Genomic DNA, 226,741 nt, shown 5'->3' with positions numbered 1-226,741 from the left:
TCCTTGACCTGTCCATCTTCCCTGGACTGACCTATCCCCTCCCTACCTCCTCACCTATACTCTCCTCTCCACCTGTCTTCTTTTCTCTCCATCTTCGGTCTGCCTCCCCCTCTCTCCCGATTTATTCCAGTTCCCTCTCTGATAAAGGGTCTAGGCCCGAAACGTCAGCTTTTGTGCTCCTGAGATGCTGCTTGGCCTGCTGTGTTCAAGCAGCTTCACACTTTTGTTATTTTTGACCAGTCTGTCTCCTTTCCACCAATCTTCTCCTCTATCCATCTTCTATCTGCCTCCCCCTCTCTCCCTATTTATTTCAGAACCTCCTTCCCCTCCACCCTTTCTGAAGAAGGGTCTCGGCCCGAAACATCAGCTTTCCTGTGCCTCTGATGCTGCTTGGCCTGCTGTGTTCATCCAGCTCTACACTTTGTTATCCTATCAGCAACTCTGCTTTCATCTCCCCAGTAGCGCCTGTCTCCATCTCTACCATAGCTCCACAACCACCAGAATCATTATCGTTGCCTTTGTCACTTACAGTTTAGATTTCACACACACTGTCATTTCTAGCCTCTGAGCACCAACTTACCCGAAAAGCAAAGCTCCCCTTCCCATTACTTATACTTTACATTTCCCAAAACTCCGTGAGGCAGAAACTTGTTCAGCGGAAGCGTTATTTCTAAATGGTCAAATTAACTTTTACATTTATGTAGCACCCTTTTCGGCCGCAGTATGGCCCAAAGTCATTGTCCCTACTCAATGAAATACATTCAGCCCATTGGCAAGAAAAAAAATTATAAAACATTTGTATTGTACTTATAAATATTTATATATAACATAAACTGTGAAGGTTAAGTCTGAACTGTTGGCAAAGAACCAATGTCTGATTAAATTACAGTTCGATTGAATATTTTTGGAATTCCAGATTTGTTTATTATGCAAGAAAGCGACAGTCATCTAAGTGTAGAAGAAAATATTTCCAATCTAGATAGGCACGTGGAAACGAATGGCAGGGCGGGTTTTGAAAAATAAATGGTATTCTTACAAACATGTCACCATGGCTTTAAAAAAAACTCCACAGGACAGCGTCTCCAAGCATTAAAATCATAAGCACCTTTCCTACTTTTCAAGAAGCTGCCATCAATACACAGTTCTTGTGTGTGAAAGGGCCGTGTTGATTGACAAGGTCGCGTCATGGAAACGCTGTGAGAGAGGGCGGGTTCGCGCTGCTGCTGTGACTGAGCTGCGGCCGCTTCCGTCTCGTTAGTGGATACTTTGAGTCGCGTTAAAATTGGAATTTAGTTTCTGCCTCATCTGTTTCCCCTCACAGTTTTTGTCTAAATTCTTGGATTTTGTGTGTGTGGTTTTTCCCTCGTGTGTTTGTTACCAATCCTGGAGCGAATCGACCTAATTTCCTTTTGCCCAATCTTGGGAGCTGAGCCTTCGGTGCGTTTGATGGCAAGTTGCAGAGCTGCGAGGTGAGTGAGTGGTAAAGTCAGGGAGAGCGCGGGGAGCTATCCTCGGCTCGGGGTGACTCCGCAGGTGAAGGGGATTAGGGTTGTGATCAGCCCGCTTGTTTTTGGATTTCCTGTACCTCCCGCACGAAGCAGGAGAACTTTCTTTCAAAACGCCAATGCCGAATTATGTTACACTCAGCGCACCAAAAGAATTCAACCAAAACACACATCCCGGGCTCGCCTATTAACTGCCTAATGTCAAATACTTTTGTTTAAAAATAGGGGCTTGAAAATATTACCTGAAGTAATTTTAACAGGTCCAGTGCAAAGGGATGATAAAGTGGCTGACCTGAGGGTTTTTTTAAAGAAAGCACTGACACTAATGGAATGGTTTTACATAGAAAATGTGAATTTGCGTATCTTTGAGGAAATCGCGTCGTTTATTTTCGAGCCGGAGAAACCAGTCCCCCCCCCCACCGCTGAACATGCTGCAGGAGGCTTGTAAGAACCTGTTGGAGATTAAAAATGACGAACTGTTTTGTGCAACGAGTCAGGTTTCACTTGGGAATTGTACTGAAGAGGTGATTTAGGGCCGCGGGAAATGGGTCTGTGCAGTAGAGATTGCAACGCAATGCAACAAAGATTAAAACTAAATATTTGTGAACAGACGTGATTTCTGCATTTTTCGTGGTACTTCACCCTCCAACGGTGACTGTTCATTTCCGATCATAATCTACAACAATCTGAGCAATAATTTACGTTCATGAGTACGAACCTAGTTTGCCATTTACACGAGACCTGCTTGTGACCATTGGTATTGACCGTTTCTTGAACGGTGTCATGCATGGCATTAATTTAAATAAAAGCGGATTCTCGTCAGTGACAGACCAGCGACTAATGTCATCTAAGCTAATTGCGAAAAGAAACGGAGTACGACTTTAACTTCATCTAACTTTCAACATGACTCTAGTTCAGTCTTTGAGGGGCTGAATCCTTGGACATTGCTGTTTTTTCCCCGAGATTCATTGCTTGAGGCAGGTATTTGCTTCCAGCTCTGAATGAGGATATTAAAGGAAGAAGGTTTGTCCTGTTGTGAACAACGGCTTGCTTTTTATAGGATTGTCTTTCACATCCCTGAGTGCTTCTGATAATCTAATGGGAAACTGCTTTTAAGACAAGTACATAGTATTGAACAGAAAACCAGTTATCTGGTTCTAGAAATGTCTTTGCAGGGAGAGAATGATGGAAAAGAGTGCGGGCAGATCATTCTGGAAAGTGGATCTGAGGAAGCTGAAAGCTTTGCAGTTAACGGTGGTGCAAATAGTTTTATTTCCTTCAGTCTCCCTGAGCTTTACAAGATCGTTGCAAGTAAAAGCTGTTCATATTTCTAATACTTAGGCTTACAAAGGCAAACTAGCAACGACAACAACAATAATTAAATATAAAAGCAAAATTTGCTGGAAAAACTTAGCAGTAGTGGCAGCATCTGTGAGGAGAAAACAAAGTTAATGTTTTGAATCTGGTGACTCTTTATCGGAACTGTTTTGATTCACCACTGTTTGTTTGTTCACCACAGATGCTGCCAGAACTGCTGAGTTTCTCCAGCAATTTTTATTTTTGTTTCGGAGGGGAGGCAAGGAGGACGCAATGGTCAAGTGTTATTATTGCTGGATTGTTAATCCAGACACCAAGGTCATGTTCTGGAGAGCCGGGTTCAAATTCCACCATGGAATTTGAATTTTAAACAGGCTGGCGTGGTGGGTCAGTGGTTAGCAATGCTGTCTCACAGTTCCAGGAATCTGGGTTTGATTCCAGCCTCTGGTGACTCTGTATGTGTGGAATTTGCACATTCTCCCCATTTCTGCATGGGTCTCCTCCATGTGTTCTGGTTTCCTCCCAATGTTCAAAAATATTTGTGTTGGGCAATTTAACATGGCCAAGTGTCTAGGGGTGTGCAGGCTAGGTGGGTTAGTCATAGGAAATGCAGAGTTGTGGGGCAGGGAAAGGAGTCTGGGTAGGATGCTGTTCAGGGGGTTGGTGTGGACTCAGTGGGCTGAATAGCCTGCTTCCACGCTGTAGGGATTCTATGATCTCCATCCGAAGTTCTTTGTTCATATAAAATAATAAATAATGTACAGTCATTTATTCGGTTAAATAGTGTGGTTCGTGACCTGACGGGATAGTGGCACGTCTCAATGGTATTTACTTCTTAAATTGTGAACAAAGGCTTACGTTTTACACAGTGTCATTAGTGACCACCAGACGTCTCAAAGTACATAAGTACATAAATATATTCAAATGCTGCCACTCTGTAATGGCGGAAGTGCAAGCAGCTTTTCTGCATACAGCAAGAACCTGCAAACAAATGGCTATGAAATCTGTTGTTTGTTGACTGAAAGTCAGGGCACTGGGGATAGCTCCCCTGTTTATTGTCAAAATAGTATCATGGGATCTTTTGTGTTGAGTTGAGAGCAGACACAGCCTTGATTTACTGTCTCATCCAAGACACACTGACAGAAACTTGGTACTTTTTCCAGTGGTGTAAATGATAAAAGCTGAAGTACCATGGGCTGAATGAATCTGGTTTTAAATTTCATGTTGAGCAAATTTGCTGCCTGTACAATGTAATTCAATGTGGAATAACCTAAGTCAGCTTCTCTCTGTGTTGTAACTTTATATGCATGCGGTAGAGGAAAATGAACAATTACATGCAGCCATACTGGTGAAGAAATGTTGAATTGATGCAGATATCATTTTAGAAAGGAGCTAATATGATCACTTTGGTTAGAGCAGTGTGGAGTGACAAGAGGGAATGTAAACCTGTGTAAATGTGAGAATTAATTTGAAATGGGTGCACTTGAAGCTGGAAACAGTGAGGCAGAAAAAAAATAGCTTTTGTTTTGGAATGCAGGCAACTTATCTTGCAGCTGAGAGAATTATAAAGGATCTGATATCATAATTTTTTTGAAAGGAAGAAAATACTCTAAAAGTTTGGCTGAAAATTGATGAAAAAATATTAACTAAAGAGTGGTGTATATTAGTGATAATGGGAACTGCAGATGCTGGAGAATCCAAGATAACAAAGTGTGGAGTTGGATGAACACAGCAGGCCAAGCAGCATCTCAGGAGCACAAAAGCTGACGTTTCGGGCCGAGAGGGTCTCTCTGATGAAGGGTCTAGGCCCGAAACGTCAGCTTTTGTGTTCCTGAGATGCTGCTTGGCCAGTGGTGTATATTAAGCTCGTTGAAATTTAATGGATAAGGTCCGCAATGAGACTTCAACAGGGATTTCTACACTGTGGTAGACATAGAGTGAGGAAGGGGATGAGGGCATTCAGTACAGTGGAAAAAAAGTATGAAATGCTGGTAATAAGATCATCTAAACCCAGCAATCTATTTTATTTCCACTTTTTTAAAATCTTTGATATTTTTTAAAAAAATCTTAACCTAACAAATAAGCCAATTCTAACAAATATTTGGTCAGTCTGATTTGTCTTTCCCGAAGACAAAGGCATACAGCTTGGTCCAGAGACGGCTGTAGAGTTTGTGCCAGAGAAACAGGCCTCAGTGCTATTTAATCACTTCTTGAGTTTCCTTGAGCAAGTCAAAGGTCTTCAATGGCTTCCTGTTTCAAGTATGGAGTCAGCAGGAGCACGTGGATTTACCTCACCTTTTTACACCTTCCCCCCCCCCTTTACCTGGAGGTACAACAAGTTATTTACTGCTGGCTGTGTGAGATGTAGAAATTGACTTGTGGAGCTTGAATGGTTCGGATTTTTGAGTTCAGTTTCAGTCACAGGTTCTGGGAGACTTCCAGCCTCCAGGTTTACATGCCTGTGGAAAGTGAAATGTAGAGCCTGGTTCCTCCCAGAACTGATCAGAGATGCTGGAGGGATTACAATAAGATGGGTAAAGAGCACCTTGACTTTTCATCCTGTTCTCTACGACCCTGTGGAAATGACATTAAGTATGTTGTGTATTTTGTACAAAGCTTGTGCATTTAAGGGATTGAAATATTAAACCAGTATGTCATAGGGGTATGTTGGCAGCTAAGAGGCCTGGAAGGGATGCAGAATGAGTCACCCTCTGCTGCAAGAAATTGAGTTGCTTACATCAGTGCCAGTGATGAATGCATAGTCAAAACTCATGGGAAATGAGAAAAATATTGAATTGTTACTTTGGCATAATATTTGCTAGGGAAGGTGATTTGGGTTTGAATGATTTAAAGGGGATTAGATATGATAGATAGGGAGACATTAATAAACTAATCAAACTTGGAGATAATATAAAATTGACAGGTTATACTATGAGTACTAGAACAAATGTGATGAAAATTAGTTGATTTAACAAGTGGCTTCACCTGATCAAAGAGAGAGCTTGTGATTTCAAATAAACCAGGTGTCGAGTGACATAACTTTATCCACCCCATTCCAACACTGGCGCCTCCACATCCTGAAATTCATATTTCAAAATGTAACCAAAAACACCTGGAAACTGTTGACATTATCACAGCATGCTCGCATATCCATGGCTTGAGTAATTGTGCTAAGATCATTATCTTGGAATTTCTGCTGTTAGCTCAGCTCCTAACTATTCAAAATGTTTCAGTAGAACCTCTTATCTAGTCTTATCAATATCATTAGTGCCATTGAGATAATAGTGTAGACAAGTTCAGAGTGCTATTAGTGCTCAGAGTGCTAAAATCTTAGCCAAGGTTTTGACTCAGTAACTGATTTTTGATAATATTTCCAAGTCATGATTACACCTTGAAAGGGAGCATCCAAATGATGGTGTTAAACTTGTGCCTGCTCCCTTTGTCCTTTTTATGTTCTAAGGTTTTGGCGTAGATCTGTAGCTCGGGTTGAGGGTGTTGAGGTTGGTTGACTTGCCGAGCTGGTTTCTTGTTCCGCAGACGTTTCGTTACTGTGCTTGGTAGCATTCTTAGTGTAGCCTCTGGAGCGTCATCACACTACCCTACATCAGGAACACGACAGAACTCACCACAAGACTTCTATGACCGTTGAGCATCAGAGTGGCACACGTGCCCACATCAACTCTACGACAAGTGCTCACCTGAACTAAAGACCCACTCGCTGCCATGGACAGGACCAATGTCATCTACAAGATCCCCTGCAGAGACTGCGCGAAACACTACATTGGACAAACAGGAAAGAAACAAACAAGAGTACATGAACACCAACTGGCTACAAAAAGACAACCAATACTCACTCATTTCAATACACATGGACAAGGAGAACCATGACTTCAACAGGGACAACATCACGATCCTGGGACTGGGTAGGCAGAGACAAGCATGAGAATTCCTGGAAGCATGGCACTCCACGCAGCATGCTATTAATAAACACATTGAACTCGACCCCAAATACATTCCATGATACAGGAAATCCAGAAGTGAGGCAATCCATTACAACAGACCCCAGAGTTTAAAAACCAGGGGGAGAAAACACACCGCTTCATCAGAGGCGGCATTGAGGATGTTACCAAGCAGGTAACTAAATGTCTGCGGAACAACAAACCAGCTCGGTGAGCCAACCAGCCTCAATGTCCTTTTCTGTTATTTAGCACCTGCTATTGTAGAAAACTGCATGAGTTGCTTATCTACATGTATCAGGTAGAGTCATTTTGGTTATTTTTTGAAAAGGATGCCATGTAATGTGAATAAGAGGGGACCTGTACTGTACTTGCATATCAGGGGAAATATGTAAGGCACCCCAACTTGTACCCAAGTCAAAAGCTTGTAGCGTTATTTGTAACAGGATTTGTTTTCTATTTGCTAACCAAGGTCCATTTTCTGAAGAAGGGTCCCAACCCGAAACGTCAGCTTTCTTGTTCCTCTGCTGCCTGGCCTGCTGTGTTCCTCCAGATTCACACTGTTGTCTCTGACTCCGGCATTGGCAGTTCTAATTGTCTCTCAACACAAATGTGGTGTTTTCACATCGGCAAGCTGATAAGTGAAGTGTCACTGGGATTGGTGCCGGGGTCACAGTTGTTGACAGTTTCAAAGAATCTAAATGTATGTTTGCTAAACTTGCTGTTGACACGAAGCTGGGTGGGAACATCATAAATTGTGAAGAAAGCAAAGGGAGTCGGTAAAGGGATATAGATACGTTAAGTGTCTGGGCAAAAGAATTACATATGGGATATAATGTAGGAACATTTAATTTAGTCCACTTTGGAAGGAAGGATAGAAAAATAGCATATTATTTATGTAGAGACATCTTGGTGTACAGGTACATGAATCGCATAGTGTTAAAAGTACAGGTCCAGCAAATTATTCACATTGTGAATAAGATGTTGTCTTTTATTGTAAGTGGAATGCAATATAGAAGTTAGGAATGTTTTGCCATAGTTGTGAAGGGTATGGGTAAGACCACATCTAGAATACTCTATTTAAAATAAGATTATAAATAGATTAGCCCAGTTTGGGTTCTGCCAGGGCCCCTCAGCTCCTGACCTCATTACAGCCTTGGGTCAAACATGCACAAAAGACCTGAATTCGAGAGGTGAGGTGAGACTGACAGCCCTTGAAATCAAGACGGAATTTGACCAAGTGTGGTGTCAAGGAGCCTGAGGAAAACTGGAATCAATGGGTTTTGGGGGCAAATTCTCCAATGGTTGGAGTGAAATCTGACACATTGAAAGATGGTTGTGGTTGTTGGAGATCAATCATCTCTGCTCCGGGACATCTTTGCAGGAGTACCATTTTCAGCTGCTTCATCAGTGACCTTCCGTCTATCATAAAGTCAGAAGTGGGGATGTTTGCTGCTGATTGGTGCTGAACATTGCACATTTGTGACTCCTCAGATACTGAAGCAGTCCATGTTCCCATGTAACAAGATCTGAACAGTATCTAGGCTTTGGCTGACAAGTGGCAAGTGATGTTTGTGCAACACAAATGCCAGGCCATGACCATCACCAAATAAGAGACAATCTAACCACTGTCTCATGACGTTCTGGTATTCCTAGCATTGAATCCCCCACTATCAACATCCTGGGTATTGTCATTGACCAGAAATTCAACTGGCCTCACCACATTAACACAGTGGCTACAAGAGCAGGCCAGAAGCTAGGAATGTTGCCATGATTAACTCATCTGACTCCTCAAAGCCTGCCCACCATCTACATGGTACAAGTCAGGAGTGTGATGGAATATTCCCCACTTGCCTGGATGTGCACAGCCCCAACAGCACTCAAGAAACTTGACACTATCCAGGACAAAGCAGCCTGCTTAATTGACACTACATCCACAACCGTCCATTTCCTTCACAACCGATGCTCAGCAGCAGTATGTACTATCAATGAGATGCTCTGCAGAAATTCACCCAAGTTCCTCAGACAGCACCTCCCAAACCCACGACCAGTTGCATCTAGAAGGACAAGGGCATCAGACGTATGGGAACACCATCACCTTCAAGATCGCTCCGAGCCAATCACCATCCTGACTTGGAAATATATCTCTCTTCTTTCACTGTCCCTGGATCAAAATGCTGAAATTCCCTCCCTGAAAGCATTGTGGGTCAACCTATAGCAGAAGGGCTGCAGCGGTTCAAGAAGATGGCTCACCCATCTTCTCCAGGACAGCTAGGGACAAGCAAGAAATGCTGGCCAGTCTGCGATGCCTGCATCCCACAAAAATGAATAGAAAAATAAAAGCAACAGTTCAGAGAAGCTCATTTGACTGTTATTCAGAATGGGCAGTGGGGATGTTATGAGGAAACGTTAGATAGACTGGGCCAGCACTTACTGGATTTGAGAAGTATAAGAGGTGATCTTATTAAGAGATATGTAAGATCCTGAGAGGACCTTTTAATAAAGAGTTAGGTTAGTGACTGAAAAGGGAGTTAATCTAAGGTTATCAGGGTAGGTGAGAATTTAGAATTGAAGGTGCAATCTGAGCAGCCATTATTAAATGGCATAGTAGGCTTGAGAGATCAAAAAATGTTAAAAATTATTTTGTACTTACTGCCAGGAAATAATGGATTTTAAAGTGAGTTGAGAAAAGCAGTTTCTAGAGTGGGTTCTACCTTTATAGTGTAATGTTACTAAAGTTCTCTCTTGTTCTGCTGACCCCACGACATCTAAGTCATCTGTCAGTAAGGCCTAAATACCTTTTCACTTCTACTGTACGGTTTTAAAAAACAACTATACTTTGACTCCGTAACTTTCACGTGTGTGTAAGAGATGCAGTCTTTTCAAGATTTGTTTTTATTAGACTGGATTACATACCATAGAATTCTATTCTGCTTATAAGTGGACCTATTCCTGTGTCTCATTTATAACCACAGCCCGTAATTGGTAAGTATATCCTCTCAAACAAGGAGTTTGAAAAGTGAGGAGCCATTCCAACCCTCTTCACTTAATCAGAAAAATCTTTGGAGCTGTACACAGTGCTGCTCTCCCTGTGGTTCATCAGTATAATTTTACCCTATAGTTATCTCGGCTGTCTCGGTCCCTGGTGCTTTAGTAAATAGCTTATGACGTTTACGTCTGCAAACATATTTTAGTTATCTAGTCTTCAATCCTTTTTAATTCTGAAACTTTTGGCCTGAGTACTGACTGAACTGCTGCTACTCACCCAAAACAGATTGAAATCCATAACTGTCCATTTCTACTTGTATAGGTACAAACCATAATTACATAATGGAAATGCTAATGTATTCATGGAAACTTAGTTTGCAGTGATTTTGGATTATTCATTCTTTGTCACTTGCTAAAACATTTCGAAGGATTTCAAACTAATTACTCCTGAAGAAACTGTTCCTAATTTACTAATAAGAAAAACTCAAGTCCCCGCATTGCATCATTGAACTTTTTAATTAATACAAATACCTTCTCAAATCTCCTGAAAGTTGTTTTTAACATATTGATGTGAGGAATAATTGTTATTGGTGCTATAATTACAATTTGCTTGTTTCCTTTTTCTTCTATTCTCACAGTTTAAAATAATATTTTGATTTTACTTGTCTTGTTCTCATGTCAACCTCGTGTTTCAATGCATCCCTACTAATTAAAAAAGTTCAAGTTCCTGCAGTTAGCTGGTAAGTCTCTCATTGGTTACTCTGACTTCCTGCACTGTTGTCCTTTCTTCATTGCTGATCGGAACAAGATGCTATCGTGGGGATATCACTGACCTGAACACCTTATCTTCTGGAACAAAAACAGCAGTTGCTGGAAAAGCTCAGCGGGCCTGGCAACATCTGTGAAGAAAGAGATCAGAGTTAATGGTGACCATTCCTCAGAGCTGATGGTAGCTAGGAAAATGTTGGTTTAAATGCAGAAAATAGGGAGGGGGTTGGAGATGTGGATGGGGTGTAAATGATAGGATAGAGCCCAAAAAGAGAGGAGAGCAGTTGGATAGACAAAGGAGTTGATAACGATCTGGCGAGGAGGTTGAAAAGTTGTTAATGGGGACTGTTAGAGACTAGCAATAAGTAGTGTGTAATGGCAGCCTGTGTGATAACCAGGCCTAGTGTGTGTGGGGTAGGGGTCTGTGACATGGGAGAGGTTAGGACCTAAAATTATTGAACCCTGAGGAATACTCTTGCCCACTCTTTCTTCACCCACAACAGCCCCATGGTACCTTCCCCTGCAACTGGTGAAGGTGTAACAACTGCCCATTTACCTCCTCCCTCCTCTCTATCCAAGGGCCCAAACATACCTTCCAGGTAAAGCAACGCTCCACCTGCGCTTCCCAGAATCTAGTCTACTGCATTCACTGCTCACAATGTGGTCTCCTGTACACTGGGGAGACAAAACATAGACCGGGTGACCGCTTCGCAGAACATCTGCATTCTGCACGCAAAAAACACTCTGAGCTACCTGTTGCCTACCACTTTAGCACGACACTTTCTTTCCTGAGATAACAAGGTGCAGAGCTGGATGAACACAGCAGGGCAAGCAGCATCAGAGGAGCAGGAAGGCTGACATTTTGGGCCTAGACCCTTCTATTTCCAGGCCAACATCTTTGTCTCTGGTTTGCTGCAGTGTTCCAGCAAAGCTGAACGCAAGCTGGAAGAACAACACCTCATTTTCTGCTTGAGGACCCTGTAGCCCTCTGGACTCAATATTGAGTCCAATAATTTCTGGCCCTAAACTCTCCCATGTCCCACCCCCTACCGCACACACTAGGCCTTGTTATCATGTAGCTAGCCATTACACACCCCCTGTTGTTAGTCACTAACAATCCCCATTAACAACTATTCACCCTCCTCATCAGATCGTCATGAACTCCTCTATCTATCTGACTTCTTTCTTCTCTCTCTTTTTTGGGCTTTATCCTATCGTTTACTCCCTAATCCCATCTTCCCTATTTTCTGCATTTAAACCAACATTTTCCCAGTTACCATCAGTTCTGCAGAATGGTGACCGGACTTGAAATGTCTGATATTTTTCTTTCCTTCACAGATGTTGCCAGGCTGGCTGAGCTTTTCCAGCAACTTTTTTATTTTTGTTCCTGACTTAGAGCATTGATGGTTCTTTTGACTTTTACCTTTATTGTTCAAAAGAAGCCAGAAGGTATTCTGCTTTCCATCACTTGAGATTGCTTTGGTTGTGCATGCTGATATTTCAGCGTTTTATGCACTAAATTTCTAACACGTTAGGGTCTGTTTGTAACTCAAATTGTAAAGTTCAATATTTCCAATGCTTAAATTACTGGATTTTGATTACATAAGTTACATTGGTGTTAACAACAATGAGTCGGGATGTTTTAAACATTTTCTTTTACCTTGCTGACAGCTGCCAAAGGTTTTTGTGCGCTTTAAAAGTGCACACTTTCTGTAATCAGATGTTTGATCTGTTGTGTGGGCTTTCCTTTAGATGTCGTGAAAGAGGCTGTTTTGTACTTTACGAACTAACTGGATTACGCTGATCTCCTGTGCTCAGGTTGATCTTCTGTTAGGATTTGAACTGTGTTACTTCCAGGCTTCAACTTCACTCACTGTTGAAATGGTTTTCTCTATTGGCAATCTTCCTTTGTTTTTTGATTAATGAACCAAACAAAGACGCATCACCATTTTCTGAAATGATTTACCATCTCATGAACTATGACGTGTACTTGTGTTTATCTACAGATCTGTAGGGATTATTCATGAGCTATCTGTGGATTCTCCTGGATGGTAAACCCCTCTGTGAAGTCATGATCTTTCAATAATTTTGTGTATTAAGGTTAAAATAATTCTCAAAAACTTTGGGTACTTCCTGAAGTATCTGTTAATTCTTTTACATCTTCAACATCACCAGCAATACTCCCAATTGTGTAAAGAATGGTGTAAATTGTTCAGCTTCTGATTTAGTGTCCTCTTAAGTTTTTTTTAAAATTTTTCCAGGATATCCAACTGTACTCTATTTGACTCGTCTCTGAAATTAAATCTTCTTGTCAGTATCATTTTTGACTACACGTCTTCTGAATGTAATTATTTGTTCACTCCACTTAAAGCTTTTGGTGTTGCATTAATAGCAATGGTTAAGTTCTGTACTGGAGAGTTGTCCTATGTTTTGAGTCCAAAATGGAGAGTTCATATCTTTTCTGTCAGTTTACTGGTATCAATGTGGACTTCACAAGCTTCAAAATCTCCCCTCCCCCACTGCATCCCAAAACCAGCCTAGCTCGTCCCCGCCTGCCTAACCCGTTCTTCCTCTCAACTATCCCCTCCCCCCACCTCAAGCTGCACCTCCATTTCCCACCTACTAACCTCATCCCGCCTCCTTGACCTGTCTGACCTCCCCGGACTGACCTATTTCCACCCCCCCCCAACCGCCACCTCCCCACCTATACTCTTCTCTTCACCTATCTTCTCCTCTATCCATCTTTCGGTCCGTCTCCCCCTCTCTCCCTATTTATTCCAGAACTGTCTCCCCATCCTTGTCTCTGATGAAGAGTCTGTGGCTAAACCTCGATTTTTGGATTGTTCCTGCATCTCTAATTGTTTTGGAGTGAGTAATACTCCAACTCCAGGGAGTTCCTAACCTTCCTGCTGAGGCAAGTCTCTTACCAGGTTAAAAATGATTTTATTAATGCCTGTAAATTTTATCTTATTGAATCTTGGCATGAGGTTTTGTTCTTTTTGGCTGCAGACTGCCTGCATGAGCAGGATGCTTAAAGTTGATCCTGAAGAAATCTTGAGATCTCTAATACAACCAGCGTGTGCTATAAGGTTGCCAATTTTAATCCACACTGCTGCTTGCCATCTTGTATAAGCATTCTCACTGCAGACCATTTTGCTCTTTGATGCCCTCTGCGCTACTACTTGCCATTGGTTAGGTTTGCGACAAAAGTCCTCTTTTAGGGTAGGATCTACAGTACTTGTTTAGTCTGATGTGGTAGAGGAAACCCACTTAATATTCTAACAAGCAGAGGCTCTCATCTAGACCGGAAGTAGCTTATTGCATGTTAATGCCAATGTGTAAATCACATTAACATTACAGACATTGCCACAGAAGTTAAGAAGGACGAGGATCTCTCTTTTTTTCGTTCTTTGCTTCAATATCCTGAACAAGTTCTGACCAAGTCTCTCTGACATCATCAAAGCTAGTGGCTGTTAAGACCTTGCTCAATATTAACCTTATCAGACTCCTACACCCTTATACAACATGATCCAGTGTGGCACCCTTAATGGGACACATATGAACAGAACAAAAAAAACTGTTCAAGCAAGCAGTTTGAAGAGTCCTCACAGACGGTACAGAATCCAACCAACTCTAAATTGTATTTGAATTATGTGCAGAAAGTAAAATAAGCATGGGTAAAGATGGATGGAATTAATAAATAAGATACTCTGAGAGAATGCATCATAATTTACTTTAACTAGGTTGAACTCAATGCTGTTAAATTATCTAAAGTTCTTGAGTACGTTTGTAGCTCGGGTTGTGGTTACTGTGGCTGGTTCACTTGCCAAGCTGGTTCATTAGTTTACAGATGTTTCATTACTGTAGTAGGTAACATCATCAGTGCAGCCTCCAATGAAGCACGGTTGTGTTTTTCCACTTGTTATTTAAACTCTGGGGTCTGTTGGAGTTAATTACCTCATTTCCAGTTTTTCTTTGCTGTGTGCATATAAGATCTAATTCTACATGTTTATTGATAGCCTTCCTGGTGGAGAACCAGGCCTCAAGAAATTCCCGTGCTTGTCTCTGTTTGGCTTGCCCTAAACCATGACGTTGTCCCAATCGAATTGGTGGTGGTTCTTGTCTTTGTTTATGGAGACGAGTGAGTACTAGTTATGTCTTTTTGTTGTTGGTTGGTGTTCATATATTCTTGAAGCCAGTTTCCGTCCTGTGTGTCCAATATAATGTTTGTAGCAGTCCTTGCATGGAATGTTATATATTAGGTTGGTTCTGTCCCAAAGTGAGTAAGGGCTGTTTGGTTTTTGTTACATTGGACAGACAGGAAGGAAACTAACAGGGTAATGGAATGTCTGCACACCAACAAAACAGCTCAAAAAATGTACCAATCACAGCTGTTAAATTATTTTTTTCAGGACTTCACATTTTTGAGAGCAATTATCACTTGTACTGTTTAATATCTCATTTTAGTCCTGAATGCCCCAGCCACAGCTTTTCCATCCATTCCTCGTGCAGAATAAGTGAATGAGCAGCTGAATCCAAGTCCTTGCATTTTTTCAGCACTTTGCCTACTTGGGTAAACTGCACGAGCTCCTCTCTGACAGCAACTTCCACTTTCTAGGTTTAGTGTGTTTCTGATGTTGATAGAATTTGCTATTGGGTTTGCTGTTCTTTTTGAATGCTGTTCTTTTTTCAAAGCTTAAGCCTGTTCACTTCCTATAAAAGTGCTACTTATAATCAGATTCCATTCAGTTTATACAATTACAATGCAATTTCTACCACCCAGAAGGATATGAGTGACAGGCATGTGAGAACATCACCATCTGCAATTTTCCCTCCCAAGTCGTGCTTAATCATGATTTTGGACTGTATTAATGTCTGTTCTTTGCCATTGAGTCAAAATCCTGGATTTCCCTATCACATAATAATACCCACTGCTGCTGCTATTATCTTCAGCATGTGGACTGCAGCCTCCCACAAATGCATTTCAGTAGATGCTTCTGAAGAGCAATTAGGAATGTGCAGTAATTGCCAATGACACCCATGTCCTGCTAATGAACTTCAAATTAAACCTGTTGTTCTGTTCATTTAGCCCATCTTATTTGGCAATTGGTTTTCTGGAAATCAGCCTTCCGTATTTTAAAATTATGATTGGGTTTTGAATTTATGTTTGACAATTTTGCCTGCAAAAATAGAGATGTTTCTTTAGAATGATTGCTGTCCTGGGGTCTTTTAGAACAGGCACTAATAAAAACTTTCTAATCTGTTTGGACAACTTTTTTAATATTAGGGATTTCTCCTTTAGGACTTACAATTTTAGATTTGGTAAGTAGCCACTGTTAGCAGCAGGGAAGCAAGAAACTTCAGCATTTCCTTCATGTGTTTTCATGGCTCGTTGTCTGTGAGGGTAGCTCAAGGGTTGCTTACATACTGTTCATTGAATATGCAAAAAAAAATCAGTGGTTTAATTTCATCAGAGAATGTATGTATGTTTTCATTTGAAGGGGATGTACATCCATTAAACTGGCACACAGTAGCTGTGATTTTTAGATGTGAAGATATTAGGGCGCACAAATGATTCGCATGAAGGGTTCCAAGAATGATCAATTTTAAGAGGAGATTTCATAGAGGATTCACAACGATGAAGGGTCTAGAGTGAGTTGATGGGCAGAAACTGTTCTCATTGTTGGAAGCACTGAGAACAAGAGGACACTGATTAAGATGATTGACAATGGTGAGAAAAGACCTTTTTGACGCAGCCAATAGTCAGAAATTGGAATGCTTGCTAGTGAATGTGGCAGAGGCTGATAAGATAATAATTATCCAAACTCCTTTTGAAAGCTATCTAAAGAGAAAAGAATTGCCCGGCTGTGGAGGGGTATGGCAGAGGAATGGAACTAGCTGAGTAATTTTTGCAGATTGTTATTTTGGACATGATGGATTAAGTAGTCTCCTTATTCATTACCATCCAGTGATTCTATTTAGTTATTGTATCCCTGCTATTTACTTGGATGTTGAGGAGAGAAAACTACAATCTGGATGATAGTGCCACAGGGGCAGCTAAAGTAGAATATCTAGCATGGAGCTCATTTGAAACAACAGTGTGGTGGAACATGATCTCACTCACTTTTGCTGGAATCTAAGAGGCTATTTGACTATGTTAGATACTTTGAACAACTGCAACCAGTATGGTTTTTTTATATATGGCCAACAGGGCCTCAATGATTTAAACAAGGTGAAGATATCTTGGCCCCAGGAGAACAGAGTTAAGTAGTTAGAGCACTAACTGAAACATAAGTAGGCAAATGTACCAGATTTCAACAGAAATAGTTTGCTAGGTCTGACGTGAAAAGTAGACATAGAGCTGGAATGCACAGAGGAGTAGGAGATTGAACACCACTTTACAGTTGCACTGGTAGAGAATAACTTGTGAAGGTAATAGATGAGTATACAATGATTTAGTCAATAATTCTGTGTGGAATAATTTCTTCTTCTGTCAAGTCTGATGCTTCCAAGTACAGTCTGTAGTTTTTTTGCATTTTTAATATGAGACATATGGAGACACTTTGAAAATTTAGTGAAATGAAACATAGCCCTCAGGCAGAAGAACTCGGTAATAGGAATGATAGGCGGCATGGTGGTGAGCATTACTACTTCTCGGCACCGGGGATCCATGTTTGATTCCAGGCTTGGGCAACTGTCTGTGTGGGGTTTGCAGGTTCTCCCTGTTGCTGCAGATTTTCCCAGGGTTTTCTCTGGGGGCAGCATAGGTGGATTGGCCATACTAAAGTGCCCTGTAGTGTCCAGGGATGTGTAGGCTAGGTGGATTAGCCGTGGTATATGTGGGGTTATGGGGATAAGGTGGGATGTTCTTTGGTGGGTCAGTGCAGACACAGTGAGCTGAATGGCCTCAATCTGCACTGTAGGGATTCTGTGACTGAAAGCTTTTTCAGAGAGGTTTTTAAGAAGCATCCTAAATGAGGATTTGGTGAGGGAATATCTCCTCTTCCACCTTAAAGTTCAAAACAACTAAGCACAATGCTATCAAAGATTGAGCAAAGCAAGGGGTTAATGTGCAGTCAGGCAGAGTCTGGGCACAGTGTTTTGAGGTGTATAAGACAGTAGAGGGATATGGATAAATGAAGGGGTTTAAACATGAGGGATGGAGTCAATATTACTGAGCTAAGATCAGGATGATGATCTTGAATAGGGTGTATAGCTTGCATCATTTTGAATGAATGGATGTACAAGGCCTGTTTAGACATTGGTCAGAGAAACATCAAAGTAGTTGATTCTGCAGGTGACAAAATGCACATAAGTGTTAAATTTTGTTTAGAGAGGAGATAGCCACAATACAGTTTTGTCCTTTTGGTCACTTTGTTTCTGAAATATTTATTTAAAATTTGATGTCTTTTACATCACACAGCTATCCATATCCTTGAAGTTCCTTTTTATATCTATCTCCCAGATCTGTACTGACTACCTGATGATCATATGCTAGAAATCCCTCCATGACCTTGCTCCAAACAACTCTGCTTTCTTGTCCAGTCTTGAATTTCTTTTTCATGTAGTTGTAATTTTCTGTGTATTTCCTATTCATCTATTTCATTATTCAAAGCAGAGCTTCAGCTACTTAAGCAGATCCTTCTGGCATGCTGAACTCTTCTACCACTTTCTGCTCTTACTTTTTAACACTCAGATCACTTTTGTACAAACTTTCAATCACCCTAAATACTTTCTCTTGATTTCTAATTTCCCATTACTCTTGTAACTGTCTGTAGGCGCTTTAGGAAGAAATGCATAAATAAAATTTCTTGGTGCATTAAGTGGAGTGGATTATCAGTAATTTGACTGCTGTTCTGAATTTTTAATGCGTTGTAAAATGTTTGTTGTTGTCGATCAATGGTTCAAATGTGGATTTGCAGTCTTTGCACATTCTTTCTGTTAAGCTCGATTTGTTACATTCCTCCCAACTCGGATTTGAGCTTCAGTGTCTAGGTTGCTGTGGTTCGCAAAAATCTGGCATTTGACCAATTTGGGAAAATTGGACCTTGATAAAGTGTATGATGATTTTTCGTATTCATTTTTGTTTTCTGACTCGAGCTGCTCCTGCTTTTCATTGTTGACTTTTATTAAAATTATTAATTCTAGTCAATGCAGTTAATTAAGTTGTGATTCTTTTAATTTGCTCCATGGTCCCCAACAGAAATGATTCTAATGAAAAAATGACTTGTCTGTTTTTTTTACACTGTTTCCTGAAGTTTGTGTGGGTAGAAGTGGTTGAACATTTTTAGATCAGTGACTGAAGAAAATATTGAGTTTTCTAATCCTGTTGAGATTGGTGTTGTCTTGATTATTTTTGTGGGAAGGTAATTGGCACTACTATTTTCACTCTTAAGCAGTATATCTGTTGATTCAAACCTTATTTGACATTTTTTAAAAATAGTGCATATGTGTAGGATTTTTGATAGAGTAACACCAATAATAACTCGTGAGATTAATGGGCTTTTATCTAAATACAGTAGGCTTTGATTTTGTACAGAAAATTATACTAAATAAAGATGGCTTGCTGTTGATGGAGGCGGAGGGAGGAATAGATTTCTGTAACTATTATCAAGTTCAGTCACGGGATGCATGTTGCCTTTCTGTTTCTTAGGATGTTTATATTCCACAGTTGTTTTCGGAAATAGTTCTGCCATGCAGAGTAAGGCTCCTAAGCACTGAAACAGTTAGTACATTAATGCTGCATGATTGACTATTCACTGTCCACTATCCAAACATTCTAAAAATATTTGCAAATATCCTGTTCTTAAGCCTGTTTTCAAAACTCTATCTATCAAATGTGTCAGTGACAGAGGAAAATTGTGTAGGCCAGGAGAGTGATTTTATTTGCCATCTGTGTACTTGCCTCTTCAGGCAGACGTTATGGTTATTTCTGAGAATAAGTACAGTCAGCAGTAATGCTCTCTTTGGGTCAGTAAAGTAACACCAGTTAGGATCTGTTGGTAGCAGGCATAGCTTAGACTGATGATAGATTTGCATAATGCAAATTGAGTTTTTTTTTTGTATTTTGACATAACATGACATTTGTCCAATCATTGATTCTTTTTTAACAAAGGGTTGAAGACTCGAGCAAGAATATAAGATGTGAGCTGTTGGTCATTGGCTTTACATTGATTGTAATGTTGTAGGAGATCAAGGATAGAGTGCTCAGAGTGGTATATAGTGAATTAAAAGTACAGGCAACCAGAGAGTTGAGGTCTGAAAGAAGATTTTCTGAAAGTGATCACCTGCACCACATTTGGCCTCACCTGTGTAAAGGACACCACAGAGCCTTGTTGATACCAGTTCTCATCTGGGTGTTCCTTTTCTCTGACTCCATTCCTTTATCCCATCTCATACCTTGCTGTATTGTCACTGTGTTTTGACTTATTGCTTTCATTGATGTCAAAGAATTAATTCTCACCAAAAATCTCTGACTTAACTTGATTCCCTCATCTTAATGGGTTTTGAACTAGGTTTGATGCAGAACCTTTCCTTTTGTCATCTCTGCACCTATATCTTGCACCAGGTGCTTTCAAGTCACCCAGTTGTCTGTTTCTCATGGCTTCGGAATCTTCTTTTCAACTGAACCATTTTTCTGGCAATTTACACCTAATTGGCATCTTTTCAGTGAGAACTACTGGTATGACATGACATCTGTGATCTGAATCCTAGTAGAAATTGGCTAAGTGTTAGTTTTAGTGAGTTTCATGCATTATTACTCCCTACAAGCTGTAGTGTGGTTTTTCCAACATCTTCCCATACAAGCCTCATTACCTATGAACTATACCCCTATGGCAAGCTGCACGTTTTATTCTCCTGCTTGCAACAGGTGGAAGTTCTACCTACTGCCTGGATCTCTTGACACTCAAATAACAGCAATATCTTTAAAGCCCTGCTGTGTGACTTGACAGGTACTGGCAAACTACAGCTGACCTGTACTGTTCATTTTATTTGCCCACAACGTTTCTGATAGAGATTAATTAGCACCTGGGTGAGTGAGCGAGTGCTGCGTGTGGTCATTGCTTGTGGAGTGTGTCTTGGAATGTTGGAAACTGATGGAGATCCAGAGGAATAATTGAGCTGGTTATTACTCTGATTTCCTGTTGGGAACTCACTGTCTAATTTCCAGTGCAGTGAATGAGAGAATGGGAAACTACCTATCGGTGAGGTGAGATGACGTTACAATGAGGATGCTAACACATGTGTATATGCCTCTTGTTGTTCACTAGCAGGAATATAGTTGTCCCATTGCAACACTTGGTTGCACAGTGGGACTCTTTGCTCTTTATGGCAGAAACTTCCTCAATTCCGATCTCCAGCAGTTCTCCCAATATGTGACCAGTGTTCGTGATATTCAGTGACTAAGAAGATACCAACCAATTTCTCTGCTCCCTTACTTTGACTAACCGCATCTGTCTTTGAATTTGTTGCATGCCATTAGCTTCACTTCATTTCTAATATTATTACCAAACCACCCAGCAAGAGTAGTTCTCTTGTTTGGTGAGCCACCCTCTTCCTGGCTGAGGTAGAATGCCAACTCTAATTCCTCCTCCAAACTACACCATGATCTCAGTGTCAAACATCAAGCCATCTTTTTTCACATTCCCTTTTGACCTGCTCTCCACTGGACGTCTTCCCTTCGTATATTCTAACCATGTAGTTCCACCAATCCTGAACAATTCACTTCTGTGTCTTTGCAGGATCCTTAAATTGGACTGCTTTGTTGATCCATTGTTTCAGCCTTTTCCTTGTATCCTGGCCCTTACTAATTCCTTTTCACCGTCAGTGCCCAATCTGTCTACAACTGTAACTCTAGGGATAATGTAAGGGCTCATTTTCTCTCTTCCTGATTGGAGTCCACCCACTTTACACCCATCACCCCGATTATATCTGGATGATTTTTTTCTTGCTGTAAATAGCTTCTCCTTCTTTTTCAAACAAATGATATGGCTTTGACAGTGCAAACTTATCCACGTATGTCTCCGCAGTCATGTTAGTGGATTTTGCAAGTGCATAAAAGCAGGCATTTCCAGGTGGAGATCTATAACGTACAGACTTTGAAGAGAAATTCTCAAGAGAAGATTGTCTGTGGTAGACTTGTAGCAAAATGTTCATTGGTAGGGCATGGTTGAATGGAAGGTAAGTGGAAATATCAGAGTGTTAGGCTTGATCTCTGACAAATAGAGATTAGTTTTCCAGACAACGTTTTGTCAGCAGGTTTGACCACATTAGGGTTGGACCTGAGGGAGTGGAAGTGCTGCAGATTAGGAGGTAGTTTTGAATGAAGATGGAGAGCAGAGAAATTGAGATGGTAGATGCCATTCCAGAAGTTTTTCATACATGCATAAAAGGCCAAAGGGGAAGTACTGGTATGAAAATGCAGAACAGGAGATAGGCCCCACTGTGTATGAGGGTAGGGGGAGGCTGATGGAAAGGCTCCTGGCTAAATAAGTGGCAGCAAAGGTAATGGAAGCATAGCCCAGTATTGTACTAGTCTTTTGAACTGCCAACTGGTGATTGAAATGAAAGCAATAAAAAAAACAGATTTCCACCATACATAGTATTTTGATTTATTATGAAGTTTAAATGAATTTTGTGTTGTATTGCAATACTGAAAACTGTTTTAATGTTTCTTCTGAAAAATTTGAACTACCTCTAATTTTTGGCAAAATTCCCCATGTCTTAGCTTCTGTAAGTAGCTGTGATGCCCTTTTTAACATGCTGCTGCTGCTGCTTTTGTTCTAAACCTTACAGTTTTGGCGTTCAGGTGAAAATAGCCTAAAGGAGACCATTTACATAAGGTCTGACTTGTAGAAGGAGAACTATTGTTTCTGCTGAAAAATTAATTGTGAGCAGAGTGTCTGATAACGTACCTAAACATTCACTTTCAGGCGATAAAGGAGAAATGGAGTCAGCATCGTCCTCAATTTGCTGCATTCCCAATGGAAGATAGATTTAGAGTATCAGCAACTAAAGTGGAGCAATTGGCTGAACAAGAAATGCAAAAGCACGGCTCAAGAATTGCATTTATTTCTGTGTTCTGGCTGTACATTTTCCCAGTTTGTACAAGTCCAGATGTGAAAAACATCCGGAAATCTCAGATTGTTCATCTCTTGGCCAGAGCTGTAATTTTCTCTCATTATTTAATGTGATCATCTACCTGTTTCCAGAGGCAGTGGATTAGTTGTTGAAATTTATTTATATAACTATATCTTTTTGTTATCCTCATTATTTGCAGTATTGTCACTGAAATCTAAATTGCAATTGTTCTTTGTATTATAGGGTGAATGTCTGTCATTGCTACTGAAGTACTTTATCAGGGAGGTGATAGCTGAATTCCACCATGATGGAATTTGAATGTAATAAAAAAAATTGAAATTATGTGACTAATAATGACTGTGAAACCATTGTCGTTTGTTGGAGGAAAAAAACTCATCTGGTTCACTGCTCTTCGGGAAGTAAACAACTATCCTTATCTGGTATGGTCTACATGTGACTCCAGACCCACAACAGCAATAGTTTAGCAATAATCTGCTTACCAATGCCTGGTTTAGGTTCTACCAGGTGTATTCAGCTCCTGACCAAATTGTAGCCTTGATTTAAACTTGGACAAAAGAGCTGAATTCCAGTGGTGAGGTGAAAGTGACTGCCCTTGGCAAGAAGGCTGTAGCTGACTGAGTGTGGGGTCAAGGAGCCCTAGCAAAACTGTAGTCAATGGGAATTGGGGGAAAACTCTGCTGGTTGGAGTCATACCTGGCTAGTATGCTAGTATTCATCAATGACGTTCCCTCCATCATAAGGTCAGAAGGGGATGTTTGTTCATTGCACAATTTGCAACTCCTCACATATTGAAACAGCCCATGTCCTAATGCAACAAGACTCCGACAATAATCAGGCTTGGGCTGGAAAGTGGCAAGTGACTTTTGTGCCTCACAAGCACCAGGCAATGACCACCTCTAGCAAGAGAGAATCTAACCGTTGTGACTTGACATTCAGTGGTGTTATTGTCACTGGTTTCCCCCACTATCAACATCACTTTCTGGGGGTTACCAATGACCCGAAGCTGAACTGGACTAGCCATAAAATTAGAGTGGCTACAGGAGCAGATCCGAAACCAAAACTCCTGCAAACAGTAACTTGCTCTTGTTGCCTCACCTTTGACCCTCTTAAAGCCTGTCCACCATCTACAAGACACGTCATTATTGTGATCTTTTGGAAATAGGGATGGGGCTTCTTCTTTTGCCACTTTTAAAGGTCTATGGAGTCTCCACAATAACGCAACTAGTGGGGCCTGTTTTAGCAAAATCATTCTCCTTCATGCCAAATGACGTACATAGTAGTAGAGAAGTTAAGTTGCTGTAGTTTGTATGCCATTTGTTGGGAGGCAGAGGGTAATTCGCATCTTGACAATAACTTTTCTTGTACTCATCATCTGTGTGCACATTGGCCTACCTTGTCATGACGATTTGGACCAGGAAAGCTTGCTTTTCCTAACTTCTATGTAGTTAAAATGTTTTATGATGAACCGTAGCAATCGGTTTTCATCCTTGTCCAATTTTATTCATTTTACAGAAATCAAATACTGACTCTGGAACCTTATGGTCTGTGTTTTTCAAGCTTGCTGGACAATATCTGAACTATCATCAAATCATTTGGGGGAGAATGAAATCTTGGTTTATTGGGTGCTTTGCTTCATGAAAAAGTGAGTCTGTGGATCTCTGTGTGCAGAGCTATGAAATAATTAAAAATGTATGGTGTAAGGGAGCTTTTAATGGTTGTGTTCAAAACTAACAGTTAAATTTACCAATTGTAATGATTTTTGATTCCAGTTGCTATTTATTTAGAAAAAAATAGGAAAAGAACCATTGTTCCAACTTCCAGAATCCTGACAGATGCACGAAGCAGGTTCTGGGTTGAATTATGGAATAAGAATCCAGGTTATGCCGCCTTTTGATGTATCTATGTGGATGAAAGCCTGCTTTATCAGTGAGCCATAAGGATCCTTCATTAAATTAATTTTGTACATGAAATAGTCACTAACATTTGTCGACTTTGAGGACTGTGACCTACGTGTTTAACCGTGGCTGTCCTCTCCTCCCGTCTTAATACACTCCAGCCCTGCCTTTTTCGGTATCCTTGGGCTGTAAAAGATTTCTGTTCACCAGGGACATGTCCTCCTAACTATGTCTTTTCAGGTGTGGAATGACTACTATATTGTTTATGGATTGTCTGTGCAGTTGTTGCACACTGCCTGTGGCTCTTGCGATTTGAATTTTGACTTGGAAGGCTTGAGGTTGCTGCATACTGGTACTGTTGTTGAACCTGGTGACACACCCTTTTCTCCTGCCTGACAATCAATTATTGTCTGTACCAAACTGAAGACCTTTGAATCTGTTGAAACAATTCACGCGATGAAATATGCTTGTAACTTCAACTGCATTGTGGTGTTGTATGTACTTGTAAAGATTCTCAGTATGAAGTATGCAGGGAGAGCATGGTGTGCCAGTGTGAATGAAATAAAGTGATAAAAGTATACTTTTGTGGAGCAAATTATAAGGGAGAAAGTTCCTTTTGAATTGAAGGTATCAAATAGGGAAGAGCATGAATTGGATATAATTGGTGAAGGAATGTCTGAGTGTGGAAACTTGCATGTGAAACATTAACCATTGAGGAAGTATTTGGGAAAGCGATATTCAAGTTGGTTTTGTTTTTAAAAAAATCTAAATGTTACTTCTTTGTCCAATTTTTCAAAAAAAATCTATCCGTTGTAAGGTTGAAATTGCTTAAAGTTAATCAGCATGCAACATTTTTAATTGAGCCTTTGGTTTTCTCACATCTTTCACTTCCTGCAAAGTGCAGCACCAATATTGGGTCTTTCACTTTTGTATTTCTGTGTTCAGGCTTTAATGTTGAAACTGTGGAAAAATTATTTTCACATGTCGTTGATTTGCAATTTGGGTTGTTCTTGAAATGTCCATTTTAGGTTGTTTTCATTCTAGCATTTTTGTACCTCATTTACGCAACCTGGAGTTGACCACTAACTTCATTAGAATGTATTAGAAATACATTGATGTAGCATTACAGAGATCATGCCAAGTCCTAAAGGAGAAGAGTCTACTTTATAAAAATGTACTTAAATGTTCATGGTGTATGCAAATAATGAAGTTGGTTTTGCTTAATGCAGCCAAATGTAGATGAAGGAAAAAGTAGAAGTTAATTTTCATAAGTCATTTTTAAACTAGAAATATTTTGAAATGCATCATTTCTCTGTACCAAATCAAAATAAACATGATTTTCTTTTTTAGAGAAATTAGAGTGAGTAAAACTTGTGATGGTTCAAAATATTCCACGCAGATCTGAAGATAGAGCCAAGGGCAAGATTTATGACGTGGCAATAAGGTTGAGTTGTGCAATTTCTGATTTAATGGACTTGTTGTGATTTAATGGGCTCTGTTTAAATGGCATGCTTACACTGGGAGGCAGGCATGGGATTGAGTTGGACCTGCCAACACTGGTGTGAAGGCTTGAGGCTCCAGGAGTGGGCAGGTACGGAAGCAGGCTGTCTTCACCTGAATGGTAATTCATTTAAGTTATTTTAGAAGCTGTTGGGCATGCTCCCATCACATCCACTCACCCCATAGTCTGTCCATGCCTACACATGACCCCTTGTATGCTCCTTTCAGCGCCTCATATCCCCATGATGTCAACACTGGGCCCTATCCAGTATCCATTATCATTGACAGACCTTAGAAGCCACGTAGAATTTTTTTAAAAAGTGATAATATAATACAGCTCTTAATTATACATTGTTGAAAGTGAGAAAAATGATCATTCATGCATTCAAAATTTTAGAGTTCAAGTGATCAGTCTTTTACCAGAAAATAAAGACTTCAATTCATGTCCAACATTGGACTTGAACAGATTTAAATCCTTGAATAGTCTCTTTAAATTGTTAATCAAATTGTGAACTCAGTATTCAGAACCCAAGGCTGAGATAATTGTTGTATTAGAAACTCGACCAGGCAGTTGTAATAAGTCTAATAATAGTCTGTGGAAAATGTCAACAAAGAATGCTAATGAAACTGAATGAACAGATTGGTTATTTTTGTTCCTAACCTACACCAAATGGACTTTCAGTTGAATCAATGCAAAATACCTTTTTCGTTTTACAACTTGCTGATAGCTCAAGCTTGTCCTTTTCTTCCCCCAGATTTAAAGAGCATGATATTTCTAAGGAAATCATGACATTTGAGCCGACCATTTCCATCCTATGTTTATTCCCTCAATTTGTGCCTGTCACACTAAAGATTAATGTGCTTGGACAAACCAGAGTGGGGGCTGTTCCAACTCTGAACAGACCATATTGTGCTGATTTTGAGTTTCCAGCCTGAGAGATTGACCGTTCACCTTCTAGTACCTCATTTACACAATCTGGAGTTGACTGCTAACTTCTTTAGAATATATTAGAAATACATTGTAGCATTACAGGCCAGGTATTCATGCCAGTTCTTCTTAGTTGGTCAAGTTGAGTGTCACTTTGAACCACTCTTCAAATGAGGCGATCTAAAAGCAGAGCATGGCAGACAGCAATATGAAGGAAATCCTGAACATTGTAGAAAAGGCTGATTTTGAAATGTAAATATAGTTTAGAGAAAATAGTTTCAAAAGTTGTGAGTGTTTGGTCAGTAATTAACATTTAAAGCCAGTGGGTAGACATGTAAACAAAGTGGGCAGTAACATTCATGGTAGCTTACAAAGATAATCAAAAAGTTTAAGTGGAAAGAATAGATCTCTTGATCACAGCATTTAAAAGAAACCTGCATCCTTTTTCGTTTTAGAATTTCCGTTACATAATTTGTCATTTGACATGTGCATTACCTCTTCTATACCATTGTGTGTCATTATGAAAATTAATTGCTGGATGATGCACACCAATTTCATGGTGACTTTGTGAGAGAATATTTATCTTAGAAATATTAAACAGGGTAAAAGAGGGAATTGCAATGCAATAACTTGCTTCCTGTTGCTATAATGGCAGTGAGTTAGTAGACTTGGTACTAACTCCTCTTAATAAACCTATGTGGGGCTACAGCCATACGCAATTTAAAATTTCCTGGAAACAGAAGTCGTCTTGTAATAAAATTGCTCATTTTTCTTTAACTGACAAGAGCAGCCCAAAATGGCACTTCAGGGCATGTCAAAGGGACACACAACATGTACACCATTCTTTCCTCTGTCAACAAGAACTGAAAGCTGTATTTTGAAAATCTAATTTTAAACTAAACTCAAGCTTGATGTGTGTAGCAACAGTTATGTGTAATTATTGCACAAGGTAAATGACATTGCAATTTCATCCTCCAAGACATTAATGTCACAATTCTGCTTTAGTTAGCCATTTTTTCCTGATCTCAAAGCATAACCATAATTTTACAGCCATTACAGCTCAATAATGAAATATTCCGATTAATTTGAAAACCATTTAAAGTTGAAAAGTAAGGTAATGGATAATTCTTAGATCTATTAAATCATGGATGTGTTATTTGTTTGATACTTGAGTGTTGAGAGATTGTGGACCAATAAGTTGTACAATAAGCTTGGCTTTGCCCTTTCAAAGTCAAAGGTGAGTTCTGTTTAAGATTTTGACAATAACCAAGATTTTCATTAACAGTCAGACTGTGGAAGGATTATCTTTAAATTTAAAGAAAATTAACTAGGTTTTTACGTTTATGTTTAGTAATGATCCATACCAGTAAATGTTTCTTGATGAACTGCTTTTATGATTTATTACTAAACTTTTACATTTTAATAAATCACTGATGGTTTGGTTTTTGACCAGTAATACCACAACTTTATCCACTTCTGCATTCTCTTTGAAACTTTGATTAAGATTGTTGTTGATTCTGTAGAACATCAGTCATCGTTAGTCACTAGAGATGTGAAGGGGGTGGGAAGAAGAAAAAAATCCTTACAATTAGTAGAATAGTTGTGAAAATGCTTTAGTGGACATGAAGGATTAGCTCTGCTTTCTTCCCTCACTTGCTGACTGGCCTGCTGAGTTTCTCCAACAATTTCTGCTCTTGTTCCATTAAATGGAAAGTTAGATAATCGAAAGAGGGAGATTTTATTTCTTTCGAGTTTTATATGGGAGATATATGTATTCTAAACACAGCATGGAATTGTAATGCTAGCCGTGATAGTCTTCAGTTGTTCAGTTGCTTTTTTAATGGCTGATAATAACTTGCTTAACTCTGCTGTCCAAATCATTTTTTTTATTATACTTTCCTGTGTTGGTTTAATTTTTGTAAATTCTGATTACAGCAGTCTAATTTGGTCAAAATGTTCCATTTATAAGATCTCTAATGATTAATCATTGTGTAATATGAATTTGATTTTCTTTTAATTTGATTATTTCACTATCTTAATCCAAATTAAAATGATGCCTTTACAAAATAATACTTTGAAATACATATGATGCTAATCCTATACTAATGAAATGAATGAAACTAATATTGTAACCAGCCTAGAGGCAGAAAATGTGATCGTTCTGTTGTTTATTGACAGCGAGCTACATGTATAAGCAACATAGTTTGTTAAGGTGAACTGTTTGTCTTTAAATAGTCCACTCTATCCTACTAGATTACTGGTAACCAGATTCTTCAGTAACTTTGAATTGAGTTTATTAGATCTATAGGAGTCTTTGCACATGGAAGCAGATTTGCAAGAAGATGACCTTTTCATTCAACATTGTGCATACTCCTAGAGTACTCTACTTTAATCTCTATTTATGATATTTTCTTCACACTGTGAGCTGAATTTAGAATTCATCTATAGAAATTCCTGCTGATGGAAAAAAATTGAGGATGACCAAAACCATGTGTGCAGCAATCATTAATGCTTTTACTGCTGAGTTGCAGCCTCAGATTCTAGCAGATTAAAAGCTGGTATGCAAAAGCATTATTCATGGATGAATGTAGAGTACATTTTAAAAGTATATGATTAACAATGCTCTGATGGTTCTATTAAACACAATTTTCCTCTCTGACTCATTGCACTTACAGCTGGTGCAGCAATATAGTAACCATAGTACTGAATTAGTACTACAGAGTTTAAAGCCAACATGATAGATTGAGTTTGCATTCAATAAATCTGTTAACATACTAGATTAATACACTATATAGTTGTATTTCTTTAAAAAAAATCACAAACACTCGTCAGGGAGGGGAATCTGCTGTCCTGACTTTACACTTGGATCCGATTTGCAAGATGATAGATTTTTAATGCTGTCTGATGTGACCTAGCAGGTCATGGTGCAAGTATACTTGCAACAATGTGCAATAATATTGTTACTAAGATTGTGGTGGATCAAGAATGTGAACACTTTGATGCAGCCCAAGGACTGTGACAATTTCAAAAGGCAGCTCAACATTGCCTTCTCCAGTGCAATGAGGGATAAGCAATAGATTCTGGCCTACCCAGTGCCACGCATGTCCCACGAATTAATTTCATTTAAAAAAAGTAGGCAACAAAGATGGCACTGTTAGTGTTGCACATACCCTGACAAATACGTCTCCATATCAAGCAAAGCTGAACTTTTAACAGCAAATATTGGAAATTCCAGATCGGTAAGAAACAACTAATATTTCAAGTTGATTACCTTTATTCAGAATTGGGAATTATTGGAGATAAATCAGAACTTGAGCTCAGTGTTGAGGCAGTGAAAATGGGGAAGAGTAGATGTTAGAGTAAGGTGAAAGATCTGTGATTGACAGATTAAACCATTTCAAAAAGAAATACTAGTAAAAAGTAAGTGATGGTAGAAGAATAACAAAATTAGCTTCTATAATTTTATGGTAGGCCAATCGCTTTAAAGCCTGCTTGTGTTTGAATGAGAGACAGTGATTGACGGATAAACAGAGGAATAAATTGATGGAAAAATTAACAAGTGACCAAGGCACAAAGCGTTTTGCAGATGAGCACAGCTGGAATGTGCAAGATCCATAAACTGTTGTTAACATTCTATGAATAGAATCATCAGTTGGTGGTAGTATAAACAACTTTAGCAAAGATTTGAAGTTCTGTGTTGGAGATGGTTTAATTATTGCTGCATTGCATCTGGAAGTGTTACTGGCAGTTCAATTTACAGTTGTGGTACCCATTATTCTCGAAGGGAGTTTTGAAGCAAAACCAGTCAGCTGTGATGCTGAAGATCTTTTTTGCATATTATCTAGAGCAGTAGACAGGTGCATTGGGCAGTTGTGAAACTGGCAAGTCAGCTGTTGCAATGCCAGTTGATCTTGCCAGCAGAAAAAAAATACACCACAATTTGCAGTCAGTTTGAAAAAAGAGATTATTTTGGGTAAATTTGTGTCACTTCTTTGTTTTCGCGAAGCAAAACTGAAATGCTAGTTGGAAGCATTGCATCATCTGTCAATCCTAAGTTCCATTTGTGTACTATTAATCAGACATGTACAGTAGAGTTGGTTTATATTCATAAAGAGAAACTGTAGTGTACTGGTGACAATAAATTGACAGACTGATAATCAGTGGTTGATTATAGATTTAACAAAATCCCTGACTCTGTATGCTGCTTGACTGAGATTGAGTTTTAAATTATAATAGTTTGAATTACTCGACACTGAAGTTTTCAGCACACTTGCAATAGTTAAAAATTTCTGTAAATTATTTTACATCGTGTATATAACTTTTGGAGAGGGCATTCCACACAAGTATTTGAGCTCTAATAATATTCTAAACGTGAACCATCAATTATTCCACTTTCCCCCCACTTCTGAGCTGTGGCTGTGCCTTTTGGTAAAGTAGACATAATTGCTAGGCAACATGAACATTGTATGAAGTAATATGGAAAAAAAAGGGTAAAGAGAATGTGGGGCAATTATGCACTTGCAGTATGATGATACGTAAGTACATTTTAAACAAACTAAGGGATTCTTTTCTCCCTATACTTTCTTTGCACCAGGCAACAGCTGTTTTAACTAGGTTGAGCCAAAACAAATGATGGATGTAAGTCTAAAGATTGGATGAAGATTTGGTTATGTAACAAGATTTTAAGTTATAATGTAATTGCAGACATAGCTATTTGTTTAAGAACAATGTAACGGTGCTAGAAATGCTTCAAGCATGGAAATGTTATACCAGGTAAAACTGAATAATCTAAGGTATGGAGTTTAGAAGAATATAACTGTGTGGGCTTCTCTGGTCATACACCCCTCTATAATGTCCACACTCCTGCCAGTCTGGCTTGTTGTGCAGCCATACTGTAGTGCAACTGTAGTGTTTCCTTCCAAATGAATTCCCTTCTGCTTACTGTTGTAAGCTGTTAAAGTTCCCTCCTTGAAACTCTGGATCTGTGTGCTTTTACTGATTTGGAAGCAGCTGAAAATAATTTCCATGACCTGGATTTTGGTCACCTATCCTATCTTCTTGGATTATCACTTTGTCAAGTTTTACTTGATAATTGGTCCTTAAAAATGCCTTGGGATATTGCCACCACAGAAATGCAAATTGATGTTGGCTACCTATTGGACTCGCTTGATTTCATTTTAGGCACTGTGGTCAAAGGGAATCTCTTTTGGAACTAAATTGCAAAATACAACAGATATTTGTTATACAGAAATTTGTAGAAACAATACGGCGGAGGATCCCAGATGTCTTGCTTGTTTTATGATCCTTTTATACTGGTGTTTATCGTGATTGACTAAAAAGGAATTGTGATAAGTGATTTACTAAAGCATATTTCTCAGGTCATCGAGACCTATTTACCCATACTTTTTGAATTCTTGTGCAGATTGCTGAAATTATGGTCAGTTCATAAACACAAAATAATGAAAATACTCATTGTCTGGAACCATCTGTGCAGGGAGAAACAAGTGTCAGTGTATTGTATCGGTAAGGTTTCCAAGCCTTTTTCAGAAAAATATGCTTTCCTCCTTTAAATGTGGTCAATTTGACACAAATCTCTTGGTAAACATTAGATTAGAAGATGTAGGAGAAGAATTAGGCCATTTGACCCAATAGGTCATCTTTGTAATTTGATATGACTGATATGTTTCTCCAACCCCATTCTCCTGCCTTCTCTCCACAACTTTTGAGTCCCCCACCAATCAAGAACCTATCTGTATTAAATGCACCCAAAGACTTGGGTGCCACAGCCTTCTGTACCAAGGGTTCCACAGATTAACCACTCTCTGAAAGTTGTTTCTTCATGCTGAAGCTGTGCCTTTTGGGTCCTAGTCTCCCCAGACCTCTCATTATTTAGCAAGTTTCAATCAGAACCTCCTTCATCCTTCCAAATTCCACTAAGTACAGTCCCAGAGTCCTCAACTGTCCCTCCATAAGACAAACCCTTCATCCACAGGATCATTCTTGTAGACCACCTCTGGATGCCCTCCAATGCCAGCACATCACCCTTAGATATGGGGCCGAAAAACTGTGCACAGTCTTCCAAATGCCATGTGACCATGGCCATACCACCACTGGTGCAGAAACCTGGACATGTAATCACCTCCTAGGCCTTAAACAATGCCATTTTGATCCAATTTGCAGACGGTGCACAGGAATAGATTGAGAACACAAGCTGCTGTTTTCATTCATTTGTTATTGGAAATATATTCACTTTGCTATTCACGATTGACAACTTTGATTACATGTTTGACTTAGTTTTGCTTTTAGGTTCATGTTTCTGGCATTATATTAGAAAGTTTACTTGTCCAGATTATACTCCTGATTCTAAACACATCCTGGTTAGTCTAACTATGTAACGTGATGTTAAACAGTGAAAATCTTTTGAGATATTGGGTTAGATCTATAGTTAGCATGGAATTAATCATCTTAGTTGAGGTGGAAGTAGTACTGAAAATAGTGTAGCTGAGAGAGGGGAAAATCTCTGTTGCAATTCTCAGCACTATTTATTAACTGTAGGAGGGATGTGATAGTACGAGAGCTGACGCAGAGCAGATTTACCAGGACGTTGACTAGGCTGAAGAGTTTCTGGTATGAAGAAAGCTTGAACAGCCATGGTTATTTTCCTTAGAGCAGCAGCATTCGAGATATATAAAATTGTGAGATGCATAGATAGGGTAGACGGGAAGAAGTTTTCTCTCTTGATACAGAGATCTACGACCAGGGAAGTAGATTTAAGGTAAAGGGCAGGAGGTTCAGAGACTGAGGAAAATCTTTTCACCCAGATAGTCGTGGGAATCTGAAACTCATTGCCTGTAAGAGTTGTAGAGGCAAAAACCCTCAACATTTAAGAAATATTTAGATGTGCACTTGCAGTACCAAGCCATACAAGGCAGTGGGTGAAGTGCTGGAAAATGGGATTAGCATAGTCAAGTGGTTGTTTTTGCAAGCCACGAATGTGATGGGACAAAGGGCCCTTTTCTGTGCTGTAGAAGAGCTGATGGCCTGTTGTTATTATCACTGAACTATTTTTAATCCTGAGATCCAGATAATCTCCTGGACACCCAGATTGAAATCCCATCATGGCAAATGGTGAAATTAGAATTCAAGAAAAAAACTGGGAAGCAGAGTCTAATGATAACTGTTGCTGCTTGTCAGGGGAAAAACTCCTCTGGTTTACTAATATTCTTGAGGGGATGAAATCTGCCATCCTTGCTCGTTCTGGCCTACATTATGATGCCAGATCCTCAGTAATTTGGTTGATTCTCAACTGCCTTCTGGGCATGTAGAGACAGCAGTAAATAATGGCCTGGCCAGCAATGGCCACATCCTCTGAATTTAAAAAATAAATCTGTATGAATCTATTGACCAGTGTTGCAGACTACTGCTTCAAAATGTACATGGATAAATTGATTTGAATAAGTGACTACACTTATTTTTGGTTATAGGCGATTATATTTGTTATGAATAACATTTAGTGCTGAACAGTTCATATCAAAAGGTTATGAAGTACAGGGTTGCCTGTACTTTTTATTGATGCCCCATTTGCTACCATTGCCAAAACAAGTTCAAACTAAAACTTGCTCTGTGCTGTAAACTTAAAGAAAGAACCTATGTTGGCAACTGTATAATCTGTGAATTTTGAATATAAAACTTCGTTGTGTTTTCCAATTCCAAATTTGGACTGTGAAATGAAAATTTATGTTTGCATTTTGGATGCTTAGTGATTAACAAAGTGATTTAGCTAGCTGCGCTCTCTATTCTGCTCCAACCAAGAGCGTCAGCCTTAAATCAGAAAAGCATCTCCTCCAAGTGGCCATTTTCCATTTCGCACATTAGCCACCATGTGACTTTGAAATGAAAATTGCCCAGATGAAGCAGTTTGTGCTGTGAATCAGTACTCGTCAGGAATTGGATTGCTGCCAGTTGGCTGAGTCAGCTTTCATCCTGTAAACCTGAGCTGGATTTGAGTGAAGTACAGCAGTGAAAGGCCCATCATTGGTCAAGTAGCCAACTCCTGTCTCTTTTTCTTATTGTCTTCACCTCTTTATCATCTTTTCTGTACAACTGTAATTCAAAGTGCAATCCCAGTGACACTTTAAAAGTTGATCACCCAGTAAAATGAAGTTACCAAATACATTGTTTTCTTGAAGATAATGCAGTACTCCCTGTAGAAGATAATTGATGTCTAGCAATGTACTTTTGCTCCAAAGTATTATAAGGCGTAAGAGTAACACCTATTGATTTTTTTTTTAGTTTAAAGAATTTTCTGCTATTGAAAAATGCCAAATGTCAGGGTTTTTAATTTCATGGCTAAATATCACATGGGTATGAAGCATTGCTTTCCTGTTAGTCATGGTGCTCTGTGCTTCCTGAATATAGAGCTTTAGGATAGAGTCTTTCGAGGTACTGAGAATTGTGAGCATTTGCAGGAAAGTTGGGCAAATAGGGTGTAGTGACCAGTAAGGAATTTTTTGAGATCCAGAGCCAGAAAGTCATATTTCACAACAAATCTTTGAACAGGACGATGAGATTCCTGCTTGTGAGTAGTTAGAGGGGTATTTGCAAGCATTCACATTATTATCTCATTTCATTCTGAATTTTTCAGTTTCCCAAATTCCTACATGATAGGTATTAGCTGTCAACATTTCCTGACATGAAAATCAGAGTAAATACTTGACAACTTCTGCTTGCTCCTCTGGCCCCTCCATCTTGGACAGCAGTCAACATTATCTCTGGGCATGTTCCATGTGCAGCAATCCTCTGCGCAACCCTGCCCGTGGATGTAATCATAGGATCAGCCTCACAGTACTGTCATGATGAATTCCAGATCTGCTTAGGGGAGGAGAGGAGAACGCCACCCCTCCCCTGCCCTCCCGAAAAACCCACAAATGCCAGATGTTGCGAGAAGCCTGTCTGGTGAAATCCATCCTCCTCCAGCCATCGGGAACCAAGGGATATCCAGCGTAGCTTCACCAGCCAGGAGCAGTGATGCTCTGATTAAGGAGCAGAACACAACAGCTTCTTTGTTGGATTCTGAACTGGACCTCCCTGGCTTAGGGTTCCTCCAGCCTGGGTATTCTGCTAGAAAAAAGTAACTTTGCCATCTTCAAGGCCAAGAGGTGGTAGGGAGGTGCCTCGTCAAAGCAGGTGTTATGTTCAGAATCACTTCTGTGAGATCTAATAAATGTATGTGCCCCAGTGGTAAAGAGCGAATGGCTGGCTTTCCTGCAGTAGCTCCCACTGCTGTTGGTAATGTCCAGGCCGGTCATTCTGTCTGGAGATTTCAACCGCATCATCAATGTGGATGGATGATCTAGAGAGGCTGACATGCAGATTCCTGATGGAAATGGTTACCATTGCCAAGCTGTACAACATCTTCACCACCCCCACAGACGAAGCTCAGTGCTGATACACCTGGTCATGGCCGGATAGGTCTATCTGTGCAAGAATAGATTTCCTGTTTGTGTTCCAAACGTTTTCGGTCAGATCCACTGACCTCAAGCTGGTGTTGTTCTCTGACCACTGCCTTCTGCTAGCCAACTGCCACCTTTTGGATGATTATTTGGCTGGCAAAGCAAGGTGGAAGCTGTTGACTGAGAACACATTGAGATGCTCAGAAGGGATTCTGCAGGTTGGAGAACTGTGAAGGCCCCCTGAGTCTCTAGTGGACTGGTGGGAAGCTGTCAAAGTGAGCATTAAGATGTTATTTATCCTCAAAGATGAGCAAGAGAGACAGACAAAACTGTCCCAACTTAGAGAAAAACATTCAGATCCTACTCCTGCTACAGATGATGGGAGTTGATGTCAAGGAAGTTCTCCAGGACGTGAAGAGCCATCAAGCCTTGCTCATTTCTTCGGAGGCCTTTAAGATAATCTTCCAGTTCAGGGCCCACACCGTGGAGCAAGATGAGACATGTGCTCATCTTTCTTCTGCCAAAAGGCACGCAAGGAGACACCTGTGCTTAGCAGCTTGAAGGAAGAAGATGGTTCAGTAGCATCATCTCTGACATCCTGAGAATTGGCAAATGTTTTTATGCCACACTGTATGACACAAAGCCTATAGACAGAGGCCTTAGACAATAGCATGCAGGAAAGGCTTGTAATTCAGCTCTGTGGGACTTGATTGGCGAGGACCTTCTGGAGGTGTATGACAGTATGTTATGGACAGGCAGCATGTGGAAAGGTATCACCACCCTCATCTGGAAGAAGGAGAGGGAAGAAATTAGAAATCGGTGACCTATTTCGCTGTCCACTTCAGATTACAAAATCCTGTTTTGAGATCATCGCCAGCCAGGATGGGCCTGCTATGGGATCAGTGATTCATCACAACTAAACCTGTGCTGGACCAGGCAGGATGATCTTTGAAAACCTTGCACTCCTCGGGGATACAATCACCTATGTGCAGGACAGTGGGGTGGGCAGCTTCCTTATCAGGCTGGACTAGGAGAGGCCTTTGACAGGGTATTGCACATGTTCATGTGGGACATGCTCTCCAAAATGGGCTTTGGGGAGGGAATTTGCAATTGGAACCACCTGGTCTGCACAGACATTGTTAGTACAGTCTCCATCAACAGGTGGGAATCGGAAAGCTTCCGGATCAGATCCGGAGTCAGACAAGACTGCCTTGTTTGTATGTTGTATAGATCTTTTTACTGAGTCCATGAGAGAGGATGCAATGCTGAGGGGAGGCTTGTACGTCAAAACCTCCCTGTACATGGATGATGTCGCCATTTTCTGCTCTGAGTCTATTGTCAGTATGCAGAGTTGAGCATCTGTGACCAATTCAAACCGGCCTCAGTAGGCCAGTAAATCGAGGCAAGAGCGAGGCTGTGTTCTGTGGGAACTGAGCCGACCAATCCTTTATCCCCTTCACTGTCAGTAGTTGGACTGTTCCCTATCACTTGTCCTTCATAGAGAAGTTTGCAAAGAAAAATGCCTTTTGACCACAAGCCCATCAGGCAGTGGTCAACGCATAGCATCCTTGAGACCCCCTAGGAAAAGGAGAGGGTGGATCCTGAGCAAACGGAGATTTGTTCATGTACACCTGGATTCTCTGCACCACTGCGTGCTGCCCTCACAAGGTCTGTGGGGTTGATGCTGTGTCACACGTCTCCTTTTGGAATGCAGAGGAAGTCTGGATAAAGTTTTTGTTACGTTTCATCTCAAGCCAGCTTTGTGATGCAGGAATCTGTGGTCTACTGGCTGTTCGCCAGGATGCACACCAAGACACACATTGCGCCTGGAGGACCATCAGTTCTATGAAAGACGTTATTTGGTGGGACTGAAACTTATTGATCTCCCAGAGCAAGAAATTGACGTTGACGGAGTGCTGCAGACTGGCACATTCCATGGTCCAGGACTACATGCTGAAGGGTGCACTAAAACACTTGGCAGCTACTGCCAAGATGCAGTGGGAAAAGACCACCATCTATGGTCTTCGTGCCAAAGTACAATAGGGCACCATTCAGTCATTGGATCCTCCTGCTGCCTCAAAAGTGTGTAAATACAGTCTTATACAAATAAGAGATGGTAAGAACTGCCGGTGCTGGGGGTTGGGTTATAAGTCACTGCAGAGATAGGCTTTGCAGTGGGGTTGTACAAGTAAGAAATTTCTTGGGTTGCTTTGGTCTGCATATGTACAGACTGCAGAATCGAGCTGTTCTAGTGATTGTTCATAAAGAAATCTTTATATACATAAAGAATTTTTTGAAACAAAATAAATCTCAGGTCTGCGAACAGTGTGGTTCTGTACTTCAGGCCTGTGCTGTGGCACTTTTCATTGCAGTCCTGCTGTCAGGATACTTTGCAGGGAAAAGCACTTGGTCAATTCTGCGAAACGTCTTAGGACTCTGCTCAGTCCCTTTGCCTTGGATACTCACAATTTGCTTTGCCTTTTTGGACTCTGCTGCTTTAGCCAGACCCTAAATACCGACAGTACTTCTGGTGTACCTTGCCTTTCGGCACAGACAAAGAGGCAGGCACCTTATCATGGTTGCCAGCAGTGATCAGCCAAAGAGTGGGCAAGTTTCTGTATAGCGTACTGTCTGTCTGTCCCTACACCATGCCTTAAAATCTAAGGGAGCTATCAGGAATCAGAGGTGAGTGCAGTATGACAAGGGTGATGCCTGATAACAGTCCAGAGGCTAGGACATAATCAGTTGACCAGTCAGGAATTCCATATCTTTATAGCCTGAAGAGTGGGCCATGATCAGTCCTTTAGGTCCAGAGAAGAGTTTTAATGTGCAGAGATCAGTCCAGGATCTGATCATTCGTCAGTGTGAGCTGTCAATTTATGTCAGTCAGTAGTATGGGCCACTTTTGAGTTCCAAATAATGAGAGGATGTTGTGCTATGCTGAGAGTTGGAGAAAGAATAGCACTATCTTAGACAGAGTTCGAACGTGCTGTGGCGCTAAGAACAGTAGCCTGTGTAGCATTGACCATATAGCTGATAATGTAAATTAGCAATACATTTGCCAGTGAGAACTTCTGTTTCCAGTGATGTGCCATCTACGTGGCCTCAAACTTTGCTTTTCATTTCCGTGTGGTTGGCATTGTTTGACCTGAGCTTTAAATGTGGTGCTGTCAGCAGAAATCTCAAAAGGTCCTGACAGCAATGAATACTTCTGCTATTGTGTATACATGACGACAAGGTATGGAATGGAGAATTGAGAGGTGTCACTTGCTAGAGATCACACAGAGAATCCCTTCCTGAAGCTCTCTGAATTTACCACTTAGCCGATATTTGGTAGAATTCAGCCATTATCTCTTCCGTGCAATTGAATACTCTATCTCGCATCATCTTGGTAATTCATTTAAAAAATGCAAAACAAATATTTTGATACATTGTTTTTAATAACAATTATTAGTGGAAAGTTTTTTTGTTTGAAATTTGTACACGCATTGAATTTTGACTGTAATTTGAAAATACTCTCCATTAAGCTTGTCTATGTTTAAAAGTAGGATAAGATTTTATTTAAACTAATGAACCGATTTGAAAAGTCAGCTGGGTGTGGGGAAAGGAAGCTGTATGAGTAATTGCAATGCAAAGCAATTAGTGCATTACTTATCAGATAAAGATCACTCATGAGATTGCTATTGTGTCATTCCAAGGCTTAATTTAAACTAAAGTACGTTAATCAAAAGGGTGGCAAATCAAGTCTTTAAAAATTATATTTAAACAAGAGATTTTCATTAATATGGCACCTTTTCATGACATCAGGATGTCCCAAAGTATTCACACTCAATGATTTTTTTTTGAAGCAAATTCTAGGAAGTATAACAGTCAATGTATGCACAGCAAGCTCCTACAAACAAAATGCACCGAACAGTAGAATGATAAGGGCCAGGTAATCTGTTTTTGTAATACTGATTGAGGGATAAACATTGACAAGAACATCGGAGTAACTTTGCTGTCATTTTTGAAATAGTGGATACTTTTATGCCCACCCATGAGGGCATACAGAGCCTTAAGTTAATATTTCTTTGGAAAGTCAGCCCTTCTGGCATTCCTCTGGTACTACACTGGAATGTCAGTCGAGATGTTTGTGCCTCAGTCTCTGCATTCGGATTTGAGTCCATTCTCCTCCATGTTGTCCCTCTGGATTGAGGCTGACTTGTTTTTTCTTCGAATCCATCCGTATGTGATCTGAAATTTGGTGCTTGAAGGGTCATATTATTGAGTTGTTTAGGCATTTGTATTCTCTTGACTTTGACTCTGTATTTGCCTGATTTAAATCTCTTTCTTTTATGTGTTTGACACTTTCATGACTGAACCTTCTTTATTTTGATTGGCCATAGGCAGTGACTCCCTTGAGTCAGCAGGTATGTGTAACCCATTCAGGGATGTTTCGAGAACATTTCCTGAAGTATATTTGCTGTATTCCTGGGAATCGAAGTTATTTCCAAAATCTGCAAGCTTCGTGGTAACACATCTCATTTGATGGGTCTGGTATTAAGTGATTTTTCAAAAAAGAATTCATGGGATATATGTCACTAGGAGGCCAGCATTTATTGCCTGTCCCTAATTGCCCAGAGGGCCGTTGAGAGTCAGCTGCATTGCTGTAGATCTGGAGTCGTATGTAGGTCAGACCAGGTAAGGATACCAGTTTTCTTGTATAAAGGACGTTAGTGAACCAGATGGGTTTTTCCAACAATCTGTCACCTTTTCAGGATAAGAGCAGACTTTCCTCAGTTTTAAAAAATACAAATCACTATTATAACACAACTTTAATAAGAATAGTAAAAGAATGGGATTTATAATTTACGGAACTTAAAATTTATCCCTTATTAAAATTATTCCTCACCATTCCATACTTCAGACAAAGGAAAACAGACAGACAGAAAATGATTGGAGAGAAAAGAGCTGTGTTCCTTTGATCATACTGCATTCCCAGTCCAAAATCACAATACTAGATAGTAAGAACTACCGATGCTGGAGTTAAAGATAACGCAGCAGGCCGGGCAGCATCAGAGGAACAGGAAAGCTGACATTCTGAAGAAGGGTCCTGACCCGAAACTTCAATTTTCCTGCTCTTCTGATGCAGCCTGGCCTGCTGTGTTCCTCCAGCTCCACACTATGATACTAGATAGCTTCACTATCCTCAATTTTTTGATGATGCTTTGATGTTATACACAAAACATAGATTGGTCTTTAGTTTACTGTTGTTTGCCACATCCCAGGTCTTGTGATTGTCTTCTATAACTCCCTTTTAGCATTTCCAAATGGGTGTTTATTTTTCCTGCTCTTTCAGCAGAATGTTGGAGAGAGCAACTTTACAAAGAATGGGAGAGAAAGATTGATGTAGCTGGCTGCTTGAAGTTTTCTTGCTTCACCCTTGTTTGCTCCCAACACATAATCTGTGCTAAACTGCAGTCTCACCAATCAGGTTGATTATGGTGAGCTGTCCTAAACCCACAACAATTGGTGCGATTTGAAAGCCATCAAAAACTGTCTCTGGGCAAAATTACCATGAACACACCAACATGGTGCCGATTGGTCTGGACATAGTGGCTCTAGAATTAACATTGGTTCATGTGCATCAATTAGCTTCACTTGTTGCGAGTAACTCCTTTATATTCTTCTATTTTTAAAAGCAGTGATCATTTTTCTCATTTCAGCCCATAGTCAATAGTAAAGAAAAATAAAAAGATGCAATTTTTTACACCGCTACCTTATGTCAATTTGGGTACCTTTTTAGTTGTCGGGAAGTAACTTGTTTTTCGTCCCTGTATCTTTTGGAAATACAAAGGAAACACATCTGATACCAGCAATTCAACAATCTCTAAGCAAGAGGTAAAGAACAAAACTCAAAACCTTGTGAGTTCACATACTGAGTATGTGCCAAACCCTGGGTGTGCCTGACATAATTGTAAGTGTGCAGGCATGCAAGTAGAAATGTGGGTTGAGCTCTTTAAGATTACATACTCTGACAACTTGCAACTTGTCCTCGCCACAGTGGCTGTCAACTCCGTCATTTTGGTAAGTCTTCAGATTGTTTGTCTGATGTCTATTGCTGAATGAACAGAAATTTCCTAAGATTTAATTTTGGGAAGTCAAAGCAATTGTTTTTGATCCCTGCTTGAAACTGTATTCCAGCTGCTGACTCGACCCTTTTCTGTAAGAATCCGTCTGCTGACAATCTTGAGGTTATGTTTGATCCTGAGATAAGCTGCTGACATATTTGTGCTGTCACAAAGACTACCTATTTTCATGGTTATTACTTTGCCTTTGCCTTTGCCTCTGCCTCTGTCATGGGCGGCATGGTGGCACTGTGGTTAGCACTGCAGCCTCACAGCACCAGGGCCCTGAGTTCAATTCCAGCCTCAGGCAACTGTCTGTGTGGAGTTTGCACATTCTCCCCGTGTATGCAGGGGTTTCCTCCGGGTGCTCTGGTTTCCTCCCACAGTCCAAAGATGTGCAGGCTAGATGGATTGGCCATGCTAAATTGCCTGTAGTGTTCAGGGGTGTGTGTGGGTTATAGGGGAATGGGTCTGGGTAGGATGCTTCAAGGGGCAATGTGGACTTGTTGGGCCAAAGGGCCTGTTTCCACACTGTAGGGAATCTAATCTAAGAGTCATAGTTATGCATCTTGGAAATAGACCCTTCGGTCCAACTTGTCCATGCTGACCACGTATCCTAAAATAATCTAGTCCTATTTGCCAGCATTTGGCCTATATCCTTCTAAATCCTTCCTATTTCATGTACCCATCCAGATGTCTTTTAACTGTTGTAATAGTACCAACCTCAACCACTCCTTAGCGGCTCATATCATACATGCACCATCCTCTGTCTGAAAAAGCTGCCCCTTAGGTCCCTTTGTAAATCTTTCCCCCTTCACCTTAAACCTATGCCCTCTAGTTTTGGACTTGCCCACTCTGGCAAAAGACCATGGCTGTTCACCTTATCCATGCCCCTCGTGATTTTTTAAACTTATATACAGTCACCCCTCAGCTTCCAATCCTCCAGAGAAAATAACCCCAACCTATTCAGCCTCTCCCTGTAATGCAGACCCTCCTGGCCTGTAAATCTTTTCTGAACCCTTTCAAGTTTCACAACATTTTTACTGCAGCAGGGAGACTAGAATTGAAAGCAGTATTCCAGAAGTGGCCTAACCAATGTTCTGTGCAGCTTCAACATGACCTACTCCTATACTCAATGCACTGACCAATAAAGGCAAGCATACCAAATGCCGCCTTCACTATTCTGGCTACTTGCGATGCTACTTCTAAGGAGCTATGAACCTGCACTCAAAGTTCTGTTTGTTCAGCATTAATCCCCAGGTCCTTACCATTAATTGTATAAGTCCTGCCCTGATTTGCCTCTTCAAAATGCAGCATGTCACATTTATCTAAATTAAACTCCATCTGCCACTCCTCGGCCCATTGGCGCATCTGGTCAAGGTCCTGGTATACTCTGTGGTAACCTTCTTTGCTGTCTACAGTACCACCAAGTTTGGTGTCATCGGCAAACTTACTAACCATAACTCCTCCTGCGGTCACATTCAAATCATTTACATAAATGACAAAGCAGTGGAACCAGCACAGAATCTTTTTGTTACACCACTGACCACAGGCCTCTAGTCAAAAAAGCAACGTTCCACCATCCCCCTATGCTTTCTAGCATCGAGTTAGTTCTGTATCACATGGCTAGTTCTCCCTGTATTCCATGTGCTGTAACCTTTCTAAGCAGCCAAACATGTGGAACCTTGTAAAAAGCCTTATTGAAGTCCATATAGACCATTTCCTCTGTTCTGCCTTCATCAATCCTCTTTGTTAATTATTGGAAAAACTCAATTAAGTTCTCAGCACATTTGCTGGACCACTGCTTTGTGACTTTGACCTCTCTAGATTTGGCTAAGACAGTACACTCTTGACTGACTTTCCACATGCTGCTTCTCATAAACATTTAACCAGCTGAAACTCTGCCCATGCCCTAACTCCCACCTACAAGCTGACATTCATCAGCTTCCAGTCAAGGAAAGTCTTGATGAATAAGTTCTCAAATTTGTTTTAACCCCTTCCTAAATTCTCTAATCACCTTCAGCCCACTGAGATATTTACACTTAGCTAATTTTTGGCTGGACAGTTCGTAATTTGAATTAACAATTTGTAGAGCTGAATGAGCACAGCAGGCCAGGCAGCATCAGAGGAGCAGAAAAACTGATGCTTCGGGCCTGGACCCTTCTTCAGAAATGAAGTTTAATTTCTGAAGAAGGGTCCAGACCCCAAATGCCAACTTTCCTGCCCCTCTGATGCTGCCTGGCCTGCTGTGTTCATCCAGTTCTACACCTTGTTATCTTAGATTCTCCAGCATCGGCTATCTATCACAATTTGAGTTCCTTCCTCATTGGTTGCATTTTCAGTTCTCCATTCAGCTCTCTGCTACTCTTTCCATGCCTCTTTGACCAGGATTTTGGTCATCTGCCATAATTTCTCCTATGATGTGGGCCTATTTCAAAATTAGACTGTGATTAACTTCTCAAAATGAAACTATGAAAAATACCTTCTTCTTTTTTGCAATTTTGGAAGTTAGTGCACCTTTAAGATATGTTCCAAACCACTTAACAGTTTATAATGCGTGCTAACCCTAGCCCTAACCCTAAGTGTTTCATTTGTTTTCAGATACTTGTAATTCTTATGCCATACCTCAGTGTTCTTGCCTATTGTGATACCCACATGTACAATATCTTTCTGCTGCTTTAATGTACTTGTCTAGATATCAGTTGAGATAGCAGCAGTTCTGAAGTCTGCATACACTGAACTCTTGGTTGCAGGTCACCTATCGAACCATCTTAGAAATGTTGATGTTATTTAGCTGGTTTGAAGAGTCTGCTTGTTTACTGAGGAGCTTGGGGGATTATTTACTGCCTTCCAGCTGTTATTTTGGCCTTGAGTTTGCCCATTAACTGGATGATGAGTCAGAAGTTGTGAATGTGTATTCAAATAATTACAAAGTTGAACTAGATAGGCATTTTAACTTGCTTACTCTCAGGCCACTTGGGTCATGGAACCCAGGGTGGTATTGCTTATTGGCAGTCTCAAGATAGAGCTGGGATTGTGAGTGGAACACGTGTTCTGATTTCCACCTTGAGCATGGAAGTCCAGCCCTGGGTGTTCAGTGATCATACACAAGCTATTAAAGTCTTTTCCCCCACCCACAAAGCACAATTCAGTACGATTAAATATTTGGACCCCGAAAATATCAACAAAACCTGAGCTCTTCACCAAGCAGGACAAATTAGCCTAAATTGGCACTCCTCCACCATGTTAAGCATTTTCTGCCTCCACAGTGGTAACAGATTTGTACTGTTGACTAGATACCAAGGCATCTTTGACATCTGTAATGGCCACATGCACCTAGCAGATACGGAGTAGCAGATGCATTGAAATGTAACATACGCCAGTTTCCCTCCAGGTTTCACAAATCTTAACTTGGAAATATGTTGCATTCTCTTGTTTGGTCAAAATCCTGGAGCTTCCCACCTAACAGCATCTGTTTGGGACATCCTCAAGCTGTGAACTGTAGTAGTTTTAGAACACCATTACTGTCAACCCCTTAAAGGCATTTAGGAATGGACAATAAATTCTGATCTTACTAACAATGTCTACAACCTGTTCATGAATAGAACAAAAAGTTGAAAACAATGTTAGTATGTTCAATACGCTCTTATCGTGGTTGTCACTGCTGGACCCTGAGATTGCCAAGTCCTGTAGGTTGTTCTGATGGGCTCTGAATTCCAATCTCTGTGGAATTATAGAATCTGTTATTCTATTGCTTGTGTTAATGTGGAGTTTCACTTGTTAGCACAGATGCTTAAAAATTCCAATGACTGGAAAGTTTATGCGAAACTTCTCACTGCAGTTCCTGCCTAAATGTTTGTTTGTTTTCCTGATCAAACCCCCAATAATGTTTCTGCCCTCATGCCATAATATCTATTAATATCGCAAGTGTCAATTTGAGACTAATACCTGCTTGGAAATAAGGGATCGAAGGAGCTAAGTAACTTCAGCTGCTGATTACTTTGAGGAAAATTGAGCTTTCCAACTGTTGGAAGAAGCACATGCAGACCTCAGCTCACTGATTAAATTTTAATGATGAAGAAATGACACCCCTCCAAAGTGTCCTTTTTAAAATGACATTTTAAAGGTTTTCTTTGTAGTGGATGCAATTATGCTTTAGCTGGTATGAAGCTGAAGCTTCATGTTATGACCTCCTTGAAGTGTTCCTAAATCAGGTTTAAGTAACTTCAAATCCACCCTGCACCAGCATGATATAATTGTGTTGCGTATTTAGCCTACACTGCATGTTTGTAGCCAGCAAAGGACTGTAGTGAGCCTATATATTATATTAATAATCTAGCAAGAAGGAATAGAGTGCAATTTTGTTAAATGTTGATGTAGAACATTTAGGAAACATTTTTTTACTGACGTTAATACTATAATTGAAAGGTCCAAACTGTAATGTTTCTCTATGTTGTAAGAAGGCTTTTTCATTCTTTTAATATTTAAGAATTTCTTTGAGCTTGTGTTCCCTGGAGTTAAGAAGAAAGACAGCTGGTATCAATGAAACGTATAAAAATTTTCAAGGGCCTGACAGGGTAGATATTGTGAGGCTGTTTCTCCTGACAGGGAAGTCTTTGAGCTCAGGCTTATAGTTTTATGCTAAGCATCAGCCATTTAATGCTAGATAATAAAATGTGAAGCTGGATGAACACAGCAGGCCCAGCAGCTTCTCAGAGGAGCACAAAAGCTGTTTCGGGCCTAGACCCTTCATCAGAGCTGAGACTCTTCGACAGAAAAATTTCTCTGAAGGGTCTAGGCCCAAAACGTCAGCTTTTGTGCTCCTCTGAGATGCTGCTGGGCCTGCTGTGTTTATCCAGCCTCGCATTTTATTATCTTGGATTCTCCAGCATCTGCAGTTCCCATTATCACTGATACAATTTTAGCCATTTAATGCTGATAGGAAGTGAAATTAGAGATAATAAGGTGCATTAAATTGGTGATACTTTTGAGCCATAGTGGTAAACAAGAACGCAATTGTCCATCATTACCATACCAACTCTGAGATCCATCAGATCAGTTCCATTTGCCAATTCCATCTCCATGGCTTTTCAAATGTTGTTTAACAAATTTCTTTTATGAAATTATTGACAGCCTTTGCTTCAATTGCCCTCATTGGCAGAGAATTCTAGTCATTGAGCTTTTTTAAAAATGTTCTTTATCCTCCTTGTATCCCTTCCCAAAAACTTTAAATAAGTATACCATTGTATTTGTACCATCAGCAAACGGGAGCTGCTTTTCTTTACCTACCTTTTGTAAACCCATTATGATTTTGTTCGTGTCTATCAGATTCTCCCTCAGGTTCTTTTTCTGCAAGAACAAGGTCGCTACTTAAACTTTTCGCTAAATTCCCTCAATGCTGAAATCATTCTGGTGAACTTCTGTTGCACATTCTCAAAGACCTTCTCCACATTCTTACTAAAATTTGTTGCAGGCTCTTCCCCACATCCAGCTGAAAGCTGGAGTGCATGCTGTCTGAGTCAGGAGACATCCATTTCGGGGTACAGCTTCTCCTTCCAGTTTATCCAGTTTTCACTTAATCTAATACCTCTTTGATCCCCATTTTGACTGATATTTTGTTGGCACCCTTTTCATAGAGCATAGAACAATACAGCGTGGTACAGGCCCTTTGCCCACGATGTTGTGCCAACCTATTATCCGACAAAGATCAATCTACGTTGCATACCCTACATTTTACTATCCTCCATGTGCCTATCACTTAATATATTGTCTGTCATGTATCAGACTTCACTGCCATTGCCGGCAGCGCATTCCACATACCCACCGTGCTCTGTGTAAAAAAAAACCTACCTCTGATATCTCCCCCATACCTTCCTCCGATCACCTGAAAATTATGCCCCCTCATAATAATTTTTTCCTTGATAATAACACTAATGCAAAGTACTATAAACATTCAAGCCTTTCCCTCCAGCTGTAAGCACGTACCGCACTCCGTATAGGCTCCATGCCATTTCTTGGTACCAGCTCATGGTTTAAGTTTCTGTGGAAATTTTTCACGCCCCTTTTATTTCAACTACCCATCGAACTGCATATTCTGTTTTTTGCCAATCACTTTACTTCTGCTTTTAATTAAGTGCATTTGGCCTAGTGGTCATGTTAAAAATTCAATGACCATATAAATTTTTCGCCTTACCATTTTATCAAGTTCCCTTTTCATCCAAGGAGCCTTGGCCTTTTTTCCCTGGTCTTTATCTTCATTGTTACGTATCAATTCTGTGCCTGATCTGCCTCTCAAGGGTACCATTGTTTTCTTAAATAACTCCTGTTAGTCTTTGGTTGCATTGTACCTTGTCCAGATCTCTCCTCATCTCACTGAAAATTGCCCTTTTTCAATTTAGAAGTTTTGGTCAGGATTTTCCTTGCTTTTCTCCATTACTAATCAAAATCTTATGACACCATGATCACTCTCTCTCTTAGATGTTGTACCACAGATATTTGATTTCCTTTGTCTGACTGATGCCCCAGCACTAGATTTGGCATTGTCTCTTTTCAAGGACGCATTTGTCAAGGGAGTCTCCTGAACTTGCAGAAATTCCACCCCGCCTTGCACGTTTAAGCTAACATTTTCCCACTTGATGTTTGTGTAGTTAAAGCCCTCCAATATCATCAGTCTCCTGAAATCTACTCCTCTTTTGCACTCTGACTGTTTTTAACATTGAGAGAGATGGTGGCATAGTGCTAATGTCACTGAATCAGTAATTCAGAGATTAATGCTCTAGGACGTGGGTTCTGGTCCCTCCCGGTGGTTATAGTGTGTTCTTTATAAGCTATTCTCAGTAATGATGAACATGAAACTATCAATGCCTGTTATAAAGAACATTCAGTGATGGGTTTTAAGGATGGAAATCTTCTAACCTTACCAGATCTGGCCTACATAAGACTCCATTGATACAACCATGTGGTTGACTTTTTAATTGCCCTGTGAAACAGCTTAGCAAGTTATTCATTTCCGGGGCAAGCAGGGACTGGTGGTCTTCCTGGACTTACCAATGGTGTACATGTCCCACGAAAGAATTTAAAAAGTTCCTATTGGAAGGACTATAGAAACCTCCGGTAGCATGACTGCCCCATTTTTTTCACTTCTCACTGCTAAGCAATGGATTCTGTCCTTGCTCTTTCAAGAACATCTGTTTCCAATGCCACATGACTTTCCTAATCAGTACTGCTGCCCCAGCTTCTTCAATTCTCTATCTGTCCTGAATGCTTTGTATCCTTGAATAGTAAGCTCCCAGCCCCCTCGATTTGTAGGCAATGCTTCTCTTAATTGTTGCTACCTCATGTTCTCACATGGCTATATTTAACATACCAGCATTATTAACCCTGGTTTATGTAAGTGATATCTAATGTACAGCTGTTAAGAGGATGTGCTCTGGAGTTGGTTATAGTTGTCTTCTAGGTTGTTGTATACAACTGACATGGGAGTTGGTAAATTATCTGGTCTGGAAGTGTGGTGGTTTGAGATGTAGGAAAAACTTTTTAAAAAAAAGTTAAGTAAATACAGTATGCAGTCTTTTAGTTTATGTCTGTTGAAGGTATTGAATATTATGCATTGATTTTTAATTTTTTTAACAGTTTACAGGGACCATACCTTCATGGAAATACTACTTGTGAATGAGGGGGAAAAATGGTTTCCATAAGATAAATAAGTATAAATTGCGACGTGTTTGAGCTCTAAACAAGTAAAAGCTACAAATGCATAGAAAATTCACCTTTATGGAAATTCTGCTTTACTTGAGAATAAACATAACTATTGATTTAGGGATGTGGATGCTTTTTAATGCTGAAACATGTAGTTATTAGTTCAAAAATGTTGGAATATGGATGATCTGAATATTTGGTTCTCTCTCTGGCTCACTGATAGCCCCCACCTGAACATTGATAAATTTATGTCACACCACTGATATCATTTTTGAAGTAATGTGTTTAAAAGCTACCACGAACCAAAGTGAAAGTAAATTCAGCAGAATCAGAGGCCATATAATTACTGCAACGTAGCCAGTACAGTATGTACAAATGCACTTCTTCCAATGACTGAACTTGTTTCCAATGACTTTGATTCTCCCTTCAGCATTCACCCAGCCCCCAAGCATACCAAAAAGTTCAAATTAACCTTGGTCATTTTTATCACTAACCTTGTTCACAGATTATCTGAATGACTTCTTTCGTTTCAAATGTACCACTACAAAATAATCTGATGAAATTCAAACTGAGGATCCTTTGTCATTTACATACTTTGAAATGTTCAGAAAATAAACCATTGTGTCAAATGTGTCGCAATCTTTCAATGTTTACTGCGTTAAAGATTCCATGTTGAGATTAAGAACAAGTTGAGAATCAGTTTAGATATAATCGAGTTTTGAAATACTGTCAACAAAATACCTCTTTCAGTTTATAGTAATATGACATGTCAAACGGGCAGGTGGGTTTTCTCTTTGCTTTTGTTAAGTTGAAAATAGATAATTTAAAATTAAGATTGATCTAACATTCTTGCACTTTAATTCTTTAAAAATAAATCGGTAATCTGTCGTTTGGAAATACTGAAGATTTTTCTTTTAAAAAAGGAAGTCAGTTTGTTAATTTGATGGCTAACAAAGTTTCTGTACAATAATGTTTACTTTATGCTAATATGAGTTTAGTGTTAGTCAACTTTACCTGTGTACGTACCATGGGAATCGAGTGTTCAATGGAATGCAGATTTTCAGGGGTGAACTCTGTTTATTATCTTTATATCATGCTTTGTCATATGGATTACTCTTTGGCACTTGTTCCTGTTTAAGATACAGCTTCTAGGGTACCTCTAAGTGAAAACAAAAATCCTTTGCATTTTAGACATGAAGAAATCCTAAGAGAAGAGGAGAGTCATAGAGCTGTACAGCATGGCAGCAAACCCTTTTGGCATGGATGAGTTGTCCCATCGGATATCCCAAATTAATCTAACCTAGTCCCGTTTGCCAGCATTTGGCCCATATCCCTCTAAACCCTTCCTATTTTATATACTTGTCCAGATGCCTTTTAAATGTTGTTGTAGTTGTACCAGTCTCCACCACTTCCCGTGGCAGCTCATTCTATACATACACCACCCTCTGTGTGAAAAAAATTGCCTTGTGTCCCTTTTAAATCCTTCCCCTCTCACCTTATGCCTATGCCCTTGTTGGATAAGGCTGAAGAGACAGGAACTGATAAGAGGCCTAACAATGGGCTGCTATGTGAATGAAATTATGCTGAATCAGTCAGGTCTGCTAAGAGTTAAAACTGCAAAAAGCTAGGAATGGCAGTGTCTACCAGACAAGACATACGTTTACAAAATATTCAGGATTGGTGATGTGCATGGATAATTCCAAACAAGACACATGCTTGGCAAGAGACGTGTGTAAAGAGCCTGAAGAAATCCTATTGTTCAGTCAGACTTTGAAGATTAACATTGTGCAAGAAGTGCCTTATGTTAGGAGGTTTGATGAACACATTAAGCAGAGTTTCAGCCTGGCCAGCTGTAAACCCTCCTGGGTAATAACATTTGGGTTTAGTAATAGAAATCAGAATAGTGAAAGACAGTAATTGAGATAGCTCTAGTCATTAAGTGTGTTGTTATTTGTTTAAATACTTAATAAACTAATCGTGGTTTTTTTAGAACTCTTAAGTGTCTCCACTGTACCTTTGTCTATGTATGTATTGTTGTGTCTCAGAGATGGGCAACACCCTCCAGTTTTGGACTCCCCCACTCTGGGGAAAATACCTTGGTTTTTCACCCTTTCCCTGTGCCTCATGATTTTATAAACCTCCATAAGGTCACCCCCTCAGCCTCAGATGCCCCAGGGAAACTAGCTGTATCCTATTCAGCTTCTCCATATGCCTCAAACCCTCCAATCCTGGCAACAGTTTCAAGCTTCACAATATTTTTCCTACAGCAGGGAGACCAAAATTGAATTTAGTATTCCAAAATTGTCCGAACCAATGTCTTGCCCAGCTGCAACATTACCTCCCCACTCCTGTACTCAATGTACTAACCAATAAAGGGACTCCACTTTCATGGAACTATGAATCTGGACTCCAAGGTCACTTTGTTCAGCAACACTCCCCAGGACCTTACCATTAAATACACAAGTCCTGTCTGATTTGCCTTTTCCAAAATGCAGCACCTCACTTTTATCTGAATTAAACTCCATCTGCCACCCCTTGGCTCTTTGGCCCATCTGATCGAGATCCTGGTATACTCTGAGGTAACCTTCGCTGTCTACTATGCCTCCAATTTTGGTGTCATTTGCAAACTTATTAACCATACCTCCTACGTTCACATCCAAGTCATTTACAGAAATGACAAAAAGCAGCGGACCCAGCATTGATCCTTGTGACACACTGCTGATCATAGCTCTCCAGTCTGAAAAGCAATCCTCTTCCACTACCTTCTGACTTAGTTCTGTATCCACATAGCTAGTTCTCCCTGTATTCCATATGAGTTATCTATGCTAACCAGGGGACTATGGGGAACCTTGTTGAATGCCTTACTGGAGTCCTTAGATCACACCCACTGCTCTGCTTTCATCAAACTCATTCAGGTTGGTGAGACATGATTTCCTACACACACAGCCATATTGACCACCCCTAATTAGTCCTTGCCTTTCCAAATACATATGAATCCTGTCCCTCAGGATCCCCGCCAACGATTTGACCACCACTGATATCAGACTTACGAAGCTGTAATTCCCTTCTTTTCCTTACCACCTTTCTTAAATAGTGGCACCACGTTAGCCAACCCCCAGTCTTCCGACACCTCTATGATACAAATATCTTGTCAAGGGGCCTGCTTGGTTTCTCGCAAAAGTGTAGGGATGCACCTGATCAGGTCCTGGGGATTTATCCACCTTTATGCGTTTTAAGACATCTTCTTAGCAAAAGGAAGAAGAGTCTTAAACTTGAGAACTGTTCATTTGCTACTGTTGCTGTACCAGGGGATCGTTTTTAATTGAATATTGTGAGTAACTTTCAGCTATCGGTTCTCAATATTGTCTGTGCCCCTGTGTATCAGTCCCCTCTTGCTCTGCAGTTGTTTCTGAACTTACCAGTTTTCAGGATTCAAGGTTTCTTTGCTGTTTTGTTATTGTATTTAGCTCCAAGGTTCAGTGACATTCACACAAATTTGTGGTTGTAGTATTCAAATGTGTCTCTCCCTCAATTCAGTTCTCTGACATTAGTCCTTTTTGCTGGCTTTATTATCACTTGCTGAATGTCTCAGTGGTCTTCCAAAGGGAAATTGGATCATTATCTGAAAAGGAAAAAGTTGCAGGGCCATGGGGAAGGACAGGGAGAGACCCTGCATAAATTACCCCTTTAAGCACTGCAGGCTGAATGGCCTCCTCATCTGTAAATGTTATGATTCTGTGACTCAATGCTGAGAACTCAACACAGCACTCTATATCTGATGTAAGCACACTAACTATATCTTCAGTTTTACAACTTCACGCTTGAGTTTTATTGCCAAAGGGTAGGCTTTGTCTGGTGGATAAGAAGTACTGCGAGTTTTTGGAAAAGGCAGCATCTGAGGAGAGAAAAACAAAGTTGATGTTTCAAGTCTGTGATCATTTGTTCACACTGGAAATATTGCAGATTTAATAAATTTTCCTGTGGATTTTATTATTTTACTCGTTGTTCAGCGTAAGCAGAGACTGGCATTTAGTACATTTCGCAACCGTGGGACACTGCAAAGCATTTTCCAACCAATTAAACAGTTCTTGAAGTAGGAAATATTGTCAGCAATATACACAGTGCAAGTTCTGTCACTTAGCTGGCAATAAATGATCAGGTACTATGTTTTGGTGGCAATAGGCACTAACTCAGCATGTTTAGCTTGAGACTCTAATCAACTGTCCACTTTCACCTCAATCTAGTCAAGAAAGTTAGAAAAAAGCTATCGAATATTTGATTTTTTTTAATTTCAAAAATAAGTAAGTCTGAGGACCAGTTATGACAATGAAAATTGTCACCCAATAAGCACGAATGGCTGGCTGTTTACAAACTGACCAAAAAGAATGTTTATTGTTCTACAGCAACATAAGTTATGTGCCCTGAACGTAGAAAAATCAATCTCAATGCAGTGAGTGTATGCAACTTCCTGGAATCTCTGGAAAAAAAATCTATTTTCAGATGATAAGTGGGCGTTCATTTTGATGTTGTGAAATGGTACTTCATTTGTTCTAGCCGGTCCTAATGACTTGCAATCCCACTGCAGCTCAAGATTTAATCCTAGTGCTATGGGGATTTGGGCTTTTAGTATGTCTTCTGCTACAAACCATGCAACTTCCTTAATGTTTGACGTAACTATGTAAAAGGATAGGCTTATTCATGCTGTTGGGAATAAAGTACATCGGGGGGGGGGGGGGGGGGGGGGGTTCTGTGTACTTCAAACGTAGGTTTGTATTAGTAGTCAGTCTGACCTAATTAATTCCATAGTGTGAGCTACAGCGGTTGAATGGATTGTAAAATTTGTTTGAAAATATCCGTTGCTGAAATACTACTGACGAGCAGCTTGGAAAGGTAACTTACTAATTGAGATTGTGTATTTTTTTGGTACACGTTTGAACATAATCTGAATTTATGCAACCTGTTTTGTTTTATAGGATGAAATGATGATAAAAGTTATAGAAACTGAACTTCTCTTCACTTGATTGCTGTTGGATGAAAGGAACTGAGACTAATTGCTTGAATTGCTTAAAACACTGACTTGGTTGTTCTAGAGGACACCCAAACTAATATCATCATGAACAGCGATGAGCAAAGCATTGCAGTGCCACAGAAGTTATTGAGTCCAAGCCGGAGTTCCAACAGCTCTCTCAGACCAGATATTCGCCAGGTACAGAACATCCTCTTGTGCATCTTTTACTCCTTTTATAATATATGTTTTGTTTAAATATCATATCTGTAGCCCATGTTATTAAAGAAAAGTAAAATGAATGGATGGCTTCAGACAATTACCACACTTTTAATTCACATGGTAATGTTTGCCTATTAAAATATTTGTTTTTTGACATTTCTCTTCCATTAATGCTATTTAGAAAGAAAAAAAACTTTAGTGCCATTGCAATAACTGCAAAATATGTGATCGTGACTGTGCAGTAGAATGTAGTGGTCAGCATATCATGACCTAAAAATCTGTAAATATACAAAATGGTGGAAATGCACAACAGGTCTGGCAGCATCTGTAGTTACAGTGACAATATTTTGTATTGACAGTTTTTTCAGAACTGTTGTGGTTGCTTTTTTCTAATGTTGCTTACGGGTCCAGATTGAATGTAGAACAGCTACTCTTTTTTTAAAAAAAACATATAATTCGTTCATTCAACCAAAAAAACACACGGTAAAATTTCCTTGTGCAGTCTGTCTTCATATAAAAACAATTAAAACTGCACTGCAACTATTCTGTTTACTCTAAAGTTGAAAATGGAATTATTATTCTGTGGTCTTCAAGAAAACTAAATACTATTCTCAATATTTTAGCCTGTTCTTTGAAATTATATAGTTTAATAAGGAACATAATTACAAATAGACATGTTATGAATTTATTTTCCTTTTTGATTGTATAGCCCTAGATAACAATCAGGAACATAGCATGGTACAGATCAGGAAAAGGTCCTTCAGCCCACCAAGTCTGTGTTGACTGTGATGCTATTCTATACTAATCCATTTTAATTTGTATCCCTATATTCTCTGCCTGTTCATATGTCTGTCTAAATGCCTGTTAAACATGGCTACAGTATCTGCTTCTACCACACCTCCCTGGCAATGCATTTCAGGCTCCTACATCCCTCTATATAAATAACTTGGCGCTCTCATCTCTCAAAAATTTTCCCCTCTCACCTTAAACCAAAGCCCCATTGTATTTGACATTTCCACCCCGGGAAACAGACTTAAACTATCTGCTCCATACATGTGTCTCATAATTTTATATACTTCTATCAGGCATCCCTCAGTCTTTGACACTCTACCGAAGGTAGTCCATGTTTGCCCAGCTTCTCTTTTAGTGGTTATTACACTATAATCCAGGCGACATTCTGCTAAACCTCTTCTGCACCTTCTCTGATGCCATCCTGGCTGTAGTGTGGTGACCAGAACTGTGCACAGAAATCCAAATCTGGCGTAATGTTGTAAAGTAGAGGGTGACACTCTTTCCCCTCCCCCGCCAAGAACTAAAATGGTAATACTCAAAGAGGAGCACCTCGCCTTAAAGGAGTGGGAAAAGTGGTGTAGCCTGCTTTTCAGCAGCTTCTAGTGATTAAATAAAATAAATGCCTGACACTCATTTTAAAATCAAAAAATAACAATTTATTTATCTAACTCTCTAACAGTGAACAAATTAACTAAACTGTTAACAAACCAAATAAACCCCTTCTGACTACTGACTGTGTTCCCAAATAAAGCAAGATTCGAATGGCATCCAGTTCTAACAAATACAAGTCCCACTTAGTTATTAAAAAAAAGCATTGAATTTAGTCTCTTAAAATTGCATCAGAGATAATGGGAACTGCAGATGCTGGAGAATCTGAGATAACAAGGTGTAGAGCTGGATGAACACAGCAGGCCAAGCAGTATCATAGGAGCAGGAAGGCTGACGCTTCGGGCCAAGACCCTTCATCAGAAATTTCTAGGCCCGAAGCGTCAGCCACCTTGTTCCTATGATGCTGCTTGGCCTGCTGTGTTCATCCAGCTCTACACCTTGTTATCTTAAAATGGCAGCCAGGTTGTCTTCCACAATATACTGTGCCTTCTGCGTCGAATGTTCTGTCAGGAACGCCTTCTCTGTTCATTCTTCTGTCAGGAATATTAACCAGTTGTGCCGTTGGTATGTTTGATATTTAGATGGTGCTTTCTCTAAGACCTAGAAGAGGCTCTGAGCCAGCATTTCTCTCTTGAGAGCTGAGGGCTTTTAGCTCTGGTGGATGGGAGTTAGCTGTCTCACATGTCAGTTAGCTTTCTTTGTTTTGTCCAATTGCCCCCACTTTCATACCCAAGATGACATCTCAGTTTCTTACAATAAGAATGCTCCTATGTTGTCAAAACCATCATATTTAAATTTAGTTTTTTTTTTGGTATCTAAGTGCCTAGTTCAGAATGATTGGCTAAATTCAAAAACTTGTTGTCATGGTATCCAGAACTGTTGCTTGGACTGCTAACAGTACAGCCTTTCAATATGAATGTTTCAATTAATGTGCTCTCTGTGTACTTGAAAACTTCCAACTGCTGCTCAAAGACATGCATTTTATATCTCTAAACATAAAAAAAGCACATCATCATTTAAAGGGACCATGTAATGTTTTGCCCCTTAACAGTTTACAAATGACAAATTCTAACTTGCTGCCTTCCAATCCATGAACAACATACCCAACTTTGCAACACTAACTAAAATCTTATACACTTGCAGCATGACTTGCTAACTTTTCTTCTCAACAGCCCAATTGATGAAGACAAACATGCCATATTCCTTCCCTACCATATTACCCACTAGTGTTGTCACTTTCAGGAAGCTTTGGATTTGCGCCCCAAGGTCCTTATTACTAATGTGCAGACATTTACAGTATACTTTCACCTTGCATTTGACCTCCCAAGATGCACCACACGACACTTGTCTGGATTAAACTCCAACTGTCACTTCTCAATCCAACTTTCCAGCCGATCTGTACCCTGCTGCTTCTTTTGATGTCCTTCCTCACCCTCCACAACTCCATCAATTTTTGTCATCTACAAACTTAATAATCAGCTTTCTGACATTTTCATCTATGTCATTCACATATTACAAACATCAGAGACTCCAGCACTGATTATTGCATAACTCTATACAGGTCTCCAGTCAGATGCACACCCCTCCGTATCCACCCTCTGACTAAGCCAATTTTTTTATCCACTTAACAACTCCCCATGGATTCCATGTGATTTGATCTTCTGGATTAGCCTACTGTGAAGGACCTTGTCAAATGCTTTAGTAAAGTCCTTTTGACACCATCCAGTGTCCTACGTCATTAATCATCTTTGTCACTTCCTCAAAAATAAGTCCATCAGGTTTGAGACAAGACCATCCCTGCACAAAGCCATGCTGATGACTGGCTCTAATAAGTCCATTCTTCTCAAAAAGCAGGTTAATCCTGTCCCTAAGAATCTTGTCCAATAAATTCCCTACCACTCATGTAAGGCTCACCGACCTAAAGTTTCCACCAAAGGGTTGTGTTCAATGATTATACCCTATGCTTTAATTTTTGGTACAGATGTTACAGTTTTCTTCTTGATTGAAAAAGGGGTGACTATTTTTTTGTTCCTTAATTGTACAGAGTCATGAAGGCATGTGTAACAAAGATGTTTAATTTTCCAGCTCAAACATTGAATCAGCTTCACATGACAAATGTGAATTTGTGTTGAGCTGGGGTAGGCTACCTGTTCTGCTCAGTATTGGCAGGTAGAGTTAGGATAGAATTTTCTGAATGCAGTTGTTTTTGCTAATGTAACAATCTACTTACAAATAGAAGCTTGCTGGAGGATATAGCCTGTATGTGGCTGGACATGCTATTCTTCACTCCTTTCAAATCTGCTATCATCACCCTCTCCTCAAAAACAACCCCTGACCTCATTATTCTTGAAAGCTACCATCTGCCACAGTATGTCCAAACTTCTTTCCTGTCCAAAGTCTTTGAGCATGTTGGTGTATCTTCTTTTCAAAACTCCATGTTTGAATTTCTCAAATCACCTGATTTGTATCTGCCACAGTACCAAAAAAGCTTTTATCAACGACTCAAATGCATCTGATCCGATTGTGACATCAATAAACTATCATGCCTCACCCTCTTGACCTGTCTGAAGCCTTTGACAGAATTAACCAAATTATCCTCCTCTACTGTCATTCATCCGAATGACTTTGCTATTTAATCATATTCAGAGTGTAGCTTGCAATGATTTCTGTTCCAGCTCCTGTACCATTCACTACCGGTTGTGTCCCAAAGAGTCTAACTATGGCGAGGTCTTCTTTCTCATTTATATTTCTTGTCTACTTTTTGGTAACATCATCTGAAAGCACAAGAGATGTTTTTAAATGAGCATTAATGGTAACCAGATTTATCTCACAACCATCTCTCTTGAATTCTCCTCGTTGCTACATTTTCAGAATGCTTATCAATGCCCAATTTATCCTGGTTAATGTGAGGACGGTTGAAATTCCCTGCCAATACAATCCTTTTTGTTCCTTCACTTCTCAGCAGTTTGCTTGCTGATTTGCTCTTCCACCTCTGACTGTTTTGGGATCTGTAGTATCACATCAGCAGTGTAATTATTGCTCACTTTTGTTCCTCAGTTCAACTTGTGTAGTTTCATTTGATGCTCCTTTTAGCCTATCGTCCCTTCTCACTATAAACATCTCTATGTTTGTTTCCTTGACCAATCTTACAACCTCCTCCCTCTTTTTCTACTCCCACTGTATTCTCCTCGAAAATCCTGTAACTAACAATGTTTATATTTCATTGCAGCCCTCTTTAACTTACTTTTCAACAATAGCTCTAATTTCATATTTCTAAGAACAGTGATGACACTTAGTTCGACATTACCACTGCCTTTCATGAGCCCTGTGCTGACTGTATGTTGTCACATTGCTTGTCTGACATTCATTGCAGTATAAAACAGAATTCCCTGCAATTGACAATTGTAAAACTGAGAGAGATAATGGGAACTGTGGATGCTGGAGAATCTGAGATAACAAAGTGTGAAGCTGGATGAACACAGCAGGCCAAGCAGCATCTTAGAAACACAAAAGCTGGCGTTTCAGACCTAGGCCTGATGAAGGGTCTAGGTCCGAAACGTCAGCTTTTGTGCTCCTAAGATGCTGCTTGGCCTGCTGTGTTCATCCATCTCTGCACTTTGTTAGTTGTAAAGCTGAAACCATTTAATTGGAGATAACAACATGATATGGAGCTGGATGAATACAGCAGGCCGAGCAGGAGAGCTGATATTTCAGGTCGAGACCCTTCTTGAGACATGTTTCCTGCTCCTCTGCTGCTTGCCTGCTCTGTACCGTGTTATCTCAGATTCTCCAGCATCAGCAGTTCCTACTATCTCTGCAACCATTTAATTGGACCCTGCCAGATGCTGCGCTGCTTCAACCACAAACAGTCTGTGGCAAAAATCTGATGCTGAACCAGACTGTACACAACTGTGGTGCTGTATTTGGCAAAAAGATAAACATCCACTCGAATCTGCGCCAGAAAATGTTGCCTGTTTCTGTCTGCCCAAAGTCTTGCCTGTTGCTAGTACACTGATCCTTTTACCAACTCTAGATATTACAGTTTTAACACATTCCTCATCAACTTCTCACATTCAGCTCTCTATCAACTTAAGATCACCTGAAACTCAGTTTCTTGAATTCTTACCTGCGCCAGTTGCCATTCACATATCATGCCAGCACACACTGAGTTACAGTGGCTTCCAGTTAGGCAATGCCTCAATTTTAAAATCTTCACAGTCTGTTTTAAATCCATGTGCTCATTTTTACATCCCTCCATTGTCTTGTCCCTCACTAATTGTGCAGTCTCACCCAACTCCATCAGCTTCCAAGATAACTGTGGTCCTCTAATTCTGGCCTTTTGAATACCTCCAATCGTAATATACTTTAATGATATTTTAGGAAAAGAATCCCTCTCCTATCCACCATCACTATGCTTTAAGTACTCTGTTGATGTGCGTATGTTTATGTTGGTAAGTGGTGTTCTGTAGCGATCTGTACTGGATCTTCAGCTTGTCACTGATAACCTCCAAATGCTTTTTCCAAGTCATTGCTTTAGGTGCATTTTGTTGATGACATTAATGTAGGTGGAACAGCATGTTCTGTAGATGGGGAGGAGGCTCAAAGGGCCATGAACATATTTACTGAGTTAGTAGAACTGTGGCAGACGGCTTTCAGTATGGAGAAGTATGTGGTCACACGCTTTGGATTTGAGAAAAATGAATCAGAATTTTTAAATGATGAGAATATGAAACAGTGACTAAGTTCACAAATCAGAAATAGCTGGTGTGTAGGTGTTTGGTACAAAATGTAATCTAGAAGCCTATTGGAATGTTGACCTTTATCTCCAAGTATTGAACTACAAAGAGAAGTTTTTGCTTCAGTTGTACAGAACTTTGTGCAGATTCGTCTTGTGTTCCGTTCTTGGCACAGTGCCTAAGTAACAGTGGGCTGTCTCTAGATATGGAGCAGTACAAAATGATGCCAGACATAAAAATTCATAAGAATGAGTTGAATGAACCGCCTTATATTCCTTAGACTGTGGATGACTGAAAGTGTTAAAATTATAAATCGAGAAGATACAGAAGTGATTCTGTCTAATGGACTTGCAAGAACACAAGACTTTGCAACTGGAACATTCAGAAGTAAAATTGAGCAACACGTTTTAGCTTAAATGATGCTGAAAACTATTTCCCTCGTTGAAGGACTGTGAATGCTGGGGGCGGTGTGGGGGCAAATAAAATGAAACTTCAACAGTAGACCGCTTTTTTCATTGGGTAAGTTTGCCTGTGACCAGAGTGGATAAATGTGATTTAATGTACAGCATAGCCATGATACCTGGAAACTGATCATGGATGTGGAACTCGAACACATGTTGCTGTATCTATGTTCCTGTCAGAAATGTCGTTTATGGCAACTTGAAGCACGAGTCGTTTGTTATAGTTATTTATGTAACAGTTGTAACTACGTAAAGAAGTTATTAATTGGTTTTAAAACATTTGTTGTGCATTTGGCACTGTGTGGATAATCCCAACATTATGTTGTGCTGCTGGTATTGGCATTGTGATATGAGTGTGAGCAAAGAATCTGAGCAAAATGAGAAATTTTCCACATCAAATGGCACTGTAATTTCTGAAAGAAACTTGGAGGAGGTGTACGTTGAGAAAAATGCATATCTCTCATCAGTTTAATTGGTATTAAGTTATGCTCATCTTCAATTTAACATAAGAACATAAAACAGTACAGGCCCTTCAGCCCACGGTGTTGTGCTGAACTATTACCCTACTAAGATTAATCTACCCTGCATACCCTACATTTTACTGTCCTCCATGTGCCTATCCAAGAGCCATTTCAAAGTCTCTAAAGTATCTGACTCCACTTGCACTGCTGGCAGCGCGTTCTATATGCCCACCACTCTCTGTGTGTGAAGGACATCTCCCCTACACCTTCCTCCAGTCACCTTAAAATTATGCCCCCTCATAATAGTCATTTCTGCCCTGGAAAGTTATGGTTCTGTGTAAGAGTTACTTAATCAGTCCCATTCTTCTGCCATTCCCCCTTGGCCCTGAAGTTCTTTCCTCGTAAATAGATAAGCTCATGAATGTTAGTCCAACATCCTCCCATTCGCTAACTCTTGCGCAAATTCATTGTACGTTGATTTTGGGAATATTGTTTATATATTACCAATGCTGATGACTTCAGCTTGACATTTGATTGTAAGCTGTGTGTTTATGGAATCAGGAAGTTGAACATGAACATGAATTGAAAAAATGTGTATGAAATATTTAAGCTGCAGCACTCTCCAAGCTTTTTCATGCATTTTCTAGTTTTGTTTAAATAATTAATTGTTTGGTATGAGAGTACTTGAGTATTGTGGAAAAAGATATTTTGTTCCAGCTTTTTGCCTTGCTCTTCGTAAGGACAATTTGAAAGAATGCTAAATGAAGGGGAAAATCAGCGTTTATATTGACTGATTGCTTGAGGACTTTGTTTGTTATGGAGAATGTGAGTATTTTATGGTGTTGAAAAACGCTGTGTTGTCTCTGCAAGGAAAATGGCCCACTGTATGAATTTACATAGATTCTGTTACACCCTAAGCAGTGAATTTTGTTGCACGATGAGCATTACTCAGCAAATGCTGTTAAATTGAAGAATCTCCTCTATAGGCCAGCATTGGCTGATTCAGTATGATCACTAGCTTGCATACTGCAAACAACTGAAGGATGGTCTATTTGATATCTGCAAGTGATACAGGCCTCATACAGCCAAACAGAAGTGATCTTATCAGTGTATCTGTTATCATGCAGAATGGCTTTAATGCACCTTATTTCAGCATCAGATTTGCACAGTGAACAGATGGCAGTGGCCTTATTTATGAGGTTTCTCATGAGGCCAGTCTTGCAGCATATTGCACTGTACCAATCTCCCAGTTGCAAAACGACCACAGAACATAGGTTTGCAGTACCTGACTGTCTCAACACACTACTGACCAACTTCCCACATTTAAGGTACTTTGTAAACTTGAGGTGACCTAAACCTCAAACTTGCACCAGTTTCATTTCACATATCACACTTGTGATTGCTCACTTACAGTGGCTCTCAGTTAAGCAATATTTTAAATTTTCATGCTCATTTTTTAATCTAACCGTGGTCTTGCCTGTCCTTAGCTCTGAAATCTCACCCAGCCTTGCAAACCTCCAATGTAAGTGTTCACCGTCCATGCCTTCAACTGCAAAGTCTCCAAACTTTGAAATTCCTACTCTCAACATTCTCCAAAAAACAATCAAGCACTTGGTTTTGTTTGAAAATCCTCCTGTAGTAGATTAGCTGCTGGCCAGTCTCAGCTGTGATTGCTCTGTGCAGCATTGCTTATTGGCCACATGTATTTGCTAAGGCCCATAATGGTAGCTTCCTAACACCAGCTAAAGGTACAACTCGCATTGCTTGAAGCCTGTTAAAGGGGTAGTGTGGTGTGGCTCAACTTGATGTTGGTAATCATGCAGGAAGTGGTTCTGACTTGAGAAAAGTTGAAGACTCTTCAACTTGGGAGAGAATGGCATTCAAGGTTTTTGAAATTGTCAGTGGATGCTGTGCTGGAGGATGTAGAATAGTGGAAAAACCTTCCCTGGTGGTCTAGTGGTTAGGATTCGGTGCTGTCATGTGCTGCGGCCTGAATTTGGTTCTTGGTTAGGGAACAAGTGTTTAGGGGTGGCATGGTGGCAAAGCGGTTAGTACTGCTGTCTCTCAGCACCAGGAACCTGGGGTTTACTTCCACCTTTGGGTCACTGACTGTGTGGAGTTTGCCCTTTTGCCTGTGTCTGTGTGAGTTTTCTGCTGGTGCTCCAGTTGCCTCCCACAGTCTGAAGATGCGCTGGTTTGGTGGATTGGCCATGCTAAATTGTCCATAGTATCCAGAGATGTGCAAGCTAGGTGGGTTAGCCATGGAAAATGCAGTATTAACAGGGGTAGGGTGGGGCATGTGTGTCTGGTGGAATGCTCTTCAGAGGGTCACTGTGGACTCGTTGGGCCAAACAGCCTGCCTTCACACTGGGGATTTTGTGATGCTGTACCTGCAGGAGTTGGTAGGTTGTCCAGACATGAACTCAAGGTAGTGGACATATTGTTATGGGAGTTATTGCCAGTGGTATCACCCCAAGGAAATGGATGCCATGCAGCAAAATATTTAATAATCTCACGTGAATGGCCAAGGTCAGTAAATACATCTGCTGAAGTTTCATTTGGTCCCCTCCACCCCCCCAGAAGAAAACTCAGGTACTCCAATAATTCATCACACCACTCACCACTCATTTTCTGACAGTGCTAATTGATTAGGATTTGTACCTGACATGCATAGATTCTACTGCACCTTCATATTCTTAGCATTGCCACAAGCCCCACATGCTTATTTTTGAGCTCGCAACTACAAGTAATATGGGCACATACCCAAAAAGATTCTACCATAATTGCTCCTCTTGTAGGCACTGTAGCCCACAGTCAGTAGAAAGAGGTACTAAGTGGAGGGGGAACCACATGCTGTCTAATCCCCATGGAAGATATTGTGCTGACCATTCCTTGAATGACCACTGTTCTAAAGTAATTGATCAAAGATGATGGTATTCTCATATCTAATCTTCCTTTTCACTTCCCACAATCCTCCCCATCCATAATCCACATCTCTTATTCTTACGGCTGCACCCTCCTTCCCTGCCACAACCATTGCCTTGTGTCTTTTACCACAAAAACTGCACCTTTCTAGCTGAAAGACCAAGGTGACAGTGGTGATGAAAACACATTGTCACTTGAAAGTTGCAGCCACCAGCTCAGATACTGACACTGTATTTGTCTTAGAGAGTGACATAAAGGCAAGATCAATACTTGCAAGTTACAAAGCCAATCAAAGCTGAGTGTAAAGAAACACAAATACTAGATTGGGGAAGGCAGATGTTTAAGTTCTGCAGAGGACCCAGATGAGAACCTTGGAAGGGCAGGCTACATAAGAATGCTGATGAGCCCCACACAGCTACTTGTGCTGTCTGCTAGGAAGATTATCTGAGAGCCAGCGTTCAATGCCTAGGAGCATGGAGTGGATGACAACAATTTGGCATGGTTCATTACTTTTACTCATTCGCTACAGCATTGAAATGTCACCAATTTGTGAACATTATGGACCACCCCATGATGCAACATCTGATTTGATGATCTGACAGCTCCCCTGGCAACGCAAGTAGGTTCAACTAAAAGTTTGTTTGCTACAATGCACACTCAGACTAAAGTTCCATGAGTTTACTCCCATGCCAGAAACTGCTGGAATTTGTGCTATTTGTCCTGTGCTTACTTCAACCATGTCTCACCGCAGCAAAATCATATTCCCACATGCATATCAATGCTGTACGTTCATCCATCTTACCCACTTTCTGGACCTCCTGTGTGCCTTATCCTGCCCATTTCTTTTCTACCTCCAGGACTGTGATAGCGCTTCTTCTGGATTGGATATAATTGGACCTTGCTCCTGACCTAATATTTACTCTGTTCCTCATCCCCCTGCCAAATTAGTTTAAAACTCCCTGACAGTGCAAATGAACGTCCCATTAAAAATATTGGACCTATACCAGTTCAGGGGCAACCGGTTCAGCTTATACAAGTCCCACTTACCCCAGATGCTGCCCAATGATACAAACATCATTCAAATTCTTCTAAGACATGCTATGTGTGAGAGATTGAGTGAGAGAGAGAGAGATACTTTCTCGGCAGTAATGAGCATTTGTTTACATTGGGAAAATTTTATAAGCAAACAAAGTAAACAATTGAGAATTAGGCACCAGTTTAGAAGGCCAGTGATTGACTTCTTTCGTTTTCTTTTAATTGGGGGAAACCTTTGGGGGGGGGGAGGTGTTGGTGAAAAGGTTTTTCTTTTAGTATCATTTTGGTCAGTTCAGCAAGGTTCTTACCTGAAACTAGATGTATAAAGTACATGCTTCTGAGAAAGGGAGAAGATATTTAGAATTATTGAAAGTAGGTTACCTCACTACGGAGTTTAGTAAAATTTTCAAACCAGAAAAGTTTTTAGTTAAAATCCTGAAGAGGTTATTTAAAGCTGAGAAGGTTTTAAGCTCTGTTGTTTCAAGGTTCCAGAATGACAATGAGATTCTCATGTTTGGGAATTGAAGTCACAGGTGAATTAAGTTCTGCAGTGATGATAGAGAAGGGAACTATCCCTGATGTGAGTACTGTAAAGGGTTGTCTTTGGGATTGATAGGATTATGTGCTTACTGTGTGTTTTGAAATCTTTAAATTTGTGTTGAATGTAAACTATTTTATTCTATTTTATCCATCACAAAATTTTACAGAACAGTTTAACATCTTGGGGAATCTGTAGTAATTCATCAAATTGGTTATCAAGGTCAAAAACACAAAAGATGTATGTGAGAAACCAGTGGAATGAGTAAGACAGATACCAGATACCTTGCGCGTTGGAGCAAGGAAACTTCGCAGACATGAGCAGGAACCATCAGATCAATGCTTTATCCGTAACAATATGTCATTTTCAGAAAACATGCCAAAGAAGGTTACAGTCAAAAAGGAAGGAATTAAATAATTGTTCTCACTGAGGTTAATGAGCCTATCGTAGAAGGAAAACCTGATGTGTGTCTCTGAGAAAAATGGGTGATCTCGATCTCACCTTTTGGCAAGAAGGTAATGTTTATCTCACTAATTTCAAGTTTAATACTGGAGCTGGATGAGCGTGGCTACATTACCAGAATGTATTTTCAACCATGCTGCTACCAGCTGCAGATACATAACACTGAGGATTACTTGTATGCTGCCAGCCCTTCTCCAATAGAAGAGACAACAGATAACTTGCACATATTTTGCACTCGAGTTCTCACTTTTGAAGAACGTATCTTGCTTTCTGTTTTCTTCACCATGACTAAAGGAGTACAGAAACAACAGTTCCAGAAGCAAACAGTCATGGAACAATGAACCAAGGAATGACTAGTCAAGGAACAGTCTGACATGGAACAACCAGTCAATTATTACGTGAGTTTACAGGGTACCTTAGATTCATGACAGATCCCGAACACACGAGAGCACATGTTGAGATTAGCAATGTTGGCATAGTTTGCATGTTCCATTCTATCAACAAAAGATTGTGACTAGTAAGCTATAATTGGCTCAATTCAATTTTACGGAAGCAGGAGAGAGACAAGAAAATCTCGCCATTCATTGGTATTGTCAAAGTTTGACCAGACCAAAAGCGGAGTAGGTTGGGTTTTGAAACAAACTTTGAGCACTGATAGTTGTTCACAATCCCGGATAAATTACTAGCATAGAATGGAACAAAAACAAAGTTGCTAGAAAAGCTTAGAAGGCCTGGCAGCATCTGTGGAGGAGAAAACCAAGTTAACGTTTCGGGTCCGCTGACCCTTCCTCAGTATAGTATGGAAGTCTAGTTATTCTAGTTTCCCTTCCATGAAGGCATTCAGCAGACACTAGGGATTTTTAGAGATCACCAAGTTCAGAACCAGAGCTTGGTCAGCCATATAGTGGTCCAAAGACAATGAAGAAATCAAAACCAATTGTGAAACTATATAGGATTGGCAGAAATGTTTTCCTTTGTTGTCAACAATAAAGAGAGTTTGGACTGTAAGAGTCAGCGACCATTTTCAAGCAAATATTAGCAACCAGAACATAAATAGAAGTTGCCTGAAAGGATCAGTAGGTCTGACAGTATCTGTGAAGAAAAAAATCCTCCGAAGGGTCACTGGACGCGAAACGTTAACTCTGATTTTTTTTTCTTCACAGATGCTGCCAGACCTGCTGAGCTTTTCCAACAACTTCTGTTTTTGTTCCTGATTTACAGCAGTTCTTTCCGTTTTATTTAGCAACCAGAAGGTGAATGAACGGAATTTCCCACTGATACACATTGAAATAACTTCAGCTGAAGTAACTGAGTGCAACACAGATTGTTGAACAAATTGTGACGACAGATTTAAGTCTGATATTAGGTTCTGAGATGACTCTGAAGCAAAAGTTCAAACCAAGAATTTCATTTTTCTTCACCTTCGCAGGAAGAGCCCTCAGTACCAGTGACGGAGATCTTGCTAAGTAAGAAACAATCCTTTAGTAGCAGAACTGAGGAAGTGGACATGTTGGTGACACCAACAATGCAATCACTGAGATCATCTCACCTCATACCCACCTCTGTGGAGATAATTAATGATGTTAAAGATGCTCCAATGTAATGGCACTTTTGGACCATAGACTGTCAGAAAAGAATCAACGTCAACAGTCTTCAACCTGCCCATCTAACAGTCTTCTAAGGCTGAAAGGAGCATGTTCTGAGAGAATAGTGAAAACTCCAGACCGTATGAATATGTGAACTATGAGACTAAGCGGGAGATGGGGATGTAATAGAGTGCCGAATGTTATTAGATAAAGAAATCAATAAGCTAAATAATTGGAAAAGGCTTTGGGAAGAATTTATATAAGCATGTAAGAGCTTGAAAAGGTGAGTGCTGATGAATGCTTAAGTTTGCATTACATAGAACGTAGAACAGTACAACACAGTACAGGCCCTTCGGCCCACAATGTTGTGTATCTAACCTTCATCCCCACCTTATACTATCATTCATATGCTTATCCAATAGCCACTTAAATGCCCCTAATGAGGCCGACTCCACTATCCTCTCCGGCAATGCATTCCACTCCCCGACCATTCTCTGAATAAAGAACCTGTCTCTGATGTCTCCCCTATTTCTACCTCCATTCACTTTAAAACTATGCCCCCTTGTAATAGCTACCTTCACTCTAGGAAAAAGTCTCTGGCTGCCTCCACTATCTATACCTCTGATCATTTTGTACGCCTCTATCAAGTCACCTCTCGTTCTTCGTCGTTCTAAAGCGAAAAGCCCTAACGCTCTCAACCTTCCCTCGTAAGACCTTCCCTCCACTCTAGGAAACATCCTGATAAATCTCCTCTGCACCTTTTCCAACACTTCCACATGTTTTCTATAATGAGGTGACCAGATTTGGTCACAATAGTGGCCAAACCAGGCGCTTGTATAGCTAGAGCATAACTTCACCGCTCTTGAACTCAATCCCTCTGTTAATGAAAGCTAACACACCATATGCCACCTTAACAACTTTATCCACCTGGGTGGCAACTTTCAGGGAACTGTGGACATGAACCCCAAGATCCCTCTGTTCCTCCACACTGCTAAGAATCTTTCTGTTAACCTTGTATTCCGCTTTCAAGTTTTTCCTACCAAAATGAATCACCACACGCTTTTCAGGGTTAAACTCTATCCGCCACTTCTCAGCCCAGCTCTGCATGCTATCAATGCCCCTTTGTAGCCTAGAATAACTCTTTGCAGTATCCACAACTCGACTCACCTTTGTATCGTCCGCAAACTTACTAATCCACCCTTCCACTCCTACATCCAAGTCATTTACAAAAATCACAAGTAGAAGAGGACCCAGAACAGATCCTTGCAGTACATCACTTGTGACTGAGTGTCATGTTGAATATTTTCTGTCCACTACCACCATTTGTCTTCAGCCAATTCTGAATCCAATCTGCCGCATTTCCCCTATCCCATGCCTCCTTATCTTCTATCATGTCACAGAATGAGATTAGACCATTAAAAATTGGGCAATGTGAGATCTGATCTCAGTCTTTGCTCAATTAACTAGACTCAGCAGTGGAGGAAGTGGGGGAGGGTAAGGGCAATGACAATGGCCTCAACATCCTTACACAATCCAGTGACCTGTGCGAGGGAACGCATGTGTATGTGAACATTAGTTGATTGTTGGATTGAACTTAACTGCTTGTCTGAAATGTTATAATATAGATTTCAGAACTTTAATAACTGTTCACTGATTGAATGATTCGACAAAACACAGACTTAGATATAGAAAAAAGTAGCAATGACTCTGCTAGGAATAAACTATTATAGGCGAGCACAAATTTATACCGGAATGGAAAGCAACTGCCATGAGTCAGCAAGATTACATATCTGAAACTGTTTTGATGCCTGCTTGATAAATTGGATGCTTTATTGCCGCAAAGAAAAGGATTGCCCTTCAGAGGAATTTATGGAATTAATCATAAAAACTGCGTGTCTTTAAATAGGCAGTCCAGGCCAAAATGTAACAAGGAACAAAGAGGCCACTTCTGAAAAGAAGGCAAACTGCAGACTTGCAGGAACTTTTTAAAAAATCAATCATATAACGCATTGACTGAAGGACAAAAAACTGTCAAAGAATTGAACATCAGACCTCCCCCTTTAGCAGAACTTCAAAGAACAACAGTGCACAAGGACTGAACCCTGGACAGTTCCAAAGTCAGACCACCATTAGTTGAAATCTTGCCCTGATTGCACTATTAATTGGGTAATAGCTAAGTTGGGTTGTGAGGATTACCTTGCTACTTGAGGGGTTTTATTTTGGTTGCTACATGCAATAAAAAGTTTTTAAAATCCTCGTTTCAGTACTTCAGTACTGAGATTTCTTAATAAGTAGACGAATTAAAGGTAACGTCGTGATTTACCCACTACAAAACCCTGTCTTCAGCTCAGAAAATCAACTAACTCTTGCTGGTTCTGGTGTTTGGGCGAAGATGCTGTCAATGCAGACAGATCAGAAGCCTCACGTTAGTCACAGATTTACAATGATTTTAGCAGACTTGGAAGAATAGCTTGGTGCCACTAAACCCATACCATGGTGGGTGGTAATGCAGAGGGTCTGTTGAGCAGACTGCTGATCATAACTGGTCCATGCGGAGCACAACTTTAGCGTAGAACACTTGACGAAAATGGCTTGTTTTTGTGCTGTAAATTTCATGTTAATGAAGAAACTAGGTGAAATTCTAATAAATACTTTCCATAAATTAAGAAGTAGAATATATCCAGCCAACTTGTGAGAAACTCGATGTTATTCATATGCTGTATCAAGTTAACAAAATATCTTTTGCTTGGACCTGTGGGATTGAAACCACAGACAGAATAACCTATAAGATAGGGATAGGATTGTATTTTTTTTGCCAGTTTTTAAGTAGCAAGCAAGAAACTAATAGCTTCTATCTTGTGTTTAAATTAGGCATTCTTGGAAAATGGTTTAGACCTGGAAAATAAGTAAAAGATTGATCAAACCAGCAGCATTAAATCAAGCAAAAATGATTTTAGAATCTTAATTTTGAATCTTTGGTATTCTTTTCTTTTTGTGCCCATTTATTCTCAAACCTATTAATATTTTTTGCCAATTTTGGATTATTAACTTTACTATGAATTTGTGGATTTAATTATGTGAAGTAAGTTTAAGTGCCTGATTCCTGTTGTCTTTCTCTATCTTTTAATTTTAATGTTACTTAGTGTGTTGAAACAACCAGCAAATAATTGTAGCAGTATAACTGTCATAATTAAGTTTACAAAGATATCATCAAACTAACCTTAAATGATACTTAACATCTCAGTAATATGCTGTCAACAAGTGCTTTCTAATCTTTAGCTAGATTGTGTTGTTCACACGTCTGAATTGCAGTAACAAGTGTTAATCCCTAAGTAACAAATGAGAAATATCTACTGTGAAATTGAAATGACTGTTCAGCAGGAGCTAAGCAGTATAACAGAATAGTGCACTTCATGGCAAAAATCAGGATTAAACAGTCATAAATTTTCATTAATTAAATGGAGTATAAATTTTAATTGAAATCTTTTTTCACTTAATCACCAGCAGCAGCTTCAGTTTTGAATGGTGAATGTTGAACTTTCTATTTGCGCAAATTTAATAGATGCTTGGTATATATGCATTCATAAATGTGAGCGTTGTAACAACCTTTGACAGGATTTTCTTTTAAATGCATTTGTGGTGGGAACCAGAACAATCTTTCTTCTCCTTCTCCCTCCCAACAGTTAGTAGCCATTAACAGGGCTTTTTTTCTGTATTGATCCTGAGGGAAGACAGGGTTTCCTTGACCGTTCATCAGCAGTGTGCATAAAACTATGGCAAATTTTCAACTGTTGGTTTTATTGTGCAAAAGTTCTTTTTGTGCACGTGGCCCAGTTATATCCCAAAGCTTATTGTGCTGTAATATACATTCCAAATGTGTTAAAGCCCAGATGCAAATGAAGCAGCAAATGTACTTCTTGGCTATGGTACTGGGAGAACTCCCTATCGTTGGAACAATACACTGAGATTTTTATATTAACTGGAAGAGGACAGATATGGTCTCGATGTATGATATCACTTCAAATGTGAAAAGCACCTAAACGGAATGTTTTCTGCTCATCAAGGGTCTATAGGTGTAGAACATAACGTGTTATAACATAACATTGCAATAGAGCAAAGGGAGAAAGGGATCTCTTGACTAAAGGTTTATATGATTCATCTTCAGAGTACACTTCTGCCTCCACTGAGGGCACCAGCAATATATATAGTGGGTACAGTTGGACTCTGCCACTTCCTCAACCTGAGCCTGCAATGCCACAGCATGGCAAAGATGGGGCTAGCAGTAGTTATCAATGTCCTGGATTGCTGTTGCAGAGAAACCTTCCAACTGGAACCAGTGACGTTGCTAAAATGTTTTGATTTGCCTTTTTTTGTTTGATTGGGAGGTCACGATTGATGTAATGAAAAGGAGACTTCATTGTCTTAGCTCCAAGCAGGAGGCTGAGCATATGGCATTACCATCAGTTATGCATGTTGCTCCATGGCCACTACATCTCGATATTGGAGAGACTGAAAGTTGAAAGTTTTAGATTTGGTGCCAGTGAAGTGGGCTGCTTTGTCCTTGGTGGTGTGAAGCTTTCGAGTTGTTTGAGCTGCACTCATCTAACCATCATGCATCTAATTCTGTGCTGGATCTACTTTCCAAAGGAGACCTTTAAGAAAAGTAGCCGCTGGTATATTGAAAATGTTCAAATTCTAAAGACTCCCAGCAAAGCAATATCAGTAGATGTTGGTGTTTGAATTGAGAATAACTGGTAGATGACTTGGGTTTTGCCGATGCGTAAGTTACCCAATATCCTGGTGAAGAAGACTAAAAGGGGAAGATTGATTGAAAATGCTAATTTTTATTTCTAAATATGCTGCTAAATGGTGTTTCTTTGTGAACAAAGATAGAAGTCAATGAGGTGTTCCTTTTTCTTAGATAGCAGTTCTAAAGAGTGATCATGATCTTCATGTCCATTTTACATCTACCTTATTTTTAATTTCCATGAAATCAATAGGCACTGTTCAAAGGGCTGCCAAATAGCTTTTGGCAGTTATTGCCTGACATAAATTTTCTCCTCAATAACTTTTTCTGACAAACTTCTCCTTTGTTTGATTTTCCTTTGTTGCCATTGACTTGTTCCAAAGCTAACTGCCAGAACTTCTCAGCACTGAAACCATTGTGTAAAGTTCATTCCTATTTGAAGGAATAGAGCTCATGCAGGCAGCATATATATTTGATATCTGTAAATGCAGTAACTGGGAGAGCATTTTTTTATGTTACTGTAAATTGAACTTTCAATGTCAATGAATAATGTTGGTTTTAGTTAAAAAGAAATGTCTTTTGCAGGGTAAACAAAGCCTTGACTGTTGCAGACCTTGCCGTTGTTTTCACACCATCCCTGGTCTCTCTCATCTCTATCTCTTCAACCTCCTATAACACTTTGAGTTTTCTGTGGTGTTTCAATTCGGACTCCTTGAACATCCCGCATTTGATTTGTTCCACCATTGCTGACCATGTCTTTGGCTACTTGGATTCTGAAATTCCTTCCTTCAATCTTTCCACCTCATTTTTCTCCTTTTCTGATGAACTTCAAACCTGTCTGTTTGACCAAGCGATTGGCCATTTGACTTAACATCTCAAAATGTGATTTTATATCAAACTTTGTAGTATTTCTGAGAAGTACCTAGGATTGCATTATGAACACATTATAAATGGAAGTTGCTTTAACTGTTAGAAATGTTTACTGTGTTAAATTCTGTTAGTGGGAATTATATTCCAGATTCCACATGACCAGTGCCTGGATTGAGATCATAGTGAACTGGTAACACTTTGCTTTTTGCCTGCAGGTAACAGCACTAGTTTATGAAATCTGTTGCTTAATAACCAAAAGTAGGACAGCAATTAATTGTTCAAAATGAAGGCCTACAAAATCCCAAGTTATTCATCTCTGTGGTTTGTTTAGCCGTTTTGCGTTGCGGTTAGGAGTTGACCATTCTATTAAGCTGGAGTCACATGGACAGACTGGGCAAGGGTGACCGTTTTCGTTCCCAAAAAATGAGCAGAGCAGTTGGCTGATCAGCGCAATATCTCAGTCATTTTTACTGATGCAAGCTTTTGTTTTTCTCCCCACGTTGTTTCAGTTCAATTTTCTTTCCAATCAAACTGCAATGATTTGAATTTATAGTCTAAGTTATTAATTCTGCAGCTGCTGCTTGTAGCCACTCCTGTCAGGATACATCTCCTATATCTGCCTTGCACCATTTTCACGTCTCCACTGTAAGTCATTTGCAAGCTCTGTCAGTCATCCAACTACTCCTATGTCAATCCCTGTTTCTGATGCCTCCATTTGCTTCTTTTGGAAGTAATATCTGTAGAGTTTTGACTTTAATCAAACAGCAGAAATACTGATTTTTCTTTTCTCAAGGTCATTTTGAAGCATTCTTTTTGTGCTTGAATAAGTGCAAAACATTGGTATTGCTTCAGCCGTTCTCTGTTATAAGACCTAACACAACTTACATAGTTGTTCCAGTGTGATTCTATCCACTTAAACTTTTGCTTTAGTTTATTCTAATGTATTCATTTTAACCACTGTTATTTTTGAATTCAAATATTAAAATGCATACCTGTTCTAAACTTCCAGATTTGAATTTGAGTCATGACATTTTATAGGTCCTCTTGAATCTGCCATTTATGCAGTGTTGTCGGAAGAATACAGATTAATGTTCTTGCCTCAAACTTTTATCTCTGAAGCAATCTGACTCTCTGAATAAATTTTCTGTACAGCTTTAATAATTCTGGTGACAGTAAACAGCTTTGTATACTCCTTGACTTAAAAAATATCTGACCTTCTTCTAACCAGATGCTTGTTGCCTTGGTCTTTGCATAAGCTCTGGAAAAATCTCGCATCCGTACTATCAGTGTCATGATTCAGCAATAATTCAGTTGGCTTTTGATGAAGCACATTACACTTCACAGACCATGAGAGAGCTTTTTTTGAACGTTCATGTTTACTTCTAAATATGCTTTGATCATTTGTTCTTTGTTTGAATGTTTATTTTCTTGTTTTGACTGTAGGTCTGAATCCAAATTACAAATTTCTGATTCAAGTGTGTTACTATTTCTTTGCTTTATGATTTTTCACTTTAATACAATGACTCTTCAGGCTTATTGCTGTAAAATGATTGCACTCCACTACTTTCTTTAAGTTTATTCAGTAATTTCGCGAATAATGGATATTTCAAGTCGCTTGGAATGAATCATTCAGTAAATATTTAATTATGGCTCCTAATTCTGTTTCCTTTAACAGTTTTTCTTTCATGTTTTGCACAACTGCTAGCTCATTTTTATTATGTGTTTTACTGTGCTTGGAATAGCTGTAGAAGCTCTTCTAGAGAGCAGAACGGATTATCAGAAATCAACTGAGTTTGCCGATTAATAAATTATTAGAAGGGACTAAAATGTGCAGTTCTCTGCAGCCTTCTGCGAAGTGTTTGTACTTCAAAAATATTGTGAATGCTTTGATTTTTTTTTTTCGCTTTTAAGCAGGATAGCTGGGAGATCGTGGAAGGACTTCGAGATAACATGAGTAATATCCAAGAGCCTCAGAAGAAGGAAGGTTACTTGCTGAAGAAGAGGAAGTGGCCCCTTAAGGGCTGGCATAAGGTATGCTTTGTGTACAGTTGAGGCACTACTGTGGTAAGGTGATTGAACTCATTAAGAAAATTTCTAATAATAAGCACTGATACATCAGTACATTCATGAGTGATGTGTGTATACATGTGTGTAACATACGCACGTCTGCATTTCTATGCTCTGAGCAATGCAGTGTCAGTTTTAGATAGAAAATGACATTTGGCCTACCTAAACAAGTGACTTTCAAACCAATTTTGACTGATGGACCACTTTCCTCTCAGCAATCCTATTCCACCCCCATTTTAAAAAAAATCTAGAATGTACTATATAATATTTGTGAATCATAGAATCCCTACAGTGCAGGAAGAGGCCATTAGGCCTGACATACCGAACAGCATCCCACACTAACCCCAGTGACCCCACATTTACCATGACTAATCTGTCTAAATAGCATATCTCTGGACATTATGGATAACTTAGCATGGCTAAGCCACTAAACTGCACAACTTTGGACTATGGGAAGAAAAGTACATGGTGGAAACCCATGCACACAAAGGGAGAGCATGCAAACTCTACGTAGTCACCCAAGGCTGGAATTGAAACCAGGCCCCTGGTGCTGAGATGAAGCAGTGCTTGCCGCTAAGCTGCCATGCAAGTGCTTCATGTAAAACATGCTTTTAGAGTTACAGATGTTTACTTACATATATTTAATTACAGAATCAGTATAGAGTAGGTGTGATGATCATCAACCTGCTCTTCAAACTCCTCTGTGCCTTCCCCTGAGCTGAAATAACTAACTTAATCTCTACTGCACATTTTGGGTATCTCACTGATTCTGCCTCCTAGCTCTTGCAGAACCTAAGTCTGCCTGTTCCCCTATCCACTTGGCCACTTAGAAGGCTAGCTGTCTACAGTAAGGACTAGACAATCATCTGGCAGGTCTCTGCACATCCCTTGGGGTGAGAGCCACAATAGTACTGATCTGCATTATTGTTTTGATGCAGTTCTAATGCACACAAATCACATTTGTTAACACTAAAGCTGTAGTTGTTTGTTGAAACTCATTCAGGGTTTTTACTCTACTAGCCATATTACTACATCTTAGTAAAAAATAAAGAAGTACCTCCTGACTTGTCAATTTTCCTTGCGCCCTTATGCCTTTTGTAAGTAGCATACCTGGGGGCAATTTTCTTAATTTTTATAATTTGTGCATTGCCATAAATGTTACACAAAACAATAGCCATCTGTGAACTTTGTGAGATGCTATCGACAACTATCTGTCAATCAGATACCTGTCCAGGAACTGCAGCTTATATTGTATGCTCATTGCATATTCATATTTCTCCTCTATCTACCAGCTCTGTCATCAGCTCGAGAAATTCAATTACATGAATCAACTGTCCTACTTGTAAAACCATATCAAGCAACCCATACTTCTTAGGATGCTTCCTTTTATATTTTGCTTGACATATCCTGTATAGTGAATATAGAGCTAACAGATCTTTATTTTGCATCGCCTCTTATTTTTTAAATGTTGTTCAGCATCCCAATCGACATACTTTGTCACTCCTGAAAAGATATCCACTGGTGCAGGCTCAATTATTCAACATTCATCAAAATTCTAGGGTAAAACCTGTCAACTGTGAGCCTTCTTTCCCTTGAGCTTGAATAACCTCTTCAAACTAACTGATTTATAATTTTAGTTCATTTTACCATGTGAGGCATTTTTCCGTCATTTCTTTTGTGAGCAGTTTTGAAAAATAGTATTTGAGCACTCCAGCAATGGTTTTGAATCTATTTCTTTCATCCATAGCCATCACTTCCTCATTCTCCAATTTTAGTAGGCCAAGATCTCTTTGCACCCTTCACTTATTCCTAATGATGCTTTAGGTTTGCTTGCTTTGCAATTTTCCAGCCTATCTTTTCAGATCTCAGTAATCGGTTCTCTTTTGGATTACTGAACTGTTTTGGCTTGGGTTCTGCAGTAATAATAACAGGAAATTGTCAACACTTGTCACTAATCCTCTGAAACTGAGGGCAATTTCTGGGGTCTGCATGTGCATTATTAAACGAGGAAATCAAGTTGCTGTCAATGATTCTGTGTTCTTCCATAGAGGGTGATGTTGAACTCTGTGTGGATGATAATCAATTAGAATTCACTGATCTTACAAGAACCTCAATCGAACATTTCCCCCCCACCCACTTACACATGCACACATGGTCATATGACTGCCCTATTGTCGAGGACTTTGACCGGCATGTTAACTCATACCTACAGATAATGTGTATTTATTGATAAACTGTAAAGGCATTACAAAAATTTGTAATTAAGATATTTCTGTGGCTACTGTACAATTTGTTTATTCTGATTTCTGTAAAGATTTATGAAATTTGAAGAAAAATCAATACTTTTTTTTTGTCTGTGGACATATGTAAGTATGTTGGATTGAGTGCCCTGCTGATTGCCCTGACTCTTCCTGGATATTTAGAGATCCTGTATGCTTTATACCAAAGTAATGTTAGGAATGGTGTGATCTATGTCACAGAGTTTACTACATCTTTCAGGGCAACTTCCTTCATGCCCGTGTTGAGCAAACCGTTCATTGGCTAACCACGAAATTCAGGCCATTTCTATGAATGATTTACTGACACCAATGATTATTAATTTCTGCTATTAACTTCTGACTGCTCATGCTCCCCTTTCATGAATGTAATTCTGTGCATTAGCAATTTTTAAAAAAAAAAGCGGATTTTTAAAAAATTCCAAAAATAAAGAAACTTTGCTAGACATATTTTACATGTTCCAGTCTATACTTTCATTCAAATCTTTTCATTTTAAATTCTTTTATTTTTACTTTAAAATCCTTTTAAAACCATTCCACTATACTTTCGCTGAATGATGCCCGTTTTTGCCATTCCTATTCATTCCCATACCCAAAAAAAGACCTTTTTCTTGAGGTTGTAGTAGAACCAGGACTTCTACGTTTTGGTGCCTAGCATTTTTTATTTTTCTGAATCTTCTCTTCTAAATTGCAAATATCCTGACCTATGTCCCCATTTCTTAAAGTCAAGGATTCTTTTTTTTTTCCTCAACTTGCCGTCTAGTTTCAAAGATGTCTGTTCTAGCAGTTTTTCAGAATTGTATTATTTAAACAATATTGTCTCTCATTTGGTGAATCAATACTTGATGTATTGCAAACAATTTCATCTGCCCATTTCAGTCATCTCCTATAGTCCGTTACTATCATCCTCACTGTTTATTACATTTAGTTGGAATAGTTTTGTCACTTTTTGAAAGTAAAGCCAATATTCCAAATTTTGATTTAATTACCCTTCTGTAGACACCAACCCTTCGTAACTCCACCAGTTCCCTGCACTCAAGTAGCATGTTCACATTGCATTCCTCAGTTGATTTGACAGGTGGTTCACTGGAGTCATAAACCAATGTCACACCTGTTCAAAAAAGTAAAATCAGGTTGGTCAGACATGACCTCTCCTTAACAAAATAATGATGACTGTTCTTAATTGATTCCTTACTCTCCAAATGCGGATTATGTAGCACGGGGACCTGATTGGGATGTATAACGTCATGAGGGACATAGACAGGAAGGAACATTTCCCAATGGTGGAAGGATCAAAGAACCAGGGGCACAGATGTAAAGTTAAGGACTCAAGGTTTAGAGGGGATGTGAGGGAAAAATCTTTCTCACTCAGAGGGTAGTGGTTATCTAGAACTTGTGCCTGTAAGGGTGTTAGATGCAAAATCCATCATAACATTTAATGAGTGTTTAGATTTTTAGCTGTAAACATACAAACTATAGGCCCAAATGGTAGAAGATGCAATTAAAATAAATAGGCGATTGCTTTTGACTGGGGTAGACTTGATGGTCCAAAGGGCCTTTTTCTAAGTTGTAGACCTCGATGACCATAATAGTGAAAAGGATGATTAGTTGTGACCTTCTATTTCCAGTACAGGGACATTGTTCGCTTAAGACTGCATAAACTGCTTGCTCCTCTAAGAATTATGGTTGGCAACAAATATATATGGGGTTAGATTTTATGTAGGTTTTCTACAGAGTAGAAATACAAAACCAAGATTGTTGTACAGTTATTCTACTGCACTAACCGTTTTCTGACTTGGATAAGTCTTGAATAAATATTCTCGTTTTCACTTCCAGCGATACTTCTTTTTAGATAAAGGGATCATGAAGTACTCAAAATCTCAGTCTGATGTGAGTATAAAAAGAATCACATTTGTAGATCTTTGTTTTGTAATGCTGTTCTAATTGCAAACTGTATAAGAACATCAATAAATTTACTAGATTTTGTTTGGGTAACAACAGTAAAACACCAGGATAAAATTTGTATTCCTATTTCAGATTGTGGTTCAGAACTTGCAACTCTGAATATTCAAGCGTAATTCTTAACATAATAGATAAATCAAATACAAAGAATGAACCGGTTGCCCTCTGTATACTTATTTTTCATTTTCTACCTCTGTAAACTTGAGCTCATAGGAAATATAATGAAAAATTCTCAAACTCGAACCAACTACCTTTCAATCCATAACTCCTGTGCTTTGTTGACCTACATCGGCTCTTGAGCCACCTTAATTTCAAAAATGTAATTGCTATATTCCAGCCCTTCAGTGCTTCAAAAATCTTGTGTCTCTTTTTAAATGATTCTCAAGTTCTGTATGACTGACTGTCCCTCTTGTGTCTTTGCCCATTTTTAATCTCATTGTGCTCCTCTGATAACTCTGTTCATCCAACTCTTGCCTCCTTGTGTATCCTCCAATTCACTAACCATCAATGGTTGTGGCTTCAGTAGTGTTTGTATTCTAAGTGTCTCCACCCCAGATCACTGCTACTTCAAAATCGTCCTGATTGAGCAAACATAATTTGACTTCAGAAGTGTTCTTTATGTTTTTCTGAGGTTCCTCAGCATGGAAAAGATGATATTATATAGACATAATTTGCTAATTACATTTGGAGCTATTCTAACACTTCAAATGGGGTGTGCTAATTCTGTACATGCATCTGCAAGGTCAGTTTTAAAATAAGGCTGTTTTTATTCAGATTGAGAAAGGAAAACTTCATGGATGCATTGATGTCGGCCTGTCTGTGATGTCGATAAAGGAAAAAGCAAAATGCATTGATATAGATACAGAGGAGCATATATATCACTTGAAGGTACTCAATACTTTTCTTTCGTAAAGCTATGCTTCATACTTTTTATTAATTCTCTCAGCTCACACTTTAATTAATTGTCTTTAGGTGAAATTCAAAGAGTCTTTTGATGATTGGGTGGCAAAGTTACGTCATCACAGATTATACCGTCAAAATGAAATTGCGAAGTTCCCACATGATATGTCTAGTCACTACTTCACAATATCATCTACTGCAGATTCCCCACCCAGCTCTTTGGACTCACCTTCTTTAAGAAAGGTAATCCAACAATTAAAATTTGATTTTCAAGTTTAAGAAGTAGAAACTTAATCTGAAGTTTTATCAGAAAATAATGCACATGACACTGCTTTGGATCCTGTGAGTGATTTTGAAATTGTTTATAATCTAATTATTTTCTTTCCTTTGCACATGGTGTTCTGTTCAATGGATTAACTAAGAATTGATTGAACTTAGCCATGAAGCTTGAGTCAGATGGTGAACCGGAACATTTGGTCCTTGATTATAAATTTGCACTTGATTGCACAAGTTCCCAAGTCCAAGATTCAGTGTTAAGCCCTAACTGTTTTTAAACTGTGGCATGGCCTTAGAGATGGTGGCTAGACAAGGAAAAAACATTCATGTGTTTAATTTGTGATTGAAAGTAAATGGGCAGTTGCTGTTGAGAGCAGATTGAAACTTGGTTCACCATTCTATTTTTGGAAAAATACATCAAGAATGATCTGAGATAATGGGAACTGCAGATGCTGGAGAATCCAAGATGATAAAATGTGAGGCTGGATGAACACAGCAGGCCAAGCAGCATCTCAGGAGCACAAAAGCTGACGTTTCGGGCCGAGACCCTTCATCAGAGAAGGGTCTAGGCCCGAAACGTCAGCTTTTGTGCTCCTGAGATGCTCCTTGGCCTGCTGTGTTCATCCAGCCTCACATTTTATTATCAAGAATGATCTCTTTGATTTAAGATTAAATAGTTGTTTATGCCTCCAAAACAGCATTGTTGGACCAACAGGGAGCATTGTTTCATGATTTGGAGCGATGTGGATTCAGAAATGGTTCCCAGGATTTTGAGTGTCATCAACTCTGTTTAATGTAGCACTAGGAAAGTGATCCATTTTTTTAATGTTGCTGTCTTTCAAAAGAGGTTTCAAGCAAAGTTAATTTTGCACAGGGTTAGACTATTTTTTAATATAGCCACAAACAGCCACGTGGATCAGCTTGCAGTCTACCACACATTGTTCACTATTTTGCAAACTGAATCAGTAATAGTTGATTGTCTCATCCTATATATGTTGGTCAGAATGATTAGAAGAGAACACCAGTCTGATCTGTAAACCTGTCTGTGTGTCAGGGAAGAGGAGAGGTAGCTGATCTTAATAAACAGCATACTGGTAGTCACTGAATGGGCAAAAAATAAGATTCAGAGACCCCTCACTGAACACACACATAAAAACAAAAAAGACATAAGGAATCAAAGTGTTTTAATAATAAGAGACTGGTGGGTATACTCCTCAGTCCCAAAGTCAAAAGCTAAAATGTAAATGTTCAGTTTGTGGCAGAAGGAATTGCCTGAAAAGAAAAGTAATTGCAAAAATCAGTAAATTAATTCATTTATGAAATATGTGTGGGTTAATTATTTCATAATATGCAAGAATAATAAAGAGATTAAACAAAGTAATGATATTTCTGTGTTCACTTGTTGTTCATACATTAAACAATTTACTAATTCAAATCTGTCCTCAACTGATGATATTTCTTGGTCCGCCTACAACAAGACTGGTAAAACATTTGTAAAAACATGGTTAAGCATGAAACATTCAGTTCAAATTACCAAGGGAATTCTGTTCATCACTGGACACTTTAGAAAGTATTGGACGGAAAGGCATTCTTCTAAAATTAAGAGATTGGACTATTTACTGACAAGTCAAGAGAGTATCTCAGGCATTATCTTACTGATATTTATAATTGTTATGTTTGGAAGGAATGTGTATGTGTTGAAATCCTTCAAATTGATATTCCTTTTAAAATATGTCTTCAATTAAATGTTTTAATATCTTCATTATTTGGTGAGCAGGTATTTTAATTGTGGTACGATATCTTTTAAGGAAAAGAGCTAACCAAGTTGTGATTCACTACGATGAATGTGAACTAGCATTTTCTTAAATGAAAAGCCAGTGAGTGGGTTTCAGAAGATTTCCTAGAGATTTGTTAATTGTAATGTAGTCCCAATTAGAAATTAAGCATATGATTTTTGGAGGTGTATGTATTTAATAAATCTTACTCTGTGTTTATTACTAATAAAGAAATTACAAGGCTTTCTATGCATTTTACAATTTAAGATTTAAACACTCAGGTAAGATAGAACTTTATCCCAAAGAGTTTGTTGTTAATTTTCCATGGAATGATATTGGTATCTTTTGTTTGAAATAAATGTAAGACAATAGCCTTAAAGTCCAGAATTGTCTTTTGAAAACCAGGAGGGCTGCATAAAATACATGCTGCGATCATGTTCTCCCTCCTTTCTGTTGGAAGTAGTGTTTGATATACCTGAATGCAAAATAAGGTTCTGAAAACACCATTTAAGATGCAAATATAGGTGAAGTGGTAAAAAACATTTTGTGATGGATCAACAGTATTGAAATGAAGTGTCTCAAATAAAGCAATGTAATTTCATTTTCAACAGTCTGGCAATGTCAGTAAGAGAAGTAGCATTCCAGTTTTTTTTTCAAATCCTGCACCTTGTTTTGACTCGGAGTGCTTTTTTAAAAAAAATCAGCTTTTTCAAAACCCTTTTTTTTTGATCAATTCTACATGTATTTTTTTAAGCTATCACATGCCACATAATGTCAAAAATGAACACAAGCTAATTCTAAGGTGTTCTTGCCTGAGAGTTGTTGTTATGCAGATGCCGGTGCAGGCAAAAAATTTACTGACACTTCATTCAGATTGTGTTTCTTGATTTAAAATGGTAATTCCAGTGCACCTGGTTTTGTCAATTCCCTGTGTGTTCCTTGGGTGTATCAAGTGATCACAGCAGCTGTTGCAGGCCAACAATTCTTCATCCATGAAAGTCTCTGATGTTAAAAGCAAATGATAGAAGTTGCATATTGATAGTCTGTTTTTACTATGATTTTAAAGAGTCTGTAACACTTTAACCCACTTCTCTATCCCAAACCCTTGCAACAATTCTGTTTGTAGATTGTGTTAAAGCATTGAGCTCATCTTTGTGTTTTGTTTAAATTGCAATCACTCATATCTGCTTTTGCTTTGCATTACATATATTTTACATAAAATAATGGACATTCAGTTATTTAAAAGAACCTAACCTGTTAGGAATTGGAGGAAATAATCTAGGTAACAATGGAAGTATTTGCAAAGATAAGATATAATCAATTTTACTAGCTTCTCAGAAATACATTCATTGTGAAAAGAATCTTCATACACTTCATGGGTTCTTTTGATACAGGAAAAGTACTATTTGGCATTTCCAAATCATAAACCATAGGAAATGCCTATAATGCATTTAAATTGATAGTGCAATAATTCTTCTTATAAATAAGTTGAAAAAAATAAACCCTTCTAAAGTTTGGAATGAAGTTTTTGGAAGGAGATTGAGATGCACATTGGGTTTGATTAACAGCCTTTCCTCCTCAGGAAATTGTGAGACTTGATGGCTGAGATGAAATCCTCCTCATCCAAACATCATGATAACAGAATAACAATTTTCAAATCCTACTGCCATTGATGAAAGCTACACCCTTAATTCTTTGCAAATTAGTAATCTTATTCAGTTGTTTAGAAACTTGAGAAAATCCCACTGAAGGGAAATCTAATGCAGAGTTAGGTGATTTACTGTGAACCTGGATGGCACTTCCTCGTTCAGCACATCGTCTTTGGCTGCAGAATGTAAACTTCTGCTCTAGGCTATAGATATCTGTAATTGCGTGCAAAAGATATACATTTTAAATTTAGAGAGCCATAGAGTTGTACAGTACAGAAACAGACCCTTTAGCCCAACCTGTTCATGCCGAACATAATCCCAATCTAAACTAGTCTCACCTGCCTGCTTCTGGCCCATATTCCTCCAATTTCCTATTCATGTACTTTCCAAATGTCTTTTAAACATTGTAATGGTACTCACATTCATCGCTTCCTCAGGAATTCATTCCACACGCAAACCACCCTCTATCTAAAAAAAATTGCCCCTCATGTCTTTTTTTAAATCTCTCCTCTCACCTTAAAAATATGCTCCCAGTCTTGAAATCCGCATTCTCGGTTTAAAAAAAAACTATCATTAACTCTATCTATACTTATAATTATTTATAATCTTCTATCAGGTTGCCTCTCAACCTCTTACGTTTCAGTGAGAAAAGTCCCAGCCTATCCAGCTTTTCTTTACAACTCAAACCTTTCGTACCCTGCGCATCCTGGTAAATCTCTTCTGAACACACTCTAGCTTAATAATATCCTGCCTGTAATTGGGTGACCAGAACTGGACACAATATTCCAGAAGAGGCCTCAACAATGTCCTGGATAAACACAAAATGACTTCCCACTGTTTAGTAATCAGTCATAAATTACATTGTGAATTTGGTATTTTTGACTTAAAAACAGCTTTCTGAAATGGCACAATGGAACTATTTACCAAACATCATCCAGCTGCTGACAGAAAATGCAGCATTGTTGAAAGTTTACACAACACTTGGAGTCTTGCCTATCTGCTCCATGTATTTAGATAGGTGATTTTCAATTGGAACATGTAGCAGTTTTGTCATAGATAACACAGTGTGAAGCTGGAGGAACGCATCAGGCCAGGCAGCATCAGGAACAGAAAAGTAAATGTTTTGTAATATATGTATTATGATTAAAATCCAAGGAAAAACTACAGTTTGTATCTCAGGCTTTCAACGCTTGGGAAGAAAATGCTGCCTTACCCAGAATGTTTTTCCCTAATATTTGAGAAGCTTCCTGTCACTGCAAACTGAAGTATTTATTGTAATATCCCTTTGAAAGTCACAGGTAACTCTGAGTTTAGTGATCCCATGAAGGAGGAACGATTTCCCCTGTGTTTGGCTTACTGAATGTGCAAATGAATCAATTTTTATAATTATTGATTTCTTCCTATATGGTGAGCAAACCTCTGATTCCTGTTTGCCACACTTGCTTGCGAAGTTACTGAATTAGCACTCCTCCTATGTTGAATACAACTTGGAAGAAACACTAAATAGCAAACACGCAGAATGCACTCTGAATCAGTGTCTTCAATATCCTTCGCCAAGTGTGGTTCAGAAAAATGATGACTGGTTCAGCCCTGAATTGATTTATCTGTCAGATTTAGACTGCAGCAAATATGACTTCTAGAGTCAGAAGCAGAGACGAATGTAGTGGCCATTGCTATGGAGAAAGTACTGAGGAAGCTGAAAGATCTGAAGGTGGATAAGTTACCTGGACCAGATGGACTTCACCCCAAGATAGTGATGAAATTTAGTAGGATGCCGTGGTTGGTGGTTGGTGGGTGGATGGATCTGATTGAAACTTACAGAATACTGAAAGGCCTGGTTAGAGTGGAAGTGGAAAAAATTTCCCTAGTCAGAAGTGACTAGGATCTAAGGTGGCAGCCTCAGTGGAGGGCCAGCCCATCAGAACTGAGATGAGGATGAATTTCTTCCAGAGTAGTAAATCTGTGGAATTCATTGCTAGGGAAGGCAGTAGAGTGGTCAAGCCATTGAGTATATTTAAGAAAGGGATAGGTAGGTTCTTGATTAGTCAGGATTATGGGGAGAAGGAAGGAGAACCAGATTAAGAAACATGTCATTTGACCCATGATGGGTCAAATAGCCAAATTCTCCTCCTATATCATGGTCTTATGGTGAGAGAACTAACAGGAAGGAGAAACCTACTTTACCTCAGTTTACATTCGCAGCCATCTTCAGCCAGATGTGCTTGAGTAAATTATTCATCTCTGCCTTCTCCTGAAGTTCCCACCATCACATGCCAGCCTTCAGTGAATTTGAATCATTCTGTATGGTATCAAACAACATATGAATGCAGTAGACACAGATTAAGGGTTATGGGGAGTGGGCAGATAAGTGGAGCTGAGTCTCATAGATCAGCCATCATCTTAAATGGCGGGGCAGGCTCGAGGGGCCAGATGACCTACTCCTGCTCCCAGTTCTTGCGTTCTTATAGACTATTTGGCCCCTTGAGCCTTCTCCATAATTATGTAAGATCAAGACTGATTTGTCTGTATTTCAAATTCCATATCTTCATTACCCTTGAAATATGTTGATTCCTCTGCCTAACAGTGTTCAATGACCCACCTTATGAGGCAGAGTTCCAAAATCTCTCACCACTAAAATATATTCTCCTTTCTGTTCACAAAGTGCAGCGCTTAATTTTAAAACAGAAAATTGAAAATAGGGCTGGAATGGGCCCCTTGAGCCCATTGATCAATTAGTTTGATCTTGGCTGACCATGCAACTTGGTATCCTGTTTCTGCTTTCTCTCTATCCACTTTGATCCCTTTAACTCTAAGCACTATATCCAACTCATTGAAAACATTGCATATTTTGGCCTCAACTGCTTTCTCTGGCCGAAAATGCCATAGGCTCACCATTATCTGGATGAGGAAAATTTTCCTTATCCTTATGGCCTACTCTGTATCCTTAAACTGTGATCCTTTAATTCTGGACTGACCCATTCAGGATCTTATACACTTAAGTCAGTCACCTATCACTCTGCTAAACCTAAATGGAAACAAGCTCAGTCTATTTAATCTTGCTTTAGGTTGAAGTTTAACAAACTGCTCGTTCCAGGCATCAATCAAGTAAAACTCATCTAAACTGCCTCCAGTGTTTTTATACCCTTCCTTGAATAAGGGGGTGAAAACTCGTGGCTTAGTGGTTAGCACGGCTACCTTACAGCGCCAAGGACCTGAGTTTGATTCCAACCTTGCGTGACTGTCTGAGTGGAGTTTGCACGTTTTCCCCACGTCTGTGTGGGTTTCCTCCAGGTGCTCTTACCTCCTCCCACGGTCCAGAGATGTGCAGGTTAGGCGGACTGGCCATGCTATATTCCCAGTAGAGTTCAGAGATTTGGAGCTTAGGTGGGGGTGTGTCATTGTGGACTTGTTGGGCCAATGGGCCTGTTTTCATACTGTAGGGATTCTATGATTCTATGAAAACTGCACACTGTATTTGAGAAGTGGTCTTTGCAGTTCACTGTACAACTGAAGCATAACATTCTCACTGTTATGTTCAATTCCTGTCCTAATAAAGGAGGTAGCTTTCTTCTATGCTGTACCTGTGAATTTCTCCACGTTGGAATTCCGTAGTTATTCTCAATTTAAGTAATACTCTGCCTTTTTTATTGTTCCTCCCAAAATAGAAAACTTCATATTTTTCCACATCATTCTCGATCTGCAGTTTTTCTTTCTCCTCCACTCTCTGAATCTTTCTACATCTGTTTGTAACTTTGTTGTCATGCTCACTATTTGAGTGTCATCTCTGAATTTAGCTATCATGCCTTCACTCTCCTCATCTCAGCTTATACCTTGAACTCTGCCAACCGTGTGACTCCTTAAAACTGCTCACTATCCAGATTGAAGCAATGTTGTTGTTCCTGTATTCTTTTGATGAGAAGCTTGGAACACTCTCTCTTCTAACAGTGCCCTTAGCCCACTTGCACCAGATGTATGCAATGGTTTAAGGTGGTAGTTGACCGTCACTTACACAAGTGCCATAAATGACAATAGCCAAAGAAAAATGAGATACTTGAGCCTTTTCTCGACATCTTATGCATTTGATTTGTTTTGGAATTTGTTGTTATGATAATAAGCAGCTGCGTAAAATTGCCACCGATAGCTGATCCTAGAATAAACCAAAGCTTGGAAATCTTAATATCACTGTTAATCATTTGATGTGATGTGTTTAGAACTTTGCAACTGTAAAAATATATATAAAGCTTAAGGCTCATTATATGAGAAGAGTAGACCTATCTCAAACAATATCCTGAGGAGGGGTGGTGGAGGTCTTAGAGGATGTTTCCTGTTTTGGGCGAATCTGGAAATAGAGGGCACTTTTCAAAAATGAGTGTTGTCTATTTAAAACAATGAGATAAAATTGTCTCTGTGAGCTATGGGAACTCTTCCTGGAAAAGTGGTGAAAACAGAGACTTTGATTATTTTCAAGGCAGAAATTAATAGATTCTTGGTAAGCATAGGGTGAAAGGTTATCAGACATGGGCAGAAACGTAGATTTGAGGTCATAATCTTGTTAAACAGCTTGAGGGACCAAGCAGTCTACCACTGCTCCTTGTTTGTCTGTTTATATGGTTGAAGGAAGTGGCAGAGAAGTAAATGAATGGGACAAATAATTTTCTGTCTGTATTAAAATATTGATTTGAATTCCTTATTCGTCACGACATAGCACAAAGGTAAGATCAGTTATTCTGCAAGCTGAGGGAAATTGACATTGCAATTAAATATTTTATAAGCTCTCAAGATTTAAGTGAAGAATTGTTTGGTTCCATCTATTTCAATTTAGTTGTTTGGTTTTAAGGGATTAAGAGTTGATACCACTTTGATAATGATTAGAAAAGTTTATGATGAGATGCCTAGTTAGATTATTCATTCAGTGGCCAGCTGGGATGCTGATTGGAAAAATGAGTTATCTTCTGCAACAGGGCTTAGTGGCCAGGTTGATGCAATGTGTTGTTTGACATTTTGTTTTGCATCAAGAATACAGCAGCTGCTAGGGATGCAACAATTTATTTCTTTTCTATTGCCTCCATTGTTATCTCAAACTTACACTACATTCTTTAGTTGACTTTTTCACCTTAATTTATGCACTATCTCTGACATCCTTAGGAAGTGCAAGTGATTATTTTAGTTTAACGCATCCTTTTGAGAACTATGCGATTGGGGTGAATGTGATTTTCTACACGATTCAATTTTATTCGCCATTAAACTACAAAGTTGGCTTTTACCGTTGCGCTAGCAATGTTCTATCCCCACTGCCTCAGTTGACCTGGAGAATTGTTACTGTATTTGGCAAGTATCAATCTGTCACTTGAGTTAAATGAACCAAAACTTCCTGCAGTAAATGCTGGGTAACAAGCAGCCATCTCTGTGGTTTTGTCCTTGACTCTACCAGTACTCTCAGCTGCCATATATAGGTTTGGAAATGTGGAATCTTGACATTAGCAACACAGAATCCTGTCTTTTTTTTTCCCCTGTCATACACTTCCTCCACCAGGTCTTCACATAGTTATCTCTTGTTCTTGTCTTGAAGATTGCTGACCTCTGCCCCCACCTTGCTCCTTTGCTGCGTGCATGCCATTCCGTGAACCTAATCCTTGAAAGTGCACCATTTCTTGATGTACTTAGTTCCACCAGCGCACATCTTGGAAAAAAATATGCATTCTTGCTTGTATCTAGCCATCACCCATAGTCTTGTGTTTATATGTTGTATTTCATGTTGGAACACGCATCTCAAGTATTTCATAGGTTTAACACTGAGGAAAAAACGAGGAATGACCGTTGCTGTGACTGACGGGACTAATGTTAAATATGTTCATTTTATAAGGTCAGAATTTTGGCTGTACATATGGGTGTCATTATTTTATTTGAGAAGTTAGATTCAGGGAATGCAGAACATGATAAACTCTCAAGATAGACATTTGATGAGTTGAGGTGGAGATTGGTATTACATAGGACATGAAATTTTTCAGTAAAATTTGAAAGAGGGATCAATGAACATTTGTCAGTGAACAACTTGATATGGTACTTCGGTAGACAGAAGAGAGGGATGGAGGAAGGTGAGAAAATGCCAGAGGAATTGTGTAGCAAAGGACACTACCTGATGGTGATATAGTAGTTGGATTTGAGTAACATTTGGTTGAGTTTTGGCCCCAGACTGTTGAATGTATTTGGTTTCATTATATTTCGGGACAGCAATGAATTATTCCATCCAAACAGAGTAAATACTGTAATTGTTTAATTTGTTAGAATTTGGAAGTAAAAAGTGACCATTTTGTAAGTGTTTTAAGAAAATATGGGAACAATAGGAAAGAAAGCTGAAAGGTAAAAAGAAAAAATATACATATTAGCAGTAGCGCATTGCTTGCTATTACTACATGCTAATGTAAAGAATTACATTTAATGTAGTTATGCATAACATGAGCTTCAGATTTCAGTAGTTTCACTGTAAAACATTGCAAAGGTATGTAGTTTTCCAAGAATGAGCAGTTAAAGGAGAATAATGCATAATAGCTCCTGTTTGAGGTTTTGGCCGAATCCCGGAAATGTTGGAAATACTGAAAATCAAATTGAATCAAAGTAACCTCTGACAACTGCGCACCAAATACCGGTGTTTCCTTGGGAAATTTTCATTGTTCAACATTGTCTTGTTTGTAAATGTTGAATCTCTCCTTTAATCAGAGTACTTTGACATTTTGCTTCTGTGAAACCTGATGTGCTTTTGTGTCTTTTTCAAAAAAGGTTTGTGCAAATATTTCATAATATGCAGTTACCCTTGAAGACGAATACTTTGCACAAAGTCTTATCTTATTGAAGTCCAATTGCTATATTATACTATTACAAAACAAATCACTGTCTTCATTTTCAAAGCAGTCATGAATTTTAACTTTTTCCAGTTGCAGAGGGGCAGCCTAACCAAGCAGTTGTCATTCCACAATAGCCCGAATTTTCCCCTTGCTTATCCCAACAACCAATCTAAGGTGGCAGCCTGGTTGCAAAGTTCTGAAGACATAGATAAATGTTCAAAAGGTAAAACCATTTTTATTTCGATGGAACATAATAGCTGACCAAAACCCTATGAAGAATGAATTTGTTAATGACTTTAAATGAATTGTCTTTCCTCAGCAGCCCTTCATTTCTACGCCCCCCCCCCTCCACAACCCACTCCTGCCTCCCTCTGCCCCTTCATAACTCTCTTCTCCCCCCTCATAAAGTTAATGTGAGTAGCCACACGTGCAAATTATACCATTATCAGTGGAGTGTGTCCTAAACTTTTGTTTTTACAAACCTATAAAAACTGTGGATGCTGGAAATCAGAAACAAATATGGAAATTGCTGGACAAACTCAGCAGGTCTGGCAGCATCTGTGGAGATAAAACAAAGTTAACATTTCAGGTTCAGTGACTCTACTTCAGAACCGTTGAACCTTAATTACTTCAGGAACCCTGTGGTGACTTTGAATACAGATTGAAATGTGCCCAAGCAGCTTTAGCATTGTGGCCATTTACCAAGACATGATTGGATAATTCTTGATTTCCTTGTGTAACAAGAGTCTGTCAACATCTGTCTGAGAAATGTTCAATGATTCTGTCTGCACCACTTTCTAAGGGAGTGATTCCTAATTTGCAAAACCTTGCAGAGAAAATTTCTGCTCATCCCTGTCCTCAAAATACAGTCCCTAATTTTAAAATGCAGCCCCCTAGTTTTAGACTGACCCACAAGATGAAATGTCCTTTCTGTATTGGTCTTAATATGGTCATTGAGAATCTTTACACCTCAATCAAGTCAACCCTCACTCTGCTAAATTCCAATGAGAACAAGCCCTTGTACAGAAAATTCAAGAATCTGGAATATATATTTTTATTTGATGTTCACTTGTTGAATTTTTTTTCTAGATCTTTCTCGGTGCCATTCAAATTTAACAGAATTAACACAGCTTTTACAAAGTATGGAAGTTATTCATAAGACATACTCAGCACCAGCTATAAATGCTATTCAGGTATGCCAATTATGAAGTTCTGATCACCTTGACTGAAGCTGATGCAGAAATAAGTGAACACTGCATTTGGCTTCAAAGTGTGAATTACAGAACAAAATGAGAGTTGTTTATGATAAAATGGCATTTTCATTTTCTTTCCCTTTTTTTAAGGGTTATGCTTTTGAAAGTCCCAAAAAGGAAAAACCTGTTCAGAGTAGATGGCGCACCAAGAGTTTTGGCAAAGATGCTAAATCAACATTACAGGTAATGCAACTTTGTGAAGTTTTTTTTAGGATTAGTTTATTGTGCTAATATCATAATGTGATTTTTTTTGTGGAATTGTAGCTCTAGTCATCATCAACCTTGCTGTTATCAATCTTGGAACAAAATTGGTAGTCGTTAACTGTCAAAGCAAGCTCGCTTGTCAGTTAATGTGCTTATATGCATCAGTGTTGTATTAATTATGTTCACCTTTTAATTTCTCCTCCTAACCCCCCATCCCCACTTATACAGTTGCTCCTTGTCACAAGTGTAGTGACACAGTTTAAGGAATATGTTGATTAAGGCCACGTTTTGCTGTGATGTAACAGTGATTTCAATTATGTGGGACTCTGCTAGAAGTTTGGGACAAGAGTAAATTAGGACAGAAACCAACTGCAGGATCATCCTGTGTGAAGAAGCACATTGTGATCTGGCCTAAGCTTATCAGAACAGAGAACCCCATATTAAAACAAGAAACATGCATGCATGCACATACACCTGTGGAATCTGGATAATTATGGGCAATTGACTTTCAAGATTATGATCTGGCATTGCTGCATGAACATATTTATTGCTCGTGTCCCACATCATTTTTCAGTTTTGGGGTAGAGACTTTATACTTCAATAATCCTTACGGATCAAGTGGTCAGAGTTTGTTCACACTTAATTTGGAAAGCTGTTATGCTTTTTGGACATTTCTGTTTTGCTTTGCTAATGCACTATACTAATTATGTAAGTTTATGATGTAAAATTGTTTTGAAGAGAATTTTTTTTTTCAGTTAGACATATTCAGTGAGACGTAATGACATTTTTCTTTCTTTAGGTTCCATCTATCTCCACCAGCCCAATGCGACTGCATGCATCAAATCCTAACCTCTCTGAGGTATTTCAAGGAGAAATCAAACAGTTTTCAGATAGCTCAGATCTGCCCTCAGATTATTCAAAACTGCAAGAAGACTTTTGCAACATTGCGTGTGAAGGTAGTAATGACTTTCAGTATTTGCAAAATGTTAAAATGTAGAAATGATTATTTTTGCACATGCTTTAGCTCACAGGTAGTAACAAAAAGTTTTTGTGCTGTTTTAGTACATCAACAATATATTAATTTGTTATGTTGTGGCCAAGATTCAGTTCAAGCTGTAGAAATGAAAATTAATGCTAAGCTTACACTATGATGGTATAAATGCTTATCTTTTAGAGAAGATTCAGTAGTGGCTGCTATAAATTGAAGAGACAGTTGCCCACAACTAAGCCTGTCCTGAAGAACAGTAATGCCTGAAATATTGACTTCTCATTTTCTGCAGATGCTGCCTCACTTGCTGTGTTTGTCCGGCCTCCTGTTTGTCTAGTCCTCATTAAGCAGTGGCTTAGAACTAATCTCAGACAGATTAAATCACATGCTTGTTACCAAAACACACGTCAATTGTTTTATAAATGTGAGATCTTTGTTACAAAATGTTGGGAAAAGGTAGGGTCAAGAAAAAGACAATGAATAAAATTTTACATGAGTTGGATCAGTTTTAAGACAGTAAGTGGAATTTTGCCATGGGCTTTGCAAGCTAAGGATCCTGAGTCCACCTGTGTTGGGAACCAGAATGCCTGTTATTTTCCCTAAAGGTGGCCTTCTCATCGTCCATGTCAGGGCAATTAAGGTTTTGTGTGTGTTGCCAGCACCATCAAAGGGATGACAGCTGAAATCTTGGCCAATCCATTGATAGGTCTGTCATGTTTGAAGGAAGGATATGGCATGGAGGTGCCCTCAGAGACTCAAGTGAAAATTTCAGAAGGGCTAAACAAATGAACACTTTTGATTGGAAAGGCAACCTGTCCAGAAGTTATTTCCAGCTTGCACACCCTATTTGTTTTGTATAATTTCCGATTCCAGAGTGCGCCCCACCCTCCATCCCCCAGCTCTTCTTGGAGGCTAGCTCCAAGTGGATGTGGGACTCTACCTGGCAGGGTCTGCTCTGCTACCAGCAAACTGCCCCCTTTTGGCACCTTAATGAGTTCCTTAGCTGCCTGCAAATGGATTGGCAGTGTATCTATCTTACCACCCCCCCCCCCCCCCCCCCCCCCCCCCCCCCGCCCTGGCCTGGAGAAGAGACCCCTGTGGTGAGTATACATTGGGGAGTTACCCTGACCCAGGTTCCCACGACTTCTCTGATGCTCCTGCTTCCTGACCTGCTGCTCTAGGAGCAGGTGAAGCTTTCCCAGTGTGGTGATTTGGAACAGCACTCAACTGGTCAGTCTAGTTTAGATTTTTCCCATTGTATCCTTTTGTGTATAATCGAGCAAATGAATTGTTGTCCTCTGTTCAAGCCAACTTGCCTTACTGTCTGAACACTTGTGTAAGTTTTTAAATAATACCAATAAATGTTAAAAGGAGAAAGCATTACCTAGATAAAGTAACTGCTTAGAACTTACCTTCGACCAGATTGAATCAAATACTCATTACTGGAAAATATACTGTTGGTTTCGTAAGTACCAGATATCTTTGTCGCAAAATGATAGAGGGGAGTCAGGGGTCAGAAAAAAACATGAACTGAATAATATTTTACATGCCACTGTATATGATTCTCTGTTTGCTGTGAAGCAGGGAAAGTAAAAGCAAGAAGTCCATGTCCTCGTTTTGTGTTTGTCCAGCCTATACCCTTTAGACATTATGCTAATTTTATACGAAAGTATTTATAGAATCCCTGCAGTGTGGAAACAGATGCTCTCTATTTTGGTTAACTTCTCAATGTTTCAGCTATCTTATTCTCTTCCTGTAGTAGGTAGTTTATTTTCTGATGTAGTTATTTAAATGTAATGAGTATTTGTCGCAATTGGATCCTGATTCTTAATGCTGTTTGTTTCTCTGCATTTTCCACCAGTCTTTCAGATGAGAGTGCTGAGATTTTCAGAGATTTGGCATCTTAACCTGAAGAAAGTTCAGGGCTTAAGATTGCACCTCAGGATTGTCTGCATATCTTCATCAATGGGTAGATTAGAGTTGGCCGGAGATGGTTGTGTTATGATTGTTACTGCTTTTCTTTTGAGAGGCAAGGAAACAGAATATTGATGATTTCCATAATCATGATAATTCTCTGTGGTGTTCAGTTTATGTGTTGCTGAGATTTATATGTGGATTTCCTGCCCATAGCCCTGTGGAATATTCAACTGCAGATAAAACAAGAGCCAAGTTGCTGTCTTCGGGAAACGAGCTTCTCTCCGGCTGGTTCCAGAGAATTGTAGATAAATGGATTCAAATCTTCCTCTTGATTGCAGATTACCACTACTTGGTCAGAGTTAATGTTAATCATAAAACTCAGTGGTCTGAAGACTGAACAACAGGGAAACCAATTGTTCAGTAGTAGAAGTCTGTTGACTTGTGCAGTGAGTTGTACAGGAAATTGTTGTTGATTAGCACAGTTTTAATACATGGTTTACAACCTCACAGCCTTGAGGTTTTTGCGGTATATGGTCCCTTCCGAGTATGCTGCAGATGAATCCAGGAAAGCTATTGTTGTTTAGCCTTAATGCTAATAATAAGCTTCAATGGAGGTTGAGAGTACATTTCCCTGAATACAGTCAAATAACATGCGACAGTGACTATATGTTCTGTATGGGTGACCCTAGAATGCCTTTTTTTAAAAAAATATTTGGTACATTACCACCCATTATTACTTAGATATCTAAACGGAGATTTTACAAAATTACATGTTAGTATTGGGGAATGTTGCTCAAGTGGAAGATGAGCTTGAAACTTGTGCATGAAGTTCAACAGGCCTGTTGGTTAACACTGTCCGATGATAACTGTTGGTGTTTTCCAATATGTGTGTAGGATTTAGCACTAAGAACATTTTTCTTAAGATTTCTGTAGAAAATTGTTTTGTTTCTAAGCTATAGATTTGCCCAAAATGCAATGATTTTGTAAAACTAACAATTAATCAACGTCACCATCATTTGCAACTTTAGACATGAGAAATGAATTTCAAGATATGTATGCAATCTTCTGTCAGCTGATTTATAAATAACTACGTATTGAATTTATTTTACTCTGAAGCACTGACTTTCTTATCTGCATCAATATATTTAAGAGAAATCATAAGGCAGAAATTGCCTCCAATAGTAAAAGATCCAGTGAGTGTGCAAATCCATTCTTTCTGATCAGTAGAGTCCTCTGAATCTGTGAATGAGATTGTAGCTCTGAGTTCCTGCTTGCTGTCAATTTCTATATACAAGCCAAGAGCCATTATTTGAAAACTGATTTAAGTAAAGCTTTTTATATGTGAAAATTTAGTAATTATTGAAGACCAGAATTTGTGTAAAGTTGTTTGTTTGTTTGTTTTCTACTCGTTAGTTCACTCTACTTTAAAGTCTGTATTCAACTCCTTGGTAATTGAAAAGGAAACATTCAAACAGTTGATATCAGAACATGATGCTTGTCACGCACCATCTGCACAGATAATTGGTCTGAAGACTGCCTTAACCTCGGTAAGTTTTTGAGTCAGTGCAACAGCAATAAATATGCTGTTAGGTTTGATGCTTCTGGAAAAATATCAACATGAAGCTGTTTTCAATGTTGAAATCTTTTATTTTGAATCTTTAGTTTAATAGATTCCGTTTTCTTAAGATTGAAATTTAGCTTGAACAGTTACAAATCTGTGTTTTAGCGATGGGAGAGGTTCTCTTCATTTGTTCTTTATTGATTTTAACATTTTCTGTTGGTGACTTAATGTTTGAAAGGATTCTTGGTCTTGAAAATTTTAAGTGGTAGAATTCCTCCCCAGTCTATTTTTAAGTCACAAATTGATTTTGTAAGTAACTTTGAGAAAAGACTTCTATTTTTATTACCTTTGAACTGAATGACTTGCTTGGCCATTTTGGACATTGAATTATTTGCATTACTATGAAGCTGGATTCACCTGCAGGCCAGATCAAGTGAAGAATATTAGTGAACCAGATGTGTATCTTTTTTTAAAAAACTTATTTTCTAACCATCTTGCTTAGAGATGTTATTGCACACACCTGGAGCAGATGGGACTTAAACCCGGGCAAGTTAACTCAGAAGCCGGGACACTATCATTGCACCGTAAGAGCCCAACCAGATGGGCTTTCATGACAATCGCTGATTAGCCTCAGTAAGGTGGCCATGAGATTGCTTTCAATTCCAGATTTATTAATTAAATCTAAATTCCATTAGTTGCTGAAGAATGTAGCTGATGTTGAATTTGTGCAGAAATCTCACCCAGGCCTTATATTCCTCCAGTGACATGATCACTAAACTAGTGTTTCCTTCATAATGAGATAAATATTTGCCTTCAATAATTGAAGGTTGATTTTAATATGGTCTTGTAACCTGTGTTTTGAGGTGTTTCTCAAGATATATTTAAAAGTTTTTGACTAACCTGCCTTTACACTTTTTCTGATGACCTTAAAATTTGTTGCAAAAAGTATTTGTTCTGAGTGTGCATTAAATGGGAGTTCCACTTGTCATTTAGTATAATGGGTTTGCTTTGGTGTTGCTCAGAAGTAGACTGACGTAGAGCTGCTAATTTGGTCAGTTCCTTTTCTTAAAGTCACTGTTCAGGTAATTGTAGCATTTTTTTGTTGTTAAAACTGCTGAGGTAATGAGGTAACAGATTGTAACTTACGATCTTCAGAACAGTAATTAACCTTTTTTCCAGAAAAATAGTTCTATACTTATAACAAAGCATGATGTCTGAAAAGAGAATTAAGCCTGTGCTAAATATGCTTTTGTTAATTATGCATAATCATCAACTTGATTGTCCAAATTTGAGGATGTCTGAGCCCCTAAAGTGTGTCTCCCATTTATACATTTTTAACCATTACATCCGTTGTCGATCCTTTTTATTGCTTTGCATTTCTCTGTATAAAACACTTCTTATCATCTGTTTGTCCAATCTTTCATCTGACAATCAACAGCCTAACATTTTAACTATATGTAGCCTCTGCAGTTTACACTCTGTCCTCTTTAGAGTTAACCAATCCCTTTCTGTTTTGTCATTTTCTGCTAATGGTACTAAAGGAACCACATACATTTAGAATTGTTAAAGTTTTCAAAAATTGCTCCACAATAATGAGTGCCGAAAATGAAATGAACAGCAGAAAAGTATTAAGCTGTATCAAACTGAATTGTTTTCAGCCAATTCGGTAGCTACCTTTTATTAACAAAACGTGCAGATGGTAAAATATTTTTCTCAAAATATCTGAACAGTATCCTGCTGTAGTTCTCCTGTGTTTGATGTCTTTGTATTTATTATTCACTTACAATTAGCTGTTGACTTGGTCATGGCTGCATGAAAATGCTTTCATAACCTATGAATTGTGCCATGATGACTCACCAACTAGTTTGTCAAATCTTTTGACACTAGCTGATATCTAGACCTTGGCTTTTATATTTTTACGGTGTATGAATCAGTAATGATTATTCATACAGGTTAAAATATCATCGAAGGGGATTTTTGAGACCCCTCCCCTTGGTAGTTTGGAAAGAGCCATGAAATGTTTTTTTGATAAAATCTAAATCCCACCTCCAACTTGTGTCAAACAACCCTACTTTTCATTTAGCCATGGAAGTGCATGTTAACATTCAGAAGAGGTAAATTAATGATTCTGAAATAAATGGGGATATTTTAATTATAGCTTTTGGCAGTACTTTATAGGAAATGCCTCCTACCTAGTGTATAGGAAACTTAATATTAATATGGAGGAGGCAGTGAATGGCAATTAATGGGTTGATTAAAGGTCAGTTCCTCCAAAATGAATAAGGGCTGAGCACTCACTGCTTTCTCAGTTCCCTTTGGAGAACACTTTGCTGTGAGCATTTGTTGTGGGAGACTTACTCATGCAGTTTAGAGACCATCACAGAGAAAATGTCACGGCGCATACAGTCCTCTGACCCACCTCTTATCAATAACATGTGAAAAACCTTACTTTCCTCAGCAACCAAGGTCTGAATTTTCACCCCTGTGTTGGGAACCCAAAGTTAGGACATTTCCTGATTCTACAAACCTGACTTGAGAGGAAAAACATAGTGTATAAGAAGTTTGAATTTTCATACTCCGTCTTTTTTGGAAGTTGGGCAGGCTGACCCTAGAAAGAGTTTAGAGACAGCCCCACAGGTGGATGGGCGCTGATATAGGCTGTTTGGGAGACCAACCTAGGTGCTGTCGCACTTTGCCCCAGCAGTAAGAAGACAAACCATTCCTTTAGCCCCAAACCTTCACATGCCCTCATCATTAAAAAATTCCCCATGCTTCCGATGCTAGCCTGTGCTATTACATTTCACTACCCATGTGCCCTACATGGCCTTTCATAGACTCCATGCTAACTTCCGTTCCCAACCCCCCATGTACCAAATTATTCTCCCCATTTATCACCTTTTGCCTAGACATCTTCCATGCCGTTCAGCACCTTCTTTCAGCAGACCGTGGGAACTATGTCCACTTAAATAAAGTTCTTGTGAGTATTGCTGAATCAGGGGATGGAAGGGGAACTGGCAGGCAGTGCAGGTGTCCCCTGTGGCCATTCCCCTCAACAATAAGTATACCGTTTTGGATACTGTTGGGGGGGATGACTTACCAGGGGAAAGCAGTGGGGCACAGGTCTCTGGCACAGAGTCTGTTCCTGCTGCTCAGAAGGGAAGGGGGAAGAGGAGCAGAGCAGTAGTCATTGGGGACTCCATAATTAGGGGGACAGATAGGAGGTTCTGTGGGGACGAGAGAGACTCACGGTTGGTGTGTTGCCTCCCAGATGCCAGGGTGCGTGATGTCTCTGATCGTGTTTTTGGGATCCTTAAGGGTGAGGAGGAGCAGCTCCAAGTCGTGGTCTACATTGGCACCAACGACATAAGTAGGAAGAGAGATGGGGATTTAAGGCAGAAATTCAGGGAGCTAGGATGGAAGCTGCGAGCTACTACGAACAGAGTTGTTGTCTCTGGTTTGTTGCCCGTGCCACGTGCTAGTGAGGCAAGGAATAGGGAGCGAGAAGAGTTGAACATGTGGCTACAGGGATGGTGCAGGAGGGAGGGTTTTGTATTCTTGGATAATTGGGACCTTTCTGGGGTAGGTGGGACCTCTACAAGCAAGATGGTCTTCACCTGAACCAGAGGGGTACCGATATCCTGAGGGGGAAATTTGCTAAGGCTATTCAGGTGAGTTTAAACTAATTCAGCAGGGGGATGGGAACCAAAATTGTAGTTTGAGTATAGAAAAGGTTGAGAGTAGGGTGGTCCGAAATAAAGTTTCAGGGACGCAAGATGGCACCAGCAAGCAAGAAGTTGGTTTGAAGTGTGTCTACTTCGATGCCAGGAGCATCCGGAATAAGATGGGTGATCTTGCAGCATGGGTTAGTACCTGGGACTTCGATGTTGTGGCTATTTCGGAGACATGGATAGAGCAGGGACAGGAATGGTTGTTGCAGGTTCCGGGATTTAGATGTTTCAGTAAGAACAGAGAAGATGGTAAAAGGGGCGGAGGTGTGGCATTGTTGGTCAAGGACAGTATTACAGTTGCAGAAAGGATGTTTGGGGACTCGTCAACTGAGGTAGTATGGGCTGAGGTTAGAAACAGGAAAGGAGAGGTCACCCTGTTGGTAGTTTTCTGTAGGCCCCCGAATAGTTCCAGAGATGTAGAGGAAAGGATAGCAAAGATGATTCTCGATAGGAGTGAGAGAGACAGGGTAGTTGTCATGGGGGACTTCAACTTTGCAAATATTGACTGGGAACACTATAGTTCAAGTACTATAGATGGGTCAGTTTTTGTCCAATGTGTGCAGGAGGGCTTCCTGACACAGTATGTAGACAGGCAGACAAGGGGCAAAGCCACATTAGATTTGGTACTGGGTAATGAGCCCCGCCAGGTGTTAGATTTGGAAGTAGGTGAGCACTTTGGTGATAAGCGATCGCAATTCTGTTATGTTTACGTTAGTGATGGAAAGGGATAGGTGTATACCACTGGGCAAGAGTTATAGCTGGGGGAAAGGCAATTACGATGAGATTAGGCAAGATTTAGGGAGCATAGGATGGGGAAGGAAACTGCAGGGGATGGGCACATTGGAAATGTGGAGCTTATTCAAGGAAAAGTTCCTGTGTGTTCTAGGTAAGTATGTACCTGTCAGGCAGTGAGGAAGCTGTAGAGTGCGGGAGCCGTGGTTTACGAAGGAGGTGGAATCTCTGGTCAAGAGGAAGAAGAAGGCTTATGTTAGGATGAGATGTGAAGGCTCAGTTAGGGCACTTGAGGGCTACGAAGTAGCCAGGAAAGACCTAAAGAAAGAGCTCAGAAGAGCCAGGAGGAGACATGAGAAGTTGTTGGCGGATAGGATCAGGGTAAACCCTAAGGCTTTCTATAGGTATTTAAGGAATAAAACAATGACAAAAGTGAGATTAGGCTCAATCAAGGATTGTAGTGGTAAGTTGTGTGTGGAGTCAGATGAGATAGGGGAAGCTCTAAATGAATATTTTTCAACAGTATTCACTCTAGAAAACGACAATGTTGTTGAGAATATGAGATACAGGCTACTAGACTAGGTGGGATTGAGGTTCACAAGGAAGAGGTATTAGAAATCCTACAGAGGGTGAAGATAGATAAGTCCCTTGGGCCGGATGGGATTTATCCTCGGATCCTCTGGGAAGCCAGGGAGGAGATTGCCGAGCCTTTGGCATTGATCTTTAACTCGTCATTGTCTACAGGAATAGTGCCAGATGACTGGAAGATAGCAAATGTGGTTCCCCTGTTCAAGAAGGGGAGTAGAGACAACCCTGGTAATTATAGACCAGTAAGCCTTACCTCAGTTGTTGGTAAAGTGTTGGAAAAGGTTATAAGGGATAGGATTTATAATCATCTAGAAAAGAATAAATTGATTAGGGATAGTCAGCACGGTTTTGTGAAGGGAAGGTCGTGCCTCACAAACCTTATTGAGTTCTTTGAGAAGGTGACCAAACAGGTAGATGAGAGTAAACTGGTTGATGTGGTGTATATGGATTTCAGCAAGGCTTTCGATAAGGTTCCCCACAATGGGCTATTGTACAAAACGTGGAGGAATGGAGTTGTGGGAGATATAGCAGTTTGGATCGGAAATTGGCTTGCTGAAAGAAGACAGAGGGTGGTAGTTGATGGGAAATGTTCATCCTGGAGTCCAGTTACTAGTGGTGTACCGCAAGGGTCGGTGTTGGGTCCATTGCTGTTTTGTCATTTCTATAAATGACCTGGATGAGGGCGTAGAAGGATGGGTTAGTAAATTTGCAGACAACACTAAGGTCGGTGGAGTTGTAGATAGTGACGAAGGATGCTGTAGGTTGCAGAGAGACATAGATAAGCTGCAGAGCTGGGCTGAGAGGTGGCAAATGGAGTTTAATGCAGACAAGTGTGAGGTGATGCACTTTGGTGGGAGTAACCGGAATGCAAAGTACTGGGCTAATGGTAAGATTCTTAGTAGTGTAGATGAGCAGATAGATCTCGGTGTCCATGTACACAGATCCTTGAAAGTTGCCACCCAGGTTGACAGCGCTGTTAAGACGGCATACTTTAGCTTTTATTAATAGAGGTATTGAGTTCCGGAACAAAGAGTTTATGGTGAAGCTGTGCAAAACTCTGGTGCAGCCGCACTTGGAGTATTGTGTACAGTTCTGGTCACCGCATTATAACAAGGATGTGGAAGCTTTGGAAAGGGTGCAGAGGAGATTTACTAGGATGTTGCCTGGTATGGAGGGAAGGTCATACGAGGAAAGGCTGAGGGACTTGAGGCTGTTTTCGTTAGAAGAAGGTTGGGAGGTGACTTAATTGAAACATATAAAATAATCAGATGGTTAGATAGGGTGGATAGGGTGAGCCTTTTTCCTAGGATGGTGATGTCAAGCACGAGGCGGCATAGCTTTAAATTGAGAGGTGAAAGATATAGGACAGATGTCAGAGGTAGTTTCTTTATTCAGAGAGTAGTAAGGGAATGGAACGCTTTGCCTGCAACGGTAGTAGATTTGCCAACTTTAGGTACATTTAAGTCGTCGTTGGATAAGCATATGGACGTACATGGAATAGTGTAGGTTAGATAGGCTTGAGATCGGTATGATAGGTCGGCACAACATCGAGGGCCGAAGGGCCTGTACTGTGCTGTAATGTTCTATCTTCTATATCTGTAATTTTAAAAAATATCAAATTCACATGATTTAACTTCCTTCAAATATTTATTCCCTTACTTTTCTAAAAAAAAATTATTTATGGTCCCCTTTCAAAGACTGTCTTAGCACTTGGAGCTGTAAATCAGAATGAGCCAGCAGGCACCCCACTACAATAACAAAAAATGGCTGGAGATCACAGCAGGTCAGGCAGCATCCATGGAGAGAGAGCAAGCTAACAGTTCGAGTCTAGGTGACACTTCACGAATGCTGCCTGAACCACAATGTTATCCAGCATTTTTTTGTTTTCAGTACAAATTCCAGCATCTTCAGTCATTGCCCTTACACTGATCATAGCAGATGAATTGCGTAAGACAGGACTGATCCTATAATGCTAGATAACTCCTCTGTTACAGTATTGAGTAGGTGGGAGTTGAGCATTGATTAGAGGAGAGAGACTGCATAGGAATAGATAATATTTCCAGGATGATCGGCTTTAATTACTGGAGTGCAAGGGTTAGTTTTTGGGCTCCAGCTATTTATAATCTGTAGCAATTTGAATGACTGCACTCGGTTTGCTGATAATGTGTGTTTAGACAAGTAACTTCGCTGGGCGGACAATGCAGAGAGGCTGCAAGAGAATTACTGACCAAATAAGAGATTGAGTGAGGAGGTAGTACTTCGATAATTTTACATATCATATTCCATTTTGTTAGAAAGACGGCAAAGCCTTTTATTTTAAAATGAGGAATAGTAAATGCTAGTATTCAGAAGGATTTGGGGCTCCTTATGATAATGTCATCTGAAGTTTTGATTGCAAGAGGGTTGGAACATTCATGCAATCAACTGTTGCTGCAATTACCAAAACAAAAATTTCTGGCAAAACCCAGTAGATCTGGCAGCATCCGTGAGAAGAAAGCAGAGTTAATGTTTGAGTCTGGTGACACATCCTTCAGACCAAATGACGAATTACAGGTCTGTAAATATTAACTTGCTGTTTTCTCACAGACGCTGACAGACCTGCTGAGTTTTGCCGGAAGTTTCTGTTTTTGTTTCAGATGTCCAGTGTCTGCTGTTCTTTGGTTTGTTATTTTGCTGCAGTTATATTGGGTCACATCTGGTTTGCTGTGTACAGTTTTGACTTCGGAGGAGTTGCAATGCAAAAACCCATGAGATTGATTCCTGGAATGAGAAAGTTGTCTGTCCACTGAAGAGAGATTGAGCAGGCTGAGCCTGTATTCTGTGGGATTTAGGAATATTGAAGACGTCGTCTCATAGAAACATAAAATGTTAATGCACAATAAGGCCATAGCTGAGAGAGATTTTTCCTGGGCTGAGAAGTATGAATTGGGGTCTTACTCGTAGGATAAGCATACAATCATTTAGGAATGAAGTAGGAAATTTCCAAGGCAGCTTAACCTTTCTAGTGCTGAAGTGCACATTGCCTTGAATGCTTAGTTGTTATCTGTATCTAAGACTGAGATGGATAGATTTAAGGAAGTAAAGATGTTGGGGATTGGACAGGAAAGTGAAATTAATTTTAAAACGTTCAGCCTTTATCAAATTAAGTAGGAGAGCAAATTCGAGAGGTTATATGCCTTTCTTTTCTCCCATTTCAGCACTCCTGTAGCTAGCCTCTCATCCTTTGTAAATTTGAGCGTATCCAGATCTCTGACCATATCCCAATTCACATCAAGTTAATCTCCCTTCTCCACAGTTGTGCCAGTTGATCAAGTTTAAAACTCTAAACTCTGTTGCAATTGAATCAATTATTCAGGCAGTCTTGATGAGCTTGGAAAGAGCCAGCATAATCAAATAATGTCCGTATGATTTTATAAAAAGGGAACTTGTGTTTGACCAATCCAATAATTAGTTGGATAGGAGAGGATATTCTCTTGATATAGTATAATTGGATTTCCAATAAAAGGCATTCAATGAGGTGTCATACTGAAAGTAAATAAGCAAGATAAGGGCTGAAGAAGCTTGGAGTAATATGTTAGTGTGATTTGAGGGTTTGTTAATGGACAAGATGAGATTAGGGATAAACTGGGCATTTTCAGTTTGACAGGCTGTGCCTAGTTGAGTACGTAAGGATCATTACTGGGGCCTCAAACACTTTCAATCTACGTTAATAACTTAGATGAAGACACAAGCACATTATATCCAAGTTTACTGATGAAACAGAGGAGGACACAGAGGCTGCAAAGAGATATAGAGAGGTAAGGTGAGTGGACAGCAAGCTAACAGATGGCCAGGTGAGGAGAGATGAATTGTTCCACCCCCAGCCTCCCCATTAGGTCAACAAGGATTTTGTTCTTGTTAGCACTCAGCTATATCTCACTCCTATTAAAACTCATTGCAATTTGCTTCAACACCAGGCTTTGTCCTTGAGAGAGGGCATTCTGCAGTTATAGCCACAAATCCATCTTGTCTGCTTCTGCCAGAGTGCTTCCCTGAAATAAAGTGGTTTGTGAATTCCATGTCTGTGATCCTTGTTTTCAAGGTAAATAATTGCAGGCAATATGGTTTGTAAATCTATAAGTGAATGTTTGTTGTATAAGGGTGTAAGTCATACAGGATATAAAGGTCTAGTTGACTGGTTCAGTCTAGTTTGATGCCAGTGTTATTTCCATTTAAATGGTCTTGCTTATTCATTATTTTTCTTGAAGCTTGGCTCAATCTAGAGTGAGATGATCTGTGCAGCCAATTTTAAGTCAACTTTTTTTTCCTTTTTGCATTGTTTTCAGTCCATATAAGTTCCAGATCTTAAAAATCAAATGATGGAAGTTGAAAAATCACAGTTTATATTCTACCACTATTGTGGTAGGTATTAAATTTGTAAATTGTGATAATCACAGAAACTTGAATATAGAAACCTAGATTGCAAGTGCAGCAAGCAATTTGGAAGGTAAATTATAATTCATGACTTTTATTGCATGGGATTTAGAGATCAGAATGAAAATGCCATGTTGCATTTGTATAGGGCTTTGAAGAGACCATATCCGATGGACTGCATGTACAGTTTTGACCTTCACATCCTAAGGGGGAAGATACTTGCATGAGTGTTGATAGAGCAAAGCTTCTCTACACTGACTCCTGGGATCAGAGAGTTAGTTACTCTGTGACAACAGGCTGAATAAATTAGGCCAGTACTATCTGTAAATTAGAAGAATAAAAGTTGATCTAATTGAAACACAAGATTCTGAAGGGTATACACTGCGAGATGGTTGTTTCTGCTGACTTGAGAATCTAGAACACATGGGGCACAATCTCAGGATGTGGGCCAATCACACAGCACTGAGGAGTAATTCCATCACTTAATTTTTTTTCCTTTGCCTCACAGTATGGTGGATCCTTCATCACTGGCTATATTTAAGGTTGAGATGAAGAAGGCCAGCTGACCTCTGGAGAAATTAAGAGCTGTAAGGGAATGTGGGCATGAAAATCAGAGATAGCAAGAATTGCAAATGCTGGAGTCAGAGTCCATACAATGTGGAGCTTGAGGAACACAGCAGGTCCTTTGACTCCCTTGCTCCTCTGATGTTGCTTGACCTGCTGTGTTTCTCCAGCACCTCACTGTATGGGCATGAAAATGACATTTAATGCAAAATTACAGAGTATTCAGTAACAGAGTATGCTCAATGTTTTCTCCTTATTTCAGGAGTTCTTAAATTGCTGGCATCTCTCCTGCCTTACTGTCTTATCATTTCCAGCACTTGAACATTCACGATCTGTGCACTCCACCGATTATTCCATCCCTGACTGCAATGATTTTTCCATTTGTGGCTGTACTTTTAGTTGCCTAGACTGTGTTTTCCTGATTTGTCTCCTTAACATTTCATCTTTCTAGCTTTCTCATCTTAGCAGTGTTGATATAAATACAGAAGGTGCTGGAGAAACTCAGTAGGCCTGGCAATATGTGACGAGTGAAACAGAATGTTTCCAGACTCTGGCCTTTTCATCACAGCTGAAGCATTATCATTGAGTTTTCTGTCAACAAGACCTGCTATTTCTGGCATTTTTATTATTATTATTATCGTCACAGATTTATATTCTCTGGATTTTTTCCTTTTTATTCTTTTAAACAACACTCACTTCTCATCTGGCTTCGTGTCACATGTTGTTCGAGGTTCCTGTGAAGTGCCTTGGCACGGTTCACTAGTTAAAGTTGTTGTATGAATACTGTATGAAAGTTGGTGATTTCTGAGTAGTTCAGGCTGATTTTTTTAGGCAGTCCCATCTAGTGAAGCACTGCTCCAGACAATGCTTTCTAGTTGATTTTTTCCTTTTGGTTGTTCTTCAAGCACTATAACAAATAAGTATATAAAAACCACCTCTTTAGAATGTAAAATGTTGAAATGCAGCATTATCAGCAAATTGTCACTCTGTATTCAATACAAATGATAGTTCAAGATCTTAAGCTTACAGCTTCTATTTTGTGCTACAATCCTGCATTTGTCTTTTGCAGTTATGATTGAGTTTAACAAGACTAGGAAAAAATGTTAGGTTCAATTGAGATAATGTCTGCAACCCTTCAATTAATATGCTCAGTCTGTTTGTCTGTCTGCTTTAAATAATTAATACTTTATGTTTCCTTAATGCCTTTTATTATTAGGCTTTAGCTCAGAATGCAGAGTTCAAAGGCCGGCTGTGCAGGATACATGCTGAATCTAGGCTGGTAGATCCAGCTGTCACTGTATATTCGAGTCCAGGTTCGGTTAAGGTGGGTCTGTGAAAATGATTACAATTGTAACCAGAATGTTTATTTTGAATGTACATAGATCACTGAAATAGTTTTAATGCCTGCACATAATGCTGTTCAGTAATACATGTCTTACAGTAAACCTCGAGTGGAATACATTCATAACTCCATTGGACTTGCTGTTTGCAGCATTTTTTTAAAAAAATCCATTTCTTGTGTCATTAAAAATTATGGAGGTGCTGCTGTTGGATTGGAGTGGGCAAAGTCAAAAGCCGCATGACACTAGCTTATAATCCAGTAGATGTATTTGAAATCAGAACCTGTTGGACTATAACTTGGTGCCATGTGATGTCTGTCATTAAATGCTGGTGACTGATCTTAACATGAAAGGCTATGTAAAACTGAACTATAATTGAGATAATTACCCAATGTCCAACGTACAGATTTAGATTTTTTTTAATAAACCCAGCTGTAACGTTTTTTAAAAATGGTTTTCAGAAAACATACTTCTACTTAAGTGATTTGATGCTTACCAGCGAGTTAATTTGAAAATGAATTCAGTACACCAAAGGTTGCTTCAAGGAATAGCATCTACTTTGCATATTTTGTTTTTTTCCTGCTCGCTCAACTTAAGAACTATGGGATTGAGGTATAAATTGGTTTCATTTTGCTGTGAAACCTTTATTTTACTCCCATTTTGGAGTATTACATTTCCATCTCAAAGAAGCATTCTTCTAGTGTGCCGTTTCCAACACTGATACCTGATATTTTAAATGTCACCTACCCCAGTATTTGACTGCATTGTGAACTGCAAATTATCTCCAGCAATTTGTGGGAGAAATCAAAACTACAGCCATCATTGAATTGCAATACTACAACTAGTAACCAAGTTAATAGTTAACAATAAAAAATGTTAATCAGATAATCCTCACTTTGGAAGTGTAGTGTTGTAAGCTTGCTTTTTGATACTTTTGGGACAGTGGTTCTTGAATCAGCCCTTGCCTGCATTTGTTGTCTGACCCTTGTGTGCTAAGTCAGATGACGTTTTATATATGGAGCGCAAAATCCCCTGATCTGCCTTTTAATGTTAAACGGATGCACAGTGTGTTGTATCATCAAAATATAGTGGCAGGCTCAGTCACGTTCCCATTTGTTTGTCCTTGTTATATTCGTAAAGGTTATAATACAGTGTATTGGAGCTTTTATGAGAGAAAGAAAAACTCAGGGGAATGCACAAATTGTCTGTAGATCTCCTTGATCCACAAGCTGAAGGGATGTAGCTGCATGGAGAAACCATCCCCTCGTTCTCCAAGTTGCACATCATCATGACTTGGGCATTGATTGGTTTTCCTTTTAATGATCAAAGCTCTGGAATCAGGAGTGCTTTGACCACAAAGACTGCAAAAGGAAAGTCTACCAACGTCACCTCAGCGTAGCTGGGGGTGGACAATAAATAGCTACCTTCACAGCCACAGCCACATTCCAACAATTTAATTGGAGGTAGTTATGCTGAATATGTGTTGCTAAATAAGTTAGGGATCTGTGATTTGTGTCTTTGTTTCAACTTAAATAAAAACACAGTACTGTCAATCTTGTAAATCACTTATGAGGAATTTATGAGAAAGGCCTAGGGAGAAGGGAATTGAGTTTTAAGTGATAACAAGGTGTGGAGCTGGATGAACACAGCAGGCCAAGCAGCATCAGAGGAGCAGGAAAGCTGACATTTCAAGCCTAGACCCTCCTTCAGAAATGGGGGAGGAAAAGGGGGTTCTGCAACAAATAGGGAGAGAGGGGTAGATGGATAGAGGAGAAGACAGGTGGAGAGGAGACAGACTGGTCAAAGAGGCATGGATGGAGCCAGTAAAGCTGAGTGTAGATGGGGAGGTAGGGAGAACGGGCAGGTCAAGGAGGCGGAATGAGGTTAGTAGGTAGGAAATGGGGGTGCGGCTTGCAGTCGGAAGAGGGGATAGGCGGGAGGAAGGACAGGTTGGGGATCAGGGATGAGCTCGTCTGGTTTTGGGATGTGGTAGGGGGAGGGGAAGGGAGGGGAGATCTTGAAGCTTGTGAAGTCCACATTGATACCATTAGGCTGCAGGGTTCCCAAGTGGATTATAAGTTGCTGTTCCTGCAACCTTCGGGTAGCATTGTTGTGGCACTGCAGGAGGCCCAGAATGGACATGTCGTCTGAGGAATGCGAGGGGGAGTTGAAATGGTTTGCGACTGGGAGATGCAGTTGCTGAGTGCGAACTAAGCGTAGGTGTTCTGCAAAACAGTCCCCAAGCGTCCCTAAACGGTCCACGATGTAGAAGAGGCCACAACAGGTACAGCGGATGCAGTATACCACATGAAGAGATGTGCAGGTTAACATCTGCTTGATGTGGAAAGTCTTCTTGGGACCTGGGATTGGGGTGAGGGGGGAGATGTAGGGACAGGTGTAGCACTTCCTGCGGTTGCAGGGAAAAGTACCGGGTTTGGTGGGCTGGAGGGGAGTGTGGAATGGACAAGGGAGCCACAGAGAGAGTGATCCCTCTGGGAGGCAGACAAGGGTGGGGAGGGACTAATATCTTTGGTGGGGTCGGATTGCAGATGGCGGAAGTGTCGGAGGATGATGCATTGGATCCGCAGGTTGGTGGGGTGGTGAGTGAGGATGAGGGGGATTCTGTTTTGGTTTTTATTGCGGGGACAGGGTGTGAGGGATGAGTTGTGGGAAAGGCGGGAGACACGGTCGAGGACATTCTCAACCACTGGGGGGGGGGATGTTGCGGTCCTTGAAAAATGAGGACATCTGAAATGTACAGGAGTGGAATGCCTCATCCTGGGAGCAGATGTGGCAGACGTGAAGGAATTGGGAATAGGTGTTGGCATTTTTGCAGGAGGGTGGACAGTCAGTAGGCTTGAAATGGATATCAGTTTCTAGGTTGTTGCCGGAGATGGAGACAGAGTGGTCTAGGAAGGGGAGCGAGGTATTAGAGTTGGTCCAGGTGAACTTAAGGTTGGGGTGGAAGGTGTTGATGTGGATGAACTGCTTGAGCTCCTCACGGGAGTACTAGGCAGTGCCAATACAGTCATCAGTCTAACGGAGGAAGAGGTTTAGGACCAGTGTGGGTATGGAAGAGGGATTGTTCCACGTAACCTACAAAGAGGCAGGCATAGCTTGGGCCCATGCGAGTACCCATGGCCACTCCGTTTTGTCTGTTGGAAGTGCGAGGAATGGAAAGAGAAGTTGTTGAGTGTGAGGACGAGTTTGGCTAAGCCGATGAGAGGGTCGGTGGAGGGGGACTGGTCGGGCCTGTGGGACAGGAAGAAGCAGAGGGCCTTTAGGCCATCTGTATGGGGAATGCAGGTGTATAGGGGCTGGACGTCCATGGTGAAAATGAGGTGTTGGGGACCGGGGGATTGGAAATTCTGGAGGTGGTGGAGGGTGTGGGTGGTGTCACGGATGTAGATAGGGAGTTCCTGGACCAAAGGCGAGAAGATTGAGTCCAGATAAGTGGAGATAAGTTTGGTGGGGCAGGAGCAGGCGGAGACAGTGGGTCGACCAGGCAGTCAGGTTTGGGATACGGGAGTTGAATGCCTCATCCTGGGAGCAGATGCAGCGGAGGTGAAGGAATTGAGAATAGGGGATGGCATTTTTTGCAGGATGGTGGGTGGGAGGTGGTGTATTCTAGGTAGCTGTCTCAGATGTCCTCGTTTTTCAAGGACTGTAGCTCCCCCAGCCTCGGTGATCGAGAATGCCGTCGACCGTGTCTCCCACATTTCTCGCAACTCATCCCTCACGCCCCATTCCCGCAATAATAACCAAAACAGCATCCAACTCGTCGTCACGTACCACACCACCAACCTCTGGATCCAACACATCATGCTCCGACAATTCCGCCATCTGCAATCCGACCCCACCACCAAAGACATTTAGACATTTTTCCCTCCCCACCCTTGTCTGCTGTCCTGAGTGACCACACTCTCTCTGACTCACTTGTCCGTTCCACACTCCCCTCCAGCCCCACCATACCCGGCACTTTTCCCTGCAATCGCAGGAAGTGCTACACCTGCCCCTAACCACCTCCCCTCACCCCCATCCCAGGCCCCAAGAAGACTTTACACATCAAGCAGATGTTAACCTGCACATCTGCTCATGTCGTATACTGCATCCCCTGTACTTGTTGTGGCCTCCTCTACATCGGGGAAAACAGGCAGAGGCTTGGGGACCGCTTTGCAGAACACCTACGCTTAGTCCGCACTCAACAACTGCATCTCCCAGTCGCAAACCGTTTCAACATCCCCTCCCTCCACAGATGACATGTCCATCCTAGGCTTCCTGCAGTACCACAACAATGCTACCTGAAGGTTGCAGGAACAGGAACTCTCATTCTGCTTGGGAACCCTGCAGCCCAATGGTGTCAATGTGGACTTCAAAAGCTTCAAAATCTCCCCTCCCCCTACTGTGTCCCTAAACCAGACCAGCTCGGCCCTGCCTCTCTAACTTGTCCTTCCTCCCGCCTATCCCCTCCTCCCACCTCAAGCCCCACCCCCATTTCCTACCTAGTAACCTCATTCCACCCCCTTGACTTGTCTGTCCTCCCTGGACTGACCTATCTTCTCCCTACCTCCCCACCTACACTCACCTTTACTGGCTCCATCCCTGCCTCTTTGTCCGGTCTGTCTCGTCTCCTCCGCTATCTGTTTTCTGTCCGCCTCCCCCCCCCCCCCCCCCCCACTCCCTATTTATTTCAGAACCCACCCTTCCCCTCTGCCGTTTCTGAAGAAGGGTCTAGGCCTGAAACGTCAGCTTTCCTGCTGTTATGATGCTGCTTGGCCTGCTGTGTTCATCCAGCTCTACACCTTGTTATCTCAGATTCTCCACTATCTGCAGGTCCTACTATCTCTGAAGCATCTCATGCTGTCTTCCGTGGTTAATTTTCACATAGCAATGAAACTGCTATTTCTGACATTATTTGAAAAGATGCATTAACTGTTCTCTAATTCTTACTTGAAACTTTCTGTAGAATGGTTAAAATAGAAACTTACTTTCCAGGAACAATATGCCTGTTATAGATAGCTATTCAAAAATCAGTCAGTATGCGCCAAGCTTGAAAGTTTAAATTATAGCCTTGTGATTTTTTAAAAATGTGTTTTCATGGTTTTGTCACTGAACTAATATCATCATAGAATGTTCCAGGTACATACTATTAACCCAGCCAATTGCAATCACAGCAGCCCAGTAATATGCCTTTTATTACAAGAATCTTAATGCTGGTATATTCGTGGAACAGGGAGTCAATTGTCCACAGCCAGGTCACCAATGAATGATGGATAACAGATTTTCAGATCAGTTGGACTGAAGCTGAACACTGGTTCACGAGATATTTTGGTTCAAAATCAGATGGTGTATGAGTTGCGGGGCAATGGTGTCAGGAGAAGGTGGGGAGTCCGAGAACTAGTTCTCAATTATGCTGCCTCACACAAGATGTTGGATAAATAATTGAGTACAACAGAAATATTTGGAAATTGAGGGTTCCAACAGAGATGTACTTTGTGATTGAGGTGCCACCTTGATGTTAGACATGTAGACTTGTCTGCTTATGCACCAGGAATTCCATCCAGTTACATAAGCTTTACGAAATTGATGAGAATTCTCATTGAATTGGAAAGTTTGCAAGTCAGCAGTAATGGCCACAAAATATTCGTGTGTGTGTGTGTGTATTAACAGTTATTAACTTATCATTTAATGTAAGTTTGTCAATTATGTTAATAGGTAAATACTTGATTTTAAGTGAACTGTATAAATACAAGAGTGAGATTGGTTGTGGTTCACTGAAACTGATCAAGAAAACAATGAATTCTGCTTAAAGTGCCGGAAAAGCTCAACATGTCTGGCAGCATCTTTAACGAGAAAAACAGGGTAATTGTTGTTCTGGTTCTTTTGATGTTCTAACAGCCTGGTAACCTTAATAATTGGTCACTGGCAAAGAAATTGTGATAGCTAGTATATTTTTCGGTACAGTTAACTTCTATATATAGTACTGGGGGCATATATAAAAATTGGATATCAAGGAATCGTTGATAATGCAGGAAAATGAATTGTGTCTCAGCAAACAGCAGTGTTAAAGGGTGAAATGGTTCCTATTTCTTAATATTCTGTTATTACAACTCCACTTTCTACATAGTTTAAAAGCACTTTACTATTATTTTCATGACCTGAGATTATAATTAAAGTGTCACAGTCTTGTGGAATTCTGTGTCACAGAAAGCAGTTAAAGCTGAATGTTTTCATGGAGTTAGATATAGTTCTTAGGGCTGAAGGAATCAATGGGTATGGCAGAAAGTGAGAGTAGGGTATTGAGTTTAATGATTAGCCAGATCATATTGAATGCTATAGCAAGCTTAAAGGACTGAATGGCCTACTATGGCTCACATTATCTTTTGTTCTAAAAGATTACCAAGTTTATTTGGAGGAAAGGGGTTCTGTAACCAAGTCCATAAGGACTAATGAGTCAGTTTAATTTCTGTAGTGGGCAAACTTTTAGAAATAAAAATTCAGGCTGGATTTAATAGTTATATGGACAAATTTGGGTTAATTAGAGAGAACCAGCATGGATTTCTTCAAGGAAAAATCCTATTTAACTAAGTTGTTGAAGTTCTTTAAGGATAAATGGCCGATGTGTATGTGGAATTCCGAAAGGTTTTGAATACAGTGCCACACAAGTTTCTGGGAAAATTGTAGCTCACGGAATGTTCAATGGATCGTACCAATATGAAAACTGAGAGTTAGGAAACCAGAGTCGTGGTCAGTGCATATTCTCAAGGTTGATGAAATGTTTACAGTGGGGATCCCCAGGGATTCTTTTCCTAATTTATATAAATTATCTAGATTGTGGACTGCATGGGCACACTGTCCAAGTTTGCAGACCATTCAAAACCTGGAAGCATTGTACACTGAGGAGGACAGTGTAGAACTTCAAAAGGACTTTGACATTTTGGAGTTGAAGGATAGATGCTGGTGAAATTCAATGCAGAAAAATGCAAGATGAAACAACGGAACAAAAACTAGGTAGTTCGGCCCTTTGAGCCTGCACTGCCATTCAGTGTGATCGTGGCTGATCCTCAACCTCAGTGAAATAGTCTTGTATTCTTTCCATGTCCCTTGATGCCTTTAATACTTAAAAGTGTATCAGTCTTCTTCCTGAATGTACAGTTTTGCATTTGGAATATTATTACCAGTTTTAGTCCCCTTACCTAAGGGGATACACTTGCTCCAGAGGGAATGCTGCGAATGGTCACTAAACTCATGCCAGGGTTGGCAGGACTGTTTGGGAGAAGTTGGTTCACCTGGGCCTATGTTCACTCACATTTAGAAAGATGAGAGGTGTACTCACTGAGACAGATAAAAACCTTACTGGGCTAAACAAGCAAGATGCAGGGAGGATATTTCCATTGATTTGGACTCTGGAGCCAGCAATCACAGTCTCAGGACGTGGAGTAGGCCATTTAGGAGATGAGGAAACATTTCTTCATTCAGATGGTGGACAACCGTTGGAATTACTTACCATTAGTAGAAAGAACACAAAGACAATGTAAAATAAATGGCACTTCTTTTAGTGTGTGTGCGGGTGTAGAGACACATCGTGCCTATGTGCATGCCACTAAATAACAGGTGGAGAAATCAGTTAATAAAGCACATAGTACGCTAGTCTTTATCAACACTGGCACACTACAAGAGCAGATAGTTATGCTGAATCTGTAAAGGACAACAATTAGGCCTCCACTGGAGCATTCTGTACAGTCCTGAGTATCATGTTTTAGGAAGGATGAGAATACATGGGAGATGGTGCAGAAGAGTTTGAGAATGGTTCCAAAGATAAACTTCAGTTATAGAGAGAGATTGGATTGGTTAAGGTCATTTTTTTTGTAGAGGAAAAGGGTAAGAGGAAATTTGATTGAAGTTCTCAAAATCATGAGGGGCCCGAACAGATTAGGCAGTTTGTAATGGTTCCTGTACAGAAATGGATCAGGAACAAGGGGGCATTGATTTAAAATGATTTGCAAATGAAGTAAATTGGAGGAAATCTTTTTCATGCAGTGAGTGCCTTCAGTCTGGAATGCACCACCAGGAAGTGTGGGGGCAATCATATCAATCAAGGCATTCAGGGCAACATTAGAAGTTTATTTGAATGGAATTAATTTGCAGGATTATGGGGAAAGGGCAGGAGAATAACACTGAGTCACACTACTCATTCAAAGAGCCAGCATAGATGCAATGGCTGCTTTCACCACTGTGTTAATTCTGTGATTTTGTGAAGATTCTGCTTTTGCTTACTGCTTTCCCTTCCAATTATAGCCAGTCAACTTGCACATAATTACAGAAAAATATGTTTGTACAGAGTCACTTCGTCCCAGTTAAATGTGGATTTCAAAAGATTACAGTATTTAGTGGAGTGTTTAGATATACTGTTAGTATCAACCTTAATGTTTGAATAAATTTCTGTTTTAATCAGCAGACATTAAAAAGTCTTAATACTGTGCATGTTGGTAAGCTGAAGAACATATTAAAAAAAACCGACAACTAAAACATTGCAGCAGTTAAAATCTAAGTGGACCTTGGATGAAACTCCACTTTTTGTGCAGATAATCACTGGGTTTGTTTCATTGAATACCAGCTGCTTTTATTCTGTTTTCATGCTTGGGTTTGGAACCTAATGACTGAAATATGGTTGCGGAAAGCCTTTCAAACCATGCCAACTCATTCAAATACGCAGAAACTACAGCTGTTCCCTTCTACAATTACCAACATTACAGAATCCAAATGTTTCCTTTGTTTTTTGGCATGTAACCACAAATCTCAATGCATGTTAAGCATTTCTTGTCCTTCTGTAATTTTATCATTTTGTAATATGAAAGTTCAAGCTCAGAAATATTTCAAATAATCAGGTTTTAAAATCTAAAATGACTTCAATCTAGCTCTGTAATAAAAGTTCACCTGATACTTACTTCCTTACAACAGTAAAGGTTTTTTGAGAACCCACCTAATCTCATGGTTCTTTTGTGTTGGGTCTACCTTGATTGATCAAGACTGGATATGGTAGACTAAGTTTGGTCTAATCATAGAATGATTTAGTCTTATTATTAATTTAGTTATTTGGGGTACAGAACTTGAGGATTACTGAGGGGGGGTGCGTGAAAGAAAAAGCTGCCAAAGAGCAGCACGTTGGCACAGTGGTTAGTGTTGCTACCTCACAGAGCCAGGGACCCGGGTTTGATTCCGCCCTTGAATGACTGTTTGTGAGAAGTTTTCATGTTCTTCCCATGTCTGCATGGTTTTCATCACACAGTCCAAAGATGCAAATTGTGTGTGTTGGCCGTGTTAAATGGCCCTACTATCCAGGGATGTTTCGGCTGGGTGGATTAATCGTGGTAAATGTGAGTTTGCAGGCATGTAGTGAGGGTGGGTTTGGGTGTGATATTTTTTGGAGGGTCGGTCAGATTTGATGAGCCAAATGTCCTCTTTCCATACTGTAGGGATTCTATGATTCTATTCATCTTGCACTCTCGGACAGTTATAAGAAATACTCCAGCAAGGGGAAAACCAAATTTATGTTGTATGAGAATTGAGTGTTGACAAGTGAACTTGTTGAATGGTGGAAGGTCTGCCATGGGCAACAGTTATATGTTGACTGACTGTTAACTGCTAAGTTGTGCTTAAATTTTAAACGAGGCAGGTTGTCTCTGATCTGTAAGGTATTTCTATAATAAATAAAGCTAGAAAGGCTGTGTGTTCTGTTGAAGTTGTGATTTGTGCAGTGTGTGTTCATACTCTGTCTGCAAGAAACGGGATTGTGTGCTTTACTGTATGTAGCTTCCAGTTTGTGTATGTACACCATACCATGAGCCTGGCTATCCTAAGTTTGGTTGTCAGTGTAATTCTTAAGTGCATTTGTGATTATTTAACTTGTGTTGTCCAATCATAGAATCAGATCTAATAGTGAATTTTTTTGGGAGCTTTGCAATCACACGTTGATTTTGGTTACAATAAATACCTTGCCTGTTGTGAGCAGCTAAAGGGACATGTTGTTTGAAATGATCTTTAAGTACGTTTTTGGGATGTACTGTTTGCACACCTAGCAGTACACCAGCTCTGAAATTCATATACTACATAATTCACTTATGCGACAGAAGAACGTTTTGGTTTGACAGCTGCCACTGGTATAGCAGCAGCATGCAATGAAGAATTCAATGAAGAACGCAGGAGGGAATGCTCGGAGCAGCACCAGACATACCTGAAAATGAGGTGTCAACCTGATGAAGCTACAAAATAGGACTATGTGTTCCAAACATCATAAGCAGTAAATGATAGCTACGTTAAGAAATCCCACAACTTTTTATTACTTTAAAGGTACAATCTTAATATATTTTGTTGGGACCTGGTCTGGTCTATAATACGTTGCTGTGTTATTAGAGAGAGGTGACTGGTCGTGGTTTAACCCGAGAGTCACCGCAACCCAGGTGAGGGTTTAGGTTGTGAAGAAGAGTCCTTCACAGTGACCTAAGTCAGAGTAGGAATGGAGCCCACACACTCTTCTCCATAACAAACCAGTCATCCAGTCAACTGAGCGAACCAGCCCCAACACGCGTGCTATACAAATACTAAACAATGACTCTCGAACAAGAGAGAATCTAACCATTGCCTCATGACATTTGATGGCATTACCATCACTGAATTCCCACTATCAACATCCTGGGCATTCGCATTCACCAGAAACTGAACTGGACTAGCCATATAAATATTGTGGTTACAAGATGAGGTCAGAGGCTTCACTGCATAAGTTCAGCCAAGCTCCTTTAGACAGCATCATCCAAGCTTATAACCCTCTACCAAGTAAAAGGACAAGGGCATCAGATACAAGGGATCTTGTAACTGCTGCATTTTATGAAGTGAGTCCAGTTGAGTTTCTGATCAATGATAACTCCCAGGATACCTGCAAATTCTCCTCCAACCTACTCAGCATCTTGACTTCAGTGTCACTGGATCAAAACTCTAGAAATCCCTGATAGCATTGAGGGTATACCGACAGCAAATAGACGCAGCAGATCAAGAATACAACTCACTTTCTCAAAGACATCTAGGGATGGGTAATAAAAGCGATAGGCAGAAAAACCTTTTGGTTTGACAGCCACTGGTATAGTAGCAACATGCAATGAAGAATTCAGGCAGCCATACCTCATCCTGTGAATGAATAATAAAAAAAGCAGCAAACTCACCTTTCCCTTCCAGTGTAACCTATCTTAAAGGTTTGCACAATAGGTGAGGTAAATTTGGCACTTTTCAAGCCCAATGTGTTATGTGATGCACAGAGAAATGCTCTGATTTGGGAAGTCATTATCTCGCAAAGTGGCTTTGATGTACCTTATTTCACAATCAATAATAAAACCAGCAAAATACTGAGACGAAATATGACCAATTGAAATCAACACAAGGAATTCAGTTGCGCTCTATTTAAAAGAACCAGTTTCTTCTACAGATTGGTACATGACTGAACAATTAGCTGAAAGCATTTCATAGTTCTTCACAATACATTATTATTATTGCTTGATGGGTGGTGTGATTTCCAGTAAATATGCACAGCTCAGATTTTAGACAGAAAATCAGAAGTCAAGGAGAATCACAGAAAAGGAAAACAAAATACTTCTCCAGTTATTTGTGATTGAATGGTCTCTGCTGTCAGGGCTATTTACTCAGCCACAAATAATGACACAATGAATATTGTACAGTATGAACTAAGTCACACAAAATATGTGCAAGAAAGGCAGCGCCAAATACATGATTAGCCAACTGTTTATTATTTGGACATACACAGTATTTCCAGTGTACAGGAGTCCAAGATTTCAAGAAAAAATGTTTTTGTCTAATTCTGAAGTTTTCAGAATATAGTTTGCTCTTTTTCCCTCTGCTCCTCTGTTTAGGTTAAATGAACAAGTAGCAATAGAAGTACTGCTAGGAACCTGTCAGCTGCATGGAGACTGAACACAGGGAAAATGGCAGCGTGCAACCTGACTTCCCAGCTTGTCAAAGCCAAACATTTGTCTCTTGGCTACCAACTTTTAAAGGAGATACAACATAGAACTGTACAGTACAGTACGTGCCCTTTGGCCCATGATGTTGTGCCGAACTTGGACTTCTATCTCTAGTTATTTTTGAAATTTAAAAGTTATTTTTCTTTGTGAAGATCTCTTTGGAAAATGCCACACTGTTCCTCTTGCATGAACAAATGTTCCCTTTGGCATTTGCAAAGGTATCCAACTGATCTTGTAGAGAACTGTATTTGATTCATTCATTGTGCATGACTGATATCAGTATTTCATTTTAAAATTTAATCAGCGTGGCTAGTTTTTGTTTGTGCTTTCCGGAGAAGTCACACATTGGCATTATTTAAGTGAGACAAGGTCTGCACAGCATAGCTAGACACAGCAACCTAGACAAAGTAGTGACAATGCTGGATGCACTGCCTATCGGATATCTTGCCATCTTGGCTGTTTTGACCCCCTTAACAGCATGCTTACATTGCTCATGTTACTGTCTATGTCCAAATAAGCAACAGTTGGCAGTATCACATGTATTTGGTGCTGCCTTTCTTGCACATATTTTGTGTGACTTATTTCATCTAGCTATTGGCTGTACATTGTTTAATTTACAAAGTACCTCTGCATCAGTGTTGTTTTTTAAATTTTTTCATATCCTGGGATGTGGGCATCACTGGCTCGCCAGCATTTATTGCTTGTCCCTGGTTGCCCTTGAGAAGGTGGTGGAAAACAGCCTTCTGCTGCAGTTTATTTGCTTTGCGTTGACCCTCAATGCGATTAGGGAGGGAATTCTGGGATGTGACCCAGTGACAATGAAGGAATGGTGACATATTCCCAAGTCAGGATCGTGAGTGGCTTAGAGGGGAACATGAATGTGGTGGTGTTCCCATATATCTGCTGCGCTCATGCTTCTAGATGGAATTGGTCATGGGTTTGGAAGGTGCTGTCTGAGGATTTTGGTGAATTTCTGTAGTGCATCTTGTAGATAGTACACACTGCTGTTACTGAGAGTCGGAAGATGAGGGAGTGCATGCTTGTGGATACAGTGCCAGTCAAGCGAGTTGCTTCGCCCTGGATGGTGGCAAGCATCTTGAGCACTGTTGGGGCTGCACTCATCCAGGCAAGTGGGGAGTATTCCATCACATTCTTTACTTGTGCCTTGTAGATGATGGACAGGCTTTGGGAAGTCAGGGCATAATTTGGTCATTGCAGTATTTTTAGCTTCTGACCTACTCTTGCAGCCACCACATTTTATGAATTGAGTCCAGTTGAGTTTCTGATCAATGGTAACTCCCAGGATTCAGTGTGGTAACACCATTGCATGTCAGGGGATGGTAATTGTATTGTCTCGTGTTGGTGATGGTCATATCCTGGCATTTATGTGGCACAGATGTTATTTGCCACTTTTCTCCATATTGTCCAGATCTTGTTGCATTTAAACACGGACTGCTTCAGTATCTGAGGAGTCGCATATGGTGCTGAACATTGTGCAGTCATCGATGAACATCCCCACTCCTCACCTTTATGATGATGGGAAGGTCATTGATGAAATAGCTGAAGGTGGTTGGGCCTGGGGCATCCCTCTGAGGAGCTCCTGCAGAGATGTCCTGGAGCTGAGATGATTGAGCGCTAACAACTGCGACCATCTTCCTATATGTCAGGTATGACTCCAACCACCTGCCCCCTGATACCCGTTGATTCCAGATTTGCTAGGGCTCCTTTATGCCACACTTGTCGAAAGCAATCTTGATGTCAAGGGCTGTTGCTCTCACCTCTCCTCTCCTCACCTCACCTCTGGGATTCAGGTCTTTTGTCCAGGTTTCAACCAAGGCTGTAATGAGGTCAGGAGCTGAGGGGCCCTGGCATAACCCAAACTAGGCATCATTGAGCCATGCTGCTTGATAGTACTGTTGATGACAACTTGCATACTGATGATTGAGAGTAGACTGATGGGCGGTGATTGGGCGTGTTGGATTTGTCCTACTTTCTATACTTGGGCAATTTTTCACATTGTCAGTTAGATGCCAGTATTGTAACTGTACTGGAACAGCTTAGCCAGGGTAGCAGCAAATTCTGGAGCACAAGTCTTCTGGACCGTTGCCAGAATATTGTCAGAGCCCATAGCCTTTGCAGTATCCAGTGCCTCCACCTGTTTCTTGATTTCATGTGGAGAAAATCAAATTGGCTGAAGACTGGTATCTGTAATGCTGGGGACTACTGGAGGCGGCTGAGATGGATCATCCACGCAGCACTTTTGGCTGTAGATTGCTGTGAAAGGTTCATCCTTCATTCCTGCATCAGTGCAAAAGATAATGTCTGGGATATTATCTATAAGGTGTGATTCCATGAGTATGACTATGTCAAGCTCTTGCTTGACTAGTTTGTGGACAGCTCTTCCAATTTTGGCACTAGCCCCCAGATGTTAGTGAGGAGGACTTTGCAGGGTCGACAGGGCTGTTTCTGCTGTTGTCCTTCCTGGTGCTTAGGTCGATGCCAGCTGATCTATCTGGTTTCATTTCTTTGAGACTTTGTAGCGATGGGTACAACTGGATGGCTTGCTAGGGCAGTTGAGAGTCTGCCTTATTGCTGTGGGACTGACATGTAGGCCAGACCAGGCAAGGTTGGCAGATTTCCGTCCCTGAAGAACGTTTGTAAAGCAGATGGGTTTTTCCGACAATTGACTGATTTCATGGCCATCAGTAGATTCTTAAATCCAGATTTTTTTCACATTGAATTCCCATTTCACCATCTGCTATTGGTAGGATTCAAATCTCTGTCCCCGAAATATTATCTGGTCTCTGGATTATTAATCTTACGTAATATCACTAGGCCATCACCTTCCTAAAGTAAATTAGAAACAGTAGGTCCCTCCATTCGGAGCCATTGTGAACCCCAGTCAGCATTCGTTGTGTACTCTTTCCCCCGACACTATCACTCTTAACTCTTTTTCGTCTTTCAATCAACTGCTTCCTCTTTCCCAGCTTTGTGCAATGAGCTCATCAGTTTTGTGAACATGTAGCAAGGTTCTTATGAAAAGGTTTCAAGTTTTATTTGAATTCTGGAGAATGCTGTATTTAGAGTTTGAACTCTAATATGTTGCCAGTGTATGGTGCCTATACATTTCGTGCATTTAGCTAGTGACTACTTTCATTGACAAAAGATTATCCGATTTTGTTTTTGCCAAACAGGTTCAAAGTCTGTATTGTCCTACTTCAGATTGACACTTTCTGAAATATAGTTGAAGTTTGCATGTGTATGTTAATTACTTGCGCGAAAGTGTGGGTGTCTGTCCAGCTGCTTTTTGAAATTGATATTGCTGAGTACAACTGGAGTGAAATATTAATGCTGTACCAGTGACCTCCAGGGCATTCTGTCAGCCCTTTGTGACAGACTGCTGTTGACTGCAATCCCTTAAGACCATTGCCTTACTATGATCTTGCTACTGCAGCAAGGAACAGGATGCAGTGCAAGATTTTTACTGCCTAATCAATGATCCATGTAATTGGAAATTGAAATTTTAGCATAGAATCTTAATTTTGTCAGTTAAAATACTTTGATTCCAAGCATGAATTTTTTTTTAGAAAAAGCCCTGAGCTAATTTCTTACCGTTACGTTATGCAGCAAATTAAAAATCGAATTTGCAAATTTATTTGGCTGTATTCCAAGCCCTGTTTTGGTGAGGTGACAGTAAATCAGATACAGTTGAAACATTAATGAGTAGCATCTATGATTCTATTGTAGGAAGCTGCTTGTAGTTCAAAATATATGCATGAGACGATTTAGCTATGCACTGCTTTTTTTGGGTGAAGGAGAAACCAAAGTCAACCAAAACCAGGTCATGATTTTTAAGAAAAATGTGTTTATGTTTCAAGGTCATATTTTAAAATCTATCAAATAAAAACTGAAAGAATTACAGATGCCGTAAATCTGAAACAAATGGAAATTGCTGGAAAAGCTCAGCAGGTCTGGCAGCAACTGTGGAGAGAAATCAGAGTTAACATTTCGGGTTAAGTGACCCTTCTTCAGAATGCAATTTTAGAATTCTTCCATGGGAGGCTGTTTTTTCTGTCTCTGAAAAGGAAGCCAATTTGATACCAAGGGTGTTGGGCCTGTATATTACCTGGTGCCACTGAAGAAACCCAGGTGTTTTGCTTGTCACCGATGAATTACAGCTCCTTGGCTTTCTCAGTCCAGGTTCTTGATTTTCTTAATTGTTCTTTGTAACTTCATCTTGCTGTTTGGTGAGTTCTTCTCTTTGTCTCAATGATGATGTTTTACCAGGCATGGAGAGCTTTCCACCTCTGGTTCATCAAGGATGACATCATCATCAACGACATCATCATCCACGACACCATTAACAAATCTTTGGTGTTTCCTGGTCTTGTAGCCAATGGTTCATGCAATGATCGCTGTCTTCAACTCTTTCCAGATTTCCTCCACTCCATTAAAATGGACTGTTTTGAGAATTTGGTGAAGACACTGTTGGACATTTGGTAGCCTGCTTGGCTCTTGCAGATGATCAGTATTGAGCTTTTTAACTGAAACGCTTATTTGCTTTTGGTGGCATTTGATGGACATTGTGGATCAGTCTGTCCAGGAGCCATCTGCACTGGTCATCACTTTGGTAATAACAACATCCTTTTGACTCAGGATGGCAAAGTAATCGAATTGATCACATGCTTTGATTATGGATGCCTCCAATAAATCTTGAACTTGTCTTTTTGCTGGAACAGTGCGTTGGTGATTATCAGCTACTGCACATTTGGTGAGCAAGAGAATTCTGTCGAAGTTAGAATTCCTTTTTCCTTTCTAACGGTCCCTTTCTTGAATTGGCAGTTCTTTGAATTCCTTGTCCTGAAGTCTTCAAGAAGGATAATTTTATTCTCTGATGTTGGTGTGTATGGTGTCCAGATTGGAGTCGTCTTTGATCTCAGGGTTTAGAGCACAGGGATTCATAACCATTGCTTCCTGGTTCTTGGAAAATTGTGAACTGAGAGTCATGAGGCAATCAGTGATGCCAGCAAGGAGCTTTGACAGTTGGTTGAATTTGTTCTTGATAGCATATCTAATTCCACGCGTCCTAGGTTGATGCTTGGATTTTCCTATCCAGAGGAAAATATAACCACCACTACTTCCTTTCAGTCTTCTGCAGGCAGCTACATCAGTGTTGAATGGCCTCAGGCCATTTGCAACAAGGGCAGTTCTTTGTTCTGGATGATTATTTTGATCATTGTCCATGAGGGTTCATACATTCATTGAAATGATTGGTTTTTGGTCAGCAGGTAGATGAGCCTGCTAAATCCGGTTGGTGAGGGAACGGACTATTTTTGGGGCATCTTTCTAGCTCCTTCCCCAAGCTCGGTGACCAGAGTTGATCCTGAAGATGTGATAATGGGAACTGCAGATGCTGGAGAATCCAAGATAATGAAATGTGAGGCTGGATGAACACAGCAGGCCCAGCAGCATCTCCGGAGCACACAAGCTGACGTTTCGGGCATAGACCCTTCATCCTGGAGATGGCTGCTCCATTGTGAAGACAGCTGCTGAAATGCTTTCCCCTTCCTATTCCAAAACAAAACACCTGAATCAAACTCCACTGCCTAAGTGCAGTCAAAAGCTACGGTCTTCTAGATCTCTCAGTCCTGTCCCTATCACCTTTTTCTGATCACCGCAGGGCGTGTGTTGTGTGTTGGTGGTGGGAGAATTCCTCTAGGGAAGCACCTTGTGCAGAACTTGTTTTAAAATGGGAATACCTTTACACATCAGTAGATACAAGGCCCTTGGCAGACAGTAGACCCATTTCCCGTGGCAAGGAAACCTCAACAATTGGGGATGACCTTAGGCCAGAAGCCGCCTTCTGCCATCGCAGCTGTTGGTATCATACACTGTCTTCTGCCTGAATTGCTGTTGAGGACTTACTTGGATTGCACTTGGTCTGGTTCCACCCCCCAACTTTGACATCATGGGCGGCCCTGTCTGGAGTTAAGAACTTATGATGGCATTACTCTCAAGATCAATTGAACACTAAAACCTTTCCACCACGGTCAGTGATTATCAGGCACTGCCTTTGAGGACAAAGCGCTCAAGAGTATAGTCGCACCATGTATGTTTTCCATCACTTAGCTTGCCCAGCTCTTAAGAGGGCAGAAGAATGGCATGCACAGGCGTGCATGCCATTCTGTTTCAGAATCATTTAATTCTCAAGTCATTCTGCCAAACTGATGATGCAAAGCCAGGAATAGAAACTTTGTTCATGAAAGTTCAGCCCAGAAGTTCATACATCAATCCCCCAAAGATTGAATGTGCAGATACAAGAAGGATATTGAAGCTGAGTAAATTATAGGGGCACTATACAGTTGCAGGTGAAGTAGCTTTTCAGTAACCTCTCCTTTATTTGGGGTTTCTAGAATTCCTTTGCACCTAACATTAAAGCGGTAAAATGCATGACAGGTGACTGACAACGTGAACCGTGTGTGGTATGGTGCCTTTTTCATTGTACCTATGATTGCAACAGCATTAGAGAATAGGCTAAGAAATATTCTGCACCTTTGTTCTTCTACCAACGTGGTAACTTTGTACCTATCTAGATTACATTCCATCTCACACGCTGTTGTTCTGTTTACCTTCTTCTCACAACTCCTATTCCCACCAAGTTTTGTATTATCTTTCAAATATGGAAATGTCCTATGTGGTCCTCCCAACCAAGTATTTTCTGATCAGTCTGTTTGGGGATAATACTATAGACTTCCGAAACATTTAGGATTTGAACGTGGGTCTCCAGGCTCAGAAGGAGAGGCACTACCTCTGCACCACAAGAGCCCATTCTGTCCCACATCCAAATCAATGATTATAGGTAGCAAACAGCTGGGGTCCAAATACTGATCCTTGTGAGTAGACCCCTCGTCTCAGACAGACAATCGGAGAATGACCTATTTATTTCTATTACTTGCTTTCTGCCTGTAAGCTAATCCTCAATCCATTTTAGTGATTGATTATTTCAAGTACGATTGTCCACCCAAGAAATTCCATGTCACTGCTCACTGGCCATGGGTTCTTTGAGGCTTTGTGTGGCTGATGAGCCAGATCCTTGAGCTGCCCCTCTGACCGTTCATTTGGTATGTGTTTCCACAATGTGCAATTGGTCCTTGGCCTTGAGATTGTTAGCATTTCTTTCTCCAGTTCCTTTACAGTATTCCCTCTTGTCCCCAGGTGTTATTAAAGAATTATGTCCCTTCATACAGGAGGTTTCTCCAGTTCAGTTTGTTCTGAATGAAGGTCTCATGTGTTGACATCTATGTTGCATTTCTTGAGGGAAGCATTCGGGAAGCCTTTGAATCCTCTCATTTGAGTGTCTTCCTTGAGCTGGGTGTAGAAGATCTGCTTTGATCATCAGAACTCAGGCATTCAGACATGTATCAGGCTTGCCAGAGTTGGTTTCAGACAATCATGGCCTCGGTGCTGGTGCTGTTAGAGACGTTGTGAATGCTGATGTTAGTTTACCTGGCTCCTCAGCTGATGTGGAGAATCCATCTGAAAGGACGATGGCTACCCCAATCATTAAAATCACTGTACAAATACAAGTTTTTATTCAGACACACAAACAAGGCTAAGTATAAAATTTATATGAACTAGTGGATTAAGGAAAAATACTGCAGATGCTAGAAACCTGAAACAAACACAGAATACAGGAGAAACTCAGGGTGGTTAACATCTGTGGAGGGAGAAACAGTTAACATTTTGGGTTTGGTATGCTTTCTTCAGAACTAATGGGCTGCCCTAGGTGGTGAAGAGGAGGCAGCATGGTATGGTTACAGAGAACACACATTGCAGACCCATATGGTTGAATCGGGATTAGAAGAAGAGTAAAATAATTGAGAATCTGCAGGTTGTTGAATTGGCTTATGGCCTCATTACAGTGTGTAATAAACTCTCTCAGTTGCCTTTTCTGGCCCTTTGTGTTTTATGTCAAATGTAAGACCTCAAAAAAAAGTGGAACTGCAGTGAAAACAAGAGGCCTTCATGGAACAGAACATGAGTAAAGTCTGGAGAGAAATTATATATAAGATCTGTAGAAAGACTCCAAAAAAAAAGATACAGTCTCTACAAAATACTGGAAATATCCAATTTTATGATGCATAATTACCATGCTGACACATCTGCACACACCACCCTCCATCACTTCTATTATTTTATTTGTAATGTTTGTCCGTAAGAACATCTTAAAAATCAGACTAGTATTGCTAGAGTTCTGTTGTCAAATGCAAATGCATGCACCCATTGAGATCATTGCATTTCTTTTGATCATTTCTATGGAGCCACACTTCACACATTAACTTGCTGTGGTTTTCTTCTGAATTTTGGATTCAGTCATTCCTCTTGTCTCCACTAAGGAGACTAAGGCTTCCAGGGAATAAAGGGAACTAGGGAGCTATGAGGGAGGAGCTGGCCAAAGTTCAGTGGTACACTACCCCAGCAGGAATGGCAGTGGAACAACAATGGCAGGTATTTCTGAATATAATGCAGAAGGTGCAGGATCAGTTCATACCAAAGAGGAAGAAAGATCCTAAGGGGAGGTGGGGGCAGCCGTGGCTGACGAGGGAAGTTAAGGACTGTATAAAAATAAGAGAAGTATAACATAGTAAAGATGAGTGGAAAGCCGGAGGACTGGGAAGCTTTTAAAGAGCAACAGCGGATAACTGAAAAGGCAATACACAGAGGAAAAATGAGCTATGAAGGAAAACTGGCCAAAAATATAAAGGAGGATAGTAAAAGCTTTTTTAGGTAAGTGAAAAGAAAAAAAATGGTTACGACTAAAATTGGGCCCTTGAAGTCAGAAACTGATGAATTTATTATGGGGAACAAGGAAATGGCAGATGAGTTGAATAGGTACTTTGGATCTGTCTTCACTAGGGAAGACACCAGCAATCTCCCAGATGCAATAGTGGCTGAAGGACCGAGGGTAATGGATGAACTGAAGGGTATTTATATTAGGCAGGAAATGGTGTTGGATAGACTGTTAGGTCTGAAGGCTGATAAGTCCCTGGGACCTGATGGTCTGCATCCCAGGGTACTTAAGGAGTTGGCTCTAGAAATTGTGGGCGCGTTGGTAATTATTTTCCAAGGTTCTATAGATTCAGGATCAGTTCCTGCGGATTGGAGGGTGGCAAATGTTGTCCCACTTTTCAAGAAAGGAGGGAGAGAGAAAACAGGAAATTACAGACCGGTTAGCCTGACGTCAGTGGTGGGAAAGATGCTGGAGTCAATTATAAAAGATGAAATTACGACTCATTTGGATAGCAGTAACAGAATAGGTCAGAGTCAGCATGGATTTACGAAGGGGAAATCATGCTTGACTAATCTTCTGGAATTTTTTGAGGATGTATCTATGAAGCTGGATAAGGGAGAGCCAGAGGATGTAGTGTACCTGGACTTTCAGAAAGCCTTTGATAAAGTCCCGCATAGGAGATTGGTGAACAAAATTAGGGCACATGGTATTGGCGGCAAAATACTGAGTTGGATTGAAAATTGGCTGGCTGACAGGAAGCAAAGAGTAGTGATAAACGGGTCCCTTTTGGAATGGCAGGCAGTGACCAGTGGGGTACCACAAGGTTCGGTGCTGGGACTGCAGCTGTTTACGATATATGTTAATGATATAAACGAAGGCATTAGAAGTAATATTAGCAAATTTGCTGATGACACAAAGTTGGGTGGCAGTGTGAAATGTGAGGAGGATGTTATTAGAATACAGGGTGACTTGGACAGGCAGGGTGAGTGGACGGATGCATGGCAGATGCAGTTTAATGTGGATAAATGTGTGGTTGTACACTTTGGTGACAAGAACAGGAAGGCAGATTACTACTCAATGGAGTCAAGTTAGGTAAAGGGGAAGCACAAAGAGATCTAGGTGTTCTTGTACATCAGTCAATGAAAGCAAGCTTGCAGGTACAGCAGGTAGTGAAGAAAGCTAATAGCATGCTGGCCTTCATCACAAGAGGAATTGGGTATAGGAGGAAAGAGGTCCTTCTGCAGCTGTACAGGGCCCTGGTGAGACCGCACCTGGAGTATTGTGTGCAGTTTTGGTCCCCCAATTTGAGGAAGGACATTCTTGCCATTGAGGGAGTGCAGCGTAGGTTCACAAGGTCAGTTCCCGGAATGGCGGGACTATCATATGTTGAAAGATTGGAGCGACTGGGCTTGTATACACTTGAGTTTAGAAGGATGCGAGGGGACCTGATTGAGACGTATAAGATTATTAAGGGATTGGACACTGGAGGCAGGAAGCATGTTTCCGCTGATGGGTGAGTCCAGGACCAGAGGACACAGTTTAAAAGTAAGGGGTAGGCCATTTAGAACAGAGTTGAGGAAAAACTTCCTCACCCAGAGAGTGGTGGATATATGGAATGCTCTGCCCCAGAAGGCAGTGGAAGCCAACTCTCTGGATGCTTTCAAGAAAGAGATAGACAGAGCTCTTAAAGATAGTGCAATCAAGGGTTATGGGGATAAGCCAGGAACAGGATACTGATTGTGGATGATCAGCCATGATCATAATGAATGGTGGTGCTGGCTCGAAGGGCCGAATGGCCTACTCCAGCACCTATTGTCTATTGTCAGCATGGCACCACAAAACGTGGAACTCCCTCTTCTATGCCTTGAAATATCCTTGAAATACAGTAATAACAAATAGTTTTCTGTCAGACATTGTTGTAGGTTCACGGAATATCCTGAACAGATATTGAGCATTTAAGAGAAGCAGTCTGTGTGGATCATGTGAGGGGCAATCAGCCATGAGTGAAGATGCCACAAGTAGTATGGATGTTTGGAGGAATAGCGTAGGAGCAGTCACTCAGCCCAACTGTAATGTTGTATCATACCTGCTTCAATCTTAACAAACGCAGGCCGTTTGAAAATCATTACCTTAATGACAGAATCTTTGTGTGCAATAGTCATGTCTAAAAACTCCAAATTAATTTTAAAATCATTGCATTTCATCACCACCAATGCTTTAGAAGGTGGTCTTTGGCATACATACCTTAAGAATGTAGATAGACCAAGACCTAAGAGACCCAAGGCAGATTGATTTATTGCCAGTGTGCTGTTTTTATACCCTTCACTGTACTGTGTGGCACTACCATATGACTGATGGGATAAATTCAAAACAGATCACATCCAGGCAGCCACGAAGTACTGTGGGCCATCATTAGCAGAATTGAATGTCACCACATAAGAAACTTGCTAGTCTTGCAGACTAACTCAATATACTATTGTCTTCAAAATGGACCATTGACTTGACTGTAATGAGGAATAAAGTCACCAGGCCAGGAGCAGTACTAGCAGTGCCCAGAGGAAAGCTGCTACCTTGGTGAAAGTGCTACACAGGGCTACATTTCAAGCTATACAGCTTGCAGTAGCACTTGCACAGCCAGCAAATCAAATCATAGGTGTGCACACATGACATTATCACAGATGCCACCTTTAATGAAAATTATCCCGGTGCTTTCTGTCGTCGAGAACATGGACACCTCCAATTCACAGAAAATTATTGTCCTTCATTACTGTGTTTTGTATTATTAACTAGCAGAAACATGTCAGATAATCTGCTGGTTTCTGCCCGGATCACTCAGCTCCACACCGCATTTTTAGCCCGAGTCCAAATGATGACAAAGAACTTAGTTCCAGAGGTTTTGACATCAAGGCAGCATTTGAGTGCGTGTGGATTTGAAGAACTGTACTAAAATTAAAATTATTGGGGATTTGAGGTTGGGTGGGGTGAGATAGCTGCCTAATGTCAAGAGTCATACCTTGTACAAAGGAAGTTTGTTATGTTTGCTTGAGGCAGGACAGTGTACAAGGCCTGACCATATTTATTTGTTTGATCAAGGACTTTCCCTTTCTCAGATATTTTGAAGTAAGCATGTTCATCAGTCACACTGTTTAGTCCCATTTGGATTTCTTCAGATAGAGAAGCAATCCCTGTCCTTATGTTAAGGAAAAAACTTCCATAATATTCAGGCTTGGGCTGGTGTAAGTGATACTCGCCCTTTAGTGTGTGCCGATAACCAATTTGAAGGATAGAGGGTCTAACATTCAGTGACGTTGCCATTTTCAAATTCCCTACTATCAACATTGAGTTTTTGGCAATGATCAGAAACTAAACTGGATGAGCAACGTAAATATGTTGAAGGCAATTACGGTCAATATAACTAGCCTTGCAAGTGATGCCCTCATCATTTGAATGAATTAATAAATAAACAGGTTGGGCTTAAATGCTTTAAAGGATACCTGTCACAACAGATCCATCTTGAACAACTATTTGTCTCAATATGGTCTTACTTATTTGGATAAAGACCTTCCTTACTCTCTTAGGTCTTGGTCTATCTACATTCTTAAGGTATGTATGCCAAAGACCACCTTCTAAAGCATTGGTGGTGATGAAATGCAATCATTTTAAAATTAATTTGGAGTTTTTAGACATGACTGTTGCACACAAAGATTCTGTCATTAAGAAGCACCTCCAATAAATGTACCTGCTGTAAATTTACTTTTCTGTAATTTAGTCAGTCTTTGCTGACTTAAGCCCATGATTTTAAGCTGTAACTTCTGTGTAAAATTTCATACAGCCTTTTGGAGAATAGCTTTAAAGATTAATTAATAAGTTAATGAAATCTCTAACAATCAGTGACCAATTACGTGTCACACACAATGTGGATCTTCTGGAGCTTTTCACAGTTTCAGTGGAAGTACCGTCACCAGAATGACAGCTTTGTGGTAGCACTTGTCACTTTTAGGATAAGAAAATCTAAGCAAATGAACTCATTTTAGCACTGATTATGGGCTGTATGAGCCAAAGGGCCTTAATCTAAAATATTTTCCTAATTAAGTAGATAAAAACTAGTACAATTACTTATCAAATGCATTTGATGAATACAGATGGATATAATGTGCTTATCAAATTATCATGCAGAAATACTCCTGTACTTGAGGAGGATCCAAACAAACTCTTTGTTACATCTTATTAAATCGGAGAGATTCTTACTCAACCAATTTGAACTGTTTTCAGTTTGTATGACTGTTGTGAATAAAAGTCATGCTGGAGCAATCTGCACTTGTTTTGACTGAATTAAAGCCAAGCCTTAAAAGTAAAATAATTAATTCTGGAACCATACAATGTTAAACATTAACAGGATGTTATCTGTATACATTTTGAAATATAATAGCTCCTGAAAGAAGTTCAAGGGCTGGAGGTTTGATCCTTGAATAGTTTCACAGGGAGAGCTCATTGACTATGTGACTGAGAAGGAGACTCTGCAATAGAGAGAAGTTTGGGGCTAATGCTTCCTGTGTTGAGCATTGAGGTTATGTTCTAAACTTAATGCAAAGTAAGCAGTGCTCTTTCTGCATTAAGTTATTTAACACATACGATTTTGTATGCAGTAAGTGTGATTTTGGAAATTAAACTTAGCTAACAAGTCATTGAGAAAATTAGATTCTCTTGCTTTGTGAGGAATTTCATCTAAATGGATGTTTTCCTTAGAAAAAATGTTATTTTAATGAATGTGTGCAAGATCTATGTTCATTGTTTGTGACCTTGTCAACTAATGTGAGCAACCATTTTATTGTTGTAATGAACAAAGTGGCATATAATTTGTCATTGATAGTTAGAAATTTCATTAACTTGAGAATGCAGTCATAATAGTTTTGAAGAGTGGTTTTAGAATGTATAAATCAAGGAGTATTTGATTTTAGGCAACACATTCAATCATTGTACAATGACAGAAATGGAAAGACTCAAAACCGGTGCAGCCATAAGTCCTTTCCTCTGAAACTCAGCCACAAGTAGGCACTGGCCTGGATATTCTGAGGATTGGCAGCTAGATAGCTGAAACATGTCTTTATTACACAGTGGAAAAGCTCTACACTTCTGACAGTATATTTCAATCAAGACTTCTTCAGAAATGTGGACTTGTATTTCCGTTTTTACAAATCCCTTGTAGCATTAGACAGTCAGGGGAAGGCAAATCGCTGGCCGTTTTTCACAGTAGTCAGTTGCCATATTCTAAGATTTTAAAGTCCAGCGTCACAGAGAGCCACCATGACAGCTGCCGTGAAATTCTGCGTACATAAGATAAGAATGAGAGTTGGATGCCAGATGAGTACAGTGCCAAGGTCACAAGAGGGTTGGATAAGTAATGATGTATTTAGAATAGGTCAGTGTGGATGGGAATGGTGATGTTGGGTTTGGCAGAGGGGGAGGGGATATATTAGGATGTCTGATCTGTAGGAGGAGTTTGGGTTAAAGTGTGTGAGGTGTCTGGGGAAGATGTGTTTGGGTGTGCTAGAGATGAAATGGTTACTTGAGTTAAGCCAGGTATTTAGTGGTCTGACCTTTCTTGAGTAACTGTTTATTTAACAGCAACCAAACACTGTGAATTTTGACTTAAATGGTTACTGTTGGAGGGTTTCAGACTTCGCAGAATTTCCAAGTGGAACGTGCAACTTCCTAGGCAATTCATATGAGCCTGTTATGATAGGGATTCCTCAGGGTCCCCATTGGCAACTCCTGTTCATAAGTCAGAAATGATTTTCTGGCATTTGAAACTCTTCACAAGCCAGTAACCTCCCACTTAAATAGATTTTTAAGCTCCTGTGGAAATGACTACCTTTCAATAATACTTTGCTTTTTGTTAAGCTGGGGCATTTTGTCCATGTTTATCTTCTAAATTTGAATTTTTATATCTGTTGTTGGCACCCTCTGAAATGCTATTTTTCCCAACTTCACTCAAAATTAAATAGATTTTTCACAGCAGAGATTGTTTTATTAATTAAATCAAAATAAATACATCTTTACACACAAATTATGAAGTTTGAGTTGTGTACTCAATGCATTTTCAGTTCTTCATAGAACTTGTGTAAACCTTTGAATTTTTTTGAAATTTCAACATTTGGTGTAAATTTTAAATTTAGTTTTTGTCCTTTTCAGTACTGACAAATTATTGTGAAATGATGCTAATGGAATTTTTAATTGTAAAAGACGAAAGGAAATCTAATTTAGCCTCAGCAGTGTAATGATTTATTTGAGTGATAATTGCATTTTTATTTGATTGCTTACTTATAAATAAAGTAGATTTTGTTTTAAGTAGTTGTGTATTGTCAGAGCAAACATAATTCATAATTGTTAGAGCAAGGTACAAGTTAGCTGCGTATTCGATGATGGCATGTATAAAATCAGACATTTCTTGAGTTTTTTTCCACACTCTCTCTAGATGCAGTGACTTCTATGTTGCTTCATTTCTGGTCACCTTTGGTTCTTATTCATTAGTTTTGCATGAGCCTAAGATGTCCTGTGCTTAACTCATTATTATTACCTTTTTTACTATTGATCCTTACAGGAAATGTTTTAGAATATCTGTCAATCATATTAACTTTGGCTGACTTGCATTCACCTGTTCCAGGCTAGCTGTGGAAATCCTGATCATTGTCTCAGGTTATAGGTTTAGGGGAATATGGGCCAAATGCAGGCAAATGGGACTAGTTTAGTTTGGGAAACCTGGTTGGTACAATCAAGTTGGACCGAGCAATCATACAACATGGAAACAGACCCTATAACCCAAATCCTGAATTAAACCTGAAACTGCCCGAGCCTCATTCACTATTAAAAGTGTATGGGGAGTTGCTAAATGTGGGTTCCTTACTATAAAATAATTTAATAGAAACAGAAAATGCTGGAAAAAGTTGAATCTGGCAGAATCTGTGAAGCAAGAAACAGTAGACGTTTTGAGTTTGAGGTGGCACTGCAGAATGAAAGGGGTTGGGAACTGATGTTTTTATACTGAAATAGTAGGAACTGCCAATGCTGGAGAATCTGAAATAACACTGTGTGAAGCTGGATGAACAGGAGGCTTGGGGACTGCTTTGTGGAACACCTACGCTTTGTTCGCAACAAACAACTGCACCTCCCAGTCGCGAACCGTTTCAGTTCACCCTCCTATTCCTCGGACGACGTGTCCGTCCTGGGCCTTCTGTGTTGCCACAATGACACCACCCAAAAGATGCATGAACAGCATCTCATATTTTGCTTGGGAACTCTGCAGCCCAGGGGTATCAATGTGAATTTCACCAAGCTTCAAAATCTCCCCTCCCCCGATCACATGCCTAAAACCAGCCCAGCTAGTTCTCGCCTCCCTAACCATTCCTCCCACCTCAAGCCCCACCCCCATCTCCTACCCACTAACCTTATCCTGTCCTCCCTGACCTGTCCATCCTCCCTGGACTGACCTATTCTCTCCCTACCCCCCCACCCCGCCAACTCCCCACCTACATTCACCTTCCCTGGCTCTAACCCCACTTCTTTGACCGGTCTGTCTCCTCTCACCCTATCTTTTCCTTTATCTATCTTCTATCCACCTCCCCCAGTCTCCCTATTTATTTCAGAATCCCCTTCCCCCTCCCATTTCTGAAGAAGTTTTCCTGCTCCTTTGATGCTGCTTGGCTCGCTGTGTTCAACCAGCTTCACACAATATTTTTATACTGTTGACTGAGAAGAGAAGGAGCCAGGGAGATGGCTGGTGTGGAGGCACAGTGCAAACAACAAAGAGGTTGCTAATTGGGGTGAAAGAGAAATGTAAAATGTAAATAAAGGTGTGGAAGGGTGAAAGTGGGCCCTAATCACAGACCAAGGTAAGCAAAACGCAACCAAGACAAGTCTGTAGAGCAGGGACAGGGAAAAGAATGCAAGAAATGTCCAGGACACAGATCACAGGGCCAGGGCCTAAAGGTGTGGAATTCAGTATTGAATGCTAGTTCTTCTTTCACTCTAGTCTACTATATTCACTGCTCCCAATGCAGTTTCTTTTACATTGGCAAGACCAAATGCAGACTAAGTGACAGCTTTATGTAACACCTCTGCACTGACTGTAGAAATGACCCTGACTTTCCTGTTGGTTTGCCAATCCAATAAACCATCTTATCCTTTTGCTGACATTTGTGTCCTGGATCCGAAACAATGTTCCAACAAAGTACAACGCAAGCTGGAGGATCAATACTGTATTTTCTATTTACAGCCTCATAGACCTAATGTGGAATTCCACAACTTTTGAACCTGTCACCATGATGTATAGTCTTCATCTCTCTTGCATTCGTTTTTGGGCTCCACAAATACTGTCAGTCTTGCTGAGTTTCTCCAGCATGCACTTTCTTGCAGGTTTACAGCATCTGCAATGTTTTGCCTTTGACATAAAATAATTGATTGGTCATCCCAGGCACTTGGGAAATAATCAGGAGGAAAGAATCTTCATTGTGAAGGTAGACATAGCTGAAGAATTCCTTGCACTACAAGGATTTTGTTTTCCCCAGTTAAAACTCCCCTCACGTGACCTCTTCTTATCAACTGCTGTTCCCAGCAAGTCTGCCTGGCGTGGCAACCACTACTTTACAGGCCTTGGGTTAAAATGGCAGATTGGAACCCAAAAATATTTTCATGACTTAGAAAGGCGTCCTTACTGCCAGCAAGTCAGTCAGAATTGAATATAACATTTCCATGATTTACATTGTTGTCAGAAACAAGTGCCTCAGTGGCTAGCAACATGTTGCGCGTGTCAATTTTGATACACTAAATCCACATGTGTGATCTATTTTAAAAATAACTTGTACTACACCATACTTATGAATGGTTTTTAATTTTCAGAGTTTTCAACATATGTAGACAGAAGCAGTTTTTAAAAGTTTATTCCCAATTTCTGATACATTGAAATCCAGTTATAATGATTCCTTTTCCTTTTTTTCTTGTCCTGCAGCAGCAAGATCTTGCTCAAGTAACCAATCCTCTGGTCCATCAACTTTCAAATGAAAGCAGGGTTTCTCGAGCAGACTCTCTCTGTGAGTTCTTTGATGCACAGGAAGTCTTGCTGTCAGCGAGCTCATCAGAGAATGAGGTTAGTGCACTGCTGAGGATATTATTCACTTGTGATCTATGTACCGGTTCAGGATTCATTGTGGGTTATAAGGTCAAAGCAGCTATCTGTGTGATATGGTCTGAGCATGAATTCCTATTCTCGACTGATATTTCAAGAGTCATTGGTAGTTTAGTCCAGTCGATTGGACCTATTGAATTTTTTTTTAAATTAAAAGTTCCCACTTTTGTCATGGAACCTGTGGCATTTTCAAAGGTGCGATGGTTGTATTCTCTGTTTTGGTTTTCTGCTTTCACAATAAGGATAGTGTGAATTTGAGAAAACCTGTAAGAGTTTCTTTAATGCAGTAACCATATAGTAGAGACAACATGTCCCAAATTTAAACACGCCTTGTGGTTTGCTCGGTGTGTACTTAGGTTGAATGTTATTTGAGAATGCATTGAAGGCTTAGTTATGCCCAACACAATGGGAAAAGCCTGGTAATATACAAGTAATGAGGAATGAATAACGTATTGGGATAAGAACAATTACGCTGTGGAAAGAATGGAAACTGATTTGTTTTTCTGAGGGGGGGGTGGTGATGACAGGTTTAAACCTGTAAAGGGCAGTCCCTTATGAGAGAACTTTTAATGTATCAACTAATGTGTCAAAGGTGCTGAATGCACATTTGTTTCATCATTGTACCATTCGATGCTTGATTCAGTTCAGCCACATGGAATTTAATGAGAATTGCTGAAGTTGACAAATCTTCCTTTAGCCTAGTATTAGCAGCTGCACACATACCTACTTGAGGTATGTACTTACTTCGATCCTGCTCTCCGTAAATTTCTGTCCACAATTGATCTTGCCTTATTTCCATAACCCTTGATATCCTTGCTAATTAAAAACTTGTCTATCACAACCCTGAGTATACTTAATGACCCAGCTTCAACAGCTCTCTGCAGTAAAGAATTCCATAGATTGGATGCCCTCAGAAGGAAAAAAATTTCCTCATCATCTCTGAAATAGTAACTTGCGTCGATGTCGCCCCCACCCATCACCGACGCCACTGCTGATGTTACTAACTCAGCCCCCATACCCGGCTCCTACCCAGTCCCAGCCCCAAGTACTGCCAGGTCTTCACCATCTCCCTAGACCTGCCCCTCAATTGTCAGTGCTCAGTAAAGGACTCACCTTCGTTCCCCTGCACCCACACATCAATGAATTCCGTTCATGCTTGGATATCGAACACTTTTTCTTCCGCCTCTGCGCCTATTTCTTTAACCGTGAGTCTAACCCACCTTCTATATTCCCCTTCTCCCGCCTCCAACACACCCCATCCTCCGGAATATCACCCCAAGGCCTCCTATCCTGCCTTGACCTCTTCATCTCCGACTGCTATCCCAACATCGATTTGCCTCAAGCTCTCCACCCCCTCCTTAACTCCAACCTTTCCCCCACAGAACGTGCAGGCCTCCACTCCCTGTGCTCCAACCCTAACCTCACTATCAAACCTGCAGGTACAGGAGGCACAACAGTGGTGTAGCGCACTGACCTTTTACATAGCTGAGGCTAGGTGCCAACTTTCTGACACCTCCTCCTACTGTCCCCTCAATCGTGACCCCACCCCGAACACCAAAATATCATCTCTCAAACCATTCACAACCCCATCATCTCAGGTGCCCTCCCGCCCACAGCCTCCAACCTTATTGTTCCCCAACCCCAAACCGTCCATTTCTAAATCTTTCCTAAAATCCACAAAAATCTGACTATCCCGGCTGACCCATTGTCTCTCCCTGATCCCGCCACCCTGAACCTATCTCCATTTACCTTGACTTTGATTCTGTTTTATCACCACTAGTTAAGGAACAGTCTCTCTTCTGCTGTTACACTGGCACTCTCTCACACCCCTTCCTCTGCAACATCAAAGACTGTAACGGTGCTGCCTCATACTTCCACGAGCTTGAACAGTTCATCAACTTTACTAAAACTTTTCACCTCAACCTCAAATTCACCTGGACCATCTCTGATACCTCTCTCTCTTTCCTGGACCTCTCTGTCTCCTTCTCTGGTGACCGTCGCAAAACTGACATCGATTTCAAGCCCACTGACTCCAACAGCTACCTGGACTACACCTCCTCTCACCCACCTTCCTGCAAGAATGCGATCCCCTGCTCCCAATTCCTCCACCTTATCTGCTCCCAAGATGGGGCATTCCATTCCTGAACATCCCAGATGTCCTTTTATTTCAAGGACCACATCATCGTCCCCTTTGGTGGTTGAAAATTCTCTCAACCATATCTCTTGTGTTTCCTGCACCTCTGCTACCACATCCCTTCCCCCACCGCCTCGCCCCGCAACAAAAACAAATACAGAGCCCCCTTAACCTCTCATCACCCCACCAACTTCCATATCCAACGTGTCATTCTCTGCTGCTTCTGCCTTTCGTAGGGACCGTGTTTTCTGCGACTCACTTGTCCGCTCCACACCCCCCACTAGCCTCACCATCCCCTGCATCTTTCCCTGTAACTGCAGGAAGTGCTGCACCTGCCCTTGCATCTCCCCCTTACCTTCATTCAAGGCACCAAACAAACCTTTCATTTCACACAGAGGCTCGCCTGCGCATCCGTCGATATGGCCTGTTATATTGCAGCTCCCAATGTGGTCTCCTCTACATTGGTGAGACCAAGCTTAGAATTTGTGGAGCACCCGCGCTCCGTTTGTGACAAACGACAACACCTTCTGGTCACGAACCATTTTAACTCCCCCCTCACTCCCTGGGTGACATGTCCATCATGGGCGGCCTCCAGTGTCACAGTGACACTGCTGCCAAATTAGAGGAACAGCATCTCATAATCCGCCTTGGGAGCCTATAGCCCAATTGCCTAAATGTGGACGTTACCGGTTTCAAAATCTCTCCACCCCGCCCTCATCCCATGACCAACCCTCCCTCTCATTCCTGCCCCCTTGACTTGACACCAACCTGTCAATTTTCTCTCCCACCTACCTGCCCCTCCCACCTCACTGCCCAAACCCCACCACTGCCTACCTGCGCTCACTTATCACCATCCCACCTCCCCTTTATTTATTTCTGAGCTCCCTTCCCCAGCGCTGAAGAAGGATCCCGACCCAAAACGTCAACTTTACTGCTCCTAGGATGCTGTCTAGCCCGCTGTGTTCCTTCAACTCCACACTGTGTTATCCCTCCTCCTCATCTCTGTCTTAACTCTTACTCTAAAACTATGTCTGCTGGCCCTAGACCTCCCAACAAGACGAAACAACCTCTCAGCATCTATCCTGTCAAGGCCCCTGACAATCTTGCATTTCAATAGGGTCTCCTGTCATTCTTCTTCTAATTTCTAGTGAGTACAAGCACAATCTACTCAACCTCTCCTGACAAGAAAATCCCTCCATAATTAAATCAATCTAGGGAATATTTTCTGAACTGCTTCCAATGCTACTATATCATTCCATCAGTCAATGGACCAAAACAATTGACTGTATTCCTGGTGTGCTGTGACTAGTGCCTTGTATTGTTTTAGCAAGGACTCCCTATTTCTGAACTTTATTTGCCTTTAAAATAAAGAAAAACAGTCCATTTGTCTTCACTATTACCGCTGAACTTGGATACCATCTTGTAGTGATTCACACATGATCAGGTTAGGAGAGGAGCAATAAATCTTAGCCTAGACAGCCATGTTCAGATTCCATGACAGAACTTTCTTTTTAAAAAAAACACAGAAAAGTTTAGAAGGATGAGGGGGGATCTAATTGAAACTTACAGTATACTGAATGGCCTGGACAGAGTGGATGTTGGGAAGATGTTTTCATTTGTAGGAAAGACTGGGACCCGAGGGCACAGCCTTAGAGTAAAGAGAAGACCTGTTAGATAAGGAAAACGTTCTTCAGCCAGATAGAGTGGTGAATCTATGGAATACATTGCCTCAGAAGGCTGTGGACGTCAGATCATTGAGTACATTTAAGACTGAGATAGATAGGTTCTTGATTATCAAGGGTTACAGGGAGAAAGCAGATTGAATGGCGGAACAGTTTCAACAGGCCGAATGGCCTAATTTCTGCTCCTATGTCTTATGGTTTTATTGAAACAGGGCAGGCAAAAAGAAAGCACAGAACGAGATAGGACTGATAAACTAAACTGCATTTATTATGCAGGAGGCCTAACAGGTAAGGTAGATGAATGCAGGGCATGGTTGGGAACGTCGGGCTGGGATTTCGTAGCAATTACAGAGACATGGCTGAAGGATGGACAGGACTGGCAGCTTAATGTTCCAAGGTTTTGATGCGAAAAGGAGAATAGAAAGGGGAGCAAGAGAGGAGGGATCTGGCATTTTTGATTAAAGATAACATTACTGCTGTACTTGGAGAGGATATTCCTGGGAATACATCAGGGAAGTTATTTGAGTGGAACTGAGAAGTAAGAAAGGGATGATCTATAGACCCCCCAGTAGTCAGTGGGAAATTGAGAAACCCGTTTGTAAAGTCTCAGTTATCTATGACAATAATAGGGTGGTTATGGTGGGGGAGTTTAATTTTCCATACATAGACTGGGACTGCAGTTTGGATCCAGTGACCATAATTATATTAGTTTTAAAATAGTGATGGTAAAGGATAGACCAGATCCAAAAGTTAGTTCTAAATTGGAGGAAGGCTAATGTTGACGATATTAGGCAAGAACTTTCAAAAGTTGATTCGGGGCAGATATTTGTAGATAAACGGACAACTGGAAAATGGGAAAGCATTCAAAAGTAAGTTAATGTGAGTCCAGAGACAGCATGTTCCTGTTAGGGTGAAGGACAAGGCTGGCAGTTGTAGGGAATGCTGGATGACTAGAGAAATTGAGGTTTTGATCAAGAAAACAAAGGAAACCTGTGTCACGTATAGACATCGGAGATCGAGTGAATCCCTAGAAGAGCAGACAGGCAGTAGGAGTATTCTAAAGACTGAGATTAGGAGGGCAAAAAGGGGACATGAGACCGCTTTGGTAAATAGGTTTAAGGACAATCTAAAGGGATTCTACAAATCCATTTAAAGACAAAAGGGTAACTAGGGAGACAATAGGATCTCGTAAAGATCAGCAAGACGAGCTATGTGTGGAACTGCAGTGAGCTGGGGGAGATACTAAACCAGTGTTTTGCATCAGTGTTTAGTGTGGAGAAGGATATGGAAGACCGAGAATGTGGGGAAATAGCGACATCCTGACAAATGTCTATATTACAGAGGAGGAGGTGCTGAACGTCTTAAAATGCATAAAGATGGATAAGTCACTCGGACATGATAAGGTGTACCCTAGAACTGTGCGGGAAGCGAGGGAAGAGATTGCTGGGCCTCTGGCTAAGATATGTATATCATCAATAGCCACAGGTGAGGTACCAGAGACTGGAGTTTGGCTAATGTTGTGCCACTATTTAAGAAAGTTCTTGGAGGTAATCCTGAGAGACAGGATTTACATGCATTTGAAGATAAGGATTGATTAGGAATAGTCATAATAGCTTTGTGCATGGGAAATCTTGTCCCTCAGAACAGTGCATGTGATCTATGTGGACTTCAGTGAGGCGTTAAACAAGGTTCCTCATGGTAGACGGATTAGATTAGATTAAATTAGATTAGATTCCCTACAGTGTGGAAACAGGGCCTTCGGCCCAACAAGTCCACACCGCTCCTTGAAGCATCCCATCCAGACCCATTCCCCTATAACCCACACAACCCTGAACACTACAGGCAATTTAGCATGGCCGATCCGCCTAGCCTGCTCATCTTTGGACTGTGGGAGGAAACTGGAGCACCCGGAGGAAACCCACGTGGACACAGGGAGAATGTGCAAACTCCACGCAGATAGTTACCCGAGCTGGAATCGAACCTGGGACCCTGGCGCTGAGAGACTGCAGTGCTAACCACTGAGCCACCATGCCAACTTATTATCATGATTAGATTACACAGAATACAGGGAGAACTGGCTTTTTGGATGCAGAACTGGCTCAAAGATAGAAGACCGATGGTGGTGTTGGAGGGGTGCTTTTCAGACTGGAGGTGTGTGACCAGTGGTGTGCCACAAAGATTGGTGTGGTCTTCACTTATGTAGATGATTTGGATGTGATCATAGGAGGTATGGTTAGTAAATTTGCAGGTGTGGTGTACATGAAGAAGGTTACCTCAAAGTATAACGGGATCTTGATCAGACGTGCTAATGAGCCAACAAGTGGATAAATGTCAGATGCTGCATTTGGAAAAGCAAATCGGGGCTGGTCTTATACATGTAATGGTAAGGTCCTAGAGAATGAACAGAGAGACCTTGGAGTGCAGGTTCATAGTTCCTTGAAAGTGGAGTTGCAGGTAGATAGGATAGCAAAGAAGGTGTTTGGTATGCTTGCCTTTGTTGGTCAGTGAATTGAGTATAAGAGTTGGGGGGGTCATGTTGCTGCTGTACTGAATATTGGTTTGGCCACTTCTGCAGTATTGCATGCAATTCTGGTCTCCCAGATGTTGTGAAACTTGAAAGGGTTCAGAAGAGATTTACAAAGATGTTACTAGGATTGGGGGGTTTGAGATATATAAGAGGCCGAATAGGTTGGAGCTATTTTCCCTGGAGTGCCAGAGGCTGAGGGATGACCTTGCAGATGTTTATAAAGTCATAAGGGGTATGGGTAGGTTAAATAGGCAAGGTCTTTTCCCAAGGTTGAGGGAGTCCAAAACTAGACTGCAAAGGTGTAAGGTGAGAGGGGAAAGATTTAAAAGGGAACCAAGGGTCAACTTTTTCCACACTGTGTGTCTGTGTGTATTGAATGAGCTGTTGGTGGAGTCTGGTACTATTACAACATTTAAAAGGCATTGGGATGGGTAAATGAATAGGTAGGGTTTAGAGGAATATGGGTCAAATGCTAGCAAATGGGACTAGTTTTATGTAAGATATCTTATTGGCTTGGACGAGTTGGACCAAAGGGGCTGTTTCCAGGCTGTATATCTCTGTGATTGTATGAAAATAAGGATGGGTAAAGATGACAGACATACAGAATGTTCCTGGGAACTCTCAATGATTGATATCTTTCAGACCAGTTATCTCCTCTATAGAGGAACATGCTTGGCTTCATTTGCTGCATCCTCTTTAGGATGTGCATGAGATTTTCTTCACAACTATTCCCATGTATAGTGAGAGTTTTGCCAGTGCTGGGTTAATGTTCTCTGTTATTACTGTGTGTGTAAATGATGCTTGCTATTTTGGTGGGTATGATTTCAAGTGCTTTTAAGAAGAGTGAATATTTTTTTTTATTTCTGTTGTAGGCCTCAGATGATGATTCATATGTCAGTGACATAAGTGACAATGTTTCAGAAGATAACTTGAGCACCGACGCAGAGGCAAATTCTCAGAATACATGTAAGATCATTCAATATATTCTCTCCTCATGGCTTCCACTTTGTATACAAACATGTGCTGAGGGTGATGGTGGATGAATTTTCGTTGAAGCTGGGGATTATCTTCAGTTATATTGTTTCAAAATTTTGTTTGAAAATACACAATGGAGGAGGTAGTTTTTTTTCTCTATTCCATCATCCAGGGTGAAAATTATACTTTTCAAATTGTCACAGTGATAATTAGAATGTCATTGCCTTCAGACACTGGAATAAGGGACACTATGCCAATTCTAAACTGTATCATCTTCCTTTTACCAGTTTTGATTAATTTTCTACTGAAGACAGTGAATCATACTGAGGCATGATTCTGTGAACATTGGCAGCCTTCAAGTCGCCAAAGGTTCAGCATTTGGGTGTGAAAACCTGGAATGTTCTCTCAATGTCACATGTCTGGCTAATTGCCTATTAGAAGTAAAAATCTTAACTTTCTTCCCAACCTTCACTTACTCACTTCCTCACTTGTAGAGAGAGTGCTGGAGCTATGTAGTACCTGGACCATCAGTTTGACTGAGACTGACAGTACTGTCATCCTCAGAGATAAAAGGTAGGGCTTCTGGTGGAGCTAGATGTTTCTCTCTGTAGAGATCGAGGATAAGTTTGCAAAACCTGCGAGGCAAAATAGAGAGAGAAGATGTCATTACCTGTGGTTAGAAGTGTTGTGAAACGATTGGGAGAGATAGTGAGTTTGATGTGAGAGTTGCAGTGGAAGAGAGAGTGGTTACGTGTTTGGCGTGACGTGGATGTTTCAGCGTCCCTGCAGGAACTGTCCCAGCTGTCATCGAGGGCCAGAATATTCTCATGGTAGAGACTGAGAAGCCTGATATTGGATATGTTCCAAATTTGGATACTGTCTGCCATATGTCTGTCTTCTCCTGTAATGAGTAATTGGGGCTAATAAATGAGGTGACAGTGGGTGGTGTGCTCTGTCTTGCTGGTGCATTTTGGCATAAAGTGATGAAGTGTTTCAAAAAATTGAGGAAGCTGCACAGAACGGTTAGTGCTTTGGGATGTTGAGGGGGGGGCGTAAGTGAGGGAAGCTGTTGAAGGCAATAGTGAGAGTGGTGCAGCAAGTATTTTGGTGGGAGCTGGGTTCAGTGTCAGGGGAAGTAACTGTAAGGAGGCAGAGAGAGATGTGTGGCACTTAACTGGACCGAGCAGAGATGGTCAGTGACCGTTTTGTGGGACCGTTGTCCATTCCTCCACACTTGAGTTGGCATTGACCCAGGTGGCAATTTCACACCAACTGGCAGTATTCTCGAGGAAGAGAATGGCTTCGTCTGCAACCCCAGCCCACTAGGATCATATCAAAGAATTATGTTACCATCTTCTCCTTCTCTGATATCTTCTGACTTCATCTGTGGTCGAGCAGGGCAGCTTCAGAGTGCCAGTGATCATCTAGCTGCATTACGGTGGCATGGGTACAAGGGATGCTCGTGTTTCAGTGGATATCTGCTGAATGATAAGTTGTTCCAGGAAAGGTGCATGGTAAGATGGGGTGGAAATTAGACATGAGAATGCCATCGAGACAGGTGGATGACAAATGAGGCATGTTTCATATAAGATACAACTGGAGAACTCACTAGATCTCTGGTGACAAGCCCTTCAAAAGAACTCAGCGCAATTTGGACTTAGCCAAAAAAAGAGAAGTAAGGTTCAGCCCATTGGAGAATAATATTGAGCAAAATGTTAACCACACATTCCGTCTGATCCTGTTTGTTTCCTGTCTGTTGAATTGGATTAACATTCCCCCAGTGTATTTGTACAGTATATCAAATATGACTGTGATTGTTCATTAATAATGTTGGAACTGTTGTACTATCTGACTGCTGCCCTTTTTACTCTAGTGGTATTCTTCAGAAAAGGTGAGTATTTATTTGAATTTTCTGTAAAGAATGAATTGAAACAGTCACTGTAATTTTATCACCAAGTCTTCACAGTCTTAAGCAATATTTAATTTACTTGAATAAAACAGGCCCTGCCCAAAATGGTACAAGTCACAATATTAGAAGAAGATCATGCCTGCCAGCTCCAGGACCAGCCAATAGTAACATAAGCTTGTGGAATATTCTAAGGAATAACATAGGGAAAGATCTTTCTAAAGTTTCCATGCCAGTGCAGTTAAACGAACCAGTGAACACGCTGCAGCGCCTCTGTGAAGAACTGGAATATAGTGAGCTACTGGACAAGGCATCTCAATCTGATGATCCATTTGAAAGAATGGTAATTGAATATTTTATTTCATCTGAACATGCAAGGCCTGCACTAGATCCAGGATATGTGTTTGAATTTGTTCATGTATATTGCTTTGTTGGTGAAAAATGAAAAGCTATTGATAGTCCATTATTGCTCATGATCAGCAGGAATTTATGGTGCAATTAGTTTTGTAGCTGCCTGTAGGTTGATGTAGTTCATATCTTCCCTAACCATGCATTTCATCTCTTATATTCTTATCTACTTCCTCCTCTGATGTGTGCCTTTCTTAAGTTGATCTGCTCTTCTGTCTTACCTTTGTTTGCACTGATTTGCTTGTGTAGTTTAAACTAAAATTGCTTGAAGTGAACGAAAACAGAAGTTGTTGGAAAAGCTCAGCAGGTCTGGCATCTAATGTGAAGAAAACATTAGAGTTAATGTTTCTGGCCCGGTGACCCTTCCTCAGATTCCGACCCGGACCCAAAATTTTAACTCTGATTTTCTTTCTTCACCGTTGCTGCCAGACCGGCTGAGCTTGTCCAGCAACTTCTGCTTTTGTTCCTGATTTACAGCATCCTCAGCAATTTTGGTTTTTATTTTAAATATTTGAAGTACTTAGCTGGTCAGATAACATCTCTGGAGAGGGAAGCAAAGGCATGATCTTTACCAGGTGACAAACAGGAGGTGAGTCTGTTTAATAACCCATATCTGATGGGAAGCTGATTTAAATTTACATTTTCATAATGAAGACAGGTTTCCTGCCCCTTTGGAACCAGTGGGGATGGGAGTGGAGTTGGGGGAGATAAAATGTGAGATTCATGATATCCCTTAACAGCCGTCACTGAGGCTACTAATTGTCTGAAGAGAGAATCTGCAGTTCATGCCAAAGTGTCTCTTACATCAGAGGAATGCCAAACGAAACATGGGAGATGGAGTTGTGGTAGCAAGTACAGTACAGACCCTCTGTTCATTGAATGTGATCTAGATCTGTTGCTGAAGGCCTTAGAAGAAGTGACATACTCTTCCCACAGGGTGGCTGCACTTCTTTCAGCTTCATCCCTTTATTCCTCTTTCTCCTCAAGAGTTGAAAATATAATACTATTCCTTCAGTATCATTGGATCAAAAATCTTGGAATTCTCTTCCTAACAGCATTGTGGTCTGTGGTCAGCCATTGTTGGAAGATGGGCTGCACTGTTTCAAGATAGAAGCTCACCTTTATCTCAAGGGCCGATGGAAATGGGTAGCATATGCTAAAACAAAAAATAGAAGTTGCTCGGAAAGCTCAGCAGGTCTGGCAGCATCTGTGGAGAGAAATCAGAGTTAACATTTCGGGTCCAGTGACACTTGCTCAGAAGTGCTGGCCTAGCAAGTAACACCCACATCCCATAAGTGAATTTTTTTAAAAAAATCTCTCAGCTGGCATTTTGTCAGTTAATCAATCATTGTTGTATCAGTTTCCATATTGGCCTCTGTGACTACAGCAATTTAAACAAAAACACTAAATATACTGGCAGAAGTCCAGATGGTATTGTCATCTGGGGAAGGCAAAGGAGGCATTGGGCTGGTGATTTATTTTTGACCTTGCTAGAATAAGGCAAGAATAGGATCAAACAACTTTTGATGACAGTGTGCTGAAAAGGAATAACTTGCACTGCTTTTGACTCCCAATCCTTTCTGCCAACCCACTCCCTTGTTTATTAGAAGTTGCTTGCAAGATGAAACTTCTTTCATTTGTTTGTGGAAGTTCATGTGGGTGTCATTGTTGAGGCCAGTGATTGTTGCTCATTTATGTGTAAGTAAAATATTTTAAACTGGAAGGTGCTTGTTTTTGTTTAGAAAGATTGGTATTGCCCATAAGGACATAGGAGTAAAATTTATCATTCAGTACATTGTGTTTGTCTGATCTGATAACCCTTAATTCCACTTCCTGTCTTGTTCCCCATAATCCATGATTCCCTTACTGATTTAAAAAAAAACTCTGTCTCAGCCTTGAATATAGTGAATGACCTAACCTCAACAGCCCACTGTGGTAAAGAGTTCCACAAATTAACTTCCTTAACAAATTCTTCTTTTTCTCTGCTATAAAAGGGTGATTCCCTTATTCTGATATTATGCCCGCTGGTCGTAGACTCTCCCAGAAGTAGAAAACTATCTTTTTGCATTTATCCAGTCAAGTTCCCTGAAAGTCTTGTATGTTTCTACTCAGCATTGCCTCGATAAGGTAGTCCCGTTGTACCTGGGATCAAACTTGTGGACTGCCTACAATGATAGTAAATCTTTCCTTGGAATAAGCCCCAAAACTGTTCAGTATTTCAGTTGTCATTTGGCTAAGCTAGTGCCTTGTATAGTTTTAGCAAGACTCTCTTTTTAATGTACTTCATTCATTTTGAAGTAAAGGCCAATAGCCCATTTACCCTCTCTATTACCCGCTCAATTTGTATGTTTATCACATTTGTATGTGATAAACGTCTGGACCGTGTTTATCCAGTTAAACTCGGCTGTCATCTGAAGATCGGCAAGGGTTGTTCACATACGTGCAACTGGTGCATCCCGCTGTGTAATAGCTTTCTGCAGTCTTTCTCCATTTGAATGATATTCTGCTCCTCTATTCTTCCTGCCAAAGTGCACAGCTTCACATTTGCCTAATGATATTCTGTCTGCAAAGTTTTTGTCCATTGCATAACCTGTATATGTGGATCTCTGCAGACTCTTTGTGTTATCCTGACCATTTGCCTTCCCACCTATTTTTGTGTCATCACAAACTTGGCTATTGTACAATTGCTAAATGTTATGGCTATAGCATTGATCCCTGTGGTTCTCCATTAGTTGCAGGTTGCCATCCTTATTCCAATACTCTACCTTTTGTTAGTTAGCCAATCCATTATCCATGCTGGTATACTACCTCTAACAACATGGACTGTTACCTCACATACCTTAACATGTGTTCCCTTATCAAACGTCTTCTGAAAATCCAAATGTTTTGTATCCACTGCTTCCCCTTAACTATCTCGCTTAATACCTCTTAGAATTCTAATAACCCTAGCCAAGCTGGTGATATATTGCACATGCATTCTGTGATTATCAGCAATCATTTATGCCTTTGTTGCCCGAGTACTGCAATTTCACTAAAATTCTTAGAAAAGATCAAGATTCATACTTCTGAGCTGATCTGTGTGATAACAAATTGGTTCCCCCAATGAAGCTATTACAAAATTTGGATAATAATGTTATATTTTGGGGGAGTGTAAAATTGCACACATTTAAATTTTTGCTATTAAGAATGATTGTAGAATTTCTTTTCTTTGCCAGCCTTTAAAAACAGCAAAAAGAGGACAGATTTGAAAATATGCATTTGTGAATTTTTTTTGTTTGTTTTGTCCAAATTACTTTGGAGCATTGAATAATAGTAGAATTTACAAGGTCAATACCAGATTTAGGTTTATAAAGTTTTATTTGTTCTTTGTTTTCAATGGAGAAAATGCATGTTTAATGAACATCCCTGTATTTTAAATGCAATTAATGGTTTGGTAATGTTTCAAGTTTTATAACCTAATGGCCCAGTATTCCATTAAGCAGTTAAAGTGATGGAATAAGAACAGTCATTTATCTCTTGTATTCCCATAGGTTTTTGTGGCAGCTTTTGCAGTTTCAGCATATGCATCTTCATATTACAGAGCTGGAAGTAAGCCATTTAACCCAGTTCTAGGGGAGTCCTATGAATGCATAAGAAAAGAACAAGGCTTCCGGTTTATTGCTGAACAGGTAATGGCTCTTGATGCATAACACGTATATACAATTAAAGAGAGTGACTGAACAGCTGGGTTTCCTGCACAGGCCCTAGTTGTATTGAGAAACGGGGAAGAAAGACTTCTGGTTAAGCAAAATTATACTTGTAATAAGTGCCTGGTAAATCAGAAGTGTTTCTACTCTAATTTCTAGGGGACTGTAATCATAATTTCCAAGGGACTGGTTATTTCTGTATACATTACAACAGCTTTTATCAAAGAAGACCTCAAATAGGTGGTTTTCAGTGCTGTTTTTGTCTTATATAGTCAAGCTTTTCAATGCAATTGGCCCATTCCATGTGTAGAAGTATTGCAGTCTGGACCATGTTTATCCAGTTAAACTCGGCTGTCATCTGAAGATCGGCAAGGGTTGTTCACATACGTGCAACTGGTGCATCAGCAATATCATACTGCTGCAACGGCAGGAACGACTCTTATGGGTTATTTTCATAAATGTTAGACTGTAGATGAAAGCAGAAGGAATTGATGCCATAGACATCAATTTATCTTGAGAATGCAGAGATCGTTTACCTTTGATATTGTCGGCAAAATGTCAACAGCTCTCAGGTGATATAATTTTCACAGGGGTCTTAAGTTACATACTGTCTGAAGTTTCCCAGGGCAGCCCAGGAATCACGAAGATATTGGTCCCAATTTTGCTTATCCAAAAGGTGTAAATATGGCAGAATTTTGGTAGAACATGATTCTGTTCAGTTTTCTGATCCTCTGAATTTGAAGCCAATTGGGAATTAAGGTTTTCATTACAGAAGTAGAAAAAAGAAATGAAAATGAGCCATGAATGCAAGCTTTTGCTAAGTTGTAGGTGTTCTACACTCTAGTACCCCATCAAAGTTAGTGGATAGATACACTAACCAACAAAGTGGGAATTTTCTGTGCGGCTGGCAGATGAAGGTGTTAACAGCAACAATCACATCAAATTGATAGTTAAAGACAAAAGTGTATTTGTGAATTTTGGACTTGTATTTCAAATTAAGGTGACAAAGGTAACTGTTAAATAGCAAATTTATGGAAGAAAATCTTAACATGCTTCACTTTCTATCAATGCTTCGGTTTAGGTCAGCCACCATCCTCCAATATCAACATGCCACGCTGAATCAAAAAACTTTACTTTCTGGCAAGGTAGGTGTATGCTGAATGGGGAATTTTGTGCTATTTCTAAGGAACGGAAGAAGAGTTTTTATAAAACTTAAGGTTTTGTGTGTTCAGGAATAAAAGCAGTTTGGAAATTTCATTGTGGAAGAGCAGTCAGAAAGGAAGCTTTTCTTGTTACTAGGTTGGAAATGGGAAAGCATGAATCTTTGGAATGGATTGCTTGTCTATAAGATGGAGAAGCAGAAGCAGATCATTCATCAAGTCTGCTCTGCCATTCAATGAATTTGTGGCTGATTGAATAAATTTCAACTCCATTCCTGCCTTAAAAGGTCAACCTGTTATTTTGAGATTATGCCCTCTGGTTATTGACTCTTCCAGGTGGGGCAATAACCATTCCATGCCTACCCTGTCAAGTCCCCCAAGAAATTTTCCTGTTTCAATAAGGTCACCTCTCATTATTCTAAATTCCAATGAGTCCAGACCTAACCTACTTAACCCCTCCTCATGAGAGTGTCCCTCAATACTTGGTATCAGCCCAGTGAAACTTCACTCGACTGTCCCCAATGCCAGTATATCTTTTCTTGGATAAGGGGCCCAAAACTGTCATAGTATTCCAACTGTAGTCAGACTGGTGCTAGAATGGTTTTAGCTGTGAAGTAGAAGTCCAGCATTCTGTTTACCCCCACCCACCCCATTGCCTGCTAAACCTGTGTGCTACGTTTTTGGAATCTATACACAAACCTCAAACTCCTTTGTTCTGTAGCTTTCTGTAGTCTTTCCGCATTGAAATATTATTCAGTATCTCTTTTCCTGCCAAAGTACACAATCTCACATGTTTCTATATTGTATACATCTGTCAAGTGTTTTGTATCCACTTGCTTAACTTGTTTACAATCCTTTTGTAGACTCTTTGTGTCATCTTCACCACCTGCCTTCTCACCTGTTTTGTGTCAATGCCAAATTTGGCTATTGTATTTGACTTTCCTTATTCAAATCTTTAATATATATTGTAAATAAATGTGGCCCCCGCAGTGATAGCTGAGGTACTCTACTAGTGACAGTTTGCCATTCTGAAATTGCCTCCCTGATCTCAACCTTCTAGTCTCTGTTAGTAAATCCTCAGTTTGTGCCAGTATGTGACCTCCAATGCAATAGGCTGTTGTCTTATTTAGTAGCCTAATGTGTGGAACCTTGTCAAATGCCTTCAGAAAATCTGTCTACATTGTTTCCCATTAATCTCTCCTACTTGTTACTACTATAAAGAAGTGTGATAAATTTGTCAGGCATGATTTCTGCTTTGTGAAGCCATGCTGACTCCGCTTGATCATATTATGTATTCCTAAATGCTCTGTAATTACATCCTTTATGATGCTCTTCAACAATTTACCAATCACCAATGTCAAACTAACTAGGTTGTAACTACTTATTCTTTCCATTTTTATGTAAGACAGTTACATCTGCAGTTTTCCAATCCTTCTGGACTTTGCAGAATCTAAGTATTTTTACAAGATTACTATCAGTGCCACCAGTATCTCTGTAGATACTTCTTTAAATATCCGAGGATGCAGCCCATCAGTTCCAGGGAATTTATCAGTCTTGGCTCCATTTTTTCCCTAGAACTTTTTCTCTAATATTATTTATTGCATTTATTTCCTCTCAACCTTTTGCCCCTTGATTATTTAGTGATTTTGGAATGCTATTAGTGTCTTCTTCAGTTAAGACTTATGCAAAGTATTTATTCCTCTTCCATTTCCTTGTTCTCTATTATTATTGTTTCCTTCACCCCACCTCTTAGCCCCACTCGTGGATTCAATATCTTCTGATCCAAAATCATTTCTACCTCACTGACCTTTATTCTCTCTGTCCTTTTGAAAAATCATATACTTTGCTTATTTAGTTCACAGCTTTGATCTCCTTGTAAGCATTCTCCGTAATACCTATAGGATCCCAACCAGTTGCATATATTTGTATGAATTCATTTATTTTGTTTCAAATACTATATGCATTTAAGTAAAGAACCATTTACCTTTCTACCATTTCTTAAATACTTTGACCCTTTTTAGTGCTTTTTTTCTATGTTTGTACATGTTGTGTAATCTGGGTTTCATTATTCAAATAGCTTCCCTGTAATTGTCTCCCATCCTCTTACTCTGTAAGCCTATATTTCCCGTCTCCCCAATCCTCTCCTGTCCAATTTATGTAAGACCCTGTCTATACCCTTTATTCTATTTGCCAATGTACTTCTCCAAAACTACTTGATTTTATTTACTTCGCGCCAGTTTGCCTGTGGCTCATTGTAACCCCAATGTTACTACCTTGGAGCTGCTGCTTTGTAATTTAACTCCGACATTTTTGAAATCTTTCAGTAAAAACTCTTTTCTGCTCCTTTCAATGCCATTGGTACCAAATTAGAAGATGCCAACTTGGATCCTTCGCCACCCACCCGGAGGTCTTCTCCAGCCTCCCCTTTTCTTTATCAAAGAACGGCACATAAATCTTTACTACCCAAGAGCAGGTCAGAGGTTAGGAATCCTGCAGTATATAACTCCAGTCTTCGAATTCTGTCCAGCATCTACAAGGCACAAGTCAGGCAGGTGATGGAGTACTCTCCAGTTGCTTGGATCAGTGCAGCTTCAACAACACTCAAGCTTAATACCATTCAGGAAAAAGCAGCCCACCTGGTTAACACCACATCCATGAACATTAGCTTCCTCCATCATCAGTGCTTAGTAATAGCAGTGTGCACCACCTACAAGATCTACCACCTGTCTGCCCATTCCAACAACTTGTGTTCATTTGAAGCTCTATGCTATCTACCTTTTAGGCCTGAATGCTCCAAAATTCCTCGTCTACAAATGTTGAAATTGTGCAGTTTGAAATTTCTTGTTTCCATATTTTGAAATTGCCCAGCATATACCCAGCTGGATGATTCAGCTATTTCAGGAAGGACATGGGTTCCAACATTGACAACTACAAATATCCTTTTTTATCAGAAAACCATCTATTAAACACCACCTGTAACAGATCGCCAACTTCATATCCACGTTGTTACTACCGCTACTATTTTTTGCTCTCAACATCTGTTATCCCGTGACAAAGTTAATTAAGGATGATTTCCCTTAACCCAGTGGTTTTCCTTAATTAGCCCACATTTTTTGCTCACGATTGTTAATTTTATCCCGGGGTATTGTTTTCGGAAGCATTCCCCACCAGCACCAAAGTTAACATAACTGACCTACAAATGTTGGTCTTATCTTTGCACATTCTTCTTTCAAATAAGATTGCAGTGTTCCAGTTCTGTGGCATTGCCATTCACTCAAAGTCTGGAAAAATACAATCTGATGCCTCAACTTTCCAGTTTCTGCAGCTTCCTTGAATGTGTTCCATCTGCTTCTGGAGCCTTATCAGTTTTAACTGCAGTTAGGCTAATCTGACTCCTCTTTTGCCAGTTTTAAACCTTTCAATTGTTTGAGCTCCCTTTCCTTTCACCATGATCTGAGTAGTATTTCCTTACTGTCTAGCTCCATTGCTTACCATATTGACCTCAATGTTTCCATTTTCCTTAATGCTTTTTAATTCCTGATTCAGTACACCAATTCACTCTATTTGATCTTCTGTTTTGGTACATGCACATTTCTGTAGAACATAGAACATTTCAGCACAGTACAGGCCCTTCGGCCCTCGATGTTGTGCCGACCTGTTTTATATCCTCCATTTTCCCCTTGGAAATCTGAGCAAGGATTACTGGGCATGTGCCATACACTGCAACAAATCAACAGATCTACATTGCAAATTTAGAAAAGCTGCCCATTCTATGACCAGTGCCAATAATTACATCTGATATCGCATTAATACATTTTCAAGATAAGTTGCTTAATTCTAAGACTTTTCAATGGATTGCAGCATTCAATATTAGCTAACCAAAAGAAGAAAGTGGAAATGAGAATTTATTTTTAGGCAAAGGGTTACTTGAATGTTGCCCCATCTGTTTCTGGTTAATTTAAAGTCCACAATAATCTTTAAAATGGGATTTCACATAAAGGACCAGGTTATTTTGCAGCACTGAATGTGGCTATTTAACTCATGGCTCCTAAACTGGTTCTCTGGAAGAGTCGTCTACTTAGTTCCATCCCTCTACTTATTCCCTATTCTATTAATACATTTTTCTTCTTTTTCAATAGTTACTGATTTTTTTTGTTGTTGTGATGAACTCACTCCTCTTTCTGGTGCAGAATTTGCATTAGTGGAGTGTAGGTAGAGTGGGATATAAAATGAATTGGATAACTCTTTCAGAATGCTGATTACAATGAATTGAATGAGTTGCTGTGCTGTGTTCAGTGAACACATATGATCTGTAAAATATTTGGCTTGTTCATGTCATAGGAATGTATCCTGCCATGCCTTGCAAAACTATCTGGAACATTACTGACAATGAATTAAACAGGAAGAGATTCCTTGAACCACAGTAAGAAGTGAGTTGGTCAGAAAGCAGAAATGAATTAGGACTTTTTTTGGGCATGCATATTCTCCAATTAAGCAGAATACTTGCAGCTAAAAGTATTGTGTGTTAATAAGAGAATGGATAAGTAGCTAAATTAAAACAATAAATTACTAATTAGTAAGCTGTAATTGCAATATAAGATTATTATGTAAGTATAAAATAATTTCTGATTGGTCTCAAAGTGTCATTTTATATTTATGGAGTTTTTCAAACTCTCATTTTAGACGTGAGGTGGAAGAACAAGTTCTGGGGTAAATCAATGGAGATTGTTCCTGTTGGTACAATTCATGTAACTCTACCAACGTAAGTACAATTGGAGAATGAATCCTGCTGCAGGAAAAAAAATTAAGCAAGTTTATATTGATTTAAAATTCAGATTGATAAAGCTAATACGATGTATTCCAAGAACGCTCTTGTTTTCTTTCTACCCATTACTGTCTAACAATCCTGTTGAATGCCAGGTTTTTCATTAACTTTCTGTCCAGTTAGAAGGATTAACTTGATACATAATTATATATGATTTGATCTAAGTTGATCCACCAAACGCTCACATTTTATAACGAGTTTACGTTAGTTTCAAGGTTGTATTAAATGTGAAACAATAGAGAGGCTTCTAGAATTCTAGGATTTATCTTTTTTTCAGCAACTTTGGAAAAAGATTTTCCTTCCATTTATTTCTTAACCCATCATGTTACCTGCATAATTTATCTCTATAACGATTTCTGTAACTGCCTCTTGCACAAAATTCAAGATGTTTTCTGTTTTATTCAAAACCTAGAAAATCTGTCTAATAACTAAAGCTTAGTTATTAGTAAGGTGGATGATGATCTCGTTAATCTGTATTTTTGATGTATATTCAATTTACTTTATGGGAAGAATTCTATCGAACAAGTTCCATTTGTTGCATTTTTAAAGTTAACTAAGCCTCATTCTTTTGTTCACTTTGCTGTATAATTAATTACAGCATTATTGGTCAAGAATTCATTTTTATATAATTTAGGTTCTTTGCCACATTACACCCACTTTGCACATGCTTATGAAATTTGCAGTGGGCTGATGCATCATTTACTTCATCTCCTGATTACTCATTGTTTACCTACTAATGTTGTATCAGCATCTTACTGATGCAATTAATGTGATGGTTTGGAACATTTTCAGCAGATACGAAGGAATAATTTCTTAGTATATGTATGAATAACTGCATCTTTATAAAATGTTTTATTTTGCGCAATGATGCACAAAATGGTGAAATACTATTTACTGTCTGCACAAATTCATATTCAAAATATCCTTTAATCTTGAAGCATATCCTAAGGCACTTCAGCTGTATGAGTTACTTGTGTATCAACAAAGTACTGTATTCTTTTATTTAAAATCTAATTTTGCATATTTACATGAGGTTAATTGAATAATGAAATATCTACTTCCCTTTAAATGAGGCCAAACATTTTTGGCCAAATTCTTTCCGTTAAAGATAATGGGAGGCTAACAGTGTTAAGCCATATTAAACCTAAGTTTAGCAGCAAATACTACAATGTTTAGAAGACCCAAGATGCTGGCTGAGATGAACTGTTCTTCTGTAAACTCCACAAACACAGCATCTCAAGCGGGAGAAAATTACTGCGGATGCTGGAATCTGTACTGAAAAACAAAAAATGCTAGAGACCATTACAGGTCAGGCAGCATCCATGGAGAGAAAGCAAGCTCTGATGAAAAGTCATCTACATTAGCTTGCTTTCGTTCTGTGGATACTGCCTGACCTGCTGTGATCTCTAGCATTTTGTTCGTTTTCAGTGTAGCATCTCGAGATCTGGCTCTCATTCAAGTAGACTGAATGGTGTAGGATCACTGTCTTGATACCATGGATATATACTAAATTTGCCACAAAACATTGAGGCTTGTCTATTCCAGTATATTTGATCTTTTGCCAACATGGTGAGTCTAAATTACAGTCTAACAAACTTTTTGGCACCGAAAGTTAATTTGCAAATGAATTTAATATTTGTAGAATTGATTTTCTGTAAAATGTGTGTTTGCATTTCCTTTCTGTCTATTTTATCTCTGTTAATCAAAACTTTCATTCTCTTCATTTTGAGACTTAGACCTGATTTTACGTTGAATGCACCATTTAAACTGATATTACTTGTTCAAACTCTGTATTGCGCATCAATTGTTCTTCAATCTGATTGATTAAGAAACAAAATCAGAAGTTGCTGAAAAAGCTCAGCAGCATCTAAGGAGAGAAATCAGACTTAACATTTGAGTCGAGTGACCCTTCTTCAGAACTGATGGTAGCTAGGAAAAGGATGTGTTTTATACTGAAGATAGGGTGGGGAAAGGAGAAGGGAGGAAAAAAAGATGGGAGGAGATGAAGCCCAAAGAGAGAAAAATACAGTAGGGCAAACAAAAGAATTAGATAAAGACCAGCCTAGGAAAATGAATAGCTGCTAATTATTAGTAGCTGACAGTGGGCTTTGTGTGGTAGAACCTCATGTGATGACAAGACCTGATGTGTGCTAGGTGGGAAGAAGGATGGAGAAAGGTGCTGAACGAGTTTTGAGAAGATTTGTAGCTCAGGTTGAGGTTCTGGATGTGAGTTTGCTCGCTGAGCTGGAAGGTTAGTTTTCAGACATTTCGTCACCGTTCTAGGTAACAACATCAGTGAGCCTCCGACGAAGCACTGGTGTTATGTCCCACTTTCTATTTATCTGGTTTGGGTTCCTTGGGTTGGTGATGTCATTTCCTGTTCTTTTTCTCAGGGGGTGGTAGATGGGCTCCAAATCAATGTGTTTGTTGATGGAGTTCCGGTTGGAATGCCATGCCCTAGGAATTCTCGTGCGTGTCTCTATTTGGCTTGTCCTAGGATGGATGTGTTGTCCCAATCAAAGTGGTGTCCTTCCTCATCTGCATGTAAGGATACTAGTGAACATCAACTAGCCACAAAACGACATGACCCACTATCACTCGTATCCGGAGGTTGGTGGGGTGGTGTGTGAGATTGAGGGGGATCCTCTTTGGGCGGTTGTGGCGGGGGCGGGGTGTAAGGGATGTGTTGCATGAAATGCGGGAGTCGCGGTGAAGGGCATTCTCGACCACTGTGGGGCGAAGTTGCAGTCCTTGAAGAACTTGGACATCTGGGATGTGCGGGAGTGGAATGCCTCATCGTGGGAGCAGATGCAGCAGAGGAATTGGGAATAGAGGATGGAATTTTTGCAGGAGGGTGGGTGGGAGGAGGTGTATTCCAGGTAGCTTTGGGAGTCGGTGGGCTTGAAATGGACATCAGTTACAAGCTGGTTGCCTGAGGTGGAGACTGAGAAGTCCAGGAGGGTGAGGGATGTGCTGGAGATGGCCCAGGTGAACTGAAGGTTGGAGTGGAAGGTGTTGGTGAAGTGGATGAACTGTTCGAGCTCCTCTGGGGAGCAAGAGGCAGCGCCGATACAGTCATCAATGTAACGGAGGAAGAGGTGGGGTTTGGGGCCTGTGTAGGTGCGGAAGAGGGACTGTTCCACGTAGCCTACAAAGATGCAGGCATAGCTGAGGCCCATGCGGGTGCCCATGGCCACCCCCTTGGTCTGTAGGAAGTGGGAAGAATGGAAGGAGAAGTTGTTGAGGGTGAGGACGAGTTTGGCTAGGCGGATGAGCGTGTCAGTGGAGGGGGACTGGTCGGGCCCCCGCACCCGCCACAACCACCCAAAGAGGATCCCCCTCGTTCTCACCCACCACCCCACCAACCTCCGGATGCAACGCATCATCCTCCGACACTTCCGCCATCTACAGTCCGACCCCACCACCCAAGACATTTTTCCATCCCCACCCTTGTCTGCTTTCCGGAGAGACTGCTCTCTCCGTGACTCCCTTGTTCGCTCCACACTGCCCTCCAACCCCACCACACCGGGCACCTTCCCCTGCAACCACAGGAAATGCCACACTTGCCCCCACACCACCTCCCGCACCCCTATCCAAGGTCCCAAGATGACTTTCCATATTAAGCAGAGGTTCACCTGCACATCTGCCAATGTGGTATACTGTATCCATTGTACCCGGTGTGGCTTCCTCTACATTGGGGAAACCAAGCGGAGGCTTGGGGACCGCTTTGCAGAACACCTCCGCTCAGTTTGCAATAAACAACTGCACCTCCCAGTCGCGAACCATTTCAACTCCGCCTCCCATTCTTTAGATGACATGTCCATCACGGGCCTCCTGCAGTGCCATAATCCTGCCACCCGAAGGTTGCAGGAACAGCAGCTCATATTCCGCTTGGGAACCCTGCAGCCCAATGGTATCAACGTGGACTTCACCAGCTTCAAAATCTCCCCTCCCCCCACTGCATCCCAAAACCAGTCCAGCCTGTCTCTGCCTCCCTAACCTGTTCTTCCTGTCACCTATCCCTTCCTCCCACCCCAAGCCGCACCTCCATCTCCTACCTACTAACCTCATCCCACCTCCTTGAATGTCCGTCTTCCCTGGACTGACCTATCCCCTCCCTACCTCCCCACCTATACTCTTCTCTCCACCTATCTTCTTTTCTCTCCATCTTCAGTCCGCCTCCCCCTGTCTCCCTCTTTTTATTCCAGAACCCTCACCCCATTCCCCTCTCTGATGAAGGTTTTAGGCCCGAAACGTCAGCTTTTGTGCTCCTGAGATGCTGCTGGGCCTGCTGTGTTCATCCAGCCTCACATTTTATTATCTTAGGTCCAGAAGTGAAGTGTTAATTTTTAAAATACTTGGAACTGAACAGAAATGCACTGATCTTTAATCCCCATCTGATGAACAGGGCTGCTGTTTAAGTGAAATTCTATTCATTTTGCATCTGATTTCGGGATTATCCTGTTGTTGCGATCAAATCTTGCCATTCCATCAGTATTTTTGTTAAAATTGTTGGTCTTGTTCAAGACTGTTAATGGATGTTATAACCTGTCGGACAAGGTTTTTTTTTCTGAAATTGCTTAGTTTAAAAAGTCCCTGTAAATTTAAATAAATAACTATTCTTCAAACCTCTCCTGATTTTTTTTTTGTTTCTGTCCAGGTTCTGCTAGTGTACTTGGATTTTCCCACTGGGAAATTTCAGTAACAGTTTCAGGGAAGCTTGACAAGTCATTGAATTCCACCCCAGAAGGTGGTCTTCTGGTCTCTTGTGCCACCACTGATGCTAGCTGTTCAAATATAATAGCTGGACTATATTTATTGTGAGCAGCTGCAGATTTGTATCAACATTGATAAGTTTGTTTACTGTTCTTGTTTAGAGTCCAGAGCCACTCTTGTCCTTGTCCTTCACATATGCAATTCTGTTTCTTCTACGTGCAGTTTATGAAATCAGTACTATGAATTTAATCCTTTCTGCCACTACTGTCATCTATCTGATGACCAATCACCATGACTTAGAATGGGTGGAAATTCATAATATCCCACGACTGCTGTCCGATCAAGAATTCCAGTAGCAAACAGCAACATTTTACCTTGGAGTTAAATGTCAGCATCAGATAGAAGCTAGAAAGACTAGAGTTTAGATGATTATCAGGGAGGACAAAGAGTCCTTTGGAACACAATGACTTTCACAGATTCTGTGCTAATAAAAAACATGGCCTTGATTTTTGCAGTGGCGTTCTCAAATTTATCTTAAATAACTTGGGGCTATTTTCACTCTTCTCACAATTCTCAAAATGCAATAATGAATGAATTCAATAATTTTACGTAAGCAAGCTGATATGGAATAAATCTATTTAGTTCTGTATGTCTGCAAAAGAAAAAAAATAAATTGTTTGCTTCTCAGGTATGGAGATCATTATGAATGGAGTAAAGTAACCTCTTGTGTACACAATATTTTGAGTGGACAGAGATGGATAGAGCATTATGGAGACATTCTCATTAAAAATACAAATAGCAGCATTTGCCAATGCAAGTTGACATTTGTGAAGGTATGAAAGATTTTTTCCTTAAAGAATTGAAAGGAGGCAAGCTGATGTTTTATGTAACCAATTTAATATTTCTAGAGGTCATCTTATATGTTCTGAAAATTTATGCTGCATCACATCTAACAAAAATGTGAAGTATCAACCAAGAGGATTTACTGGGTCTATTCTATATTTTGTTACTAACCGCTTACCTGGCATTGGCCTACGTTTTCTAGCAACTACATTGTTAGCTTAAGATGAATTTTAAAATGGTGCAGCTTTTTTGTGAGGGAACTGAGTGCTGCTATGAGAATCGTTCCTCATTGAATAACCTTGAAGCAAATTAGAAATTCTGAAGGAGAAGAATCACTTGGCTGCCTTGAACTTTCCATTGGGGGTGTAGTAGTTTTAGTCATGTGACCTTCCTTGCTTACGGCCCACTGTCAAGGACTTTTAGACCAGATTGAGTTTTAGTTTTTTGTAATCATTATTTTTATTCATTTCCACAGTTTTTTTTTAAACAAAGCAATGCAACAGGTCTAATCGCATTTTGTGCGCAGGCAATGAATCAGAAATGTACAATGCCTGCCCAAACATGATTACACCTATATTTCCTGAGGATATAAAGAAAATGCCATCCTATCAAGAAGATTTAGGTTGTCTGCTACCTCATTCTCAAACCAGTAGTGATTCTAGATTTCAGAATGTTCAGAATTTTGCTAAAAAGAAGTGCTCAGGATAAAGGCCAGCTTTACAAGAAAGAACAATAAAACAAAAATCCCACTAGCACTCACCATTCATATCCTTTCATTTCCAACACTTGCTCTCCTCGTGCCCAATCCAAGCCAACCAAAAGTTCCATACAACCCCCCCACCTCCCAATAGTTCCCTGACCTTTATACCCTAAACCAACCACAAGCCTTTTTATAACCACTCTGCCAACCCATGCTGTCTAACCACATGATTTTGCCACTGCATCCTCCAGGCTAATCCATCAGGTGCCTAGTATAGCCAGAAATCTGAACTAATGCTGAAATGAAATGAAATGAAGCTCTTAGCTTAAAAATAACATGCTAATTGATTAAGAAAAACTCATTCAATTGGTTTAATTTTCTTAACTACTTAATCCCTTGAAAAATAAGCACTTAGATGCACAATCCCACATTAAAGATTTTTTGAGTAGTCAAAACTGTCAATCAAATTAGGAATTGATGGGCACCCCACTATGATAGGTGCGAAATCAGTTAAGCAGTACAAATCCTGTAATAACCCTCAAGTTTGTGTCAAGAGACAGTATGGAATGGAAAATACTGATTTTTTTTTTAGCTTTTCATTTTCACAAAATTTAAATACCAAAAAGTTTAAATACCTCAACAGCTTGATTGTTTAATTGTGTTGATCCACTTGTTTAAAATAGACATTTGTGTCTGCTTTTCATGATTCCAAAGGGTACTTGACCTGTCCCAACCTTGCTCTGGATTTCCCCAACAGGATATACTCAAAAGAACACTGTCAGCTTTAGATCATCTTCTAATGGGTCTGACCGTCTAAAAAGTCATCTAAGGTTTGAATGCATCTGTATCCCCCTGAACCACAAATGAGCAGAGCACAACCTGCCCACATTCCGCCCTTGTTGGAAATGTTGCTTGTTGCACAGGACAAGACTTTGAGATTTAGGGCTCGGTTGCCATTTTTTGCTAAGTCAGAGATCATCTCCATGCTTACAAAATTCAGGACTGAGTTTTCCAAGGCAAAATGTCAGGTTGTCAGTCGCAGAGCACTGGATTATGATCTGCTTTGACATGTATTGATTAAATTTAAGTTGATGTGTCCTTAAATTTAGGATTAATGTAAGAACTGTTAAAGTTGTTAATATTATTTCGCTTGTAAAATTTCCGCTTCATGAAAGATTCACTTTTAACACTCATTGCTATTCTTAGTACTTGAATGCTTATTGGTAGATTTCTCATTATTCTGTGTTGAAGGACTTTCTTGCAGTTTACAAGTTATTGTTGATATTTTAGGCAAAATATTGGAATTCAAATGTTAATGAGGTTGAAGGGACAGTAATGGACGAAAGTGGAAAAGTAGTAAATCGACTATTTGGGAAATGGCATGAAGGTATATATTGTGGAACACCCCCATCGGCAACCTGCATCTGGAGACCAAGTAAGTGACTTTGTGTTAAACAACTTTTATCATTGAACTAACAGTAAGTTCACTGCAAAACCATTTAGTATTTTACGAAGCTTTATGAAGTTTGACACTTTGTGGCATTGTTTTTGAAATAAGGTAATTTTTTTCTGTGCTTTTCAAAGAAAGGACTGTGGTCCTTGGTAGCGAATTTTAAATTCAGAATTTTACATACTGGCAATGATCAGCAAGTCAGACATCTTTGTGGAGGAAAACAGTGGTAAAATTTCAAGTTTAGACAATTGAAACATGTTTGATGAAATGTTGAATCACTTGTATGGATGACCGATATCTCACCAGCCAGCTGTAATCATCTGTCTATGTGTCCGTGTTGAGGCTCTCGATATGACACTGAGTGCCTTTTTGTAGGTCAGTAATTGCCAACTGGAGCCCTTAACTGAACAATGAGGTGACATGGTCATGTATGAGCCTTCCTGCCAGCAATCTAATTGGCGTGGAGTGTGGAAAACAGGGACTGCTTACTCTTCCACCAACTAAATGTGTTCCCCAACTCCAAGCATGCTGCTAAAGAAGGATAAACATACCATCCATTAACTCTCTCTGTCCATAGATACTGCTTTCCTTATTTACTGATATCTGCAGCATTGGCTTTATTTTCAGATTTCTGGCATGTGTGTTTTGCTTTTGTCAGGATTATACAGGTTGGCCAGAAATAGGAAAGCTGAAATTTAATGCAGTAAAATGCAAAGTGGTATAGTTTTGTACAAAACAGGAAGGGACAGTACTAAAAAAAAATTGATCTTAAAGGAAACGTAAAGCATAGGACTGTGCAGGTATATATGCACAAGTATTTGAAGGTAAGAGGGCAAATTGAAAAGGATGTTTGTTCAGGATAAAACATGAGATCCACTGACCTCTGTGGCAGATCTACAATTCCTTAGTGAAATTTCAGCTGAAGATATGTGCTTGTGGCTGCAATGGCAGCTTGGGGCATTGCATTTTGATAGAACTGTATATACTGCCAGCTGAGTTCCCCATTCTCTGCAATTTAAAAAAAAAACACCAGGGAATAACCGGGACATTGATCTAAACCTCTGAAGATCTGAAGAATTAATGATTATTATCTTAGTTGGTAATGTTTTTGCCACATGTACAAATGGGAATGATGTATGGATGTTGAAATGCTACCCTTTGACAGTGTTTGGAAGAATTCTAAATATTCTACATTTGATGCTTAATAGTTTCCATCAGTTAGTTTTATCAGTTATTGTGGATATTTGATAGGTATTTCTAAATCTACTATATATTACCTAGAACCTGAAATCTTCTAATATTTATAAGTGCACGTTGGATTGACATATTTAACTTAATTGTTTGGTTAATAAAGATGATTGTTTATAATTGCAAGAAATGTAGCAGGTGGCCAGGCTGTAACAGCTACATGTACCTCAAGGACTTCAGTTCCCATAGCAGCTCAGGAAATAAGTCTGTATATGCTTTTTTGTGCTTCACAGTCTGTATTTACCGACAACTGACATGAATGGTACAGAGGACTTCATTTTGTGAATATCTGCATCTTAATTGGAGATCCATTTGCTTCAGAAAATCTGAATAATTTTTATTATATCACTTGATGGGCTGAAGAAAATTTCAACCCTTTACTAGTATAAAGCAGAATAGTGGACTATTTTACTCAGTAATGTTTTGAGAGCGTTGAGTAAACACATTTTTTGACTTTAGACTTTCATCATCATTTTCCCTGAAGATTGATCAATACTGAAGTGGATTTTTGATTGCTTCTCCCAAGTTACTTTCCCCCAAGTTCGTATCTTCGTGTGTGTTATTGAAAATTTTCTCTGGTTTATAGGAGCCACGAAGTCTGCTAAAACAAAATTGATACTGAATCCAAATCAAATTGTGAGAATGCAAAAATGTATCATTAGGTTCACCCCCTTGACTGTCCAGCTAGGCGACAGTTCATGTGGGAGAATGCCCACTATCCTGGATGCTATCCCATGATGTTTAAATTTTGCACAGCTCCCAGGTGCCTCAAATGTTCACTTCCCTTATTGTCACTAGAACTGTGATACCCCTGGAAGACATGGCTAATAATTCCAGTGTTTAAGCTTTGGATTGATACTGAGTATCAGTACAGTGTTGCCCATGCATCCTCTAGAGACATCATTGAAGAGTCTACAGATGATGTCCAGGCGACAGAAGACCCACTCAAAGATCATTCACCAGACAGGATTTCCAGAATAATGATTGTTTTCAATAGCCTGCACAGCCCAGCTCTGCAGTGGAGTAAGAACTTAGAAGAAGGGACATTTGATTAGGATGTTGAAGGAACTAATGAAGATGAAAATGCTGAGGAAGCCAAGGCAGTATATCAATGAAGCAGACAGACCTGAGAGACCCTGATAGTATCTCAATTTGAGGATGAACAACTTTGTATTAGCATCAATGTGCTTTTAGAAATAAGCACCAGATATGGTGCAGAGGTATTCCTACAGTAAAGAGAATGTTCACTTTTTACCTTCAAAATGTTAAGATACTTTGTCGTTTAATTGTAAGCTGATTTGTTCCCCAGCACAAATAATGCCCATATCAATCTATAGACCAGAGTACCAGGGTGAAGTTAGGAATTATCACATGGAAGCCGCTTCTACGTGATTCAAACTTCATTTTCCAAGGGACATTCTTCCATTACAGAAATAAAGGGAGCCTAAACTATATCAATTTAACAACCAAAACCCAAACATCTGTATTACGTTCTTGTTTTCCACAGGTCGTTTTCCTTCTCGAGTGAAGCAGATAATTCTGAGTCCTCTCTGCACAGCTCCAAAGGATATGTGTGCATGGGTAATGAAAGTAGTCTGCAAGGAAAATGTAGATAGTCAGAAGCCTTAACTGATTGTACAACAGTCCGGTGGTCTCTTTTAAAGTGCAGTATTTGTGTCAAGTCTGACAGAATGTCCTACTGGTACATCCCTGGTGCCATCTTGACGACAGCAGTAGTAGCAGTGCTTGAGGAAGTCTGCTTCCTTAGATGACTTTGGTAAACCTGTTCTGGTAGCCTGGAGTTCAAATGGTTCGGATCTGCTGGCCAGGCACAGTCACTAGCCTCATCATCTGTCTGACCTGATGGAGGTGCTGTGTCCTGGGAAGAGGAAATGGCTAAGTACTTCTGGGATGTCCTGAGATAATCATCTCTGTATGTTGTACCTTTTCCTTTTAAGTCTGCAGTGCCAAGCCTTTGTCACCTGTTAAAGGGATAGAGCTGCTGAAGGGAGATCAAGGTCCCCCAGCTCTCTCTCACCTATAGAGGGAATTATTGCATCCATAGCTTAAGCGATGGAGTGAAGTTCCTGCATTTACCCAGCAGATACTGATTGTTCAGCTAGACCTGGCTTTCCATGGCAACAATTACCCATTTGGTGGAGACAGCCACCCACTTGCCGGAACCACAGCATCAGACATACTTCATCCTAGTCTGTGTGTTGTGTCTGGTATCGCTGCGAGATGTTTCCCTACTTGTCTATAAATCTCCATCAGCTCATTATTTGCTGAGTCCAGAGGCCACTTGTACTGGACTGCACAAGAGCTTGTTTTCTAGCAGTCCTTCAAGTGCCCGAGATCTTGACCTTCTTTTCCTCTTTGTTCTCTTTGCTTCTCAGTATTAGACTCACTGGAATGTGACTCTGACCTTACTGTAGGTGACTTACCCAGAGTTGTGCTGGTAACGAGTGAGACTGTTCTTCCTCAGGTTTTGTTCAATGGCCGGGGACACTGACGACGATCGTTGTGCATGTGTGCAACTGAGAGGCAACATTACTCATGGACCATGGGGTCTGGTTATGTTTGTGCTTATTGTGCACATTCTTCTGCTAAAGGAGAGAAGCATTAAGCAATATTAGCATGGGTATGTGTGTACTATGCCCGCATTGAGAGATATGGGTAGAGTTGTCAGTTTCCAGATCTCTGAGAGAGTAACCGGTTGGAGCAGTATTGTATGTGAAAGTTGAATGTTAAGGGTCCTGAATGAAGGTGTCGTCAAAAACAACGGAACATTTTGTGACGTCTGTGCCTGTGAAATGTGTGATCTGTTCATACTAAAGCCGTGTTTTCTGGTTGTGTTTTCTCCTCTTACAAACTTTTAGTGAAAAGTTACCAGATATGAACATTCTCCTACATGCAGAAAAATGTCAGTGAGCTGATGATGTGAGAGCTGCTGAGTGTTGTAACTACTTCTTATCAGTTTAAGATGTTAACCTTGGCAGATGTGTGAGAGGTAATACCATTATGGTGCGAGTACATGGGTAGCTGCAATGAAGTTTACAAATGAGGCGTCTGATAGTGCCTAGTCCTCTGCAGTAACAACCTTACAATGTTAATTTGCACTTAGAGGGGCATAAAACATTGAGTAGATAGTGGTACATACTTTGGCAGAGCAGATCATTCATCTTCTTTGCAGCACAGGAGCCATGAATACGCGCTGCCACCTGCGCTGAGGCTGCTTGCATCAGTTTCGTTGGTCTCTTGTTGCGATCCCTACGAAAAAGAACTTCACTCCTGGGCAGTTTTAAGGACAATATCTAGAGCTATATTGTTAAAGTGTGTCTCTACTTTTTGCCTGATCTCTGGCATCTGCAGGGAGGATGGAGATGATGAACAGAGGTTAAGGTGTTATTGGATTGTAGAGTGTGTCACACTGTCTGGAAGTCTTTTGAACATAGTGCCCAGAAAAGTCCTGGCTGGGAACAGAGTTGCTGAATGTCTGCTCATATAATTTGGCGGTTTATCAATGCATGCATATATAATGAGCTGAGAAGAACATATTTGCACAAGAAAAGCCAACTGGACCCTGAGTGGAAGTATCTGCCACTTTTATTCCTCCCTTCCCATTTAATTTTGAACAACTAAAATTCCACCTTTTGGAACGGAGTCTGTAACATTAAATTTGCACATGATACCTGCAGTCTACTCTTGATTTAACATTACTTATTTTAAAATCATCTGACTTTATTGTTTTTAAAACACTGATTTTACATGTTCCCTCTGTCAGATTGCTTAATTTGAATTGCTGACTATTTCGGATTCTCAGTTAAAATGTGTACACAGGATCATGGTTAGATTATCTATAACTTGTCACATTACTACAAAACCAGTGAGTGAATGGAATGAGATGAGTATTTTTATGTATCAGTGAACATTTATATGTTTTCATGAACAATAATTTAATGGTACACATATCACATTGATTGTCTAAATGACAGGTCATTTCAAACTAAATTGAATGATTGTTCACTTGTTACTCAGTGAGCTTATGCACTGCAATATTGTTATTTCACCAGGCCAGCTATCTTCTTATAAGACCCTACAGTAAACATAGATTGCAATGCTTTTTTGTTCAGTCGTGGGATGTGGGTGTCTCTGGCTGGCCAGCATTTATTGCCTGTCTCTGGTTGCCCTTAGGAGGTGGTGAGTTGCTTTTTTGAACTGCTGCAGTCCATGTGCAGTAGGTAGACCCACTGTGCTATAATGGGGAATTCCAGAATTTTAACCCACTGAATGGCAATATACTTCCAAGTCAGGATGATGAGTATCTTGATGGTGAACCAGTTGGTGGTGGTGTTCCCATGTATTTGGGACCCTTGTGCTTCTAGATGAAAGTGGTCGTGGGTTTGGAAGCTATTGTCGAAGGATCTTTGGCAAATTTCTGCGGTGCATCTTGTAGGTGGCACACATTGCTGCTACTGAGCTTTGGTCAAGGAAGTGGATGTGGTGCCAGTCAAGCGTGTTACTTTGTCGTGGATAGCATCAAGCATCTTGAGTGTTGTTAAAGCTGCACCCATCCAGGCAAATGAGGATTATTCCAGCACACACCTGACTTGTTACTTGTAGGTGCTGGACAGGCTTTGGGAAGTCAGGAGGTGAGGTACTCACTGCAGAATTTCTAGCCTGTGACTTGCTCTTGTAACCACTGTTTATATGGCAAATCCAAGATAACAAGGTGTGGAGCTGGATGAACACAGCAGGCCAAGCAGGAAAGCTGACGTTTTGGGCCTAGAATCTTCATCAGAAATGGGAGAGGGAAGAGGGTTCTGAAATAAATAGGGAGGTAGGGGGAGGCGGATCGAAAATGGATTGAGGAGAAGATAGCTGGAGAGGAGACAGACCGGTCAAAGAGGCGGAGATGGAGCTAGTAAAAGTGAGTATAGGTGGAGAGGTAGGGAATAGCTAGGAGTCCCCGCCTCTTTAACATGTCTGTCTCCTCTTCATCTACCTTTTCCTCTATCCATCTTTGATCCGTCTCCCATCTCTCCCTATTTATTTCATAACCCTCTTATCTCCCCCATTTCTGATGAAGGGTCTAAGTCTGAAACGTCAGCTTTCCTGCTCCTAAGATGCTGCTTGGCCTGCTGTGTTCATTCAGCTCCACACATTGTTATCTCGGATTCGCCAACATCTGCACTTCCTAGTATCTCATACGGCTGATCCAGTTGAGTTTCTAGTCAGTGATAACCCCCAGGATGTTGGTAGTTTGGGGTTGAGTGATGGTCGTGCCATTGCGTGTCAAAGGTTAAATTGGAGATGATCATTGCCTGGCATTTATGTGGTGCTAATGTTACTAGCTACTCTTCAGCCAAAGCCTCGATCTTGTCTAGATCTTGTTGTATTTGAACATGGACTGCTTTAGTATCTGAGGGGTCACGTGTGAGGCTGAATATTGTGCAATCATCAGTGAACATCCCCACTTCTGACCTTATGGAGGGAAGGTCATTGAACTAGCTGAAGGTGGTTGGGTCGAGGACACTACCCTGAGGAATTCCTGCAGAGATGTCCTGGAGTTGAAGTGACTGACCCCCAGCAATCTCAACCATTTTCCCCTCCTGTGAGTGGTTTTTGGGGTGGATGCAAGGAGTCCTCTAAGAGCAGGCAAAGGAGATTAACCATTTTTGCCTTGAGGCTGATAATAAGAAAGTGTTAGCTCATGATCCCTCTTGGGATCTCAACCACCCATTAGGAAGGTCTGTTCTACAACATTATTCTTGTGCCAAACATGATTCTGCATTGGAAGCTTCTTCTGTCTTTAATGTCAGAGGTAAACACACAGCAAGGTTTTTCAATACATTTCTGTTGAAACTGAGAAACCTGGAGAAAACAAGAGCATCTGATTTTTAAATAAAATGTTTTGTATTTTTGTGCTAAATTTGGCAAGTTGTCATCTCTGCTCCACATGTCGCCCATGTATTCAGGACTCTGGGGGGTTTGCTTTCGCTGTTTCTGAATGTGAAGCTAAGAAGAGCTGCGTCTTTTTTTAAAACAGACCTTTTTTCCTGAATGTCACGACCTGTTTTAAAACAAAATTGCTACACATTATGTGTCATAATGGGACCACTTGTTGAGTTGTGGGAAGATGCTGCAGTGTTTAAAACTCCTGCTCAGTTTCTATCCTTAATCTTTTAAATTGCAGTAAGAAAAGATAGTTAGCGTTATTTTGTATCAAATTGCATTTGGCTTATTAGTTAAATGTACAATCTTTGGTTTTATTTATCTAAACTTTTGAAACTGGCTTCTTGTGTTAGCGAAGTGCAGGCTCCATACTGTAGGAGCAATGGAACAGCAAATCTCTAGTATCCAGAGCACATGGGTGCAGAGTCATTCATTGATATTAACTGTACATTTTGCCCATTTATATATTTTAATAGACTTTTTCTTAACTAAGTAAAGGGATGGATTAGCTTATTGATTGGAAGTGAGCAGAACATTTGGCATAGTTCTTTTGAATTTCTGAGGTTCAGATACGAGTTTTGTCAAGGTCTTTCACCCTTTGCATTCTAATATCTATGTTCTGTAAACATAGGAAACAACAATTGCACTGGCACTTGAAAGTGCCAATTTACAAATGTGCTGTTGGTGTGACTAAGCCTGTTTTTGGAAACTACCAAATGGGAGGGCTGCCATTAGCAGGATTGCTCTTTCCAGACAAGATGATCATACAGACTACAAACACTTGTAAAGTGTTTAAGTAGCTATCAAAACTCAAAACATACTCAAATCACTCTTTTTAGTTTTTTTTGACAAAATGCTTAATTTGTTGAGTTTATGCCCACAGTTTCTTTTGAAATCAAATGTTTGAGTCTTCTTGATTCCAGGTATTTTTTAATTGGATAATTCAATGGCAAGTGTGAAAGATTTCTACAAATGAAAAATGCACTGTTCATTGGATGAATCAGTAATTTCACTAGACTAGTAATTAAGAGGCTCAGGCTAAAAGTCCAAGAACATGGGTTCAAATCCCACCATTGTAGCTGGTAGTATTTGAATTTAATTAATCATTCTGGAGTTCAAAGCTCATTTCATTGCTTTTGATAATGCAGCTGCCTTCAAGTATCTAATATCCTTTTGGGAAGGAAATCTGCTGTGCTTTCTTTATAAGGCCTACGTGACTACAGACTGTGTGACTCCAGACCCACAGCAATGTGGTTGACCCTTAACTGCCCTCTGAAATACCTGAGTAAGCCACTCAGTTCAAGGGCTACAAAAATGGGCAGTAAATGCTGATCTTGCCAGTGATACCCACACCTTGTGAAAGAATAATGAAAATTTAACCTAATCTGCATTGAGTAAACTATTTGGCTAGGGTAATGTATAGCATCAACAGCTTCACTAAGCAAAGTGTCTATTTAAACTTATTTAAAATTGGAAAAGACTCAGATTTTCCATTTAAAATGTAATTGCACTGTGTTCTCTATCAAATTCAAATGGATTTTCTGAGCATTTTCCCTTTAATTTAAGGATTGATTTATATTATTGTAATTTGTGCAGTTGTTGATGTGATACTCTGTTTTGGTTTGACATTTGTGTGTTGCATATCCCTATGATTTATGTATTTATTCATCTTTGTAGATGCCATGCCAAAAGACTTTGAGCAGTACTATGGTCTTACCAAATACGCACTAGGATTGAATGAAATGGAACCTGATGAAAAGTTATATCTGCCACGCACTGATACAAGATTTAGACCTGATCAAAGGTACTTTTTTTTAATGAATGCAACACCTCAGTTGGCCTTGTGAAGGTAGAATTGGGAAAGTAACAATAAAGAGTACAAGACACCCAGTTGCAAGAAGTTACGGTTGAAGTGACCAGTCAGCTCTTCATTGTTAATAAATGCAAAGAGTTTAAGGTTCTTGCGAAGATTTGTAGTTCGGCTTGTGGGTGAGTTTGTTGACTTGCTCACCAGGCTGGCTGGCTGAAGTTCAGATGTTTCGACACCATGTGAGATAACATCATCAGTGCAGTCTCCAATGAAGCAAAAGAAGGGTCTAGGCCCGAAATGTCAGCCTTCCTGCTCCTTGTTTGCTGCTGGGCCTGCTGTGTTCATCCAGCTGTACACCTTGTTATCACAGTTCTACTCCACTTAGTATTTATATGACCCAGTTTGTTGAGGTGTTTTGTGTCATTTCCAGTTTTTTTTTGGCAAGGGTTTGTATCTGGGGTCTAATTTCACATGTTTATTGATAGCATTATGGGAGGAGAACCCGGCCCTAGGAATTCTGTTGCGCGTCTTTGGTTGGCTTGAGCGAAGATGGTCATGTTGTCCCAGTTAAATTGATGGCCTTCATTGTCTGAGTATACTGAAAGGAGGGAAAGTTCATTGTGTCGTTTTGCTGCTGGCTAGTATTTGTGTATCCTGCTGGCTAGTTTTCTTCCTGTCTGGCCGATGTGATATTTTTGGCAATCCTTGCAAGGTATTTTCTATACTGTGTTGGTCCTGCCTGTCATGGTTATGGGTCTTTGGTCCTTGCGAGTGTTTGTCATAGTGTGGCTGTGGGTTTGTGTGCTGTCTTTTTTCCTAGTGGTCGTAGGAGTCTCATCAGTTCCAATAGGTTCTTGACATACGGTAGCGTGGCCAGTGTATTAAGTCACATTGTGTCCTCTTGGTGTTGTCTATCCATTAGGCTTCTGCAAATGAAGTTGGCGAGGTAGCCATTGATAGCGAAAATCCTGTACAGGTGTTCTTCCTCCCTCTTGCGAAGTTTGGGTGTGATGCAGTGGGTTGCAGCCAGTTTGAATAGTGTCCTAACACAGCTTTGTTTGTGAACATTGGGGTGATTGCTGTGAAAATTAAGGATTTGGTCAGTGTGGGTTGCCTTCCTGTATACTGTGGTTTGAAATTCCCCGTTTGCCATTCATTCTCCCCTGAGTCTACATAAACTCTAGCAAAACACTAGCAGCCAAGTGACACTACCAACTTACGCTCATTTCAGTACACTCGTGTGAAGGCCGTCAATTTAACTTGGACGATGTGATGGTCCAAGCTCAAGCCAACCATAGACACGCATGGGAATTTCTAGAGGCCTGGTTCTCCACCTGTAATGCTATCAAAAAACTGGACTCCAACCCCATATTCAAACCCTTGCAAAAAAGAACCAAAAATGACACACAACACCTCAACAAACCAGGTCATGTAAATACTAAGCAGACTAGAACTACACTTCATCAGAGGCCACGCTGATGATGTTACCTTGCATGGTGACAAAACATCTGTACTACAATCAGCCAGATCGGCGAGCAAGTCAACAACCGAATCCAGAGAGTTTCAAAGGCCCATAATTTTCGTAACATGTTCCCCAAAGATTTACCAGCATTACTGTATTTGCAAGTTCATTCCCTGTGCTTTCAAAGCTGTTTTACAACGGGTTTCTATGTTCAGCTCTGGGCACCATACTTTAGTAAAGATGGAATGGCCTTAGTTGAGCTACAGAAAAAAAAATACAAGAGACTGGTTATAGACATTTGAGTTAGTTGGACAGATTGGTGGGTTTGAGATGATTGTTCTTTGAGTTGAAGACGTTAAGAGGAGATTTAATGAAGGTATTCAAAATCATGAGAGATCCTACCATAGAGAAAAGGCAACTTTATCCCTCCAAACCTCTCCTATTTACATATTTATCCAAGTGTCTTTCTAAATGTTGTAACCATACCTGCTCCGTTCCTACTCTCTCTCAGAATCGGGATCATCTACCAACTTGGATATTCAACTCTGTTCTTTCATCAGTCATTAATTAATGAAAAATTGAGACAAATAACATCCTTAGGATCACTTGGCCTGCCCATCAGTTGAACTGCATTCATACCCTTTATTCCTCTATTGTGGCTCCTACGTTTTATCTAATTTCCAGTTGTACTTTAAACGCTACCTACCGTTCAGAGCATTTTTCTTTTAATCTGTCAACCTTATTAGATAACCTTCTGGAAGTTGATATGGATAACACTAATAAGCACTCCCTTTTACCTTAGGCATAACCTTTTTTTAAAAAAAATGCAGATTAGTCAGAACTGGTCCATTCTGGCTTTCTGATTCAAGCATATTTGCTCAAGAGCTGAGTCATTAGGTGACTGATTCAAAACAGTTGAATAATCTGGTGGTATTTGTCTGAACATCCCCTTGTGCATGAGTTGTATACAACATTACATTGGTGGAAACAAATTGTTACTTAAGCAACCACATATAAACAGTTCCATCGCAAAAATGTACATTTTGTTTATGCTCCAAACATTGATAATACACACACCCAAATACACATTCCTCTGAGATTAATCATTACGAATCCATTTCATTTGCACTTGGGTGTGTGCTTGCCTCATCCCACAATTACCAGGACTCCCACTGTCTGAAATATTACACATAACAGCCGCCATTCTATTCATGAAAGACAACTGGACCTTCTTTACATTGAATTTAAAGAATTTGTTCTCAGATTAATTATTATGATATGCCATGTTGGTAGGTGTTACAATGAAAGGTTCGAGCAGAGAAAGTACCTCTTTAGTAGTAGCCTATAATAGACTAGGTGTGATTTCAAAATCTGGTACCTTTGAATATAAGATTTGTTTTTTCATTGATAATGTTAGTGTTTGTATATCGCATTTTTCATTTGATTTTCTGCGCACTGTTGTTTGTATTGCATCAGGAAGTATGCTCACCATTACCATAATGTTCCCCATTTTTTGTTCACATTTGTATTTTACCTTAAACTTGTACTGTAGTCTTCAATGTAATTCTTCTGTTTGTTTGCTGAGTCTATCACTTAAGAGTCTCCAAAGTTAGAATTTAATTTAAGAATGTGTTGGTGTTTCTAAAAAGTCTGTTTTTGATTGGACATCCCAGTTTGGACAACAAAGGTCGCTCTATACTACTTGAACCACTATTATGTTTCGACACAACAGAACTAGGAGACAATCCTCTCTGGAAGTAAAAACACCACCAGTCCCTGGCCCTAACACTGTACCACTGCAATCAAATAGCTGTTTGATGACAGCCAGGCAAGTGATTGAGGAAATCCTTCCTGAGACAAAATGTGACCTTCAGCCTTCCACTAGAACCTGTGACTTTAGAACATAGAACATAGAATAGTACAGCACAGAACAGGCCCTTCAGCCCACAATGTTGTGCCGACCATTGATCCTCATGTATGCACCCTCAAATTTCTGTGACCATATACATGTCCAGCAGTCTCTTAAATGACCCCAATGACCTTGCTTCCACAACTGCTGCTGGCAACGCATTCCATGCTCTCACAACTCTCTGCGTAAAGAACCTGCCTCTGACATCCCCTCGATACTTTCCACCAACCAGCTTAAAACTATGACCCCTCGTGCTAGCCATTTCTGCCCTGGGAAATAGTCTCTGGCTATCAACTCTATCTATGCCTCTCATTATCTTGTATACCTCAATTAGGTCCCCTCTCCTCCTCCTTTTCTCCAATGAAAAGAGACCAAGCTCAGTCAACCTCTCTTCATAAGATAAGCCCTCCAGTCCAGGCAGCATCCTGGTAAACCTCCTCTGAACCCTCTCCAAAGCATCCACATCTTTCCTATAATAGGGCGCCCAGAACTGGACGCAGTATTCCAAGTGCGGTCTAACCAAAGTTTTATAGAGCTGCAACAAGATCTCACGACTCTTAAACTCAATCCCCCTGTTAATGAAAGCCAAAACACCATATGCTTTCTTAACAACCCTGTCCACTTGGGTGGCCATTTTAACCACACCAAGATCCCTCTGTTCCTCCACGCTGCCAAGAATCCTATCCTTAATCCTGTACTCAGCTTTCAAATTCGACCTTCCAAAATGCATCACCTCGCATTTATCCAGGTTGAACTCCATCTGCCACCTCTCGGCCCATCTCTGATTTTGATTTATGAGATGACAAAGACTAAGAAAATGTCAGGAACAACAAGAGGAGACCCTTTGTTTCATTAGCCAACCTGACCAAACATTTGACTGTCTGCTTCCAGCCAGATGTGGACTGAAAAAAACCTCAAAGCCCTGTATGTTAAAATAGGTGCTAATTTTATATTTTTAATTACTTCACCTTGTAATGGAAATTCTGATGGGTGTGGTAAAGCTACCTCCCTGGCTGTGACTAAACAACCTTCTAACTGGATTGACTCTTAGCACCTGAAATATCTGGCATTGTTGCAAGACTGAAATCTAAGTTTGTTGAATAGCTTAAATGTACAATTCAGGAATTCTAAGTCAGTTGTTGACTGAAGCCTATGCTTTGCCTGTAATAAGGAAGACCACCTACCAAGGAATCTATTATTGGACACTGACGTCCAAAAAGTTACAGTTTGTATGTAATGAATTTCAATACCTCTTGGTTTACCAAAACTTGTAACATATAACCTAACTTCTCTTCTGATTTCTTGTGGGTGTGGGTGGGTGGAGTAGCAAAACAATTACCTGTGTTTTGAATATTTTGTTAATAAGCCCAATTTTTGATTTAGTCTTAAAGGTGCTCGTTCTGGGTTTATTAATAATTGCAATTTAAAAACTAAGGGAATACTGTTCAGCCTCTCTCAGCAAGGGATGAGAGTTAAAAAAAAATGAATAAATCTAGCAATACTTCCCTCTGTTGGACTTGTGAAGGGAAATGCAATTATAATTTAAAATTCATTCAATTCCCACTTTGTCCATAACTAGTCAGGGTGATATGATTATAACTATCTTGGGTGGGAGATCTGAAACAAATGCCAGACCAGGGTCAAGCAAGACAGTGAGATTGAAGTCTCCCTGACAATGACTATTCATCTCTTTATCGAAGAATAACTGCCGTTTGGTGGTAGTGTTAAATAATGTCTCGACAGAAAACACTTTTAACCTCAGCCTATGCTAAAATTAAACTGACCCGCCATACGTACGTGCGATCCGTAGTTTGAGGATAATGCCATGTTATGGCTCAGGTTGCACCAGTTTGTAAGCCATCCTTGACCTCTTCAATTCTGCATACGGAAATTCAGCCTGTTTTGAAAGCTGTCAAAGCAAAACTTTTGCAGTAACATACATCCAGTCAGTCAAATGTTCCACCTCCTATATGCGTTGAAGGAACATGTTGAGTATTTTCCATACACTGACAGCATCCCTGTCTCAAAAGACAGTTGTTAATGAGGAGATCAGCCTTCCACAATCTACGAGAGCAAGTGTTTGTCAACAAAAATGTCCATAAGTCACCAAAGTTATAACGTATATAGCAGCTGTCATCACCACTCTCCTATATTGAATTGACTGTGGATCAGTGATACACAAAATTGCCAAAGAACTGAATTCCCACTCCAGTCCACTCCTCCTGGATTCAGTGTCCATCTTGAAGCCAACTCCATAAGCTTTCAGGCAAATCTGCAAAATCACCTCCAGTGGACAGGCTGCTGGGTGGATGCGTGAATATTGTTGCCTTCATTAGGCCCTATTTACTCTATGTTCCAGGAGATGGGAAGGAACAAGCACAACTAGATGAATTAGGAGCAGGAGTGAATCCATCAGCCATCAAGCCTGCTCTGTCACTTAATATGACCATGGCAAATCTCACTGTTAACCTTAACTCCATGGCCTGACATTTCCCAGCTGATATTTGATTCCCCTGTTAGTCAAGAATCTGTCCCTACCTTAAGTAATGCTGCCTCTAACTCTGTGGTAGAAGGTTCCAAAGATACTCCTTCCTCTAAGAGAAAAGAATTCTCCTCTGTCTTCAATGGGTTACCTCTAGTTGCTGACAAAGGAGGAAATATTCTTTCAGTAGCCACCCTGTTAGTTCCTCTCAGGATTCCTTTAATGTTTCAATAAGATCACCTCTCTTTCATCTAAATTCCAGTAGATAAACACCTAAAGTGTCAGTTCCTTTTTCTTAAGATAACTCCCCAATCTCCAGAATCAGTTGAATAAACTTTTATGAACTGCTTAAAACACACTTACGTTCTTTGTTGACTAGGGAGACCAAAACTGTACATATACTTGAGATAGGTTCTCCCTGTACCATTGCAGCAAAGCATCACCATGTAAATATTCCATTCCCCATGCAATAAACGACATTCTATTTGCCCCTTCATCATTTCTTGTACCTTCATTCTAATTTTGGTGATTCATGTTCCACAGCATCCAGCTCCCCCTCTGCCTTAGTGGTCTGCAGTCTTTCTCCATTTAAATAATCTGCTGCTCCTCTATTTCTGCCCAGAGAGACAAATTCATGTTTTCCTGTATTATCCTCCATCTGTCAAATTTTTGCCCATGCACTTTATCTATATCCCATTGTAGACCATAATGTATTCTTCACCACAACTTGCTTTCCTACCTTCTTTGTGTCATCCTCAGCATTCAGAGAAATTGTAGACAGTTGAAGGCCCAGCACTGATCCTTGTGGCATCTCAATTGTTACATCTTGCCAGCCTAAAAATGATTAATTTAATCCAACTGTTTCCTCTTCGCTAACCAGCCCTGTATCTGTGTTTATATGTTACCCCTAATACTGTAAACTTTTTTTTGTGTAGTAACTTTTGATATGGCACTTTGTCAAATGCTTTTAGAAATCTAAGTACAGCACATTCACAGGTTTCCATATATCCATCTCACCTATTTTCCCCAAAGAGCTCGAGTAAATTAGTCAATCATAACTTGCCTGTCATACTGCCTGAATATATTAAAATGTTGTTTGTACCCTGATCTAGTTTCCTTACTAGCATTTCCCCTATTGCCAGATGCTAAGGTAACTGAGACAACTAGTTTCCTGCCTTCCGTGTCCTTCACTTGTTGATTAGAGGAGTTTCCAGAATTTTGAAAATTAAAACTGATATACCTACTGTTTCAGCAATCACTTCATTTAAGACCTGACAATGATTTTGGGACTTGTCAGGTTTTAGGTTTAGTTATTTCCTCAGTATTTTTTTCTGGAGATTGTAATTGATATTTCTTGTCCTCTTTCATTGTGTTTCAGAATTATTTATTGGATACTGTAAAGGATACAAATAGCAAAGATGGATGAAAAATAACTTTGGCTTATCTGTGATTTCCTCATTTGCTATAAGTTTTTTAAAGGGACCAGAGGGGCAGTTTTTTCACAGAGGGCGGTGTGTGTGTGGAATGAGCTGCCAGGGGAGATGGTGGAAGCAGGTACAATTACAACATTTAAAAGGCATCCAGATGGGTACTTGAAAAGGAAGGGTTTAGAGGGATATAGGCTAAATGCTGGCAAATGGGCCTAGATCAAATTGGGATATCTTGTCAGTGCGGACAAGTTAGATTGAAGGGTCTGTTTCCGTGCTGTATGATTTTGTTCATTCTTCTGTCTTGCTTCTAGAGGACCAATGCTCACTTTGTGGTTTGGTTTTCTTTTCAAATACCTTTAGAAACTCTTACTTTGTTTCTATATTACTAGCTAGCTGTCTGTTATGTACTAATTTCTCCCCTTATTATTTTACCAATATTCCTTTTCTAAAAAAAATTCTGTCAATCTTCACGACCTGTCACTTATCTTTCTGGCACTTCATGCTTTTTTTTAAATTATACTATGTTTAACTTCCGTTGTTAGCCATGGAGGATTCATTCTTCCCTTAAGACTTTCTTTCTCACGGAAAAGTATCTTTTCTAATTTCACTGAAGTACGAAAGGTCTCTGCAATTGAATCTCTACTGAGCTATCTCGTAATCTAATTTTCCAGTCCACTTTTGCTAGCTTTATTTGCATGTTTTCATAATTGCTGGTTGTTAATATTAAAATGCTCAACCTAGGTTTCATCTTCTTTCCCTAAAATTGAATGTAAACTCAATCATATTATGATCACTGCTGCCTAAGGGCACCTTCAGTATGAGGTCATGAGTTAATTCTGTTACACTGCACATTGAGATCTAGCATAGCCTGTCCTCTGGGTGTCTCCAGAGCATGCTGCTTTAAGAAACTGTACCAGAAAACTCCATGAACTAATTATCCAAACTATGGAGATTCAAATCACCTGTGATATTCTTACTACATCCTACAGTGTGCTTATTGTTCATGATTCCGACGAATGACTTCTTGCATTTACAATTTCTCAACTCTATACAAGTTGATTCTATATCTTGATCTTCTGAAATAGTCATCTCTTGTCTATTGTGCCAGTATCATCCTGCATTAACAGCTATCCCCTTAGCTTTTCCTAATACCTGTCCTTCATTAATGTCACATACCCTAGAATTTTCAGGTCCCAGTCTTCTAGTTATAATGCAGCCGTGGCTTTGTGGTGGCAATCAGATCATGAGGTTTTTTTATTTATCTGTTTAGCTATGAATATTATTTACATTCAGATAAAAATCTTTTAGTTTTGTCCTTTTTATTATATTTGTAACCTCTATTCTTTGCTGGTACACTCGTAAGTTGGTTCATTGTGACCCTTACTGCAGCTCCTTGCTGATAATTTCCCTTATTAACACCTTACTCTCTCGCCTTGTCTTTTCAGTAATATTATCATGTCTTCCAAAATTTAATCCCTTACATTCCCATTATTTAGTTTACAGAATCCTGTACCACCCTAGTTCTATAATTCACCAGAATAGTGGTCTCAACATGGTTCGTCTGAAGACCACCCTAATGATCCATCTCCCAGTTTCCCCAGTACTGGTGTCATGCCCAATGAATTGAAACTGTACTCTCAAAGTCTTTTCTGAGTAACACACGTTGCTGTCCAATCTTACTTACCTGTGCCAATTTGTTTGTGACTAAGGTACAAATCCAGAGAATTTTTTTCTTTTTAATTTTTGCTTTTTAATTTAAACCTTAGCTGCTCATACTCCTTCAGCAGAACCTCTCACCCAGTTCTGTCTATGTCATTAGTACTAGCATGACCATAACTATTGGATTCATCACTTCCCACTCAAGTTAATCTTCAACACAGGGGAAATGACCCTGGTAGACAACACGTGCATCTAGAATTTTATTCTCGACTACGCAGAATAATAGAATGTAACAACACAGTACAGGCCCTTCGGCCTTCGATGTTGCGCTGACCTGTAAAACCAATCTGACACCCATCTAACTTACACTATTCCATTATCATCCATATGTTTATCCAATGACCATTGAAATTCCCTTAGAGTTGGCGAGTCTACTACTGTTGCAGGCAGGGCATTCCACACCCTTACTACTCTGAGTAAAGAACCTACCTCTGACGTCTGTCCTATATCTATCGCCCCTCAATTTAAAGCTACGTCCCTTCGTGCTAGCCGTCACCATCTGAGGAAAAAGGCTCTTACTGTCCATCCTATCTAATCCTCTGATCATCTTGTATGTCTCTATTAAGTCACCTCTTAACCTTCTTCTGTCTGATTAAAACAGCCTCAAGTCCCTCAGCCTTTCCTCATAATACCTTCCCTCCATACCAGGCAACATTTTGGTAAATCTCCTCTGCACCCTTTACGGCTGTCCCTTACTACCATTACATTCCTACTAAATCACCCTGCTTGAATGGCTTCCTGTAATATATTGCCACGGTCAGTTTGTTTACCCACTCTGTAACCATTGTTCTCATCTATACAGGCTACCAAAGCTTCGAACCTTTTGGACATTGCAAGGGCCAAAGCTCTTCCATTTAAACCTTCTGGGTCAACATGCTTGCCTCACTCCCAGTCATGCTGTCCTGTCTCAGATCCCTTTATCAAATCTGAAGGACCTATCCTAAGAAACTGCTTCCTAGAATAAAGCAGTGAGGTAATTTTCCCCCTCCCTAAAATGTCTGTGTCTGCAACTTGATGTCCAGGTCAACGATTGAACTCTTCAAGCCAGAGACTCTGCTGATGTGGTTGGCCTGGATCATATTGGTATCCAGAAACTCCCACACCCTGCAGTTGCAACACATGACCTACCCTGACATCTTTATTTTAATTTAATTAAGGAATTTATTTTCTTAATTTGTACCTAATAAACACTTTCATAAAACTTTATCAAGAAAAATTTACCAGTAATAAAATTGTACAATCACTAATAAGTTATACAGGTTTCAAAAGCAAACAATCAAAATACTGATCAAGAAATCACTTATTTGATTTGTTACAGATCGCACGCTTGAATCTTTTCCATTTGCATACATTCCTGTAGACTGAATAGAATAGCCTTCCACTGCTTACTGTCCTGTTTTTGAACCTGCTGCCTCCTCTCTTGGCTTTGGCTTTACAAAATACTTCACACTGTAATCCGCGTCGTGAAGTATAACACCATTGGTAATAAGGACTGTGGAAGAGATCGCTACCAGTCATTAACAAGAGCAACAATTTATCCAACAAAGTCATCACACTGAGTCATAATGCCTTATGATAAGAGAGAGGGAAGAAAATAAATGAAGCAATCCTGCACTCCAGATCCCATTGCCTCATGAAACATCCTGGTCAACGATCTGTGGGTAAAGAATTCTCTTCAGAGACATGAAAGCCTACAGCAGAAGTGCCTGACTTTCAGAAGGACAACCAAAGACTCGGAAAATTGGATGAAAAATATTAGGTGGAATGCCTACATTTATTGACTCTTTTGAATGTTCTCGAACTGAACTCAGATTGTACGCGATAGATGAAGTGAGAGAAATTTTTCAGGATTTTAGTTGGATATTCATCAGAGTGAATCATTTTTAGAAAATTATTCCATGCAATATCTGGGTGTAAGGTCAAGGGGAATATATTGGAAAGTAGAGCCCAGATGACTTTGTGTGGGGGAAAACAAAGTTTTGTTGTTGTATTTCTGTTGTTTAGCTCTACCTTCAGAAACCTCCAAGGTGCAGGTTGAACAAAGCTATGTAATCAGGCTACAATCACCGTTAGCAATTATTCAAAACTGTCATAAAAACTGAAAGGAGATCAGAGTCAACAAAAATCTTCCATGCAGCAGAATGTATGTCTTTACTATCTGGTACTGGTATCTGGAGTTGAGCTGTAAACTTTATATGATTTCACAATTCCACTGATGTGTATCTTACCTTCTTGCAGGACTTTTGGAAAATTTTAGTTTCTCTACAAGGTTTGAATTTATATTTGATTTGGAATATCAGGTTCTATTTGCTCCCAGAGCAGCAGGATGGTGATTGTAATAATTTGAGAAATTTTTGGGCATATGAGGGCTTAGTGGCTGAGCTAGGCTATAGTACAATTGGTAGAAAGGTTCCTTGAAACTGGAAGAGGAGAGTATGGACATACCTTAGAATGTGCTGTGTAGATTTAGCCTTTAAGCCTTTTATTAATTTCTTGTATTGTTACAATGTCCAGTTTCAGATTGAAACAACTGATTTTGATATCTGGAGCAGATTGTTCACTTTTGTGGTAATTGCCAAAGATACTTTTCTAAAAGTAATTCAACATTCTTCTAAAACACAGTGCAATAAATGCTATTGAAAATCAGTTTGTGGCTTTGTGCCTCAAGGATGGGCTAGTACATGATTTGAATGTCCAGGCTAGATGTACAGCCAAGAAACAGCAACAAGAGAGACCCAGGAAGGCAGCAGCTACTGAAATGAGGGTGAAGTTAGAATCTTCTTTTTCTGGCAGTTTCTCGTTTGTCATGTAAATAAGGCAGCTGCTGCCCTCCCTTTACCATTCAAGGGTAAAACTTGTTCTCATTAATTTCTCCCAAGGTTAGTGTGCAGCTCCACTGATATGTTTACGTATAAGAAAGACAGTCCACCCTTCTTAAAACATCTGGACAGTATGCTTCCATGCCTGACTTATATTCAATTGGGATTTATTGTGGCTATTGTTCATATTGCTATTTTTGGGACCAAATGCATCGAAGTACTGCTTGTTGGTGAGAATGTTGAAATTGTATTTGTAAGAAGCCTACCTCTTTGTATTGCATTCTTATAATTTTCTCAAGTACAATAATCACCTTGTTCTTGGTAAGCCTTTATTGCCCTTTCTAGAATTGATCATTTTGCTACTTTTCCTCCTTTTGAATTGATGGAGACACAACTAAGGAATAATATCATAATATACAAATACTTCCCTGAGTGAATTTTATTATAAAGTGACCCAAAAGATAAAAGTGACTGGGAATATTCTATGTATGATATGAACTGAGAGAGAAATTTGGGATATTTGAGTGAGTGGCCCATCACATCCAGTCTCAATGTCTAATGTCTCAACTGAAAAGTCTAATTTTCCAAACAAATCCAAAACATCATGATGAGATTCTCATAATGAGTATGAGAGGCCTATTAGCATAGGCTGTTGATCATTATCACCTTCATTACTACATAATCTTGCCTCAGTAGTTTCCCTACCAGATAGAAACTAGAATTCCAGAAATGAACCTCCAGCTAGCCACTTACTCCTTTAGTTCTCCATTTGGGTACTGGTCGTCCGCATCTGTGGGCACACTTCATGGGCAGTTACCGCAAGTGGCCATGTCCATGAATGATGTCCATCAATGCTGTTTTGAGACACTTTGCAACTCCTTGCTTGTGCTCTCAGTGCTCACTCATTTTGCTCCTACTTGGATGCTCATATCATTCCTACTTGGCCTTGCATTGCCTTCCCTTCCCTTTCTGCAGTGTTCTGCCTCAGCCATTGCAAACAGTCTGACAGGACTCGTATCTCGACTTGACTTTAAGTGCAGTCATAAAGTCAGGCAGCTTGTCCTTGGATGCCAGTAGTTCTCAGTCAATGAGGTAGCCATATTGCCGTAGCACTGTGCTAAAGGTACTGCATGCGCTTCAAACAAATAACCATGCCTCAAAGTCTAAGGGGAGTACTTCAGTCAAGCCCAGGTAAGTGCCCTTCAAACAGCGTCCTGGCACAGTAAAGATATCAGCTGATATCAGTACAGGAGTTTAGGTTTCTGGTCATGCATGATCACGATCATGATCCTGTTTTTAAAAAAACAGGCTAAAGAGCTGAATGTCAGGCACGGTATACCTATCTTGACGTGCTATCGGTTATTTTTAACCTGGAATAAGACCGGGGGAGGGATTGAATGTGATGAAAGTGGCTGCCACACCTATTAGTACTGATACAAGTGAAGGAAAGCTGAAATGTCCTGAGGGAGTGATAGGCAGCACAGAGGGCATACAAGGTTGGATGCCTTGGGGAATTGGGAAGGTGAGAGCGAATGAGAGATGTTGCATGTGACAATGAGTGTGGTAGACTATATGAGCCTTGGTGGGAGGTGGGATCAGTAGCAGAGATGGTGAGTGTGAGGTGGCAGAAAGATGATGGTATTTACTTGGCCTGACAGGAGAAGGTCACTGACCTCCTTTTGGCATTGCTCAGCATTCCTCCAGATGGCTAAGCCAGTGCTAAAATAGGCACCAAGCTGGCAGTCTAGCCTCAAGGTGAATACTTCTGCCCACAAGAAGTGGAAGATTTAGGCTAGCTTTGGATGAGAGGGATACCCTAAGGCTCTGCTACCTAGTTAATGAGTTGATTTTGAGATGTAGGAATGAGAAAATCGTGCTAAGCCTTGCAGAGACAAGCTCTCCATGAAACTCATAGAAAAATGGCACGTAGCTGATTTGAGATAATGGGAACTGCAGATGCTGGAGAATCTGAGATAACAAAGTGTGGAGCTGGATGAACACAGCAGGCCAAGCAAAAAGACGCTGCTTGGCCTGCTGAATTCATCCAGCTCCACACTTTGTTATCTCAGTAGCGAATTTCTGTTAAGATTCAGCTCATCAAATCTGTATGCAAGAATGGTTCTATTTCTTTGGAATTTGTTCTTTCAGGCTGTGATTGTCATCTCGTGAGAATTAATTCCTGTTCTTTACGGAAAATCATATCAACAGTGTTGCAAAAATTATTCTTAAAAATCTTGGAGAGAGTTGGTCACTACCTAAAAATAGTCATGATTGTAAAAGTGCTTGAAGATCATTATGGATACACTTTGTCTCATGAATTGAACCATATCAATGGTGTAACCCTGCTTATATATCCACAGAATAATCAATGAAGTTGCCTTCCTTTGTATGCTACACTGCTGTGTTTTCTTAATACACTTCTTTAGTTGCATTTGATTTTATAAACTTCTGGTTTGAAATGTTATCCTAGATGCTTGGAAGAAGGTAACATAGAGGCTGCAGAAGCTCAGAAAGAAAGAATTGAACAACTTCAAAGAGAAAGGAGGAGAATTCTTGAAGAAAACAACATGACACATCAACCTCAATTTTTTAGGTATGTTAACTAGTTTGAGTGCGTGCAAATAAATTACACTTGTATTATTATTCAATTTATCCTTAGCACTAACAACAAAATATATTATCACAAGATCTCCTTGATATTATTGCTAAACCGAGGCCACTTTATAATTTAGAAAGAACATAGTACATTGCTTTTTCCTTGATAATTAAAAATTATGCTCTGCATAGAGCAAAAAGAATTTGTTAAATTTTAATCACAGCCAATTGTCATGATTATAAAAGCCACATTTATTTGCATAGAAATCTCAACAGATTAATTTGTTCAACAGAGTTTCTGCCTCCTGATTTAATGAAGATATTTCATCCATTTTAAAGAAGTTAGTTAAATACTTGGTCAAAGTATTAGGTAAAGTTTATACATGTGCACATGAGAAATGCCACAGTTCATACAGTTTGAACCCAGTTGAGTCGTTCTGAGCTGCACTTTCTTCAGTATGAAACTATGGCCAAATTAAAAACTTCAGTTGTAAGATGAGTAATTTGATGTGGTCTTATTAATACTGTTATCAAAAAAGAAGTATCACCTTATGATCAAATTACTTATTTGCACAACAACTTGCTGTTTTGGATTGTATGGACCAGAAGTTGTTCCTGCATTTCTATTCTGTACATTAATGATACAATCATTGTGAAGTGCTTGAATATAAAAACATTTATACTATCTGTTTGAAAGCAACAGTTTTGATTGTTGTGGCAAAGAAAATTTGTGAAATTTTATATTGATTCTTTGATCAAATTTATTGAAGTATTTCTCATATGCTTAGATTTTAAATAGTTCTTTATTCTCTGGATATAGATTTTGCAGGCCAAGCCCTGTTAATGAAAGCGTGCCAGTGGTAGGCTTTGAATTATTATTGCCTTCCTTTACTGCATCCTTGGAGCTTTTGATGTTTTATTTTTTTCAAAATGCTGCCAGAACATTATTTTTTTCCCTAGCAATAGTATACAACTATCCCCATATGCCTAAGTCAGAATGGTGTACTTCCATGAAGTTGCTACTTGGTGGTAGAGAGACATGAAGGTGCTGCTTTCACAGTACATCCAGAAGACAGTATATTTTCACAAGCCAAAGTGGATCAGTGCTGCGCTGCTGAAAATTCAGTTCAATAGTGTAAGAAGGATGAGTGTGTGTCACTTGGCCAATTGAGTCTGCCCCACTATTCAGTGAAGTCATGGATTAATTCTACCTTGATTTGAGTCCTGCCTTCTCCCCATAATCATAACCCTTGTCAATCCAAGAACTGTCCAACAGTTGTCTTCAATTTATTCAATGACCCAGGCTCCTCTGTTTTGTAGAAAATTCCAAAGATTAATAACTCTTTGGAAAAAGAAATTCCTACTCCCCTCCATCTTAGTTGGGGCACCTCTTAATTTGAAACAGTGCTCCTAATTCTACATCCACATCCTCTGTGTCTATCCTAAGAATCTCACTGAAAATCTTGTGATTCACTCAGATCTCCCCTCATTTGGCTAAGTTCCAGTGAGTGTATAGGATTAACTAGCTCAGCCTTTTTTCAGAAACTGCTTCAACCTACGAAACAGCATTGTGCACCTTCCCTGAACTACCTCCAAGTGGTGGAAGTATGTACATCAGTCCATCAAGAAGGAGACAAAAAACATACTCTTAGTGTGGTCTCAGCAGTGCCATGTATGGTTATAACAAAGCTGCTGTACTCCTTTGCAGTAAAGGTCAACATTCCATTTGCCTTCCTCATCACTGCTCCCTGCTTGTTATGTGTGAGGACAGCCAGACCGCTTAGAATGAAAGCATTTTGCAGTTTCTCTCCATTACAATAGTATTTCAATATTTTGTTCTTCTCACCAAAATGGACAGCATCACATTTTCCGCGTGGAAATATATTGCCAAACTTTTACCAATTAACATGTAGCCCTTTACAGACACTTCGTCCTAACTTGCTTTCCTTTCTATCTTTGTACCATCAGCACATTTAGCTATAATACAAACTGTTCCTCTGTCCATGCTATTAATGTAAACTATTAGTAGTTGAGTTCCAGCACCAATCTTGATGGCATACCACAAGTTAGTTTGCCAACTTGAAAATGATATTTATCTTGATTCTCTGTCTCCTCATATTTCGTCAGTCCTCCAATCCGTGCTAACTCCATCCATCATCATGAGCTGCTCTTACCTTAGGCAGGAACCTTTCATGTAACACCTTATTATTTGTCTTTTGAAAATCTCAATACGCTACTTCTACAGGTTTCCCTCTACCCACCGTGCATGTTACATCCTCTAAGAATTGCATTAGATTTATCAAATATGATTTCCCTTTTCCAAAATCAAGTTGGTTCTACATGACTGTTTTGTGATTTTCTAAATGTGCTGCTGCTACTTCCTTATTAATGGATTGCAGCATTTGCTTAATGACACACGTTAGGCTGACAGTTCTTTTATTTGTACTTCTGTTCCCCTTATGTCTAAAATACATGTTTAATATTTACATTTTTCCAATCTGTCTGGGAGTCTTTCCAAAATCTAGGGAATTTGGGAGAATCCAGCCGTTACAATTCCATCATTTCTGCAGCCTCTTCTATCAGACTCTGGGATGCTAGTTATTAGGTCATGGGGTCTCGTCAGCCTTTAGTCCCATTACCATTCCTGGTACTAATTCCTCCAGTGATAGTGATTGTTTAAGGTTTTTCCTTCCATTTATCCCATGATATTTCTTTACTGCACTGACAATTCTTGGAGTGTCTTGTTGTGTAAAAACAAATGCAAAATACCTAGACATCTAGATGAATAGTGAATATTCCACTCTGCTCTTGTCCTGAACATTGTGAATAGTGAGAGATGTTCAGAGGTCAAGGGGAAGTCACTCATCACATATTACTAAGTAGCTGTCCTGCTTTTGTAGGTATAGTGTTGATATTGATGGTCCAGTAAATGGTCTAGTCACTAGTAACCCCTGGATTCTGGTAGAGGAAGGATGGGATGATGTAGTTGAAAATTTGGAGGGTGGATGCAGGTTGTGTTTTTATTGGTGGTGACTATTACCTGGCAGCTAATGTGGCATGGATATTATTTGCCACATATCAGCGTAGGCCTAGATATGGCATAGCCTTAGTGTTAGGCTGCTTTGTTTACTATGTGTTGTGCATGAACTTAAAAACTAGAATAATTTATAAAGAACTTTATCTTATGACAAAAAAGGTCCTTGATAATGCAACTGAAGATGTTTAGTAATGTTAGTATCTGTGTATAAACATATGGAGTATGTATTATAGGTAATGGTAATGAAAAAGGATTAGAAAATGTGATGAGCTGCACCTTTTTGTTGCTGATCACCCCGACCATCTCATGATTCACTTTGCTGTTTCATATCTACCTTAATTCTGTTCTACTTAACAGCAATAATGTTACAATGATTGTCTGCTTAGTGTTCATTTTCTTGATGGTTGCCCATCGCTACCAGATTTATTGGAATCTGGTTTTGAATCTAAATAGGATTTGAACATATGGTTACTAGTTTAAGTGTATAACAGGCCACTATTCCCCAATAATTCATATTTCTATGTGCTGTTCAATTGTAATACTTTGAGAAGACAATTCAAAATGTCTTTCTTACAGACAATCATGCGAAGGTGGAGAAGACATGTGGGTGAGCACGGGGACCTACTGGGAACTTCGGAAAGATCCAGGTTTCAACAAGCTTGACAGTCCAATACTTTGGTGACACTGTAACACTTTGTTTCATTCTGTGTTTCATGGGTATCATCATTTATTTATTACTAATATCTGTACCATCTTCATTTGATAATCTTCAAATATGTAGTTATTTCTCTACTTATTCTTTATAAATTTGTAAAGATATGAAAACTTATCTCTGACTTAATGCCTTAAACGGTAGAATATAAAACCTGTGCAATGTTTGCTTCAAGTAGCACTTTAAGCAGTGCAGAGTTAGATTACTTACAAAAAATAAAGCACAAACAGTAGATGCATAATATATTAGTATTTATTGCTTGCAAAGAGAATGATCAAATGTCCCTCTATAAATTAGTATCTCAAGAGGCTATTGTGTTGTTCATTTTACTAAGGCACGTGGTATACTTCCAATATTGAGCTTATTCCAAGCAAAATACAGAATCATTGAACGGCAGTTGCATGTATTCAATATACACTAATAGTCAGGTGTATCTATTATTTTAATGTACCTGCTTTTAAAAGAGAACACTCCAAGATCCTTCAAATAAAGCATTTCTACAGTAAAACATTTGTCACTACGAACATGAACCTTCTGCTACATTCAGATGAAATGCTGACATCAGCACAAGACTACATTTAAAACTTTTTTTCCTGGTCTTGTTGCCTGTTTCCTTCCCTGCCCTCACCAATGTGGGAAAAAATGTGCCTAAGCTTATGAATGTTGATAAGCCAAAAGGAAACTTGATGCAAGCAATTTTAACCCTTTCCTAGTAACTGGAAACAGGTTCAAAATTTCTACCAATGTCTATTTTTTAACCCTGGGGAAACATGAATCTTGCCCCAACAAAATCTTGGCAAATGAGTGGAAAAAAATTTTAACCCTACCTAATTGTGATTTGCTGAATACATACCCAGTTTAAGGAATGTCAACCATCCATGAATGCAGAGGTGTAACTGTTGGATTTTTTTTTTCCACAATTTTTCCTGTATCTCCTGCAGCTCAGTGGGAGCACTGTCATCTCAGAGCCTCATGATTCCATGTTAACGTCCCTCTCCTTGTCTTGAATCCACAACAACAAAGGCTAGCACTCCATTGCGTTACTGAGGGAACACTACCTTGTCATTCAGATTAAACATTATAACTGAGGCTCCATGTGCCTGTTACAGGTGGATGTAAAAGGTCCCATGGCCCAATTTTGCAGAAGAGCGGGAGTGTTGTACTCTACTGTCCAGGCCAATATCTGTTACTTAATCAATGTCCCTAAAACAGGGCATCATTACATTGTTTTACACATTCACATTTTTAAAAAATGTTGGTAAAGTTTGGTTATTAGCCTGTGACACAACCTAAGGAGACAAACACATTTTTGTAGATACTTCTACTTGACCACAATAGCTAGTCTTTAGTATGTTGATGTACAATTGATCCTGGATCAGATATAAACTTGTCTGTTACAGCACACGAAGTAGGCCGTGGGAAGCTGTTGATAGGTTTCACCATTCTAAAAGTTTTCAGGTTTTGTTTTTGTACACATGCTACCTCTTTCAATAAAGCAAATAATTTTATCTTGTCCAGCTCTTAATGCTGCATGTGAATCCTTTTGCCTTAAGTTAAATCACTCCAAGAGAAAAACGTGGCCTTTTTGATCTGGTGACAGGACAATCCTCAAGCCACAAACTTGTCAGAAGGGGAAACTGCTTCTGTCTATCTCAACTTCCTGTCATGTTAGCTGTGAACTGACCTGCAATTTATTGTCAGCAAGATGGTAGCAATGGCAATCACATAATTTGCTGGCAAGATTTGTACTCTAATTGGGCCAAATTTGTTTTACCTCATTTCAACGAACCTGCTTTGGTTTCTCTTTCCACACTTCAAAGACAGAATGATAGTATGTGGTAACTTCGTGTAAAATGCCATCTAGTGGCAGGTCAGTTTAAATTTATTGTGCCTCCTGCACTCTAATGTAAAATGGGCTTCACTGAGAGGTATGAAACATTTAAGTCAAAAACTACAAATTGCATTTAAAGAAATGAAATGAAAGTTTTCTTTGCTGTTTAATTGTACGTTGTATCCTTTCTGTTCTGTGCCATTAAAGTACAACACCTTTTCAAAAATACAGCTATTTGCAATGGGTTGAATGAGCTGAAATGTGCAATTGAAACTGATACTTTGAGTGCATTGAAAACAGCTTTTGTAAATGTGTAGTTTTTTTATGTTTACATATGCTCTTTTCTCCATTTTATGCTGTTGAACATCTACATGATGGGAAATGATTTTCCAACCGATGAATATTACACTACAGCTGTACAGCTCTATAACTTCGAGGAAACCACAATTTGGCAGTTTCTTCTATTCTGTATTTGCCTTTCAAAGGATTGTTATAAAGCTTCATTAAAGGAGAATTCAGAATATTAATCTAAGTGCCTGAAGTTAAATAACTGTTCCAGGTAGTTAGTTTTAAAATGCTTTCGATGAGTCTATTTGTTGTCATTAGTAACCCTGCAATTGATTGTAACAAATAATCACCTGAGATCAGTTAGCTGATCACCCTTGTCACTCCACTACATTCAAATGTACTTAAATAGATGAATTCTTTAAATAGGATGAGTACTTCTAAACGCACGGTGTCACTTTCTAAGCAACATTAGTTATCAGTTTGTTTAGCCTGAAATCTGTGCATCAATCTCAATTATGATGACCACCTCCAAATGTAATACTTTATGATTTTAAATAGTTTGTTGCACTGTACTGAATTTCCTGAGTTTGAAGATACGTTACTTGTTCCCAGTCTTGCACTACTGCTGCTCTGTTATTGAACACCACCAGTTGGCTTCCCTGCCTTTTAATTTGTTAATCCTCTCCTCTTAATTTCTACCTGATACTTCCCTATCAGGGACATGCAGATTAGGAAACTAGGACTTGAGGTAATTTTCTCTTCATATTTTCAGTACTCATTTGGATGAGAATTGTTTTTGTTCTCAACTTAATTTCATCAGAATTCATATTCTGTTTCTCTCGGCAATGTGGAATTTAATGGCTGTCTTGCACTCAAAGATCAGAAAGTTAAAATTTTACTGTTTAGTTTACAGACTTTGACTGTCATTTTACAGAAGGAGGATTTCGGTAGATCATTGCCAGACTGCACTTTTTACGAAGTTTTGTTTTAAACTATCTCTTGTTTAGTAGTTGCTCTTGCTGCTATCCTGGGTGATCCCAAGATTGAATTATAGAATTTAACCTCTGAAAGACTTAGGACAGAACTGAATTTATTTATAACTCCCATTTAAATTCTGCAAACTATCAATATATATGGTCAATTTATTGCTCACCTTAAGATACTTTTTTTTACAATGTATATGCCAACGTTTATTGTTCAGATGTTCTCTGTACCAAACAAAACTTTGAAGCTTGTAGGAGGTCGGAGAGGAGCTCCGTACACTGATTCCATTTGAAGGAACTAAAATGCAGAAACTGAGTGTATTTGTATGTGTACTTCATGATACTTTTGTAAGGGGGAGGATGCTACAGTTCAGTGTATATTCTGTGTCTATGTTATAAATACAATAAACTGGTTTGACTGGAACATGATCTAATGTGTTTTGTATGAATTAGACTTTTTGTTTGTCATGCTCTTTAATGGGTTGTAACTAGTTGAGTTGATACATTCATGGGGGGGACGCTATAAGTGCTCCAACACAGGCATATTTTTATGTTACATCCCTCAGAATAGCCTGCAGTGATGATGTATGCATATATTATTGAGTTAATATAGAAAAACTAATTGTTTTAAAAAATCATCATGGTGTTGAACTGATATTTCTCCAATTAAGCCATCCTGATTGATTCATGGGAAAGGCCAGCAAGATTAAGAGGAGTTCAAAAGAAATGACAGTGGGATCTAGCCCATTTTGTTGGTTTCTTATGGCTTTACCTTCACTTTCCTGATTGGACCCCACAATTCTTTGAAGTGATTTATTGCTGCCGTTAGAGCTAAGCTGGACCAGAATATTTTCCTGGTAAGTTCTGTCTGCTGAGTTCAAGTTGAACAATTTACAAATGTTTGCATAATCATCATACAAGAGAAGAAGCTGCTCAAGAATCACATCTCCCAAAGAGCCTGTTTCAAAATAAGAGACCTTAACTATGCCATAAAGTTGATGAGGGTCGAGCTGTGGATGTGGTGCATATGGATTTCAGCAAGGCATTTGATAAGGTTCCCCATGGTAGGCTCATTCAGAAGGTCAGGAGGAATGGGATACAGGGGAACTTAGCTGTCTGGATACAGAATTGGCTGGCCAACAGAAGACAGTGAGTGGTAGTAGAAGGAAAATATTCTGCCTGGAAGTCAGTGGTGAGTGGTGTTCCACAGGGCTCGGTCCTTGGGCCCCTACTGTTTGTAATTTTTATTAATGACTTGGATGAGGGGATTGAAGGATGGGTCAGCAAGTTAGCAGACGACACGAAGGTGGAGGTGTCGTTGACAGTATAGAGGGCTGTTGTAGGCTGCAGCTGGACATTGACAGGATGCCGACATGGGCTGAGAGGTGGCAGATAGAGTTCAACCTGGATAAATGCGAGGTGATGCATTTTGGAAGGTGGAATTTGAAAGCTGAGTACAGGATTAAGGATAGGATTCTTGGCAGTGTGGAGGAACAGAGGGATCTTGGTGTGCAGATACATAGATCCCTTAAAATGGCCACCCAAGTGGACAGGGTTGTTAAGAAAGCATATGGTGTTTTGGCTTTCATTAACAGGGGGATTGAGTTTAAGAGTCGTGAGATCTTGTTGCAGCTCTATAAAACTTTGGTTAGACGGCACTTGGAATACTGCGTCCAGTTCTGGGCGCCCTATTATAGGAAGGATGTGGATGCTTTGGCGACGGTTCAGAGGAGGTTTATCAGGATGCTGCCTGGACTGGAGGGCTTGTCTTATGAAGAGAGGTTGACTGAGCTGGGACTTTTTTCATTGGAGAAAAGGAGGAGGAGAGGGGACCTAATTGAGGTATACAAGCTAATGAGAGGCATAGATAGAGTTGATAGCCAGAGACTATTTCCCAGGGCAGAAATAGCTAACATGAGGGGTCATAGTTTTAAGCTGGTTGGAGGAAAGTATAGAGGGGATGTCAGAGGCGGGTTCTTTACACAGAGAGTTGTGAGAGCATGGAATGCGCTGCCAGCAGCAGTTGTGGAAGCAAGGTCACTGGGGGCATTTAAGAGACTGCTGGACATGCATATGGTCACAGAAATTTGAGGGTGCATACATGAGGATCAATGGTCGGCACAACATCATGGGCTGAAGGGCCTGTTCTGTGCTGTACTGTTCTATGTTCATTACGTCCAGATATTTTAAGGATCTAAGATTCTCTCTCCAGGAAACACACTTGCCCACATAAGGAAGACTGTAAGATGTTAGAGTTCATTTCAGGTTGTAATAGAAAAACATAAGATGATTTGCTCAATTTATTAACAGAAATTAACAAACAATACACTTTGTCAATAAGGATATGGTTATGCTTAAAAACAACCAAAATACACAATACCAAATGTGATAGATGTTATTTTAGAACTATTTTGAAACTATATAAAGACACCTAAGGCTATTTAAGAATACAATATTTAATAGAATATTTATTAACATTTAAACAAGTTTACCTTAAAGCCCTGAATAATTAAGATATCTTCTCCCTTTGGGAGGAAATACCGTTTGGGGAATGTTACCTGAAAATTCGTCATACTTCTGAAATTTCAGGAAAAGGGTCTTGTTCTTTTTAAAATTACTTTGACTCCTCACAATTTGCAAATGTTGGTGTAACCCTTTGTATAGTTTCCGAACCACTTTCACGCAATACTGCATCACTTAGCATGTTTGCTGAATTATTTGCTGAAGCTTCATATATGAAGTTGAGCTTTCATCTAGTCAATTTAGTGGTGATGGTTTACACTCCTTTCATCTCTCTCATGTTCTTTCAGTCTTTAAAAATCCTTCATTAAGGGTTGACAGTAAAGATGTTTCATTTTTGTATCTTAATATTCCTGTTTATCTCATCTTTCAATCATTTGTTAAAGGTTTATAAGTAAAAATGTCTCATTTTTACCAGTTGGATGTTCTAGCATTTCTTCTGTAATTAACATTTACTAACCTGTCCAGTTGTGATGTGGTCGTGCATCTTCCCAGGCCTCCTTTTTGGTGATTAAAACGTGGTCTACGTCTTTTTGTTGTCTGGGCTGCGCACTAATTTAGTTACTTAGTATTTGTGTGTTGCCTCCATATCTATTTTTAGGTATATTCTTTCTCTGTGAGTTGCATTAGAATTTCTGTTGTTAACTCCTAAATGAATCTTTTTTCTTTATATGTTTTTAAGTTCCTATTTATGTTTGACCTAATTCATCACACTTATCTATCAAGCCTTGATTTCTAACCATTTAGGACTTGGACAGGTCAAAAAGCTGTTTAACTTGGGCTTGAACACATTAAATGACCCAGTCTCCACTCTCCCCCGTAGGGGGCAGAGAATGCCGAAGATTAACAAACCTGGAAGACAAATTTTAAATGGATTCTCCTTATTTTGAAACTGTGCTTCATTTTCTCGATTCCCCATGAAGGGAGAAATCTCTTCATAATCTTGTATATTTTAATAATATTTCTCATTTTCCTGAACTTTAACATGCATGAGCTTAACCTTTCCTCTAACACAACCTCTATATCCCAGGAGTAAGCCTTGTGAACCTTCTCTGAACTTCCAATGCATAAATTTCTCCTTAAGTAAGGGGACTAAAGTCATGTGCAGCAATCTAGATGTAGTCCCACCAAAGCACTGTACATTTTTAGCAATGCCTCCCTATGTTTTTAAAACCATATATCTTGTAAAAAGGCCAGTGTTTTACTGGACCTTCTTAATTACTTGTACCTGCATGCTAATGTTTTGTGATGGAAAGCATTGCAGTGGGGATTATCAGAAAGATTTATGAAAGGCAGAATGTTGGCAGTAGGATTAACAACATGCAAAAACAACTAGAAAATTAACAAAAGCAAACAAAGACTACTAAGCACAAAAGTAATTATTATTTAGTAAAACAAAGTCTGGAAAAATAATTATTCCCCTTTAATGGGAATGTGAGGGCAAATAAATAACATTGAATAAGAGTATTTATATGGTTATAAATAAATCAGTTTTTAAGACTTGTAGCAGCCTGTAACTACTCAAGTAAAATAAAAACCATTAAAAAGGGAAATGAGAAATACAAGTACAGCAACTGAATTAAACCTTCCCCAAGACAGCTTGCCCTTTGACCAGAGAAAGCAGTGAAGCAACGAATTCGATGAAATAGTGAAAGCTACAAGTATCTGCGAAGTTCTCAAGTTTCTAAATAATCAAGTAGTTCTACTAAAGTTGTTAAAATTAAAATTGTAAAAGTTTAAGTCTTATCTTTGTTGTCTTTGAATAAAGTTGTAACCTGGTTCACCTACTGCTGAGTCATGTTGTTTTGTCCTTTCCCTGATACCTGCAAAGATACCTGTGTAAGTTAATTTCATGTTAACTGCTCAAAGAAACCATGAGGTCCGAGAGGCACCCTGTCCCAGATAAGTGTTCCAGACATCTTAATTTCAGATTTTAGACAAGTGCCAAGATTAATAAAGCTTTAAGAGTTTTGTAAACTTGTTAGGTTCTTGAGTCTTTCCTGACGAGTGGAAAGAAGCTCACTTGTTTTAAAAAAAAATGCTAAGGCACAGCTGAAATTTATGTCTAATTTTAATTCCTGGAATTTAGGTCACTGGGAGTATTCACGGGAGGCCTGATAGCTGCAAACTGCTGGCCCACCTTTAAATGCTGCTAGTCAGCTGCTTGCCAGTTTTGGGTAGAAGGCTACATGCTCCACCCTCCTAGCCAAATCATTATCAACCTCTTTGCCTATCCAACTGCACTTCTCTCCCTTTGGGCTCTATCCTATCATTTACTCCTGACTCCCTCCTCCTCCTTATTTTCTGCATATAAACTGATGTTTTCCCAGCTACCATCAGTTCTGAGGAACGGTCACCAGACCTGAATCATTAACTGATTTTTTTTTCTTCACAGATGCTGCCAGGCCTGCTGAGCTTTTCCAGCAACTTCTGTTTTTGTTCCTGATTTACAGCATTTGCAGTTCTTTCGAGTTTTTTTCTTATCTCTTTTTATGTATAAACTTTGATTCATCCAAACCCCTCATTTCTGGCCCTGCACCAGTTTTCTCCTGTCTGTCACAGTCATTCATGCTGATTAATGTTTCAAGCCTGTTGGTTGGAGAGAAGTTTCAGATTTGAGTGAAGTGGTCACATGCTTCAGTGAGGCCAGCAGTGACAGAAACATCTTTCTTCTTGATTGGGTACCCACACGATCTGGGTTCCATAAATGTGAATTCTTCTGCTCGGCCTGAACAGTTCCCAGTTCCTACCTCAGGTTCTCTGTGAATCAGCACAAACCACAAACTCAGTAACATTAGGCCAGAAACAAAAACAAAGTTGCTGGAAAAACTCAGCAGGTCTGGCAGCATTTGTGAAGGGAAAAAAACTGATAACTTGGGTCACCGGACGGGAAAGGTTAAGTGCTGAGGGAGGGTCAGAACGTTAACACTGTTCTTTTCCTTCACAGATGCTGCCAGACCTGCTGAGCTCTACCAGCAACTTCTGGTTTTTTTTCCTGATTTATCTGCCTTTGTAAACTCAAGTTAACAGAAAACATGGAACAGCTCCCTGTAATTAAGAGGAATTGCTATTTATTACAAATAAACAAGTATTTCCTTGTAACTAGAATCTATGAATTGTGTACTTGTAACTGTACTATTTGAAACACTAATTCCTTTGGAACACCCCCCAAACAGACACAGATGGACAAACAAAAACATGGGGGTTCTGGGTGGACGGGAAAACTATTGAGAAGTTGGTTCTGTGGCTCCTGTCTAAGGATTCACTGATATTATCAATTTTGCTTGTCGGGAAATGTTCTTAATCTCTCTTCACCAACTACTTTTTACAGGTAGTTCTCCCAATGTGATAGTTGCGTTTTTGTGTGACCTTGTGCTGTAGAAAATTGTGTTACAGGGAAGTTGCTATACCTGCACAGCAGAAAGTTTGCGTAATCCAAATAGCATTCCCTATTCAGCAATTGTGTTATGCCAATTAACAAAAGATGTATTATGGCAGAACTACCTACATTTTCCTTCAGGAGGCACACAGGAACTGGTTCACAAATAAGCAACAACTTAAAACAACCGAAGGGAGAAAATAACTGGCTTTCTTCAAACTTTATAAGCTGCAAGGAAGAGTTGCATCACCCCAATGGCTTCTGTCAACATTGTTCACACCTACAAGCTGTTCAAATATCCAGAGTCAAACATATAATTGTTGACAGGCTATTGGCTTTTGTCATCAACACCTGGTTATAACGCTGGCCAAATCACACTTGGTACATACCTACTGATGCCAGCCTCCTGTACTGGTTGATGTTTTGTTCAATATCTATGTAACTTACTATGAGTTTCAGTAGCTAGTGGCGGTCTGGATCAGTGAATAATCCGATGCGGTGTGAGTGGATATGTTATTGTACAGCACCATGTTGCATTAATATCAAAGTTATCACAGCTTATGCAGCAAACACTATGCATTTCAAGCAAATGACTCTGTGGAAATCAAAAGGGGAGCAGTCCTTAATAGGGTGCAGGTGGACTCCAATTACAGAAGTTTCTGGAAAAGCTCAGCAGGTCTGGTAGCATCTGTGAAGAAACAAATCAGAGTTAACGTTTCAGGTCTGGCAATCCTTCCTTAGAACTGATGGGAGCTGGGAAAATGTTAGTTTATGTGCAGAAAATAGGGAGGGGGATGGGGTAGGGCATAAATGATAGGATAGAGCCCAAAGAGGGGGAAGAGCAGTTGGACAGACAAAAGGAGTTGATAACAATCTGGCTAGGAGGGTGAATAGCTGTTAATCTATTAGTGGCTAACAGGGGGTGTGTAATGGCAGGCTATGTGGTAACAAGGCCTGGTGCATTTGGTGGGGTGCGGTGGGACAAGGGAGAGTTTAGTTCCAAAAATTATTGAACTCAATATTGAGTCTGGAGGGCTGCAGGGTCTCCAAGTGGAAAATGAGGTGTTGCTCTTCCAGCTTGTGTGAGCCTTGCTTGGACACCACAGCAAGCCAGAGACAGAGATATTGTGTGGTGTGTTAAAATGGCAGGCAAAAAGTTGCTTAGGGGTTATTCTGCAAGCAGACCGTAGATGTTCTGCGAAGCGGTCGCCCAGTCTATGCTTAGCTTCCCTAGTGTAGAGGAGACCACATTGTGAGCAGCAAATGCAGTAGACTGGACTCTGGGAAGTGCAGGTAAAGTGTTGCTTCACCTGGAAGGTATGTTTGGGCCCTTGGATACTGGGGAGGGAGGAGGTAAATGGGCAGGTGTTGCATCTTTGCCCGTTGCAGGGGCAGGTGTCATGGGGCTGTAGGGGATGTTGGGGTTAAGGAAGTGCGGGCCAGGGTGTCCAGAGGGAATGGTCCTTGTGGAAGGCGAACAAGGGGAGGGGAGGGGAATATGTGTCTGGTGTTGGCATCTCACTGAAAGTAGTGGATGATCTTCTGGATGTGGATGCTAGTGTGATGGTAGGTGAGGATAAGGGAAATCCTATCGCTTTTATGGGAGGGAGGAGAAGGGGTGAGGGCGGAAGTGTGGGAGATGGGTCGGACCTGTTTGAGGGCCATATCAACAATGGAGCTGGGAAATCCTCAGTTGAGGAAGAAGGTGGACATTTCAGAGGCTCCCTTGTCAAAGTTGGTCTCATCTGAACATATACGACAGAGACGGAGGAACTGAGAGAATGGAATGGAGTCTTTACAGGAAGCAGGGGGTGAGGATGTATAGTCCAGGTAGCTGTGGGAGTCAGTGGGTTTGTAGTGGATATTAGTGGCCAGTCTATCGCCAGAAATGGAAACAGATGTCGAGGAAGGGGAGGGAGGAGTCAGAGGTGGAAGTGAAGGCAGGGTGGAAATTGGAAGTAAAATTGATGAATTTCTTTGAAGAGACAGGAAAGCAGTACTGATGATATCATCGATGTATCATAGAAAATGTTGTGGGTGGAGGCCAGAATAGGACTGAAACAAGGAAAGTTCCACGTACCCCACAAAGAAACAGGCAAAACCAGGGCTTATGTGGGTACCTATGGCCACCCTGTTACCTGAAGAAAATGAGAGGAGTTAAAAGAGGATACAATGTGAGGCTGGATGAACACAGCAGGCCAAGCAGCATCTCAGGGGCACAAAAGCTGACGTTTCGGGCCTAGACCCTTCATCAGAGAGGGGGATGGGGTGAGGGAACTGGAATAAATAGGGAGAGAGGGGGAGGCGGACCGAAGATGGAGAGAAAAGAGGATAGGTGGAGAGAGTATAGGTGGGGAGGTAGGGAGGGGATAGGTCAGTCCAGGGAGGACGAACAGGTCAAGGAGGTGGGATGAGGTTAGTAGGTAGATGGGGGTGCGGCTTGGGGTGGGAGGAAGGGATGGGTGAGAGGAAGCTTCAGGACATGGTCGAGCAGTTTCAAGGCCGAAGAGATTACAAGAGAGTTGCAATGGGAGAGAGATTCCCTGAGGTTGGTTCGGAGGGAGGAGGGTAACTTCTTCAGGTTAGGCATCCCTGGAAGAGGCTTCGCAGAGATAATGGGAACTGCAGATGCTGGAGAATCCAAGATGATACAATGTGAGGCTGGATGAACACAGCAGGCCAAGCAGCATCTCAGGAGCACAAAAGCTGACGTTTCGGGCCTAGACCCTTCATCAGAGAGGGGAATGGGGTGAGGGAACTGGAATAAATAGGGAGCTTGGCCTGCTGCGTTCATCCAGCCTCACATTGTATCATCTTGGATTCTCCAGCATCTGCAGTTCCCATTATCACTGATACTACTTTAACCTCACTGCGAAGCCTCTTCCAGGGATGCCTAACCTGAAGAAGTTACCCTCCTCCCTCTGGACCAACCTCAGGGAATCTCTCTCCCATTGCAACTCTCTTGTAATCTCTTCGGCCTTGAAACTGCTCGACCATGTCCTGAGGCTTCCTCTCACCCATCCCTTCCTCCCACCCCAAGCTGCACCCCCATCTACCTACTAACCTCATCCCACCTCCTTGACCTGTCCGTCTTCCCTGGACTGACCTATCCCCTCCCTACCTCCCCACCTATACTCTCTCCACCTATCCTCTTTTCTCTCCATCTTCGGTCCGCCTCCCCCTCTCTCCCTATTTATTCCAGTTCCCTCACCCCATCCCCCTCTCTGATGAAGGGTTTAGGCCCAAAACGTCAGCTTTTGTGCTCCTGAGATGCTGCTTGGCCTGCTGTGTTCATCCAGCCTCACAATGTATCATCTTGGATTCTCCAGCATCTGCAGTTCCCATTATCTCGGAGTTAAAAGAGAAGTTGTTGAGGGTGACGACAAGCTCGACCAAGCAGAAGAGGATGGAGTGGTTGGGGTCGGTTCAGGTCTTGCTTCAAGGAAGAAGCAGAGGCCTCTATAAGTTCTGGTGAGGACTAGATCTTAAAGGGATTGCACATCCATGGTAAAGAGGAGGCAGTTGGTATCTGCAAACTTGAAGTTTTGAAACCGGCGTAAAGCATCAGAGGAATTATGGATATACGTGGGCAGGGACTGGATGAGAGGAGAGTAGACTGGTGAAGGTAGGAAGAGATGAGTTCTGTGGGGCAAGAGCAGGCCGAAACAATGGGTCTGCCTGGACAGTCCTTTTTGTGGATTTTTGGAAGGAGGTAGAAGTGAGCTGTGCAGGGCTGGGTGACTATCAGCTTTGAAGCAGTGTGGGGGAGGTCACTGGATGAAATGAGATCAGTTACTGTAGTAGGAACAATGGTTTGATGCACATGGTGGGGTCGTTGTCCAGAGGAAGGTAGGAGGAGATATCTGAGAAATGTAGAGGTCAGTATGCTAGATTACAACAGCACCACACTTATCAGCAGGCTTAATAACAAAGTCAGGGTTAGATCTAAGTGCATGGAATGGAGTCAGTTTGGGGGGAGATAGGTTGGATTTGGTGAGGGGTACAGAGAAATTGAGGTGTCCAATTTCACATTGACAGTCCTCAATGAACAGATCAAGTGCAGGTACAAGGTAGACTCCAATCAATCAGGGGGTTCTGCTGTGGTTCGTCAAGAAGTTTGTTTTATTCCAATCCAGGAGGTTGGCCATGGTCTCAGACCTGGAGGTTGTGGTGATTCAGTCAGTGTGCTGTGAATCAGTCTAGTGCGTGGCCTGCAGTGTGACGTAGGGAAGAGTTAATTGAATATAATGGACGTGGATGGAAGAGCCATTTGTGAAACTGCATCAACAGGAGAAGTGATGAGGTGTGCCCAATGAGTGAGCAGGAAACGCACAGGGCAGGAGAGGTTAGTAGTTTTAGAGGATAAGCCAGATGTGAACCATTCATAGAACACAGAACATTACAGCACGGTACAGGCCCTTCGGCCCTTGATGTTGTGCAGACTTGTCATACCAATCTGAAGCCCATCTAACCTACACTATTCCACGTACGTCCACATGCTTATCCAATGACGACTTAAATATACCTAAAGTTGGCGAATCTACTACCGTTGCAGGCAAAGCGTTCCATTCCCTTACTACTCTCTGAGTAAAGAAACTACCTCATCTGTCCTATATCTTTCACCCCTCAATTTAAAGCTATGCCCCCTCGTGCTCGCTGTCACCATCCTAGGAAAAAGGCTCTCCCTATCCATCCTATCTAACCCTCTGATTATTTTATATGTTTCAATGAAGTCACCTCTCAACCTTCTTTTCTCTAACGAAAACAGCCTCAAGTCCCTCATAAGACCTTCCCTCCATACCAGGCAACATCCTAGTAAATCTCCTCTGCACCGTTTCCAAAGCTTCCACATCCTTCTTATAATGCGGTGACCAGAACTGTACGCAATACTCCAAGTGCGGCCACACCAGAGTTTTGTACAGCTGCAGCATAACCTCTTGGTTCCGGAACTCGATCCCTCTATTAATAAAAGCTAAAACGCTGTATGCCTTCTTAACAGTAACATTCAGTGGCCATGATGCATGTAATAGTGAGAGTTATAGTCCTTGTTTTGAGCCTTGGTGAGATGGATTGTGAGAATTCAAGTAGGATTAGCTCATGGATAGCTGAATGAGGATGTTTGCACACATCTACAAGGACCACAACAGATCATTAACCTATTGCAGCCCTGTTTTCACTCAGGATCCAGCACTGAACTGTGCTTCAATATCAGTCCAAACTCACTGGGCGTCTTGACATGGCTTCCTCAGATGGTCAGCAGGAAAAAAAGACTGCCCCCACCCCTTCACCATACTGTTCTGGAAGCAAGGAGCTATCTTGTTTCTCCTCTAATGTTTTCAGTATTGAGCATTGCAGATTAAGGGGTCATAGAGTGTGGAAGCAAGCTATTTGGCCTATCAAGTCCATACCAACCTCCAAATGCATCCTACCCAGAGCTTATCACTGTGACCCTGCATGTTCCATGGCCCATCCACTTTACCTGCACACTCTTGGATCGTGGGAAAAAACCAGATCACTTGGAGGAAATCAATATATACATGAGGAGAATGTGTAAATTCCACAGAGATGGTCACCCAAGCCTGGAATCAAACCTGGGTCCCTGGCACTGTCAGGCAGCAGCGCTAACAACAGAGCCACATGCTGCTACCATTTAGTGGCGATGCCCCAGAGTTGTTCCTGGTTTTGTGGGAGCTGAAGTAGTTCAGAGCAGCTGGGCTTTAACTATGGTGCTAGAGTCATGTATACTGCAGGGTCCCAGCAGTGGCAAATGCTTGCAGCTCACTCACCACATGATTCTCGAGTATGACCACAAAATGTCTCAATTGTGTAATTTTCATTTTAAATTGGCAATGGGATGGGGGCGTTGCTGGCTGAGCCAGCATTTGTTGCCCACCCTTAAATGCATTTGACCCGTAGGGCATATTAGACCATTGCAGAGTTGAGAAGCAGAAGATCAGTCAGAAAAGTCACTCCAGGTCATTGCACCGTGAAACTCACTTACTGCACTTTCACTACAAATGGGGGAAAACACAGCCTTCACTTTCTTTTACACCTCACTATGAGCTTTACCATTCAAGGAACTATGGCTTGCATTGGCCTAATTTTCCCCCCATTGGGAAAGTACTTTCCCTATACCTCAAACTGTTTCTGTTTAAAGGTAACCTTTTTTCCATCACAATCTTGCAAATCTTTGATTCCAGCTCTCATCCTGATTGAAAATGGCCTCCTCCAATTAAATAGTTCTGCTCTGGATGGCACCTTGTCCTTTTCCATACTTAATGCAACCGTATGGTAATGTAATCATCCCCTCAATGTTCCTCACTTGACTGTCTTCATTGCCCAGGATCCAATGATGGTTCCTTTCTTGTTGGGCTGGAAAAGTACAGAACAATAACTTAGTTGTGAGCACACCTCAGAAACTCTTCTCCCTCTGTGCATTTAGCACTATTACAATCCCAGTCTACATTGTGCTAGCTAAAGTCCCCATTATCACAACTCCATACAACTTGCAGGGATAGTAGGAATTGCCAATGCTGGAGAATTTGAGATAACAAGGTGTAGAGCTGGATGAACACAACAGGCCAAGCAGCATCAGAAGAGCAGGAAAGCTGATGTTTTGGGTCTAGATCCTTCTTCAGAAAACCTAGACCCTTTTCTGCTCCTCAGATGCTGCTTGGCCTGCTGTGTTCATCCAGCTCTACACCTTGTTATCTGTAGAACTTACATCTTTCGTTTATTAAAATGGAAATTTGTTGCTCAATGCTACCACCTAGTGGAGATAGTGTATAGAATACTCTCAGTAGTGCAGTGAAGCTGAGAAATAATAAAATCTCCCACTGCTTCCCCCCACCTCACCAACCCATGACCTATCCAGGACATTCTCTCTCTATCTCTCTCCAGAACTCCAATGAACTCCTGAACAGACTGCAGCAGTTCCAGAAGGTGGCTCACCAATGCCTTCTCAAAGTCAATTTGGACTGTAAATGCTGACCCAGACAGTGACACACACACGTTACTATTATCTCAGTCTGGGAGAAATTCCTTTTTGCTGTCATCTCTCTGCTTTTTATCCTTTACTTATGTTTTTTGGACTGGTCAAGCTGACAAAAAACAAAATATTGCAGATGCTAGAAATATTAAAGAAACACAGAAAATGCCAGAGAAACTGTCAGATCACAGTTCTTCAGTTCTGAAGAAGTCATATCAGACTCGAAACGTTAACTCTATTTCTCTCTCCACAGATGCTGTCTGAGCAGCTGCATTTCACCAGCATTCTGTGTTTAGCTCTGGCTAAATGTTTGTCTGTAGGTTCTGATCCTGCAGTTGAGATCAGTTGAGAGTTGAGAAGCCACAAATAGCAGTACATTTTAAGGAAGTTGCCAGTGAAGATCTTCCACTCTCACTGGGAACCCTCACCAGCAAAAGTCGAAGTTACCCCGGAAGGTGACCAAACACAAGAAGCCCTCTGAGAATTTTGTAAAGAAAAACTTCATGGCTGTGGCTATTTTTTGATTGCAGTCTGTCATTTCAGAGTGGATCCCTGTCACAAGGTGGCCTGTGCCCACTTTTGGTAGCCATCCAGGTATGTTGTCTGTGAAGGGTTAGAGCAGGGATTGAGGCAATGCTGGCGTGATAGTTCCATTTACAACAGCTGAGACGTTGCCTCTACACATTGGCAGGGTATCGTTGGCTGCTAACTCACTTGTTAGAGATCAATCAACCTTAGAACACTGACTTTAACAGAATCACTTGAATAAGCTTCCGCTCATTTTAGACAGAATGCCTGTCGTCTTTCCTGACCAGGCTCTTCAAAACTGGCCATAAAGTGGAGCCATGTCAGAAAAACAGCATGCCAGTTGATGACAGGAAATTGTGAGCCTCTCTGCCTCCACCAGAGTTTAAATATTCCACCCTTTTTCCAGAGATATTTCTTAGTAGTTTTGCCCCTTACCATGACATTATATCCCCACATACCCCAACATTATGAGCCTACCCATCTCTGATCTCTCCTCCGTGGGCAGCTAAAAAAAATGCATGCATCTTACTTAACATGCTTCTTTTATTTTCAGCTGTGACTTAGATTAGAAGAGGAATAAATTGTAGGGATGTAGGTAAAAAGCAAAGCAGTGGCACCAATCAGAGTAGACTTTGAGAAAACCAACACAGATTTAATTAGGCAGAATGGTCTCTTTCTATGCTGCAGTGTTCTGTGAATGGGCATAGATTTATTAAAGAAGCAATGTGCCAGATTTCACAGAATAACAGCCAGAGTTTATGGAGGTGGTGCTATATTGCATACATGAATTTTAAAAAGGTGTTTGCTAAAGTACCATTTCAGAAAGTTTGAAGTGGATAGAATCAAAATGAGTGGGTAGGTACTGGGTTAAAGTAATTGAGGCACACAGTACTGATGAATAGCTGTATTTCTGATTAATAAATATCATACAGTTCATTCAATGATCGTATCAGACTACTGCTAAGCATGATCTTTTATATAAATGATCTGGACTTAGCAATGGAGAGCATAAGTTTTTGAAAGATACAAAACTTGGCAAAGTAAGGAAGGGTGAAGAGTAACAGTCTTTAATTTGTCACAGACCAACTGGTGAAATGGATAAACACACATCAAATACAATTTAAGTTTCAACTGACTGACAGGAACAACATGACAAAGCTAGTAAAAATAAAGCACTGTTTTGAAAGGATGCATATTTATAAATATTTGAAGATATCATGGCAAGCTGATAAGGTAGTTAAGAAATTGTATGGGATACTTAGCTTTACAACCAGGGGCAGTAAATAAAAAAGAACGAGGAGGTCATGCAAGCCCTTCATAAACACTCAGTTAGGCTTCAACTGGAGTTTTATGCACAATGCTGAGTAGTGTACTTTAGGAAGGATGTCAGGGTACAGAAAAAGTTTATTACAATGGCACCTAGAATGTACAATTTCAGAGATATGGAGAAATTGAAGAAGCTGAGGCAATTTTTATTAGAGCAGAAAATCTAACAGAAATGCACAAAATTCTGAAAAGTTTTGGTAGAATGAGTAAGGGGAAACTATTTCCTCTAGTGACTATCTCCTGAGATGCTGCTTGGCCTGCTGTGTTCATCCAGCTTCACACTTTGTTACCTAATTATCCTAATCCTATTTTCCAGTACTCAACCCACAACCTTGTAAGCCTTGGCAACACACCATCACATCTAAATACTTCTTAAATGTTAGGAGGGTTTCTAGCTCTACCACAATTATAGGCAGTGAGTTCCAATTCCTCTCCACCCTCTGGCAGAAAAGGTTTTTCATCATCTCCTGTAAACTTCCTTCCCCTCAACTTAAATACATGCTCCTGGTCACTGATCACTCAAAGTGTCTTTCTGTCTATCCTATTTATGCCCCTTATAATTTCATACATCTCAATCCCCTCTGAATCTTGTCTGAGCCAAGGATCACAGCCTATGCGCCAAAGTCCCATGAGCAAAGGCTATCTGCCTTGACTTGACTGAGGCCTGTGGACAATTGGAATAAGTTTCCTGGCTTGGTGTCTGTGTTAAAAAGCATGACAAGATAGCAATAATTTGAGACCGGTATCTCTGACTGAGGGGCCAAAGCACAAAAAGACAAGGCAAATCAAGGAAGCTGTGAGCATCCAGGTTGGCTCAGTTTAAGTTAGCACGGAACCCAGAGCTGGAGCCCAGTCCAGTCCACAAGCTGTGTGTCTCCAAGTGCACAGTGCTCTTGCTAAAGCATGTCAATGACAGTGGCTGGTACAGCCTGAGGTATAGAAGCTTCCTGTAAGTGGACCAGAGATGTGCCATGAGGGTAGTTAGAGGCTGGTGCATGTCGTATATAAATGCCCATGCATGTGGAGTGCCTGTGGCTAGTGCTCATAGGGTATGCCCTGAGATCATGGAATCTCTACAGTGAGGAAACAGGCCAATTTGTCCAACAAGTCCACACTGCCTCTCTGAAGAGCATCCCACCCAGACCCATCCCCCTACCTTGTAACTCTGCATTTCCCAAGGCTAATCACTAACATACACACCCCTGGAAACTACAGGGCAATTTAGCATGCCCAATATACGTAACCTGCACATCTTTGGATTGGGGGAGGAAACCAGAGCACCGACACAGACATGGGGAGAACGTAAATATCTACATAGGCAGTTGCCCAAGGATGGCATCAAACCCAGGTCCCTGGTGCCGTGAGGCAGCAGTGCTAACCAATGAGCCAACCGTGCCACCCTTAGTGGTGATGTTGGAGACTGTCTGGAGCAAACAGCAACCTGAATCCACAAGGTACATGCACGATTTCCTTGTCTAGTTCTCCTGACGTGAGCTTCTTTGGCGAGTTTGGTAAGATGTTAAACATTAATGAGGGAGTTGGGCTGTTAGATTGTTTAACAAGTAATGATCACTCAGCTGGAATCTTGCTGCTGCCTAGTGAGAATCACAACACACCACTTGGAGAAAGTATAAAAGATGGAGCAAGATGATCTCAATATCCAGATGGGCCACTCCATACTTGTAGCCCTATTCCAACTCACATCTCACCACAGCCCACGTTGTCCAGACCCCTATAAGATTTCATGTTCCTCTCTTCACAGATACTGCCAGATCTGCTGAGCTTCTTCAGCACTTTATGTTTTTATTTTATAAACCCCAATCCTTATTGGTTTCCATTTGGTTAAAAGAAACAACTCTTGGTTTTTACACTAAATCTGTTCTTTTTTGTGAGTTTGTGTCTTGATTTATGACAGAGCGTTGTGATCTTTAGAACTTTAATAACTCTTCATGGATTGAAAGAATCAATAAACACAAACTATTACACACAGAAAGAAGAATCAATCATTCTGGAATAAACTATTAACGGACAAGGACAAACCTTTTGGAATTGAAAACAATTCGCCATGTCTGGGAAAAGGAGCTGAAGCTACATGAATAAAATTGTTATGATGCCTGCCTGATAACTGGATGCCTCATGCTACAAGGATAAATGATTGCACTACTGAAGAATTTAAGTAGTTAACTGCAGGAAAGCTGCATCTTCAAACAGGCAGTCAATGCCAGATGTAACAAGGAACAAAGAAGCTACTTTTGGTGACAAGGCAAGCTGCAGCCTTGGTGGTTTCAAAGGAGTAGTCAATAACTTGGATGAGGGAATATAAAGAATTATCAATAATATCACACCATAGACCTGAAGGCTAAAAATCTGAATAAGAAATCAACACTAGAACTCTTCTTCAGTCGAACTTCAAAGAGCAACACTGCACAAGGATCTAGTCTTGGACACTTCCAGAGACAGACACTGTTGTTTGGAATCTTAGTAAATTCTACCTTTAATCAGGTAATAGCCAAGTTGAGTTGTGAGTTAACTTGCTAACTTGCTTACTTGAGCGAACTTATTTTGGTTGTGACATACAATAAAGCTTAAATCATTTTTTTAGTTATTGATTGTCTGTGAGCTTTCTTAATAAGTGGCTGAATTAAATAGCCTCAACAGTACGGTCAACATATCATCTTCGCAACCAACAGCATTACCTCTTCGATAGCCCATAATAACTCACGTAACAGTAAAATATTCTAGAAAGTAATAGTCCTATAACTGTCTGATATTCAGCTTGTAACTACAGCTAGAATCTCTGAAAGAAAGTAAGATTCCCCATTTGATGACACATTAACAAACTGATCTCATTCCCTTTCTCCCACTCCATTGCAGTGTTGAGGTATTTAAAGTGCAGGGTTTGCAGATCAATTGAAGCAGTACCCAGGAGAATAATATCCCACTTGAGGGCATGTCCTGGATAATCCTACCTTCAAATTTGCTCAGAAATTAAAGCCTTTCTGTATGATAAGCTCCACTAGTCCTGCTCTCTGTTCTCTACTTAAAATCTTCAACACTTACATTGCACTTTCTTGCTTTGATCTCACATTGACATGGAACTTCCAATGGAAAGTGAAATAACTCCATGAAGGCCGAAATCCCGTCATCCAGGTCACCCTTTATTTACATGTCCATGGAACATGACACTGACCCAGCTAGCTTAGAGCCAGCTCCTAGAGTGAGCAGAACCCCTGACAGTCCTGTTTCTATCAGTCAGCCAGGAGTCCCTGACTGAAGCAGGTTGACAGCCCTGATCAGGGAACTCATATTCTGTTAGGTCCACCTGGCTGACTTTGTTCCAATCACACATCCCTCCCCCGGCACATCTTGGGAAGTGCGGCCCATTCTTTTTCCTGGAGCTTCTCCTGGGGCAGTTTTGCACCAGGTCCAGTTCCTCTGAAACTACCTCAGATACTTATGGCATGTGCTGGCCGTAGCCCGCTATTTGCCTCTGGACTGTCTCACTCAAATTAATCTTCTTCTTCAGGTAGTCAAGGGGGTCAAGGCTGTGACATCTGTTGTTTCCATCTTGTCCTCAGAGGTTTCTTCAGTTCTAGGCAGATGGGAAGAACTCCCTGGCTCTGACAGCCTTGCCGAATGTTCAGAGTAGCCGGGTATGATTTGCTCCCACCTCGTTTGCGCGGTGGCTGCTTTCATGTCGTCCATGTGCTTGTTCAGAACTGCCTCTTCTACTTGAACTTTCTATGTCATGGGACCTGACCTCGCGTTGGACATGGCTCGTACCCATGCAGGGCCACTCCCGTGGTTTCAACACCAAACTTCACCCCAAATTGGACTGCCTCTCATTTAGAGAGGTATTTTGTCTGGTATTGTTATTCCTGATGCTATTTCACCCTACTCCCATCCCTGCCAATGTCCAGGAATATCAGTTTTAATCTGATGTGGAGTCTTCTCCCCACTAGGAACTCTACTGTAGTTGTACAAGCGGTGGTTCTATAATCAAACTGGAACCAGGACAGTTTGGTATCCAGTAAAGCTGTAGGCTGTTTCTTTAAACCTGCCTTCAAAGTTTGGACTGTTCTTTCCGCCAGGCCATTGGACAATGGATGGTATGGAGCTGTCCTTACGTGCTGAATGCCATTCGATTTTAGGAAATACCCAAATTGCCAGTGATAAGTGATGGCCCGTTGTCTGTGACCAACACCCCTGAGAGCCCATGTATTGCAAAAGATGCTCACCATGACTAAGAACTTACAACCATGGAAAGGACGAGAAAAGTCTACATGTAACTGAGTTCAGGGTTTACCTGGCCATTTCCACTAACGTTGGGGAGCTGCCGATGGTAATTTCTCTCCTTGTTGGTATTCTGGGCATTACTCCACCAATGCGGCTGTGCCACCAGACATAACCTATTACCAAAATCTTTATTTTGAAAACTTCCGGATGACCCTGGTGGAGTTCAGCCAGTATGTGATGCTGACCTTTGCTCAGGGCAATTATCCTTGCTCCCCTCACTAATATACAATCCTCTATGGTGATATTGTCACACCAGGTCCAGAAAGGTTTCATTGCTGGTTGTGATGATGTTTTTCATTCCCCCATTGCCACTAGCTGTTTTAATTTGGCCAAGATGGGATCTTTTTGTGTCCACAGTCAGATGTTGTCGGTGTTGACCCAAAGGGTGTCCAGAAAGTTTGAAACTAGTGTGAACTCCTCTCACAGTGCCACCAGTGGAGGTGTATCTGCTCATCAAGGCATCTGCGTTTGCTACTTGGCTTCCAAGACAGTGTTCCAACTTGTAATTAAATGCAATCAGAATAAGAGCTCACCACTGAATTTGACCTGAAGCTATGGGCAGCACAACCCTGCAGTCTTTAATAGTCCGAGCAGAGGTTTGTGGTCTGTTACTATTACAACTTTACGTCCTTAAATGTATTGGTGGAATATTCTCATGCCAAAGGTAACAGCCAAACCTTCCTGTCTATCAGGGTTTATTTTCATTCAGCATCAGCTGATGTCTGGGAAGGGTACGCTGTCAGGCAATCCTCTCCATGGGCCACCAGTGAGCCACCACTATCCCATTACTATATGGGGAGGCATTGCATCGTCAGCCCCACATCTCAGTTTGGATCATTGTGTGCCAACATCTGAGACGATGATACCTGCTTCTACACTTCTCTGAAGGCTTCATTTTGGCTATGAGACCATTTCCAAAGCTGAACTTTTTTCGGTGGCAGATGTAAGGGTGCCAAGATGGAGGCCAGGTTATGTGTGAATTTTCTGTAATAGGTCACCAATCCAAGGAAAGACCATAAGACCATAAGACATAGGAGTGGAAGTAAGGCCATTCGGCCCATCAAGTCCACTTCGCCATTTAAATCATGGCTGATGGGCATTTCAACACCACTTCCCTGCACTCTCCCCGTAGCCCTTGATTCCTTCTGAGATCAAGAATTTGTCGATCTCTGCCTTGAAGGCATCCAACGTCCCAGCCTCCACTGCACTCTGCGGCAATGAATTCCACAAGCCCACCACTCTCTGGCTGAAGAAATGTCGTCTCATTTCAGTTTTAAATTTACCCCCTCTAATTTTAAGGCTGAGCCCACAGGTCCTAGTCTCCCCACCTAATGGAAACAACTTCCTAGCGTCCACCCCTTCTAAACCATACCTAAGCTCCAGTACTGACGTGGGAGCTTGGGCTCCTTTGATCGCCATCTCTTTATCTTCCAAAGGTTGTAGTCTAGTTTTGTCAACTCTGGAACCCAACTAGGTCACTTGGGTTGCCTGGAACACACATTTTTCCCTTCTAAGTCATATTCCTGCCTTGGAGAAATGTTTAAGCACCATGGCCAAGTTCTCTGAATGCTCTTTATTGGTCTTACCGGCTATTATCATGTAATCCAGATAAATGGCGACATGGGGTAAGCCTGTTAAAATGTTTTCCATTTTCCGCTGGAAAATGGCACAAGCTGATAATACCCCAAATGGCATTCTCATACATTGGTATAAATCCTGTGGGTATTAATTATAGCATTCCTCTGGGCATCCTCATCTAATCGCAATTGTAGATAATGCATGGCTCATGTTTAGCTTCGTGAAGGATAACACCCCTGCCAGCTTTGTGTATAAGTCCTCTATGTGGTGAATTAGCTACTCAACTAGCTGTGAAAAGTGGTTCACCATTTGTTTGAATTTCCCACAAAGGAGAACTGTCACAATTGGTACGACTGGCGCTGCCCATTTTGCAAACTGTACTGGTTTGATGCCTTCTTTGCTTTCCAGCCTCCTGATTTCTGCCTCTACCTTTGCCCATAGGGCTAATGGCACTGGCAGGCCTTCCATAATTGTAGAATTGCTTCTTAGTCAACATGCATGGCGACCTTGGCCCCTTCAATAATCCCTAGACCTTCCAGATAAACTTCTGAGTATTTAATTTGGATTTCACTCAGACAGCCATATTTTAGTCGAAAAATGTCGAGCCAATCAAGTCGAATCCTTCTCAACCAATTCTGCCCCATCAAGCTTGGGCCTGAGCCATTTACTACAATCAGTGTTAACTCAACCAGCTGCATCCCATATGAGATTGGAACCAAAGTTGTACCCTTAATCTGTAAGGGTTCCCCAGTATAGGTTCTCAGCGCAGGCGACGTCTTACACAAACTTAAGAGTTGGAGTCGAGAGCAAATTTTGGTAGACCAGTTCTGCAATCACTGATACAACTGCACTGCTATCGACCTCCACTGGAACCGGGTGACCATTTAACCAGATGCTTATTTTGATTGGTTCTGATTAGGATGTTGCTAAGCAATTTAACTATTCCAAACAAGCTTTATGTGGACTTTCCAGAGTGTACACTTTCCTGGAAACCAGCCTATGAGTTCTCTTATTCGTTTGAGGCCTAGTGGAATTCTTTCACTGTCTTGAGTCCGCACACTGGCAGCAACTGGCAGGTCTGGATCCTCAGGCAAGTTTTAACCAATTGGCAAGTCTTATTTTTGTTTTGGGGTTTTGCAGCGGGCTGATTTGGAGTCCCTCACTTCATGATATGGCCAGAGTGAGGCTTTGCAATTGCCTTCCCTCAAGTGGTGTTCCCCAAGCTCGGTTGGCCTGGTAAGGATGTCCACGTCCATTGGTATACCCTGTAACTTATAAGATGCAGTTGCCACATTTTCTAATGACAAAGCCAGTTTTGGTGCCTGTTGGATCTCTAATTGGACTTCAGCTAGTAGGCGTTTTTGCATTGTCACATCATTAATCCCACATATCAAATAGTGTCTCAGTATTTCATCAGGGTTAACCCAAAATCATGTGCCTCTGCCAATCATCATAAATCCCAATACAGATTCACCGGTCCTTGAACTGCCAATAAAACCGATAGTGTCTCAGAAATGGAGGAGGCTTATGGTCAGAGTATCCCTTAGCTAAATCCATCAACTCTTCTGATGTTTTCAATCTGGTGTATCTGGGGAAGATAGGTTCCTAATAACCAAAAAAGCTGCAAGTCAACATGCTGTCAAGAGAATTGCTTGTTGCTTTTCATCTGCTCTAATGTCATTTGCCCGGAATAAAATAGCGCATTCTTTCCACCTACTAGCCCCAGTTTTCAATGGCAGGTCAAGCTTCCCAAGTAAAGGCATGATGCCACAAGTGCCTACCCCAATGCAAAAACAACTTTCACGAATGCATCTCTTCAGGGACATTTTTTTTCTCTCGTCACCCATGAAATAACTGCACGAAGGCCAGTATCCTGTCATGCAGTCACCCTTTATTATTACCCTGATCCGGATTGCTCACAGCCAGCTCCTAGAGTGAGCAATACCCCTGGCACTCTTATTAATATCTGTTAGCCACAGCTCCTAGATTGGACCAGATTAACAGCCCCAACCAGAAATTCATATTCTATGAGGTCCACCTGTCAATCAAGACAGAAAGCCTTGTACATGGCTACCTCCATAGAAATACTGAGAGGCTGCATTGGGGCGTGTCCCAACAAGAAATGAGGATCTTTTACTGAAAGCAAGATATTGAGGATATGTTAGGAATCTGAACGGAACAGTAGAAACAATCCAATAGGTCAGGGTGCATCCACAGAGAGTAAAAGCAAGTTAATATTTCAGCTTCTGATGAAAGGTCATTTAACTGAAAAGTTAAAACTGTTGAGATTTCTCTGACCTGCTCAGTACTTTCAGCATATTTTATATATGAGCCAATTTTCTTCAGACCTGGTCAAATGTCCCTGCCCAAGCCAGAACAAAATCTGTCTTTGATGCTTGCACTGAATCATCGAATAATTAGTGCACAGATGGAGGCCACTCATCCCTTTAAGCCTGAGGCTAGCTCTTTGCAAGAACAGTTTGGCTAGTCGCACTTAACCAGTCTTCCCTGGAGAAATGCAAAACTTTATCTTCAGCTGTCGAATCCGACCCATCTGAAAGTAACAGTTGAACCTTGTCACCCTTCAGAATCTAATCCCTTCCTGCTAAGGAAAGGATTCCCTCAGCTGATGGTTCTTTTGTCAACTATGTTAAATCTGTACCTCATGGTTTCTGATCCTATTACCCAGAGAATAGTTTCTCTTTCTCTATTCTGTTCAGGTCTTGCGTGATTCTGAGCAGTCCTATCGAATCAGAAAGTTGGCTAAGTTCAGCAGCTCTGCCAGCCTCTGTGGTGACAGAAACCCCAGATAAAAGTTCATGTCTGGTCTGACTCCTCCAGCACCATTGATGCTGCCAGACAGGCTGAGCAGTTTCTGTTTTTGTTTCAGATTTCTGACATCTGCCATTCTTTGTTCTATTTTCATGCTGGTCGCCACTATCTGCAGTAGCTAGCATTTGCTGAAATCTTTTCTCCACATGTTGGTGTCTGGGGGATATTCTATTTTGATTGACAGTTCTAGCTAAAATCTCCTTGAAACAGGGTTGCGTGATTACCCGTAAGGTCCTTTCTATCCATGTGCATCCGTTTGGAATTGAGGATATGGGATTGATCAGTGACCCCTCACATATACCTGGACTCCAAAGAGATTACAGAGTTAACCAGTACTAAGGTTTATCAAAGTATGTTGCATTATTTCCTGCCCTGCCTTACCTGGATTCTGAATCACTGTACATCACCTGTCAGAAAGTCATGAATCACTAATGTGACCTTGCAGGAAAACAACTCACCAATAATACCAGTATCTACCATAGATCACTGCTGAGGTTGACAGACAGCAGCAGATTCAAGCTCCACTCCACTACTTGAGAACAAGATATATTCAGTAGTGCTCTACTTGGGAATATTGCTCGCATTCTCATGTATGGATCCCAGTCAATATACAGATCTGAAGCCAGTCTTTTTTCAGGGAAGGCCAGTGGATTTATCCTGAACAACCCCAACTTTTCTCAAGCAATGCTGCCATATGCCATTGGGTCCTCTCAGTAGATGCTGGTGGGTTCTTGTTCTCTGTTGGCTGTTATATCTGCCTATAAAATAGGCACAGGAATTGCTGTTCTTCAGAGGGTTGGTTCAGCCAAATGGTCTCTTTCTGCACAGTAGGGACTCTACAATTCTATTATTCAATGCAGCAGTTCAGGAAGGCAATTCATTTTCAGCTTCGCAAGAACAACTAGAGGTGCACAGTAAATACAGGCCTGGCCAGCGACGCCCACGTCCTGTGATTGAATATAAAAATGATACTACTTGTTGTCAATTTTCTGAGGTTCATCAGCATTGACAGCCTTGCTTTCTGTGCCCAGGCTGGATAGGTGTGATATTGTATTCAAGGTCTTCAGGAAAGATCCATATCAATAGAATGGAGAAAAGGTAGGTTTAGGAGAATGTTAAGGTGCTCGAGTAATGGGGTGCCTTGGAGGAATCGAGGATAGAATCTATTTGGTTAGTGCTAAATGGCATTAAATACTAACATGACTAAGTGTATTCCATAGACAACTGAGAGAAAAAGATATAGAGGAACAAATGAGCAGGAACATTTCAGTCAGGTCAGAACTATAGAGTAGTCATAACAGGGGCCATTTCTACTATCTCAGTCTGGATCGGAATATGTAATGTAAAGGGAAGAGAGGAGGATAACATTTCTTAAAGGCTTTCTGGCAATTTTTTTCAACTAAAACACTTCTGTCAAAATATGGAAGGAGGCATTGCTGTACCTGGATCTGGGGAATGAGGTGGAGGAAAGATATTAAGTGTCAACAGGTAACATTTAAAATCAGTGGCCATTGTATCATAAGGTTAAATTTAGCTATGAAAATGGAAATGAAAATGATTAACTGGGGAAAGACCAATTTCAATGAGATTAGTGAGGACGGGCAAATGGTATCCAAGATTGTCAGACAAAACTGTCAAAGAACAATCAACTACTTTTAAAAAGGAGAAGCTACATTCAAACCAGTTCAGACAAATTAAGAACAGGAGTGTGTCATTTGGTCCTCAAGCTTGCTTCACTATTTCATGTGATCTGATTATGGCCTTGATTCTAGTTTTTTGCTGAAGCCCTGACTCTTTGTGATGCTTTTGATATTCAAGAATGCATCACAACTGCCTTAAAAATATTTAATGACCCTAATTTGTAGTGCTTTCCTGGGAAGTGACTTCCAAAATAATGCCTCTCTGCAAAAATTTCACCTGCCACTTTTTTCTACTGCCTACCGGCCTGTTTTTGTCCTCCAAATTTTTGACAATCTTGCTCACAATGCACAATATTTCCAAGTTTTGTGTTGTCTGTAAATATTGCACTGTGCCCTGTACATCCGCATCTGGCTGGTTAACTCAGTTGGTTAGGTGGAGAGTATGTGGTTCAGAATATTGGCAATGGTGCACATTCAATTCCCATTCCAGCTTAGCTAAGCATGGGACCTAGCTCCTACCCAAGAATGGGAGGAAATCACAAACCACCACTGACAAAAAACTACCAAGAAGTATATTTCAGGATGAAGCATCAGCAGACAGTGTGCCAAGAAGCTGTCTTCAGACATGGCACACAGAAATTAACAAACACACAAATCTAGGAATTTAATAGATATGGTCCAGCAGGTGGCAACTGAGAGGGACAGGAATCACTTTGGTGCATAAATTAGAGCCTTGAAGCAGTCACCTGCACTGGGGAGTGGATCATCTGGCAACAGCCCCCATGATCAGCAGGAAAAAGAGTGTTCAGCAGAGGGTGACTGACTGGGAGACCGGAGCCTGCACTGAGGAGCAGATTGTTGTAGGCCTGGTATCAAGAATGATGCTGAGTCCATCATAGATTAGAGCTTTAGTGAGGTGATCACACCTAAGGTGCAGACAGGGACTAACTGAGTGATCACTGGGAAAGGCAAAGGGAGTAGGCAGAGAATGCAAGAATCCTTGGTGGCCATTTCCCTCAAAATCAAGTATACTGTTCTGGATACTGCTAGGGGTGATGACCATTTGGCAAAAGCAGCAGTAGCCAGGCTGATGGCACAATGAATGGCTCTGGGGTACAGCAGGGAAAGGTAAATGGGACCTTAGTGGTAGGAGACTCGATAGTTAGGGGGACAGACAGGAGATTCTGTGGCTGCAAACAGGAATCCAGGATGGTGTGTTGCTTCCTGGATGCCAGGGTCCATGATGTCTCGGAGTGGCTACATAATGTCTTCAAGGGGGAGGACGAGCAGCCAGAGGTCATTGTGCACATATGACAGAAATTGTCTTCAACAAATCTGTGCTGACATTCCTAACACATGCATTTCAATCCAGATGACTGTTAAATTCTTTCCCAATATCGATGTAAAAATTATTGGCCTGCAGTTTCATTCCAACACGTTTTTGGATTAAAGGCGTTCACTTGCAATTATTTCATCTTCTGGTACAACCCTTGTATCTAAGGAAGATTACAGCCAGCACCTCAACAATTTCCGATATTATTTTTCTCAGCACTCTCATTCAGATACGGTTGAGGTGCAATCTCATAATGGGCAAAGGTAGACCAAGCAACATCAAAGCATATGGCTGATGTTGGGTTGAAATCACAACCAGCTCAAAGCTCAAAGGAAAACCAATATGAGAAACTACAGAAAGTGGGAGAAAAGCCTAGTATTTAACATAAAAGGGAATAGAAAATTCTTATCTAAGTGTAAAAACAGCAAAAGAAGGAGTGGAGGCAAGAAGGGATCAAAAAGTGAATTTGTACCTGGACACAGAGGGCGTGGCTTTTTCCAAAATTTACTTTACATCAATCCTTATTGAGGAAGATATTACCAAAAATGTAGTGAAAGAGGAGTTAGACGAGATATTGGTTATATTGGTTAAATATGACCAAAGATAAATTATCAGTTGGGCTAGATGTTTTGAAAGTTAGTAATTCATCAGGACTGGATGGGGTGCTTTCAAGGACACTAAGAGAAGTATGATTGGAAATTGTGAGGCACTAGTCATAATTTTTGAATTTTCCTTTAAATCAGGGCTGGTGCTAGAGGATTGAAGAATTGTAAATAACTGTTCAAACAAATGTAAGGACTAATCCAGCATCTATAGGCTCAGTTTAATCTCGATGATGGGAAAGCTTTTAGATACAATAATCAAGGACCAAATCAACACAGTCTCATGAACAAATGTGAATTAATTAAGGAAAAACAGCACCAGTGAGTCTATTTGGAAAATGGTGTTAAATTGTCAGAAACAAATTCTATTTCCATCCATTTGTATACATCAAAATGTCCTTATTACCTAATCTTGTCTCATTGATGTGTACTTTCCCATTTTTTCACCCGCTGGACAGAAATTAGATAGCAACAATTCCTGAAATGGAATTCACACCAGGCACCTGGTGACTCCAACTTGCCTCTTGCTCTTCTCAACTTCAAACTTGGGCAGCAGTTCCAACAACTCGGGATAGACTCTGCAGGCAGCGACTGCTCATATACCCCTTTCCACCCTGGTCACTGACAGGCATTGGGTATCTACCAACCCCTCTGCGCCCTAATGGTACATCTCCAATCCATTTACAATATGGTTCTGCATTTTGATGTAGAGATGGATTTAAACTAAACGGTAGTAGCAAGATATCAAAATTGGAAAGAAGTGGCATATCAAAAGTATATATACAAGGTAAGACAAGAAAATACTAATGTAGGAAATGAGGATCAGAGAATGTGAGGAAGTGACATGGAGCCAAAATATCTAGGAACGCACCAACCGTCAAGCCTAGATGTGACAAAGATAACCAAAAGTCAAAACTAAAAGCTATGTATCTAAATGCATGTCACAATTATAACAAGATACATTAATTTATAATTCATATTGAAGCAAATAAATACAACTTGATTGTCATTGTGGAGGCTGGCTTTAGGATGACAAAGATTGAGTCCTGAATATAGAGGTGTAAGTGACTTGGAAGTTTAGCAAAGGTGGAAGGGTAGCAGTTTTAATTAAGGCTGGCATTTGTGTATTAGTCAGAGATGAACTTGCTTCAGGAGATCAGGATGTGGAATTGGTTGGTGGAGGTGAAGAAAGTAGGGTAAGAAAACAGAAATGGGAGTATTCAATGTGGCTCTTAACGGGAACCACAATGTGGGCAAAGTATACAAGGAGAAATATTGGATGCTTGTGACAAAAGGATGCGAATAATCACTGGTGACATTAATTTATATACAAACGGAAATCAGGGGGAGGATGGAGAAAGGAACTTCACAAAATCACAATCACAAGGGAAGTGGTGCCGAGCAAGTTGATGGACTGTAGCCTAACAAGTCTCTGAGACCAGATGAATTCTAGGGTCTCAAGAGAGCTTGCTAATGAGGTGGTGCCTGAATTGGTGTAAATTCTTTAAAATTCCATAGATTCAGGGAAGGTTACGTCAAACTAGAAAGTAACAAGTAACAACCCTATTTTCAAAATGGCAGGAGAGCTGAAAGCAGTAAATTTTACATCAGATAGCTAATTTCTGTCATGGATAAAGTATCAGAATTGATCCTTAAAGAGATTATAGCTGTGAATTTAGAAAAAATCTCAAGAAAACTAGAAAAATCAGCATGGTTTCATCAAAGAGAAATCATGCAATTCATTGGAGTTATTTGAGATAATATGAACTGTGGGTGGAGGAGATCCTGTAGAAAGCCTATGCTTAGATTCTAGGAGGCATCTGATAAAGTGCCACAAAGGTTATTGTGGAAATTAAAAGCTCGTGGTATGGGGGTAACATGTTGGCATGGCTAGAGGGTTGGTTAGCTGGCAGGAAACAGAATATGTATAAATGGGCTATTATGGACCAGATCAGCCCCCCTCAAAATATTTTAAGAAGGCAGCTAGACCCTAACTCTTTCTTATTTTAAAAGCAAATGTGAAGTGCTGTGTTCCAAATGCAATGTGACTGGCCAAACTATTCAACATTAAACCAAAACAGGTTTATGTAAACACTACAGTTAAAACACAACCAAAGAAAGAGGAACTTCGAATAACTTCACTTGATAGTAAAAGTCTACAGAATAATAGATACAGGAACTATTACTTAACTTTTCCAATATAGTCACATCCCATAAAAATACCCATGACAAAAAAGCAAATTCAGAAAACTAGATTTGTTGCACAGACAACCCAGCAGCAGAGAAAAAAATCCAGTTTCTAGCTGTAAATGAAAGAGGGAAGAGATAGCTTCTACTTTTTCAAGCTCACAACATTAACTGCTTAAAGCTAAACGTAAAAACTATAAAAAAAACTAGAGAGGCTGGTCTGTGAGAGCTGGCCACATTGACTCATTGTTCCAATTTATAACAAAAACCCCAAGGTCTCACAAACTGTTTACTGTAGTGGTTTTGTTGGACTGCTCTACCCTCTGGTTTAGAACATCGCTTCAAAAAAACCCAGGACAAAATAACCTCTTAAAGCCACAGCATCATCACAGGGTCTTTGTCTGATCGGCACAGTGTGATGAGCAGTCTTGCAGGGGACTGGGCAAGGCCTTCAGTTTTTAACAATCTAATTAATGATTTGGATGAGGGGAGCCAAGGCACTGACAGGGTTAAAAAAAGCGTTAAATAGTTTCAAT

General features: G+C 40.3%; 1 protein-coding gene across 5 annotated transcripts; it reads left to right on the top strand.

Moving 5' to 3' along the window:
• Positions 1-1,216: 1,216 nt before the first annotated feature.
• Positions 1,217-197,410, top strand: osbpl3b (oxysterol binding protein-like 3b). Of its 5 annotated transcripts, none has more exons than XM_048563469.2 (23): positions 1,217-1,469; positions 55,190-55,422; positions 76,580-76,696; positions 80,845-80,898; positions 81,745-81,858; positions 81,943-82,113; positions 92,503-92,635; positions 93,502-93,605; positions 93,756-93,848; positions 94,669-94,825; positions 98,188-98,321; positions 109,577-109,684; positions 139,525-139,662; positions 146,917-147,010; positions 149,021-149,268; positions 152,864-153,001; positions 154,101-154,164; positions 158,863-158,941; positions 164,409-164,553; positions 166,554-166,698; positions 175,597-175,723; positions 190,021-190,143; positions 193,759-197,410. In XM_048563469.2, exons 2-23 carry the CDS (start codon positions 55,330-55,332, stop codon positions 193,862-193,864), a joined length of 2,685 nt encoding a protein of 894 aa, XP_048419426.1. In that variant the 5' UTR covers positions 1,217-1,469; positions 55,190-55,329; the 3' UTR covers positions 193,865-197,410. The 5 variants fall into 5 exon arrangements, with proteins under 5 accessions (XP_048419426.1, XP_048419416.1, XP_059510021.1 ...); XM_048563459.2 differs by having other exon boundaries at positions 76,577-76,696; XM_059654038.1 differs by lacking the exon at positions 109,577-109,684.
• The last annotated feature ends 29,331 nt before the right edge of the window (positions 197,411-226,741 follow it).

This window comes from Stegostoma tigrinum, chromosome 2 (assembly GCF_030684315.1).
Source record: "Stegostoma tigrinum isolate sSteTig4 chromosome 2, sSteTig4.hap1, whole genome shotgun sequence".
NCBI classification, from domain to species: Eukaryota; Metazoa; Chordata; class Chondrichthyes; order Orectolobiformes; family Stegostomatidae; genus Stegostoma; species Stegostoma tigrinum.
Note: the sequence above shows the minus strand (reverse complement) of the source record. Positions and strands in the feature narration are given on the sequence as shown.

Excerpts from the sequence above, each read along its gene's own strand:
- osbpl3b (XM_048563459.2), top strand. The coding sequence starts at position 55,330 with ATGAACAGCGATGAGCAAAGCATTGCAGTGCCACAGAAGTTATTGAGT. Across the intron at positions 55,423-76,576 it reads TCAGACCAGATATTCGCCAG|CAGGATAGCTGGGAGATCGT; the intron begins GTACAGAACATC and ends TTCGCTTTTAAG. Across the intron at positions 76,697-80,844 it reads CCCTTAAGGGCTGGCATAAG|CGATACTTCTTTTTAGATAA; the intron begins GTATGCTTTGTG and ends TTTCACTTCCAG.